General features: G+C 37.3%; 18 protein-coding genes, 2 long non-coding RNA genes and 2 other non-coding genes across 28 annotated transcripts in view; 8 read left to right on the top strand and 14 right to left on the bottom strand.

Annotated features, from left to right (window-relative positions):
* Positions 1–25,806, bottom strand: part of LOC110380188 (eukaryotic translation initiation factor 4E transporter) — a 32,899-nt gene extending 7,093 nt beyond the window's left edge. The window contains exons 1-18 of one of the 5 annotated variants that reach the window (XM_064040638.1): positions 25,343–25,806; positions 12,750–12,927; positions 12,129–12,207; positions 11,523–11,784; positions 10,805–10,964; positions 9,431–9,523; positions 8,850–8,918; positions 8,334–8,442; positions 7,404–7,508; positions 6,843–6,956; positions 6,167–6,278; positions 5,367–5,519; positions 4,545–4,711; positions 3,893–3,982; positions 3,282–3,413; positions 2,463–2,589; positions 1,106–1,227; positions 129–216 (exon numbers count right to left, since the gene is read on the bottom strand). In XM_064040638.1, the coding sequence (XP_063896708.1) occupies positions 129–216; positions 1,106–1,227; positions 2,463–2,589; positions 3,282–3,413; positions 3,893–3,982; positions 4,545–4,711; positions 5,367–5,519; positions 6,167–6,278; positions 6,843–6,956; positions 7,404–7,508; positions 8,334–8,442; positions 8,850–8,918; positions 9,431–9,523; positions 10,805–10,964; positions 11,523–11,784; positions 12,129–12,207; positions 12,750–12,927; positions 25,343–25,421 (2,239 nt within the window). In that variant the 5' untranslated portion in view covers positions 25,422–25,806. Of the gene's footprint in view, positions 1–128; positions 217–1,105; positions 1,228–2,462; positions 2,590–3,281; positions 3,414–3,892; positions 3,983–4,544; positions 4,712–5,366; positions 5,520–6,166; positions 6,279–6,842; positions 6,957–7,403; positions 7,509–8,333; positions 8,443–8,849; positions 8,919–9,430; positions 9,524–10,804; positions 10,965–11,522; positions 11,785–12,128; positions 12,208–12,749; positions 12,928–18,935; positions 19,320–25,342 lie in introns of those variants that run through there. The other 4 variants (XM_064040634.1, XM_064040635.1, XM_064040636.1 and 1 more) reach the window with 4 other exon arrangements.
* A 668-nt stretch (positions 25,807–26,474) lies between these two features.
* Positions 26,475–36,779, top strand: LOC110380195 (protein suppressor of white apricot). The gene is made up of 14 exons (XM_064040512.1): positions 26,475–26,783; positions 27,636–27,805; positions 28,330–28,493; positions 29,168–29,384; positions 29,764–29,825; positions 30,121–30,331; positions 31,640–31,819; positions 32,346–32,609; positions 33,066–34,061; positions 35,166–35,296; positions 35,766–35,856; positions 35,961–36,015; positions 36,186–36,221; positions 36,427–36,779. Exons 1-14 carry the CDS (start codon positions 26,590–26,592, stop codon positions 36,749–36,751), a joined length of 3,096 nt encoding a protein of 1,031 aa, XP_063896582.1. The 5' UTR covers positions 26,475–26,589; the 3' UTR covers positions 36,752–36,779.
* LOC110380198 (inositol oxygenase) lies at positions 33,121–52,228 on the top strand. Of its 2 annotated transcripts, none has more exons than XM_064040509.1 (7): positions 33,121–33,124; positions 48,811–48,988; positions 49,294–49,502; positions 50,001–50,137; positions 50,505–50,639; positions 50,848–50,943; positions 51,388–52,228. In XM_064040509.1, exons 2-7 carry the CDS (start codon positions 48,826–48,828, stop codon positions 51,494–51,496), a joined length of 849 nt encoding a protein of 282 aa, XP_063896579.1. In that variant the 5' UTR covers positions 33,121–33,124; positions 48,811–48,825; the 3' UTR covers positions 51,497–52,228. The 2 variants fall into 2 exon arrangements, with proteins under 2 accessions (XP_063896579.1, XP_021195787.3); XM_021340112.3 differs by lacking the exon at positions 33,121–33,124 and adding an exon at positions 47,717–47,867.
* Positions 37,870–37,988, bottom strand: LOC135118489 (5S ribosomal RNA). Its single transcript, XR_010277608.1, has one exon. It is a non-coding gene; the product is annotated as a 5S ribosomal RNA (ribosomal RNA).
* On the top strand, positions 40,790–45,516 carry LOC110380199 (inositol oxygenase). Its single transcript, XM_064040510.1, has 7 exons — positions 40,790–40,937; positions 41,310–41,487; positions 42,141–42,349; positions 43,256–43,392; positions 43,923–44,057; positions 44,508–44,603; positions 44,948–45,516. Exons 1-7 carry the CDS (start codon positions 40,926–40,928, stop codon positions 45,054–45,056), a joined length of 876 nt encoding a protein of 291 aa, XP_063896580.1. The 5' UTR covers positions 40,790–40,925; the 3' UTR covers positions 45,057–45,516.
* A 308-nt stretch (positions 52,229–52,536) lies between the features above and the next one.
* On the bottom strand, positions 52,537–85,450 carry LOC110380196 (uncharacterized). The gene is made up of 24 exons (XM_064040511.1): positions 85,381–85,450; positions 85,036–85,091; positions 84,523–84,704; positions 84,045–84,444; positions 73,693–74,068; positions 72,806–72,961; positions 72,196–72,378; positions 71,618–71,742; positions 71,042–71,201; positions 70,588–70,683; positions 70,096–70,220; positions 69,189–69,330; positions 68,162–68,344; positions 67,589–67,720; positions 66,507–66,644; positions 65,960–66,122; positions 62,481–65,126; positions 61,619–61,723; positions 61,117–61,235; positions 60,515–60,662; positions 58,230–58,331; positions 57,369–57,492; positions 56,800–56,956; positions 52,537–56,182 (listed from the first exon to the last, which is right to left on the bottom strand). The coding sequence occupies exons 1-24, from the start codon at positions 85,405–85,407 to the stop codon at positions 56,093–56,095; spliced, it is 6,135 nt and encodes a 2,044-aa protein (XP_063896581.1). The 5' UTR covers positions 85,408–85,450; the 3' UTR covers positions 52,537–56,092.
* Positions 84,745–84,816, bottom strand: Trnac-gca (transfer RNA cysteine (anticodon GCA)). The gene has a single exon. It is a non-coding gene; the product is annotated as a tRNA-Cys (tRNA).
* A 26,445-nt stretch (positions 85,451–111,895) lies between the features above and the next one.
* On the bottom strand, positions 111,896–118,777 carry LOC110380191 (nascent polypeptide-associated complex subunit alpha, muscle-specific form). Its single transcript, XM_064040322.1, is given in 8 exon segments — positions 111,896–113,890; positions 113,967–114,084; positions 114,087–114,270; positions 114,272–115,420; positions 115,511–115,684; positions 115,977–116,286; positions 116,972–117,106; positions 118,259–118,777. Coding segments are annotated over 8 exon segments (2,472 nt in total). The 5' UTR covers positions 118,563–118,777; the 3' UTR covers positions 111,896–113,792.
* Positions 118,778–120,478: 1,701 nt separating this feature from the next.
* Positions 120,479–121,397, bottom strand: LOC110380194 (large ribosomal subunit protein uL18m). The gene is made up of 2 exons (XM_021340094.3): positions 121,154–121,397; positions 120,479–120,888 (listed from the first exon to the last, which is right to left on the bottom strand). Exons 1-2 carry the CDS (start codon positions 121,318–121,320, stop codon positions 120,537–120,539), a joined length of 519 nt encoding a protein of 172 aa, XP_021195769.2. The 5' UTR covers positions 121,321–121,397; the 3' UTR covers positions 120,479–120,536.
* A 258-nt stretch (positions 121,398–121,655) lies between these two features.
* Positions 121,656–154,711, top strand: LOC110380192 (TBC1 domain family member whacked). Its single transcript, XM_021340091.3, has 7 exons — positions 121,656–122,148; positions 142,768–142,889; positions 143,919–144,111; positions 146,283–146,466; positions 147,079–147,273; positions 147,596–147,828; positions 148,563–154,711. The coding sequence occupies exons 1-7, from the start codon at positions 122,012–122,014 to the stop codon at positions 148,570–148,572; spliced, it is 1,074 nt and encodes a 357-aa protein (XP_021195766.1). The 5' UTR covers positions 121,656–122,011; the 3' UTR covers positions 148,573–154,711.
* On the bottom strand, positions 128,139–129,696 carry LOC110380193 (ommochrome-binding protein). Its single transcript, XM_021340093.3, has 2 exons — positions 129,566–129,696; positions 128,139–129,057 (listed from the first exon to the last, which is right to left on the bottom strand). Exon 2 carries the CDS (start codon positions 129,048–129,050, stop codon positions 128,214–128,216), a length of 837 nt encoding a protein of 278 aa, XP_021195768.3. The 5' UTR covers positions 129,051–129,057; positions 129,566–129,696; the 3' UTR covers positions 128,139–128,213.
* A 1,750-nt stretch (positions 154,712–156,461) lies between the features above and the next one.
* LOC126055219 (uncharacterized) lies at positions 156,462–162,369 on the top strand. Its single transcript, XM_049843463.2, has 2 exons — positions 156,462–156,604; positions 156,947–162,369. Exon 2 carries the CDS (start codon positions 157,044–157,046, stop codon positions 161,706–161,708), a length of 4,665 nt encoding a protein of 1,554 aa, XP_049699420.2. The 5' UTR covers positions 156,462–156,604; positions 156,947–157,043; the 3' UTR covers positions 161,709–162,369.
* A 2,234-nt stretch (positions 162,370–164,603) lies between these two features.
* Positions 164,604–174,133, bottom strand: LOC126055217 (uncharacterized). The gene is made up of 2 exons (XR_010277569.1): positions 173,946–174,133; positions 164,604–169,377 (listed from the first exon to the last, which is right to left on the bottom strand). It is a non-coding gene; the product is annotated as an uncharacterized LOC126055217 (long non-coding RNA).
* Positions 169,243–171,799, top strand: LOC135118405 (uncharacterized). The gene is made up of 3 exons (XR_010277568.1): positions 169,243–169,379; positions 170,792–171,069; positions 171,404–171,799. It is a non-coding gene; the product is annotated as an uncharacterized LOC135118405 (long non-coding RNA).
* Positions 174,134–177,257: 3,124 nt separating the features above from the next.
* Psidin (phagocyte signaling impaired) lies at positions 177,258–185,027 on the bottom strand. Its single transcript, XM_064040354.1, has 11 exons — positions 184,850–185,027; positions 184,526–184,750; positions 183,574–183,767; positions 182,539–183,231; positions 182,055–182,265; positions 181,363–181,485; positions 180,924–181,093; positions 179,741–179,931; positions 178,784–179,085; positions 177,805–178,028; positions 177,258–177,691 (listed from the first exon to the last, which is right to left on the bottom strand). The coding sequence occupies exons 1-11, from the start codon at positions 184,914–184,916 to the stop codon at positions 177,332–177,334; spliced, it is 2,760 nt and encodes a 919-aa protein (XP_063896424.1). The 5' UTR covers positions 184,917–185,027; the 3' UTR covers positions 177,258–177,331.
* Positions 185,028–185,975: 948 nt separating this feature from the next.
* On the bottom strand, positions 185,976–217,356 carry LOC110380460 (uncharacterized). The gene is made up of 2 exons (XM_021340460.3): positions 217,174–217,356; positions 185,976–187,143 (listed from the first exon to the last, which is right to left on the bottom strand). Exons 1-2 carry the CDS (start codon positions 217,177–217,179, stop codon positions 186,169–186,171), a joined length of 981 nt encoding a protein of 326 aa, XP_021196135.2. The 5' UTR covers positions 217,180–217,356; the 3' UTR covers positions 185,976–186,168.
* Positions 217,357–221,109: 3,753 nt separating this feature from the next.
* On the bottom strand, positions 221,110–243,639 carry LOC110380457 (eukaryotic translation initiation factor 3 subunit A). The gene is made up of 23 exons (XM_064040338.1): positions 243,452–243,639; positions 242,330–242,558; positions 241,746–241,920; positions 241,202–241,390; positions 240,608–240,712; positions 240,012–240,220; positions 239,192–239,358; positions 237,533–237,670; positions 236,570–236,774; positions 232,314–232,413; positions 231,757–231,986; positions 229,577–229,769; positions 228,657–228,761; positions 228,162–228,291; positions 227,482–227,684; positions 226,772–226,923; positions 225,698–225,915; positions 224,918–225,053; positions 223,453–223,587; positions 223,000–223,081; positions 222,388–222,521; positions 221,780–221,952; positions 221,110–221,301 (listed from the first exon to the last, which is right to left on the bottom strand). The coding sequence occupies exons 1-23, from the start codon at positions 243,498–243,500 to the stop codon at positions 221,255–221,257; spliced, it is 3,504 nt and encodes a 1,167-aa protein (XP_063896408.1). The 5' UTR covers positions 243,501–243,639; the 3' UTR covers positions 221,110–221,254.
* Positions 243,640–245,241: 1,602 nt separating this feature from the next.
* LOC110380462 (nose resistant to fluoxetine protein 6) lies at positions 245,242–251,597 on the bottom strand. The gene is made up of 12 exons (XM_021340464.3): positions 251,499–251,597; positions 251,161–251,303; positions 250,622–250,961; positions 250,394–250,505; positions 250,099–250,186; positions 249,861–250,027; positions 249,459–249,644; positions 248,730–248,909; positions 248,285–248,435; positions 247,135–247,309; positions 246,664–246,803; positions 245,242–246,361 (listed from the first exon to the last, which is right to left on the bottom strand). Exons 1-12 carry the CDS (start codon positions 251,557–251,559, stop codon positions 246,254–246,256), a joined length of 1,851 nt encoding a protein of 616 aa, XP_021196139.3. The 5' UTR covers positions 251,560–251,597; the 3' UTR covers positions 245,242–246,253.
* Positions 251,598–253,051: 1,454 nt separating this feature from the next.
* LOC110380455 (uncharacterized) lies at positions 253,052–259,582 on the bottom strand. 2 transcript variants are annotated; one of them, XM_049843401.2, is made up of 10 exons: positions 259,478–259,582; positions 259,053–259,210; positions 258,374–258,451; positions 257,925–258,007; positions 257,427–257,552; positions 256,624–256,795; positions 255,761–255,879; positions 254,865–255,013; positions 253,733–253,811; positions 253,052–253,216 (listed from the first exon to the last, which is right to left on the bottom strand). In XM_049843401.2, exons 3-10 carry the CDS (start codon positions 258,429–258,431, stop codon positions 253,064–253,066), a joined length of 939 nt encoding a protein of 312 aa, XP_049699358.2. In that variant the 5' UTR covers positions 258,432–258,451; positions 259,053–259,210; positions 259,478–259,582; the 3' UTR covers positions 253,052–253,063. The 2 variants fall into 2 exon arrangements, with proteins under 2 accessions (XP_049699358.2, XP_063896569.1); XM_064040499.1 differs by lacking the exon at positions 258,374–258,451.
* Positions 259,583–261,143: 1,561 nt separating this feature from the next.
* Positions 261,144–263,301, top strand: LOC110380465 (uncharacterized). Its single transcript, XM_021340467.3, has 3 exons — positions 261,144–261,689; positions 261,799–261,913; positions 262,139–263,301. The coding sequence occupies exons 1-3, from the start codon at positions 261,340–261,342 to the stop codon at positions 262,451–262,453; spliced, it is 780 nt and encodes a 259-aa protein (XP_021196142.2). The 5' UTR covers positions 261,144–261,339; the 3' UTR covers positions 262,454–263,301.
* A 233-nt stretch (positions 263,302–263,534) lies between these two features.
* Positions 263,535–274,393, bottom strand: LOC110380461 (bleomycin hydrolase). The gene is made up of 12 exons (XM_064040337.1): positions 274,213–274,393; positions 272,821–272,978; positions 272,303–272,433; positions 271,233–271,347; positions 269,399–269,536; positions 268,722–268,842; positions 267,528–267,655; positions 266,937–267,064; positions 266,356–266,454; positions 265,940–266,060; positions 265,383–265,493; positions 263,535–264,960 (listed from the first exon to the last, which is right to left on the bottom strand). The coding sequence occupies exons 1-12, from the start codon at positions 274,295–274,297 to the stop codon at positions 264,838–264,840; spliced, it is 1,458 nt and encodes a 485-aa protein (XP_063896407.1). The 5' UTR covers positions 274,298–274,393; the 3' UTR covers positions 263,535–264,837.
* A 544-nt stretch (positions 274,394–274,937) lies between these two features.
* LOC110380466 (uncharacterized) lies at positions 274,938–277,081 on the top strand. The gene is made up of 3 exons (XM_021340468.3): positions 274,938–275,209; positions 275,697–275,798; positions 276,196–277,081. The coding sequence occupies exons 1-3, from the start codon at positions 275,069–275,071 to the stop codon at positions 276,607–276,609; spliced, it is 657 nt and encodes a 218-aa protein (XP_021196143.1). The 5' UTR covers positions 274,938–275,068; the 3' UTR covers positions 276,610–277,081.
* Positions 277,082–288,358: the final 11,277 nt, after the last annotated feature.

Raw genomic sequence — 288,358 nt, 5'->3', positions numbered from 1 at the left:
TCTGAGTGGGGAGGTTAGACAACTACTAACTTAGTAGTTGTCTTGTTTTATCAATATTTGTTAATTCTTTCTCTCTCAACATATCTTTGTTCAGTAGCTACAAATATTCTAAAGATATAAATGACTACCTTGATGTGGCAGCGGCGACAGACGCAGCGGCTGGTGGTGGCCCGGAACGATCAGGTGCTGCGGCCCCGGTAGCGGTGACTCGCCCATCTGAACACGGGGATTCATATTATTGACAAACCGAGGACAAGTGCCACAGGACACTGTTACATAGTGCATAGTGAAGTGTTACTAACATAGATTAGTTTTTATTTACTAACAGATTCTGTATACAGGAATGAATTTTAAGCAGTGCACAAAATAAACTGGTGGTCCAGAATCATTAAGAGATCATTTGTCTGCATCATCAGTATTTTTTTTTTATTCTTTTGTCCGCCCTAAAATCAGCAAAATATGGATACCAACTATTATTACAGTAAACCCCGTGCCTACTATGACGACTGCGACCGTACAATCAGTGACAAAATAAACATCTTTCGATAACAATAACTTTTATTTTTTATACTAAAACACGACAAAAATAAAAATATACGTATATATAAAACTTACTTAACTATGAGTTTTGACAAAGTTTGCGCACTGGATAAAATTAATTCCTGTATAATATATGTATGCTAGTTTTTAAGGTTTTAGGATTTATCTATGGACCATTGATGCCTGAAAATAAAGATGATTTGATTTTATTGATACTAGCTATTACCCGCGACTTCGTCTGCGTGGCCATTATAGAATCGTCAAAATACCACTTATCCCGTAGGTTTATTCTTCCACGTGACGAATTTTTTTGAGTTTTGGGTTACAAAATTGTTAGTTTCAGGTTCTCTGGTTGGTTTCACTCTCAAATTAAACTCAGAATGAAGCGAGCACCAGTGGTTTTTGTCATTTCGGTGCCTCAACTTTTTGTTAGACTCAGGAGCGAGCGCTTTTTTCTAACTTTAAGGAATTTATGTAAGTAATCAATCAGTCAATTTATTGTGATTTTGTGCGACAAGGACGCGGGTGGGTCAAATACCTTCTAGGTCAAAAGTTCCCACATTACCTGTCTCTGATGCTGGTGCAGCCTGAGTATGGTGAGCAGCACCTCGCGGTGACGACTCTGCAGCCCAGGGTTGCTCAGCTGCTGCATCAGGTGCTGAGCAGTTATCTCACCAGTTTGCAGACCTGTGCATGGTAATCATAAAAAATGTAGTTTAAAAAACTAAACAACACGCTTGGCTAAGCCGCCATATTGGATTTGTAATGAAGTTCTTTAGCTAGTCATGTATAATATTATCATCAGAACTCAGAACGCGTGCAAAATGTCATTCTAATAGAGGACCGGGAAGTGGGTCAAATTAAGTTTCTGAGATTTTCTTACATACATAGTTACAAGTGAAGTTATATAAGCGTGTTAAAATGTCACGAAACAAAATATTGACCTTGATATCCAGATATCCCACCTTTAGATATCACTGTATTAGTTGGAAACACTATTAGGAGGTCTAGTCTTTATTCTAGTCTTATCTTTACAGACGCATACACAAAATCTTTATAATTACGCAGTTACGTCGATATTCTTTTATACCAAAAAACTGCATTTCATTTACAAACTATATCAACAGAAAATCAGTTCAAAAGATCTTATAAATATTACGCCCATGCACACAACATCTATTAAAAGCTAAACTGACAATTTGCTATTTAAATCCTACCCTTTTAAGTATTTGTTTTCAAACAGGTAATTTTACAATCTTCTTTCAGTAGCCCAGGAATGACATCGGTTATATGAAAGAGACATTCGGCTAACTTCGGTAACCTTCGGCATTTACATATCGCCATATTTGTTACGCTTAAAACCTTCGGGAAATTTATGACCGCGCAGGATAGTGCATAAAGGTCATACAGTAAATAATACAGAGTAGTTTGCACCCACGAATGGGATACAAAAAATGTATTCTCAACTCTATAGAGATATCAATCTGAGAGTTCTTTCGTCATTCGATTTTGACAGATAGATGACGTTTGCATTTATAAGTAAAGCAGCTGCAGCATATTTGCGGTTTTGCACTTAATAATCCTATTGCGTTTTTGATTGTAAATTAAAAATAAACGGCAATTAATTGTATTCGTCGTAAAGTAAGCACTAATACCTCACGTAATTATGTACTATTAGTATATCTTGTCACCAAACTGGCTGAGTAAAGGTGAGGGAAAACATATTGACTTTAAAGATTAAAATCGCCAATCCACCTTGAGCTTATTAATGCTCATTCCTTCTCTTCATGACAAGAGGCCTGGGCCCAGTAGTGGGATCATAAAATAGACTGATGATGATAATAAGGTTAAAATGACCTCGCCGCCTGTTGCTTGTTGCTGCCTGATGATGACTACAGTAAGACAAGGTGCAACAAACTGACCTCGCACAATAGCCTGGGCCTCAGGCCGCTGCAGCAGCTCCCTGTCGGCGGCCGCGATGCCTCCCATCTCGCCGCCTGTTGCTTGTTGCTGCTGCTGTTGCTGTTGTTGCTGCTGTTGCTGGTGTTGCTGTGAAAAAAATGTTTAATATAAATATATTGTTTTATTATGAAATTAATAAATCTGCAGGAATGGGATTATAGCATGTTGAAGATGTGTAAATAAGATCTACAGAGCAAGCTATTCATGACAGCTGCTAAGTTAGTCTCACTGAATTGCCATTTAAAGGTATTACACGACAAGGTGTTTTGGATTGTCTGGATAACTGGGTTTAGGTCAGATAGGCAGTCGCTCCTTGTAAAAGACGGTTACTCAGCTGCATCTTGTTAGACTGGAAGTCAATGCCAACACAGTTGGGAAAGGGAACAAAATATATACGAATTTTTCAATGAAAAAAAAAACAGCTCAAAAATGTTTGATAGCCGACATCAATATCGAAATAATATATTTATGTCGGAGACGGTCATTAGTACGGACACCAAACGAAACGCGGCACGAATTCAAATAGATGGCAGCACAATCAAGACTAACTTCATGCTGCGAGATTGGTGACTAACTTCGTGCTATTATTATCGACTTTGTGAAATTAATAAACGTGGTTATTGAGTTGGTCTAAGATCCGACCTTACATCGACCTTCACCGACTTGATAATAGAATAAAATATACTTTATGACAAATTTCATATATTAGAAAATATATTAAAAATAGGTTGTCTAAAAAAATCCTGGACAGACTATTTTTAAATTTCGCTGTCGCTTACCTGCACTTGCAAGAGCTTGTAAAGGAGCTCCTGCGGTATGTGCGGCTGTTGTTGCTGCTGTTGCTGTTGTTGCTGTTGTTGCTGCTGGTGCTGTTGCTGAGCCGTCTGTTGCTCCACGCTCTTCTTTAGCATCTATTTGTGCAAATGTTTATATTTAAAACTGAATATCGAACAACTGGGTTTAGGAGGTCGGATAGTAGCAGTCGCTCCTTGTAAAGCACTGGTACTCAGCTGAATCCGGTTGGACTAGAAGCCGACCCCAACATAGTTGGCAAAAGGCTAGGAGGATGATGATGAGGATGATACTATTACATTTCGTGTTATCACTTCACCGTTCTTAGTTTTACAGGTACACTTTGATAGAATTTACAGTGTTACAAGAATGAATGAAATATGGTAAAACGATGAAAAATGCACGTTTTCTTATAATTTGATATTGGTTTCAAATATTGTAAATACACTTCCCACAGGTAAATGACAAAACCATAAAAATGTTTGCAACATTTTTTATAATGTTTGGAGATTTAAATGCTTGAATACACAAGTATTGTCACCTACGTAAAAGGTGAGGCAACATAAGTATATAAACGACGTAAATATATTATATATACCTGCATCAAGCTCAAGTTCTGTGGCTGCGGCTGCGGCCGCGGCGGGTCTGCCGCCGCCGTCACCGCGTGCCCGCCCGACACCTGCGCCAACTGAGACACCAAACATCTTAGCATTACTACACCATACAAAACTATACATTTAGGATACTACTACAGTTTGATAGATCGGTAATACGTTACAGATAACAATATTGGGTTTGAGTCCAAAAAACTACTATTCTAGAGGTAACGTATGTAACAAACGAACTATTTTGAAAAATGTTTTCATTGTTTTATGATCTAAATAATAAAAATACGCTAGTCGTGTATTGTCATCAGAACTCAGAGCGTGTGCAAAATTTCATCCTAATCGAAGACTGGAAAGTGGGTCAAATTAAGAATACAACATTTTGAAGACAAGTGAAGCTAATATAAGCGTGTTAAAAACACATCGATTTTTAAGTTGATTAAAGCAGCATATATTTACCCACATAAAAGCATAACCCTTCTTAGTAATCGGATAAAAATATACATTTATTTTTTTGTCAATCCAAAAGTCTGTCAAATGTTTTTTAGCTATATACTATTGACAAGATCCTAGCGCTTTGAAGTCGACAGACTGAACGATAAAATGTATTACCAAAAACCACCACTATAAAACAGTTCCACTCACGAGACGTTTAAAAGCAGTGAGATCATGATCAGGTACGTTGTGGTGCTGATGCTGATGCATCGGCTGATGCTGCTGATGTTGCGGCTGATGCTGCGAGTGCTGCGGCCGCAGACGAGCCTCCAGCTCCTCTAAGCTGTGCACTTTGCCGCCATGCACGTGGTTCACCTCTAGAAGATATATAGGAGTGTTAGTTACGGCGGATCCCTATATTCTATCTAGGATGTAAATCACCAGACAGAACAACCTTTAATTAACACACATTTTTAAAGTAAAGTTCTAAAGTGGTTATAATGCAGTTATTGTGAATATGATGTCTCGGCGATGAAGTGGTCAAGATTTTTATTTTTACCACTGCAAAATACACTTGTGTCACTTCCCAACTTTTATTAATCGATTTTCAAATAAGAACGATGCTCTTAATTCAGATGTTTATATTGTTACGGTACATGCTTCAACTGGAGGTAAGAAAAGTAGGCTAAGTAGTGTTGCCCGGGTAACTGGGTTGAAGAGATCAGATAGGCAGTCGCTCTTTGTGGCACACTGGTACTCAGCTGCATCCGGTAAGACTGGAAGCCGACTCCAACATAGTTGGGAAAAGCGCTCGTCAGCCAAATATTTGTTTAAATAAAGGTGTTGCTTTTGCCCCGTTGCTCAAGTAACTGGGTTGTGTAGCTCAGATAGGGCAGTCGCTCCTTACGGGATGCAGCTGAGTATCAGTAAAGCACTGGTACCAGTGCAGCAATGGTTCTCAGCTGCATCCGGTTAGACTGGAAGCCGACCCCAACATAGTTGGTCAGAAGGCTCGGTGACGCTGGTGGTTACCGGGTCTGTTGTCGTGGTGCTGCGCGTTGGCCCGCAGCAGCAGGTCGAACAGCGTGGTGTGCTGCTGCGGCGCCCGCGACGCCGGCGAGATGGGCGCGAACACGTGCGTGTCCGACTCCGTAGTCGGCGCCTCGGGGCGGGTGTTGTCCAGCTCTGTAGAAGAGGAGTGTGGTTAGTATTATACAAAAAAAAATGTTGACCATTATTAGTAATGATAGAAATAAATTCCCATAAATGTTTATGCGACAGAAAGGTATCCTGAAATAATAATAACACCATATAAAACGCAACTTATTAACCGTAGTCACTACCTATTTTCAAATTTTATGTTAATCTTTCCAACTGTTTTACAACGAAATCAAAAAACATACACAAAAAACACTAAAATCTCCAATATGTTTAAACCAAAATATTTTTCTTACATTATCATTATTAGCTCTAGTCTGATATCACTCTCTCTCCAAACTTACAGAACCAATTCGAATAAAATTTAGAAAAGCCAAACAAGAGACGAAGTAATAAGACACAAAGTAACGCCCTCATTTGCTCTAAGACCACACTATACTCTATCCACGGAAGCAAGAGCTAAAAGGTAAACAAAGAATGACACTTTTTCAAGATGACGGTACAACCCGACCGATGACAAAACGTCACATTTTTGTGTAAAATGTTCGCAGTATCTGTGATTTTGTCATCGGTCGGGTTATACCGCCATCTTGAAAAAGTGTCATTCTTTGTTTACCTTTTAGCTCTTGCTTCCGTGGATAGAGTATAGTAACTTTATAGCAAAGCATACTGACCATCGACCATATTATGCAGCAGTCGCTCGTAATGCTTGGCATCGTTGGTGGGACTCTCGCGCCGGAACCAGCGGCTGAAGCGACTGCCGCCTTCAGACTCGCCGCCGCCGTTCTGAAAGATGTGGCATTTCATCACATTTGTATATTTAACTAGTGTTTGGGATCCATCAATATTGGCAACAAGAAAGAAAGAAAGAAAATAATTTTTATTGCGCAACAATAGACGCATACACACACTTAAAATTAGGCACATTATACAGAAATAATGATAGAAGGGGAAAATATGCGTCTTAAAGCGCGCAATACGGCCCTCGCTCAGCATAATGCTGCGACCCGAAACGACATTGTAAGTACAGAATACATTACGATATAAAATGAGATAAAATGTATGTCAATCCGTTTTAGACGAACATGACATGCGATGGAAAAGAACCTAAATTAAAATCACCAATTGGCATAATAGACATTACTGGTAACGTTATAATGACAACATATTGTAGACGTTGAATTTATAGCCCATTTGTTCAATTTTTGAATGTTTTAATCATTCCAGATGTAAGTTTAATTTTATTAATTTTGAAAAGCCATCTTGTAACACCTTTTCTTTATATTGAGGAATACAAATAAATAATATAAATACGGACATGTATAATAATAAGTTTATTAGTTAACTCACGGTCAGCACATCTGGAATGGAGTCGAATTTGAGGAACTCGTCCAGGTTGAACTCGGGCTGCTCGTTGTTCGCAGGAGGCTCCTCGGGCTTCGATTCCACGCCTGAATCCTTTTCCTGAATCAAAATATTTGGTTATTAAATATATTGTGAAATAGACAAAGAGTAATGTGACAATACTAGTTTAAACACAGTTTTTAAACTGACTTTCTGAAAGAGGAGATTCTTTCATCAATACTAGTTTGCTGAACGTTCTAATCTCAAAAACTATTACTCGGACAAAAATATTTCCAGGAAACATACAACAGTACATTTGTGCCGGGTATCGAGAGGAGACTCCTGGGGCCCACCAGGGCCTAAGCCTGCCGGGGCTGCGGGATTGTTCGAAAGAGTTACCGCGGCCCTGGTACATAAAAGGCCTACGATGGAACACGACGGTTTTTAGTCAGTAAGAGTCTGACTCTCCCTCACCGCTGCTAACTCACAGCGGGATCATTTGATGATTTTGCAGTCGTAAAAGAAAATACCAACAGGTCCACAAAATAAAGTCTATATAGTACATACACTGGTGGTGTTAGCGGAGTCGTTGTTGGTCTGCGCGAGCGGCGACGACGTGTCCCGCCAGCGCTCGCCCGCCGGCGACCGCGACCCGCCGTTGTTGTTCCACTTCTGTTGCAAATAAATGTACATGTTATTATTGAGATAGCATAGAAATATAATATAGGTAACCTTGTTAACTATGGTAACAATGTAATATAAACTGCCCTAGTAGTGCCTAAGTTGCAAAGTAATGTGAATATAAAGTATGTCAAACCTACCAGATCAATTAATAGCAAAAAAATATATGGCAAGTCTTGGGCATACAAGTTACCATTTCATATCATACTGGTGGGCCCTGCTGTGCTACATATAAAATCTACTATGATGTTACAAAAAATGTTATAAATGAAGAACCGCTCAACCGATTCTATGCAAACTTCACATAAACTAATACTGAATAGTCAGAACAAAGCCTAAGCATTTGGTTTGGATTGGATAGGTGAGCCCGTTCTTCAGTTATACAATTAACAAACAAAATTACAACGAAAATTGGCATTATCTATACTAATATTATAAAGAGGAAAACTTTGTTTGTTTGTTTGGTTGTAATGGATAAACTCAAAAACTACTGGACCGATTTTAAATATTCTTTTACCATTAGAAAGCTATATTATTTGCGAGTAACATAGGCTATATTTTACCCCGGTGCGGGCAGTAGTTCCCACAGGACGCGGGTGAAACCGCGGGAAAACGGCTAGTTTTTTATATACAGAAAAAAGAGAAGAGTAGAAAAAAGAAGAAAATATATGTTTCATTTTTTTTCTAAATCGATAAGTTTGTAGAGTAATTTAAATTAAGTACCTATAAAATTGTCAATATACTTTTGCATTAGGTGTCCCTGTAATTATAGTTGTATTTTGTGGTAAATAAATAAAAGTAATAAAAAATGTATACCTCAGTCTCCTTGCCGTTAGCATTGCCGTTCTTCTTGGGCGGGTCGCGAGGGTCGTCGAAGCCGCGGAGCTCGATCGTTTCCAGTTGAGATGTGGGCCCTCCACTAAACCTGAGTAGCGGAATATATATTGTGTTAATAATAATCAACAGTTTTATATGTCAAAGATATTTTTAATATGAAATGTGGGCGGTATATCTTAAACTCTATTTCAATTGAATACATTTCATAAAAGTAAGAAACCAATAATGATATCTTTTTGTATAACACTTCAAGCAGTGCTACTTCAAGCGTAGTACAGTGCTTATATGTCTAACCTAGACAAAACTTTTTGCACGAGCATGTATGCCAAACACACACTTTAATTTTATTAATATTATCGAGATTTCTGAAAACTTATTCCTACCTGTAACCTATCTAAATCGCTACTGAAAATTAAGGTGAAAACTGATCAACAATAAAAATATGAAAATGCTGAAAGTATACCTCATGAAATAGAAATTATAAGGGTATCTCACCATTCGGGTTCGTCTTCCTTCTCAAGACGTCGTTGAGAGAAGCGACCACCAGATCTACGGTTGTCCTCTCTGCAAACAAAAACATATTATACAATCACTCATTACTAAAATGCGTATTTTTGCCTATAAACATTAGAGACCACAAGCTCATCACACTAATGAAGCGGAAATCGAACCCAGGACTCTCTGTTCGACAGTCTGGCATAGTGATACACTTGCGTCAACCAGAACAATTATGTCATTTTGAAAAAAAAATACGCTTTGTAGCTTCCTAGAAATTATTAATAACTCAATTTACTTGAACAGAAACAATCAATTGGAATAAATGGCCATGGGCGAAGGGGTAGTTTTTCAAGGCCTTCCTATGCCTTTAAGCCTTAGGGCCTTATCACACCGGTAGAGTGCGAGCGGCTGCGGGGTAGAGCGGGTCAGCAGCGAACATTTTTTTGTTGCGCAAGGAATACCCAACCCCCCTCATGTTATAAGGCCCTTATACTATATTATAGCCATGTGTGTGATGACGTCAGAGTCTAAATTGTGATGTGGGGCGTGATAAATATAATAACCCTGTTTCAACTTACCTATGTTGCATCTTCTCATTGATGAAGCGATCGTCCCGTTCCCTCTTGATGTCAGAGGAGTAGGAGTCTCTTCCGAACGAGCGCCGTTCGAACCTGAACAATACATACAAATTAATTAAAATACTCATTCAACTGTACTTTGCTGAAATCTTACATAATGGGGCATCGTTATTTATAGTAAACGTCGGGCCTAGATCCTGAGAAAGGGCATAGGATACTTTTCCGCGCATTCTTACACAAGATATGTGGGGAAAACCATGAACAACTGGTTTAGTTACAAAATCAAAGGTCTTTTGGCTTCTGTACTTTTCTTAGGGTGCTTACATAAAGAAACAGGTTTCCGGTACAGACAAACCTGCACGGGTAGGCACCGATCAGTGCAGGTATAATATTTAAATACAATCCTATTCACTCACTTATAAAGAAACAGGTTGTTAACCTGTTTCAAATTACCTGTTTCTTTATGAGTGAATACGGTTGTATTGAATTATTATACCTGCACTGATCGGTACCTACCCGTACAGGTTTGTCTGTACCGGAAACCTGTTTCTTTATGTAAGCACCCTTAGTCTCTAAATAAATAATAATTATGTATATATAAAAATGTTGGCAGTAACATACGAAGCACGCAGATTCTTAATACGCGCATCACCTGCAAACTACCATATTGTTTTAGGCCAGGTAAAACGCTTATAATTATTTTTAAAATACTAGCTATTGCATACAATATATGCAATGGCTAATATTTCAGTTTTTCACTACAACAGTTCAACAGCCAAGAATAGAAGTTAGCTGTTGTACTATTGAAGAGAAAATACCTGTATCCAATTAGCTTGATTGAGTAGCAAGATATTGGAACAGAAGTGGCCATCATCCCTACTAATACTATACACATGAAAGAAACCCTGTTTGCCTGCCTGTCTGTCTGTTAGCCCACTAAGGCCAAACCATGTGATAATAGATTGAAACGTAGAAAAATAAAGTTGCTCTTTACGACAACATGCGTCTCCCGGCCATTGCCATGCGGCTGTTTTAACCTTAGCCCTAAAACGTTAAATATTGTTTTTCTTATTGTAAACCCACTTGCTCGGAGCCAGTCAAACCAAGAGGTATTGGGTTGCCCGGGTAACTCGGTTGAGGTCAGACTGGCAGTCGCTCCTTGTAAAACACTGGTACTCAGCTATATCCGGTTAGACTGGAAGCCGACCCCAACATAGTTGGGAATAAGGCTCGGAGGATGATGACTTGCTCGAAGCTCCTCTTGCAACGGCTTCTATGAAATCTCGCTGTCAATAAACCATTCTGTTTGGCTGCCTATCTTTCATATACCTATACCTATCTGTTCTACAGGCTGTGACTTCTTGACATACATACCTGTCGTTGTTAGGGCGAGCATGTTCGCGCTCGCGTTCACGTTCGCGCTCGCGCTCGCGCGGCGGGCGGTAGGGCTCGGCGCCGCGGTACTCGCCCTCCTCCCACGCGCTGTTCGGCACGTCGCGGACCATGATACGACCTGAGCCGATGCGACGACCACCTGCGGATAAAAAGGTTATGTATATCAGAAAGAAAAATTAAGTAGACGGAGGAAAATCTGCATATCATTTTGGAGAAAATAAATTGCAAACTTAGTAGGGAATGTCATGTTTTAATTTTATATATTGCAAGTTTATGAAGTTAGGAACATTGGAGTTTCTGTCTTGAGCAAACGAAGCTTCAGTGTGGTAGTAAGAATAAAGCACGAATGCTAGTTTGACCTCCAGATTTAGATAAGACAGAGTTGCATAGGAACTTCTAATCCACATTAACTGAAACGGACCATGGTTTCCCATCAGAATAATTGGAAAACATAGGTCATATAACTTTCCGATAGGCTTTTAAGTAACCGGTGAAACTGGCCATACTTACTTAACTGTTTCCGTTTTGTACAGTAAACTGCACATTAGTGGTAACTGTCATGCACCTTGCTCAATAGTAATAAGTACGATTTTCCTATAAAACTATTACCACTGACCTGAAGTTGACTGTACATTCACATTTAGTATGTAATTGGCACATGTAGGTAAGATGGGAAGAAACACCTGAAGTAAATTACCTTGCTCATTAGTCTTAGCAGGATGCGCCGGCTGCACGGGAGCCGGTGCCGCGGCCGGCAGCGGCGACTCGGGCCGGGTCCGCGCCAGGTGGGGCGGCGGCGCCACCGGCACCGCGGCGGCCGGAGCCCCGCAGCCCGAGGTGAAGCTGCGCCGTTGCGGGGACAGCACGATGCCGCCGCCGCTCGGTTCGGACTCCTTCCGGACGCGTTCGCGAGGGTCGGCGGACCGACGCTCCCGGTCGCGGTCACGGCCGTACACACCCTATAGATAAAAAAGAGAATAATCATAACAATATAGAAAAGACAGGCCTGTAGAATCATCGGCACGAATCTTGAGCGCTGACCTTCACCTGCGCAAAAGTGTTTTATTAGCAAAGAACCAATCCCAAGTGACGGCTATGACGCGATGCACTGCGGGCCAATCACCGCTTTAACCCGCCCCCGCGCCTCACTTCATACCACAAAAGGGACCCAATAAATTACTTCTGCGCAAGTGAAGGTCAGCGCTCAAGATTCGTGCCGATGATTACCTATACATAAAAATAAAACTTTCTGAACAATGAATTCTTGGTACTATAGTTTTGTTTAGTGTTGAGGGTAGTTTACCTTATGGTTCTCATTGGGTGCATCGCCTCTCGCGCCTCGGTCTTCCTCGTTGGGCGAATCGGAACGTCTCTTCAACACCCTAGACACAAAAATAATAAATTAATTCAAGTTCAAGTACTATATCTTACAAAGTCTTAATATACTACCCACATAGCATAAAAATACAATTCTCTTGGATCTCGCTGAGTTGATATTTCTGCCAATCTAATTGCTATGATTGTGTGTTTCGGCTGACATGAACATCCTTGGCGATCGTTACAAGCAGTCAAGAGCCAGAAAGTCTAACAACTAATCTTAACAAGGTGCATCGCGGTGCCCGGATAACTGTCAGTGGTGACTAGGTCAGATAGGCAGTCGCTCCATGTAAATCTCTCTGAACTTTACTGCATCAGGTAAGTCTGGATGCTGAACCAAACACAGTCAAGAAAAAAAGGCTAAGCCGATGATTTATCTAGGTCAACATATGATCATCTTAAAAGGTCAGACAGGCAGTCGGTACATGTAAAGCACTGGTACGCAGCTCCATCCGATTAGACTAAGGAAAAGATTAGGCTAGATGAATTCTAAAAAAATGTTAGCCTCCATCTTTTTAGGGAAATCTGTTAAAATATAGTTACTCACAGCGCCAGAGCCTCGCAGCCAGCGAACGCGTTCTCCAGGTTGCGTTTGACCAGCGGCGAGTTGCGCAGTCGCATGAGCTGGTCGCGCGAGTACTGGAGCGGCTTGCGGGCCGGCCCGACTGCGAGGACTGCCGGGTCGCCGCCCCCGCCGCCGCCGCCCGACACGCCGTTGTCTTCACCTGAGAAGGAATATCATTAATTTAATAATGTTTTAAAAAAGAAAAATTTGATCGAATCTGGCTTATAAACTCTATTCCTCTTTAAAAGTATCACCAGGACCAGATCATTATGAAAAGATTCATGTCTATGCTCCTAACGGTTCAGGAGTTCCCTCTCAACATAGTTCTTAACGGCAGCATCAGGTTTTTTCTACATAAAGATACTTATCATTCTGAGGCCAAGGACTTTTTAAGGATTAGAGCAATATCAATAAAAAAGCTATTTCGATTTCCTTAGCTATCAAATGTCTCTATAACTCCAAGGTTTACTGTACATGGACTTTCAAAATTTTGTATGATAATATGTATCTAACTGTAATCCTTACTGTACTGTATCGGAAAGTGAGTTTGTTTGTTTGTTTGTTTGTTCCGCTTTCACGCCGTAACTACTGAACCGATTGCTTTGAAATTTTGCAGACGTAAAGTTAGAAGTCCGGATTAAATAATAGGGTACTTTTTATCCCGAAAAAAATAGATATTCCCGAGGGAAAACAAAAATATTGTTTGCTTGATGGATGGATTGTAGATGGCGCTGTGTGTCGTTTAAAATGACAGTAGATGCAGAGGGAATGATAACTTTAACGGAAGAGTTTTGTAATGTTGTGGGCAGCGAATCGGAGTTGGTAGCAAAAGTTTATACTGACTTACACGGTCATATAAATGATGATCAATGGCTCTGCGAACGCACAATATTAGCACCAAAAAATGAAACGGTCACTAAAATAATAAATGAAAATATTTTGAATGAAGTTATGGGAGAAAATACTGAATATTTATTTGTAGACACAGTGATAGAAACAGAACATAGTGCCTCATATCCTGTGGAGTTTTTTAATTCTTTGGAATTATCTGGGGGCCTTCTCATAAATTAAAACTAAAAGTAGGTGTTCCGGTGATGCTCATGCGTAATCTCGCTGCCCCTAGACTGTGTAATGGTACTAGGCTGCGTGTCACTCAGCTTGGGCGGAACATTATTACAGCCACTATTTTAACTGGCGCAGCAAAGGGTGAAAGTGTACTCATTCCTCGGATTCCGATTATTCCAACAGACCTCCCATTTCAATTTAAAAGACTACAATTTCCTATAAGGGTTTCATTTGCAATGACCATTAATAAAGCACAAGGCCAAACTCTAAGGGTTGCTGGAGTACACTTAGAAAAACATTGTTTTTCGCATGGTCAGATCTATGTAGCGTGTTCCCGGGTTTCCAGTGCCCAAAATCTGCATGTTTTTGCTCCACAAGGGAAAACGTATAATATAGTGTACCATTCAGTTTTGGTTGAACAACTAATCGTATCCAGCGTTACATCGCGCTTCTTAGATTTTTCCGTGGGAATGAGAAGTTTTCTTATAGTTGTGATTTATACCGCAATATAACCGAATTCCACGCGGGCGAAGCCGCGGGCGGAAAGCTAGTAAAGTATAAATAAATAAAGCCTGGTTACAACTGCCAATCTTATTCCTACAAAGTGATATATTTCAAAGTAGGAAACTATATCTTCATTGATGAAAACCATAACAACTGTAATGCATTAAAACAAATCTGTTTTAACTAGAGTGTTAGCGTGTTCATGTATACTAGGGTTTATTCACGTCAATGTGTGCGTGCCTTTATGCTGCCCTAATGCCCTTATTATATCCCCCTGTCAAGCTGACCTTGAACGTTCTACGCAACATGCGGAATTACGTTATGCAGTAGGATATTATATTAGTGACGATTTTAACCTTCTTGATTGATTTATGCAAACAAGATATTTATTTCACAATCTGTTATTTTACTATTTTACACTGGTACTCAACTGTATCCGGTTAGACTGGAAGCCGACCCAACATAGTTGGGAAAAGGCTCGGGAGATGATGATGATTATTATTATTATTTTACTATTTTATTGATTTATTACTTTATAATAGGTGTAAAGGAATGTATAATTTTATTGCAGCATGCAGCAGCATAATTATTATCAAACCGCGCGTAAAACAACCCTCGTTTTTATGTCTTTGAGCCGTTTGTCTACTCCAGTTCTACTTATCCACCCTCTGAAGTCAGTAATTTGCACACAAGCTCTGTAGTGAATTGTTCATTCATTTGACTATCATGAAGACACTAGTAGCCAACTTCGGAGCGGCAAATTAATGTGACGAGAAAAACACATGAATGAACGAGACATCCGTTAAGCATGAATCATTCATGACCATGAGAGATCATTGACTGTTAACGTAAGCTTAGATAAATAAATAAACATTTACTAACACGTGCAGAAAAACTACAGCTAAAGTTCAATGACCTGTAGTGAATATATTTTGTTCTAGCATTGAGAAAAAAAAAAACAACAGTTGTATAAATTCTTTGACGTAGATAGATACGTTTTTAAGCAATGTGTGATTTAATAGGCGATATGATGTAAGCATAAAAATCTAAATAGTCTATTATAAATGCAGAGCAACTGTAACTTGAAAAGGTAGGTCATCATTTAAGTTGTAAAATCTAGCCTTAAAAAAATTCATCCTAATCGAAGACCGGCAAGTGGGTCAAATTAAGATTCCAAGATTTTCTTGCATACATAATTAGTTACAATTGAAGCTAATATAAGCGTGTTAAAAACAAACACTCTTATCATCTTTTATCTATTACGATTTGCAGCAGCCGGGTAACACTGCAAGATTGCGCGTTGCACCAGTTTTATAAAACTTACACCTGCCTGCGACTCTCGATGAATATTCTTCCCAAAGTCAACTTTTAATGAAGGCCTATCTATACTCAAGTCTTTACCAGCATTTCATATGTTACATTTTACAGTCTAGAAACATAAGGACCCTTTAAGACACAGCTCAAAGAAGATGGAGAGTTCAACAGTAACTATTTAAGTATTATAAGTTCATGATTGATAAAAAAATATGTTAAGAAATTACTTCAAACATACACAGGTATTCAGTCCAACGCTTTTACGTAGATTACATAGGTAACATACACTAGCAAATACTTTCAATGGCTAATAATGGATTACCGACTACTTTCACGGACCTATTTGCAAAACGGGGGGACGGATAGAAAATGCGCTAGCGAGTGCCGCAACGTCAAAGTTCCGATAGTTGCCAAATGGATACTTGAAATTCTAGGGCTTTTTGGAGGCAAAATTCTACAAGAAGAGTCATTATTTTTACAGATGTTTAAAGTCATGAAAGCGGGTGGGTCATACTTGTGTGTGTAACCGTACACATTGTATACTTACAATGTAATATGTATGTTAGTCTTTAAGGTATATATCTATGGGCCTAAGCAGCCTGATAATAAAGAGATTTGGTTTGATTTGATTTCATTGCGTTTATATGATTCGGCAACTCAGCCCAAGCACTGGTACTCAGCTACATCCGGTAAGACTGGAAGCCGACACCAACATAGTTCGGAAAAAGGCTCGGAGGATGATGATTCGGCAACTCGGCCACTATTGAGAGATTCTGAACTTACGCCTACAAAAGCCAGCATGCATGTACATTTACAGATAACAAGTATAGGTTTTCCCGCTTACCAGGTAAACCCGCTTACCTTTATTAATTACATAATCAGAAACTGACAGATACACTAATTGAAACTTACATTGTAAACCATAATTTCCTTACTCGCTCATTAAAAGTTATAAGGCTCATTAGCATAAGTATACGGAAAAACTTGTAAGTACGAGAGTCAGTTTGTCTGCATAGACTCTGTGACTAACAGCTGTTTCCATATTCAATCTATCTTTTGAAATAATTACTAGGGATAGGAATTAATTCATCATCCTCCGAGCTTTGTTCCCTATGTTGGGGTCGGCTTCCAGTCTAACCAGATGTATGTAGCTGAGTAGGTAGGTGCTTTACAAGGAGCGACTGCCCTATCTGACACCCTCAACCCAGTTACCCGGGCAACCCCTTGGTTAGTCTGGTGTCAGACTTACTGGCTTCTGACTACCCGTAACGACTGCCAAGGATGTTCAATGACAGCCGGGACCTACAGTTTAACGTGCCATCCGAAACACAGTCATTGGGATAGGAATTAATTGAATGGTGCTAATGTCAAATACTTATCTACATACCTCTATATAATAGTCTATAGTTAACTAAAAACCACAGATAGATAGAATATTGAAACGGCCGTAAGTGTAACGTAATCGGGTTACAACGTCTACTAAGAATATATTTAGTGTAAGATGTTTTTGTCGCGTCCTATTTTACACCTGTGACAAAAGAAAATGAAAAACAGGTTTCTTTTTCAGTGCAGTGGTTTCATGTATTCATGCCCAACTGAATAGTATTGGGTTTACATGTACCATATCATTAGAATATGTTATTTTACTATAGAAATGTGGCGGTAAGATAGATACTGAATTTCAGATGTCTCCTGATCATTGTATCGGGTACAATGATGAGGAGACATCTGAAAATCAGGGCTGTAGTTAGCACAGCATATACTGAGATATATAGTGTATCAAGGAGTCCTCCTTGATACACTATTTTTGTCTAAGACTAAATAATAAATGGTTTAAATATGGTGAAATATGCAGGTGAAATCACTACGCAATTTTCGAATGAAGTTTCTTGTCGAACCACCCTCAGTTTGAGACATTACGGTAAACAAAGTCTCCCAAATAGCCCTTACAATATTGACCTTTAATTAAATATGAAAGTAAAACGCTTCAAGCTTGGGTAATCGCCAGTGAGCACCTGATATAACCCTGCGTACTCAAATAGACGACAACAATGCTCTATAATTAACTGTAACGAAAGATCTTTCACATTTCTCTGTACTATATTTGTTGTACGCAAATATATTTTCTTGTGCAATTATTCTGAGTGCAAAGCTTGCGACGGAAATATGAGGATGAGTCAAGGTTATATAATAATCTAGAAGTTTTCAAGCTAATTAAATTTTAATTAGGCAGGACGCTCTCTGAAAACTGCGGTGGTTGTGTGTCGTAAAGAAAGACATTGAGATCTGCGAACTCGAAGAGGAAGATGTCCAGGATAGAGCGAAGTGGAAGAAGAAGATACGGAAAGCGGACCCCGTCACAAGACGGGATAAACGCTAAGAAGAAGAAGAAGCTTTCTGAAAACGTGACATTTCCGATCCTCGCTTTTGGATACTTCATGAAACTGTAATCAAACGTCTCATTTTATAGGTGCATAATGAAAATATACTAAAATACCGGTAAAGTGCCAACAAAAAACGAAAATGTTGGCACCACGTGCTCTCGGCAGTTCCCGAGATAAACCCGAACGTACAACTGACAGACGCGAGAGAGAACTATTTGGTAAACATGTTGACGCGATATTGATTTTTCCAGAATGTACCATTCAACAAACGCGCAAATGTTTTATGGTCAAATTATGCATCGTAATATCAATGCAGGTTTCATGTTAGTCGACTGAAAATATTACGTCTGGAGAACGCAACAGTGGTTATCGCATTTGTTGGGAAAGGTTAAGATAAGAAAACCTTACCCAACAAACACTCTAAAGACATTTAGTGAACACGATTTATAACTAGACTGGAGCTCGGTACATTTTCCAAATCATTCCGCGTGGCAGTTTTAACAAACTTATATTTAATCAAACAGTTATTTCCGAATCATGAAATTTAAACATTCGCAATCAATTTTACCGAGCAAGATAATATGCAAGCAAAACAATGACGAAGTTAGTTTTTAAAAATACGATCATACATAATAAAAAATTTTGAAAAGCCGATAACGTGGTGTAACGTCGATTGAGTGCGTCAAGTCAATATGGCCGCGGTTATCGCATCGGCTAAATGACCGTCACTTTCACACGAGGGCGGGATGCGAGCATCCGACGACGCCACATCGCCATTCTAGATGCGACCAGCTAAATCGTATTACTTTATAGGCTATCGGAAATCTATTTTATCCGTTTCATACTAAAATGGCTACCGACAAACATTTCTCAATCTAGGGCAATTGCATTATAGACTTACACCATGACACGCGCTTCACTCTGTTGCTGGGCGGTCCGGCTCGGACCTTCGGCGGCAGCTGCGCGGGAATCTTCCTCATGGCACTCTGATACTTGAGCAGAAACGCATGGACGGCGCACTGGGGCGGGGTCTTTGGCCTATCTAGCGCGGCAGCTGTAGTCTTTCCAACTTGGGAACCTACAGTCTTCTTCGAACTACGTTTGGCAGCCCGGCTACCAGCCCTACGCCTTCTACGACGGCTCTTCTTCACAACTTCACCAACCGGTGGCAAAATTTCTATCTTCACCATATCAAAATGGTGTCTTAATACAAAATTAACCTAACTTAATTACGCGATATAAATAATTATATTAATTATTTTAAATATAGAATAATTTTAACACACTAAACAAGTATACATATAAATAAGTCTACACTAAACGTTAAAACTAGGTTTGTCAGAGAGACGGTTGCGCGGGACTCGGGGTCATCTACGTAGACCGACGTAATATTTCCTACCGATGTAGAAGGAGAATATAGTCATAAATCGACAGCAGATCAACAGAGAACAGAAAAGCAGAAAATTTTCACCGAACTATCGCGGACAACGCGGAACGCACAAACACGTCTCAAAGACTGAATCGAATTCACGACCGTTGAGCACAAGAAGCATCAATCTACCCTCATATTTTTTTATAATTTTTGAGTGCATATTTCCATTTTTAAACCGCCTACCTTACATTATGTTGATAAAAGGTGTTCTAGAACTTTTATATTTGTTTGAAATAGTGACGTCAAACGAACAAAGACGAGTAGACGCTGTCGTTGCTTGCAAAACAACATTCACAAAGTTGCCGCTTGGAGCGCTTCTACGATCGTCCTATGATGTTTTAACAAAACCTTTGGACCAATTTTCAATTAAAACTTGGTATTTTCGCTTGGGTCAAAATATCCTGCATAGCGACTGCAATGCGGTTTTGCTGATGTATTGTTCGGGAAACAATATGTAGTTCACGTAGGCCGAATTATAGCCGAAAACAAATGGGCTTAACATGCACAGTGATTCTGAGAATAACGAGACGATAATGATATTTCGATATGGCTTTTAAGTGTATAGTTTAGCTTAGGGTGAAAAACTGATCCGAAAATATTTCGTAACAAATTAAGATGTTATTCTTTTTACATTATAATATTACACACACACAGTCACAGCTTGGGGAAACCCTTGCTCACGTTTGTTTGAAGATAAGGTTTTACTCAACGCATATCTTTTGTAATCCTCATCTGTTTTATTTGATAATGCTAACTGTAGAACACATTTCGATACTGGGGAACTTATATTGCTTGTTGGGGGTACGAGTGATTTAGAATTTTAATTCAATAAAAACTATCGTCGTTTGTCTATCAAAATATATAATGAACTTCATACTAAAACCTTAATTTGTCGTCCTATCAAATACTCTCTCAAACTATAAAATAAAGCTGAACAAAGCAATATCAACATACTAGCCTTATTTCCTTGTAATCCTTGTATTTTTTTCAGGCTGAAATGCTTACGTAGAACTTTAGCCCACATTTTCACTTCACTTTTGTTTTTATCACAACTTAATGATTATCAACCCTTTTTTTTATTAATTTCAAAATAAATAAAAAAACTAAATACATCGAAAAACAGTCAGCCATTTGAGTGAAAAATAACTGATCAGACGGCAATTTCACGCGTCTGCCTAAGTTGCAATACACAGTTGCACATATAGGGATTTTGTGCAACGAGGGGCGATGCATGTTGACCTTGATACTCCCTGCTACAATCAACCCCTGCATGCAATAAGGGTTGATCGAGGGCTCACATTACGCAAGTGGATACGGGATTTATTTATTTGTGTTTCAGTCTTTAGGAGAAATTAAAGGTTATTTGTATAAATTGTATAAACAATGCATTGTTTTAATAAATATTTGTTTGAGTCAACTTTTGTACACACCCTTTGAGCATTTCAGCTATGTACGTGCCATATTACGGTCAAAAAGTTAGAGTATAAGGGCTCATACGCACTATGCGGGTAGCCGCATTACGGCTAGCCGGGCGGCTGACCGCAAGCAGAATTATGTACGTAATATTCATTTCTATGCGCACTGCGATGCGGCTACCCGCAGACCGCTCCGGTCGCTCGGAGGGCTGCGGCCCGAGTGACGGCCAGCCGGACGGTTGCTATACACACTGTGCGGTTCAGTCTGCGGCTGCCCGCCATTGAGTGACTGTTTTTTAGTTCTTCGAAAAATTTTGCAAAATGCTTGCTCTCATCTCGTGTTTGCAAATAAGAATGCACCCAGTACTTCTTTCTTTGTTTTTTCTTCTTTACGTAACGTGTGTAAATGTAGTAAATGGCTGCAACTTCTTCCACGTCCATCTTTGACATGACCGCAAATCGCAACGGTTCTTCAACCGCACGTTGCGGTTGCGAATGCGGCTGCCCGCGATCCGGCTGGCCGCATTCGCAACCGCATCCTGCGGTCAGCCGCGCGGCTAGCCGTAATGCGGCTACCCGCATAGTGCGTATGTACCCTAAGACAACCCAGACGGAGATGCAGGATTGTTCGAAAGAACTTCGGCCTTGGTACACAAAGGACATCCAGAAGAAACAAGTGGATTTAAAAGTCAGTAAAATATTTAGCGATGCGCCCACAGCGGCTTGATCTTCCACCTTAAAAAAGAAACTCTGTGACGACCGTCTGTCTGGATTGACATCGACAGGCATCTCATGGCAACAGGTCCTTTTAACACCAAAAATATAGGACCCTTTTTTACAAAAGGGAAAAGAGACAGGTTCATACAAAAACAACAAAGTTGTCCTTAATTAATTAGCATTTTGATTATACTGTCACAAGCCTAATAAAGTTCTGTGACTCGTTTAAACTTTGGCAAACATTGTTCGTGACACGGTAACTTCTGTATCATACGAGCGCTTATTTGCATACTAAATATAATGTACGTAGAAAGATGTTTGTATGTCACTGAAATCGATTAATTTGTAACTTGGTGTAATAAAAGCATTAATTTCCTTTTTGGTCTAGTGCTTGTAATGCGCAACTGCCGACCACGGTGTTCTGGGGTTTGATCCCCGAATCGAAATCGTGTTGTGGATTTTGAAACTTTCAAAAGCAGCCTGGAAGTTGGTGGTGACACACCGCCGTGCATCGGAGAGCATGTTAATGTCGGTCCTACGCCTAATCTCTCTCCAGTCGTATCCGATTGCCGTGCCATCGGGCTATGAGAGTGAAGGAATAGAGAGTGCACCTGTATCTGTGCAATTGGCTGATCTCCTTAGGCTAGCCGCACACGCTCAATAATATTGTCAATAAAGTACGTATTGTCAATAATATTGTGTGTGTGCGGCCTGTAATGCGGTATTGTTCAATAATATTGTAGATTATCCAGAAATTCAGATTTTTCACGTCAATATCGGGGGGAGGCAGGGGTATTGTCAATCATATTGACGTGTGCGGGCGCACGGCAATATTTTAATTTTGAGTGCCTTTTTTTAGTTAATAAATACTCAATGCAACGACCTTTTTCTTTCGTTCCATTATGTTCAACGTGCGTACATGAATCTAGCTGCGGAGTGACTGAGTCAGATTGTACCATGAAAAATTGACAATAATATTGTGTAGTGTGCGGGGATCATTTTATTGATGAAGATTTTGACAATCTTGCATTGACAATATTATTGAGTGTGTGCGGCTAGCCTTAGAAAACAGCTGCCGTATCCAATCGGTTTTGAAGTCATTATTACTGTAGCTGTAGTGTATTGTTTTGAATACATATTTATACGTGGGTAGTATTCCATATAAGCAGATAATTATAACAGTCCGCCTGCATCATTGTTTTGTTAAATAATAACTGGTAGCTACTTAGGTTTATTTATAATATTCCTGCGATAATGCAAGGGAGCTTGTTGCAATATTAGCAAGATAGTATAGTTACAGTTAATGTCAACCAAAAGGAAAGATTTTGCTTTTGATATCGAAGTTTAGATGGCAATAGAAGTGAATAGAATAGAATTTCGGTTAAGCGTAATTGTGTGAAAAAATTTAAAGAATTTATGCCAAAATATGGTCCCGGGAATATTTGAAAGTTTTGCGTTTCAAATGTTATTTCGTTTGTTCAGTCACATTGTGGAAAATTTGAATTTTACTTGCTAGAAATACTTATTTGGGGAATTCGAAATACCGATTTAATTTTTACTTCTAGAAGCAAACATCGTCTAGGTGCAGATTCCCAGAAGGAACTTATTCCCACACAAAGAGAAACTAACTAAAAAAAAGGAATCCCTATTATGTTAAACTAACACAATTTATTTTATGTAATCAAAATAATGCAAACTACTTGCATTATCAAGGCTGTATCAAGGCCAATACACACTTACTAGTTGTAATGAATTAAAAACTATATATTTATACCTAAATGTCTGGATTGATGATCTGACTATCTTACACAATACACATACCTACCTCATCATCATCATCTGCCGAGCCTTTTCCCAACTACTATGTTGGAGTTGGCTTCCAGTCTTACCGGATGCAATTGAGTATCAGTGTTTTACAAGAAGTGACTGCCTACTCAACCAAGTTACCTGGGCAACCCGCGCATTAGTTACACACACCTAATATTCATACATATTTTTGTATATGTACCCAATCCTTTTACAGTAAGCCATTCATAGTAAATACCATTACTCTGAAGATGAATTGATTTTATTAATAACTTTTTAATTCAATTTAATAGCTAAAATAAACTTTTTCTCTAATAGCTTTAAAACAAATCAAAGCTGGATACAGACTGGTACTAAGCTTCGGTTAGACTGGAAGCCGACCCTCATATAAGTTGGAACAGGCAAATCAGATTATGACCAACCCCAGCGACATATTGTGAGCCAAACGCAAGAGTTGTATTTAAGAAATGTGTAATAAACAATAAAGGAGAAAGTCTAGTAAAGCATTAATAAAAAAAACTTTGCTATTTTGTCCGATTATAAAGCGATCATGTCTGTTTTTGACAAAAAAGCTACATAGAGAATACCCACAGTTAAGTTGCCAGCCTATAGAATTAGGCAGACTAATATAATAGCAATATCGCACAAAACAATTCAATTTCAAGTAATACAATACACAATTGGTGACTGGAGACCAGTAAATAACTAGTCTAAGCAACAGCAGTCATTTGTTTTTGTAGGTTCATTCACAAAATTTGCATACAAAAGCCAGGTGCTATACAAAAATGTATGCTATTTTATACATATTTAAGGTTCAATCTATAGTCCTTAGGAATGTACTTAAAACTCTGCCTTTGCTTAGCAGTTGTAACATTTAAGGGAAGTTGAGTGACTTAGTAACGGTTCAGTGGTCAATGTGAATGCAATGTTTTTGTACACATCATGCTTTTATCAGTGTTACCCGCAAATGTATGCTATTTTATACATATTTAAGGTTCAATCTATAGTCCTTAGGAATGTACTTAAAACTCTGCCTTTGCTTAGCAGTTGTAACATTTAAGGGAAGTTGAGTGACTTAGTAACGGTTCAGTGGTCAATGTGAATGCAATGTTTTTGTACACATCATGCTTTTATCAGTGTTACCCGCAAAAAAAAACTTGAAGTGTTGCTTTGTTTATGTTCTTATTGGAGTTGTAGGTGCTGTCGATAGAGGTTGCATACGTTTTGAAAACTAATTTGGTGTGTTACAGATAGATATGATAATACATATTATATTTTTTTACATTAAATTTATTACTAGGCAGGTTAAAAATTATATTAGCCTGATTGCAAGTATTAAGAGAAAAAAAAATTAAAAACAATAACGGATGCAGATTTCCAATCACTTACCATGTAAATAAATTGTTATTTGATAACAAGCTCCCCGCGATTATGATAAGATAATTTAAATTAATTATCATGCTACCTAAGATAAATAAACTACTGAAAGATCAATAACCATAACCATATTTGCAATTTGCAAAACACTGTTGCAAGCACACATTCTAATACAATTAACACAAGCTTTCCAATATAAGTCCAATAGTAAGAAGTTATACCTGTTGTCATAATAAAGATAAGTGCAAAACAGGTGCACTTCTATAAAGACCGAAAAATATAAGGTCCAGTTATAGTGATTTTGCATTTCTAGTGACCTACTTATAAACCAGCTAGATTTGTTTATTATATTCAATGAATACTAAGTGTTGACAACTACATGGAGTTGGAGAACTTCCTATTGATAACTGTACCTGTGAAATATCAACAAATACCCCGACAAAGTAAAGAAATCAGGGTCAATGTTTTGTAAACTGCATCAAGTGATCCCTATTGACGCAAGATACTGCGCCAATCAAGGCAGACATGGAGTGTTGTATAAGGAGTGTGTCAGCAACTTACCTTCGTGGTTCGAGCCATCATCCGGGTTTTCATCGGTCGGTTTCTCCCTCAAAGAAGACAATAGGTTCACAGCTGACATAGCTCGCAAATCCTCCACTCAGTTACTCAGTCTTCTCGCAATATATTATTACTTTCGCTAAAATTCTATAACAACTTTACAATATATACAAAATTGTTCAGGAAATTATTCTATCACCTATGTATTGTTTATATCACAGACTTTTCGTTTTTCAACAATACGGATCAAAACGTCCACGCACGAAAATACTATCAATATTTATAAGACTCTAGATATAATAGACTTATTTACACATTAAAAACTAACGTTTATCATCTAATTTTTAACAAATACGCTCTAGCGGTCACAAGATACTCATAACTAAAGGATTTTATCAGTTTTCGATGCAAAAATATATAAAACGTCCGCCATATGCCTTTTGAAACGTATATAGCGCGACCATGTTCAATTTGTCATATTGCGACGCGTTATCGAATAATTTCTGGTATTCGTAATTCGTCCGGATTATATCCAGTTGCCATTGTTTAGTTTTTTTTAGAAAAACGGCGTTCTTTGTGGTATGAAAACTAATCATGCAGGAGTATTGATATCAAAATGATTTGTGAATTTTATGCCAGGTTTCATTTGAGAACATTATGGATTATTAGTTATTATTAAACTAGTCACACAAATGTGTAATGTAGCACTTTAATTATCTGATCAACTTTTGTAGTGAGGGATATAGTTCTTCTAAATAATTGATATTCTTGGATCTAAGATCTTTTTCTTTGAAATAATTTAACTGGTATTTTTGTGCTCATAAACATAATAGTAAGATGATGATTATCACATGATTGTGATAGTTTTACTTCACCAAATACAAATAAAACCGGATATGAGCTTAAAATAGTATTTGACCAGGATTTTGAACGTAACATTTTGCTTTATCTGTATTCCATCATGCAAAAACGTTCAGAAATGGTATAGTATTGATTAGAAAGAAAACAGCACATAACATGTACAGTTTTCACTTTTAATTTAACTTATAACACAATATTCAAAACTTTATCGACAGGATTGAAAAATCTATAAAAATAACTTATTAGTGCCTTTCCATAAATCATCAAGTATGGCAATGCGTAAAATGTAAAGAAGCTGTCACTTCTTCACTCAATTTATTTCCGAACGTTTCTTATCATGGTGCGACTTCGCTAGTTCTAAGTTTTGATTTCTAATTTTGTGTTTAAAAATGTCTCTAAAATGGACTGGAGGTCAAAGTGAGTCCGGTATTTTAAGAAAGAGTGAATACAAGGAGAAGAAAGAAGACCTATTCGTGTTCGGCTACTCGTGCAAATTGTTCAGGGACGATGATAAAGCCCTTCACATTGACCAAGGCAAACACCTCATTCCGTGGATGGGGGATGAAACGTTGAAAATCGACAGGTTCGACCAGTTTTTTACTATAAGACTGCTAACTGTGGCGCTATAAACCTACAAAAGATAGTTATATGTCAGAAAAAATTAAATTTTCGGAAGATCTTTAAGTATTTCGCAGAGGATGTTGTTACGAAGGCCGGTGTGCGTGAAGACTGAGCATCGGGCGCTTTGGGTGCTCGTGGCGTCGCGTAATGTTATGGTGACACCCGCCGGTGGTATGTATAACCTGCAACGGTTCACTTGAGTATGTATAAATACTATGTTTAAAATCCAGGTGTTCTTAAATAGGATTTTTTCGATTCTGTGCCAAAACAAGCTCCCCAATTTTACTCTTGTATGAATATTAGGCTTATTGATATCTTTGCTAGAACTAGACCTACATTTAAATGCTGGGATAGTTAAGTAGGGCCCCATTTTATCATCATTGTATTATATAAAAAATCATTTGTGTTTTATTTTAGTGTATTTTATTGACGATTGGCTTATTACTAACAAATATATTTCTCAAAATAGTCTTACTTAAACATGCAAACAATATAAATACCGAAACATACAGTGATAAGTAAATAAGGAAAAATCTTTTAAATTAATGTTTTGATATTTCCTCAAACTGCTTAAATATACAATAAAGCCAGTTATATGGTATTTAAAAAGAAAATTACATACATACAAAGTTATTTAGTATTTTCAAAAACTGCTCTTAACATTTTAGATTTTTTTTAGGTAGGCAGGATGCTAGGTAACAATTTATCATGAACTGTAAAAAAAACTGAAAAGGGTCCCTCAGCAAGAATTAGGCAAACTGGCTTGTATTGTACCGTTCTTACAATATATTAAGGCTCGGCCGTATCTGAACAGGTATGATGCACGAGGAGCGCTGCATGACCTGACGAGGCTGGAAGCACCTCCGGGAGGCTACGACTGGCGGGTGGAACTGACCCGGGGGGAGCTGGACGTGGAACAGCTATGCGATGAGGAGAGATACAGAGCGCTGCATACTGATGAGGATGAAGAGGAGATGTATAAAGGTTCGCGTTTATTTTACAGCTTCAGTATAAGTGTATTTTATTTTATGTTTTAAGTGTTCATAATTTTTTTATTTGCCTCTTTTCAGCTACTATTGCAGGTAACAATAATGAATAGTCATTGTTTTTGGAGTGCTATCAATTTTTATATGAATCATAATTTAGTTTCAATTCAAGACCATACTTTCAATCAAATTACCTTTCAATAGAAAAATACTCTTGAAAATATAAAAAAAAACTGTTCTTCATTGTCATTCCAAAATCATAACTTACCCATTTAAACCATATTAACCATAAACCTAAATACTTGATAGTCAGGAAACCAAGGGCACTACATATAATAATATTTATTTACTATGCTCTTTTTACTTCTTTTACACAGTTGTATTCTAACTTTCCTACTGTGGATCTGCTGGAAGAGATTTCATTAGAAATAAGCAGTACTTTGTGCTATTTTATGTCACTTCTGTCATGTGTTTACTGTGTACATAAATGGTTAAATAAATAAATAAACTTCTTCTCCACAGAGGAAGAGCTGAAACGCCTTCACGCGGCAGGGTACGGGCAAGTAGGGTTTAACTACGAGGCGGCCGCTGAGCCGGCGCCGCCGCCGCAGCTGCCCGAAGTGGACGAGGAGCCGTTTGTGCCCACACCGGCGTTCCGCAAGCTGCTGCCCAGCGATACTGTCTTTGTTAGTATTCTTTGGCAATTTGGTGGACAATTACTTTTAGAGATTCTTTTGATATCCACTCAATATTCTACTTGTTTTTATAATATTTAATACTAGCTTCCGCCCGCGGCCTCACCCGCGTAGAGTTCGGTTATATCGCGTTTCCAAGAGAAGTCTTCAAAAGTCCGGGATAAAAACTATGCTATGTTCTTTCTCAAGGTCAATTCTATCTCTGTCTGTACCAAATTTTATTAAAATCAGTTCAGTGATTTAGATTTGAAAGCGTAACAGACAGACAGAGTTACTTTCGCATTTATAATATTAGTAGGGATAAAAATAGTGTCTGCCATAAGAACATAATATTCAAATAATGAATGTTGTTTATTTATATTATGATAAAAGAATAATTATTATCTAAAAGAGGAAAATAACAACAAGGGTATTATTTTAAGCTTAGATACTTTTTATTTGTAAAACTATTTTAGAAAAATCACGCTTATGTTCCCAGTGCATTAGCAATAGGCTTATTGAATATGGGTATAAAAAATGGTCATATTCCTTTCAGATTAAACTTGTTTTAATACTAGCCTTGAAGAAACCCAAAACAAAAAGTATTCAAAAACAGTATATATAGTATGAATAGTTAATTAATTTCGGTAATTGTGTTATTTACATGGAATATTTTCTTCTAACAGCCCGAAACATTGAAACAGAACGCCATAATAGAAAAAACAGCAAAGTTCATAGCGTCTCAAGGTGCTCAAATGGAGATCCTGATCAAAGCCAAGCAGGGAGACAACCCGCAGTTCAAGTTTCTTAATCGGGACTCGACCCTGCACCCGTACTATACCGCACTCATTGCGCTGGTGAAAGCTGAGAAGTGGCCTGAGAAGAAAGTTGAAGTGGTTGAAGGTATGTTTTCCAACTGCAGTTATGACTAGCTAGTTTCTTTCGCGTGTCGGTGCGTAACTAACTTACAACAGTGATTACACCCGTATCCCATGAGAAGTGGTCTGTGCTCCTGGATGAAAAGAAGCCTCTGAATATGGGCGATCTAAAGCTGAAAGGTTTTTTCAAATTGGATCAGTTGTTCCTAAGATTAGGGCGCTCAAATAAAATCAACTTTTTTTTCTTTACAGAGGTCCATTAAACTTATTATAAATTCACAGCTTTATTAGTGGTATTAATTAGTGGTAATGTTGTTAATGGTAATCTATGTTGGCGAAAATCACTTGACTGAGTCTTCCAAAATGACTTTGCATAAAATTAAGTTTCCATGTAATTGTTACAGAAAAACCACCTGAAAATGAAGAATACTTGCATCCAAGTTTAGCATCTACTGTTATTGAGTCTGTAAGTATATTAAAGTTTACATTACCTAAAACTTTGTGATGAATTGTCTCTGCTAAGTTGCCTAACAATGTAATTTAATGAACATTTTAATTTTATCAACAAAAAACCATTTGTAACTAACTTATGCTAACTTATATTACTCTTGCAAGAAATGCATGTGCATTAAGTTTTGAACATATAAACCCAGTAATTTCTGCTGTGCATTTAGTCACACCTAAAACTTAACCCATATAATAAAAATTAGTAAAATTCGTTTTTATCCGGTAAATTATTCACTGGCAATTTTTTTTTCCAGGCCCCAGCAATCCCAAGCATCCACTACAAGCCATCAGCCGACTGCGACTACACCATGCTGATCAGCAAGATGCGGGGCGAGGGTGACGCGGAGGCGGGGGGGAGGGGGGATGTGCCGCCGCCCGGCACCGAGCCCCCGAGGGTGTCGGGGGCCGAGATATATAGAGCTCCCGTCATGTATAGTAAAGGACCTGATGGAAATCATGGTGAGTGTAATATTGACTGCCACTACACCATGCTGATCAGCAAGATGCGGGGCGAGGGTGACACAGAGGCCGGGGAGGGGGACGTGCCGCCGCCCGGCACCGAGCCCCGAGGGTGTCGGGGCCGAGATATAGAGCTCCCGTCATGTATAGTAAAGGACCTGATGGAAATCATGGTGAGTGTAATATTGACTGCCACTACACCATGCTGATCAGCAAGATGCGGGGCGAGGGTGACACAGAGGCCGGGGAGGGGGACGTGCCGCCGCCCGGCACCGAGCCCCGAGGGTGTCGGGGCCGAGATATATAGAGCTCCCGTCATGTATAGTAAAGGACCTGATGGAAATCATGGTGAGTGTAATATTGACTGCCACTACACCATGCTGATCAGCAAGATGCGGGGCGAGGGTGACACAGAGGCCGGGGGGAGGGGGGACGTGCCGCCGCCCGGCACCGAGCCCCCGAGGGTGTCGGGGGCCGAGATATATAGAGCTCCCGTCATGTATAGTAAAGGACCTGATGGAAATCATGGTGAGTGTAATATTGACTGCCACTACACCATGCTGATCAGCAAGATGCGGGGCGAGGGTGACACAGAGGCCGGGGGGAGGGGGGACGTGCCGCCGCCCGGCACCGAGCCCCGAGGGTGTCGGGGCCGAGATATATAGAGCTCCCGTCATGTATAGTAAAGGACCTGATGGAAATCATGGTGAGTGTAATATTGACTGCCACTACACCATGCTGATCAGCAAGATGCGGGGCGAGGGTGACACAGAGGCCGGGGGGAGGGGGGACGTGCCGCCGCCCGGCACCGAGCCCCCGAGGGTGTCGGGGGCCGAGATATATAGAGCTCCTGTTATGTATAGTAGTCTTAATCATCATCTGCCCAGCTTCATCCTATTTTTATTTATTATATTGGAGTCGAAGCAGATGCAGCTGATCACCAATGTTGACATGACACTCTTCAACTTATGTACCTGGGCAACGTTGTAGAGATAGGTTATCAGACTCTTGCAATATTTGTTTTGTATGAATTTCACTCAAACACTGACTTCATCAAAGCAGAGTGGAGAAGTTTTTAAACAACAGTCGAATTTCATTAATTTTCATTCAGGGACATTGGGTCAGGGAGACGAAATGTTTGAATAACAGCAATTTACTGTTCTTTACATACGAAAATATGTGTACATTTCCGAAATCGGAAACTTAACATAAGTACAACGTTATTTAGTTCTAATTGCTTTTGCGTGTATTTCCATCAGTTCATACACACCAACATTGCAATAAAATAAAGATTCCTCATTTCTTCTTCACCAGTGGACCCTACAGCGGCTCCAGCAAACCCGCCCCCCTACCAGCAGTACGCAGCATACTACCACCAGTACCTAGCCCAAGAACACCAGCAGAAACAGCAGCAGAAGCCGCAACCCTCGCTCAAGTCCACCGGCCTCAGTCTCATGAAGAACTATAATAGTGATTCTGATAGTGATGTGTCTGGTGAGTTGTTTAACCAGATGAGAGAGTACTAGTGTTTAATATGGAGTGAACTGCCTTTCCCAAAAAAAGTTTATGTGGTAGGAAATGTCTTGAGGAAACCTGGACTGGAAAACTTGAAAATGCTAATCGCCCTTGATATTATGGCCTTATGTTTGGTTTGAATAAATAAATTCTTCTGCATATAAGCCAGTAACCCTACATTTTGACAATGAGAAGGAGATGACTGCCTATCTGACTAACTCAGTTACCCAGGCACCCGGATACACATTTTTTTAGTCTTTCTGGCTGAAGATGTAACAAAATAAAACAAGAAGGATTCCGTCTAAGCATACTCATGGTTATCCATTCACAAACCGACCACCCTACGTGGCATAGTTTTGGTCACCCATCCACAAACCCGATTACTTAAGGCGTTGCTTAACCCTCTGTTACTCAGCCAAGATCTCTTACAAAAACTTTTGTACATGTTTAGTAAATTAGAAATATTTTCACATAAAAAGTATCCTTTTCTGAATTCCACTCACAGATTTCGACGACAGCTCCTCAACAGACAGCAAAGACAAATCATCCATCATTACTCCCCCAGAGGACGTACAAATCGTCATCGACAAGATGGCGTCATACGTCGCACGAAATGGCGACGAGTTCGCCGACATTGTTCGCGCTAAAAACGACCCGAGATTCACGTTCTTGGACCCTGGGAATGTGTATCATGCGTATTATAAACGGTTGATGCAGCAGAAAAGAGGTGGTGATGTTAATGGGAGGGAGAAGAAAAAGAGGGCTGCGGGTGAGTTTAGAAACTTGTATAGTGGTTGTTTGGGCTTTTGTCTTATATTGAATAGTTCACTTTTTCATGTCTAATTCTATCTTTAATCTATAGGTAACATGTACAATATAATTACACATAAAAGATTAGATATGTATGTAAGATATGTGCCATATTCATATTGAGTCCTGAAAAGCTATATAGAAAACTTGAGCCGAAACTGCTCTTTCGGGATATCAAGTAACAGATCGACATTTAAATAAAGAAGGATTTATTGATCTCGTTATTCTGATTTAAAGCTTTTTGGTCCAATTTACTTCTCCTTAACTTGAACTTATTCTTTGACTGTTTTCTATTGGTTATGTATGAGCCATATTTGATTATCTTAATTACCTTTTTAATTTACATGTAAGAAATCTTAACACCTAAAAATTTTTTTGCTTAAAAACTTAACTTCAACAAAAATCTTTTTCACAGCACCCGTATCATTCTCCATAAAGAAACTCAAAGAACCGGACCCGATACTTCCAAAACCAGCTTTACCCTACGAGTCAAGTTCCGACGAGGATTCAGAGAAACATACAGACAAACAGACGGAAAACGATACCAAGGAACTGCCTAAAACCTTCCCACTTACGATTCCTATGAACAATGTACCACCAGTAGTTATGTACAAGATAGATACAGTAAATGAACCAAGGATTGAAACGGTAAAACCAGTGAAAATAGTGGCTAAACCTGTGATTATACAGGATGTTAAAGATATACCTATATTGGAGGAAAAACCGGAGATTTTGACCCCTGAAGTTCCAATTACACCGGTCCTTGAAGAAGTTAAAGATATACCTTTTAAAGAAGTGCCTACTTACCCCGAAAAGATGGAAATAGTTGAGAAGGAAAGAGAAAAGTCTCAAAATAAAGAGCTCCCGCAGAATAGAGAAAGTCCTGTAAAAGTAGTAAGTCCACACAAGAGAGATAGTTCTCATAGCAGAGATGTTCCCCATAAGAGAGATAGTCCGCACAGAGATCACTCGCACAAGAGAAATAGTCCCCATAGAGCCACTTCCCATAGCAGGGATAGTCCCCAAAAGAGAGATAGTCCTCTAAACAGAGATAGTCCTTACAGGAGGAGCAGTCCCCATAAAAGAGAAAGTCCTTATAAGAGAGAGAATTCCCATAAGAGAGAAAGTCCTTACGTTAGAGAAAGGGATAGTACCCATAAAAGAGATAAAAAGAAACATAGGGATCGTAAAAAGGAACATAGATCCAAGTCAGAGAGTAGGGAATCGAGACGGAATGAAAGACGAAGCGCAGAGAGAGAAAAGAAGAGAGAAAAAGAGAAATTGAAGGAGAGTGAAAAAGATAGCAAGAAGAGTAAAATTAATAAAGAAGAGTTGGAGAATGAAATCATATCTTTGGAAGATAATTCAGATGATTTGATTGATTTGACGGGTGACCAGTCGGATTCCAAAGGTAATCTATTCTTTTCTTTTCTTATATTATAAAGCTAAAGAGTTTGTTATTTTGCTTGCATGTGATGATTACAGTAACTACTATTTAAATGTACTTAAACCTCAAAAACTTATTCTTTTTTGCACACGAATATAAGGGATTGTTCACACCAAACGTATTGTCCGCCGCTGACTGTGAGTATACTCACTGTCTGCCCCAGTGTGAACGTCGACTCAATCTGCAGTACGCGTACTCACCAAGCCGACAATAGGCTATAGCGTAGGATGCGCTACATGTGTGAACAAAAGAATAGGCTCTTGTAGGTTCACACTAGATGCGTACGCTGAGCGGCTGACTATTCTACACATAAAAGGGCTCAGTATTTGAAGTTGCTCGTAGTATTTTATAAACGATAAAACTAGCGTAATTTATTTTTTTCAAATCAGAAGTTTTACTGATATTTCAATTAAATGATGCGCATTCAGATAGTTGCCATTTGCGAAGCTCTAGAGGAAGACGAAATTGTGGGTACATCCCTTAAATTTGAAGAGATGTTTTCTTGGTCAATTTCATACTTTATATTTCGAATATAGACTTTATCCAAATAAGTTCAAGAAATATTTTCGTATGACAGTAAAACGTTCGATTATCTTTAATACGTTTAAGTTTATATAAAAGGGACACTAATTATCGACGTGCTGTACCGAGGCGCGGCGGTGCGTACGCGGCGGAGCGGCGCTATTCGGCAACTGCGTCCGCGTAGCCAATCCGCGTCCGCCGTGCATAGTCGCGTAGTAAAATAATCGGCCACTGAGAGTCAGCTACAACAGACAACGTAACAGCGTATAGTCGGTTCGGTGTGAACGACAATTTCAATATATATGGAAAAGCAATAAACTGCGTAACGCGCGCTCACAGTCAGCGGCCGACAATACGTTTGGTCTGAACGATGCCTAAACCGAAAATAGGCGGCCATCTTATCCTGTCCTTACCATTCCTAGTATTGGGTCCTCTTACAGCCAACCTTAGAGTGATAGAGTGATTCGATGTGTTAAGGGTAAATAAAATGTACTAAATGTGTGTTTCTTGTTTGTTCTTTTCCATAAATAATATACCTCATATCAGGTGAAGGTGAAACGGAGGTGGAGCGAGCGAAGCAACAGGAGCGTCGTCGCCGCGCGGCCGAGTTCCTGAAGAGAGTGGGCGTCGACCCCGCCGCCGCCGCGCTGCCCACCACCTCGCTAGCCAGCGCTATGGTATGTGTTTTGCACCACTGGTTTTTATATTATAATCTTTCAATATGCATAGAATACTCTCTATCACAAGTTAAATCTTAACATGGGTTATTATAAAATATTATAAAAAGACAATCACAAATATAAGCAAATTTATTTATTTATCTATTCCTTCACTTTCACAGCCCGATAAGACGGCAAACCGGACTCTCCGATGCACGGATTTCGGCCTAACCCACGAATCGAACTAGACACAAATAAAATCAAATATCATTATCTGCAGGCTGGCCCATAGATATATACCTTAAGCTAACATACATATTATATAATTCAAAATTGTTATTATGTAAAAAATTTAACAGCAATCAAACTATACATACATGCACATTGTCTTCGTATGCGTAATTTCAAGACCGCTCACTAGTGGCCGAGTCGCCGAGTCATATAAAGACAATACAATAATTATATTTACTAAATTACATTTTTACAGGTGGACACGCTAGAATCTATAAGAAAGAAGAAGGCAGAAGAAGAAGAGAAGAGACGCAGACGCGACAAGAGAAGGCATCGAGACAGAAGAGGTAAGAATACTAATATTATAAAATGTGGCAGTTTGTATGTTTGTTTATCAATCTCATGAAATGAAATGGAAATTGGGATAAACTATATTCATTTATTTTTGCAGATTACGAGGATGAATCAGAAAGAGCACACAGAAAAAGTAAACGCAGAAAGTATAAGTAAGTTTCTTTTTCTTATCTACTTAGCATGAGAATAAATAGAAAAAGTTTATGTATTCTCTTGTCTATTAACTATATTATCTGCTAATCGATTGTTGTATCGTATCTCGTAAACAGCTCGATCGATTTTAATGGTTACAGAAACTAAATGAAAATATTAATATTTACAGGTCATCGGATGAAAACGACGAATCAGATTACGATGGGTATGTATTTGAAATGAAATAATTACTATGGATCACAATTCTAACCTACTTTTTCTAGATTATTTAATTTAACAAATAGATTTTAATGCGCAACGCCTACTTACTAGTCATACAATATGCAATGTGTTATAAAAAATAAAAATAATATCAAAATATTGATAGCATTATCTGTGTTAATATATAACCAATTATTATTTTTTACCAGATCAAAGAAAAAGAAACGCAAGAAAGAAAGAAAGCACAGCTCCAAAAACAAACGCAAACGCCGCCGGGAGACAGAAGTAGACGAGGAACCACCTGCTCCCATCAACATAGACCTTACCAGCACTCTGAAAGAACTTCGAACTTCCTCCCCCACCAAAGAACTGGTACTCCAAGATTTAGACGACACACAGCACAGCTTCCTCAGAGAAGAATCTTCTGAGGAAGAAGAAGGAGATAGGAAGAGAGAAAGGCAGTACAGTGAGGGAGAGTGGTCGAGTGATAGTGAAGGTGATTCAAAATCTTCTGCTAGCAAGAAGGATGAATAAACAGGCTAATTTTGAGTGTTATCACAAAGCAATTAAGTTCATTTTTTTTTTCAAAATTATTTTGGATTTTATGTGCAATTGAAATAAAAATTGTATGGTATGGGATAATGTTTAGGGTTTTGTATAAATTTTTAGTTGATTTTAAGTCTTGATTCTAATAAATAAAAATACATTTTGGGGAGTCTTAAAAACTAGATTTTTTGATATAAAATGTGGTGGTTTTAAATAAGATCGTTAACATTATTTTAAACATAATTCGGGATAATATAGTCTGTCGAAAAATATCATCTAAAAAATAGTAAATTTACAGCACAATCATTCAATTTAGTTCTGTGTAGATAGATTTTTAATAAAATATTAATTGTGTATTGAAATTAAAATACAGTAAAATATCGAAATAAATTAAATAATAGTAACATGATGAGTAAAAAAACTGCCTTGTAATCATGACACCATTAATCATATGACCATAGTGTACCATATACATTGTATGCCTTTTAATTATCTTCTACAAAAATGTACTTAAAACTCGTAGCCGGAATAAGACCATTTCAAACATTTTGATGCAACTACTCATGTAATAAAGTGGGATCATTTTTTTTGTTTGTATCCTAAAGGCTTCGAAACTATTATAATATTTTTTCACTGTTGGGAAGCTACGCCATCGGGTTAGGGGCAGTAGTTCCCACGAGACGCGGGTGAAACCGCGGGTAAACAGCTAGTAATGTATACTTATTCATCAAAATAATCGCCGAAACTTAAAACTCTGTGCAATAAAAGTAAAATTACATATTGTAGCTTATTTTAATAGACTTTAATATTTACAAATCAAGAATATACTGGTAAATATCTACAGAATTGTTATTTGTGTATTGTTCATACTAAAATATTGAATGATCAGTAAAATAACGTAATACAGCATGCTCCAAATACAAGCCTTTTAATAGTTATGTACAATAGAATAAATTAATAAATATAATTGTAGTTTCCTATGAAAACTTGTTTTATTAATATTGAAAACCCTGTTTCCCATACAAAAAAATATATTTTTTACTTAAAAATAATATTCTGAATTCCTAAAAAGTTACAAAATTTCCTTTCTGGTAAAAAAATCAAAAAGCCGACGTCACACGGTGTTCCCAGGCGGTCACCCATCCAAGTACTGACCGCGCCCGATGTTGCTTAACTTCGGTGATCGGACGAGAACCGGTGTATTCAACGTGGTATGGACGTTGGCGATAATGGAGCTGAAATTAACGATATGTTAATAACCATTTTTTTTATGTACCTCTAACAAGTCTAACAAGTATTGTAGCCAATAATGGGCCGCAGTAAGACTTAACTTTACATTTATTTAAATGACGATGCAAGACGAACCGCCACATAAAAATGTGTGTAGTCTTATATGCAGTGGCGGATTTACAAACTTGCCGCTAGTAGGCCATTCAATTTTTGCCGCCTCTAATGATTGTGAACTTAATGATATTTTTGTCAGTTACTAGATTATTTTTGCAAGCCTCTATGTACCGAAGAGTTTAATGTTAACAAGTTTATATGACAGCGACTTTGAAGCGTAAAACCTCTGTAACTTTAAAACGGCTCAATCGATTTTCATCAACACTAAAAAAAAACTAAATTGAAATCGGTTCATTCGTTCGGGTGCTATGACGCAGTGGCGACGTAGCATCGGGTGGCACCCGGGGCGGACTACCTATTGTGCAGCCCCCCCAAAAAAAAACGACAAATGTAAAAAGTTTTCTGTTCCAAAACTCAATAATTTTGTACCAAAACGAGTAAAACAAAACCGCCGTAAAGTGAAAAAGTCGCGAGCGAAGCGAGCGCGAATTTTTTTATAGTTTTGGTACACAAAAATATCTACCCAAACAAGAGTGGAAAAAAGGCACTGCAAAGAGAAGAAGCCGCGAGCGTAGCGAGCGCGAAATTTTTGATGTTTGGGACGCAATAATACCTAAAGAAATCAGAAAACAGCCACTGTCAAGTGAAAGGCGCGAGCGCAGCGAGCGCGAAATTTTTTGAGTCTTGGAACACAAAAATACTCAAACAAGTTTGAAAAAAAACCAGTGTAAAGTGAAAAAGCTGAGAGCGCAGCGAGCGCGAAATTTTTCGAGTTTTGGGACACAAAAGTCCTTCACTCTCATAAACAGCTTAGAAATCGTCAGTTTAGAGCGTCAGTTGTTTTTGCTACTTCGGTGCTTTAACTTTTTGTTAGATTGAGGACTCGAAAGAGCGCAGAACAAACCAGGAATTATGGAAAAAGCCGCGAAACCGATTTTTTATTTTATTTTTATTGAAACGCTATTAGAATATTTTAAAATTCATGATCACGTAAGTAGGTACCTAAGTATATATTACAGTTTATTAATTTTGCGTTTATTAATCGTCTATTTATATATGGATCGTGTACTCATATAGGTACTCAATTATAAAAAAAACCTGTAAAAAAATTGTTAAATTTGCCGCCCCTCTAAATCTGCCGCTCTAGGCACTGGCCTACTTGGCCTATTGGTAAATCCGCCACTGCTTATATGTGCCTTCACCTTTTTTTCTTAGAAACACTGGATACGACGTAGTAGATATTATAGGTACCTACTTCATAATTATTATCACAGATCACCTATGCTTATACTATACTCCATTCAAAATAACATTAGAAATTTAAGTAAACCTTTTTTACTGTTTGTTCAACCGATTTTGACTTCTATTGCGTTAGTAGTATGATAAATGGCGGCTGCAGTAAATACTTGGTATTGTAACCACTATTTTGCTTTCAATTCCGTTCTTTTGTCTACGGAATAGACGTCAAAATCGGTTGAACAAACAGTAAAAAAGGTTTACTTAAATTTCTAATGTTATTTTGAATGGAGTATAGATGGGCGTGAATTCCCCGCGAATTTCCACTCTAGATAAATACCATAGCCTGTCAATCAAACATCACACGAATAGGCCATGGACAAAGAACTTTAAACCTTAACTTTAAAGAAATAATGGCAATTTTGCATCGTCACTTTAGGTATCGGTAAACATAAAACAATTTGATTAGTCTTCCTATTCTAATATGTCAAAAAGTAATCCCTTGGATGGCGCGGAAAATCCATTGAAGATATAATATTTTGATAGACAAAATAAACAAAAGTTTAGGTAGGTAGGTGGTATATAGGTATCTAGCATTATCTAATCTGTGCAGATCTTGCCTTTCTAAATCTACTTTATCTAGGTCTAAAATATTCCCCATGAATTTACAGAAACCGAGGTGATCTCACAGATTAGCCAAATCCAGTTAAATGAAAAAAACACAGGTAGGTATTCAGATTATCTGGTAAGATTAAAACCTAACTTCAATACTTTTAGGTCAATGCAGGCAGCTACCTAGCTGAGAAAAGGGTAGGCAATGTAGAAAAGTATACCTACTTAACCAAAAACAGGAACCTAGACAGGTACTTGAATCAAAAATTGACATAAAATTCTTCACACAAGATATATTCGGTTTCGCTAGATGTAAAGATAAAACAAAACTTGTCATCTACGACCACTAACGCAGTTCAGACCAAAAACAGATGACTTTATAACAATTCATTATCTTGAATCTTATAAATATTATCTGTTTGTTTATATTATTACCCGTAGTTAACTAAGTAATTAAACTGGATGTATAAATAGATAGTAATCGCTCTATAGGTGCGTTAACATTTAAGTATATAAGTTATAAGATACCGCCTACCGCTGCGGACGGGGGTGTCGTTATATTCCATTTCAATCACCAAACAATTTTGCACATCCTACAAACACTATTTTTATATGATGAAAATAAACACCGCTAGACTGCCTGGATATAGCTGCGTAGCCAAGCGGTGTTCCTGCGAAAGGTTTGGCAGGATTCCACAGGATATCACAAGAGAAAGAGCGTGGTGCTTAAATCATCAAAGGAAGATATATAAGAAAAATATAGAAGAAAAACAAGTGAATCCACATGCAGCAAACTTGTAGTCTATTAAAGAATTATTACTATCTCAGAATAGTTAAGCCAATTTATCTGATAGCGCCGACTACTTGAGATGCTCCTAAGCCGCTATAAAATGTCTATGAGATCTAACGCAGCGCCAATCCCTTGAATATCCAGTTACTGTTCAGGTGTCAGGGAGAACACTCAGGAAAAATGGCGAGCCAGGTAACCCCATGTCAATATTTGCTTAAGTGGTTCTGGGCCTATATTTTTGGAATGTCAAAAATAATGGAGGTCTTGCTAAATGCAATTACATAGTACCTACATTATTTTCGAGTTACCTTTAATATTATCTTATTCCTTCTAATGCCTAAGTGTAAGAATAAGAATAATTTATTGTTTAGAAATTACATACAATTGTTTTGATTCCTGAAACTCACTAGGATTTTCTGTGTCGTAAGTTCCAGGCTTATTCGTTGTTGCTTTCCAAAAAGCTCGCAATCCCAGGCGGGCTTAATGCCCTTAGAGCCCCCTCAAATTGCATGGATCCCTCCAAGCTAAACCAACAACAGTTATTTTTCTCTTATTTTGTAACAGAAAGGAGATGTAACCCTGATCGACCCGTCGCAACTGTTACGTCCGGAGCCGGTGTTCAACGACAAGCCTATCGAGGCTTTCCGAGACTACACCGTGGATGACTCGGATCCCATCCGCGAGCGCGTGCGCAAGACCTACTACGATATGCACACTAATGTCACTGTGGATCTCGTTAGGCGTGAGTATGTTGGAGATTATAGTTTGTGTCACGTTTGGAATCAATCTTCTATCTTTGTATGTTTCTTTTACTCAGCCATAACACTAGGAAGCTGTGAAAGGGGGACGTTTTTGAGGGTGCTGTCCAATGTAATTGAGTTGGAAAGTTCTAATTTAATTAGCCGAATTTCAATAAACATATTTCACTTTGACTTTACAATACAAACTTAATTAGTAATTGGGTGCCGAAAACGCCTTCGTAACGTCTGTGGCTAAGATTCAAGCCGTGAGATTTCCGATTCCCCATACATAGTTTTGTAATCATTTATTTAAAAAAAAGCAAAATCCCGAAGGTTCTCATCTTCTCCTTTTTTGGGAAGTCGGTTAAAAATACGTAATGACTGACAGCCAGTTTCTTCATCAAAAGTTAAAGCCAAAGTAAAAGTCAAAGTAATGTCTAAAGTTAAAGTAACGGTCAAATTCAATTTTTCTATTAGTTTTGCTGTCACTTTAGACTTGAAAAAACGAATTTGTCCGTTACTTTAACTTTAGGCATTACTTTAACTTTAACTTTTGATGAAGAAACTGGCCGTTAATTGAGTAAAGTTAGTATAATAGGCTTGAAAAGTTGTAGAGGAACCTTGAGCTACCTAATCTTCGAATATTTTTCAACAGAAAAGAAAGAAAAGTGGCTGAAATTCAACACGTTCAAGAGCACGATCAAGGACGCTCTGATCAAGCTGAATGAGCTGGTGGACGAGTCTGACCCTGACACCGACCTGCCCAACATCGTGCACGCCTTCCAGACTGCCGAGAGGATCCGACAGGACCATCCTGATGATGACTGGTTCCATCTTACGGGACTCGTGCATGATTTGGGCAAGGTATGTAAAGTCATTGAAGTTCTGAGCGAAGTGTGAATATGTACCTACTGACTTTTATCTGCCGTCCGCAGTCTTGCCAGCGTCATCCTTGCTTAGTCCGCGTCCCGAAAGGCTTACTTCCTGCACCAGGATATAAAGTATCCTGAGTCTTAAGTTGGGTCGAAATCTCTATGTACATTTATGTGTGTGTGTGTATATTTGTGCCAAAAAGATCATTACATTCCGCCGTTTAGGCATTATTGAAGAAAACACTTTAAACCCACAAGCTCCTCTAATGTTGGTCTAATAATCACGAAATTAATGACTTCTTTTAATAAAGCCCCGAATTCCATAAAAAAATCACTAAATTAGTTTAGAAAAATGGCAAAACCTAAGGGATTATAAAAATTTTCTTAGAAAAGATAATAATAGACAGATATATTTCTGCAATAATAATGGCACTACTCATTAGCTTATAGGTTAACCTAGGTAGAAATTGATGACCTCTTCAATCGCCAGTGAAATAATATAAACGTGACCATAGATAGCATTAAAGTGAATACATTAGCATAAACAATAAACATTGGCAGTCTACTCGTCATAGATAACCTCGTTTATGACTCTGAACTCTTAATTGCTGGTCCATTGATATTACCACTGCTCAACTGGAATTTTTCGCGACAAATCATGACTAGACTTTTACCTATCTAATTAAATGGTATTGCTCGGGAGACGATGAGTTGGTTTGGGCTCATAAATCAGTATGGAAATTAATGGTAGTACTACACAACTACGTTTAGGTATTTTGCCGGTATCAGATCTGAAACCCTTGGTTGGAATCAAGATTTTCTTCAATATCACCGGGGTATAACTGTATTATCCTTTACAAAACGGCAGTCTATAATTTTTTATGTCTCTGTAACCCAGGTGATGGCATTCTACGGCGAGCCTCAATGGTGCGTGGTGGGCGATACCTTCCCCGTCGGCTGCAAGTGGGCTAAATCCATCGTGTACGGCCCTGAGAGCTTCAAGGACAATCCTGACACTTACAACCCTAAGTATAAGTTAGTATATTCATTAAGGCACAGGTAACTTAATAGACAAAAGGGAAAATATTAAAGCCAAAGGGCTCTGAAACTATTGAACCGTATTGAAATGTTTTTTCACTGTTGGGCTAACTATTCCTGAGTAAAATAGGTTTTATTTTATCTGGCTACTGGCAGTAGTTCCCGTGGGACGCGGGCGGCTCCGCGGGAAAACAACTAAAGTATGTCAGTTTGTTTGTCGCGCTATCCTACCCAAACTGGTTTTGAAGATTGTTTTAGTTATTTTATTTGGCGAGTTCTCTTTCTTATCAAAGTTTTTACGTTTTATTATACCCGCTATTATTTATACCTTTATATCTCTGTTTATAATTTTTGAAGCTGCCCAATTAATCAGTAATAATTTTGAAAACAAATAATTTATAATCATTATCTTAAACTTGCGAAAGGTAGGTAGGTGTATTGTTTACCTTCATTGTTCATTACGTAGGTACCTTTCTTCAAAGACTTTTTGGGTTTCTCAATCTTGCAAATTTTCGTGTTATTCTTAGCACGGAATACGGCATGTATGAGCCTCACTGCGGACTGGACAAGCTGGAGATCTCATGGAGTCACGACGAGTACATGTACCAGTTCCTCAAGCATAACAACAGCAAGATCCCCGAGAAGGGACTGTACATGATCAGGTACTGTTGCAAGTCTTACGATTTTTTACTAAGGTATATGAGGCAAAGTCTGGAAAGGCTACATGCAGAAGTTAGCTAAACAAACTCTTTTGAACAATTTGTTTGAACGAGAGAACAAGAAGTCCAACTAGTAGAGTCGGACTTGGAAAATCCTTTCAGTGCTACAGGCTTTGTATCCAGGTGCGTGAAAGTAGTTCCAAACGGACGCGAAACAGTTGGTGAAAGTTAGTAGGTAGCTAGCATAGTTATTAGCCTGATCGGTTTAATTTGAGTCTCTCAGAAAGTCACAAACTTACCCCCGCACTCAGAGACATTTAATCATTACTTAAGTCACTCCTTAGTGACAGATTCTCAAAGAAATTCTGCACTAAGGAACTGCTTAAGTAACCATTAGATGACTCTGAGTGTGTCCATTAGTTACTTTATTTTTACTATTTATTTACCCCACAGATACCACTCGCTGTACCCGTGGCACGCTGGTGGCGACTACCGCCACCTCACCAACGAGAAGGATGAGCAGATCCTGCAGTGGGTGCTCGAGTTCAAGTGAGTAAATTATCAACTTAATTAAAAAATTAAATTATTAAAGTAAAACACCATGCTGAATTTGGTACGTCTATCTTTTGGGAGAAAATGTGTTCTATAAAAATTCTGTAACCTGGTGCTTCAACGTCTGGGTTAAGATATAAAAATTAAATCTCAAAGGAATCACTCGATTGACCTTAACTACTTTCTTAGTTGTAGGGCCGTTCTAAATTAGAATTTACATCGCAAAAAGCTGACTATTTTACCGACTACCCTCAAAGGAGAAGGTTCTCAATCGACCGCATGTTTTAGTTTTTTTTTGTGGTACCACTTATATTGTTTAAAATAAATCTTTTGTTTCACAGCAAATATGACTTATACACGAAGAGCGAGAAGGTACCCGACATTGAAGCCCTGTGGCCCTACTACGAGAAACTGATTGAGAAATACATCCCCGGCGTCTGCGAGTGGTGATCATCCAACCCTTGGAATTATTATGACATTTGTTCTAGTGTGAAGTTTGTTACTTGAATTCTTCTTCTTATCAACTGAAGAACTGGGTGTTAAAGTTTTCTCAAATCCATCTGATGGACTCTGGTCATTGACGTGGCATTATAATCACTGCTACTGAATACCTACTTGAAATACCTGAAAACAGACAAACTCGTCAGAAAACAACATATTTATTTAGTTGTAAATAAGAGCAGTGAAGAAGTAAAATATATGTATTTATTAAGAATACCATAGGTATTATATAAGTTTCGGAAAATATTATTTAGTAACTGATAATTTTGCCATAATATATTTTGAAATGTATAAACACTGATTAAGATACAACATAAGCATTGGGATGGATGTCATAAAGCTGTAGACATATTATTGATAGAATTGTTTATATTAACTTATTATAATAAATACCATTTACGACGTTGAATTTTTGTTTTTTTTTCCTTATACTCCAATCTTCTCTCTTTTACTGACGGGATCTTAGAAGCACTTATCAGAGAGAAGTGTAGGTAGTCAGAAATAAGGTGCCTTATGAAGTTAGTATAGGCCACCTTCATTATCTGCCAAGCCTTTTCCTTACTAAGTTGGGGTCGGCTTCCATTCTAACCAGATGGAGCTGAGTACCAGTAACTGACCTCCTCAACTAGTAATCTGGGCAACCCAATACCCTTATGAAAGACTGGTTGTCAGACTTACTGGCTTCCGCTTAGCCGTAAGACTGACAAAAATGTTATATTGTATCCACCGACATACTTTAGTGTAAAAGGTTTGTATATAAAAAAGAAAAAAAACTTACCAGGGTGAAGGCCACTTCCATGTGTTTCTAGATAGAAGATTCCATTATTGTCCACATAAAAAACATGACGTAACGAATGTTTATCAATCCCAGTGAGTAGGTACAAATAATTCATTTTTTTGGGTTCCACAAGTATCACAGTAAAATCAATCAACTTTTGAAATGGCTATTCTTAAAAGACAATAGATAACTGCGCAGGACATAAATAACGAATAAGTGTAGGTATAGGAATTTCACTATGCCCCCAATAGTCCTACAGAAAATGTACATTTTAAACATCTGTAGGTTTTTTTTTTTACCTACATTCTATGCAAATAAATAATTAATGTATTCTAGCTATGCGTGTTTACTTGAGCGGATGGGATACATGTCAAACAGACCATATGGTTAAACCCCTCTGCTAGACATCGTAGGCGTTTCAGGTCAGGCTCTGTCAGGTGGAGCTTAGAAATCGCGGGGAACAGCTAGGACATTGCATATGTGCTCGCTAAAAATAGCAAATACAACGCAATATATCTGACTATTGCAATGAATTGACTTCTATTCTTACATTTAATGGAGAACTTCCTTATTCTTCTATATTGAACTCAAGAGGATTGCTATTGCTATTGACCTTCATTCAATTGGAAGTGAGACAAGATTGTTGCAAGAAGAAAAAGGTTGTTCTGTTGAATATATTTTTTTCTTAATACCCTCTGGTTAATAGTTTTGGTGCACCTATTATTCACTACTTCATCGAAGTTCGACTTTTCTGAGACGTCATATCACAAAATTGATATGAAGTTTTTCTGTAGAATTATTTTCTAAAAATAATAGTGATATGGTAGCCTACGGATACTTTTGGTGGAATTTCAATAACCAAAACAAAAATAAGCAAACGAAAAAGACGAAATCAGACAGCCTTTGAATGGACAGTCTACTAGTGTGTCCTATACTAGACATCGGTTGATTGGTTCATAATTACTTGCAAAGAGGGAGGTAGAATTGTGCGCAGACTATACGCAGTAGACACAACCCCATCCAGCATCCTTGACCCAAAAATAAATGCGTTTTAAACTAAAGGCAGACAAAATAGCTCTCTTTCAGCACAATCGACAACTAAACGTTAATAAAACAACAATGCTTGTTTGGTACAACATTCTATCAGCAATATTATACGATGCTTTAAGATCCATTGCGGGCTTTCTTGGCCTGAACGCTAACGATATGTTAAGGTAACAAGCAATGTATGCTGTCTTATGTAAATGTGTCTTATGTTATGGACACGTGTATGACACAATAAAATACAAGAGAAGCTATATCTGAAGTAAGGACTTGTCCTGAACCAACACGGTTTTGCGACTGTCTATTAAAGTAGGAGATCTTTTGGTCCCCTATTTTGGTAAATGTTTAATTTGCAGTTTGGTTAACGAAGAATTGGGGCCGCATTTGCAAATGTTTTTCCGGTTCACTCAAGTCTCGTAATTTCGCAAAAGAAATCTAGGACAGAAAAAACGAAGTAGGTATTTACTTACTTTCAGCGCCGGCAATTTTTAAGAAACTGTTTATATATAGATCTATGTAAGCACAGAGCAAGCAAAAATTATGGATAAAAGCTTAATTTGGGGCAAGGAAAAAAATCGTATTCTTTCTCACCTACCTACATTACATTTTAGAAAAGATAATGTACAAAACCAGCTCAACCTTCAATCAGGTTTTCTTACATCAAACCTTTGTATTTTGGAAATCCAATCAATCAAAAAACTGCGGAACCCAAAAAAGTCCCAAAACAATGTACAAACATTTATATCAATAGCAATTATTTATAACGGCGTGTCATTGCTAAGTATTTTCGCGGTTTTTTATCTCGCTACACTATCGGCCGATAGCCTGACTTAACTTTTGACCTGTGTGCTATCAATTATCATTTAAGTTGTGCACAAACTGTGATGCCAGTAATACTCGGAGGTCCACAGTAACGCCTAGACATGAAGCCGAAACCAGTAAGTTGATTTTATTTATATTTTTACCATAAAATGCAGTTTTAAGAAAAATGTATGTACCCACTTTACGAATACTTTTCGAATCTTCTTTTGTAGATTGTAAATGTATGGTCTCAGTGTCAATTTATGGTAAATGATCATTGCCAATTACTGCGTTGAAAAATCTGTTAATTTTATTTTACAAGACTTGGATTTTTTTCAAAACATGGATTAATTTACCGGTGATAAACTCTTTTTCGTGTATTGTGTGATGCAGTCATCGATTTTCATATGCACTTACTGTAGTGTAGTTAAATAGGTATGACCTCTGACCTCTGGCCGTAGAAGAGGTCTTACTAATGCAATCTTACACACGTAAAAGCGAAAATACCCACCATTCGAATGTTGAGTTTTTTTTACAAAAAAACATCTTTTTAAATTAAAGTTACCTTACTCAAAAATTAAAGAATGTTAAGTAATTTGAAGGAACAAAATTGTCTTTTAGAAGTTGTGGTAATAACATAACTTATAAATAAGTAATGTCCAAAACGATAAAGTTTCTAACATATTTTAAATTTTGCAATTGTAAAAAAATGTTAACAATCGCAAAATTTATTTTTGCGTAAAGACGGTAGTCTTTTACAGTTCAGACTTACGGATCACGCAGAATGAAAACCACTTTGTTCTACCAGTGATAAAAAAAATCTTTAAAATCTTTTGAATAAAAAATACTAAACCACAAAAAATACCACGTAAAAAAAATTTAAGCAGCCCATGTACAAACAGCTTATGTCACCAACACTGAAACGGCAAGGGAAGCAGATCATTACAGAATCGTGGCCGACAACACAACAGCTCTTATAGTTAGTTAACATTGCCATTTCGAAATCACCACGTGCGGTCTTACGGACCATCACCAACTCCCGTTTCACCTCTTCCTACAATGAAGTTTGCACCTTCACAGGATTCCCCGGTCTCTATGATCGACCCTTCACTGCTCCTGAGACCAGAGAAGGTATACGATGGCAAACCAGTGGACGCCTTCCGTAATTATGACATTGATGAAACGGACCCCATCAAAGAACGTGTGCGCAGGACTTACTATGAAATGCATACTAAGATGACCGTGGATTTTGTTAAAGGTAAGCCACTTATTTACTTGTTTAACTTCATTTTTAGTAGTCATGAAAATGTGCTCATTAATTTTACCAATTCAGAAAATACCACATCAATTTTTGATTACTCATCTACTTATCACTTTGAAATGAATCTAGAAAACGGTAGTGGGATCCTAAATCTTTGGAAAAACGTATTTATGCCGTTGAAAATACTATATCTACCTACCTATGTTCCAATTTTTATATACAGGAGGTAGCTTTAATATGTATTTTTAATAGCACCAAAAATACAGCGAAATAATATGATCTTGATCTCCCTACCCTCCCAGGACGCATGGGCAACTGGCTGAAATTCAACCACTTCAAGAGCACGATCAAAGACGCTCTGATCAAGCTGAATGAGCTGGTGGACGAGTCAGACCCGGATACCGACCTGCCCAACATCGTGCACGCCTTCCAGACTGCTGAGAGGATCCGCAAAGACCATCCCGACCAGGACTGGTTCCATCTTATTGGACTCATACATGACCTCGGAAAGGTAAGGGCTTATTTGCAGTACTTCGATTATCAAGCAAAATTAAGCATACACAGGTATAACATATCACGAATTACTTGTCTATAGAAGTCGATGTTTTTATGATCATGAAGAAGGAAGTAGCTCATAGCACTATCTTATTATTTAATCCATCTTTATTTGGAGTCAACACTGAGTTCCATTCGCGTTTTGTTACGACACAACCTATTTATCAACCTTTTGTTTCAATGCATCTAGGATTCCCTGCATCCATTTTTTTTAAATTAGCCTATGCTGTCCCACTGCTGGGCAAAGGCATCCCCCAAAGCCTCCCACTTTTCTCTATCCATCGCTGCTTGAGTCCGAGAGGAAGCTGTCCAAGTCTTCTCTCCAGCGTTTCCTTGGTCTCCCTCTCGGTCGCCTCCCATCCTCAGGGATCCATTTTGTGGTGATGTTGACTATAGATAATAGCAATAGAATAGTATAGAATAGCTTCCATAACACATTATTATCATTGCCCAGGTGATGGCTTTCTACGGCGAGCCTCAGTGGTGCGTGGTGGGTGATACCTTCCCCGTCGGCTGCAAGTGGGGCAAGTCCATCGTGTACGGTGATGACAGCTTCAAGGAAAACCCTGACACTTACAACCCTAAGTACAAGTGAGTTCGAGACTATGTTTACTTACTTCTTAATATTTTAAGCTAAAGGAGTTTGTTTGAAGTCAAGCCTATCTCAGGAGATTAAAAAAAATCATATAAATCCACTTACGAAAGTTTCTTGTTGATTCGCAAAAAAATACTCGGCATCTTGACGATTTCAAACACTTCCATAACATAGCTCCATTGCTAATGTTTGGTTTACTCGAATGAACGATTTATTTATTTATCATAGCCAAACACGTGAAACATTGTTCCTCATCCTCAAAGAAGACTTCTTTTGTTTTTCCTTATCTCTATTACAACACCGACCAAAATACAAACTACCTACTACAAAAATCAGATGTCCATTTGAAAACTTTTTCTCCAGCACGGAATGCGGCATGTACGAGCCCAACTGCGGCTTGGAGAATCTGATGATCTCCTGGGGACACGACGAGTACCTGTACCGGGTGCTCGTACACAACAAGTCCAAATTCCCCAAGGAAGGACTCTTCATGATCAGGTATGTAGACTTCTGTATTATGTGGTAAAATAAGTCGGCATTTGATTGGGCCTTCATTTCGCTTGTGAAGCTCTAGTTTGAGTCAATTTATAGGAGGGATAGTAATGTCTAAGATGCATATATTTCATAACGTGCCTAGTCTCTTTAATACTTTTTTAAAATCCTTTTCACTATCCCTATTAATGGAGATATATTATTTCTTCCATAGATACCACTCCCTGTACCCATGGCACGCAGGTGGTGACTACAAACACCTGATGAAGGAAGGAGACGACGAGATCATGAAACACGTTCTCAACTTCAAGTAAGTTACTCATCATCATTTGCCTAACCTTTTCCTATGTCGGGGTCGGCTTCCTGTTTAACTGGATGCAGCTGAGTACCAGTGTTTTACATGGAGCGACTGCCTATCTGATTTCCTTAAGTCAGTTTTGCGGGCAAACCGATATCCCTTCGCAAAACTGGTTGCCAGACTTTCTGGCTTCTGACTACCCGTATCGACTGATAAAATGTTCAAATGACATCCGAGACCTACAGTTTAACGTGCCATCCGAAACACAGTCATTGGTGTCCAAGATATACGTAGAAAGTACATACAAACTTAGAAAAGTTGCATTGGTACTTGCCTGTCCTGGAATCGAACCCACGCACAATGATATGTGAGGTTGGTTGTTTACCCACTCACCACCACGACTCAACGAGTTGGTGCTTCTATCAGAAACTATATTTTTGTCCTCTTTCCCCACAGCCAATACGACTTATACACGAAGAGCGCTGGTATCCCTGACATTGAAGCTCTATGGCCTTACTACGAGAAGCTGATCGAAAAGTACATCCCAGGAGTTCTGGAGTGGTAGACCAGGACAAGAGCACCCTGCACAGTACAAATGTATTTAATGGAACATCATTATTTTAGTAGGTAATAAACTGTTTCACTATCAAGAGAAATTTTAGAAGTAAGTTTGCTTTCAATGGTCTTGTTTTCGTTGAAACAAGTTGTGGCTAAATGCGGATTTCAATTACGGACCTGCGATTCCAGACTGTATTTTGACGTTAGCTTCATATAAATTGTCAAGTTTCAATCTCTTACCACGAAGAAATGGATGGATCGGTTATTGAAATCCAAGGTAAAAGTTTACAAGCCCTATCTTAGAATATTGTCGAATATATTCTGATGGTTTTTCCAATGATAACTGAAGCAAGCATGAATATATGAATAAGTAACTACTCTTACTAAATATAGATACTATTTTCCCATTTTCACCGAAAACAAACGTCAGTTTTCGTAAAATATCTGTTTACTTTGAAAATTGAACGTGAAAATTCATGGTAAACAGTTTCAGAAAATTTAAATTTACGTTGTCGGTGAACTCGGGTCTATGTTATAGATATAATGTTATTTCTATTTGAGTTTTGATGATGATTGTTAAATAAATACCTAAGTAAAATACCTATTATTTACCAATACTTGGATTTTTGCTAGTGATACCAAAGATATCATTGTATATTGTTTTAACATTCACATAAGTTGGCCAATTTATTTGATAAAGTTTGTATGATATTGTAAATAATAAACGTTATTATTTTAATTACAGTCTTTTTTTATCTTTGTTTGTGTATATTTTTATGGTTTCTTACGGTTATCTTATAAAGGTCACACCATTATTATGATTTAAACAAATTATCTTACCAGTTAATAAAAAAATATGGTACGACTTTTATAAGATAACTCGCCACGGAAAAAATATATTGATAAACTTCAATACCTCCTACAAATATTTGGCTTGGCAATTAATTTGCTCCTGTGCTGACAACAACTGCTCGGAAAACTAAAATTTTTCAGACCTATGTATAGTTAGGGTTCAGAAAAAATTCGTAGACCAAAGAAAACAGCAAATTTATAATAAATCAGGAACTTTATTTAAAAGCTATATTTACAAAAATACAATTATCTCAAAATATGTAATAATTAAACTACTAAGCATCAACAACCAAGTCAGAAGTAACACAACGCATGTTACGTAAATTATATCTAAAGTGCACCCAAATTACTTGACACAAAGTGTAAACCATACACAAAACGATTTTATAGAAAAGTTTTTTTTATCAAACAAAGGAAAAATAATAAAAATCATTTTTCAAAGTTTATTTCAGACCATATTTTTTTCCTAAACATTACACTTTGTGCCACGAAAATTGGGACAGAGTTTACAAAGTACATAGTTTAAATCTAATATCAACCGAAAATGTTCTAGTTACCAAACACACTGTACATAACAGCCTCCAATAAATATTTACCTCAAACAATAATATTAAGTTTCACACAATGCATGTTTGATTCACAATTAATAAGATGTCAATACAAAAATCACATTTTAAAATACCATGGAGAACAGAATGACTAGCGGAGATGTCATAAAGCAAAATGTTCTAAGAAAGTAGCGCGTTACTTGCCTTCTATGAAATCCGCCCATAATTTTCAAAATATCTCACCAATCAATCAAGACCAGTCTTTGACACATTGGTTTTGATTTGACAAGGAACCCGAACGCCACGTTAGTTCTAGTAACTGATCACGCCTACCGTACGTTGCTTGACCTACAAGAAGGCGCCTGATCTACCTTCCTTATGGCATCTCCGCTATCTTTCGTCCTCCGTGCAAAATACGAACACTTGATACACAAAACATTCAGCCAAAGAAACGCTCACAATATCAAAATGCTAAAATAATTTACTAAAAAAAGATCTTGATTTGCTCAAATTAATAAAAATGCTGGATTTTTCCAAAATTCCAATTAAGTAACTTTAAAGAGTATCTTTTACTCAATGTTTCGGACTAGATATGAAAGTAATCCAGATAGTAAAATCAATGTTTATTCAGCCAATAGAAATGCGGGTATTATTAAATCAACCAATAGCAACAAAGTTTGCGTACAACGCTTAAATTCTATTGGTTAAGAATGCTAATAGTTGAAAATTTTCCCGCGCTCACCTATCTTATTCTTTTGGCGATGCGAAATAGGTTACAATTACAAAAGTTGTTCGAGTACGTATTTTGTATAGATAATGTTAACAATATACATTGATATAGCTCCCAAACAGAAAAATTACAAATATATATAAAATGGGACTGTAAAAACGTTTCAAATTAATAAAATTGTATGCAATATGTTAATTTCATATCGTATTGATAATAATTTTGAAGAAATAAATTGCATAACGTTTTCCCCGTTTGGAAACATTATCATAACATAATTAGGCCCAAGTTCATAACACAAACGTCCGTTTTTCTCGGAACAAATGGCCACTTTGAAAATTGAACTCAAAAATTCATAATAAGCCTAAACTTGGGCCTTTGTAATATTTCAATTCCATAAATGAACTTTCGCTCTATATATACGTAAAGCCGAATCTTACTCGTATATCATTCAGAAGCCTAGCGTTCACCTACATATATGTATAAATAGACAATCACGTTTACATTCAAAGGCCATATCATATTATTATGAAGTAATATGTAAACTACGTTAAAGGCAAAAATAGGGAGGGGATTAATTACGGTGGAAATATTTATTAGGTTATATAGGTATGCATATTACGGTGAAAAGGAGCTATGTATTAAGTTATATTTGCACATGTATCAAGAATATTGGTATAAGAATATATTAGGGCGCCAGATGAATAAAAGCGCCAGAATATACTAACTCCGAATATAATGAAAGTTTGGTATGGGCGCTGAATATTGTATTACTTAGGGCGCCAGAATGACCCTGCGGGATTGTTTGAAAGAGTTACCGCGGCTCTGGTACATAAAAGGCCCACGACGGTTTTTAGTCAGTAAGAGTCTGACACTCCCTCACCGCTGCTAACCAAAAGCGGGAGCCGTCATTTGATGATTTTTAACGTCGATAAAAAAAAGGTTCAGACGCTAAGGCTATATAAATATTGAGAGTATATTTACTTTATACACGGCCAAAAATACGTTTTTTCCTACATTTATGGAATAAATTACGTGGTATATTCATAATATCGAAACTGCTTGTGACCTATTGTTATTTTTATTATATCTGAAACATGACTATTGTTTACACATTCATATCAAGTTATTTATTTATTTATCATTACTGACTTTTACATCATTCTTATTCAAGTATTTAGCAGCACATTTAGCTTAGAAAAGACCATACAAGTTTTTTTTAATCACTAGCGAGAAGGCGTATAAAATGTAAGTTATTTAAAATTAAAACTAAATGGTCGTATCCTTTACTAAGATGGTACCCTCCTATCAATCTAATGAATCAGTCTTTATAGTGAAAAGACGGCTCAATACAACCTAAGGCCGAAACAAGGCATTTTATTTTTCTATCACACACTTTTACTTAGCTTGAAATGTATTTACGATTTTGAACCTTATTTTTGATGCCATACGTGTTAAATTTATTGGAATTTAATATTGCGACATCTTCACATATGGTCGGTTAGCCCCATGGTAAGCTATCTGTGGAGATCAAAGGGCGAGGCCTATGTTCAGCAGTGGACGTCCTATGGCTGAGATGATGATGATGATGATGAAGCTATCTAGCTTGTGTTATGGGTGCTTACACAACTGATAAACTACACTTTACATACTTATATAAAACATATAATGACACCCAGACCACACCAAACAAGCATGCTCATCACACAAATGTTGACCGTACCAGGAATCGAACCCGGGACCATCAGTTCGGCAGTCCGGCATGGCGACCATTGCACAAACGTGGTCATCAAGTTGAAAATTTTAAGCTAGCCTTGAAATCTTTCTGGCGCCCATAGTCGCCGAGTTGGACCGAAAGATTACCACGAGGCAACTCTATAGCTATATTATTAAGGTTCAAAATCCTACTTCACTATCACATACACGCTAAATCTCTTCCTTAGTACACATACCTACTTCTTTCATAAGGCCTAAAACGTCTTTTTTCCCAGACAAAAGTTCTCCAGTTCAAAAATATGAGGCAATTTTTTAGGAATGTATTACAACCAAATTTTCGATGGAATAATAATATTAAGCTATATTTACTAGCCTTTATATTTAGCTACATATCTAGCTTTTGAGAAATATTTTTTCATGTTGTTTATTTACTTCTACTTTTTTTCAGTTTGAAATTCTTAGATATTTTTTCCAATAAAGTTCACTATCACATATATTTGATTAATATTGAAAAGGCTACAAAAAGGCTGTTTATTTTTAAAGATATTTTTTTTGCTGAATAGCGATAATATTTTCGACTAAACATTAATGAAAGCTTGAAAATTTTAAGAACTTGTTGTCCAAGGCGTATTTCCTATACCTATGACATTTATTGAGTCTATCAGTAACGCCATCTATGAGCCATCTATCGTATATATCCATATAATTAAGACATAATGTAATTTGTTCTCTATCACCTGGTGTTAAGGTTGGTATTTGTTTACGTTTCGAAGTGCTTGTAAATGCTGGTCACGTACGCCATCACTTGCTGCCAGTCGGGCCGTTCTTGTTGGATCATGTCTTGAATGTTCTGGAATTAAGAAACGACCAAAGTTAAAGTAACTCTACACATAACAAGACCACTAAAGAATAATTCATGAATGAATGAACACCACTCACTAGCTTTGAAATTAAAAAACAAACTGGTATAGAAAAAGAAGAAAGAATGCGGAATGGAGAAGAGTCAAGAATGCGGGTGACATACATGTGTATGTAAATATGTATAATGCACATTGTTGACTACTACCATAGTAGCAGTATCCGAGTTACTAAAACATATTATACAATGAATGTATATTTACATACACAATAAGTTTGGCTCACCCGATCTCGTGATAACATCTACTTATAACACAAAAATGGCAGCCTTCTTTTACAGAGACTTTTCTACAAAGTCCTCCAACATTTTCTTAATTTTAGTATGACATGTTGACAGTATATTTATATACTGTAAAATCCCGTGCATCGGAGAGCATGTTAATGTCGGTCCTCGGCTATGAGAGTGAAGGAATAGGGAGTGCACTTGTGTCCAAGCCAATGCTTGTGCACTATAAGATGTCCTGCGCAGCTAGCTTATCTCCTTACATGAAGAACAGCCTCCATGGTCGAAATTGGCCTTGAACGCCATTATTACTATAAAATACTGACCAGTGTGGTAGGTATGCCAACAGACTCGGCAGCTGCGAAGGCGACGGAGAAGTTGGTCCGCTTGTCGTGCGGCGACAGCGTGGAGTACGCGATGCGACTGTCGCCTAAGTACGAGTGCAGCAGAGCACATATCGCCATGCCATCGTTCCAGGATGAACTGAGGAGATTATAACAAATATTTATCACGTTTCATAGAGAATCAAATGATAAATATTATGTGAGATGCCATAAAAACAAAAAAAAAACCTAAATAGTTTTTTCTATAACTTATATTCTAGCTTCCTAAACAAGTCAAAATATCTTAGCTTGGCGCCGATCTTCAAACACAATCTTGTGTCCTAAGAGAGAAGAATAAATGGCCGAACATTAACAGCCTTGACAGTTGGATGAGCGTAAAGAATTATTGTCTGAGCTAGAAATATGATTAATTGACAGAAAACTTAATGTAAGGAAGGAGGACCACATGTCTATGAAATACGTCTGTACCTACATGTCTAACTCATTAACTAACTCTTGATAAAATTTAAAATTTTCCATAATAAAATTATTATTTAAGAAGTATGGCTTACCTAAAATTAGTAATATCGATGTTATTGTATCCCAGAGTCTTCTGCTGGCACCACTTGAGCAGCGCATTGCGTTTCGACCCACCATTTTTCACTTGTAAGGCGTTCAATGGGTCCTTTCTTTCACCTGTGGATTATTATATCAAAATAAAGATTATTATTACTAGAGTTTTATGTACATAAAGATCTTTGGAATTCTCGCGATTCGTTAAACTCATATTAGTTTATTTTTGGTAATTTTATTTACGTTTTTAATTAATTAGTGAGCGGTTAATGAACATTGTGTTTGATGTTTGTTTTTGTGAACATTTATCATGCACGTACACATAAAAGCTAAGCTTAATACTTACTGTCAACCTGTTAAATGTTTTATATGAAGATAACAAAAATAGTTTGGAATTATACTTTCGAGTAATGAATAAGTACACAACTTCCTCAAGAGAGTACTTAACCCAACTAACCAACTAACTGCAAATTTAACTCTTTACCATTTACACATACTACACTTCAACCGCTAAATTATTATTTATCTACTTTCTCCATTAATACATTAAAACAAAAACACAAAAATATGTGAAATGATTAAAAGTAAAAAAAACTAAATTGGTCTAACAGATTCCACAAAATTAACAAACTACACGATGTCAACATAACATCTCATTACTTTACAAACTCCTGCGCTCAGAGACATTTAATGATTAGGTACTTGCCACTCCTTAGTGAAGGATTTCTTTGAAAATCCGTCACTGAGGAATAGCTTAAGTAATCATTAAATGTCTCTGAGTGTGGGGAAAGACAAATAAGAAATGGCTAAACCCAACACTCAAAAACCCACCCCAAAGGAGCACATAATAAAACACTCACATATATCTCCATAGCTGTTCCGCCTGACGAAGCTCTCGATGGCCTTCTGCTGCAAGCTGTGCAGCGCCCGCTGCTCGTCCGGCATGTTCGCCTGCGCCGCCTCTGACCCCCACGTTAGGCACAACGTCAGCAAGCAACGCGACGGCTTTGTGATACTTTGGGTAACTTATAGGGGGACTAAGTACTAGGGAGTTTTTAGTAAGGGACTATGATCAGGGCCGGTATTTTACAACTACGAAGAATTAAGTAGCTCGGGAATTGTTTTTAGTGACGACTATCAGGGCCGGCCCTAAGGTAGTGTAGATGGTGCGATGCACAAGGGCGCCGCGATGAACCGACTTATAGGGTAATTAAGTAGGTAGAGAGTATTTTCTTTATGAGAACTATCTGGGCCGGTCGTTAGGTAATGTAGGTAGTGTGACGCAGAAGGCGCCATGTTTATAAAGGGGCGCCAAGTTGAACCGATCGGGGCGCCAGAATGGACCGACTGAATATTGGTCGAAAGGTGATTATTACAAAGGAGGTGAGCGGTCTACAGGGTGAAATTTCGGCCATTATTTGCTATATGGCATTTTATAAATATAATGTGTCATTTTTGAACTAACGACTTTTTTTGTGGGCGCCGGAACCGGCTCTGACTATGATTTAAAGTTGCAATACCCTTGTTATCATTGGAAATTAAGCTACTGCATATTTTGTTAGGTGAAGTTTGGGCTTACAGCCTTTGGAAACCTGCTATTAGCATAGCTCAAGCCACTAAAACTGTATTTTAGGGTAATGTCTAGTTAAGGATCAGTGTTATATTTTGGTAGTCCCAACCTTGAGTGAAGCCACTAGGATTATTTCATCTATAAAGACCCGAAGTTTATATCTTTGAATAGTCATAGTCAGAAACACCCCCTTATAAGAAGAATAAAAATGCACTCAATTTTCTTTTAAGTTCAGAAGACTTTTGCTCAAGGACAGAGATAGTTTAAAGTTTCAGAGGTTGCCTTTAATTTAGTTGTACTTAATTTTTAATGGTAACACATTTCAGGTTTTTTTTAGTATCACAAAACCGTCGACGATAGTACATGAGAGAAATATGCACACAGTCAGCAGGTGTATATTCCATAGTAGACACAAAACAATGCAAGAACCGTCCCCAATGAGTGAAGTCCAACAACCAACTCCATTAGAATAGGGGGGAAAAGTAGGGTAACACTCCATTTTTTATTTTGAGGGAATTTTCATTTATTTTTGTCTGAGTAATTGTTTAATTCCTTTGTCTATCACAATAATGATGAAAAGAAGTGAAGAAATAATAAATCCCAGTTGAAATATTTAAGAATAGAAAATACTTGCGAAATAAAAGATTTTTTAGACAATCATCAAGGTAAACAGTTATTGTAATTTTAGACAAAGGAAAAAAATATACCAATAACATATTTTGTAAAAACTGCATTTTGATATGCAGGATACTTAAGACTTTGCAAAAACAAAATTAAATATACAGGATATCAATGATTTTGCAAAAAAACTCATTTGATATCCAGGATACTAATAATTTTACAAAAAAATCTCCTTTTTTATACAGGATGGCAAAATTTTTGCAAAAGAAAAAAAAAATTTTCTAACTTCATATACAGGGTGTTTTAAAATAAAAGTCTAGTAGCATGCATGTACCAGCTAGGAGTTATTTAATAAATAAATTAGTAATTCGCACACAACACAGAACGTTAATAGGCTCGGGGGCTAAGCGCCGCGCTCATGCTGCCATGCTGGAAAAGATAAGCCACGGACATGCGATTATATGTAGCCGGGGACGGGGGTTATTATTTTTATTTTATGGGACTTCTTAAATTAAGTTTTTTTTGGGACATTAAAGTAATACATAATATGATCTAATCATGCTGTTTTCAAACTAAAAATAAATAATTCTGCATTATTCCTTTAATTATGTAATTGTTTTTTTTTATATATAATATTAGGCTTTATCCGTGCAATTATCCCCATTTTCCTAATATTGCGTTAAAATACTTTTTATTAAGATTTTTTTTTAAATATACACATAGCTTTTAATTCCCAATATGAGCCAAAACATGCTTCCATAATTTTCATAACAAAACACATATAATTTTTTTCTGAAATTATTCTAAAAAAATACAAACACCCCAAACTGCGAACCTCTTCCTTTAGGGAAGTCGTTTCAAATTAAAATTTTATTCAGAATTAAAAGCCTCAGTAACCTCTATACACCTAAAAACCCTACTTACTCTAATACTACTACAATTATCTCCGCTTACCATTAGCAATGGGCGAAGGCCTAGCGCCCCTTGCCGCGGGCGGCTTGGACGAGAAGGCGGAGCCGCCCATGCCGTTGGTAGCCGCTGTGGCATCGGCTATACCGTTCTTTATAGACGTCGACGTTGTTGTTACACCTACTGTTGTTTGCTGAAAGAAAATGTAGGTATTCTAGTATTTATTTATTTAATAGTTTATACACACACACATAATAAAGACAAGAAGAAAAAAAATGATACATTATATTTTGGTTGTTTAAAAATTTTTAGTTTGTAATTTGAGTCCTGGCAAAGAATCAGCCTGTATTTAATTTTACTTGTATTAGGGATTTTAAACAAGAACCAAATATCATATTGGAAGAATATTGGAGTAGATTTCAAAAAGAAAGTTCAAGGTTGTCTAGACCAGAATTCATATAGGATTAAGTAGTCACCTTTTTGCCAAACTGACCGTCCACCTTAGATGACAAAAAGCACCTTTTCATAAATTATTTTTTCAATTTATTATTCTTTATTGCATTACTAAATTCGAAATACATCATGTACGTACATCGCATATTATTGTAAATACTTTCATAAAAGTCACGAAATCTTTAATTCCTTACCTGTGGCCATTCTCCCACTGGTGTGGTGGCTGGCGACTGCTGCTTAGCTGCCTTCGCCGCGTTCTCTATACTCTCGATAAGAGACTTCACTGACAGACGCGAGTCTTGTCGGCTTACACCTGGAAAATAATACCGATGTCTGGATGATGGATGACTCAACAACCACAAAACACATAAAAGATGGAGATGACATATTATTTTTGGTCTTTCAGGAGCATTTCTTGGATCATTTAGGAAAAAACAAGCTGCATTATGGAATGGCATGCTATAATATGAGGACGATAACCGTATCTTACGATGACCATATCGTATGCCACCAAAGGACATACAGAGCTTGGCTTAGCAGAAGCCGTCTTTACACTGACAAAGGGAATTTAGAATTTCTTTTAATTTCTAGACATTATACAACTGTTAAGTTTTATTATACTTTCTACAGAATTCGCTCTTTAAAACCTACCTGGACCTGGATACAAGTTCTATGTAATAGAAAAGTGGTTGTTACCTTTCGTCCTCCTATGTGAAGCTGCGGTAGCCATGATGTCCTGTAACGAAGCGCTGGTCAGCAGCGGCGGCGGAGGCGGAGTCTCCTCTGTCCGTGGTGGTATGGCTGGAGATCAGACCATAGTCATCAGCTTAGAGTCACAGGATATCATCATCATATCAGCCAATTTTCGTCCACTGCTGAACGGTAGTGATAATTTCTTCAAATTCAGGGATAGGGAATTCAAATTCAGTTGTAAATATTTAGAGCAAAAACTTAGCTTCAAAAAATTGAATTGCTTTTGGAACTAAAATCTTGAATTCTGTAGATGACATTAAATCCATAGGTCTATTCAAACCCTAAACCAGGTGCATAAAACAAAAAGAAAAACCATGCTTATATTGTGACGTACAAATAAATTCATGCTATAATACACCTTAAACCTTGCCAAAACTCTTCAAGATCGTAACTTGTAATACCAAGCATGACCATGGGCCATAATCATTTTCATGTTTGAAAAAGAACAAAATGACGCTCACAAAAACAAATGAAGCTACTGAACGCATTCTGTCAAATATGGTTCATAGTACAGAACTCAAAAATATAATAAAGGGTGTGTTCGATAGAAGGAAGATATTTCGACCTTACCTAAAGCTGTGTACTAAATACCTTGGCTTTACGACCCAACACCATCTCTCACCTTCTATCTAACACACTTGAAACCCAGCGTTCAGAAGCCTAAAATGGAACACAAAACCTCCACCGTGACCGCCACCGATGAGACAACACACGACACTATCATGTTTCCATACATTGATACAGTTATTTACATAGAATTCACACTCGAACGTTTAGGTTTCCGGTCACAAAAGCTCAGACTTACGTAGCGGTCTTCTCGGAGGAGGGTCTTTGAGCGATCTCAGTGGGTGCGACAACCGTTTGTGTTCTAAAGTCCTCCAATATGGCTTTTCTCTTGGCAAGGAACCTGTATTGGTATCTATACTTGGAGACGTTGGATGTTGCAGCGATAATTTCCTCTGTGCAACTACATCAGTAGGTGCCTTTTCTAAACTTTGCACTATATCTACAACAGCTCCTGTAGGTTTCTTTGGCAAGTCTTTCGCGCTTGGCGCTTTCGATAACGATATTATCGATTTGGTAATGCTGGACATCTCTTTCACTGCCTCTGTGGGTTCAGCAAAATCTAGCGATTTAGATTTCATTAACCGTTCATTTGTTTTTGGTTTCTTTATTCTTCTGGGTACTTTTAACAGCTCTTCTCTAGGAACCGACTCAAAATCCTCGCTTGAAGACTGTCTTTGATTGGAAATCTTTTCATCATCCGCTATGTTTTCGTCTTTGGTTATTTCAGAGATGGCTGGACCTATTTCTTCATAGACATTTTCTTGTGTCTCTGAATATCTTCTTGGAGCAGGTTGTGGTAAATCGCTTGCTACTGTAGTTGCAGGTTCTCTTCTGATTTCCACTGGTTTGGGATTAACTGACTGGGATGTGTTTATAACAAAGGGTACACTTTCCACGGGCTGATAATATTTGTTGTCTTGCAACCATTGAGGGCTCTTAGATAACTTGCCAACTCCTGGGCTAGGGTCTGAAGATTTTGTTGGAACTTTTGGAGCAAGACCTTTTGTTTTTACTGGTTCTAAGGGTGGTATAGGTGATTTTGAAAAAGTGTTTACATTCTTTGATATTTCTATAGGTGAGGGTTTAGGTTTACTCGTTTTAGTAGCAGACTCGTTTTCTGGCAAGTTATCGTTAGACCCAAAGGTTTTCCACGATAGGAAAGGTAATGGTTTCGCTTTAACATTTTTTTGATAAAGAGGTTTCTTTTTGGTATTTTCTTCACTAGTTTTCTCATCTTTAACTTTATCGTCCTTAGTAACAGCAACTTGATCAATATCACTGTAATATACAGTTCCTTTCTTAGCCTCTTGTTTTTGTTCCACCGGAGTCTCTTGAGGTGCAAGAGGTTTAAAAAACACTGGTTGAATTAGTACTGGACTTATTATAATTGGGGAGGTCTGTGAAATATTCCCATTACTTAATTTTATTGGAGCTAAGAAAGTTCTGAAAGTATTGGCAGTCCTTTTAGTATTAAGGCTACTATCACTTGCACTATTTTGCACTGGTACTATCTTTGGTGTATCGTCACCTAAGTCTGTAGTGTTTATCGTTAAACGATAGCTTACATTATCATCTATAGGAAGCTCTGATGTAGGTTCAGGAGGAGGAACGTCTTTTACAGCTTCTGTAAAGGGATTGCTACTTTCCTGTACTGGACTGGGTATATTAACTTGAGAAGTAAGTGCACTATTATCATCTTTGGTATCTACATCTGTTATTTTTATGTCAGGTTGAGCTTTCAGCTCATTTTCTGGTAATTTCGGTAAGCTTGGTGGACTTGTATCTCTGCTGTTATCAATAGTATCCATGTCTTTAGTTTTAGAATCCGGTTCAGATGGGCTCTGATTTTCGGTCAAAACTTTTGTACACATAGATGCTCTTTTCTTGATTCTATTATTACCGATTATTCTACCTATGGCAGCCTTGAACGTGAGTTTAAGTTCTTCATTCACCATCTTTAGTTGTCTTTCAACATTATCATCAATGGGAATATCTCTTAGTAGTTCTTTTTTAGGTTGTATCAAATCAACCACTGGTTCTTTCTTAATGTCATCTGGATATGGGAAGGGGAGTAATTCTTCGGCTTTGACTACAGGCATATCTTTATTTATATCATTATTATTAGTCTCTAATATAGCGGTGACTTTGTTATTATTTTTCTCAAAAGGTGAAAGGAATACACTGTCAGATCCTTCTGTAAATAGAGACGTTTCACTTTGAGTGTTCGCAGTTAGTAAATCTACACTTGTAGCTTCATTTAAAGCCTCTTTATACTCTTCGTTTGTATTAAGATTATCCATACTGTAAGCCTTTGGTTTGCCATTAAACGTTCCTACCAGATTTGTGCTAAAAATTGTGCGTTGCCTCGGTATTGGAGCAAAAGCAGAATCTGACTTCAGGAACTTAAATCTGGGTGGCTTCACTGGCAATTCTGATACAGCAGGCGGACTTTCATTTAAATCTCGACAAAGGTCGATTGCATCTTGTCTTTTCAACTCCTTAGATTTAAAAGGAGGTAAGACAGTTTCAGCCAACACTCTAGTCGGGTACTCATCTGAAGGTGTTTTTGGGCTATCGTCAACATTGGTCTCGTCTGTGGTGACATTTTCGATTGCAATTTTAAATTGGTCTTTTAACAAATCGTTCACTTCTGTTTTGTCTTCTATGGAATTATTAGACCTGAAGAATGCTTGGTCTATCAAACTGACTTCTTTCGTTGGCAGTTCAGAAACACTATGCACTCTAGACAAGTATCTAGTTCTTATACTCTTGAATACTTCTTTAGATGGACTCATATCATCGCTCGTTTGAGAGAGAGATTCCTTGGAGTCTAATATATTTTCATCTGAATAAACGCTATCCATAGATTCGGACCTGTCAACACCTGTGTTGGTACATCAAATTGAGATTAGGACATTGTTTAACATAGATTCGATGGTTGATATCACTGTTAGTTTATGAATGTCTACGTAGTTAAGCATATTACACAGAATTAGCGCATGGTAATGCATGTTAATTCTGCTGAAATTATTAAACAGACTAAACGTTTGTATCGAAGATGTTTCATTTATGTAATTTCATGCAATATGAGAAGTAAGTCTACGCTTATTGTTTCAATTCAACTTAACAACAAACTAAAAGAGTTGAAATTACATTCTGTACAAAGTAAGAGTTGATATCCTGAAAAATAAGTCAGTATTTTTATATATATTTTATCACACTATCATAAAACAACCCACATTTCGTTTCATTTAGAGCATTTGCAAGATACAAAGCGAAATCAAGATATTCATCACAATGTTAAAGTCCAAACTACTTTCAAATCTACCTGTCATACACATGCAAAGCTCTCACTTGCGCGTTTTGTAGCGGACACACGATAATAAACATCTGCCAATCATTGTAATTTCAAACTTGGTGCAATACTTCCAAAATATTAAAAATAATGTGGAGTGCTCTCCCATATCACAAACAATGAAATAATAAATAAAAAAACTGTAACATATAAAGATTAATCACGAAGAGAAAATAGAATAAATTTTTACTGTCTCGACATTAGCTGCAGTTTCAGACAAATCCCAATAGCTTCGTCTATCTACATAGATGACTTTATACTTTTGTAACCACCAAACTGCGTGTATCATACAAGGGCCAATTCATAATTTTGGATAGGCATCCACAAGAAAACCCGCAAGTCTCTGTCTTACTAAGACTTACCTTTGAGGGAGTGCATCTGGTCTTCTAGAAGTCGTATCCTGTCTCTGGCGACTTTGTTCTCGGAGACTAGTCTTTCTAGTTCACGTTGGGCTTCGGTTTTGAAGTCGTTGGCTACACGGACCGTCATGAGAAGATCGCTTTGGAATTGCTTCCATTCGGCTTCCTGATTGGCAAGATTTGTGAGGTTGAATGTTTGTACATACTTTATAACTTTGCGCGTTATGTATGTATTTGTCTACATACATTTACCAAGTCGCATTATTGTCGGTTTGCTATTTATTTGAATTTTTAACTTAACATATGCTACTTTTATGTAAACAAATTCGATAAATAAATTGGGCCAGTAAAACACCCATAACAATAAAAATATTAAGAAGTTTTTTGGAATCTTCTCGATATATTTTACTGGGTATGCTGTTCTTCCTCATAATTTCAGTTTGTTTGGGATCCCTTCTATTTTAAATTTGCCTTATTTTTCGGTATTTTTGAAGCAGATCTTTTTTAAAGAAACCAAAGTAACACATAATCTATGTAAATCAGTACGTACATCTCTCTCCCGATCTCTAGTGAGCTGTGCATGTCGTGCCCGGGCGTCCTGCAGCTGTCGCTCGAGCTCCGCCACCCTCGCTAACGCCTCGCCCGCGCGGGACATCAGCGATAACTTCTCGTCTGATGCCATCTGCACCTGGAAATAAAAAAATATATATATTTACACAAATAGAATCCAAATAAGAAGAAAAATAGAATAACAAAAATTTATATTTTTCATTACAATATGATCCAGAATTGTGCTAAAATAGGATGCAAATTAAATTAATGACAATAAGCGATTTCAATCAAACTTAAAAATTACAAATTCTATTGACTTGTCTTCAAAATAGCATTTTGTCATCAAACTTAAAAATTACAAATTCTATTGACTTGTCTTCAAAATAGCATTTTGTCATCAAACTTAAAAATTACAAATTCTATTGACTTGTCTTCAAAATAGCATTTTGTCATCAAACTTAAAAATTACAAATTCTATTGACTTGTCTTCAAAATAGCATTTTGTCATCAAACTTAAAAATTACAAATTCTATTGACTTGTCTTCAAAATAGCATTTTGTCATCAAACTTAAAAATTACAAATTCTATTGACTTGTCTTCAAAATAGCATTTTGTCATCAAACTTAAAAATTACAAATTCTATTGACTTGTCTTCAAAATAGCATTTTGTCATCAAACTTAAAATTACAAATTCTATTGACTTGTCTTCAAAATAGCATTTTGTCATCAAACTTAAAAATTACAAATTCTATTGACTTGTCTTCAAAATAGCATTTTGTCATCAAACTTAAAAATTACAAATTCTATTGACTTGTCTTCAAATAATACTTTGTAAGTCTCACTATCTAGACAATTATTTGGTAAAATTTAAAATTATAATCAAAAAGAAGTACATAGATTAGTATTTATCACTTTCCAGTCGTACATTTGACGAGAATAAATAGAAAGAGATTGAAATTTGACATAATTGCATGAAGCTTATGTTAAAATCTGCAGAAAGCTGAACTTCTTGGCTTTCGCTTTTAATAGTTTCAAACTCAAAATCATAATTTTCTGGTTGTTTCTTCTTATAAGTAATACCTGTATTTGCATCTCCTCTGCGTTTTCCTGCAATGTCTTCATCTCTCCTTGCATGGCGGTCTTCTCCTGTCGCAGCTGTTCGATCTGGAATTCCAACTCCGATATCGTTGATTTCGCGTTGTTTCGCGACACCTGGAACATTTTGTTGATGGTTGAATTTAATATCGAATATGCTCTACCATTTATCATATATTTTAATGCTTATACGTTTTATATGCGTTCTTTTTTGGTGTACCCATAAATCATGTTTTTTTTTTCAGTTTTTAAATATTTGTATGGCTTGTTTTAGTTATTTTTATTTCTAGCCCACTTAATAGATACCTAACGACCTATTGTTGCATTAATATTTTTTCTTTCTAAATGCTTGTTCCACATTCTCAGTTTTTCATAACTACCAACATCATCTCATCTTTATTTTTCTTCTTCATCATCAACTGCTGATATATTCCATCGTTCATTTCCAAAAGGATCAGTTAGATCTACTGTTATTCTCAGATTTTACAGTCTAAAAAATCAATGGTGTTATTCCAAAAAGCTTAAGAAAATTTTCTTCATCCACCACAAACTACATACCATAGCATCATCATGCATCTTCCTCGCATCGGAATGAGCTCTATCCAACTGTCGCTGCGCATGCGCCAGCCTCTCTGCCAGCGCCAGCGCCCGCGCCGCCGCCGCCTCCGCGTCGCGACGCGCTGCGGCCGCCGCCGCTTCCGCTTCCGCTGCCCCTTCCGCTACACCTGCTCGTTCTTCTAACTGGAAGACCAACATGTCACATGTAAGTTGAAGAATATGTACATGTAGAACATGTAAGTAGTTGACCTTTTCTTAGTGACAGTTTTGCCCAATTTTTTCGCAAAAGCAACTGCTGTGACGGAGCATCAAAAAATTTGGGTGCGAAACGCGAAAAACTGTTTTCGCCTTCCTCATTTCCTTAGTACATAGTGTAGTCTCAATATGACATATCATCGACACGCAAGAAGAAGAAGATTTCCTTCTAAATTACTTTATGGGTTTTACAGAATCTCACAAAGCACCTTAGAGTCAGAAAGTTGCTAATGACGATTTGATGCTGCAGCAAGCTCCTGTGCCGAGTCCGCTTCGTGTTCGCATCGCATTCGCTCAGACTGCTCGCTGTACGCTTGCTGTAACACACTCTCACCTTAGCTTTAGCAGCATCCAGCAGGTCGGTGAGCGTGGCGATCTGATGCTGACGAGTGGCGGCGAGCTCCTGTGCCGAGTCCGCTTCGTGTTCGCATCGCATTCGCTCAGACTGCTCGCTGTACGCTTGCTGTAACACACTCTCACCTTAGCTTTAGCAGCATCCAGCAGGTCGGTGAGCGTGGCGATCTGATGCTGACGAGTGGCGGCGAGCTCCTGTGCCGAGTCCGCTTCGTGTTCGCATCGCATTCGCTCAGACTGCTCGCTGTACGCTTGCTGTAACACACTCTCACCTTAGCTTTAGCAGCATCCAGCAGGTCGGTGAGCGTGGCGATCTGATGCTGACGAGTGGCGGCGAGCTCCTGTGCCGAGTCCGCTTCGTGTTCGCATCGCATTCGCTCAGACTGCTCGCTGTACGCTTGCTGTAACACACTCTCACCTTAGCTTTAGCAGCATCCAGCAGGTCGGTGAGCGTGGCGATCTGATGCTGACGAGTGGCGGCGAGCTCCTGTGCCGAGTCCGCTTCGTGTTCGCATCGCATTCGCTCTGATTCTGCTCGCTCTACGCTCGCTTCTAACACACTGTAGAGATTTCAAACTTCGATTAAGTACACGTAATAAAATAAATAAAAAAATCCCGTTCCCGCCGCCAAACATCACTTATTTCCTGACAAATTAATCCCTTTGCCGTAAGATATAGTTCAGACTTGGATGAGTTGCTTACTCGCGAATTAAGAGTGCTACCACACCAATCGATCGATTGCCGGTCGATGGCATAGGTCGACAATGCCACGATGTGCGGGGCGCGGGGCGCGGGGCGCGTGCCGGCACTGGGCAACATGGGGAGCTCAAGCAGATGGATCAACGTCGACTTATCCATTCTACCATCGATCGATTGGTGTGTTATCAGCTGAATTTATAAAATGAAAAAACAAACATGTCATCAACATATCTCAAGCTCTTTACGAAAAATCTGTTCAATTTACTACCTGAAATTAAGCTATAAATAAAGTTAGTTTATTTTTAGAATTGATCTTATATTCACCATTCCTTTCATCGACATAGTAGTAAAACAAGTGAAGTTAATCTTATTTGTAATTGTTAACTTCGACCTGATGAAAGATATTCGTGATGTCACCAGGCAACTTGGTCTAATACATAACGATTCGATGGGAACAAATATCCTATAGCAGTAAAATTAAAAATACATCGTATAAACTGAAACCAAACACATTATCTAAGACAAGAATCTCATGCTTTTTTTATAGATCAACGTGATAATTCTGTAGTGTAGAAATAAAATATTTCAATAACATTAAAGAAAAACACCAATCAAATACTTCTTACCGTATCCTCTCAGCTAATGTTTCGTTCTCTTTGGTCTTTTCCTCCAACGCAGTCTTCGTTTGGTTGAGCTCAGCTTCCAACTGCTCCTGTTTTGTCAACAGATGTCTGCGCTCTTCTTGAGATAACTGCAATCGATAGATACGGATGACGTTGATTGATTATTTGGAAGATAAGTTTAGTGTGTAGTATTGTTTTTGTTTGAATAATCATGATTTTGATATTTAGATTTGTGCAGTATCTATCTAGATATCAAAGTTATATTGCGCTTTCAAGCCAAAACACGGAACTGATTTAGATTTTTAGAGCCGGAAAATGGATTTAGGCTACTTTTAACCGATTGCGAGAAGGAGTTCCGGGATCCGTTTGACCGCAGGTAGCAGCTAGTTTTAATATACATTTTGATAATGTAGGCAAGGCCCTAAGCTTTATTTACCAGATGTTTTTTTTTTATATAATGTATCATGTATGTGTTTGTATATGTGTCGTACTCACTTTGAGGACAGCAAACAACTGCTGGTCGGCGTCTCCAGATACCAATGTCTCTGGTTCAACACCTTCTCGCAGTAGGAGCTCTTGTAATGTGTCCACCTGAAGTTTTCAAAATGAATAATGTGATAATATGGAAAATATAGACTAATTTAACTTTAAGAAGACTTAAATTAACGATTCAAGAATTTGAAAGGAAGAGCAAAAATTAATGGCGGCAACTTTTGTGTTCCAAAAAGTTACATATTATGCTGCCTGAGAGGCTGTATTTTAATTGGAGTAAATGAAAGATTTATCAGATAACCAAAAGACAACAAAAACAAAATAATCTGAAGACAAGATAGAATCATTCACCAGGGCTTGCAAAAAAACAGTTAAAGATCGAGAAAGAATACATTAAAGCTGACAGCAAGATCTTTATCCACAATAGCTGAAATAGAATAATCAAATCAAACAATACCTTAGTGCGACTATCCTCAAGCTTCTCAGTCTGTCGGCACAGTGACTCGAGCAGAACTTGCTTCTCATCAGCCAGCCTCTCGTTGTCTGCGTGAGCATCAGCCAGCTGTGTCTGAAGATCAGCCAGTTCCGCTAGTGTAGCTTGCAGTTCTTCGCTTGTACTGGAAGAACGTATTTTGTATTGGTGAGAGATTGAATGTAAAATAGGGAGGTAGGCCTTTTCTTAGCATTTTGAATAATATTTTGGGATGGTTATTTTTTCTTAAATTTATTAAAATTAAAATTTTAATCATTACATAGGTGTTCTTAAGTCCAAACTCGCCAAACTTTTACGTTTGATGACGAGTATTCTGATTGCATGTAGCTGATTATAAGGGTTTTATTTGTTTGACGAAAACTGAGTCTTTGGGAGATATCGTGTTTCGGACTAGGTATTGGTAACGAGAAATTGTAGGCATGACTTTGTGTTTTGAGGGTTTATTTTGGTTTCCGTAGTTGCAAAGCTATAAAAGAGGTTCCATATAGAATTGAAATCAAGAATCTGGACTTTCTGACCCTTGACAATTAACTTGTTTACCTATAATGGTGCTCTTCCATCTGCAGGATGCGGTCCTGCAGGCACGCGACCGACACCTCGCTCAGAGACGACGACGAATGCTTGTCCCACTCCGGAGTACTGGCTTCGCCGCTGTCGCCTTCACCCTGTAAAAGGAAGTCGAGAGTTTAGCTAGCTACTGCTTGATCTTTAATTTCTCCCATCTTTGGCGGGGTGTTGTGATATCCCATGTCGGTTCTGGCTCTTTTACTCCCAGTTTTACGATGGCTTTATCTGATGACCTTGTATAACAGCTTACATCTCGTAGTGTGTTCCTGACAGAGAAACTGTATACAATACAATAATCAGATTTTTCAAAGGCTGTCATTTTCTAACGTAAGACTTTTGTGTCACCTACATATAAGTCTTCAGCATGATCTTTTCTGGATACCTTCACAACCAAGTGCTGGAGAAATGAAGTCCAGCTAAGAGACAGATTAACTGGTTGCGGAAATACGATGATTCCTTTGATGAAGTCTTGAGTTATTCATTAGTAGTCTCACAGGCTTTGGAAAGACTGATTCCTTGTGATTGGTGGCTTTTTACATTGGTGGTCTTACATTAGCGAGCGCAATAGAGGCGGGCGCGGAGGAGTGCATGCGGCGCGGCGCGGGCGCGAGCAGCAGCTGCCGCTTCTCGCTGTCGGAGAGCGGCGAGTGCGCGACGCCGCGCAGCCGCGCGCGCAACGCGCCGTTCTCGTCCGCCAGCCGCTCCAGCGCCGCCGACCGCTCCGCTTCCATGCTCTGGAATATGTGAAGCATGCTCTTCAATGTGCTAAGGAAATCCGTGCTAAATTACATTGAGTTTATTTTCACAAATCCCCTTTTTCTACAATGTCCCATTGTGTCCCAAGGAGATTTGTGGGGTCGCGCAAATTGCTGGGGAGACTAAATAGAGCAAGTGAGATAGGCTTTCAGTTACCAGTGTCACCATTTCTATTACTCTTATCTTAATTTTGGTAATTTTCATATGACGTAAACTATTAGATATACTTAACATTGTTTTGGGTGTTGTCACACCTTATTTACCTTGTATTCTATAAAAAGTAAAATAGTGATTAAATATAAAACTGTTATCTGGCAAATAAACCAAAAACTACTCAATACAATGATTGAAATGGTCTACATGTCAAGCGCAATGAATGATACCTCCTCACGAGACTCTACAAACCTTCATCCTCTCCAGTTCCCCTCGAAGCCGGTCGGCTTCTGTCACCTTCTCCAGTAACTCCTCAACCCTGGCCTGCAGCTGTGCTCGTTCCATCACTGTAGCTTCCAGCTCTCTCCTCAGCGATTCTATCTCCCGGACCCCGGATGCCAACGACGCCTAATAAAAATTAAGAAAAATATAAATCCTGAATAAGAGTCAGCGAATTACTGACCGAACCGAGCTTAAGGGAGACAATAAAAGGTATGACTTATAATACGTCTGCTGGTCAGTATTGTGACGTTTTATTTACTTCCCAATTTCCGTCTTTTAGCACGTCATAGTGTAATCCCATAAAATGTAGCAGGTTTAGGTATCTACTTTATGAATGAACCGAAACTACTATATTGAGGAAATAATAAATAGTAATGTGTATTGCTGTATTACTACAAGAGAATGCTGAATAGATAAAAGTAGGTACGTTTTAGCAATTCAACACGACATTCGTGTATGGAATTACAATAATCTAATACGTAACGTTAGACATATCGTTCACAAACTATCATTAAAAACAACAGCTAGTCATCAAATTTCAAGGTTCTAACATTGATTGAAATAAACTAAAACCATGAAAATCCAATCTAAACTATGTGTTGGTGCATGCCTAATTAAATTCTTAGAACCTGATACGATATTATCAATTTCTTCGTCGCTTTTGTTTATTTTTAAAAAAGTGTGTCAAATTACAACGGCTACTTGAGATATTTTTTTAAGAACGTAATCGGAGCGTCATACTGACTTTTGACACGCTTCAATATCAAAACTACCGTTGGGCATACTTCCTCTGTATTAATATTACTGTCTACGAATGTGGGTTCATAAGGCTTGGTTATAAAAGAACAGTTACTGACCTCAGATGGTACTCTAGGCCTGAGCTCCACTTCCTGGAAGCCGGGCATGTGATCGGCATTCAGAGTGACGGGCAGACTGACGCACTCCTGCGAGCCTCGCCCGTCTACCGACCCCAACTCCTCGGCACTGCCGTACGCGTGCACTCCAACCTGTCCATCTTCATACTCCAAACCTTCCCTTAACTCAGGGTCTTCTAAAACTGCATTATTATTCCCCAAGTCCTTCTTCTTATGAGCTTTATGTAACTTCTCCTTCGACCCAAAGATTTTCAATGCTTTGTCGCGTGATGGTGCAACTTTGTGGTGCTTCGAGTCGAGGCTCGAAACTGACGGAGCCCCTTTTAGAGTAGACTCCTGTTTCCCCTGACTTGGCCCTCTACGGAACAATGATTTGAACTTCATCATCTTGAATTATTTATATCATTTTTCGTTTTCGTTTCACTGATCGAATAAGTTCGGTTTCATTTCGTTTGTTTCACTTTGTAATTTGTGCACAGCTGTTGTGATTGGAATTAGATTAGTGCATTGTGTGATACAAAACTTTGACGTCTCGTTGATTCTGTGTAGCGTTCACTATAATACCCAAAACGACAATGTTTGTATAAAAATATACACAAGTTATCACTCCCTAAAGGTTTAACTTTGTAACGGAAATCACTCGACACGTTTTTAGACTACAAGTCGCGAACAAAAAAAATTGGATGCTCCCGCACATCGCTTGAGTCGACAGATGTTCGTATACAGGAAACTATCACTACTCAAACTCTGTAACAAGACTGTGCTTACAACTTACAACAACAATTCTTATCAGATAAATGGGTTAATTAATCAAACGTTATAAAGATAGCCGCGTGTATACAAAGGCAACGTGATCAGTTCACCTCATGGAACACTGACATAATATTCCTATCATTGGCTCGACAGATTTATCAAATCAAAACAATAGATAAAGAGATATTAATGAAACGATATGCAAATTGTCAAGGTATTATGTTTTTTATTGCCATACATATTTGGCAATGGAATTAATACGTGGACCGTATCAGAGACTAATAATCCCACGCCAGTTGTAAATCTCAAGGACGACAGCGTATGGCAGAAAGGCATCATTATTAAGCCATACAAAAACGAAGGTGTTTTGGACACAGAATCTGTTTGCACGTAAATCCAATTAAGTATTTGGAATGTTACTGCGCAAATCCTTAATGCGAACGATTCGAAATGAGATGTAAATGAAGACAATACAACTGTTACGATTAACGCCGATTTAATGGACATAAATAATGTAAAAAATGTAAATAGGGGAGATACAAGAGACATTTGTCCATATTGTTTGAGTGACTCAACTCATCTTAATTGCATGGCACGCACAGAATTAATTAGCAGATAGCTAGCCAATGTATTATACATGATGTGGAGTAAATAACATGGTGTGGCATGCATCAAATGCCGAGTGATATGGAACTCGTTAGCTAGAATTGATTTCTGTGCACCTTTACGTTACGATAAAAAGTAATGCAAAAAGAAGAAGATAAAAACAAGCATATAGACAATAGAACTATGGACCCCTTTTATAAAAAAGTAACTATAGATGTCATCATAAATATCAACAACGATATCACTAGAGATGATTACGGTATAAAAAATGAACTTCCCATTCACCCTTTACACAATAAAAAACATACAACAAGCAAAATAGCAACCCTACATCATACTTCGGATTCAAAGGCTTCCAAGCGAATACCCATCTATCTAAAGAACATAGCAAGCGAACTATGAATCCCCATAAAATTCCCCGACATTTAAAACACAATTACCCTATAGATGGCCGCCGGTTATCCGATAATCCAAGTTATTCGGAGTAGGACATGCACCTCGTCCCCCCTGTATGCAAATAGATAGGGGACGGTGAAGGGCAGTCCTTGTTCCCGTAGCTACTGAGTACGGCATCGGGAACATTCAATTGCTTTTATTTGAAATCGTCACGTTTATTGTGCTTTTGTTATACCTTTGATGGATTACAATGGGATTTTGAATGCGTAGTTTGTCTGTGAATTGTTTGAAGAAAGGTGGGTCTCGTCTTGTTTTCAAATCTTTTAAAGATCTATTTTTATTGTCTTTTGTTTTCTTTCTTCAATTCATATGAATAATTTCATAAGTCATATTTATTTTTATTATTTTTCTATAAACACCTTACACTATCTTTACAGGATCTCTTATCCTAATAAACTAAATTATTTACAATCGGATCCTTATATTTGCGGTAAGCAAAAATATTTCATGATATAATTACAGATATTTTGCAATTTATATCCACAAGACTATAATTCCCCTCAAAAGCCTGTCAGATTAGTCCCTTATAATCAAAATAATTGTTACGGCTAACGCCACACCCTGTTCGTCCAAACTGCGAAGCTATGCCAAGCCCAGTGTCAATTTACTTGAGTAATTCAATTGAACCACGCCATACCGTAGTTGTATGTAAGTATGTATGTAAATGTACGGGTTGATTTGTATGTGGCCAGTGTTCGCTAGCGGACGCCAACTAACCGATTTAGGAATGGTACTGCACTTAAAGTGGGTAATGTTGGCTGCATGTCAGGTAGGTGTGACGATGAAGAATTGTTAGAATCAGATTGACGTTATTAGCCGAATAAAGAAAAATAACCTTTCGTTTTAAATGGATTTGGTAAACAAAGAGACAAAGTAAGATAAAGAACAGTAGCTTTATTATTCAATGAGAATGAACTCATTATGAATGCAAGAGTTCAATCAGAATTGTATTAAGCAACGGTACCTAATCTAACAAGTAAATAAAACACGTCACTTTCTCATACTGATCGAGTTATGTATTACATATAACACATTGCATGTGTAGGTCTCGATTAACTCATTCACACATAACGTTGGAATGAAGTTGAATCAACGTCCTATGCAATAAGAGGTCGATGCTCTGCCGCATCAGATTTCCGAGCTAGATGAGATAAGCTGGTATTTTCTAACGGATAATAAATACTACTAATACATATATTACACAATTATAAATAATAATTAATCATGACTCATATTAGACATAGACACGTACAAATGAAATTGGAGCAACCAATGATGTATGACGCAACAAAAGATCATTGAGGCTTAAAAACAACGCCATACTTATTCAGAGGGTTCTCTCTTGATAAGCTTGGTTAAACCAGCTTTCACTTTTTAAATCATGTGCTCCTCAAAAATGTAAGACATCAATCTATGTAGATATATCTTTATGATGAAATTTACAACTATTTGTAAGATTTCCCCAAGGAATGATTCTAGGCCCAAAACGGTTTCAAAATCAAGTTACATGTAAAAGACTTGTATGTCCCTTCCGATTGGCATTCTTCAAGCAGCAAGGTGTTGAAAAGAATGCGCTTTCTCTACACCTCTAGCGAATATCAAAGTGGCCATAGATCGATCACTTTAACTGCCTTATTAGCCGCGGCTTCGAGGCGTCTGCGCAAGATTTATTGGCATATTGACGGCTTTTTATGAATATAAATTACCTCCTCAATGATATCGTGTTCTGTAGGCGATGCTAGATTTTTTGTAGGTATGTATTATGATACTGCAGTAACTCCATCAAATGATATGAGATCTTAGGACACAACACAATTAGATACTGAAAACAGATCCAAAATTTCTTCTTCAACATTTTGTGTTACAAATTATAAAGTTGCTACAGATGTGTTACTATCTGAACTTTTAAGTACTTGAGTATCTTCCATGCAATTGACTGGTCCAATATGTTAATATTGTGAGTCGAGAAAGTTAAACAAATGTGTTTGGCCATCTGTTTGCATGCTGGTATGGACTATTGACTATGGTCACGTTGTTAGAGCGATAAAGCGTGTAGCCTACGTAACGTATTAGACGTTACGGTCTTTCACCTACTACTCGAAGAAATTCTCGTACGAGTATCTCGAAATGTTTTTACGAGTAAACTTAACGCGAAAGAATTTTCACCAAAACAAAAGAACGTGCAATTTCTGTGCATTAATTCGCATAGTTGAACAGCGAATGAAAAGCGAACAAGTCTGAATAAGGCATTCGTTTTTAATGAGCATAAGCGTAGAACTACTCCTCATATGTAAGAACTCCTTCAATTAAAAAGCTTGCAAGGTTGGGCTAAAAATGGGCTTGGATACGTCTATATCGGGAGACGATTCGCAGAAAGACGAAATTGCAAATAATTGGAATTCCCTCCATTGAGGTTGGATTAACGGGGTGAGTAATATATCAAGATGTTTTCGCAACGGGCAAAGAAAACGAAATAAAATTGAGAGTTTATCGATCTTATATTCAAGCTGAGTGTAATTAAGGTTTTTGTAATTATTCCAATAACTTTAATAATTTTGGTATAGAGGAAGATTTGTAATGTCTGAGAATGCAAGTATGATTGTGGAGTCAACATTGTGATTAGTAAACGGCTATGAGGTTCCAAAGCAGTAATCTAATCTTAGAAAAAAATAATCTATGACATACTAAAAACCCCAAATACTCACCTGTAAACTCCCATACAACAAAACCAAGACCAAACATAAAAAACCAGCTACCAACTTTGAAACCATAACCCAAATACGCCAACAAACAAACACAAAAAAAGAAGCTCATCAAAAAAGGTTCAACTGGTCGTCAAACTTTTTTCGAAAACGCGCTAAAAGGTTGGAGTTTTTTCACAATGTCTATGGAGCAGCATTCCTCGAGCTAGGAGTTGAGGTGAACGACCAGCCATGGCCGCCGCGGCCTAGGGAGGTCGCCACGCCAATATGGAAGCTGCGAATACCAATACAGTAAATTATAATCTTGTTTGGTATAGATTCTCGTGTCATACTTTTAAATCACGACTGGTTTTTTATAGCATGGAGATTAGGACTTTTATGTCAAGCTTACGCCTGGCGGTGAATAAATGGTCGTGTAATTTGAGTGCTAGATACATTTGGGTAATATTCAACATTATTAAGACTTTTTTGGGACCATTCCTTTGTACAAATAAACTAGAAGGCTGCCAATATTTTTTGAATATTTCCATATACCGATATGAGTAAAGTTTGTAATCTTTTACGATTTCATTGAGACGGCAAACAAATATTTCACAAGGAATGACGTAGATAATAAAACACCTATTGTCTTAAGGTTAGGTGCTGTAGGTAAAACCAACTAATTAAACACAAACACTGTATTGAATATAATAGATGATAAAGATAAAGCCACGAGAATAGCTTAACTGAAGGATACAATTGAGAAACATTCGTTATATAAAAACTGTTATAGGCAGAAATATACCAACGTCTCATTGTAATCTAAATAGTAGTCTTGTTAGCAATATTGTATCAACTGAAGCATCCAAAAATAGACAAGATAAAGGAGACAATCTTTTGTTGCTAGGACTAAATTTTAACGTACAAATTACTCCATATAAACCCAAAATTCTCCAAAATACGACAAAGGTTAAACTAACTGAAGACTACGGATACATTTCAAACACAGTACGTGTTAATAACACGGAGAGAGAAATGCAAGTGTACACACGGTGATAGATTGACGGCCGGTATCTAAACCGCGACCCAGAAAGGTCGCTTTCTTGTATACCGTAAAAGCCAGTTCATTTAGAATAGGTACTCATAAATTTTAATGTATTTTGAAACGTGTTTCGAGCTCCTGTGCAGATAGAATCTTAAAATGAACGTTTTATGTAATGCATTTTGAGATGTTCTAGATTGGAGGATGGAACGATGATTGAGTATTGTTTTATCTCAGTTTTTATCAGATTTACAGTCTTTGTTTAGGGAATTTCCATAATTTCCAAAATTGAGAAGAGTCATGACCGTCAAGACAGCGTCCTCTATACTCCTTGTAATTCAATCTCTCCAATAAAATTTACAGTCAAAGTTTCATCAAAGAGATGATAAAATCGTCATCAATAAAGTCTGAATCGTGTGCCATTGAACCGAAGATCACGAATTGCTCATTCGTCCGTGTCCGATCGAAATCGAGGAACGAGACGTACCAGCTAACAACAAAAAATTCGTTCCGGATTTGCCGTACTTATCAGATGTATTTATCTGATCCAGCGAAATGCATTCGGCCATTCCATTCACAAGCATCGTAGTTTTCTGTTCAATTTTTCCATGATAATCTTTAGGGTCGGGAACTTTAAATACAAGGTGAAGGCGTAAGAACAATGGTCAGAATTGCCCAAACCACTATATACACACAATAACACAGCCTCTTCAATCAAATAATAAAGAAATTCTCACGATTGCATCGCGAGATACTTTCTCTTGGTAAGCTCCGAAACCTGTTTGCCAGTAATAACTGCATGGCCATTACAGCCAAGTACTAAGGCCGAGTGTTTCAGAGCAAAGTAGCCAAGTTGAGAATACTTCATGTGAACGTACCGTCTGCTTGTATTAGTAGCTATAGTTGTAGCTTCATTAGTGCAGTGTTTAACTGTTGCAGGCACGGTTTTTCTGTTGCTTTCATTCACGATTCTTTTACAGTTAGTGTTTTTATTACTTCTTCTTAAATAATTCAACTTGATTCAACGTTAACTATACAGACTGTATCTATTTTATGAGCATCAGCAGTAAGTGGAGGATCTATAGAGATGTTTGTAAAGTGAGACGCATTTAACCATTCGTCGGTGCATTCTCAGACGCTAGACGAAGATAATTGCTGATATAATGCAGCAACCGCTGGGAAGGGCACGTCCCTAGGTGCGTCGCTAGCGGCAACGAGGCGCCGACACATTCATTATTTGAATTGTTCAAACGAACAATACGATTCCATAATAAGCGTAGCTAGGTAAATATCGCGATTTAAGAGCAGCGAAAAAAATATCAACTGCAGGGAATGTACTCAAGTCAATTCATCCTCGAGAAGCAGCTGTTGCGTAACACAGCGATTCATAAGAACGCTGATGAGGAAACTTAGGAATTAATTGCTGTTGTAGGATGTCGTAAATGTAAATCTTTACATTTAGTTAAATGCCAATTTAAATTAACCAATTCTAACACTTTAATTATTTGATTGACTTCCGAATAATTAACTCTGACCTCGCTGCTAGGACGCCATCTTGCAGTATTTACTTATGTATGTCGCTAAGACATTGCAAAAATACGGTCATATTGGATTATTAAGCTTCAAAATTCATACATAACATCGAACAAAATTAAAGGAAAAAGTCCTTGAAAACACTTGTGCAAATAGTTATCGGATCCACTACTATATTGGTCACAGTCATAAGTGACGCAGACTTTAGATACCTCATTGTACAAATCAACGCCTTTGATGAGAGTACCATTGTTAACACCGTAGAATGGAGTATGACGTTTATTATTGTAGCCATAAATACACTCAGATTAGGACTTATTTTTCCTGTACGACTTCTTAGTAATCATAAAAATTGCGTTGGTTCTTCAGCTCAGAAAATAAACAATTTACCGCGTTGGAGTAATTGTTTTTTTTTAATGATGGGATGCAGATCTTCGGCGCCTAATTTGGACGTAGGCGCCAGCATTCCTGACCATATGGCACTGAAGTGATTAATGAGTCATTTTAATTCATTGCAACTTGAAGCCAAAACATACGTTGCGACCATGAAAACTACAGGACCAAAAGAAGCAGAAGTGCATTGTAATTATATTTAAGTGACACAAGAATAGCCTGCCATTGGATATTTGTATATACAATTATCATGCTATGAGGCTCTGAGACAAAACGTATTTTCGCTCCGATATTCACAAGGCTCCCTTGCATCAGTTACATAAACAGAGACATTGTGTCGTTAAGTAAATAGTTGGCTCGTGTGAATACCAACGAGTTTCCTTTCGGTTTTGCGAAAGTTTGACTATTATATTTTTGTTCTCACGAACTCCGATGGTTGAAGCCGAACTGTCTTGGATAACAAACATTGCTGGAGTTACAATAGTTGTTCCTGTTTGATAAAACAGCAAACAAATATGTGTGAACGAATACAGATAAACTTCCTTCGTGCTGTATCTTATCGTCACTAATTTGACGGCCTTGCTTGATAAACTTGAAACTCGACAATCGTTCAAAGATTTCGGATTAATGCTTGAATATTTAGATTGAATATCTTAGGCATCAAAATGCCTAAGTTATCTTCTAAAGCATAAATATTTTAAGACGAATGTGAGCAAAGTTTGTTATGTCTAACACCTGTCTAGCTGTCAATCAGGTTCCTGATTTCAATATTAGATTATTTCTAATGCTGTTTGAAATGACGGTCATTTTATTTTAATTCATTTGAAACGCCATTAATGTTAATGTTCTTTGATAACTTCCTCTTGAAGCAGTTTTTTTTTATTTCGTTCCTTTTTCCTTACAATACTTTGTCTTACAATGTCATCCTTGTTTTCGTTCTTTCATAATTTCGCGAAAAGAGACACGTATTTCGTAACTTCTAGTTAGTTCTGTATCGGAAACATACCAAACAGCGATATTGGTGTTCAATTGTTCATCTTTTGTTTGTCTATCTTTTGTGTATCTTCAGCAATGTCTGTGTTGAGCGTAACACCAGTTATTATGAAGCAACTTGTTCAAACATGTGAATGCAACCTTGCGCCTACATCGCACATATTTGTCCCATGTTGAACATAGTTTGTAACTACAGCATCTTTGGTTTCGACATTATTTCTTTTTGATTGGGTGAGTAGGTACATCTGTTTTATATACATATATGATAATTCTTCTATGAATATTATAACTGTCTTGATTAGCTTTTTGATTACAATGAACTTTGGTCTTTGTTCAGAATAGTCCTCACAAAGGCAGGCATTACTGTGATCAAGACTTTCACATATAAGTAAGTTATTGCAATATTAATTCCTGCTGACTCAAAAACCAACAAGGAATGTCGCAAAATCCGCGTTGTAGTCTGACATTTTAAAATGTCGAAGTCATTAACTCTGAGATTGTAATAAAGCGGAAAGTCAAAGAAGATTTAACTTTAGGTACGCATTATATGCAAGGGCAGTTAGGATGGCTTTATTTAATACTAAAGCTTCTAAGTTTAGCAGTCTTTGAATTCCCCGATCAATTTTATAAAGCTCAAGTAGGTACCTACTTAGGGATGTTGATGAATGAAGATGAAAGAATGATGAAGAATGAGCTTTGAATCTTACGTGCAAACAATTTGGTAATATTCCTTAATGTAATAAAGTCCGTAAATAAGATGTAAGTTTATGATAGCGGTTAATTATTCCAGAATCAGGTAGGTACATAAGCAGTCGAACACCATTCCGACAAAATCGTCCTCAGGTAAAAACTGGACACACAGATACCTAGCTAATCTTAATTCTCAGAACTGAAGTTGGAATCCTACCTACATCACTTAACCTTATTCCACTAAGTGCCTCATTAAAATACTAATTACCTACACACCAGCATGGGATGTTTTAGAAGAATTTCAAACCAAAACTTGTTTCAGGTAAAATCTTTGAAACAAAGCAATTTAGGATGTGTATGAAACAGTAAATAAAAAGCAAAAGTTGGATTCGCAGAAGGTACCGCATCTGTCGGTCAAGTCATCACTGCCACAGTGACCGATTGTTCATTACGAGAAAGCGGGAGCAATAAGACACTTGGTTGAATAAGTTCAATTTTTGTTAGCTCTATGCATACAGCCGACGCAGACGATAATTTTGTAAAACACCGCACACAACTAATTCCAATCAACAACTCAACACATCACAGAAGCACAATAATAACCACCATGATCGAACAATTAAAAAGTTCATTTTGTTTGTCACCAACACAAAAAAAAGTTCGAAAAAAAGCACCCGGCCAACGGGACGACATCCGTGGCCCGTCGTACCAAACAAACTTGCCTGTTGAGCTACTTGCCGTGCTCAAACAACCGGCCAACCGTCGGTCTTCCATTTCTTTCTATAATCCCAACAAATTAAAAACTCAAGCCACACTACGAACCTAGCAACATCGAACTATCACCCGAAGTTGATCATGTAATACGTCGAGGACTAAATTCCACACGTGCGAGGAAAACAACTATAATATAGCTTATCCTTTCTCACACTAGCGATACGTGAGAGGAAGGGTTACGCGAAAAAGGGACAGATATAACCACAAAAAAATTACTTCATCACGTGCATGAATCAACTTGAGACGTCAAAGTGTTTTGTAGAAAATGTAACTTTACACCGTTAGCATAAGGACGTTTATCAGTTGTGAGAGTATTCAGGCTGTTTAGTGGCGCGAAAATTGAAAACGAACTTCTTTGATCAGAAACCATAATATAAATAGAATTTTATACAGCGACTGATATACAAACTCACCTTACAGGCACTGATGGCACCTTCCTTTGAGGAGCCTTGATGTCATTAGGATTTGTCCATACATCGTTATTGTTGATATTTTTCGTAAGTTTCAAGTTTTTGTCGGTTTTCGGTCTCAAAGTCGGCGGTAGGATACTGTCAGTTGATGTTACTGGTAGCTTGGGTGCTGATGTTTTGGCAGATTTCTTCACAATTTGCAATATCACATTAGAACTTTTGGACTCGTTCTTTTTCCCAGTTTCTTTGATGGGTTTCGGTCCACCTGGATCAGGTGTCGTGGGTTTGTTCCTGAGGGGTCGTTCAGGTTCGACGGCCAGACTATCAATGTAAGGGCCAGTAGACTTGCTTCGATCTAAAGTCCTTTTGACTTTAGGTTTATTGGTCGTATCGGCCAAAGGCACTAAAAATTAAGATATGTTTTTATTTTCCGAAATTTTGGTAGCCAAATTAATTTAAATGAGATATTTTAGTTATTTACCTGTCCTAGGCCTGTTTCTAGTTACAGGCTTAGTCTCCGCGCTGCCTATTTTGATAGTTTTCTCGACAGTACTGGAAGATGTAGGCGTAACCGCCTTGCTGCGGTAGCTAAATGTTGTTTTGAAGAAATTCGCCGTAAAGTTCTTGCTACGCAAAATTTGCGACGAAGCGGTGTGTGGATGTCTAGAAAAATTAAAAAAGAAGATACAAAAAGGATTTTCTCAGGGGACACCCGGGTTTGAACCGGGGACCTCTCGATCTGCAGTCGAATGCTCTACCACTGAGCTATATCCCCACTGACAAAGCTGACGAAAATAGCGCACAGTATCAGAGTAACAGCGCCCTCTACAAAAGCTGTTGTGTGATTGAACCACTTAGTCAAGCGATTTATCAACAGATGGCGCTACATGTTCAATGTATGAAAAACATTATAAGACAAATATTACTCTACAGTTACTAGCAAGAAAAATATAGCTGCTAGCTTTTATGATATGTTTCTTATGGAATAACTTACTGGAGTTTTAGATTACTAGGCACCCCGGGCGCCTTCTGCTGCATAACCTCCTCGATCTGTAACAACATAATAAATACATTTTAAAGACAAACATTTCGGTAGCACAGCACAGGTAGGCAACATTTTGGCTACATCATCCATGTAGAAGCAGATACAGATCAAATATATGGAACAAAAAATTTCACACATGGCGCAATTTCTTTCACTTTCTAGAAAACTGAAGTACCTATTCACCGCAGAATCAAACTTATGGACGATCCTAACACAGTGGAAAGCACTAGGCTGTCCCTTCAACAATATTAACATGAAATAAATGAATATAAAGAATTTTTAGATGAAACTTACACCACTAACACTTTTAGATTTGAACATGACAAAATAATCTACGTGTAGATCCTTAAAATTCCTTGCAACTACTGCATATATTAATATTCTTATCGCTAAACACTCATTATCTAACAAGATAGTTGATTGATTGGATTACCATTATAAACCTGTATTCTCGCGTCCTATGGACGTCTGAAATCATTCTTCCTTTAATCATTGTTTATTTATTATTCGTGATAATAATTTGCACAGCGTTTCTTATAAGTTTCCCTTTTTTGGAGTCTTTAAAGTTTCTCTTGGAGTTCAAATCACCAAATCACTTTATGATTGCCAGGCAACTGTCAGGATTTGTTGTGTCAAAAAATCGTTATAAAAAAGCCTTTTTGGAGTTTTTAGCTGCCAGTGTTTTTATAAATATCCGTTGAATATGAAGGACAGTAAGCTAAGGCCGAACTCATGAATACTATAGGGTGGTTCGTCGACCCAACAAGATTTATGTGGACCCAACAAGACTTATGTTAGGTCAAATTCAGAAGGATTCTTTAAAACTTGTAACACACCTACGAGTGGTACGCCGTACGATCTTAATTTATATCTGTCCCACCAAAAATATCGTCTCAGTCTGCCTTTAAATGAAATATGAGCACTTGCAAGTAGCTTATTCCCTGGTCGACCATAAAAACGTCGTATCCTACAAGAAACTTCATTACAAAGTCTTAGTGTCGTATCTACATGCAGAATTGCAGAAATAAACTTTTCATCTTGATGTAACTTATTGGGACTAATACTGACAGAAAACCCAGAAAATTTCCCTCAAGAACTAAGGTGGGGAGAAACTACGATGCTCGAAACAGTCCAATGATTGGTCTTCCTCAAAAAACCTAATGAATTCCAAAGAAGCGATAATGCCCTCACTCAATTCAGTGATTGTATACTTATTACTGACATAACCAAATCATACCTTTTTTTAGGAAATCGTCAAATGACCGCCGAGAATGGAGTTAGGTACCTCGAGAGCCGTGGTAACTCTTTCGAAAAATCCTGCAGCCCCAAACAAATTATACCTTGCATTCGATCTACACCTGAACCATAATTCTGTTATTCCCACGGCTGACCTTAGGTTCTGCCAACAGCCATGTTTATTCCACTTCGTATTAACAATTATTAGCCTGTCCACCGTGATCATAAACACCTACTTATTATATGACATTACAATTTGAGGTGTGCGCGAATTCGCAATATCGCGGTTCACGTATAGTGTAATTTTATTATGATCATATGCAAATTGGTTTGCGTTTCTTGTTTTTGGTGGCATTGCTAGTTAGTCCTTTTTGGATATTATGTATGTGATATATAAAGATTATTACGACCTACTTATAGTTTCAAGCTTGTTAATTATTTTAACTACCAACTTTGATGCCTTTGCAGGCTCTTTTATAAAACTTCACACTATAGTTGCACGGTTCCAAAAAGGTGCTTCCATGACTTGTCAAAGAATTCATGTGGTTTCTGATCTTAATCTTATGTCCGTGTAAAAATTATTGTCGTTACTATGTTGGTCAGCTTTCTAGTGGTCTCTTTCTCCATATATCATACAGTTGATACAGTTCCGGCAGTTCCGCACAATTTTCTCTTTATACTCGCAATTGTTATGTACTTATGGCAGGCTATTAGTACGGTATCGTTGTATACTTAGATGCAATCTGGAAATTGTCACATGAAGAAAGGGTGCTTTCTTTTCAGCGGCAGCGGAAAAGTATTCTTTTCCCAATTTATTTATATCATGAGCTAGCAGTAAACGAATTAATTTCCTATTATCCAACTGTGTACATAAAATAAGGCTTCTTTCAGTTTTCAAGCATTAGAACCAGTGGTATTAAATAATTACGTGACCTTCAGATATAGCCAGTACTCGTAATCTTACACTATAAGTGGCTCATTAACAGGTAAAGTCCCCGTAATATTATTGTTCGAAATACCCAGAATTAGGACACAAAAAAGGTTACTATAGCAACAAAAAAAACAATTGAATTGGCTGTTTGAAGTTTAAAAGCTAATGACTTGCACCATACATAGTGCAGCCCACACTACACCCTTCGGTTGGTGCATAAAAACACAGTCGTTGAACCCTTTCACAATGATATCATGTCAAGATCAATTAAAACATTAAACCTGTAGGTATACGTGGGTTTTCTGGTTGATGGACAACTGAAAGGTGATGTGGGCGCCTCGCCAGATGGACTGATGAGGACGATGCGAGATCATCAGATGTATATCCAAAATAACACTAATGATTAGGGATATTGAGTTGAGTAAAAACTGAACTCAAAGTTTTTTTCAGTAGATTGACCTCATCTTTACTCCGTGAGATTGACTCAGTCACAATAGCGATTGGATTGATTTGTTAGAGTCAATTTTCCGACGAAGTTAAAGGAAGGAGGAAGGAAGACTGCTTTTTATTCCGGTGTGCGAAGTGGTCCCCACAGAACACGCAGAGGGTGGCACGGGTATTACGTATGACATATTATGTATTTATATTAATCAGATTAAGGTTAGCTAGATAGTAGACAGCATATAGTAATACATAGTACTAATAATATAAAGATCTCATCTCACTACGAGATGTAGCTAACATTATCAAGGCCTAACCTTGCTCTAAAACTTTATCTTATCTCTCATGAGGTAAATTTACGCACATTTTTTTATTGTACAGAAACATGATATAACACAACTGTTAGAATATGCCTAATTAGCCTTCAGGTAAGTATTACCACAATTACCGTCGCGCCGGGAACTTGTAATTCTGTTCTGGAAGATTAGTTATCTTAACATAGTATGGATCTTCATCCTTGAGCATCTTCAGATGATTTTCAGAGGTTCTATTTACGTAAGTACCTGAATATGTCTGTACCATCTTTTTTTATGGGAAATCATCAAATGAGCGGCCCTGTGTGGGCTAGCAGCGTGAGTGGGCTATCAGACTCTTACTGACTAAAACCCATCATGTTCCTTCTGAAGCCCTTTATGTACCAGGGCCGGTAACTCTTTCGAACAATCCCGCAGCCCGTGTCTGTGCCATCTAAGATTACAAACTGTGAGACATGCCGTCTTGCAAGACGGATTCATAATAGCTCAGACCCCGTTTTCTTATATAAGTAGGTAGGTACTCTATGGCTCAGACGTACACACACATTGTTCAGGAACTTTATCCTTACACTTCAAGTTGGCTGTTTTAGATAAACGTTGTCTGGTACCTACTTCTAGCCTTTCTTCATTGACGTCAGTGCATTTACGTCATGTGGTAGACGCAAACCAGACGATAATAGAGGATTATTCATACATAGCTTATTTATTATATCAACCGTTCTAAGAATTTTGAGGAAAATACGATTGTCTGGTTAACCACTGAGAAGGACAATCAGCAGTTATTATGTAACTAGCGGTTCTCCGCGCCCATGTCCCAAGGGAATTACTCGCGGATAAAAAGGAGCGTAGGTATATCCTTCTTCAGGCTCTAGAAGTCAATCATATCTATGGTAGATCAGTTCAGTACTTTGGGGTGAAAGATCGACGGCTCTACTTTCGCTTTTATAATATTAGTAAGGATTATTTTTTGACTAGTGCAAGAGAAAAGGTTCAATAGGCAAAAACATCCATCCGTGGTTTCATGATAATAAATTACTACGGTAAGTACCTAATAAGAAAACTGTCGTTAAACGGTCACCTATCTTACTATGGGAATATTTTTCGAAAACTTCCGAAAATTTTCAGTACCTGTTACCTCATTCACAATGCTATTTTTAGTTTTAGGTATTGTTTTATGAATTGCAGGGACTAGCTAACGTAAAAGAACATCTAAAAAGAAATAGACTATAGACCATATTATTAACATTGTGGTTTGATTTCATTCAGTAATAAAATCGTTTTGATTGCAACAGGCAAGAGGTTGCTACAAATGATGTAAACATCCGTACATAGATGTATCCTGTTTGTACCTAAGTAATATAAAATTACTTAACCAGTTTATGACTTTTTAATTTAATCCGTGAAGCTTAACACCAAAATCTCAAATGTCTAAATATTTTGCTACAAACGAGACGAAAATTTTCTTATTTGCTACATAACACCAAAAGATTGATATCATTCGTCTTCTACATAAAACTCAACACGATAATGAAGTTGTAAAGAGCAAAAATACCATTAAATTTAAACAAATAGCTCGGTAGTATCTTTACAGCCCGGAAGACTGAGTTTCCGTCAGCACTCAAGGAAACGAGACGTTTTGTCGCAAAAAAACTTCATCAAATAGACTTTATTCTTAATCCGGCGAAACTGTGACCGTCTCATTGGTTTCGTGTGTTCAGTAAACTGCACATTAGTGGTAACTGTCATGCACCTTAAATCAATAAAAATAAGTACGATTTTCCTATAAAACTATTACCACTGACCTGAAGTTGACTGTACAAGCATGCAATGATAATAAGTATAGGTGTATTTGAATTTCGTTTGAAGAATTTCTGAACATCATTTCTTCTGGACTAGCTCATAAGACTTTGACCTGTCAGAATGAGAGACTACCAACCCAACCGCCAATTATACTGTTGTTTGTGTGTTGTAATGTCCTGTGTTGTTAATTTCATTGGTGTACAATAAAGAATAATCTATCTCTATCTAGAATAGCTGCAGAAGGTAGGTACACCTAATATTAGGGAAAGAGAGGAAGCAGTGATGCCGCAAATCTTCGAAAAAACGGTATATATACGGTTAGGTAACTTTAGGACATGAATGAATCAAACTTTTAGGAAGAAGATCGCAGGTTTACATTCATCTAAAAATATGCATCGGTGACAAATATTATTGCAATTATAATAAATGCAAGCATAAATTACCAATTTAGAATATTAATGAAGATTACTTTATTGAAGCTGTAATAGAAGTGAAATTTGAATAAATTTATTAAAATTAGAACATTTGTATAACGTTATTCAGCAGTAACATAGTATTTCGATATCCATCGAATTTGTTATAGCTAAAAAGGTATCTTAAGAGTTTCTGCAACTTTATATCTTAGTTCATCGTTCAGTCGTTCATCTACTTAAAATATATAATTTTCATATATATCAACTATCAAACAATAAACCAAAGCCATATCAAAGAAAATGTTATTCCTCTTCAATATTTAAACCTCTTTTACTCTAAAAATAATCCGCACATATCACCGCGTGACCTAATTTGACAACTGCTACTCGAGTCCCCCAAGCCAACCGGTCAGTTATGAGTGACTTTATGACCCCACGTCACTAACCACCTGAACGGAAGGATATGCCAATCAAATCGATACCTAACTAGGGCTGCCATTCGTCCGGGTTTCCCCAGATTCGTCTTCGTTTGGAGGCCGTCCGGGGACCGTCCGGGCGGGGTTTCAAGAAGTGTCCGGGGAAAACCTGGACATTTTTCATGTAAGGAAGCACCTCATTGAATTTAAATATATATTTATAGTAAATGGATTACAATTAAATTAGGTATTATTTTGTTTACAAAATCGTACTCGTTCGGGGAAAAAATGCCATTTACGCCAAATGTCCGGGATTTTTTTTATGTTTGTCCGGGTTTGGCGAAATTCAAGATGGCAGCCCTATACCTAACCGATGAAGTCATGAAGTCATGAATGTCACAGTGAGATGTCGCGATCAATATCTAGAACAGTGCTGCAATCTGCGCCTACGCAACCATTGCTGCAAGGACTGGTGGAGTTGCATTTTTAAGTTAATTCGTGTATGTGTAAATCGTTTGATGCATTAGTGTACGTTAGTTGTTTTAGTAATCGATAATAATATAAATTCCAGTTACAAAATGATCGATTTCATGAATAATTTTTCAGTTGATTTAGAAAGATATGAGCACTTAAACATATAGGTCCTGCTTTGTGCTTCCACTAAAAAAAATATGACAAGTTGATATTTTTTTAGAGTATGACATAAAAGAAGATTAATCCCAGATAATATAGGATTTAAATGTGCAAACTTACAAAGCTAAATGCCAATGCCACCACCTGGTAAACTTGTCTAATCAAACGAGAGAAGGCGCCCGCGCAGCGATTGACAAACGCTCAATGAAACGATAACGATCCGTTAGATAACTTGTAACTACGGTTAGTGCATGGTGCATTCAGCCTGTTGCGGTTAAACTATCTAAATTATTAAGGACACAATGTCCTTTAGTTGTCAAAATTGTTGTTTAGTGGTTACGATTTGTCATAATATTGCTAGAACTAAGTTCTCGAGTGTTGAAGGTCCGGTTTGATTTTAGACAAATGACGTCAGTTGTGTTAATCAATTAAGAGAAGATAATTTAGGTGTGGGATTTTATAGCCGAGAATAGTTGTGGAGGAAAGTTTTTAATGCTATTGTTTAAAATGTTGAATTTTTCGATGATTGCAGGATTTGCAGGATATAAGTAAAGCTGTTAATGTAGGTATTTTGCCTAGCTTTACTTCCTCAATATCAGTTGCATGATCGCATGGAAAGGATAGAGAATCGCTTACTTTGTTGTTGACTTTGTTAATATACAAAAACAAAAATATTACACATTTGGAATAACTTGATGTATTAGTCAATTTGATAACTGCATCACTCATAAAATGGCAAATGATGATTCATTTGATGAGCCTTTGATAGGGACAGAAAACGATTGACTAGTTAAACCAATAAACGATACTAACTCAAGAGGCAGGGACAATGCAGTCGAACTAATATTCCATGATGAACTGAGGATGAATCAAGACAGACATCAATTAGAATCTTTGGCATAAGTAGTATCTAAGGAATGCTGCAGTTGGAAATGGTAACAATTCGCAATGGAATAAAGAATATTAAGACATGGTTATAAAGAAAACATTTACACGTGACACAGAAAATATAATTCAGCGCAACGTTTAGATGAAAAAGATATTACGACAGACCTCATTTAGGAAAACTTTTCTGATTACAAGGAAGATCTCATTTGTAATGCAAAGCTATAAACCAGATAATAGAGCGGAATCCGGTAGCCATATTGACTGATTTGGATATAATGCACTATTCATATGATGTTGCCAATAATGCCGAAGTTACGCTTGAATGTAATTCGCTACCCAATGACGAGACGCCGGCTGAATATGTGGACGTAAATTCGGTTTAAAATTACAATTGAACGTTCCTCTTTGTGTGTGGCCATTTGTGGGCAGTATTTTGACCATTATTAAGTACAAAAGGGACTAAGGACACGATGATACTTGGGCACGTTAAATTGGCAATTCCGGCTGTGATTTAAACATTTTTGCAGTAGCTCCATGTATAACATTGGTACGCCGTGAGACTGGGAGGCAACACCAAACCTAGTTAGGAAAAAAGCTGGACAGATGGAAATTATTATAGGTATTAAATGAAGGGAAGAACAAATAACAAAAATTCCACTTTCAGTGTGAATGTTGCCGTTATCAATCGTTATCTACACCTGATTGTAAACTTGTGAGACGCACGTACCACTCATCATGTTTACCCAAGCACTCGGCGAGTCAGTAAACTTTATACAGGCTAGAATTAGATCTACACATAAATCTATGTTTATCCTCGGTGCACCGACTAGACCAGTCAATGACATCTGCTGTGGGACAGGATAAAGACATGTTTTAGCATAAATCCATATGTATGAAGTCTATGTACACTTTGACTCCAATTATCGGATTTGTTGGGTCTATTTTGGTGAGACTGCTCGTTATGGCTACAAAATTATTATACTATAGTCATGCTTACATAATCATCATCCTCCGAGACTTTTCCCCAACTATGTTGGGATCGGCTTTCAGTCTAAACGGATGTAACTGAATATTAACAAACGCTGAAGACGCAACAGACGCTAACTTCAGCTTAGAACGATCCAATATATCCGAATATTTGACAAAAGCCCAAATGATGCTAAAGTTGACCACAAGAGATGTCCAGGGTATATTATGATGATACCCATTCGAATGCTCGTAAGTTAGTTACATAGTCGATGCAACATACATAACCCAATACAAAGTTATATCGAAAGGAAGCCAAAGAGTTAACAACACTAATTGAGTTGTCACCGCGTTAACCACGTTTAGCGTTAACTGTAGACTTAAAGGTGATATCAATATTTATGTTAAAACAGCTTAACTTTATGAGAAGTCACGTACGGAAAGCATTAAAGAGATTAGCCGCTAGTCAAGTTATATGAGAATTAATGATAACTATGTAGGAATTGGAAATCGAGAATAAGAAAATTGGCAAATAAGGAAGTATGAAGGCTGAAATCGTACCTATGAGGTTGTAAGTTGACCCCAAATAATTTGGGAACAGAGCGAAAAAAAGATGAGAGAAAAATATCCCTGTCATCAAGGTCTTATGAATCTCCTAGTAGGTCTTAAAACCTAGTACATTGGTTAGCTACTGAATTTCCTAGTTTGCGTGGAAGTGTCTATCTTTGCTTTTTATATAAAAACTATTGGGACTAAATGATATTTCGACAGTGCTTTTTTCTGGGATCCATGTCCTGAGGTGGTGTTTCAGCCCATAGTTTTACTACCTACATCTTCTTTAGGGTAACAAAAAAATATTCCTCTAATGCGGCCTCTTGTCCAATTATATTAACACAATTAGCTAATTAGGCACACTTGCCATTACTTGACCTTTGCTTACCTACATTACAACGTTAAAGATTATACTTTAAAAATGTTAAACAATTTCGATCTCACATCTCATAAATAAATATGTCTCACGTTCTTAATTATACCGCTTTTAAAATATTTTAATGACTTTATAATAACGTTTATGGAACCGGATCGCGTGTATTTATTAAATCGTGACTTTTGATTAATTTCAACGCCGATTTACACGTTTTCAACTAATCTATCACTGCCTTATAAGTATGTGTTAAGTTATTAACGCTTCCAAAAATATTTTTGCGAAAAATTGCAAAATTGTGATAATTAATTGGTATCCCAAATTCGTGGGATATTTCATCACATCGTTCTCCTAATTTTTGGGTGTCAGTCGGTATGTCGTTTTCAGAAATGATTTTTACTTTCGATTTTCTTGTAATTATTCCTCTCTCTATCCATATCTTCAAGAATCACAGATAAAAACATTATTTCCCTTAAGATAAAATCAAGTGCTACACTCGATACGAAGGTGTAAGATACACCTACAAATATGTACCAACAAAATTATTTAGCTACCAACCTTTAAGTGCCGTTGCAGGCACTTTATCCAAAACAACACAAATCACAACACAAACGATTTTACAGGCTTTTAAATTAATTAAATGTAACTGAAAAACGTTATCGAAATTCACAACACTGTTACGGCTCAATATAAAACACGTGCGTCTATTATCGCAGTTGCACACTGACTAAAAATTAAAGTTAGTGATAAGGCGCGGGATTCGTTTTTTTTTTAGAGTAAACAAAATAGTTGTCACATGTTTTTTTTTATTCGGCTATGATTGGCGCGTTCGTTATAGTGTTGAGTTGCTCACTAAATGCGTTCGTGAATGGCTTGAAGGCAGTGGGTGTCTTGATAACACCGAATTCGCGGTAATTTGCATTGTATTTGTTTTTGTTGTTTTACCGATTTGTGTGTTTTTGACCGCCATGCCGTGTGACATTTATTATGTTAATTTTGTGACTAATGTGTGGCTAAAAATAATTATGTACTTGTCCTAAGGTCTCTAAAGTAGCCATGATAATAAAACTATTTATTAAGAGGTTTTCTAACCGATTTCCCAAAATGGAGGAGATACTCAAATGTTTTTTTTACATTTATTCGCGCATATGTAATAACGAGTATACTAACACAAATTAGCCTTGTAAAGAATGAATTGTCAGTAATTTAGCTAGTCTACCATTGAAATGCAACCCAAATGTCTACATCAAGGAAAATATTCAAGCGATAAAATTCTCGCACAAACGTAGGAAGGCATAATGTTTTCTACATACAAACATTTTTTAATTTACCACCATACATTGTAAGGTGAATGCGTAAAGCTCATTTCACACCTGCGAGAAATTTCACGAATTTCAATTTCAATTTAGTATAATCTTTTAATGAAGGGAATAATCTTTTAACATTGGTGGTATGCCTTTTCTCAATAAGGCTGTGGTCTGGACAGCAGTAAATTATGGATAAGGTACCTACTTTGAATATTATACCTAATTAAAAGAGAGGTAGGTTGTGTAGTAATTTACCATAGATCACCAAGGTAATAACTACAATGTTAGTTTCCTGAAAATTAACAAAATTTGTGTGATTTAGTTTTTTTTTTTCACGATTTTTGAATCAGATGACCGGTATTTCCATGAGATCACATGTGTGTAAATTGCACTCAGATTTTTATTTACGAATACCAAATCCTATTTTCACAAACCAAGATGCGATTGACCTAGCCACCACGCTAATTAATGGCACCAAAACTCATTGTAACCGATACCTAAGAAAAGCCCACATGTATTCATCAATACTGCGTTTGCGCAATGCTACAGTATCAGCCATCAGGATAACAATGTGTGTGTTGTAATTCGCCCACTAACACACCTCAGCATTGTCAGATGTGGCCATCAGCCTGAATCGGTTTCGGAAACCAGGTGAATGAATGGCCCTTTCACCTTAGGCCTGTATGTATACTTAGGTAAATTGATGTAGTTTCCGTCTTGATTGCTTTAGGACTTTTTTAGAAGATTAATCGGGGCAATTGAAAATGTTGAGGAAATGAAACGGGCGTGTCTGGTAGAAGATTTGATTACTGCAGACTGCTGCTACCAGGCCCGCCGCTAGCTGTTTGTTCGCCCGCGTGCAAAACCGATTATGCCGCCCTACGACTACATATTATTGTCAAAAAATATATAAGGGGTGGGGGGGGGCGGTCCAGACCCACCCGCCCATTCATATCCATTTTACTTGTCCAACAGAAAAAAATATGTACATGCACCGCTCTGATTGCAGAAAACGCACTTCCTTTTGGATACATAAATATTGCAATAGGTACATAACATATATTACACATAACTTTTTATTTACTTGAAATGCTCAAGTCTTAGAGTAACCTAAGAAGTCCTGGGTTAGCCCATAAGCAGACTAAGCAATTGCTTAGGGCATGAATGCAGTGCAATCATTACCCAAGTGGCCCCTATGTATTGAAAGATTGTGATTAATGGGTAGGTACCAACAAAATGTATATCAAAGTGCTTAGAACAGATTATGGGTAACTTAAACTAACGAACTTAAATATCTATAGCAATGTTTAATTTCAGTAAAATATGTTATTAATGGTTTTTGGTGGGCTTCCCGTTGAAAAAGTCAACGCATGAGACATAATTTATGTGTAAGGAAGCGCGAGCGAAGCGAGCGCGAAATTTATTTGGTCATAGGACACAAAACAAATAAAAACCACTGTAAATTAACAAAGCAAAGTCAGAAAGTAAGATATACACAGAAACGAAGTGCAAATGTACATGAAGCCGCGAGCGAAGCGAGCGCGATTTTTTCCTTAGAGTTTTCATGAAGTAAACATACCACAAAAAGCGAAAGTAAACAAAAAGCTATAAGGGACGTGCGCAAAAAATGATTTTTCGGAATTGAATGCCAACAACAATTAAACAAAGATAAATTGCGATGAGTGCCGGTTTTAATTCAACCAGCTCCCTGGGCGAGATTTCTACGGCGCCCTCCAACTGCAATTCAAACCCATACGAAAAATAGAGACGTATGTAGATACCGATTGCGCGAGCGAAGCGAGCGCGAATATTTTTTTTATAGTACACAAGTCGGAGCAAAAATTACGTAAAATGTAGCCCAATCGTACATAAGTTATTGCTGGTTGGTGAATGCAAAAAAACTAGAATATGTCTTCTGATTGCGCGAGCGGAGCGAGCGCGAAATTTTTTGTAATATTTTATAACTCAAAACAAAAATTACTTAAAATTTTGCCCGTACATAACTCTTTGTTGATGATGGTGCCTATGTATTAAAATTTTGGGACTTAAAGTAGTACCGTAAATAAGAAAGTTCATATGGAAACTAGAAGTTACTTTCTTATTAATTTAAGAACTTAAAAACGACGCTCCCTTTTTGCTAAGGTAGACTAAAAAAATCTTGAAAAATAAAAACAACTGTAAAGTGAAGCAAGCCCGAAAATTTTTGAGTTTTGGATCACTAAAAGTCCTAAACATATATAATAAAAAGCGACTGTGAAGTGAAGAAGCCGCGAGCGAAGGGAGCGCGATTTTTTTTGAGTATTGGGACATTAAAAGTAGCTATATGTGATAAAAAACCAAAGCGTAAAGCAAGGAAACCGCGAGCGAAGCGAGCGCGAAAATTTTTGAGTTTTGGGACATAAAAATAGTGTTTCTTCGAGAATTTCTCAAATTTAACGCGGAATTAAACACAAATTCGCCTTGGGCGCCCCTGAGCCCGCGGCGCCCGGGTTATTCACACACGCTGCACCATAGGTTAAGATGGCCCTGATGCTATCCATTCATTTGGATACAGTTCTTGTAAGTTGCAATCTTCGATGAAATTTAAAACCAAAAATAGGAGTAACATTCTGATCAAGGATTGGTTGGGGGCGCCTGCGGCGCCCCTTATATCCGGCGCCCTGGGCCGTCGCCCAACCGCGCCCTACCCTAAAACCGCTACTGACTGCGATATCTGACATGGAGGCGCGAGCGCAGCTAGCGCGAATTTTTTTGGGGATGCAAAGGATGAACCCGTCAAAATTGATAGGGGACGACCAAAGCGAGGGCGGTTTTTCTGAAATTTTATTGCTAATCTACTCATCTATTTTTAGTAAAAATATTTTTATTACGTAATTATGGTTTAATTTTGCCGTATGGGTTAATTTTGCCGCCCCCTAAATAGTGCCGCCCAGGGCATTTGCCCCAATGCTCTCTCCCCCCCACGCTACGCCAATTGCTGATCTTAAATCGTTTTTAATAATTTTTAATTTTGAAAATGATCAACAAATGTAACTGAAACCGGCAGTGTAAGTAATATTCTTAGCGCTATTGCTGTGTTCGGAAATATTGAAATCAAATAATTGGTAAAAAGATATTGTATTTTTTAATATTACGTGATAGGTCGCTCGATTTGCCGCCCCCTAGGACGTGCCGCCCGCGTGCGGTGCACGCGCTGCACGCCCGCTTACGGCGGGCCTGGCTGCTACCATTATCACCTGCCTTTTTATTGTCGCACTAGGTATAGGGCCCTGTTGTCATACACATAAGTTAAAGCTGTACAATGAGTAAACCTTAACTTTCCACTGTAGATACTAGACACGATACTATTTCATAAAGGTCTATTATTAGGGGGCAATGAAACTGCAGACTATTTCAGAGATGGCAAACATGCGGAACATTTATTTACTTCTGATATTTTTCCTAAATAACTGTAGCACAGAAAAGAAGATATGCCTAAGTACTTATTATAAGGAACTTGTTTTTTAAGACCTATGTTATACATAAGGTTATTTAGAACCATGATAGTGAAGAAAAGAACCAGTGATGAGAGCCATCATCCTTTAATATCGTAATACGTGCTAAAAGATGTGAAGTTTTAATACTTACATAGAACACCAATCATTTAGCTGAGCTTTTATTCTTAGTTAAAGGCTTAGTAGTTTCTAAGGTGGAAAATATCAATTTATTTATATACCACGACAAATCAAAAGGTTCACGATCCCTGCCCTATATCAACACAGGATATTATAATGTGTTGGTGATACTTGCCTATCGTAAATTGACTGATTTACAACTGTCAAGCATCGCTGTTACTTTCAATTATACTTACATACCTACATTACGTTATTGTTCTAATCAATAAGTTTTGGGCTTGTGTTTAAACACTACCCAAAAAAGTACCTATTTTACTACCAAAAAAATTCTAAACGGTTACCAAAATGGATAAATGGTCACCAAATAACGTTTCCAAAAATATTATTAAATAAAACCATTTTTTCGTATTATTGACTACTAAAAAAATATATGGACGCCTTTAAAATACACTTTAGACCAAATATTATATATTGTCACTACTTAGATGTTACCAATTATGTAATACCATGACTCCTAATTTGGTCATTTTTGTTAGACTAAAAAAGCTAACGATCGCTAGAATATTTCCCAAATACCAATTAATATACTGGGGTTCCCAAACGTACGTCGCTTATTTATTGTTATATGAATTTGTGTGTAACTCAGTACGTTTAAAATGTAAGCACGCAACATGCAGCAAGCATGGCTTCTGTCACGGCTCCGGCGCTGCGGGGCTCCGGCGGTCCCATGCGAGCTTGCGAGCAGGCCGCCTCGCCCCTCCGCGCCTACGCGGTTTTGAATTGCACTCTAGGGGCAGGGCAGACAAGACTACGTGGAGTCGGTTTTGCAGCGATTCGTTTTCGTCACTAACTTTGATTTTTGGTAGTAATATTAATCTTTTAGTTGGATAGAATTTGGTGACCATTAATCCATTTTGGGAACCAAAGATAATATTTGTGCGAGATTTGCGATTTTTTTGATGTTATTTTATTTTTTAAACGGTTTTATTTAGCTTACCCTGTTTGTTTTATTATTTATTCTTGGGTCAAATTTAGTAATTCAAATTTAAGTACCTTGCTGTTGTCAGATTGATCTGAAATTTGGTACACACCTTTAAATCCGATGACAATACAATATACTAATATCAATAACATTGTAAATCCAAGATGGCCGCCGGTACAAAATGGCGGATTACATATTTTTTCCATAACCCCCTCAATATGGGTATCAAATGAAAGGGCTACTCAAGTAGAATACTGTCAGCAACCCCAGCGGGGCCCAACAGGGCCAAGGCCTGCCTGGGCTGCGGGATTGTCCTGGTACATAAAAGGCCTACGACGAAACACAACGGTTTTTAGTCAGTAAGAGTCTGGCACTCCCTCACCGCTGCTGACCCATATATAGAATGAGGAATATTCGGTAGGCATTTTCATTAAATACTAAAAACTAGAAAATAAAAAATCGGTAAAAAAAACTTTTAAGTTAAACGGTTTTATCTTATGTGCACTGAAAACTAGAAAATAAAAAAAACTGTTACTTACCTATAAACCTACGTAGGTGGTCCCGGTCATATTAGACTAAAATAAAAACGTGGGGCCCTCTGAAATCCTACCTATGGCAAAGCATATCTTTATACTTTGGTAGATCGTGAGCTCGGCGTTCGCTGGTGAAGCCGCTACGGCTGATTATTGATTGTCAAAATCTCCAGTTACGATTATAGTAAGTAGAAATCCACACCTATTACACCTCTAGAAGAAAGCATTACAGCAATAGTTAGGTAATGGGCCCCACGTTTTTATTTTAGTCTAATATGACCGGGACCACCTACGTAGGTTTATAGGTAAGTAACAGTTTTTTTTATTTTCTAGTTTTCAGTGCACATAAGATAAAACCGTTTAACTTAAAAGTTTTTTTTACCGATTTTTTATTTTGGATCATAATATTATATACTTTAGTGCCCTTTTAATAAAGTCAATTTATTTTTTTTGGAGTTGTTTATTTTATTTGGTGCCTCAGCTTAGATTCTTAAAAATATTTTTGGTGACCGTCTAAATTATACCCTAAGTGTTGTAACACTTATGAATTCTTGGTTCAACTTCTTCATCCCTACTAATATTATTCCTCTAAATACGCTACGCGCTTTCACACCAAAACTGCAGATAGGTATTCTAGACCCTGGATAGGAACATAGGCTACTTTTATTCGGTTACGGTAAATAGCTACCTCGGGATTTAGAACAAACCTTGCCTTTATTTTTGTTTGCTAGTATATTAATTTCCTTTTCAAAAAGATGTCAGTACAAAGATTAAGAAAAGGACACTAAACTAACACGAACCTTAAATTCGAGAAGTCGGTCAATGTCGTTGATAAACTCACTTCACCGATCTAAGCAACATAAGGCCCTCCATAGACGAACAACAGTCACGCTCAACGACTGCGACTTTGTTTTCCATTACACTTTAATTAAAACAAACACGAAGCAGTTTATGGACGTTCCGCAGGAATCCTGTCTTTTAATTTGAACTTTCTTCACAATAATTGTAGAGTGAACAGCTGTAAGTAATTGCCGCTTCATAACCAGTACCGTATAGACACTAGATTTTACCATTCACTGGAGCAAAACTAAGTGAAATAACCAGTGTTTTCTCGTGCCAACAACAGTAAATACCCGCTATATAAACCTAAATGGCTTTGCAGACGGACTGTCGTGCAAACGCACAGTTAGTTCAGAACATAGCAGAAAATACAAGCGGATTACATACACGCCACTAATAGTTGGAACAGTTAAATCGCTGAAATTAAAGCGTGCGTCAAATCGGCTCGTGTATGAAGGCTCTTACAAACACCTGATGCGCTCGCGTTTGTTGTAATTTGCACCTTACTGTGAACTACTTAGAGTATAGGTTTTAATTTCAAGTGTTACTTGAACAAACATCGGTATGATGGAGCGAATCAATTAATCATAATATTAGCGGAATAATAATGACGTGCTGTGTAATCTAAACCGCGTGGGAAGATTTACGCGATGTTCGCCACGCGTTCTGTAAGTCATTAAGAAATTAATATTTCTTATTTTATTATTTCAATAGAAAGTATCTAAACAAAATCATCTCATCCGAATACGAAAAATTACAATATTGCATTAATTACCTAAGTCTGTCAACCAGTCCTACCAAAATTGCCTTGAGGGTTGAGGAGATCAAACAGATACTCGCTCCGAGTAAATGCAATAAGTAGTTTGCTTGCTGCATCTATTTGGACTGGTAGCCGATCCCAAAAAAGCTGGAAAAGCAGGCAGACACATACAATTGATTTAATTGCATCACCATCATATTACTCGATCTCTAGTCTCAAAATTCATGGTGACCCTACTGTCCAGTGACAGCTAAATAACACTATCGTTATAAAACAAGTTCAAGGGTAACCAGCTGTTAATAAGACATTACTGAAGGAATAATTAGTAAGCAAAAAGTTGACAAATGAACCAGTGGTATAAAGCATAAAATGATGGATTGGGTAGACAGACATTAGCAATTTTTGCTGTTTTCTATGTACGTCAAGAGTGCTAAATCAAGGAAAAGATTTGAGGGAAAACCCAGTATTCTAAGAAAGAAGCATTTACCTACATGAACCACAAAACTGAGATCTTATACATTGAAGATTGAAACGTATGTTTTGGATGTCAACGGTTTCAAACCCTTACGAACAGAGCAAGAGATAGAGGTATCTTTAAGTCACGAAAGATGCGATAACAAATTACATACAGGCATTTAGTATGCTTCAGGAAACTCGGGATTTGATTCATCTAAGAGATGACCCAAATAGAAAAGCTTATCTTTACTGCAGTCAAGATTTGTAGAATCTTCCGCCCATAACCGTAACAGTTTCAGGAAGTTCTCAAAGACACAAAATGGATATTATACAAAAAGACAAAATTATATGCCTATAACTATTATAATTTCCTTATTCGATGTCGGCATCTTCTAAGTATAGCAAAAAGCTATTAATACGTTTAGTATAAATAGACATACAAGACAATTCATTCATAGATCCGCGGAATATAAAAAAGTTCAACCCACAAGGTTACCATATATTTGTGCAAATACGTGGGACCAGACACACCTTTATTTAATTGTCATCATTCATAGAATACATTTTTATAACGATAATAACAAAATCTAAGTATGAATGTGGAAGGAGGGAAAGGCAGTTGTACCAAGGAAAAGATGAATTGACTGCCTGGAAGATGACATGAATAAGAAGGGAGTGGATGTTAGTATGACACCTGACAAAGAGAAGTGAAAGCTGAGCTCAAATAACTTGAGAAGAAGAAGAGGTTTACATCACTTTAAAATGACTCAATTATTGAATTCAGTCAGATTGTAACTAAACACTACAGGACTCATAGGACAACAGGACCCTGACGCAGTTTTTGTTTTGTTAAACAGTGTGGGTGTGTGAAAAAATGCATACTGTGACATATTAAGAGGATGGTGACATAATACTCATGTATTAATAATCAGATATGAAGTAATGTATCAATTTGAATGTCAGAAAAACAATAATTTATAGATCTCAGTAACACTTGTGACATAGATTTATGTGTGCTAGCTAGTTAATTAAATATAATAACTTTATTATCTGCGGAATACAATTAGTTATAAAAACTTTTATTTATATTTTATCTTAACACAATGCACAGTTTTCTTTAGAGTAAGAAATTTCAATTTATGGAACAGGGTATACCGTAAGGAGCAATTCTCGGTGAACTCCTTATTTCATAACACATAGCTTTAGAAAAACTAGTAAAAACTTATCTAAGCTATCTAGCTTTTGTATCTTTTTAAGTTAATAAATAAAATAATTAGTAAATTAAATGTAAGTATCCAAGTTTGCAACATACTTTTGGGTTACAAAAATGACGGCATACCTGGCAAGGCGGAACAGATGTCCCTACTAAAAATGGACTTAATTAACTTCTCCTATTACTCCGATATTATCTAGATCTACACAGTAGCAGTAAACAAATACTAAAGCCAGCTTCGGTAGAATGTCGGAAAGGTGTGAGGCAGTGCGTCGGCGTAACATTCGGGTCAACTGAGCACGTGGGCTCGGTACCAGTCAGCTGGTGTATTCTGATCGCGGTGATTTGATTTATTGTGGTTTATTTGGGTTATGTATTAAAACGGTATAATGATAGAACCTGTGACTTGGTATGGGAGTGTTAGCTTTGTGTTTCAACAGTTTTGCAATATACGAGTGGTGAGCCTTACTATACCTACCTATTAGTTATTTCATATAGGTAACTAATGTGTGCAATGGTACCTAGTTCCGATCAATATCAAAGCCTATTCAACAAGGAGTAGTATAGTGATGGTCATAGGGTTTTCCCCTAAAGTGTGCCGAATCACCAGGATTTTCCTTTTCACAGGCTAGCGCCCCTCCTTATAATATTTCTTATTGTTTTGGATTCTAGATTTATTAGAGATTGAATTTTATCATAAGCTTCCACAAAAGCTTACTGACAAATTCCTGTAGGTTATTAAAATTCGCTGTTAAAGGAGATATCACTTCTCATATGTTTATCAAAATCAAACTCCGATGCTGCTCATCAGAATACCGCGCCTACTTTAGCATACGGCACAACTGTGAATTGTGATTGCAGACAATCCACATGAGTCAACTGAACGTCCTTGGGCTGCGGAGTTATTATGCCACCAATTCTTGCTTTATTTACCAACTAGCTGTTCCACGCGGTTTTACCCGCATCCTGGGGGTACTACTGCCCATGCTGGGTTAGAAGAATACAGCTTATGTATTCTCAGAAGGAATGTAGTTTAACAGCAGTGAAAGACTTTCTCACATCGGATTAGAAGTTTCGGAGCTTTTAGGGCAAACAAACAAAACTGTTTTGTCTTTATAATATTAGTAAAGACTAGACTAGCTATTTCTGGAAGTTTCATATGCACGCGTTAGTGTATCATTTATTTTCGAAATCAATTCTGCACCTTAAACTTTTATACATACCTACAGTTACCTACATATTTTTGCCTAGAAGTATTCGTGGATTCGTTAATGGTTCGCTAAGTGCGATATTAGGACGCATCTATTTCGCATTTGTCTTGATTCATAGTCGATGTTTCATAGAATGAATATGAATGAATGAACTTATATACGTGGGATGATATCAATCATCAATCGATCGATTACATTTAGCAAACTACTTAAGGCCCATTTTCACCCACAACATAAATATCCGTTTTTAGTAAAGCATGATCGTCTAATCTCTCTGTGAGAGGGAAGGAATAGTGAGTGCACCTGTGTCTGCGCAAATGCTTGTGCACTATATATAATATGTCCTGCGGAGTTGGCTGATCTCCATATTTGGTAAAAGCCGCTGTAGCCGATAATCGGCTAGAGAAGCTTTTAATAAAGCAACTGTTTTCTTTGAAAATTGAATTTTAGTTGTTTTAAGAAAAAACAGACGTTTATGTTGTCGGTGAAAATGGGCCTTTACTTCGTCCCGTTAATTTTCTCCGATCGTTTCTTTGTTTTTGTTTATTTTGTTTTATTTTGTTTACGCTTGAGTGGACTTTGCTGTGACAATTAAAAAATCTTGCCATTTACAATCAAGTGATTACAGAATGAAAGTTTAACCTGAAGACAATAAATATACAACTTTATAGTGCTTATGCATTACTTACTTTTACACTCTTGCGCATGTTTTTCTATGTATTTTTTACTACAACCACCTTCGGACAAACAAGCTTTTTCAGAAGATCTGTACGAACTAATGCATAAAGCCGCTGGATGCAGGTCGCCTCCAACAGGTATCTGTGGAGATCTAAGGGGGAGGCCTATGTTCAGCAGTGGACGTCCTGTGGCTGAGATGATGATGATGATGAATGCGTAAGAGTCAAATGGTTAACTTCCGTAATGCTTTACGCGCACTGAAATGGACGAGGACTGTAACCGAGACCATAAAAAAATGTGTCTCTGAAAAAAATATGTAGATATGCCTACTAACTTTTCTGTCCAATGATTTAATTTAGTTTGTTCCGAAAACTACTCTCCTACAATTTAACAGTATAGATTTATGTAAACAAAGCATACAAATAATTACAAGGAATCTTAGGAACATTGAAAACCAACTTACCCATTGTTAAAAAAAATCCTTTGGCTCCAACTACAAAATCACGAACGTTCACAGTCAAATATCACTTTATATCACAGAGAAATCTTTGGAAAACTTTACACTCAAGTTCAGTTCACACTGTTTACTTTATAACTATAGTTTTTTGCACTTAAATTCCTGTAAAAAACGATAATCAAGTATTTTAGTACAAAACTTATCCAAGGCAGCCTTGGTTTTCAGTCTATGCTCAATACAAAAACGGAGTTCGAAAATCAACATTTGAAATACTTATTGCCGCGCTTTTTGCTTTTTTTTTTAAGTCACAGGGACCGTTTGTACGAAGTAAACCCAGACAGCCTACTACATAAAAAGTTACAATTAACATGAATACACTTTCATTTAATTGCGTATAATTAAAACTATATGCACGTGTACATAGAAAATAGAAGTTGTGTTCACTATGGTGTATCTATCTTGAATCGCTGCCTGCACTAAACACCGTGGCGGGTAAACTGCCATGTTTTCTATTTATAGTGTGCCCACACTATATGGTAAATAGAGGAAAGATCTTCATAAATACCTGCCTGTATTAGGGAAATTATTCAGAGTTATTTATAGTGGGAATAAATATTGAACTGTTATTATTATAATAGAGGTCCTACCTCGGTAACATGCGTTTGTTTTTGTGATTAATATTTTACGCTTTTCGAATATTCTCCCGAATGGTTGAAAACTAAACGGATGCATCTGAGTACCAGTGTTTTTACAAGAAGCAACTACCTATCTGACCTCCTCAACTCAGTAACCCGGGCAATCCAATACCTCTAGGTCAGAATAGTTAAGACTTACAAGCTTCTGACTACCTGTAACGACTGCCGAAGATGTTCAAACGACAGCAGGTATTACAGTTTAGTAAGTTGAACCCTGTACTGTTACAGCCTTTTTATCGTCCCACTGCTGGGCACAGGCCTCCTCTCACATGGAGAACCCTATCCTGAATAATAATATATAAATTACTGTTGAAATAAGTATATTCAGAAAATGGCGAATATACCCCGTTACTACAAACATAGTCACCCCACGCTCCCCGACCATACATCTAGCACTCGTAAGCTTTCCCCGCAACATCTAAAAGTCCGCTTTCCAGTAAAATGATGGTCGCACTACTGTAATGAGCGACACCGAACGAAATAAAATCAAGTCGCAAAATAAAAAAAAACTATTGTAACTTGTAACTTTCACGATGATTTTCGCAGTTATTTTGTTAGATCGGTTAATTCGCCATTTCGTCTTAAATTTTCGACGTTCTTTACCTCTGGAACCACGTTTAGGACCCCCTGAAATATTTATTTAAGGTCAAGTTTTTAGTACATAATTACAAAAATAGGTACATCATCTGTGAAAACTCTACTATTCGTGAGATAGACAGCCTGGTTGGGTTTACCCTTTGGGTATATAGGTGCTGTTTTACCCTTTGGGTTCCAGAACCCGTAGGTAGAGGATTAGAAAGTCAAAAAAATATGAATAGTGTAAGTGGATGGCTTTAACTATCATCAAAACTAGCAATGAAGCATTTATTGCTAACCATGGTCAACGGCGCGGGGCGTATCGCTTGCAATCCTCAAGCATTTAAAATTGGCAGTTGATAGGAAAAGCTATTGTAATCATTGTAACTCCAATACCCATTATGCAAACACTGTTTGTCTTACATAAAAAATCGATTAATCAGTAAGCTAAGCAAATAGCGACGCAATACTGGCAGAAATTCAAATGATTCTTACTTAACAATCGATTGCGATTCAATGGCGGTCCCAATATTTGTCAATGACGTTCTGTTCCGATCCATTGGACTGTAAAACCGGAAACTTGGTACTAAGTTACACATTGTAGATCTAGCTGCGTAGGTAGACTACTAGTAGGTAGATTCACTGAATTCAGAAACAAACCGGCCATTATTTATAAAACGGACAAAAAAATCATGTTTGTTGTATGGAAGCCCCCAAATTATTTATTTAATTCTAGTTTTCAGTATTGGTTGTTACAGCTGCAACTGAAATACATCATCTGTGAAAATTTCAGCTCTCTAACTAACACAGTTCATGAGATACAGCCTGGTGACAGACGCATGGACGGACGGTCGGACGGACAGAGGAGCGAAAACAATAGGGTCAAGTTTTACCCTTTGGGTACGGAACCCTAAAAATAGAACCCTTCATGTCAGTCGGGTAAAAAGTAGTAACGACAGCGACATTTATTATATTAGGATTTCGAGATTTGTAAATTATAATATAATCTTTCTCATTAGCGACTTCTCAGATCAAGAAAAGCTACTTTAATTAGGTACTCTTTTTTAGTATCAATCTTCCGTGTTTCGGAAGGCACGAAAAATTGGTGAGCCCCGTTATCATTTGAAAATCTTTGACAGTCGTTATGGGTGCTGAGAAGCCAGTAAGTCTGATAACCAGTCTTACTAAAGGGTTAAAGGGATCCCCGGGTTACTAGGTTGTGGACGTCGGACAGGCAGTCTCGTCGCTCCATGTAAAACTCTGCATCCATTTTGACTGCAAGCCGATCCCAACATAGTTGGGAAAGGGATTGGCAGATGATGATTAAGAGACGTATCTAATTCCACAATTTCAGGACATTTACTTTATACCACTTTTAAATAAGATGCAAATGAACAAAGACTATGTAATTAGCCCAAGGTCTTACGACTAAATAACAAAGGAGATTAATTATTACTATTTAGAACGGATAGATAGGTAATTAATAGACTACTAAAACTGGTTCGCTACACTTGTCGTCTTATTGTATTGTTTTCGTAATGCGGTAGATGATTTATATTTATGTCATTTAAAATGCTTCCCCAGAAACCAAATAGGTAAGTAACCAGCTGTTTTCCCGCGATTTTACGCGCATCCAGAGAGAATTACTTCCCATACCTGCATAAAATATAGTCTATGCTACTTGGGAACGTGTAGCTTTCCAACAGTTTTTTTTTAATATCGTTTCAGTAGTTTCGGAGCCTTTAGAAAATGGTTCCTCAAATAAAGAGGTCAGGTAATAAGCATTTGATTGGGATTTTTAATTTATTTCGTAGGTCTGAGTACAAAACGGAATTAAATCTATTAAATATCTATTTCTAACTACCTAGAACCCACGTAATGTACCGATTACCATTTAACTGTATTTAACTATTGATTACCTCAGCCATTAGATTAATGGCTAGTCAGATAAATATTCATTTAATAGCAGATTTAGCAGTAGCAAATACTCAATACTGTGCCTATTACAATTATCAATCTTTTATGAAAATAATTGATCGAACAGTACATCATCGGGCCAGCTGGAAGAGATTTCTAATGAAATAAGCTGTGCCTTTGTACTATCTGTTCTATCTTTTCTTCTTCTCTGTATTCTGTGTGTGATGTGTACATAAACTGTTAAATAAAATAAATAAATCATCAAAATTCGTTACAAGTTAGCCTCATTGGACACACGCACGCACTAATTAAATTTAAACTTATCAATGGAGAACTATTTACAAAACATATCGATTAATTAACATGACCTAATTATTCGTAATCAAACTTATTATATACGGACTATATACAGGCAGTTGGTAATGTCAGTTTTTTTGGTTCCGTACGTACCCCAAGGAGGAGGGGTCATGTGATGATTTTCCATAAAAAACCGGCCAAGTGCGAGTTGGACTCGCACATGAAGGGTTCCGTACCATTTATTTATAAAATTACGTTTGTTGTATGGGACCCCCAAAAATATTTATTTTATTCTAGTTTTCATTATTTGTTGTTAAAGCAGCAACAGAAAAACATCATTTGTGAATTTCAGCTCTCTAACTATCACGGTTCATGAGATACAACCGATGATGAGATGGTGACAGACGGACGGCGGCGGAGGACAGAGGAGCGAAAACGATAGGGTCTCGTTTTACCCTTTGGGTACGAAACACAAAAAAGGGGCAAAACAGAACCCTATTACTAAGACTTCACTATTCGTTTGTCTGTCTGCGATTCTAACTTGCACTTAGCCGGTTTTTTCTAAAGTTAGTGGTTTCTGCGTCTTTTGTGGACAGCATTTAGCTCGTATAAGGTTTCATTTGCGTCATATAATTTATCTGGACCGTGACATAACACGATGCATGCATTGTCTGATGTCTAGTCTGTAAGTAGTTGGGTCTCTAACTAGTTCCTCTAAGTTCGCTTGTTATATTTATAACTCAAGAAGACAGGTACTGTGACTATAGTTTAAAATCTGATAATTTCTTGAAAACCTCATTCTTTGCTAGAGAAAATTCAGGAATAAAACAACAGATTGTCGGGTTTCTGTGAAGCCTTTTGTTGCCTGACTTCATAGAGTTCGTCTACATTTTTAATAATAACTAATAAGCCACAGAACTAATTTATATGGACCCCTTCAATATCAAACTACATAGTTATGAGTTAATTTATTCAAGAGATCATTATCACATAACGAACAAGTGGTGCCCTAACAACTGAGTATGGCAAAAACCATTCGATAACTGCCATAAACAGCAAATAATAAACCTATTGCCAAAATATCCTCCGTAGGTACGCGTAAAAAACTAGTTGAGCTTGTTAGGTAACATAAGGAATGCGAGTTCGCTATTTTTTATACTATTAACAATGTTTATTTATTCAGATCCGGTTGTGAACGTGATCAAAATTTCGAAAACCGGCGACATGTGTATCGTCAAACCCCAAGTCCCTGAATGACACTGAATCCGCACAGTTGTTTATAATGTCATCTGCGATCGATAACTATTAACCCTAGTGCTAATAATAGCGCCGATTCTCCGTATTTACACAGTAAACATGAGAAAGCCGAAGAGAGGGAGGTAAACAACTACATTTAAGTTTATTCCGAATGCACCAATGCAGTAGCAAACACAACAACACGATCGATAAACTAAACGCATTGCACTGTCGATAAGCTAAATTCCCGCGTTTTTTCACGTCAATACTGCGTTTTTACACGCCGGAAACGCACTTACAAAATTGATAATGTCAACGGCACTTTCAAATAATATACAGCAATCTTATTTCCACAAATTATCACATAAAGTCACATTTTAACCGGATTGCGGTAAATAAACAGATGCGACACTTATTACGTTCGTCGCGTAACTGACGGCGACCGGAGAGTAGGGAGCACGGCAGGACGCTAGAGCGCGCGCCCAAACTATAACCTAGCCGAGTTGAAATAGTAGGGTGAGCGGGCCCGCGCCGCTTGTCGGTGGTGTGAATAAAAATAGGGCGGGTTGCTGGCCATTCATGTTAGGGGAAGATGCATCTGGGCCGATAGCTTCCGCATTCACCGGGCGCCCGAGTAAAAACTACCTGGGGTATGAAACAGTTATTTTGAACGGCTATGAATGAGTACTTATCATTTTTGTAGAATATACATTTTATGATTTATGTTTTCTGCTGCAGATATTATTGTATGCTTTTATTCTTAGAATATTTAAGTGTTATGTACTTAATGTTTATTATTAAGTCTTTTCCCATTCCTAATTATTATTTTTTATATGATCAGACAATTAATGAGCAGTTTTTTTTACTCTGACGTTACTTTTTCGTTTCCCGTGGCGATGTTTTATTCTAAAAATATTTTCTGTCTTCTGTCAAGAAAGTTCATGTTTTCGAGTTGTAACTAAAAACGAGTAAGCACGCGCTTGTGTCTCATGGATACAGCAAGTGGCCTAAGGAACTGCCCAAGCCCCAGGGGATAGCGTAAAAATATTAGGTGATGGAATAAAATGCTATAAATATTTCATACAAACTTTATTTAAATCAAAAAATAAAATCTACAATAATCCTTTTACTTTCAATGTATAGTAATAAAATTTGTTTTAGCATCTCAATCTATATCGTAAGCGATTTATTTGCCATAATCCCAGTGGTCAGATTACGGCCTTCTTTCACAAGGCAGCAATACCCTCCAAGTTACAAAATTGTTACCAATTTCAATTTATTTCTCAACTTGACATTCTGTCCCTTACAAGTCACAAAACAAAACTCAATAACTAAACTATACATTTTCTTGATTTCACGATATAAGTGACAGACTGCCAATATTTAAAATCTTTACACAATTAGCTTAACAAATTATATTAAACCTCTTTTACAGCTAAATTACAATGCATAAATTTTATTTTCAATAAAAATACATATCTCAATATATGAAAGAACACTTTTACCTATGTATTTGTTAAGTCGGTAACAAATGAGGCACTATTACTTTTTCATTATTTATATTAATATGTAACATACATAACTTGGACTCTTTTAACTTAACATTACATCTTCAGTCCATTCTTAGGTACATCTATTCAAATCAATGTTGCTGTAAGAGAAAATATTTTCATAATATTTTACAGTTTCAACAATGTTGCATTCACGCAAAACCTTTTTTGGTTTTTAAATAAATCAATGGTCTCATAATCACATTATTTCGATAGTTAAATTTAAAGTGGAGGTGGATAGTGTAAGGCATTATTTAACAAATGGATAACTACGAGGAGATCGATCAAGATATTAACTAACAATGGTTCATGCACCAACAACTTATCCTTAACCGAAAATATGTTGAGTTTCCACTTTTGTGTGTTTGTACAACTATTTTATGCTAATAGATATGTTCATAGTAAACAAAGTTACCGTCGCTCCCGCGAGCTCGTCCCAGTCAACTATTTCGGCACAAGTAACAACATTCAGTTTGACGTCCTAAAATCAATAAAGCTTAATTAGGAAGTACATAAAACAATTCTTTTCCCAAAAGAATAACTTCTCCAATATCTAGCTAATTTTATATAAAATACATATTAGCACAATCTAAACAAATAATTTTGGTGTTACCTGTACAAAATTTGTCTGTACATTATCCATAATAATTAGATATAGCACTCTTAACTAACGTTATTTCGAGAAAGCACTCTTGGTATAGTTCCAATTAGGTAATATAATAAAGAATTTATATGTAATAAATATGTGTATACTATCAGTATATTAACAAGTTGTCAAAATTTTTATGTGTCTAATATCTTGTGAATAATAAACGGATATCACCACATTATAACAAATACTGCAGTGTAAAGCTAAAGTGCCACATGCTCAGTTATGTCGTAAAACTATCGATTTATCATATCATGAGTCTAATTAACATCAACCTAGCCCGCGATCAGGAAGAAGGCTTTATTGCTTATAAACTTGAATTTCAAAAAATGTCATCTTATTGTAAAATATTTATAAAAATGTTAACATGTTGTACTCTCGCTTTATAAGGCAGTTTATCTATCTGAAGTTACTACGTAGCCTCTGACTCAACGTCACAACAATTAAAATCAGATTCACATTTCGCCTACGGTTAAATGCATTACGATAGAAGCTATAAATATAGAGAAAATAAATATCTACTAGGGCTAATAAATCCTCCTGGTCCACGCGGTAAACTTACACGTTAAATATAGAATATACCTTTGTACTATTGTTTAACGTCGACGGCGGCCGCGCGTCTGCGGCCGCGGACTGAGTCACCAACTCTACGGAACTACCTACGACGCCCGAGACGCCGATAAAAATAAAAAAACAACAACAGAAAATCAACCGTATACGACACAGTCATCTTTGGATCCGACCCCGGCGCCGGACCGCGGGCGGCTCCGCGCTACTTGGCGAGGCGCCGGCGCAGGCGGTTGCGCAGCGCCAGCGCCGGCGCCCACGGACCCGTCGCGCGCCGCCCCAGCGCCCGCGCGCAGCGCTCCGGCGCCAGCCGCGCCACCTTGCCGGCGCCGCCGCCCTCACCAGCCGCGCCGCCTTGCTGGCGCCGCCGCCCTCGTCCCCGCAGCGCGCGCGCTGCACGCCGCGTCGCGAGCGCGCAACACGGGCGACGCCGCGTCATTGCGCGAGCGCAGCGCGGCCGCATGGGGCGGGCGGGGCCGACACACGCGGAGGGCGGCGGCGGCTCCTGCGTGGTGGAGTGCACCTCGGCGTCGTGCGCGCTATCGGCGCGGCGCGTGCGGGCGGGCGGGGCGAGGCGGCGGGCGCGGCGCGGGCGCGGGCGCGTCCTCGCGGCGCCGAGGTTCTCCTTCGAGCGGTCGGGGGCGGCGCGCCGCCGGGTCCGCCGCGCCGGCCCGGGCGCGCGCCGAGTTTCCCGCCCGCGCGCCTGCCGCCGCCGCCGCCGCAGCCGCCGCGCCGCGCAGTTCGCGGGCGTACAGCCCGATACTGCGGGTTATCTTCTGCGCCAGCGGCGTCACCCCCGGTGTGCCCTGCGAGCGTGTGGCGCGCGGGACACTGCGCTTGGTGTCGTCGTCTGCGGGTGCGGGCTCGGCGGGCGCGGGAGTGACGCGGCGTCCTGCGGGCTTGGCGTCGCCGGCCGCCAGTCGGTCGGTGCGCGGCGGAGGAGGCGGCACCGGTGCTGGCGGGGCGCGGCGCGTGAGGATGACGACGCGGTCGAGGGGAGGCGCAGGACAGGGCGGCGCGGCGGGCGCGGGGCTGGGCTTGGCGCGGGTGTGCTGGCGCGTGTGCGGGCGCTGCGGCGGCTCGGCCTCCTGGTGCGAGCGCAGTACGCGGTCGGGCGCGGCGGCTGTCGTGTCGCGTCGTGCGTCGCCGCGCGGACGACGCCCGCGAGGTTTCAAGGGACCTTCTGTTGGTGAACTCGATGAAACTTCATTTATTTGGATACCACCGTCATCGTCGGTCGTGTTCGTATGTTCTACAGTAGACGCGGTAGGCTCGGCTGCCGCCGCTCGTGGTGGTAGAGGAGGCCGGTCAGCAGTGGACGCGTCGGACTCGGCATCGACGTCCGGCACGACGGTGGCGGGCCCGGGCGGCAGGTCGCGCGGCTCGGACGGCTCGCGCGGCGCGGGGTGGCCGGAGATCTCGTCGTGCACGGCGGACAGCGTGTTGACGACGCGCGTGCGGTTGAGCAGACGCGCCATGAAGTAGGACTCGGCGGGGTTGCCGTAGTTGAGCATGGCGTCGTCGTCGGGGTCGGGCGCGGCGGGCGCGGGCAGGCGCGCGTCCAGCGTGGCGCAGGGCGGCAGCGGCGGCGCGGCGGCGGCGTCGGAGTAGCGCGTCATGATGGTGAGCCCGTTCTGCGGCACGGCGCGCGGCTCGGGCGACGCGCGGGGCGAGGCGCGGGGCGAGGGCGGCGCGGGCGCGGCGGCCGCGGCCGTGGGGGCTCGCTGCCCGCTACTGCGTGATCGCAGCACGGTGGCACGTGGCGGGCCCGGCGGGTCCAGCATTAGCGTCACCACGGACGTGTTGTCAGCTCGCATTCTAGTGTTAGACCATCTGGAAAACAACAAAAAAATGTAATCACATTACCACATTTAACTTATTTTTTCCAAAAAAATCTGGTCAGTTTCAGCAGCTCTATTATACCTTTCCAAAGCATGATCCACTAGACTTTTGGAAGGGTTCAACCAGTCCCTTGGTTGGTTCCCATTCCCGCCGACGAGAGCGGCTTCGTTATGCCGCTCGGTTGCTTGAACTAGACTGACGGCGCCCTCTGGTGAAATCATGTTCCACAGGCCATCGGTGCCGAAAATCAGACATCTGAAATGTATGAATTAAAAAATGAGTTAATAGACTAGTAGAAAACTCGGTTACAACTTTTTTATGAAATACTATTTATAGAACTTCAATGCATAGTATAAAACAAAGTCGCTTTCTCTGTCCCTATATACCTAGGCATCTATAAAACGACGCAACGGATTTTGATGCGGTTTTTTTTTATAGATAGTGATTAAATAGGAAGATTAAATAGTAGAAAGACTTATTTTTTTCGGGGCGCTAGTATTAATTAAGAAAAATATAACAGATTTAACAATTGAATGGAAAAACTCACCGGAATTTGGACGGGTCTATAGTCAACACACCAACATCAGGGTCAGGACTGACTATAAATTCATCATTCTGTGGATTATAACTCCACAGATCCCCTAGTGATCTTGCTACTGCTAGAAAAGGTATCTCATCCATGAGCGTGTTCTTTTTGATGGGTCCCTTGTGTCCGAGACGAGGTCTGTTCCACACGACTCGAGGTACTCCAGCTTTGGAGACCACCTTACCACCACATCTTTGGATTCTTTCTATTTCTGTCGTGGATTCAGGTTTGTGGTCGGAAGTCAATGGTTTTGCTGCCCACTCCTCACAACCTGTAAGTATATTAAAAATATTCTGTAAAACTGACTATTGAAGTCACTAATACAGTTTTCGCCAATGTATTTAACGTCATGAGGTTTGCGAAAACTGTGTTACTTGTACCAAACCAAAAGGCACAATGCGCAGGTCTGTGCAAAAACCATTTTTATGTATCAGTGGACGACGAAGGTGCGTGTGTTATGGTAATATGCAAGTGCCTGTGCTCGGAACATATTTGCGAGCTGCCATTAAGTTTGGCGAGAACTATGTATACCCATTTTGCTTAAGGACTCCTAGACATGACATTTACCTCATGATTATTACTCATTTCAATTCATTGCCCTAAGTCCTAAGTGAATGGGATTTAAGTTCATTATTGGGTAAATGGTAACTGTGTAAATATTCGAAAGTTTTGGATTGGCGTCTCCTAACAAATGTGTTTAAATAAATATTTAAATTAAAATGACTTCACATTGAAAAGCACAACTTTTTGTCTCTGCTAAGAAAAGTTGTTTTTTTTTTTCTTTTTCATTTGCTACCTATTGTTATACTTATTTTGACCTCATTGCCAATGAATTTTGAATTGAAACCCAGTCTAACTTCAATACCCAATCAGACTACAATTGGCAACTATCTTACATTAACTATACTCAGGTAGACAACTTTCTAAAAAGTAACACAAAATTCAATTTTTCTTACCATCTTTTTGGTAACCAAGTACGATAGCAGAATCTCCGACATGTCCAATATATATTTTACCACGGCGTATAAAAGCTATGCTTGCGGTTGTACCCGCCGTGCTTGGTAACCCTGTTACTGTTTTTGGCCATTTTTCTGAAAAAAAAACAAAGTTCATCAATTCGTTAACATTTTGTGCTCGGTTGAAACAAGTTTGAGAAACAATAGAATGCCATTTTCAAACAATAGACATTCAGCGAGTCTATTGAAATGTCAATTCTGTTTAGGTTAATATAGTAAGTAGGTACATATACTGTCTAAGACAGGGGTTTCACATATTTTCAGACTTCTGACACACTTTCAGCATTTTTTTATACATAGGTAATAGATACTCCTTACATTTAGATACATATAGCTTTAAAAAACAGGTTCAAACCTGTGGAAAATGATGTTTTTGTAGGTACAAATTATATCAGATTAATTACATGATTAACCCGATTAGAGTTCTATTTTAAAGTGAATGAAAAAATCTTACAATAATTCTTACAATATTTTTTTGTAAAGAAAATTGTTCTGTTATGAGTTATAATTAGATAGTCATTTATGTATTTAAGCTTTGCACTGCTGAAGCAGAGGCAACACTACTACAATGTTTTTGTTTGCAGAGTGAGAAAAAATTCTAAAGTTTTATCTCTGCATGACTAGATACTATAATCTTCATTTGTGAGCCTTTTTCTAGCAGTTTCCACTGTTAAAACTATCATGGCCATACATTTTCATAACATAGACATCTATTCATAATAGTGCTGTTTAAAACTTCAGGATTACAGCCATAACATTCTAGAAACCTATAAATTAGACATGCAAAAGTATTTTGTTGATACAGCCAGCTAAGGTTTTCAAGTTAACCAACTTGAGCTGTTATAGGTGCAATAATGACCTTATACATAACATTATTTTCGTAAGAGGAAACTCGAGCCAATATAAAAACTCAAACTGGTAAAACTGCTTTCACTTGGCAAAGTGAGTGGGATTCCCTAAAAACTTTGCAGAACCAATTTGTTTTACTTGCTATTATCTAACAAAGCAATCACACAGACAATAACGACAATGACCATTCGAAAAACTTCTGTAAACTCAATGTCAAACCACTAGAGAAAAAATTATGAACAACTTCAACAAGGTCAAGCTAAACATTTGGGCAGGCAGTCACTTAAAACTCTCCTTGGACCTAGACAAAGCCCAGTTAGAGCACGATACATCGTAATTAAGTTAGTTAACTGTCGTAACGTAAAATTCGGTGTTTACCTAACTCTTTCCACATGTTCAAGTGGGTCAACATGTAACCATTTCTGATTGCTTTGAGTACATCCTCATCGTTGTCGGACCAGAACTGCCGCTGCTTCACAATAGAGTCCATCAAATGCTCCTTTGCAAAAGCTGCAGCCTCGCTCCCGCCGTGTCCATCGTATATTCCGAAGAATGCATACTCCAAGTCCCTCTCATCTTCAGTTTGTTGATAAGCAACGGAAAACAAGTCTTCCATGTACTTTCTCCCGCCTTGGCTACAGTGGCCAGTTACACGTAAATTGACACCAATAGACGCAGGCATTTTAAAACTACAACACTACAACTTATAATAACAAAATATTTACGATTTCATTGTAACACAAACGTTTCTTTCCTGTACATTTTGCATTTGCAATTACGCGAGTCGCGACTGACGACAGATCACGTGGACATATTGATCACTACGCGTGCCCAGTGCTTTACGAGAAATACAATGAGTCAGAAAGAGATAACTATAGAATTATCGATGCGTCGTTGAAAGAAATAGACGCCATCATTCTTTCCGCCATTTTCGTACAAGCTTACGTTGACCTTCTTTTAATATTTTTTTATGTTATGAAAGGAAAACTTAGAAAATAAAATTCCAACAAAGACAAATTAAAGATTTTTTTAAGTTTATATTAAGTAAAATGTGTCAAATTATTATTTTGTATGCGAAATCATTTAAATAGTATTTGAAAGATTTTCGTGTTTTGATGGAAACCTTTACGTTCAGAAATTGAGAAATCGCACGATCTAAAATTATTTTCAACATGTTGCAGCCAAATGGTTAAAAAAGCCATTCAACACAAATGTGCATTTATTCAAAATGCTGATTACCTCAACGTAGGCAACTGGATGGCCTCGAGCTTAGGACATTTATTATCACTATTCCGAAAAAGAAAAACGATGATCAACTATCTAACAAACTTTATTTTTTACATCACACAAATAAATCACAAAGAGCTTTTCAAATCGAACAAGCTATCCATAGTTTCTCAAATTACATTGATCCTTTACTTTCATGATCTAAAATTGTGGTTAATATTGAGATGAGCGTTTCAGTAGTTGTAGGGGCTAGATTAAAACTGTTGTAATGGCCGAGAATCTGCTATAGGTATCTTTTCAGACATTCTGTGGTATAACAATCCACAGCTTGCTTCTTTTGGCGTCAAATTTCAATCTAACTGAATATTTATAATGGCATACTTGCTTATATCCAGACTCCTGAAAAAGGAAAAGTGGTATCACGAATAGGAGGGATTTTTTGTTGTTATGGTAACCTTCGTAATATAAGTTTTTGTTCGGTCTAAAATTTTATTATTTCGATATTTGTTATATTTTTAAACTAACTTATAGGGAAAGTAAACTTGACGAGAAGACTGAGTATTTCTAATGAGAAAATAGGTGGATTTGTTGAACAAAATAAACGTATTAAAAATTATGTTGATTTTAACAGTCAGAACATAAAATGAATTTAAACTTAGTTTTTACAAATATTTTTTAGGGAATGCGAAGGCAGTATTAAAAACATTACCTACCTAAAATAATATTATTTACCATTAATCATACAACACAAGATTTTGGCAATGCTGATTCCTTTCTTTTTTGCTTGCACTGGCCATGTTTTTATTATTGCAACACATTCCAATGCATTTGGGAAACTCATTAATAAATATACTTAAGAATTACAATAAAAAATATTCCAATAAATGCAAGTACGATAATAGCAGTTTGTTTGACTTTAGGTGACACTAAACCTGACATCCTGTAATAAAATCATTTTTGTGTTGCCAACGTTAAGTTTTTCATGAGGAGGTCAGCAGCAAAAACATTCTTTCAAAAGCATTCTTTTTCTAAATAAATGTTTATGAATCAAAACCCAAATACTTAAGGAAGCATTAAGTTATCCTACTTATATTATAAATGTGAAAGTTTGTGAGAATGTATGGATGTATGTTTGTTATTCAATCCTACTTATATTATAAATGTGAAAGTTTGTGAGAATGTATGGATGTATGTTTGTTATTCAATCACCCAAAAACGGCTGGACCGATTTGATTGAAATTTAGTATGTAGATAGGTGAGACCCTGGATTAACACATAGGCTACTTTTTATCAACACATCACGCAGGCGAAGCTGCTGGCAGAAGCTAGTAATGAATAAAATAAATCATCAAATAAATAATAAAATGCCAATTAAAAATTATTTCTTTTATTATCACCTATTTACCTACTAATAAATTAACTCTAAAATCTATTGTTCTGCAACTTCCCATGGTTTTTCTGGCCTTTCTCTATCCCAAGGGTAGGGTTTCTTATACACTTCTGGTTCTTCCAATTTGACACCTCCATTGACAACCTCTTTTAAGAATCTGTCAACTTTCCCGCCTTCAGTAGGCTGTATATCACAGTACATTTCTGTGATGCCGCTTTCTATACATCTTTGTGCAAAGACTTTGCCCAAGTTGATGTAAGCAGAAGTGTCCTTGATACTGTAGAGCTGTTTCCGTAAAGCCCACTCTGATGTCTTTGCCTCAATGACTGGGCCATTCACGTAATGCAGTACTCGGACAGTTACAGTGCGGTTGCTCGCTACTAATTCTAATCTGTAAGAAAATTTGTTATCAACTGCTTGTTTCTTATTCAAATGAATGAAAATGTGCTGTGTTGAATAAGACTACGCTCTATGATAAGTCAGTGTATACTCGTTAGCCATATATTGATAGCCTTTCATAATGCAAACCTAGGGATACCCACATTACCCACTGATGAAAAATCATGAAGATCTCAAGGTAAAACTATCATAGGAATATGTCTATTCACCCTAAGACGACCCACTGACCTAATTCTAAGTTACTGAGTAATACAAACTTGTGCCAGAACTTCCTGCCCGGTGCATCCAAGTGATAACCATCAGGTTTCCGAGCGATCCTTATTTTTTCCAAGTTCCGAGGGTTTCTGTTAACAAATTCAGCTGGAGCTGTTGAGTTCAGTCTGGTGAGACTCGGAGCTACCAACAATCTCTTGAGGTTATTCATTTTTACTATTTTCTGGATCTTTTTTGATTATTTATTTTTTATAACCTCACCACAATAGATTTTTGACAAGTTCGCCTGTTTGTCACTGCCATTTTTGACATTTGACACAAAATAGTCCTGAACCGTTTCCGGTTCATATGTTAGAAACTAAAATAAAAAAATATTTTTTATCGTACTCAGAAATTAACTTTTTCTTTGTGACGGCAATTAAAATGGATCGTTTGATATAATTTTATCTCGTACTTTATTTAATACCACAAAAAATTATTCTAATTATTTACCGTATTTTACCGCAATCTCTCTAATGTCAATGTTTTGTTGATGCAAAAGCGCATCACTAAAAATGACGTACATTTCTTGTATTCACTTCTTGATATTCGCCCACCCACACGTCGAGATTTGATAAGAAAAACTATAAGTCTAGAGTTTGTGTTTATTCTAAGCACGTTTTGTTACCATATCCACCGAGTTCGGCTATGTAGCGGTCGCCGGAGTATGTGCGTAAACGCCGTTTCTCTGTGCCAATTGTTTAGTGAAGTTGTGTGATTGTGGACGGGCGTGAGCGTGCAGGACAGTTGCATACATGTTTTGTAATTAAACTGTACGCCCACTCCGTAGTCGGCTGTGGTGGTTGCTCAGTGAAGGTGATGGTAGTGAGCAGAAGTTAGAATAAGTGTGGATTGTTGTTAAAATGTCGCTTCAGAAGAGTGTGAAAAGTGCGGGAGGAGACAGGAGCGAGCAGGGTGATACGACGTCTATATGTTCTTCGGTGACGACGCAGCCGGACAGGCACGGCTTCTTCGGAGGTGCTCAGTACAGTCCAGAACCGTAAGTACATGATATAAACATCCCACCTAATATACAACGACTGTTGTGTTGTATTGACTTGTTTATCCTAAACGCCGTTCAAATAATTAGGTCATGATCATTGTTTACTATGTTTTAGAGCATAAACAAAGTTACTGTGCCAAACATAGTGCATCAAATGTATGTACTAATACAGACCTCTCTTTAAAGCAGTGGTTCTTAACCTTTTTGACATGAGGGACCACTTTAGTTAAAGTTTGTCGTGCCGGGGACCACCTCATCGGTTTACCTAAATTAGCACTCATTTCTTTATTATTTATAAAAAAAAAATGGGAATTTTTGGGTCACTTCTAGTCAAAGCTAAACGCATGTCGGCAGTTGTGTAGGTAAGTAAATGTAAATAAAGAAAAACTTGCCTATGTAGTTTTCAAATGCGCGAGCGTAGCGAGCGCGAAATTTTTATCGTACTTAAACCAAATATTACGTAAAATTTTGCCGAAACATACTTAACGTTTTGTTTGTTGACAAATGCAAAAATAAGGGCCATAATATACATAGTTTCTGAATACGCGAGCGAAGCGAAATTTTATCGGACTTAAACCAAATATTACGTAAAATTTAGCCCAAACGTACTTAACTTTTATTTGTTGACAAATGCCAAAATAAGGGCATACCGTTTCTGAATACGCGAGCGAAGCGAGCGCGAAATTTTAATTATTTTTTAAGACTCAAAACGAAAATTACGTAAAAAGTAGCCCAAACATACATTTTCATGAATGGGGGGACTAAGTACGACACACCCGATATACGTCCATGAAAACCCCCGCTCGCAAATATATAAGTCGATAAAAATTAAGTTAGATATCGTATAGTAACGTCGCGAAGCTAAGCTTCGCGGACCACTTGGAATGCCTCCAGGGACCACCAGTGGTCCGCGGACCACCGGTTAAGAACCACTGCTTTAAAGCATAATAATGAAGCTCTATTTTCTATCTGAGACTATAGATATTGATCTATAAATTCAATAACCATAGAGATGAATTAATTTGGTATGCAGACTTTAATAACAACCTTTTATGTTTGTATTACTTATTCAAAATGCTAAATTGCTAAGCATAGAGATAGAATAGAATATTTATAAAATGCTATGCCTATTTAGAAGAATGTATTAAGGCTAAGCTATTCAATTAATAGGTAAACACCAATACTCACTGCATCTTGTTAAGACTATAACCAACAAAAATTTGGGTAAGGGCTAAGCTGAGACTGACTTCTTCTTGATTCAAAGCCAAAGTAATTTTTTTTTACTAGAAATGGGCCTATATAAGCTCTTTTGAAACATCAAACTAGTTGCACGGTTCCAAAGAGTTGGTCTCATGGAGAACAACCGGCAAGATACTCCATGGAATTATTTAAAAGGAAATCATATTATTGTCAATAGTTTTCTTTTGTAGATAGATATCTACATATAAGATAGAATACCTTATTGCAAAATCAATGTTTTAAAATGTGACTACAATAATGTACAGCTACATGTCTAGATCATTGTTGTGATTAGAAAAGGTATTGTGTTTCAGCTAAGTGTTACAAATAGCAACGCCTCCCTATCAGGTTACTATGACAGGCTCACTGATTCATAAAGGATGTTAAATCATCATATAAAACTAATCTGGTACTCATGTAATTCATACAAAACAAAGATTATTGAATATTGATTTATTTTTGTGCAGAATTGAAATGATATGAATTTTGGAAATGCAATTATGTAAAAAGCTGTTTTCCCGCAGTTGCACCTGTGTTCCATGGGAATTATTTCCTGTACCAGGATAAAATATATCCCATGTTACTCGGGAAGTGCATATCTATCCATCTGTGAAAGAATTTTTCAAATCGGTTCAGTAGTTTCGGAGCCTTTAGAAACAAAAAAATGTTTACTCTTTAATATACTGTATTAGTATAGTTAAGGGCTACGTTCTGATGAAAATTTTTCTTGCACCTATATAAAAAGTAGCTATATTATTAAGAAATTTGATTCGTTCGTTTTAGCATGAACGTAAAAAGACATTTACATATAATAAATTTAAGTTTGCATGTTTGTTAGTAAAATCTTTAAAGGGTAAAATAGGTGAAAAACAATAATAAAACTTATTTACTCACAAAAAAGTTAATTACTTGATTCTATTTGAGTTGGTACTATGTTTTTTATTGTTTCAATGTCAATGTTTTGCAATTTAATGGCTATTTGTTAGCTGTCTCTTGGAATATTACAGTTTTTTAAATACCTAATTAAGTAAAAGTTGAACGAGACCAGTGTTGATGCAAGATTATCAGACTGAAAAAGAAAATGTAATTAATTTAGTTCAAAAATGAAATTAAATTGAGGTAACAACAAAATATTTGTATGTACTATCTAAGGATATCTTAGACACCAATAGCTGAAAAAAAAGGTGAAGGAAAACATCTTGTTCCTCAAGACGTTTGGCCTGGACTATTAAGTCTGAAATCACCAACCCGCATTGAGCAAGCGCGGTGATTAATGCTCAATCCTTCTCCATGTGACAGGAGGCCTGTGCCCAGCAGTAGGACGATAAAAAGGCTGTAACAGTAAGAGAAAGGATTAAGAATATTTGCATTTTATACCTGAGCTAGCTACACAAAAAGAAGATTTACCTAACACAAGCATAAGTGAAAATAATATCAATTAATTAATGTGTTTACTACTTAATTAGTGGGCATCTAGAAAAAGTTAAAACGCTCACATGAACCATTTTAATTAGTATGAATGTGTGCTAGAATACAATTAGGTACTTAACATTAAATTAATTAACATTTTGTTTTTAGTGCTTAACCGTTTTAATGGAGCATAATAAGAGCTTTTGTTACTAAATGTAGCTTACAGACAACGGTAAGACTCGCTAATATATGAGTCTGAAATTAATTGTTTTGTGAAAAAATGGTCTTTTGAAGACTTAACTGGTAAACTGGAAATTTGAGAAAATACAGTGTGAGAGATAGATACTTAGGCTTGGTTGCTATTTCAAGAAATGATTTTGGATGCAAGCCGAAAGAATTGTTTATAGGAGGTTTATTATAGTATTTTTTTAATTTATGTCAAAACAACATGAAAATTCATTTATGTCAGTTACTTTTGTGTTGTTTGTGTTTGATATAGTAAAATATTATGTTTAGTGATAGTAAACAGGAAATTATAGTATATTAAATGTTTTGAAATCAATAGTATGATGTCAAAACCTAACAGGAATTTAATTGATGAAAAAATACAAACAGCCGAATTTAGAATGTAGAAGTTAGGAGGTTTAGATATTTTTGAGTACTTTTGACCCTCCGAGGAGGGCAGTGATGCACATCAATCGCCACATTTGTTAATGACCCCTACCTTCTTAAAATGGTAAATCTGTAGGATATTGTTTTCGTAGGAGTTACAACAAAAGACCTAAAAATAAACACTTTACATACATATATTCTATGACCTTATTACTATTTACCGATTACATCTGCACTCGCGTGTACCAGCAAAAGCAATACATTGTAAAAAACGGAAGTTTTCATTTCCCAACTTCCCAGATATTGTGTCGGCTGTCGTAACCACTTGTAGCCTGTCTAGTGTGTAGTTTTTCTTACATTTATGAAACAATAAATTAAATTAGCAAAAAATTATAATGTTCTGTCTGTAATGTAGGTATTGTTCCGCGATTCCAATCTCACGTAATATTCGAAGGTGGTTAACGCAGTAAAATTGTTATCATGCATATTATGACGTGGTCATGAAGCGCAGTTGAAATATTAACTTGTATTTATAAACTACGATGTTTTTGAAGGTGACACAATGATTTTAAGAACTTCAAAATAAGATTCTTCTCTTAAGACTTTTTTAGGCACTATTATAACATCATCATCTGCCTAGCTTTTTCCCAAGCAGGTTGGGATCGGCTTCCAGTCTTACCGGATGCAGCTGAGTGCCAGTATTCACAAGGAGCGACTGCCTATCTGACCTCCTCAAAACAATAAACCTTGTTAAGACTGGTTGTCGGACTTACTGGCTTCTGACTACCCGTAACATACTGTAAAAATTACCGACATGCATGAGGGATCCAATGTGAGTGACTAATGGCCTGCCAAGTCGACCTTCAATTGTTTGCTTGCACTCGTCACCCCACTTTCTTTCACTGTCTGTTGCCATAGCTATCGTGATAAATACAGTGGTAGCTTTACCGCTGTCCCCATACTCTATCTATATCTGTTGATTTGCTTACTAAGGATAGAGTTTTAACATTAGCCCTGTACGAGTAATGTGAAATTGTTATTAACTTTATTAAGCAAAATAGCATATTGGGAACGGCCGGTAAAGGAAAAATTACTGCCTTCTCTTTGGGTCTAAAAACGTATACATATACATACATATGTATAGACGGCAAGAAGTAAATGTAGTTTTCGGAAGATTAATACAAAATGATAAGATAACATCAGGTTCCACAATATTTGAATAACAATAGCTGAGACCATTAGCTCTGTGACTCGCAAAAACAGAACCTCGTGGAGGAAAACGATCTCATTCACTTTCCCTGTTACTTAAAGATTTAGCGACCCATAGATCCCGGTGATTCAATCAAAATCAAGACTGGCATGTACCTAAAAAATATTTTACGACAAGATCTTAGCTTGAATATAGTGCTAGAACTGATCATACAAAAGAAAGCAGATCGAAGGGTGTAAACCTTAAATCTACATTAACATGACATAGCTTTGGATGATCAACTTCCAAATTGGTCGTCCAAACGATTTCAGTAACTGAAATGTCCCCGATTAAAAATTGCAATCAAAGAAAGCAGAGAAACTGCAGTGGTTCATTTGAAAGTGTGGTGGTATAATGGTAGACTATGTCAGACCAAGCCATTAAGGCCATACTGCACGTACCAATCGCCATTGTTGCAACCTAGAGTCGTAGAAACCACTCTGTTATGAATGTCTGTGGGCGGTGTGTGGATGCCTTTACCATAAATAAAGACCGTAATGAACCTTCAGTATTAATTAAAATCAAAACATTCGTTTTGATGGATCGAGTTTATGCGTGTTTACAACCTATCATTTTAGACCCGGTTATGGATACGCAATCGAAAGAAATTACAGCAATATACCAAGATATTACCAGGCCTCTGTCACTCGACGTACTTGCGAGCGATAAATGCCTACCGCTCGCTGGGTTACCGGTAGCCCCACGCGGCACAGGGCTTTCGACAGCCGCTCGCGACGCGCGCGTTTTAAAATTTTTATTAGTGGAGATATATACTCTGGCCAGTTATGTACTGTGCTTGGTTGCATGCAGATCTAGTAAAAGAAAAAATATAAAGCTTTCGTTTTTCCGTTTACCTAGAGGTGTAGACAGGTCAGTCATTGTTTATTTTTTATTAGGTTTTTAAAATTATTTAATAAACTGAAGAACTATTTTGATTTGTGTAGGTAGGAACTATTTAGAAATATTTTATACCTATGTATGAATATATATAGGTTTCTATATTTTTAAAGTAAAAATACAAATCTTCTTTGTCATTTTAAAAATAAGCGACTTTAGATACTTATACCTTATACTTAGTTATACATGCAATGATTACCGAGTTCTGGATAAAATTGGCAGTTACAAATAAGCATAACTTTGTTTCCCTATTTAATTGTAAGCGGCAACCCTACGCTCGCTGTCGGCACGGTCGCGGTCACTGAACTGTGCGCTATCGCATTGAAATAACAATCGAGCGCTGGAGCTTTTAAGGTTCATTTTCTAACGCAGCTATGAGTTTGTAGGTAGTTTGGGAACTTGTAGGTGCTTATAATAGTAGGTATGGACTTTTTTGTATGGAGTGATTTATCTGTTACGTAGTAACTATTATATAATCTGTGATATTACTTAGTTAAAAACTTAGTGTATATTTCGGTCTTCGCCTAAAAACTTTAAGACCTTCAAAAGTATATGATTCTAAAGCAAATAACACGTCAAGCAATGTAAATAAAGTTCATTTATTTTAGTAGGTGGTATTATGTACAATTGTATGTAGTGCAAAGACACCTTGAAATTAACATTTTTTATGTTTGTTAACTTTTAGTCTTACCAGTCTAGTAGCATCGGAATACACAATGTTGTTATCGACATCAAATGCTAATCCGAATGCGTCGTCCACTTCAAGAACTTTTTCTAAAGAAGTACTAGATTTCTTAATAGCGTAAATACCATCCTGAAGACATGCGTAAGCATTACCATTCTTATCAGTTGTTAAACTCCTCAACACTGGTGATTCTAGGTATAACACTGCGTCTTTAGTTCCTTTCTTTTGTGAGTACAGTCCGGTAGCATTAGAAAAGAAAATGTCGTCTTGATTATCGATAACGAACTGGTCCACTTTAGTGTCTTCCAAATCAACGAATCTTCTACCCTGTCCGTCTTCTAGAATGTACAAGAACTGTGCCGGAAACACAGAATAGTACAAAACATCTTTGAAGTATAGTGACCAAATGTTTGAGCCTTTCTCTCCAATAAGTTCAGCTTTGTTTTCGCCAAAATTGTATTTGTATATGCCGTCACTGCCACCTATGTAAACATCGTGTGTTACTTGGTCGACGGTTTGGGCGAAACCATTGCTAATATCCTCGATATTATGGAAATCCTTAGTGTTAAGGTTCAATCTTGCAGACTTGAAGAAGTCTTCATTTTCTTTGACATTGTAGCTGAAGTACAGATTGTTAGTGCTGTAGTCGACTGCCAAAAGATAAGGTCTGTCTAAACCTTCTCGAAGTGTCTCAGCATCGTAGTAAACACCATTTATCGTCACCCCAGTACATTCATTTTCTTCTTTAACAACTCCAGCTTGGGTTGAGATGAGGCCGCACAAACACAGCAGGATTACGAGTTTCATTTCCGTTCTGAAATACAATTTAAGGTTTCATCATTCGATTTTCCAATTACATAATAAACATTGAGTCATACAATCGAAAGCCGAATTGCAATGAGTAATTAGTTTTATATTTTCCGTTTAATTATAGTTCTGACCTTGGTTGTATAGTTAACACTGCAAATTGAGTTGGATCATTGGAATTAAGAGCGGGTACAATGTCATGCTAAATTGCTTTATTGGATCATTCGTTGACGTGTTCAACTCCAGATTCATTTCTCGTAATTATCCTTACTTTAGGATTATGATCTCAAACTTGTTATAGCCGATATTTCTCAGGAGTCGATTGCTATCGAACCTTTATTAACCGCTACTGCAATTGGATAACACCAGCTGCATATTCATATTATTTCACAATAAAAGCAATCGTACTGCAGTTAAGACCTATATCTGTTTATTCTAAGGTCTATAAATAGTTATTCACGGTCAAAACTATAATCATATTTATTTATTTAATTGTAGTTATTGTTAGCACTTACCGCTTCTGACTGTGGCCAAATGATAAATGAATTGATAAATAACATTGACTGGATTATCATCTCGCGTTATTATGAGATTTTTTACATCTATAGAGTTGTCAGATTTACTTTTTTTTTGCGTCATCATCATTAGCCTTTTTATCGTCCCACTTCTGGGCACTGGCCTCCTCTCACACAGAGAAGTATTGAGCGTTAATCACCACGCTTGCTTAGCACGGTTCTTTTCTATAACTAGAAATAAGCATCCTAAAGTATTCTTCTTTATAAACAAAAATACTAGAAGCTACTGATTATAGTACTATGCATATTGCTTGCTTATCTGGTTCATGCATCGGCTTCGGAAGTGGGTTACCAGTGGAAGTTATGTGGAGGTCAGAAAACTAGACACAGTGTTATCAATGAATAGGTTGAAAGGTAATATAGACCTGATTGCGGTAATAACGTTTATTGTATGAAAAATGGATCATCAATCGATGCGAAAGCAAGATTGAAGTAAGTAGTTATAAACGAAACATATATAAAGAAATACACGCTCGTTGTCATATTCGAAAATACTGTTGATGGTGCTGATAAAATGCTGTAGGTAGATGGGTTTTGAAAAGAACAATAGAATCCACCTAAACCTTTTTCAAGCTTTATTGCTTGCAACAAAAAACAAAATATTTTAAACGTCTCCACAGATTCCCTGTTCTGTTATTGTTACTATCTTCATGGCTGAGATGGCAGATCAGAGGTTATCGGAATTTTATTGAAACAAAATTTATTATTTGCCATTGAATTACCTAGACTTACAAGGATAATTTGCTGGAAATTGTTTGGACCCACAATTTGGACTTTGTATCCCGGATATGGTCTGTTAAGGGTTATTGCTATGACTTGGTTCCAATAAGGTTTAGAATGAAGTATGAATCATAGCACTAACTATTCGAGACGGTTTTAGATTGGCCACAGTTGCCTGGATTAAGATCTAAAGCGTTTCGGAATAAACTGCCAAGTTGGTCTATGGTTGAAACGGTACTGCTGAACTTGGGGTCATAGCTTTGATTTCCGTAAAGAGCAATATTATCGGGGTTTCATCAAGTTTTTTGAGCCTGGATTTCCTATTCAGCCATTTTATTTTTGTTTCGTACGCCAATGAGTTATAAAGGGTGTTGCTTTAACAGTGCTGATATTATTCCATACACATGATGATGCAGTTATTTAAAAATCATGTCCTTGGTGATGTACTGCTATTCCTCAACCCTTAGACAAACTGCCTCACTACCAGCTGGCTTATATTTATCTATCCATAACTCTAAGGGCAATCACATAAAATGTCTTTGCATCAAACACATAGACACTACTAAAAATACACGAGTCTAAAAGTGGCCGCATAGTCCATCCAGGAACTGTTTATTTTGGTGACATTACTCTTCTCCTTCCTCGTTAAAACATAGTACGTTGCTAAGTTGTTATTAATGTTACCAGAATTTTAGAATTTTATAATATTTGAGAATTTTCTTAGGCCCTCATCATCATCGAACTATTTCTTCTCCAAGAGCCTGTTCTCGTGTACAATGCATGGATATTGATGACGTTGTTCAAGATAAATTGGCTTTTACAACCCTGTATTGATTTTTGTTTTGTGGTCACATTTCCCTCTTTTATATTAATGCTAGGTAAACTAGCTTCACTTTCTTCTAATTTAGAAAGTTAAATTCAAAAGAAACTGTCTAGTTTCCTCAGCATAAGTTTCTTGTCGCTTTTTTGTTTTGTTTTGGCTGTTTATTTATTCGGTTAGAAACTGTGATCATTCTTAGAAACAAAAAATGCATGGCAAAAATAGACTCATAGTTTTCAGTAAAGTTGTGAAAAATGAGTTACCGACATTCAACTTGGAATAATGTAGGCACCTGAGTAAATATGGCTACGAGGCATCAAACGAAAGACTATGAAATTCCAGACTTTGCATAATTACGCAAAAAATATTTCTAGAAACGAAGTAATATAGTAAGTTTTTATTACAAAATGGTCATCGATTTAATCGCATGGAATGTCGTGAGAACTTCAAATTGTGAAATTAAACAATTCCCATATCGAATTGCGTTGATATTTATTTGGCTCATTTGTCTAATTACTTATTTGGTTATAATTATGCTAATACAAGGGAGTTTAAGTTTGATCAAGCGTCCAAAAGTGCTATATTTCACAATATCCGTAGTTTACATAGACGATCTGTACTCATACGATTGGAATGTGCAATCTTTATTCATGGAGATGCTTCCACTTCAAAAATCTGTTTCCAAATTAGCATGTTATAGTCATAAGCTATTTCAATAACTAGACTAGATGTTACAAGGCAAAATATAGGAGTGTCCGAAACTACTGAATCAATATTAAGAGTTCTTTCACTGTTGGTAAGCTACACTATCCTCGGGTGACATCTATCATTGGGCTTTATTTAATCCGGGATAGGGCAGAAGGTATTTTGGGATGCGGGTAAAACTGCGAGTAAAATCTATTATCATGTAAAAATGGCCATGTGTTTTGAATTTGACTAAATACTTGATTCTGGACCATTGTGATGCTTCATAGAAGGGCCTTTTTTTTGGGAAATCATCAAATGACCCCTCCCGGCGCTGTGGGTTAGCAGCGTGCGGGAGTCACACTCTTATTGACTAAAACCCATCATGTTCCTTCGTAAGCCCTTTATGTACCAGGACCGCGGTAACTCTTTCGAACAATACCGCAGCCCTTTATAAAAAGCCCTTTTATTGCATATTTGCTCATTATGTAATCTTCAAATGTAGTCCCTTGTTACCGTAATCTTAATGACGTAATGAAGTCTGCAATATCACTATCAATTTATCTCCGCCTTGGCTCTTCCTTGACAACACTTATTTTTAATGAACTTGGTTTTAATTAAACTTTAATGTCTCATTGCGATGCTATCTCTTAAATTATTCATGTTCATTTATGTATGTGTACGGTTTTAATCGGGCCTGTGGTCAAGACGTACAGAATATGATGACGTATCTCTTTACGGAGAACTAGGTGTTCCCCGCCGATTCAACCGCATTCTATTCAAACTACTTCCTATATTAGGATAAAATGTAGCCTTTGATACTCATGATGACGTGACTTCCTTTGGTATAAAAATTTTCAGTCACTTCATTACTTGCAAAGATTACCCCCTACGACATCAGAACCTTAATCCTCCTTTTACCTGGCTGCAAAGAAGGTAACCCAAAGGTTTTGATATTAAAATCTAAGAAGACTTATGGACTTACAATTTTGTAGACTTATGAACCCTTCCCATCAGTCAGTAAACGTAGCTTGTACAATGTGTCTTCCTACATCTATCTCTCTTCAATTTATCGTACTGGTATGAGGACACATGCGTTGGAATTTGTCATTAACGTAAGCATTTCCTCACGACCAGACAGCTTCGGCCCACATTTTATTGCATTACTAACTTATGCCGGCAGTTTTACCCGCGTCCCATTGGAAGCACTCCGCTCAACTAGATAAAAAGTATTCTATAGCCTTCCTCGATAAATGGGCTACCTAACTCTGAAAGATTTTTCGAATCGGTCCAGTAGTACCTGCAAAAAAACAATCCGAATTATAATGCAATGGAGTTCTACGGAGAAAAGGCGTTACATGATTTAACACAGTTACTTAACCAGGTACAACTTTTTGTAGTTAAAAGTACTTAGTGTTGGAACAAAATGGAAAGTGTGTTCGCAACAGGTGCACTTAAGTTTCGGATGGATGGGAACTTATTTCTTTGTTGTTAAGCGCATCCTGTCTATGTGTTTGTATTTGCATAAATGCGTGAGATTCTATTAGGGCTGCTTTTAAATACAGCAAAAGTCATATCTGTCAATCTGTCACTTGTCAGTTACATAAGATCAGTTTAAAAGAATAGTTCCAAATGGTACATTTCAAAACACGTTTAAAAGTTCACTCCACAAATAGTCATATCTTTTTACAATATACGGAATCCATTCAAATTCTTTTAATACCATGTCTGGTCATATGACGTATTTAACCAGTAGCCACAAATATTTGTCACGATTTATGCAATAACATCATCATTACCTCATATTCCGGTTTTGGCACCAATCAACAATGCCGTTGGACCTTGACGGTTGAGCCAAATTGGAAAAAAAGTAACTTATGTAAGTATGCTAAATGACTAATATAAAATCAGGTATTTGATGACTATTTTAGTTCAGTCACCTTTTTTATGGAAGCAAGAATGTGGTATAGAATGTAAGACCCAAGATTGACTTGGAGCAGATGATACACTTATTCGTAATCTGCGACTGATGATGGAATAGAAAAATAATGTTTGTAACAGCTCTATTAAATCAACGGGCACTGAACCGGGTTTCAAGCAATTTGTGACGAGGGTTTACAGTTGCATTGCAGTTACAGTTCCCGCAAAACTCGGTAGCAGTCTGCAACTAAATTCCGACCAGTAATTACGTGGATGTCGCTGTACCCCTTGAGATCGGTAAAGATATTTGACAAGAATGTATTATTATCTTTGTATACTTCGGCGATTATATTGTCAGGCCGGCACTATAGTTATTTGATAATAGGTGGGGAAAACTAGCTTCCCTCGTCCCGTCATAACAGCTTCGCACCCCTGGATAATGGTCACCTGTAGTCATCCTCGATATTGTGGCTAACACACAGAAAATTTTCAAATCGAATCAGTACTTCATGAAATTAGCGCGATCAATTAAACAAACCAACAAACTCTTTAGATTTATAATATCAATATAGATTAGTAAAGCATTTCGGAAGTCACGATGCACTTATACCCACATAAATCATGTTTACCGTTCTTATTTACACGAATCATGTTCTCAGGCATTGTTAATTTTGACCCTGAGAGAATTTTGACGATAACATGTGAACTGACAATGGGCGCTCGTTTGTTTTGATTGGCGGCATTATTATAATAGGTATTTAATATTTAATAATCAGTAGGCATTATGGTAATCATCCTTTTTCAATTCGATCAAGAATAAAAATTGATCGCATATTCACGCATCTCTACTTTATTCCTTAAAATGGTTTCTGCGCAGGGACCGCAAGGTACTGTGATGACAAAAAGTTTGGCGAGATCTATAGAAGGGTTATATGAATTGTAATCTGCTAGGTTGCAATTCAAAGTAGTTCGATCGATATTCAATCCGTACGTGCCTAACGGAAGTTTAAAATCTTTCATTTGAATAGTTGATTAGAATAGTTAGCACGTATTGTAATGCTACAAATATGCAATAGTTTGACTGTACGTTCTAGGGTAGATTTATTCCTTTGTAAAAGATAAGATAACCTTTCTTCTCATTTCTATGATCTTAATTTTTAAGATTATTTTTATAGCCCTACTAACTGTTTCTAGCGGTTTCACTCACACACATCCCTGTAGAACTACTTTCCTGGGTAAAAACCTGTGTCCTTTCTGAGGTTGTGTAGGTTATCTGTGAATCTTTTATTTAAATCGGTTCAGTAGCTTTGTCTTGAAAACGCATCAGACAGACTTTCTCATGTATGATACTTAAAGATTTAAGATTATCTTGACCAATCAGAAATGTAGATAGCAGTTGCTAATTTGCTAGTCCTTAAATCCAAAAACAGTATTCCATTTTTGGTGTTGTGTTTATTCTCAATACTCGTGAAGTATAATGCTCTGAAAGCAATCGTATCGAAAACCAGACGTATATAAATAACATTGAAGACTGCAACGGATGTATACAATCAGATCATTAGCTGTGAACGGGGAACTAAATAGCAGGTGTTATTGTAAGGCAGGCCGTGACAATCATGTTCCAAAATCTCCAGGCTTCTCCAGGTTGAATATTTTAATGCTATTGTGAATGGGATATTTTAAATGTTGAGAAGGAGTTGTACTACGAAGGGTGAAACATATTGCGTTAAAACTAAATGATTTGGGAACAGGGGAGGAAGAAGAAGTTTGAAGAAGTCTGAAGAATTCCTTTGTTTGGTAGGGATTACTGTTAAGATAAGTACCATCAACAGCTTTCAACACATTACTATTAAAGTAAGCGTGGAGTGGCTGGTGGCGTTAATTGAGAAATGATTTTGTAAAAATGCTGCGCAGCAGAAACCTTGTTGAGCACCCAAAAACTTGCCGAAATAAAATTAATCCGGATAAGTCCATCATTACAAAATCATATAAGTATGAAGGATGTATACAATCAGATTTCAACGTGCGTGGTCGGGCACCGTAACTGCCCAATAAAAGTAATGATCCTAATTATGCCGATTACGCCACAGCTGAATAACTGTGTTGCCTCGTATGTAAGGCATGCATATATTACGTTACACCAGATTTGGACATATCTTTCATGCATTTAGGTTCAATCGCGCGAAAAACTGCGGTATGTTGCGGTTCAGTTGATAAGATAATTACGTGTAGACCGTTCGATCAGAATAATATTGAGCGAGCATAGTTTATGGACCATAGGCGTGGATTTGTGCTCTGAATTTAGTTGTCGTTTTTCGAGAACTGTCTGTAGAAGAATTTGTCACATGGGAAATAATTCTTAGTACCTATATTCTGGAGCAAAAACTCTGTCAAATGGAATTGAAATGCGTTGCGAATGTCATTTGAATTGCGCGTGGCTTGGGCCCCATTACACAATTACTCGCTTGAGTCGTATGAGACGCGAGAGCTATGTTTTGTTACACATATCTGTCTATTATTTACAGGTAGCATTGCCAAATTGTATTGCGTACGTTCATATCTTGAAATTTTTATTAAAGGTACACGTTGATCTACTTGATACCTGTCCTCTTCAAGCTGATTTTCAAAGTTGGCTCTTCTTTTTTCTTTAAAAGACTCAATGGTCGGTTCAAAGTTAGTAAAGCGACAACCTGGAGCCTTTTAACGTCAGATTTTGTACCTGTGCTGTACCCTGTACCTGTGTCGCGACAAGCAAAATGTTTGCATAATGTCAACAGCAAAATGAAATGGAATGCGCACAAAGGTTCCGCCTGGAAGTGGTTCAGTCCTCATAAAACAATGGGAGTCGGTGTAATGAACCCCATTACACTGATTACGTGCCTTACGAGAATAATGGTTATGTTACAATAACACATACATTTGCTTCCTCATATTTCGTAATATGTGGTTCGGATTCTATGGGACATTCTATGTTATTGCGATTGGATGATGAATCATTTGCGTGTTTGTCAACTGACAGATTTGTCATATTGTTTCTGTTATTGAGTTTCTATTCGAAATCCGTTTTAATACCATTTTCATGTTTGGTTTTCTAATTTTAGTTTATCTTTCGATGTTTACTTGTCTAGGTATGATATACTTAAACTTTAATCGACTCACAGTGGTAACCTCTTCACTATCTATTTAATCAAAATCAAATTGTTTTTATTTCAAATAGGCCTTTGCAGACTCTTATGAAACGTCAAATTAATTAATTGCACGGTTCCAAAAAGTTGGTCTCATGGAGAAGAGCCGGCAAGAAACTCCATATTGACTCCATACTGAATCCTCATTGATAGCAGTACTATATACACTATATAAATCATATGTTTTCTCTATTATAACAATAACATTGGCTACGGCATACCAGATACACAGAGTTTATTGAGCTTGAAACTCAGGCTGACAGACTGGCGTGTTGTAACTACGGCCTTCGATTACTTTGCACAACTGAATCATACTGCTGTTAATTTTGTACCATTATTGTTTCCGACGCCATTTTCGTCGATGTTTTGCTCTAGTTTTGGATTTTTATGAGCTATTTTGAAATTGATTGGTTTGAAGTTGCTATGTGGAATTTTAGTTTGAGTAATGGTTTGTTTGTCATCGTAGGATGCTTATACCTAGTGCTGTTGTTTTTGCAGATTTTTTTAGATTTATAATACTAATGCGAAAGTAATTATATCTGTTGAACTTCTTGAATATATGTGAACCAAAATACATTCAACCCATTTAAATGATTTTTTACAAGAGCCTGAGTCTATAGTCCTTACTATAGACTACTTTTAACCCGGTTGCAAAAATAAGATCTCCCGTAACGTGGGTTTTCTGGCGGGTTTTAAGTCTCTAGCTTCAATCATGTCTTTACAGTCTTCCAAACTATCCTCCCATCAGAATGTTCCTCTATCAAATGTTTTGTTATTAGTTAGTCATCATTTAGCAATCCCGGGCAGCACAGGCGATGTATCGCGTAATACTATGACATCATCCGAGAGTGATAAACCTATTGAAACATTGACGCGGCTATCAGCAAATACATAGGGGAAGTGGCTTGTGGATTATCGTATCATTTATTATAAAAAAATTTGTAAAAAATACTGCTATGTGTAGTTCCCTTTTTGTTGTTGGTAGATGGAGTATCTATCTACTATCTCTACCAATTACAGCTTTTAAGAATTCAAGGGATATAGAAGTAGTCTGAAAACAGTAACCAAATCTAAACTGATAAAATTCATAACTTTTTTGTTGTATATTGTTAACGTTACTGTACATTATTACCGAGTAATTACACTGCTAAAACAATTTAAAATCAGTCTAGACATAACTACATACATTGTGAAGGTATTTCATAACCCCTCTTTGCTCCGCTCCGCTGACTGCGGACGTGAAAAAATTATATTATCACGATACCCATCTTCCGACTTATGCAAAACGAATGCAATTTCACAACTAATTGTGAGGTCAAATACCAGTGGTTTAGTGACCTCAGCCCAAGGATTCTGACGTTTAATTAGACCTACATTGAGGCAGGCACGTGGCACTGACATGGAGAATTGAGAATCTCAAGAATTTTATGATTTGAAGAGTTTCAATCCTGGAGAGTAACTTTCTTGAGTGTAAATAATATTGATTCTGAATAAGTAAAAATGTTGAAGTTTTGGCTTCATATTGGTAATTATATTACCTTTTTCATGTTTTCCTCTGCGAAATCCAAAAAAGTCATAAGGGGAAAAGGTCATAAGCGCAAATGCACGATGACGTAAAACAATTGCTGTATTGTTCAGTAATTTTTCATGTTCACGTCAGTTTCAGTCTGGGTTACTTGAGGTCGAATGCGAAAAGGATCGAAATACTAAATAAAGATTCATGAAGGAATGTCTCTGATTTACTAAAGTAGGAACAGTTAATGAAGGTAGGTACTAGGATTTAGGCTCTCTGTCAAAAGCAATGCATCTGTGAGGCTTCTTTGGTATTTTCTGATCTTCTTATCGAGCGAGTTGCAGGTTTAATCACCTAACAAGTCCTAGTGTCAGAGAGAGTGCGGCCCTGGTACATAAAAGGCCTATGACGGAACACGACGATTTTAGTCAGTAAGAGTCTGACACTCCCTCACCGCTGCTAACCCACAGCGGGAGGGGTCATTTGATGATTTTACGTCGCTAAAAAAAAAAAAAGGATCTCTGACATGGATTGTAACCGGGCTTGATAGTTTCTTAACCCCACCAAGCTGTTTTGGCCCGACCCGGGAATCGAACCTCGTGCATGGTCTATTGTTTGTTGAAGTATTGTTGATTGAAGGACTTCCTATGAATCATAAGAGTCAAAGAACGCAGAATAAAATCTCTTTCAAAATAACAATAATAAAAGACCCAGTTCTGTTATCAGTTATCACGCATTTTGATACAAAGATAAAGTTTTTATCACCACAAGCGTAGCGTGGTTAGACACTATAAATACAGAGTAGGAACTGCTATAGTTATTTAGTAATGAAAAATATGGATTTGCTATTTTTGCTGGATATAAATCGCACGAAAAGTTCGCGTTTGCAACATCAATCACTCTGACGGATGGGATCCTAATTTTATAGTTATAGTTGCGATGCCTTTTTCATTGCTCGTGACGTCATACATTTGGGATATTATTCCTTCATGTTTTCATGCTGTATTTCTTCTTATATCTTATTGGGTAGTATTTAAACGCAAATCAAAAAATATCAATTTTCCATGCAATAAGATTCCGAATTCCCATCAAAATTACTGATTGCACAGCAAAATATTCAACTCAAAATATCACTAAACACACTACAATTTATTTTCGCAGCGTACAGCGATTTTTCCTAAAGCAAAAGCTTTTTCATCAATGCATAGCTAACAATCTTAATGCACATTATACATGTTAACTCTTTTTCTTTTAAATATAGCTTCTATTTTTATATTACTTACAGCAGTTTTTCTGAATAAAACAGCATTTTATTAGTCACAGTCATCTTATTATTTATTAATTACCACATAATGAGATCAGCAAAAAAATATAAAATTAAAGAGAGAGCGAAAAAGAGCTCGTGGCTAAGTCAAAGCCGCGCGGATCGATCGATCATAAGGTTAAGCAACGCTTGGCGCGGTCGGTCCGTGGATGGGTGACCATCTTGTCATAATGAGTTCTTCCGTGTTTCGGATGGCACGATAAACTGTAGGTCCCGGCTGCCATTTAAACATCTTTGGTAGTCGTTACGGGTAGTCAGAAGCCAGAAAGTCTGACAACCAGTCTTACCAAGGGGTTCGGGTTGCCCAGGTAACTGGGTTGAGGAGGTCAGATAGGCAGTCGCTCCTTGTAAAACCCTGGTACTCAGCTGCATCCGGTTAGACTGGAAGCCGACCCCAACATAGTTGGGAAAAGGCTAGGCAGATGATAAATACAAAATTGTCATTTATTGAATTATTAATAAGCGTCCACGCTTCCTTGTTTGCTAATAGGCACTTTTTAGTCATTGTCAGTATTTCCCTTTGGCATACATTTCATATAAGTAGTCATTAAAAGGCAGAACTATCATATTTCGGAATGTTTATACTCAGAATCATCCTTTGGCATAGTTTTGAAATTTTTATTTTCCTGTAAGAAGCATGCAAACAAGCCTGAAGCATGCAAGCAGGCATGCAGCATGTAAGCAGGCATGCAACATGGAAGTAAGCATGCAACATGCAGCAAGCATGGCTTCTGTCACGGCTCCGGGGCGCTTCGTGGCTCCGGCGGTCCCATGCGAGCTTATCGTCGCAGATGGTTTTCACGCTCACCACCGCAGCTCGCAGGCCGCCTCGCCCCTCCGCGCCTACGCGGTTTTGAATTGCACTCTAGGGGTAGGGCAAACAAGACTACGTGGAGTCGGTTTTGCAGCGATTCGTTTTCGTTACTAGCTTAAATTTTTCAGTTAATTTGTTCTGCTTTTAGAAATAATGCAATGTGACAGGATTTTTTTGTTATAATAATCATAAAATTTGCCGAGCATGGCTTCTTGAAAATTAAGACAAATATGATGAACAGGTTTTGTTGTACTTACTGGTTAATAGGTATGGGACTGGGATAGTTATTTTGCTATGAAATATGGAAAGTTTGCTGTTCAGATGAAGAAATTATAGGACATGATCTTACTCTCATTAAATCTAATCCAAGTTTCTTCTAGATAGTTACGGATTCAATGATAACCAAGAATTTTATTACAAATCTATCGGTTTGATCTTTCAAGAATTATAGTTTTAAGTCAGTATCAAAAAACAACATGCAGTTAACTTAATGTTGATGTTTCAAAATGACCCAGTTGATAATATGAAACTTTACCACCTCGGCGTGCTATTTTGATAAACGCCACTGTAAAGATACGGCGTTTATTTAAAATTCAGTGTCAAATTGATAAAATGCTGCATCATTGTTATTTTTGCTGCCAGTTACAAAAAATACTTGTGAACGCTTATTTTTTATTTCTCCTATATCCTCATCTGTGGCTAGGTATGCAAACTTTTTAGTTTTACCTTTTTTGGTTGGACTTTATTGTTGTAAAGATCTTTCGAGCTTTGCTTCCCTGGTACTTTAACCAAAACTAACGTCTACCAGCTTCTATATGGCTATATGGCAATCAAAACAGAATCCTGTAGGATTTTATGCACTTTTGGAATTTTGGTAGGGTTTCTTAAAAAGCGTTAAATTAGTTTTGAAAGGGTAGTGAATACTCTTCTCATACAAATGCAATTTCCCTCAGTCATGAAACATTTATCATTATATCCAAAATATCTTACTCTTGATACTGACACCTTACATTAAACAAAATAGAAATTAATAGAATATTCGACACCTCGACTGGAAACACCTAATTAGTTGTTGTAATCATGTAGACAACCTAATTGGATTGCATGGCTAATGCGCAGTCGAGTAGGTATCATAACTTGTGACGACTGGTTAACGACTGTCTAGCTATTATTTTAACAGCTGGTTAAAGTTTAACATGTTAATTTGTGAAGAATGTTGAGACCCCTAATGTACGCTGCTATTTATACGATATTATAAAAGACAAATTTTTTTTGTGTTGAATTCAGACGAAACTAACTAAGCTATGAATGCACCTTGAAAATAATTCGGTGGAAAACTAGCAGTGTTGTAACAAAAAAGGTTTTACAGACGTTTGATACGTGCTTACAACATTTTCATAAACGTCTGTAGCAGCAAAACCAGCCTACTTCGAACAAAATTAGACTAGAAACTTTTTGCCTCCCAATCATTCTTGAAAAGTTATCTAAAGGATTCCAGTCATAGCTGCGGAGATTGAACGTCGAAGTAAAAAACGCACGTCCGTCAGTTCAAGCCGCGACTAATTCTAACGCCCGGCGACTGAGCGTGTTTTTTTTATTTCCTTTATGGTTCTGAATTCCTGTTGGCAGGCATGCGGATGACTGGCATGTCGGAAAATTGATTGAAAACTATTTTAATTTGAGTGGCGATCGGATAAAGCACGTTTGGTTTGATCATTATTGGATTTTAGTAAAGCAAAGAATTGCTTTGGCTTGGTAGCCTGAAAACATTTCCTGTCGATGTTTAATAACTAATATTACTTTAACCTTATTATACTAATATCTTTTGTGAATGTTAGGCCTGGATTCCACCACTTTAAATCCTGATATGGTTTATTACAATTTGAGCAGCCTTATTATATAATTTGGATCGAAAAAGTCATTCGTTTTGCTTTTAATCTTTATTGATACATCCGTAAAAATTTTACTACCTATGTTTTATTGGAAGAGTAACTGTTTTATCTGTATTAAGTACCTAAACATTGTGATTGCAACAATAATACTCTTGTCTCAAAACCCTCTCGTAAATAGTCTCAAATATTAATCAGCATACAGTCATTGAAAGAACAATTGATAAAGGGCCTTAAAGCCGTATACTAAAGGTGTATATTTCGTTGTTGCAGCAAAAGGACTGTATCGCCGAGCACGATACTAAAGCGGGAACAGAAATGGCTGCGAATGCTCAACAATTGGGAGGCCTTCATGAGCAAGAACTACAAGAAAGTTAGGGAGAGGTGTCGAAAAGGTACGTACGAGAAATATTTATTTTCCATAGTGCTGAAATTTTGAGGAGAGAAAGACCTAAGAAAACACAGATGGATTGCCTGAAAGACGACATGAATAAGAAGGGAGTTAGTGTCAGTATGACCGGTGATAGGGAAAAAATGGAAGAGGATGACATATTGCGCCGACCCCAAATAAAATTGGGAACGGGGCAGGAAGAAGAAGTGCCGAAATTTTTGATGCCTAAACCAGCCTTTCATGTATACAGAGAGATCCTAGTGCCTACTTGGCCCTTCTGGGTATTTCCATTTCACGCCTCACTCGTGGTTCGTTAATTTTGTCTATCCTTGCTAACTTGGGGCAAAGTTATTTAGCGAGAACTGTGTTTCGTATTTTTCTGATCTCTGACATCTGTCAATCATCATAAATCTTTGTCATATTATGTTATCTATTCATGTTATCTATTCATTTATCCTTCTTCCCCTATTCCAATTTTACTTAGGACCAACGCAGCATGTCTTTCTTCTTCCATACGATACTTGTGTTGGTACTAGATCTCATCTCACAATTTTATGAACAATCTTAAGAAGGTGCACATGTAATGCGAAACTCTTGTCTTCGCAAGATGTCACAATACTCGTAAATGCGTGTGCGTCGACTGTGACTCCTGACATAGATTTGGTAAACGTCCGCGGTGCTGATGAAAACAGGATCCAAGTAAAGATAGTCTTTAAAATGTTTTACTTTTAAAGACACTGCCCCTCAAACTGTTACTCAAATCAATTCGTAAATACGAATACGCAGCAAAATTACTCTTTATATCGAACATTTTTTTGTGTTGAGTAAGGGCAATCCATTTCTATTATAAAGTTTGTGAGGTTGTTGGTTCAAACCAGGATTTCTTAAGCTAGATACTAGGTTCATAGAGAGATTGCATAGGCTATATTCGGGTACTGAAAATTCCGTCAGTGTAGAAGTCCATGGAAGTCGTTTTTACCATTCTAGAAAGTAATTCCCATGCACCCCTAAACAGCAAACTATCTCATTCCAGGCATACCAGCGTCAGTTCGTCCTAAAGCCTGGCTATACCTGTGCGGAGGTCAGCTGCTTCTGGAGAAGCATCCGAACGAATACGAGGAGCTGCTACAGGCACCAGGCGACCCCAAGTGCATGGAGGATATCAGGAAAGACCTCCACAGACAGTTCCCTTACCACGAGATGTTTATACGAGAAGAGGGGCTGGGGTGAGTAATGTTGTTACTGTATTAACGACCTTGTTGGCGCAATGGTCACCATGCCGGACTGCCGAACTGAAGGACCTGGGTTCAATTCCCGGTGAGGTCAACATTTGTGTGATGAGCGTGTTTGTTGGCTGTGGTTTGGATGTTGAAAATTTATTTATAAGCACCCATGTATATAAAGTATATGTAGTTTATCACCCATAACAGAAGCTGATAAATAGCTAACCATGGGGCTAACCGACCGTGTGAGAAGGTGACGCAATATTTATTTATTTCGAGCTGTCATAAATATACCTACTGCTGAATTTAGGTCTAGAAAGGATCTCTTATATAAAGTACTGATGGCTTGGCGAGGAAACTTAGGTCGTCCGTTTTCCAGAATAAGTTAAGTAAGGTATGTCTCATAAGATTAGTTCAAGCTATCTATATTAGTTAAGTATGCGGGCGAGAATAAGGATTCCTAATCGTATGTGGTATATATGTATAACCCATAGTTTTTCTTGATATGGGCCCTATTGTCGCAGTTGATTCAGTAAAGGCAGGGAGGTTACGTTTTCGAATAATTAATAACACTTTATAACATACTTAATAGTTGTATACGTAGCCATTCGCCAATATATTTTGGGCTCACTGCCACAAGATTATCCAAAATTACACATTGGTTTGTTTTTGAAAAAATTGACACTATACTACTCTAGAAAGTCACATTTTCAATAAAAAATCGTATAGAAATATTGCCAATTAAGTAAAAATTTCAACACTTGGCAAAATTCCAGCAAAAAGCAATCTATAACATATTAAATTAGCCGCAAGATCAAAACAAAACAACACATGTTCAAGACAGCTTAGAAACAATATTAATTCTGTCTATATTGTTTGTTTACTTTCGTTTTGTTGCCAACTGCATCTTCACGGGAAACTTGGAAGATTGCCATTTGGAGTGACACAACTACATAATATTATTGTTGTTATCGAATAACTGTAATAGATTTTAAATGTATTCCTTTTCCCTATGTGTTAAATTAGCTAGTTGTATCTATGACTGATCCATAATATTACTCTTACTATATACGTGCTGTTTTGAATGTTTTCCAGTACCTTTTAGGTAGATCTTATTTAAAACATTGCTCGTGTATATCAAGGTTTCTTTTCTCAATTTGCAAACACATACCACCTTATTATAAAACGTGGTTTTTAGAAGAACCCGCTTTAGCTTTAGTCCACTGATTTTGTTCGGGACGGTGGTTTAAAGGTGGTACAAAAGCTGGTACTTTATTTAAACCACGGTTGATAATAAGGTGGTTTTCCACACCAACAGAGATAAATATTATACTTGCAAGTTGGTAGTATTAGTAAGTATTACCAGTATACAAAAAACTATCTAAAGAGAATCTTCTATTTACTGAGTAGGTATAAAAAAATCGCCACGACCGATTCTCTCCTCTTTTGCAGTCAAGTTGTCACTTCAAATGGCTTTTGTATTTACAACTTTAGTATTAGTAATAAAATAAAATTGCAAGCTAAATTGTTAACACTTTTATCATTCGATGGGCGTGCAGGCCCCGTCTTTGTGGTTAGGTTAGGGACAGTCCGTAGTATGACTAACCGCATGTTATCATATTTATAACGTCATACGTATGACGTATTTGTGAACTGTTTTATATTGATGTTTTTGTTATTTTGTTAATGACTGTTTGTGGTTCGAGCTTTAGATATAGGGTATTATTTGTTATGACCTGTTACACTAAATAAATTATTCACAAACAAACAAGATTTTACACTGGGTTGCAAAAAAAAACTTTTTACTAAATCGATAAATTCGATTTCAATTACACTTACCTAAAACCTTCTGCTAAGTCTAGAAATACCATGCTTAAATTGCATCAAAATCGTATCAGCCAAACATGAGATAAATATACATCCATGCAGGTCAAACTTAGGACCTTCCTTTTTATTGTTAATTAATAACTTACCATGGGGCTAACTAACCGTGTGTGAAAAGTTGTCCCGACATTGTTTGTCACTGGCTTTCTATTAAAGTAGGTTACTAAAACATTGGATAAAGACACTGCATACATATACATAGTTACCTATTTATCAAATGCATAAGCAGTTTATTTGGAAAATTGGAATGCAAGAACTTACCTTAGCCATAAATCCTATGTTCTTTTCAGGCAACAGGAGCTGTTCTCAGTGCTCAAAGCGTACTCGGTGCTGAACCCGAAAGTGGGGTACTTCCAGGCGCAGGCGCCGGTGGCCGCCTTCCTTCTCATGCACATGCCGGCCGTGCAAGCCTTCTGGTGCCTCGTCAGCATCAGCGATAAGTACCTCAGCGGCTACTATAATCCGGGACTTGAGGTAAGGAATCATCATCATCCTCCGAGCCTTTTTCCCAACTGTGTTGGGGTCGGCTTCCAGTCTAACTGGATGTAGCCGAGTACCAGTGCTTTACAAGGAGCGACTGCCCTTTCTGACCTCCTCAACCCAGTTACCCGGGCAACCCAATACCCCTTGGTTAGACTGGTGTCAGACTTACTGGCTTCTGACTACCCGTAACGACTGCAAAGGATGTAAGGTAAGGAATAGTTCCCGAAGTAGGGTATGATTATGGAATACAAAATGTTGTATGCTTATTCAAGGATCCCAACATATGTGATGATGTTGTCCTCCTAGCCGGCCACGGCGGTTGTTCTCGTATAAGGAGATTAGCCAACTGCGCGGGACATATTATAATGCACAAGCATTTGCGCAGACACAAGTGTACTCACTATTCCTTCACTCTCTGCATCCGATGGGACGGTAATCCGACACGACCGGAAAGAGGTCAGGCGCAGGACCGACATTTACGTGCTCTCCGATACACAGGTGTATCAATTACAAATTTCCAGGCTTCGGGCTGCTTTGTGCAAGTTTCGACGTAAGTAGTAAAGGCTGAAGATGATGATACTATAACTGCATTTTTGGTTCCAGGTGCTACAACGCGACGGCGACATCCTCCACGCGCTGCTCCGTCGCACGGCCCCAGCAGTGCACCGGCACCTCGTGAAGCACAAGGTGGAGCCGGTGCTGTACGCCACCGAGTGGTTCCTGTGCGCGCTCACCCGCACGCTGCCCTGGGACAGCCTGCTGCGGGTGTGGGACTGCTTCCTCTGCGAGGGAGTCAAGGTACCTACACTAACGCACCTGACACAGAAGGACCCTACGTGTCACAAGGCGCAGGCTTCTTTAAGACAGGAAACATCATCACTCATATTCGAAATGGATTGTCGATTTTAGGGTTCAGACTTCAGACCAGATTGTCAGCTTCCATTAGTGCTAAAGACATACAGCCTTACAAAAAACGTTGTCTAAAAAAAGGGTGGCTGCAAAATGGACCTTATTTCAACGTCAGATTATGACGTCATTTTTTAAGACAAGTGTCCGCTTAAAAGTTTTTGTGGTACGACTAATATTGTTTATTCACATAGATCTATCTATCTTCCCGCAGGTGCTATTCAAAGCGGCGCTCGTAATCCTGGCCGGAGCCCTAGGGCCGGCGAAGGTGCGCAAGCGGGCCTGCGGGCTGTGCGAGACGCTAGAGGTGCTCCGCCACCCGCCCGAGCCGGTGCTGGGGGAGGACTACCTGATGTACCACATGCAGCGTCTCAACTTGACTGAGGAAGACTTCGAGTTTGAGCACCAGCGTCAGACCGCTAGGCGACGGGCCATGCCTAATAGAAGGTACGTTTTATAATGGTCATGTCATCATCCTACGAGCCTTTTCCCAACTATGTTGGGATCAGATTCAGCTGAGTACCAGTGTTTTACAAGGAGCGACTGCTTATGTGAAACCTTCTCAACCCAGTTACCTGGGCAATCCAATACCCCTTGGTTAGACCGGTGACAGATTTACCGGCTTCTGACTACCAGTAATGACTGTCAAGGATGTTCAATAACAGTGACAATTATTAGTGTCCAAGAGATATACTTAGAAAGTACATACAAACTTAGAAAAAGTTGTATTGGTACTTGCCTGACCTTGAATCGAATCTTTACCCACTAGGGCACCAGGACTTTAATAATGATCATTTGAACTTTCATTCAATGAAGACATTTTGAACATTTTTAGCAGTCGTTACATGTACTCAGAAGCCATAAAGTCTGACAGTTTTACCAAGGGGTATTGCGTTGTCCGAGTAACAGGACAACCAGTCTTTCCAAGAGGTTTGCCTGGGTAACTAGGTTGAGGTGGTCAAGTAGGACTGGAAGCCGACCCTAACATAGTTGGGAAAAAGGCTAGGCAGATGGTGGAGACAAGAGCAAACGTTCTCAAAAATATCTATAAGATATATAAATATTAAAAATGTCATATAAGTATTAAAATTGAAAAGTTTTTGGCTCGAACTTCAAGTTTCAACTTCAACAACTTTGAAACAAAAGCATGGTATTAATTAGATCTTATTTCTTTATTCCAGTGGCAGCTGATTCAGCGACTGTTCCTACAAGCGCTATTCGAAGAATAACGCCAGGGATCTATTCAATACATTGTAAGTGAGACATATAGACTCGAGACAGTAGGTACGCCAGTACCAGTGTTTGTGATAGTGAGCGTTAACCACGCACGACCAATGACGACTGAGTGGACTAGCGTACGATAGGATAAGCTTACCATCGTAATAACCGTTCCCGATATAACATCTATCTTTTCCTAACCAGAGAGGGGACTCTTCACTTGTAAAGGTCTAATGTCAAAATTCTATCTCTAGTTAGAAAAAACAACAGATTCAATATTGGGAGGGGCCGTAAGTCGAGTTTTCAAATGTACAGGCCTCGTTGACCGGTGTGAGTCTTGTTTTCCGTTTGAATTAGGAACGCCTTTTTTGAAGACGTCAATTTGACAGATCGATGTCAACGTCATTATATGGCGCGAAAGTTTTTTTTTTTGTTAAATTATTGTGACCGTAAATAATTCAATGCTTGGTGAATGATAGTTTCGTCAATTTAGAGTAGACTAAAAAAACATTTTTTCAAAAGCAAAGCTCATATCTTTCAGCGATTATTAAAGGTATTAATGAAAATAAGTTTCATCCATAATATAAAGAGAGTCCCATATTGTATCATAATGATACTTCTAAAATAGTAGATTTTCTGTTAGATTTGAGGTAGTGACATTATGAATATAGGGTTTTTGTAAAGAGAAAAATAAATAATGTGCTAGTTAATTAGTCATTAACGAGGTTGCATGTAAATTATAATAATATGTGAATACTTATAAGTACTGAATTTTGATTTTCAATGTAGACACTTTTCTAAGTTGTATCTACTTTCTAAGTATATCTTGAACACTGTGTTTCGGAAGGCATTTTAAACTGGTCTCCCCAAGGTATTGGGTTTCCCGGGTAACCGGGTTGAGAAGGTCAGATAGGCAGTCGCCCCTTGTAAATCACTGGTACTCAGCTGCATCAGGTTAGACTGGAAGCCGACACCAATATAGTTGGGAAAAGGCTAGGCCGATGATGAATGTGGACTCTGTGATTTTTTCAACTTTTTTCTGTACTCTACAATTTCGGAAGAATCATTTTATTCTACTTACACATTTTTTTAAACGTTTTATATTTGAATGTAGAAAATTCAGTACTAATGTTCTATATTGTTCATTTTACTATATTAAATTAATTGTCAAATTGTACATAAACAATCATTTGTGAAATGTTTACGTAAATTCTTTTAAAATTGAGTTTTTTTTTAAATGTTTTTGATTCTGCATTCTTTTCTACTATCAGAGCTACAAAACTGTTGCGATCTTATTTTTTTTTATATGTGTGAAAGAGACGAACAGCATCTCCGCTATCTTTCCTTCCTCCTTGGATGGGACTTAAAGAAAAGCTAATCTTTCCTATGTTAAAATGTTCAACAAATAACCAAAAAATTAAAATATATATCGTGCATATCTAGTACTTTTTTATTATAAGTACATATTATTTATGTATATGAATGAATATAGTCGTTCTTTTCTCGAATCTATATTACACCAGACTTTTGAGTGTCTATTTTTTCACTTATGTAAGAATGGAATGTGTGTATACTTTTTGTATACCTTCTATTGCTTAGTTGGGGTTACACTTAGGCAAAAATATTTATACCAAAAAGTATTGAAATTCAAATTTCGGTCTTACGAAGTTATAACACACATTGTATTAAGCCTGCTTGCTCTATACTTTTCAACTCTCGGAGATCCAGATTCCATCATGGCGGAGCGAGTTTTAAAACAACCAATAGTGTTTCGCTATTCAAACGTCTCGACTCTGCCCACTCGAAAGAACCAATGAGCGGAGAAATTCTATTGGTTGATTTAAAAATGTTCTTTGCTCCACTTTGAAAGTCTAACGCCCAAAATTCCATCTATGTGTGCTAACTCAAGATAAAATTGGACATGATGTACAGTAAACTGCACATTAGTGGTAACTGTCATGCACCTTAACTCAATAGTAATAAGTACGATTTTCCTATAAAACTATTACCACTTACCCGAAGTTGACTGTACCTGTATCGGGTTAATGCCAAATTTTATCTCCAGTTAACAAATCAACTTGTAGATAGGATATGGGGATCGGCCGTAAGTCACACATGTGAGACTTTTGACCTTTTGTTTTTATCCTACTTGCGATAAATGTGAAAGGTTTGTTCCTCAATCAAGCTTATAACGATTTTGATGAAACTTTTCAGTAATATAAATTACAAAACTTTTTTTCTGATATGAAATGGAGATGGAACCGTTCGTTCTCCGCTGTCTACTAGTAAGGATATAATAATGATAAACTAGTAATACCCATAAATACAGTATTTGAAATCTGCCTCATTTTATACCGGAGGAATGGTTTCTTTCCCTATAGAGTTTTCGTGAGTTGCTTAGCTGTAAATATCATTTAAACTTATTTATTTTTTATCATAAAAAAAATAATTTTAAAGTGTGATGGCAGCTACTGTGCTCATTCATGTAACTGGGGCTTGCTTTTTCAAAATAAAGAAGCAGAAGAAATTATTTTGTTCAGTTTGACAATTTGAATATGAAATGTCAAAAGATAAGATGACTATCTGTCAAAAATAAGTCAGAAACGTCAGTAGTATGAGATCGAATAAAATAATAAAAAATAGAAATATACGATTTGGGAACTGCCCCAGTTACAAATGTAATAATTAATTAATTATTATAATATTAGTAGACTATAACTAGAATAAAATTGGACTGTATAATATAAAAATTGTAAAAATAATTCATAATACATTGTGATAAGATTCGTAATGATTTAAATTACATATCTAATAATAAAAATGTGTAAAAAGTACTTTAAAATATTGTTCAATACATTGTCATTGGCATTATATTAAAATTTAAAAATTCAGTAGATATTTCCGAAATGCATTTCTCAAGTGTATAGTTTTTGTAATAGAAGTGGATTGAATATTTCTTCTCGAGTTTTTGTAGTAAGGAATCCTTATAAATCATCAGTCGAAATAAAATATCTATAAAAAAAAAGCTAATATCGATGTCATATATCTGACAGCGACTGCAAATGTTGCTGTCGCTTCGATCCAAAACGGTTTCATGTATAATCATCGGCACGAATCTTGAGCGCTGACATGCGCAGAAGTGATTTATTGGGTCCCTTTTGTGCTATGAAGTGAGGTGCGGGGGCGTCGGTAAAGCGATGATTGGCCCGCAGCGCATCGCGTCATAGCCGTCACTCGGGATGGGTTCTTTGCTAATAAATCACTTCTGCGCAGGTGAAGGTCAGCGCTCAAGATTCGTGCCGATGGTTATAAATACATACAAACCAGTAGTGCAGCTGCGGCCGACTTCATGCAGTCGCGGCATTTGTGGTCGGCAGTTGCAGTCGGCAGCTGGCATTCAAAACGTACCTACCATTAGAAATTTTGATGAGCCGGCAATTTGATTCTATACATAAAAATAAAAATAAATGAATGTGGACTAAGTTAGCAAACTTCAAATAACAATAAGCTCTTTGATTTATCTTTCCTTGGTATTTTACTCTCTCAATAATGTACATACACCCAAATTCCCAGTAGTCTTCCTATTGCATGTACAAGAAAGTATATAGCCAGAGATACATAATTATGTATTTTTTAAACTTTTCAACAATATTTAATAGAACTCATATTTTACTACTCCATTACGTTTCAGTCTCAGAGCTATTGTTTATTCTTAAAAAAAAAAACATTTTGAAAAAGAATCTATAAAATATTTAATTTATGTACAGTCGGTGACAGTAATTTCACTTTTGAAAAAGAATATGGAACTATAAATAAAAACCAACATTAAAATTAAACGCATTCATATAATTTTTCTGTTTAAAAATTAACAACTACTTTGATGACGATTTTTGCAGATATATAAATATTCAAGGCAACTTGATTTCAATTCTTTGATCAATACTGGCCATCATTGTTAAAAACTTTTGTCTCATTGAAATAAAATATAAACAAATCTACAACGGTCACTCGTTAATTCTAATAAGCAAGGCTATATTTTGTTTTTGATAATTTAATATGGAACTTCATACCTGTTCTATCTTATGAAACGAAAATCTATTATGAAATAATTATTATAAAATTGCACACCTAGATCGAAATGGGCTTAACCCAAAAATCAAGTTCTTTCAGTTATGCGTTCTAGCTGCGTAAAAAAGCAATTTTCTAGGGTCGAAGGAATCAGTTCTTTCGTCTTCTCTAAAAAAAAAACAAATGTTTTTACAAGCTTTTATTTAACTTGCAATGTATGTGTGTTCGGGTGGAATTTTACAACTCAATGTTAAGGCATTTGGCCTCAACCGATTGAGCTGTGCATACATGTTTAGTTGGGATGACAATGCATGTTAAGCTATGTGACGTCATCCTGAATCCAACATGGCTGAATATACAAGATGGCGGACTAGTTATTTTTAAGGTACCTATACAATATGGGTATCAAATAAAAGGGATTGACCAGTAGAACACAGTGCACTTTATTTTAAGTTAACCCTCTTTAGATCTAGGTGTGCAATACGATAAATTCTTTGTGTTATAAGCAACTCGACTGCCTGTTACCAATGTAATGTATTGTTAGAGAAAATATCGAATGTAGGCTATGATTTAGTTAATAAGTCCGCGCAAATGCGTCCCACGGTGCATAATGATTAATTTTATTTATTTGTTACTCGGTGACTGTAATCTGATATGTGTATCCAATGGTGTAGTGAATAACGAACTTTTAGTTTGCAAATATTACGCATTCCCATCTGATTTGAAAAATATTTCTGCAATTAAAAAAAATATTGTCACTTTCTATTGGGCATGTGAAAGGTGCATGGGCACTTTTGTATGAAATGTACACCCGCTTTTCAAAATTCCTCAATTTTGATGATACCTATGTTGTATGAAAGCTCTTGGCGAGCAATATACTTCATTTCATTGCAGCCAGCGCTAACATGGTGTATAAAATCCTGCTACGGAATGAAATAAAGTGCTCGCCAAGACACGACAGAATTCATCTCTGTTGGGTAATGTTAAAAAAAATGGGTACAAATTGACGCATGGTCCTTTATTTATAATTACTATTATTTATAATAATGTCGGATACTAAGTCGAGTTCATTTCAAGTATTGCATAGTATTAATGTCGCGAGCTTGAATTATCCGAGTTTGTTTGATGTAATGTGTTCTTAGATGAAAGTAAGTTCTGCGTTTTGTGCAATAATTTGCTAAATAAAGACCAAGAGGTGCGTTTATCGAGCGAACCGAGTACTTTCTGGAAAGTACAAAAAGTTGCACTGAATTCCATTAGAGCCTCGCACTGCAAACTTTTTGTCGGCCGATAGTTTGTTCGGGCTCATAAATCCGAGATGAATGGTAGTGTGCAACAGGTACTCAGCCGGTACCGACGGACTAAAAAGTTTGAATGTATACACGAGTAGGTACATACTTTTAAAATAAATTGTATGCCGACCGTCGGCCGACAGTTTAGTCACCGGTGTGCGGGGTCTCTTAATCTGATTGAAGTATACCTTCGGTGTCGTGTGTGTGATTTCCTTTTGTTTATTATTTTTCAATGAAAATTTTTATTCAACGTTATCTACTTAGATCGTAATAATTATTATTTTATTTGTTGTTATTGCTAGTTTCTATATTATTTAGGATTAGATTGTATAGTCATCGGTGAAATGTCTGCTTATAGGATAAGTGCGAGAATACATTTTTATGCCTTCAGATCTTAAACATACCATAGTGATGGTGAATGTTTGAAATTCCATTCAATTGTTAATATTAATAGATAATTTTCAATTATTTTCATTAATATTGAAACGTTTTATAATTATTTCGAATTACATTATAACCTATTATGTTTGATGTGTCAAATGGTCTCGCAAACTCCGCACAGCACAAATGTATATTTTCCTCATACGGTCGTAATATTGTGTTCGTCTACTACACGACGTATGTTCGTACTCCAACATTCCGATTACAGACTGCTAACGTATATTCTCCGAGTATTTTTGTACAGCGGCTGGAGGTTTCATATCGCTGAAATATTCAAGTTGTAAATAAATATTTAATATAAAATATATCTATTTTTGTGTTTAATTCCTTCATTACATCTTCCCATAGCTTAGTTTCTCTTATATACAGAAGCAGCACAAACTCGTTTCTTAAGAGTCATTTTCCTTTCTGACTTATCAAACTAAACGTGACTTATTTTTAACGGAGCTAATTGTAAGCTAATCGCCGGAAGACGCTGGATGCAGGTCGCTTCCAACAGGTGTCTGTGGAGATCAAAGCGGGAGGCCTATGTTCAGCAGTGGACGTCCTATGGCTGAGATGATGATGATGATGATGATGATGATAATTGTAAGTACATGAAGGCCCAAATGCCTAGTAAGTATGGTAAGAAAGAATGTTACTTTTGAGATGACGGCAGATAGAAGAGTATGGAAGAAGAAAACATGCTGCGCCGATCACAAATAAAATTGGGATAAGCAGGAGGATGATGAGGAAAGGCCCAAACTTTGTTAACTTTGAAATTTTACTACCGTTACTGTTACAGCCTTTTTATCATCCCACTGCTGGGCACGGGCCTCCTCTCACACGGAGAAGGATTGAGCATTAATCACCACGCTTGCTCAATGCGTGCAATAATAGTCCAGGTTTCCTCAAGATGTTTTCCCTCACCTTTTTATCAGCCATTGGTGTCTAAGATATACTTAGAAAGTACGTACAAACTTAGAAAAGTTGCATTGGTACTTGCCTGACCTGGAATCGAACCCACACCCTCATACTCGAGAGGTTGGTTCTTTACCCACTAGGCCACCACGAAATTTTACTTCAAAAATAGTGAATACACTCCCGAGCAAAAAAAATGGAATCGCCTCCTTGCGCTATACAATTACAACGATTGCCAATGATACAATATTTACAGTTAAATGTTTAGGGTCAATTCCCACTGAAAGAGCAGCGGCCGGCAGCGGCCGCAAGAGCACGGAAAATGTAAGAGCGCGGCGCGGTGCGGCGCCGCGCGGCCCGATTTTGGTTGCTGTCTTAAATAAAGGTGATTAGCTCCTGAAATACGGAAATGATGTTTTTACCCTTTAGGTATTTAAAGCAAAAAGTATAGGCTTTCAAACGAGACCATAATAAACATTGAACAGTAAATATTGTATCATTGGCAATCGTTTTATTTGTATAGCGCACGGGGGTGATTCAATTTTTTTGCTCGCGGGTGTACTTGTACGAGTAAGTTAAATAGTTTTATAAAAACACACGTTTATCTTGTCGGTGACCTTAGACTCGTAAGCAAATTTGAGGAGTAGCTCAAAGCTACTCCTCAAATTTGTTGTCGACTAGTCGGCGGCGACTCAGTCCCTCGACAACCGAAACATAGGCAACAACTGGCGACCACGTGCGTAACACTTTATTTAAACTAATGAAAGTCACAGTCACACCAGCGACTAGTCCACAGTGCGTACAGGCCCTGAAGGCTCCGAAAGTCCGAAACTACTAAACCGATTTGAACATACCTATTCATTCGCTGTTAGGAAGCTACACTATTCCCGCGTTGCGTTGGCTATGTTTTATCTCAGCACGGGAATCCCCCGTGACGCGAGTGAAACAGCTATAGGTACTCTATCCACGGAAGCAAGAGCTAAAAGGTAAACAAAGTATGACACTTTTTCAAGATGGCGGTACAAAACGTCACATTTTTGTGTAAAATGTTCGCAGTATCTGTGATTTTGTCATCGGTCGGGTTATACCGCCATCTTGAAAAAGTGTCATTCTTTGTTTAGGTACCTTTTAGCTCTTGCTTCCGTGGATAGAGTATAGTCATTCGTAACGATGTAAGTAATAATTTTTACCTTTATTAAACTTATGATTCAGACGCGATATTCATGTTATCAATAATTTGCAACAAGATAATACAGCGGCAGATAAGCTTATAATACTGCTGAGCTGTGTCTAACAAGGTGTTGGTAAGTGTTATTATTTTATATAAAACTATAAAAAAACTATCAGAATACTCTTCTAAATATGCAAATTAGTTTTAAGGATAATAAACATTCTATGAATAACGTTGTTGGATATACAATTGTACAACTTTGTTATCAATGCTTCATATAATTCTGTTTGTATGTGTTTACTTTAAATTTTTTGTTACTCCACACATAAAACACATTGAGGTATATCTGTTTGTTGTTCTTAAGAAAATAAATAAGTTATTTCTCAATTATACATAGTTCCGCATTGTAATTATAGGCTTGAAGTGAAAACTTGATGTATATTCTATTATTTTTAAAGTCATCATTATTTTACAGGTTGAATTTCTATTGTTAGTCGATGGAACAAACCCACATACGAGAAAGTCTGCACCAAAATCCAGTCTAAACGGATTTATTAAAAACCAGTACCGCAATGCAGGAGGAATCAGCAAATATTCAAAAGCAAATTCTGAATAATGGACGCCTTTTTAACGTAATAAGGAAATTTAAGACATCGAAGGAAAAATGTAAGAACATCACAAAATATTTAGAGGCGGGAGCTAACATAAACGCTGCAGATGCAAATGACAAATGTAATACGCCATTACACATTGCAGTCATTAATGCAGATTGGAAAGTAGTAAATTTCCTCTTAGATAGAGGAGCTAATATTTCATTAAAAAATAGCGACAATCATACAGCTTTAGACGTTGCTCTGCTTTTAAAAAGCAGTCAGGGTAAAAAAAACGTAAACCATTTAACAAATATCGCTAAAGACAAAGAAAGTGACCTACGAAAACACAGCAGCGTTGTTGATTCGAAACCATCTGAAGAAGTAACTGCAATACAGGAGCCGGAGCAATTGGTTAAAGATACAGAACATAACAAGATCAATAAACGTTATCAATATCGAAAAAGAAAAGGCACTTCTGGACTAGGAGGCCATTTATATGAAAGTAAACTATTGTGTCTCATTCTGCTTAGAGCTTTGAACGATGATTATATTACCGAGTTTTATCTAGCAACTAATGTTTCGGGCCTGGGAGCCTTTGACGACATTGTTTTTAAATACAAAACGAAATATGTTGAAAGACCAAGAATAATATTTCTGCAAGCCAAACATAGAGACGATCCCAAAAAAGACCAAGTTTCAATTAACGATATCTTAAAGGATAATGGAGATTTTAGTTTACATAAATATCTAGAAAGTTACATAGAGGTCGTACAGAAATTCCAGTCAGACAGCGAAAATGAAATATTTGGAAGCTCCTTTGTGGATACAGACTGTGAATTCATAATATTCACATCTGCGATGGAAAATCTTTGTGATAGAGGAACAGTGCTCATCACTGATAAAGAGAGTTACGTGACAACAAGTGACAGTGGGAAAATACTTCAGTTTCATGCCAAGGAAGCAGAAGTTAAATGTTTGATTCAAATAGTGGTTAAGTTGCGGGCAGTACAGCTAGCTAAACGACTGGCAGCATTTATTTTAAAAAAATCTTGCCAAAATATGATGACAGATGAAATAATCAAAGTGTATCATGTATTCCTGGCACAAAATGTCATATCGGTAACGAAAGACAATAAACCGAACAGTTCTTATAATATCGGAATGTTTAAGGACTCGTTCCTACAAGCGAACGACAATGTATTGCTCCTTATGAAACATACTATTTGTAAGGAATTAGGGATTTTTAGAGACACAACACTGACTGACGAAACTGCTGCATTAAAATCAATTAACTTCGAATTACCGAAGAATTTTGGTAACGTTACATTTCAAATTAATGGAAACGAAAATAAAAAGCTAAAAAGACTGAATTACTTGTCTGGAAAAATTCGAGAAATATTGCAAAATGCTTCCAAGAGAGATTCATATTTTGTCTTTGAGATTACTGAAAATGACATCGGTGCAGGTAAAATTTTACAAACCACAGATTTGGAGTCATACAGGCTTGGTGGTCTGGTAGGCAACCTACTTTTATATGATCAAGAAACCAAAATGCTAAAGTTTAATGACGACGAACATCAGCTGACTGATGACAGTTTAAAATTATTACAAGAATTAAACACAAACTACAGCCTTAGCCAGTACAGATTACACGTAAAGATCAAAAGCTTTCCTAAACTATCACTGATAGAAGAGGAAGACGACAGAAAGCTGGTGAAAGATTTTTTAGACAAACTTAAATTTTATACCAATCAACCCAAAGAGGATGAAGTTGAAAACATAATAAAGGACGAAATTTATGATACTCTTAAGTTGAACAGGGATGATTCGTTCAGTCGAGTTAAGTGTGATGCAATTTTGTTGAAAATCCACGATAAAGTTCAGAAGTGGTGGAAACAATCCAACTGGACTCCATATTTGACGAAAACATGTAAATTTTACATTGAAGCCAAGTGTGATGCCTTGTATAAACCATTGCTGGCTATCCTCAATTATACTTGCTGTAGAACAGTACAAAGTCTTGGAGCTACATTTAAACCCTATGCCATCAAGGCACTAAATGTTACAGATTTTATAAAAAATGATTCAAAATTAATGATTATTGTTTCACCCGAAATTAACTTGACTAGCATTAAAATGATACAATATTTTCAAGAAAATGATTTCAGCTTTAACTTTCTAAAATTGGAATCGACCATGAATAAAAGCTACATAGAAACAATAGAAAGGGAGTTAAAAGATGCCTATTTTTCTGTATTGGTGTTAATTGATGCTATTGGCAAGAATCTATTTGATGTTACATTTGATGTAGTGAGAAGGGCATTTCAAGGTAAAATTATAGTCATTACTGATGCCGATTATGCCATAGAAAACTTGGAAACCGGAACTAACGATATTATTCGAATATTAGACAATAATAACAACTTTGGAGATCTCGAAGATGATGTGCAAAGAATGATTACTGAGGAACGGGAACTAATATTTCAAGGAGAAAGAGTATCCGTAGGTAGTATATTGACCTACGATTTTTTACAGACTATTAAACCAAAAACTGTCTATCAGTTAATTAAGGGTAAAACAATTTCGATGGGCAAATCGCCGAAAGACGCTGTTTACGATAAAAGCGTTGACTTCTATGTGCATCAAGAGGTAAGCCGCAATATTACTCTAGATTTACGTGATATACAAAACTACTGTGACCTAGTTTTTATAATTGATGGCGTTCCTGAAGATTTAAGCCCACAAGCAAGCTACGATATTGTATTAATAACAGATCGAATTGAAATATTTGAACACATTTGTAACAAATACGAACATTCTAATGTCCATATGTTTAGTCGCGATAGTACTGATGACAATTATATAGTTTGGGCTAAATCAAAGGGCAGCTTGAATGCTCTGTTACAGTATTATAATATTCGCAGACCAAACTTCGATTTCGATGCTAGTAACTGCCCTAATCCCAATATACTGCCCAAAACATTAACAGATATACCCGAAAATATTGTTATTATTAGTGGTGAGCCTGGTTTAGGTAAATCTACCTTACTCTCACATTTAGCAGTGCATACAAAAGAACAATATACAAAGCTTTGGGTCTCAAAAATAAACTTCCATGATCATATTGAGTGGTTTAGCACATGGAAAAGAGACAAAACGAATGTTAACTTAGAAGAAGCTCTCGTCTTTGTATACGGTGCAATTGGTTTACAAGCATTGGAAGAAAATGAACAACCAACGAGCAATGTGTTAGATACCAGTGGAAAACGAGTGAGCATTAACAGTGTCAACGAAATAACTATGCGTGATGTTAACAAAACAGATGACGCCATAGAAGTTGCTTTATTTAACTATTGTTACAACAATAACCAGGTTGCATTACTTTTTGATGGTTTTGATGAAATATGTCCAGATTACGCAAACGAGGCGCTTCAATTATTGAGTGTTTTAAAGTCTTCTCGAGTTGCGTACTTGTGGGTGACTACGAGACCGTATGTTCTTGATCAGTTACAGTGCACCTTGAGTACGTTTGCACATATATTGCTCGTATTATCTGAAAAAGGGCGAGTGACATGCCTAGAGAAAATATGGTCTAAGCAATTGGATTTTGACCCTACGACTTTAACAGAACATGTCAGCACTTTTAATCGTCTAGTATGTGAAGTACTCGGTCCTAGGGTTGCATTTACATTTACTGGTGTACCACTACATATTTTTATGATTGCCGAAAGTTTACTGCAACTTTTTATAAATTATGTCGAACTTGAATGGTCGAATGTACTCCCAATTTCTTACGATGATTATAAACGTGATTACATAGTTATGAATTTAAGCACATTATACGAAACTATTGTTAACGTAAAGTTTTATAAAGTTCGTTTCGGATCAAAGAAGGCCTTCGTTAGCTTTAAAGATCCTGATTTGCGGAGGATGTTAGACCAGGAACACAAAGCCTTCTTAGATCATCATAAGCAACTCAGTGCTTACACACTTCTTAAAGGAAGTACTATTAAGTTTTCCGACGGAGAAATGCAAAACATATACAATTTAGTGGAGGCCGTTAGATCCGGCGAAGAAAAATCAGGTATAATAGATATGATTGTTGGCGACAAGCCCAAGTTCGTACATCGTACGTTTATGGAATATTTTGCGGCGCTGTTTTTTATTGACAGATTGAAATCTAGTCTTTGCTCTAGGGATCTGTTGAAATACTTAATATATAATATTTTTGGACGTGAACACGGTGTCAGTAGGTTTCTAGATTCTATGCTAAGTGAAAAAGATCTGTTTGACGCAGCATTTTATCAAAATAACAGTGAGACTGTAGTCCGTATACTTCTATCTCAATTTGGTCGGCTATTCACTACATTCAATTTTGTATGTAAACGGGAATTTAACAACATTTTATTATTTTTACTGAAATGTTCTAGACCAGCACTGAATAAACACAATTTAAGAAACTTTATAGATCTTTTTCATCATAAGTTTAAACGCAATGACGAGAAAATCAGATGTGAATTTTGCATAATGGAAACAAGAAAAACAGAAGCTTGTTTATATTTCAATTGTATTGTATCAGAAATAGACAATTCTATACTTCCGAAGCTATGTAAACTATATAACTGTACGAATAAAAATAAGTAAAAATAACTACATAAAGTGTATAATTGTACCCAGAAAACCCACAAATTATAATAATATAGCAGGTCTGCTCGGATGGTAGGTGCCTCGTGGTAAGTGGCGAGTGGGCCGGTGATGCTGGACCCACAGGGAGCGCGTGATCTGCATACTGAAAGTCAAATATTTTGTATCACTATTCATTGTGAGTAGATTATTATGTAGCCACTTCTTCACTACATCCAGTCCACGTTGGGCATAGTTCAATACCTCATCCCAATTATTGGCGTTGAATATAAGAGCAGTATCGTCTGCGTAAGAGATTATTTTGCCTTGGGGTATAGAAAGGTTAGTGAGGTCGTTTATATAAACGAGAAAGAGGGTAGGTCCCAGGATGCTGCCTTGCGGAACTCCGTATGTTATAGGAAGATAAGAGCTAGTACAATTACCCATTCTCACACACTGAGATCTTTCTGATAGATAGCTCTCAAAAAGTTTAAGTTAAGAGCCTCTTATACCGAATCACTCAAGTTTTTCTAAAAGGATGGGGTGGGGACCGAGATCGTGTCAAATGCTTTGGCCAGATCTAGGAAGATGGCAAGACATTTCTTACCAGAATCCAAGTTGGAAGCTATACAATTTGTTAGTGTATGGATGGCATCATCTGTACCTCTATGCCTCCGAAATCCAAGCTGGGCACCAGAAAGAAGCCCCTCACCCTCCAAGTAGTTGACAAGTCTCTTGTTTAATAGTCGTTCAAAAACCTTTGACAAGGAGGGTAGGATGGATATCGGTCTGTAGTTAATGATGATGATGATGATGTCCTCCTAGCCGATTAGTGCACAAGCATTTGCGCAGACACAGGTGCACTCCCTATTCCTTCACTCTCATAGCCCGATGGGACGGCAATCCGACACGACCGGAGAAGAGATCAGGCGCAGGACCGACATTTACGTGCTCTCCGATGCACGGGTGTATCAATCACCAACTTCCAGGCTCCGGGCTGCTTTGTGAAAGTCGTCTAAAACCCACAAAGCGATTTCGGCCCGACTCAGGAATCGAACCCGAGACATCGTGCTCAGTAGCCACATATGCGACAACTAGACCAACGAGGCAGTTAACCTCCCTTGTAAATAGGGCGAACTTCAGACAGTTTGAGATTACTCGGGAATATACCATATTCCAAGCACTTGTTGAAAATATGTGTGAGAGGGGGGACCACCAACTTAACGTATCTTTTTAGTAGATCCGATGATGTTTTCACAGCCTGTAGTACTATTTGATTTTAATGATAAGATGGTATGGGTCATTTCTTCTTCGGTAGTTTCTTCGTATACAAAAGATCGCGAATGGGTGTAGCATGAGAACATTGATGACTGGGTGTTATGAGATATGAGTGGGCCAGGATTGAGGGTGTGTTTTTCTGCCAATGATTGACCAACATTCACAAAGTACTCATTAATAATATTAAGTGCAGCTTTATTGGAGTCACTCAGTTTTAACAACTCCTCTGGATAACTATTGCATTTATTGGCACAATTTATAATTGATTTTATAGTTTTCCAGAGTTCTTTGGATCTGTACCTAACCGATTCTAGTAGTATTTTCTCATATGCTCTTTTTTCTTTCTTTAATATTTTGGTACAGAAATTACGGTATCTAATATATGTCGTTCTAGGAACATCATTCTCTGGAGAGTCTCTATATATTGTGAAGAATGTCCCTGTTTCTCATACATCTAAGAAGGCCAGGCGTTATTTGCCCTTCGACACAGTGAGAGTTTTTGTGTTATTGTGTATAGCTGATTGAAAACTAGTAACTAGGTAGTTTAAAGAGAAGTTAGGGTCGCAAGATTCATACATGGGGGCCATGTCTATATTGTTAATTTCTCTATTTAAGTTGTCAGTATCTACTCTATTTATAGTTGATTTAGTAGTCACTGATCTGTCAAGGTCGATTGTGGTACCAGGTAGGGTTGCCACCTTTTTTTTTGGCAGATAAAGTGCATTGGTAATATCCACATCCTCCGAGCCTTTTTCCCAATTATGTTGGGGTCGGCTTCCAGTCTAACCGGATTCAGCTGAGTATCAGTTAACCAGTGCTTTACAAGAAGCGACTGTCATTGGTAATAATAGGTAAGAAAAAAAAGTAGGTACACAGTATAAAAATAAAGTACAATTTATTTTTATTTATTATTTTCTTTAAAACATATTTTTTATTGCTTTTTGCGGTTTTTATCAAATTAGTATCTCTACTGAACAATTGTGACAATGACAAAAACACTGACATTGTAGACATTATGACATTTGAGATTAGGTTGCGTTCAGAAATTATTTAAAAAGAGTATTTACGTGTACCTACCTACTTTATTGTTTTCATAAAGTGTAAAGTACAATTACTTGAAATAAAGTACAATACTTTATAATAAAGTACGGGTGGCAACCCTAGTACCAGGGTCATTGCAGGAAGATGGGTCCTAAGGAACACATGGTCCAGGCACGAGTAGCTGACTGCTCGGGTTACTTCGGTGTGTGCAGGTAAGAGACCGTGAGAAGCGGCGATGGTTAAGTATCTTTCACCTGACAGATCCAGCTTGGAGGAGTTAATGGGTATATTCATATCTCCAATTAACACTACATTTTTGAAAGTATTAAGTCTAGATAATATATTATCTAAAGCAGTGGTTCTTAACCGGTGGTCCGCGGACCACTGGTGGTCCCTGGAGGCATTCCAAGTGGTCCGCGTAGCTTTGCTTCGCGACGTTGCTATATGTTACCTAACTCTATCTCTAATCATTTTACGTAATTTTTATAGGTAGTATGTAAAGAAGCTTATAAGTAATTGGAAGCTCTCTGGAATCCGTTGGGCTGAAGTTCCGTTGAATAATTTGTGAGTTTTCTGGGTACAATTATACACTCTATGTAGTTGTTTTTACTTAATTTTATTCGTACAGTTATATAGTTTACATAGCTTTGGAAGTAAAGAATTGTCTATGTCTGATACAATACAATTGAAATATAAACAAGCTTCTGTTTTTCTTGTTTCCATTATGCAAAATTCACATCTGATTTTCTTGCTACTACTAAACTTATGATGAAAAAGATCTATAAAGTTTCTTAAATTGTGTTTATTCAGTGCTGGTCTAGAACATTTCAGTAAAAATAATAAAATGTTGTTAAATTCCCGTCTACATACAAAATTGAATGTAGTGAATAGCCCATCGAATTGAGATAGAAGTATATCGACTACAGTCTCACTGTTATTTTGATAAAATGCTGCGTCAAACAGATCTTTTTCACTTAGCATAGAATCTAGAAACCTACTGACACCGCCGTCCCGTCCAAAAATATAATATATTAAGTGTTTCAACAGGTCCTTAGAGCAAAGACTCGATTTCAATCTATCAATAAAAAACAGCGCCGCAAAATATTCCATAAACGTACGATGTACGAACTTAGGCTCGTCGCCAACAATCATATCTATTATACCTGATTTTTCTTCGCCGGATCTAACGGCCTCTACTAAATTGTATATGTTTTGCATTTCTCCGTCGGAAAACTTAATAGTACTTCCTTTAAGAAGTGTGTAAGCACTGAGTTGCTTATGATGATCTAAGAAGGCTTTGTGTTCCTGGTCTAACATCCTCCGCAAATCAGGATCTTTAAAGCTAACGAAGGCCTTCTTTGATCCGAAACGAACTTTATAAAACTTTATGTTAATAAAAGTTTCGTATAAAGTGCTTAAATTCATAACTATGTTATCACGTTTAGAATCATCGCTAGAAATTGGGAGTACATTCGACCTTTTAGGATCAAGTCCGGCATAATTTATAAAACGGTGCAGTAAACTTTCGGCAATCATAAAAATATGTAGTGGTACACCAGTAAATGTAAATGCAACCCAATCATCGAGTACTTCACATACTAGAGAATAAAAATTGCTGACATGTTCTGTTAAAGTCGTAGGATCAAGATCCAATTGCTTAGACCATATTTTCGCGAGGCATGACACTCGCCCATTTTCAGATAATACGAGCAATATATGTGCAAACGTACTCAAGGTGCACTGTAACTGATCAAGAACATACGGTCGCGTAGTCACCCATAAGTACGCAACTCGAGAAGACTTTAAAACACTCAATAACTGAAGCGCCTCGCTTGCGTAATCTGGACATATTTCATCAAAACCATCAAAAAGTAATGCAACCTGGTTATTGTTGTAACAATAGTTAAATAAAGCAACTTCCATGACGTCATCTGTTTTGTTAACATCACGCATAGTTATTTCGTTGACACTGTTAATGCTCACTCGTTTTCCACTGGTATCTAACACATTGCTCGTTGGTTGTTCATTTTCTTCCAATGCTTGTAAACCAATTGCACCGTATACAAAGACGAGAGCTTCTTCTAAGTTAACATTCGTTTTGTCTCTTTTCCACGTGCTAAACCACTCAATATGATCATGGAAGTTTATTTTTGAGACCCAAAGCTTTGTATATTGTTCTTTTGTGTGCACTGCTAAATGTGAGAGTAAGGTAGATTTACCTAAACCAGGCTCACCACTAATAATAACAATATTTTCGGGTATATCTGTTAATGTTTTGGGTAATATATTGGGATTAGGGCAGTTACTAGCATCGAAATCGAAGTTTGGTCTGCGAATATTATAATACTGTAACAGAGCATTCAAGCTGCCCTTTGATTTAACCCAAACTATATAATTGTCATCAGTACTATCGCGACTAAACATATGGACATTAGAATGTTCGTATTTGTTACAAATGTGTTCAAATATTTCAATTCGATCTGTTATTAATACAATATCGTAGCTTTCTTGTGGGCTTAAATCTTCAGGAACGCCATCAATTATAAAAACTAGGTCACAGTAGTTTTGTATATTACGTAAATCTAGAGTTATATTGCGGCTTACCTCTTGAGGCACATAGAAGTCAACGCTTTTATCGTAAACAGCGTCTTTCGGCGATTTGCCCATCGAAATTGTTTTACCCTTAATTAACTGATAGACAGTTTTTGGTTTAATAGTCTGTAAAAAATCGTAGGTCAATATACTACCTACGGATACTCTTTCTCCTTGAAATATTAGTTCCCGTTCCTCAGTAATCATTCTTTGCACATCATCTTCAAGATCTCCAAAGTTGTTATTATTGTCTAATATTCGAATAATATCGTTACTTCCGGTTTCCAAGTTTTCTATGGCATAATCGGCATCTGTAATGACTATAATTTTACCTTGAAATGCCCTTCTCACTACATCAAATGAAACATCAAATAGATTCTTGCCAATAGCATCAATTAACACCAATACAGAAAAATAGGCATCTTTTAACTCCCTTTCTATTGTTTCTATGTAGCTTTTATTCATGGTCGATTCCAATTTTAGAAAGTTAAAGCTGAAATCATTTTCTTGAAAATATTGTTTCATTTTAATGCTAGTCAAGTTAATTTCGGGTGAAACAATAATCATTAATTTTGAATCATTTTTTATAAAATCTGTAACATTTAGTGCCTTGATGGCATAGGGTTTAAATGTAGCTCCAAGGCTTTGTATTGTTCTACAACAAGTATAATTGAGGATAGCCAGCAATGGTTTATACAAGGCATCACACTTGGCTTCAATGTAAAATTTACATGTTTTCGTCAAATATGGAGTCCAGTTGGATTGTTTCCACCACTTCTGAACTTTATCGTGGATTTTCAACAAAATTGCATCACACTTAACTCGACTGAACGAATCATCCCTGTTCAACTTAAGAGTATCATAAATTTCGTCCTTTATTATGTTTTCAACTTCATCCTCTTTGGGTTGATTGGTATAAAATTTAAGTTTGTCTAAAAAATCTTTCACCAGCTTTCTGTCGTCTTCCTCTTCTATCAGTGACAGTTTAGGAAAGCTTTTGATCTTTACAAGTAATCTGTACTGGTTAAGGCTGTAGTTTGTGTTTAATTCTTGTAATAATTTTAAACTGTCATCAGTCAGCTGATGTTCGTCGTCATTAAATTTTAGCATTTTGGTTTCTTGATCATATAAAAGTAGGTTGCCTACCAGGCCACCAAGCCTGTATGACTCCAAATCTGTGGTTTGTAAAATTTTACCTGCACCGATGTCATTTTCAGTAATCTCAAAGACAAAATATGAATCTCTCTTGGAAGCATTTTGCAATATTTCTCGAATTTTTCCAGACAAGTAATTCAGTCTTTTTAGCTTTTTATTTTCGTTTCCATTAATTTGAAATGTAACGTTACCAAAATTCTTCGGTAATTCGAAGTTAATTGATTTTAATGCAGCAGTTTCGTCAGTCAGTGTTGTGTCTCTAAAAATCCCTAATTCCTTACAAATAGTATGTTTCATAAGGAGCAATACATTGTCGTTCGCTTGTAGGAATGAGTCCTTAAATATTCCGATATTATAAGAACTGTTCGGTTCATTGTCTTTCGTTACCAATATGACATTTTGTGCCAGGAATACATGATACACTTTGATTATCTCATCTGTCATCATATTTTGGCAAGATTTTTTAAAAATAAATGCTGCCAGTCGTTTAGCTAACTGTACTGCCCGCAACTTAACCACTGTTTGAATCAAACATTTAACTTCTGCTTCCTTGGCATGAAACTGAAGTATTTTCCCACTGTCACTTGTTGTCACGTAACTCTCTTTATCAGTGATGAGCGCTGTTCCTCTATCACAAAGATTTTCCATCGCAGATGTGAATATTATGAATTCACAGTCTGTATCCACAAAGGAGCTTCCAAATATTTCATTTTCGCTGTCTGACTGGAATTTCTGTACGACCTCTATGTAACTTTCTAGATATTTATGTAAACTAAAATCTCCATTATCCTTTAAGATATCGTTAATTGAAACTTGGTCTTTTTTGGGATCGTCTCTATGTTTGGCTTGCAGAAATATTATTCTTGGTCTTTCAACATATTTCGTTTTGTATTTAAAAACAATGTCGTCAAAGGCTCCCAGGCCCGAAACATTAGTTGCTAGATAAAACTCGGTAATATAATCATCGTTCAAAGCTCTAAGCAGAATAAGACACAATAGTTTACTTTCATATAAATGGCCTCCTAGTCCAGATGTGCCTTTTCTTTTTCGATATTGATAACGTTTATTGATCTTGTTATGTTCTGTATCTTTAACCAATTGCTCCGGCTCCTGTATTGCAGTTACTTCTTCAGATGGTTTCGAATCAACAACGCTGCTGCGTTTTCGTAGGTCACTTTCTTTGTCTTTAGCGATATTCGTTAAATGGTATACAATTTTTCCACCCTGACTGCTTTTTAAAAGCAGAGCAACGTCTAAAGCTGTATGATTGTCGCTATTTTTTAATGAAATATTAGCTCCTCTATCTAAGAGGAAATTGACTACTTTCCAATCTGCATTAATTACTGCAATGTGTAATGGCGTATTACATTTGTCATTTGCATCTGCAGCGTTTATGTTAGCTCCCGCCTCTAAATATTCTGTGATTTTCTTAATTTTTTTCTCCAATGTCTTATTTTTTCTTATAACGTTAAAAAGAAGTCCATTATACAGCATCTGCTTTTGAATATTTGCTGATTCCTCCTGCATTGCGGTACTGGTTTTTAATAAATCCGTTTGGGCTGGATTTTGGTGCAGACTTCCTCGTATGTGGGTTTGTTCCATCGACTAACAATAGAAATTCAATCTGTAAAATAATGATACATTTAAAAATAATAGAATATGTTATGAAATGAGAAGGACGCGAGCAGCGCCATCTATTGGTTGGATTATGTAAACACTCTGTGAGGTTATCTAGCATTGTAGACGTTTGAAATTGTGTTTTTACTCAGTGCTGTAACTAGCCTTTTATGCGCCCGGTGCGAGCTTTCAAAACTGCGCCCTTGAAAAATGCTCTAACCAGGCTCTGGCAATAAAGTGGACAAATGTGCATAAAAATAAATCTATCTATTTTTTGTTTACGAAGGTATAGGTACTTAGTTGATTTCTTTAAGGTAAAAATTGTTTATTCAAAAATATTTGCTCAAATACAGAAATGACACAAAGTACTCGATAGTAAAGACCCAAGGCTAAGGCAAACCGTAATCACAAGAAAAGGAGAGCTACCTACTCAAAGATTTACTTTCCGCGCTTTTCTCATTGCGAAGTCCTTGATTACATTTTCATACGACAGGAGCCGTGCTATGTCGCGTTCAATTGACAAAATCGCTAGGCCAGACAATCTTTCTTGGCCAATCGTCGAGCGCAGGTACGTCTTTATTAATTTGAGCTTACTGAATGATGTCTCGCAGGAAGCTACAGTCACTGGCATCGTTAAAAATATCTTTATAGCTACTACTACATTGGGAAACATTTCCTTTAAATCCAGTTCCACTATAGCTTTGAGAAGACCCATACTCAAGTATATCAGAGTATTAAATGTCCTACTGCTGGGCACAGGCCGCTCCTACTTACTCTCCCCGACCCTAAAATATTTTCAGTTAATTTCACTATTAACGTCATTTCTAGGCAAAGGTTAGCAAAGGCAAAGTTGACGTACCCGACACTGAGTCTACAGACTTTGCGGTTCTCCGCTTCTGGGCCCCGATTCTCCTAAGTTAATATTGTCAAAATCTAATAGAAATCGAATCGCAATATGATCGTAATAGCAGTTTTTACCATATCGGGCACTCTGCTACTAATAAAAGACCAATCGTATTCGATTGATATTTGATTGGTGTGCGATTGGTCTGCTATTTTGATGATTTTGGTCTATACGGTAGTTTGCTGTACAATCATTTTGCAATCGTAAATCATTTGCAGACAAAATGATTCATTATTGAATGACAGAAAAGGATAAAAACGTTTATTTCAAAGAAAAAATAGCGGAATGCCACATACGCTTCAATCGTAATCGAGTCGGGATTGGATCTCAGTCGAATCGAGTCGAACGTCAATCGAATGGCGCTTAAGTAAAATTAGGAGAATCGGGCCCCTGATCTCTCGCCGCGGGTAACGTACCGATCACCCAGAAGTAAAAAATAATTAACCGAAAAAATATACCTACTTATATACAACTTTTTTTGTAAAACTTTTAAATACAATTTTCTAACTTACCCAAGAAACGAGTTTATCAACGAACAACAAATCAACAATAAACTTATTCACTCTCATACACAATTTTACTTTAACCCTTAAATTGGCAGTGTACTCCACAAAAGACATTAACTTCTTTTAAATCGAATGTAGTACCAATCTTTAAAAAAATACATTTTTTTGTTCTTTTTGGCTTGTCATTATTGTATATTTTGGTAGAAAAAATATTTGAATGTGGTTCCATTGAAAAATAGCTGTCAAATTCAAAATGTCTTCGAAGCGGTCTGGTGTATCCGGGTCACGGGTAAGTTTTTTGTGTTTTTCTACATTTTTTTGGATGGGACTTGTGGTTATTTGGGTTTAAATTGCATAGGAACATTATAAATAATATCAATCATTCGTAATTTTGTGTGTAAATAATGTAATCGCAATTTTATAAGTTCATAACTGTGTATGTACTCCCTGAATACCGTTGCCAAGTACGTAGTGAAGTCCACAACATAAACTTTGGTATACACGGAGTACATTGCCTATTATTTAGAAATGCAAACTAGCCTTTGTTTGTTGGTTTTTATGTAAAATGACTTCAGTTGTGTTGTGAATTGTATGTCATACAGCATGTTCTTTTTCTTTTTCAGCAGTGCTTGAACCTGAAACAACCTGATTTAGCAGATATGCTTATATCTTTGCACCCGACCCCTTTCAAGACGTCGGCTCTTGAAAGGGGTCCGGTACATGGTGGAATTTGGGTAGGTGAAGGAGAAAATAATTCAGAAACCTACAGCTGAACGGCCGGTGGACAGTGTCAGAAAATGCTGTCGGACATTTTCCAGAAATAGCAGATAAGCAATCACGCTGTAGGTTTTGCAAAGATAGAAGAACTAAAGTTTTTTGCGTGAAATGCAATGTGCTCTTGTGTTTTATGGTAGGAGAAAGTAACAAAAGAAATTGCTTCCGCTAATCTCACACGCAATAAATGCATATTATGTAGTTTGATAAGAATTATGATTAATAAAGTGAAGATTTTACTAAAATGTGTTTTATTCATATTTTGGCAACGTACTCCACGTAGTACGAACAGAAGAACCACTATAGTTGGCAACGTACTCCCCGGAGTACATAGATTTTCGCGAAAACTGTAATAGGTAGATTTTTTTTTTGATTTTTTTCAGTCATCTGTCATCGTAATAAACCAGGAAATAACAAAAAATAATTAAATTTTTGTAATAAATTGATTTGCCAATTTAAGGGTTAAACTAATGTTTTATTTAAATAATGACCATGGTTGAGAAGCAAGACAATCATTCCGAGTGCCCCCGGCCGGCTATCTGAATGCGTGATTCTCGATGTACCGGGGAATCCCCGAACATTGGGTGGGACGGCGCGGCAGAATGGAACGTTTGTGAATCGTTTAGTTTTGTAAGTCATCCTTTTCACTCTTATCGAACGATGAATTTTCTATCTATCTCTCGCACGCTAGTGCGTCAGTAACGCCGCACGTAGTCAAAGATAAAGGGAGGACCAATGAATGTGGCTGACAGCAATGACAGCATAAAGTGAACTATATGTACCTACATCTCCTCAGCTAGATTGACAGATTTGCTTAGACCTTCTAAGTTAGAAGTGGCGCCCTCCAAATGAATATAGACAGAAATTGTCTCATAGTTACGGTATAGGTACTTTTGTTTTTGTATGTAATATTGCGAGCAAGACAAGGTGGATTTATATTTGTCTGATGTGTAGCGACGTGACGCGTCAGAACGGTATCGGTTTCATACATTTAGTACTAGCTGGTGCCCGCGACTTCCGACTTGTTGTTTCAAGATCGCTTGAAAAATGCCATATAGATATAGAAAGTACCTACGGAGGGCGCGTCTACACCATATTCGCAATAAAACAAAATGTACCTACTAACTACCATGCATGAAACAAAACTAGATACTGGTCTGGTCATTTCTGCGCCCTTCCAGGGTCTGCGCCCTGTGCCTGGGCACCGCTGGAACCGCCCTAGTTACGGCACTGTTTTTACTCTCACAAGAATAAAATAAAATAATCCCAATAGCTGTTTCTTTGGCCATACCCTTCAGAATATACAGCAAGTTTTCACTTCAGACCTATAATTACAATGTGAAACTAGGTATAATTGAGAAATCATTTAAGAACAACAAACAGATATACAATAAATAAATAATACCGGGACACCTTTTCACACACGGTCGGTTAGCCCCATGGTAAGTTATTAATTAACTTGTGTTATGGGTGCTAACACAACTGGGGCTCGATTCTCCTAATTTTACTTAAGCAACATACGATTCATGTTCGACTCGATTCGACTGAGATCCATTCCCGACTCGATTACTATTGAAGCGTATGTGGCATTCCGCTATTTTTTCTTTGAAATAAACGTTTTTATCCTTTTCTGTCATTCAATAATGAATCATTTTGTCTGCAAATGATTTACCATTGCAAAATGATTGTACAGCAAACTACCGTATAGACCAAAATCACCAAAATAGCAGACCAATCCGCACACCAATCAAATGTCAATCGAATACGATTGGTCTTTTATTAGTAGCAGAATGCCCGATATGGTTAAAACTGCTATTGCGATTCGATTTCTATTAGATTTTGACATTATTAACTTAGGAGAATCGGGCCCCTGATAAACTACATACATACATATTTATAAATACATATTGTAACACCCAGACCACGGCCAACAAGCATGCTCATCACACAATAGTCGACCAAACCGGGAATCGAACCCGGGACCTCAGGTTCGGCTGTCCGGCATGGTGACCATTGCGCCATCGAGGTCGTCAATATGTTTTATATGTGGAGTAGGTAACCATAGAGTAAATAATTCTTGTCTTTGGGAGTAACAACATGAAGAATCATTAAAAGTGAACACATAAAAACAGAATTATATGAAGCATTGATAACAAAGTTTTACGATTGTCCAACTACGTTATTCATAGAGTGTGTTTATTGTAATCCTTAAAACTACGTCATGCTACTAATGCGATACGAAACAAATCAGTAAGAAAATACAAAAAATAAATAAAAGAAATGGGGACTTTTCGGTTCTTCTAATGAGCACCATCAATTAGTTGCATATTCAGAAGAGTATTTTGACTAATTTCATATTTTTAGAGTTTTAAATAAAATAATGACACTTACCAACACCTTTTCAGACACAACTCAGCAGTATTATAAGCTTATCTGCCGCTGTATTATCTTGTTGCAAATTATTGATAACATGAATAACGTCGCGTAAGTATCTGCTCTGAATCATAAGTTTAATAAAGGTACAAATAATTATGGCTTATTATTTTCCGGGTGACTAATAGCCTAAAAGTCGACAAATGTTGGCAACAAATAAAATAACTTGCCAGCGATTAAATATTTTCGCGACTATTATAATATGTAAGATTCAAAATTAAGGGTGTTATAAAAACTAAAAACTAGCAGGCAAATAATTATTAAGGGCACGCCACCATTATAGTGGCGCTTGGTAAAATATAGCCGATGTTACACGGGGATAGTGTAGCTTCCGAATTCCGAACAGTGAGAAATCTTTCCAAATCGGTTCGGTAGTCCTAGGCTGTGCACATCGTGCGCGCAGTACTCGATCATTATTTTGCTGTTATTATTTTAAAATAGCTTTATCTCCTAATCGAACGATGTAAAAGACAATTTTGTTGTAAATTAAATACTTGTGACGTAAGTATTTATTTGGATAATGATTAGTATATGTTTATAAAAAACACTTCGGAAATAATCCATTTTTTGAGAACAAAGATAGGTACCTAAGCATAAAAAAGGTTATTGTGAGCTAACCCTAAGAAATAGACGTAGTTATGCTGTCACGGACATTTTTTTAGAACTTTTGGAGGGAAAAAATTCTATCATATTAACATATTTTTTGCGAAACTTTAACCGTTTACGCAGCACACGCAGCAGAAGCTTTCAATAGAACAAAAACACCGTGTTTCGTGTTAAGCTCAAGTGGCTTCCAATAAGACTTCGCCGGAACGCTCACAATACTCCTTGCTAAATAGTTTTCTTTTTCACCCTACGTCCCCTTCGTATCTCAAGAGTCGTTTTGAGTTAGTTTGTGATACGCATTCAAGATCACTCAGGTCGTCAGCAATTCATGCATTCCACGTCATTTTATGACAAATCATTTGTTGTACAAGCCACTCGTCTGTGGAATGCACTGCCAGTGGCAAATAAGGCGAGCGCAGTCGATTGCAGTTTTTTAAAAAATGGTCATGGATCTCTCCGACTACAATCGCTGTATTGTTATTCTTTTACCTTTATTTTCCGTTTATTGATTTACATTTCTTTGGTATCTATCACTTATATAATATAATCTAAATGTATGTACACCCTAAACTGCCCGTTTTTCATTGTGTTCTACAGATAAACTCCATCCAAAGGTTGTCTCGAAGAAATCGCTATTTAGCGATAAGACCAAGATGTCCTGTATTGTTAATTTTCTTGGTGTACAATAAAGAATAATCTATCTATCTGAAAAAATACCCGATTTTGCAACATTATTCATTACTGCTCTGCTACCATTAGTCTTAGCGTGATGATATATAGCCTATAGCCTTCCTCGATAAATGGGCTATCTAACACTGAAATAATTTTTCAAATCGGACCAGTAGTTCCTAGCGTTCAAACAAACTCTTCAGCTTTATAACATTAGTATAGATGTAGTTGAAGTTGAACAGTAATTAGTTGTGTTTCTATTGGTTTAATTAAGGTGTTTTATTAATCGTTTTAGAATAAATGTATTGTAATGATTTTTAGTTTTATAATTTCTAGCCTATTCTTAGAGCTAGCAACGTACAACGTTATACGCTTTTTCTGTTTCCCTTTGTACGCTTAGATTTTCATAACTACACAACTGAATTTCATGCGGTTTTTTTAATAGATTTAAAAGGAAGGTTTATATGTATAATCCTTCAAATTATGGGAAAATACTGATATCCCGTGCGGAGTCGGGGCGGGTCGCTAGTATTACTATAAAAATGAAACTTACAGATAGTGACTTTATACATTTTTATTTTATCAGCATTTTGATGACAGGAAGACTAGTAGTGAATACATACTCAACGAAATGGTGCACACTGTGTTAAGGCTCGTTTACACTGTCGCAAAACCTAAGTAGGATTAAAATCGCTCTTCTCGAGTCCAAAGTCAGTGTGTTAAAAGCCTTACCCCGACTTTACACTGGTAAGCTTATGTAAATATACGATAAAGGACAATGAGCGTTTTGGTCTACCTCTCCTCTATACTCCATTTAAAATAACATTAGAAATTTAAGTAAACCTTTTTACTGTTTGTCCAACCAATTTTGACTTCTATTCCGAAGACAAAAGAACGGAATTGAAAGCAAAATAGTGGTTACAATACCAAGTATTTACTGTAGCTGCCATTAATCATACTACTAACGCAATAGAAGTCAAATCGGTTGAACAAACAGTAAAAAAGGTTTACTTAAATTTCTAATGTTATTTTTAATGGAGTATAGCATTAGGTGATATATAAATAGAAAGCTTGTGTTACGAAGAGTATTTTCTTGTATGGCGGCGATTGTCATTTGTTAGTATTTAGGGAGTTAGAACGTGTTTAGTGAAATAATAACTATGTCTAAAATCTGCTGTAGCTTCTAAAGTACTGACAATTTGTTAGAGGTATTTCAGTAAGAAATGTTCTGTTTAAAAAGGCCTTTCCAGTGAATTATAATTTATTAGTAGAGAATGAATTAAAAACTGAAAACACCTATCGATAATATAATCTAAAATAAGCTCTAACTTCTAAAGTACTAAGAATTGGTAAGTAGTATGTTAGTACAAAATGTAACGCTTGAAAAGACCTTTCAAATGATGTATGACTCATTACTAGAGGGGAGTAGACCAACATCCAAACATTTCGCCCATTGTCCTTTTGCAAATGCAATTTCGTACGTAATTTTCACGGAATCAGCTTACGAGTATAAAGTCGGGGTTACGTGATTGTAAAGCTTGAAAGCTGGATGTAATGTTGATCTTTCTTACATTTCTATTTCGTGTCTTAACATTCGTAATAAGGCAAAATTCTGTATACCTATTTATTTAACATTTTCAAACCAGCTTTTACTGATTGTAAAATTATTGACATCCAGTCCTGAACTAATCTGATGAAATAAGATTTATATTATTATATGATTATATTATAGTTATCGGCACGGATCTTGAGCTCTGACCTTCACCTGCGCAGAAGTAATTCATTGGGTCCCTTTTGTGGTATGAAGTGAGGCGCGGGGGTGGGCTAAAGCGGTGATTGGCCCGCAGTGCATCGCGTCATAGCCGTCACTTGGGATCGGTTCTTTGCAAATAAATCACTTCTGCGCAGATGTAGGTCAAAGCTCAAGATTCGTGCCGATAACTATACAGTTGTTTTTAAAACGTTCAAATCACCGACGAACAGCAAAGACAGAAGTATTTACAAGATATGTATATTTATTATAAAAAAACAATACTTAATTATTTCGTACAAGCACTAAGCTCAAGGCATCATTGTAGCAGACTCTTAAGGTACTTAGATTTTCTTTTGAGAATATTTCTAACATCGTTGAGCATGTCGTCGCGTCCGTTTTTGAGTTTATTTTCTACAGGGCTTTGGTATTTTTCGTCTAGGATTAATTTGCTGAAAGTTTCGTGCAGTTCGTTAGGGAAATTGTACTTAGGCCATTCGTCTAGTATGTTTTCTATGAACGTGATGGAGTTCTGTACAGCTGCGTTGAGTTTGTTCAGCAGCTCTGAAGTTTTGAGTTCATCGGGGGACTGGCTCGTTTTCTTCTTCGATTTCTTGGTGTTGGCGGGTGAGAACAGCTCGTTGCAGACGCCCAGCAAGAACGTTATTATACCTACGAACTGGAATGTAAAGAAAAATAAATAAGTCAGTTAATGTAAGATCTGATGCTAAGATGTTGTTATTTTTATTAACCCTCGACGCATTTATAATATTAGTTTGGATTATAACGTACCTCTAGATAATTAGACAGGCTCTCAAGTCGTTCCCGCATGTTCCACACCGCGTCGCCGACGAGTTGCAGCTCCGCGCGTAGCTGGTCGTCCGCGCGGGGCAGCAGTCGCGCGGCCGCGTCGCTGGCGGCGTGCGCGTCGTCCGCGCGGCACAGCGCCAGCGAGCCCACCAGGCGGAGCACCGTGCTGTATAGTTCCCGATATGGTACCGGCGAGTTTACGAATGCTGGGAATAATAATAATTATTCAAAATCATTATTTATATCACATTATTTTAAATGTTATTTATTTTTATATTTAATATTTAAAAATGTAATTTATATTTGTATTCATAAATAAAAATCGTTTATTCAAATTTGGCTGCAAAATAGCGCCAGAAATTTACAAAAGGCAGCCCCCAAAACGCCCACCATTCACCACTTCTTATGTATTTTTGCTGGGAAGAAGTGGCGCAATAAATTCCGCAGCAAATTCTCTTACTCATCATCCTCCTGCCCTTATCCCAATTTATTTGGGGTCAGCGGAACAAATTTTATTACTCTCTCTCTCTCTTTCCAGCTATTTATCCCACATGGTGGTGGGGTCAGCTTTCCTAATTTTTCTTCTCCACTTCGCTCTATCTACGACATCGTTCTCGGACAAATTTAGTAATAAAACAAATTTTATTACTAAATATTATAATTAAACTTGATATATAATAAGATCTTCATTAATATCAGAAGTTAGCTGCAGAAGCTTTAACCTTGTTCCGTGGGAACTAGTTCGCGCATTTGGATAAAAAGTAGCCTATAGTCTCTTCTGTAATCGGATTAGCCTGATTTCATGATTTCATTCTAAAACTGCTGAACTAATTGGGATAGCATGTGGCAAAGAAAAAAATAGTAAAAGGAGACTTTCTATCCAGCTGCGCGTATAGAGTCTCACACGAAACGAGTGAAACTGCATGAAAAATATTCCTATTATAATATAAAAAAAACTCACCAATAATCCTAGAAGGGAACGGCGCCGATATACTAATTCTTTCCTTCTCACAATACACCTGCCGGCACTTATCCATGGCCGCACTAAAGTTGTCTATGCACGTATTCAACAGTGCATAGTGGGCCTTCTTCTCTTCCGTCGGCCGACTGTCGGCCAACTCTATGCATAGAGCTATGGCCGACACCAAGCCGTCTTTGAGACGTAGGTAGGACACTTCTTGGTCGAAAGTGCGGGCTTTTAAGTTCTCGTCCTGAAGTTGGGGAGGCTCGAAGTTCACGATCGCGTTTAAGTCGCGGTTGTCACTGTGAGGGACAAAAAAAGAGAAAAAATAATTTCATTTTTGAGACAGGTTTTTACTACCGACTTTAAAAAATAAACAACACGCTCGCACACAAACAAAGATTACATAAACGAATCGTGGAGTGTGCATGTAATCTTTACTTTTTTTTTGTTTTTTAAACTATCATTTTTGTTTTATACTCAATCTAAGCTAGTCATGTCTTGTGGCTTGTAGCTTTTTTATCAGTGAAACAATTTTGGAAATCCGACTAGGGGTTCCAAAGATTACCCCTTACACTGTTGTTACAGTTACAGCCTTTTTATCGTCCCACTGCTGGGCTGCGGCCTCCTCTCACACGGAGAAGGATTGAGCATTAATCACCACGCTTGCTCAATGCGGGTTGGTGATATCAGACTTTATATTCCAGGTTTCCTACATACAAACTTAAAAAAAATCCATTTAATAATATTAGTACAGTTACCGGCACGGATATTGAGCTCTCGGCGGAAGAGTGGGGATCGCTTTGCGCACCCGTACGTATAAGGCAATAAGGCAGTAAATCGCTTCTGCGCAGGTGAAGGTCAGGGCTCAATATCCGTGCCGATAACTGTATAGATAACAAAACCCCTCCAAATGTTGGTTATTAAAAATACTTTGAACATCAACTAGGTACATACGTAGGCACGGCGGGCAGCCGGGCGGGCTGATGCAGCAACGTGGGCGGGCCAGCGAGCTGCGCCAGCAGAGCCTGCTCCCGCGCCGCCGCGCCCCCCCACGCGCAGGCCTGCAGCCGCCCCCCCCACAGACCTAGCTCCACCAGCTTCTCGAATGTGCCATACTTGTAAGCGTAGGTAAGGTGTTCCACGCTCTAAAGACAAAGATGAATTTATTAGTCAGAATACAGTACATTAAGGTGTTACATAGTATTAGCTTTATTGGTTTAAGTTTACATAAACTAACAAAATTAATATCATCGTCCTCCGAGCCTTTTTCCCAACTATGTTGGGGTTGGCTTCCAGTCTAACCGGATGTAGCTGAGTACTAGTGCTTTACAAGGAGCGACTGCCCTATCTGACCTCCTCAACCCAGTTATCCGGGCAACACAATACCCCTTGGTTACACTGGTGTGAGATTTACTGGCTTCTGACTACCCGTAACAACTGCCAAGAATCTTAAATGACAGCTGAGACCTACAGTTTAATGTGCCAAACACAGTCATTGGTGCCCAAGATATACTTAGAAAGTATGTACATATAATCTTAGAGAAGTTGCATTGGTACTTGCCTGATCTGGTATCGAACCCACACACTCATACTCGAGAGGTTGGTTCGTTACCCGTTAAACCACAACAATTTACTTGTATGTTGTATTACCCCTATATACCCCCTATATTGTTTCCCTAATATGATCGCTTATGTACTACCCCCTCTATATCATCCCTTGTGAACTGCCCTACTCACATCCTTGCCGTGGTGTTTGAGGAAGGTGCGGGTGTCTGCCAGCAGCTGCAGGGCCCGGCTAGCCACGCAGGCGGGGGCTAAGCGGGCACAGTGTAGCCCCCCTAGTGACTCCAGTCCACTCACGTGATACTCACATCCTTGCCGTGGTGTTTGAGGAAGGTGCGGGTGTCTGCCAGCAGCTGCAGGGCCCGGCTAGCCACGCAGGCGGGGGCTAAGCGGGCACAGTGTAGCCACCCTAGTGACTCCAGTCCACTCACGTGATACTCACATCCTTGCCGTGGTGTTTGAGGAAGGTGCGGGTGTCTGCCAGCAGCTGCAGGGCCCGGCTAGCCACGCAGGCGGGGCTAAGCGGGCACAGTGTAGCCCCCTAGTGACTCCAGTCCACTCACGTGATACTCACATCCTTGCCGTGGTGTTTGAGGAAGGTGCGGGTGTCTGCCAGCAGCTGCAGGGCCCGGCTAGCCACGCAGGCGGGGGCTAAGCGGGCACAGTGTAGCCACCCTAATGACACCAGTTGTATGTGTTTCACTTCTAAACGCTGGTATATGCTGTCGGCTGCTAGGGCGTTACCTGAAAAAATAATCGTTTTGTTATTCCATTATCTGTGTGTTATAATATTGTTAAGATGAAGTTTGTTTGAACTCGCTGATGTCACAAGCTACTGATGGTTTGACAACATAATTGAACCCGGTAGGTGGCGCTGTCGATGTCATCATCATAGTTAGCTACAATGTTCCTGAGTGCCGTAGGCTATCTTATATCCCCCTTACGGGCAGTAGTTCGGATGGGACGCGGGTGAAACGGGTGGAAAACGGCTAGTAGATGTTATGTGAACTTACCTAACAGATGGTATAGTTTGACTAGAAGCAGCTTGGCATGGAAGTTAGCTGGCGAGTGGTGCAACACCAGCTCCAGTAGGCATAGTGCCTCTACGACAGGAGCTGAACTCTGCTGCTGTACTCCTGGGGAGAAATCACATACAAATAACATTAATACTATCACTACATAGTATAAAACAGTCGCTTTTTCTGTCCCTATATCCCTATGTAAGCTTAAACTACGCAATGGACTATGATACGGTCTTTTTAATGGATAGAATTTTGTATTAGCATTGCACTCGTGCGAAGCTGGGGCAGGTCGCTAATAATGTGCTTCATGTTTATCTCACTAAGGTATTCTCACAACGATAATGTTTGATCGTGCGGAATATTGAAGTTGCTTTCAATAAAGGGAAGAATGTCATCAGTATTTATTGCATTGTATTTTCCCACTGGTAGGGAAAGTCTGTTCTCATACAGAGACATAACCCCTGCGCTTCCTAAGCGGATTGGCGATTTCATTTTCGGCGGATTTCATAGGTGTCCAAGATACACTTAAAAAGTACATGTTATTCCGATACATAAGTTATACATACATGTCGCAGCCAGCTGGTTGAAATAACTATTCAATCAAACAGCTAGCACTTTGACTTAACAAAGCCATTTATAATACCAATCAGTATTATTCAAAAAATATCCTGAAATAATCTTACCAGCATAATAATAATGATGAGCAGCGAGTATGCCATAAGAGTCTGTAGCACAGAACTCGGTGACGGTTGAAGTGACAAGCCCCTTGTTGAGACAGCGCACGTAGTGGCTGCGGAGCGTGGTCGCCAGCGCTAGGGCTTCGCCCGCCGGCAGGGGCGCCGCCACCAGCCGCCATGCGGATAGACAGGAGACGTGGCGTTGGATGTCATCCGGCTGTGGGTGAATTAGGAAGAATTTATTTAAAAAATTTGTACACAATGTTGTTTTTTTTCTCTAAGTAAGATACTATTAAGAGGATGAATAATAATTAACTGTCACAATACTGGGAACTGCTGTCTATCGATTTGGTTTTCAAAAGAAAATAATACAAATTTTCGACTATTTACTTAGAAAATTTTATAACTGAGGTTGACTCATTGGCATGGGATCTTGGATCTTTCGATACCATTTCACAAATCGTAAAAAAAAATCGTGTGTAAAACTTACCGATTCAGGTTCACTGTTCTCATCAAAACCGAGACACGTCAAAAACTCTCTACAATTCTCCTCTCTCTCCTTCTGAGGTATCATCCCAAGGTAAGGCCTCAAATCTGGTACTGCACAAGGTTTGTTCGCGAACACCCTCAGATATTGCACACACAACGCCAACCCACTGCCAATGAGGGTAGTAGGGTCACCGTCAACAGCCAACCTTTTCCACAACTCCAATCTAGCTAAATAAGGACCTCTCAATGTCCGCCCCGATGTCATACTCTCAACCAATTGACAGATGAATTCATGGCACTTTTCCGCAGTATTGTCAATCGAGTTCTCTGAGTCTTCTTCATTCTCCTTCATTAACTGAAAGACGGAGTCAAAGTATGGGACGTAGTAGTCCCATCGGTCTTGGTTGTCCCATAGTAACTCTTTGCACACCATGTTAAGACGTTTCCATTGGCCGAGTTTCTTTAAGTATGGTATGCAGGCCTGGGCGGTAGATCCTGGGACTAGCTGAGAGTATAGAGGGCTCTCAATGAACTTTAAGATGTCCTCCCATTTTTCTTGGAGTTCTAGAATCATGATGTAGAGGCGAGCTTCTTGTTCAGCCTCCATTTTGTTCTCACTTATGAAGTTGTCAACCATTCTTTGGGCGAGGGCGAGTAGTATGCCTTTTTTCGTGTTATCTTCTGATGTTTTGGCCTGTTGGCATAAAATTCAACACATATAGAAGATTTTAATTAATCTTGTTGGTTAGCAACCTTTTATAGGTGTAGTAAATTTGAAAATTCTAATTGTTTCCTGTACTAGCTAGAATAGCAGTGACATTATAGGTAGTTTCTCAAAAAAACAGTTGTTAAGAAATCAATTGTTTGAAATTGCCAAGTCATTACAAAATTAATTAATACTCTGACACTACCAGATCCGTTAAAAAAGAGCATGTTACATCCTTTTTATCATACCATTGCTGGGCACAGGCCTCGTCTCACATGGAGAAGGATTGAGTGTTAAAAAAGAGCATTTACATAACAAAATGGAACAAACCTGCAAAACAATACTCATAACGGCCCAGAAATAGTAAGGGTTCTTAGGAGCAAACTTGTAGAGGGCCATCGCAGCCCGCTGCTGAGACCGATAGTCTCCGACCCGGACGTAAGACATGAATAGATGTGAATGCAACTCTTCGCTCGTTGGTTCCGCCCTCACCGCATTCTCGTATAGCATGCATACTTTGTGCACTGAGGAATAAAAATAAAGACACTGTTATTGATGTTTTTTGGGTTGCCCGGGTAACTGGTTTGAGGAGGTCTGGTAGGTAGTCGCTCCTTGTAATACACTGGCACTCAGCTGCATCTGCTTAGACTGGAAGCTGAACCCAACATAGTTGGGACAAGGTTTGGGAGGTAACTGTTAAAAAAGATAATTTGCTGCCAAATATCTAAAAGTAGAACAAACAATTTTTTTTGTGTTTGCGTGTGAAACTTACTCAATTCTTTGTTATCACTTTATATGTTATCTGGTAGAAATATATAATATGGAACATATAGAGCACGGATTATAAGATGGAAAATTATGCAACATATTATTACAAAATTACACATAGCAAAAAAATTCAAATTAGATTATGTATCTGGTTAATACAAAAATAAACATATTTATATTAATACAAAAATAGGTTGAGTTTTCAATTAGGTCACTGCACAGTTTAAATATATTCCAAAAATAGTATATTTTGGTGACATATAAAAAGTAAAATTGAATGTAACTGGATATTGTAGAACAGTAGCAATGTACACAAATAGAACTGTTGTTAGTTAGTAGGTAGATTTTATGTCAGGCTTCAGGATTATACAGGTGCCATGACTGGATTGTATTATGTTTACATATCAAAGAGACTGGGGTGACAGTAAACAATGATTTAACAATATTCTTATTAGTATATTTAGGCATATAGTTAGAGGTTTATGTTCATAATAATTTTGATTATAGAACTTACATTGCTGAGATTCTCTATAGGATATCGTCATCGCCTGCAGCGTGGTGTCGTCACTTGGCTTCTCATCAGCCAGGGCGTCAAGAACTACGTGCGCCTCTGGACCCTTTCCTAACCTAAAAAGTGCTAGGGCTTTCAGAGCTCGGGCCGCTTGCAGAGAAGGACTCTTTTTAAGCACTTTCTCCGCTTCCTGAAGCGCCTTCTTATTATTCCCATTGTCCAACCAGTCTGAAAAATCCATAAATCAACATATTTTCATCGGAAAACAACCCCTTTTCATAAGAGGTTGGCCGAATTATTCAACTCTTGGTCAAGCTAACTGGTTACCGTAAATTGGTCGCAACCGACGCTCTACAATACCACCGTCGTGCATGTGCTGTGGCCGCACCGCCATTTTTCATTTATAAAGTTTTTTTTCGCAAAATAAATTGCCTTTCGGTGCTTTTTAGGCTTTTTCACAGCACGTTTGTTTTGCGATTTTTGTCTGTGGTAATGTCACTTGACATTGACAGTTCAGCAAAATGTTGCCACTTTAGAAAACCATAGAGAACAATTAGTTTTTCATTGCAAAGCAAAACTAAAAAATCTCAAGAATTTTGGATGCGGAAAGAAAATTGCGTTCTACTGGTTAAATAAAAATAATTATTATTTTCATTGATTTGATTGAAAATCTTCGAGACCATAGGTCATCATCAGTAGTATGAAAATGAGGTACTTACCTACACTGGATTCAGGGTCGGATCCACTCCATTTACAAATACCTACTACCTTATGTAATTTAGAAGAGTACATATAGGTGTTGTACGTCAGAAATCAACATTGTTAAGTAGGTATAATCTTGTAAAATAGGGAACTGTATAAGGTTAGTAGATATAAAAGGGAAAACATATAAATGGACATAGAACTTACATTAGGGCTACATAGGGGGTACACAAATCACCCATAAGGAAGTACCTACATAGGGAATTTATAAAAGTATACATAAGGGTCGTACATATGTTGCATTGGCAGTTATTATTGGTGACCAATAACAAACAATGTACGTCTATTTCTATGTTTTCCCTAGTGTCTATTTTCTCCCTAGATATGATTTACATGTTATGCAGCATTTTACCTGAAATTAGGTACCTACTTTATGTAGACAGCTACTGCCGTTTTCATCGATGAATAACTTCACACCTTTTTATTTGTATTTTTGTATAGAAAGCTAGGCTAGCTAGCTTAGATAATGTCTCTTTTCATTTCATTTCAGATTTCAAGTTTCTTTTTCAACATGTTTTCCTTCACATTTACACGGTCCTTGGTATCAATACAGAGATACATTATATTTACATTAGAAAGCAAACATATAACCTGTGATATAACTTGCCGGACTTGGAACGGTACCGTGCAAGGCGGGTGTCTTCACTTTATCAGGAATAGGACGAGCAAAAGTGAAATAAAAATGCGGACCTTCAATCATAACATTTAATTTAACATAAATAACTATAATTTACAAAAGTAAAATTAGCCTAAATTAAAATTAATTTAATGACCTAACAACTGACTTACAGTTGAATCTCTACGCAATTCAGTCACACGACTTAATATCACTAGGTAAAGGCAGCTTAGGTAGTTCAGCTTAATCTATAGCCTCTGATCTTCTATCACTTAGCTCTTAAGTCCACAGTTTCAAATCCTGACTCAGGGAACATCCCTACTTTCTGTGGTGTTAATTCTGGTGGTTGTTCTCTCGATAGAGATGCCCTCTTATGTCTTGGAGGAGGAACGGGTGCAGGCGGCGGCACTTTTGACTTCAGAAGGTTCTTAATCCTCATGCCACCTCTGTAGTAGTACAGGTAAATGCCTGCTAGAACGCCGATAGCAACGAGCAACGTGACGATAGCGACCACGAAGCCGTACCATGAGCTTCCAGATGATTCCTCTGGAGTCGGCACAGTTGGTCTCCTGCCTGGAGGCACGTATGTAGGTCTGGGACGTCTGGTTGTAGTAGCAAAGCGTTCTCCTATAGCTATGTCTGCACACGCTCTAAATTCCTCTTGTGGCCCACATCCGACTGCCTCGGTCCCGTTCCCACAGGAACCCCAATTGTTGCCAGCGATATATCTCCATTGCATCACGCAATGGGAACATTCTAGTCCTTCGGGCAGTTTATATTTCATCTCGTACACTTTATTTCCATCTTTAGGATAGAATTTGGTTCCATCTTTCCCGTCGAGTTTTAGTACGTATTTGTCTAAGCAGTCTTGGGTTGTTGCCTTTGGTTCTTCGCAGACTCTGAACTCGAAGAAGCCGTTGTGGTTGGCGGTTAGTTCAACCTTGATGACTATGGAGTCTTGTGGGGCGTATTTGCGGACGATGACACCTTTGCCGAAACGGCCTCCGAGTTCGTGTGCCCTGGGGACTGGGGCGTCCCAGGCGTCGCCGCAGACGCCACACTTGCCGTCGTTCTTGTTCCACTGCCTGGAGAAGCCGCCGCAGTACAGCTCGTGGTCGTTGTAGTTGTGAGGGGTGTCGAAGCCGAAGCGCCAGGCGGAGGCGCGGGATGGAGGCTCGATGAGTCTGCCGTGACCGCTGGCAGTCCGCCATGCCACGGCCATTACCGCGAAACACCAGATAATCTGGAACAGGTTAAAGAATTTATGAGTAACTAATTGTATTATGCAATATTCAATCTGGAAGGACGCAAGACATTTCTGAAAAAAACTTCTGTTTGTATTTTCCAAAACAAATTGTGCCAATAAGGCGACGAAATCGATTGCAAATAAATATTGCACGTGCTAATATGTTTGTTAACGAGCGAATAGTATAGTAATTGCACTTCCAATTTAATATCTGGTCTTAGTCTTATTAATAATCGAATGTTGTGCTCATTGCCCGTTTGAGTCCCGAGGTCTAATTGCTTAACACGTTCTCTTAAGTTTTACAGACAGCCTTTAATCTTACTTAATTAAGTCACCTTTATTTATTAGTTCAATTACTATCTACTCTACATACATATTTCAAACCAGTTTGCCCCCAAACTTGATCAATTAGAAACGTTCCTACACAAAATCTAGCTAATAAACCTTGATTTATCTTAACACTCATTAGTTTGTGAAGGCAATGGCTTATTAGCACGCGAACATCGATAAACAGCTGTTATATAGATCAATATAAGCATTAATTTCACTATCAGGGCGTTTGAAACTAACGCCACAGATTACTATAATAGTTCTAACGCTGCATGGTTGGCGTGAGTAAGATTTGATTATAGTGACGAAGGTAAAACAACACAGATGACTAGAGATTACATAAGTACTCTTACTTAGAAAAGTGGCTATTTTGTAGAGTACTCAAAAGTCAAATATAATTTATTTAGGCTTTTTTACTTGTTTATTCATAAGTTTTCTCAAAATCTTTTAAAGTAAGTTATGACTGGGATCGAACTAACGTTCCATCCAAGGGGCGGACAACACACATCGGCGTAGGATCACGGTACGTTAAGAGAAAGATTCCTTCAAAATAAATCACCTAAAAAACCGTAAAAGAATTTGGAAATTTAAGCAACCGCACTAATTTAATGGTGCCAAAATAAACGCTAATCCGCCACACTTGATGTAAGCCATCGTCTCGGTCAACAAACGTAATGTTATTTATTTATTACATAAAGTTACGTCATGTAACAGATCGTTTATTTAGATAATGGGTCACTATCGCCCTCCATTATAAATTGTAATTGAAAAAAATTGTTTTGTTAAGGTCTGGTTACGGCTCATCAAACTCTGTTTTTGTTTGTGGTCAAACGTCATGTGCGTACCGAATTCGAATTTTAAAGATCCCGTGATCTTTGTTTGGATATGGGATATGGATAGTTTTTTTTTTAATTTCTAACGTATTCGTGTTTTTGGGTAGGATGCAAAGATTTTAAAAGCCCCACTCTTCCCGAGTAACAGAGGCAAAATTTTATCCCGGTACGGGCAGCAATTCCCACGGAACGCGGTTGAAACCGCGGGCAAAAGGCAAGTAACATAAGAACCACTATTATTACTGTTATGATGCAGTGGTGTCGTATTGACTAATTCCAAATAAAAATAAAACAACGTTAGCACCACAGTTCTCCCATTGCTGCTAATTTGCTGTTACATAGCATGATGTCATTTTCACGTGGTACCATCAATCAGACATTCTAAAATAAATTGCCATTGTAAAACACGAATAGCAATTAGTTTGTGAGAAATTGCCGACTTTAAAAGCCATTTGGGTCCACTTTCCCTTAAATCTGGGCATCTAATGTACAACTGGCAACGGATTGCCAAGTTACTCATGTAACTAAGCAATTAAAGTCATCTTAGTTAGACTTTTTTTTGGTGCGAAATCATCACATCTGATTTACTGACTAAAAGCCACCAAGCTCCTTATTAATCTATGCTAATATTATAAAGCTGAAAAGTTTGTTTGTTTGAACACGCTAATCTCAGGAAAATTTCTTTCAGTGTTAGATAGCCCATTTATCGAGGAAGGCTGTAGGCTACTTTTTATCCCGGTACGGGAAGTAGTTCCCACGGGATGCGGGTGAAACCGCTGGCAGAAGCTAATCCCTTTTTAAATACTAGCTATGGGACTACCTACGCTAATTTATGTTTGACTAGTTTTACGGTCCCTCTTCTACCTGACCTAGGTATGTAATTTTTTTTGGACTGTTTCTGCCCTGTTGTCAAAATTATATATACCCACCCTAATTAAAATAATCACCAAAGAAAACAAAAGACAAAAATAATAAAGGCGAAAATGCAATAAATATTTATATAAATAAAATGCATAGTTGAATAACTAGGTATGTAAATAAGTATGCACAAACGGCCTTCATAAAATGATGGTCAATGCTTTTAAAAAGAAATCGCTTACAGTGCATCGCGGGTTGATGACTTTATAATGGCTTTATGACATAATCATTGCATACTTTGTAAAGTGATGTGAATCATTCTGTAGCTTGGAGAACAAAATTACGAGCAGAGATGTCATAACGAATTTCTTCTAAGAAAGTAGCGCTCTAAAACACGGGTGTTCGGGGGACGAGCAACGTAACTGGCTAAGTACGCCCTTTTTAATCATCGGCAAGGATATTGAGCCCTGACCTTCACCTGCGCAGAAGCGATTTATTGCCATAAGAGTACAGTGCGCAAAGCGATCCCCACTCTTCCGCCGAGAGCTCATTATCCGTGCCGATAACTATAACATCTTCATAACCAGCCTATGTTTTGTAAAACGAAAAACCATCAACAGATGTGTCAATGAACCCTAACGCGTCGTTATTTGCTGATCGGTTTTTGGTCACGCTGACCGTACGTATTTGACCTAGAACAGTGGTTCTTAACCTTTTTGACATGAGGGACCACTTTACCAAAAGTTGTCTTGCCGGGGACCACCACATTGGTTTACCTAAATTGAGGGTTCTTTGATAAAGAATACAAGCACACTCATTTCTGTATTATTTAGCTAAAAACAAAAATTTCCCGTTTTTCCTGTAATAATATTTTTGTGATAAACAATTGTCTATCTATATGTAGTTTGTTTCCAAAAGCGCGAGCGAAGCGAGCGCGAAATTTTTTTCGGACACAAGCCAAAAATTACGTAAAATGTGGCCCAAACGTTGTTGACTTTTTGTTTGTTGACAAATGCAAATTTAAGGGCACATAGCTTCTGAATACGCGAGCGAAGCGAGCGCGAAATTTTTTATTATTTTTTAAGACTCAAAGCCAAAATTACTTAAAATGTAGCCCAAACATATTTTTTTTCTGTTAGACAAGTAAGATGAATATCTTATATACCTACGTCCATTCGAAAACCCTGTTCGCATAGATAAGTCGTTAAAAATAAAGTTTGACAACGTTCAGCAACGTCGCGAACCAATGCTTCGCGGACCACTTGAAATGCCTCCAGGGACCACCAGTGGTCCGCGGACCACCGGTTAAGAACCACTGACCTAGAAGGAGGCGCCTGACCTGCCTTATGGCATCTCTGCTCATTTTTCCTTACTCCGTGTTTTGTCTCGGTATCCGTAACTAGACTATTATTGCATAATCGAGAATCGAGAGATGATCTGAAGTGAATCGAGTCCATTGAAATCGATATTGTAAGTATCGAATTGTCGGTTCTTTTTCTATTATTATTTTTATTGCTGTGTGATGCTGACTTGGGATAAATTGTATTCATTTGTTGCTTGTCATCTTTGCTTTGGTAAATATTTGATGACTTTGGAGCCAAGTGCATTACCTCGATAAACTATGCCAGCGTGAGTTCAATTATTGGTACATAAAAGGCCTACGACGGAACACGAAGGTTTTTGGTCAGTAAGAGTCTGAACACTCCCTCACCGCTGCTAACCCACAGCGGGACGGGTCATTTGATGATTTTGACGTCGTCAGACAAAAAAAACCCTCCCGCTGTGGGTGCAGAGAGAAGAGTGTCAGACACTTACTGACTAAAACCCACCATGTTCCTTCTTAAGCCCTTTATGTACCAGAGCCGCGGTAACTCTTTCGAACAATCCCGCAGCCCAAGTCTCACCTCAGTTACTATTTATGCAAACATAAAGCACATGACTAAACGACTCGGCACATAATTATACCGTTCTAAGTAAATGTATGCGGTCGTGACATTGGCTCCTAGTGAAGTTGTTAACAGCCTGATCAACACACTAATCGTGCGAATACCGGATTCGAAATTAGCAATTTTAAACCATTGTAATAGGAGAAATGTGTTCTTATTTACATTTCTTTTTTTTTGGAAATGAGGCGTCTTTTGAGCTTTTTTGCAACCATTAAGGTGCTTAGTGCGTGATTGATGCCCGGTTGCTGAGGTCCACTTAACGAGAGTTTATCTATCCGTCAGCGCTATTGGTTCGATAACGCCTTCGAATGCGTTTCCGAGCTACGTGTCTTAAGTTATACTCAGTTTAAACGGCGTTTAACTTAACTGCCCATATTTGGCCGTTTATCTGTCCCATAACTTTGTTTGACGTTTAAATGTCACAAAAAATACCACGTTTTAGGTTACTTCCGTCGCGTCGAGTCAGTTTAAGAAGCCAGTGAACAAAATTAATATTAAAATGCCTACTTATAAAAATACAAACAATGAAATAAGATAATATGAATGCAAGAAGCTCGTCAGAATCGGATTTCGAAGTGCTTAAAATAATTTCTAATATATCATATTAGTGTCACGGAATAGAAGGGACAGGAGAAATCCTATCGAAATGTTTAACTACATAAAATTTGAAAAAGATATCGTTTTACATGTTGATTTCTGACACTTACGCGATTATTAGACATCACTTGTACGGATTTTATCGCAAAAGTACGTAACATACGTGAAACTCGTTTTATTTAAGAGATATCGGTTTGAAAAAAACACCGTAATACATCTGGATGATATTCATCACCCTTACTCTACCTCCTGTTGCGCTCCTTCAATGCACATGGTCTGAGTTGGAACAACTTTTTATTGCGTTTTTTATATAATTTTAACGTACATTTGTAAAAGAGCCATCTATCGACAAATTAAGAAGTACGTATCGGTTCCTTAACTATTTATCTGGCAGTTTGGTGCTCGGAAACGCAGCAAAAGTTAAACGGCGTTTATCAATTCAATAACTTTGTCGAATCGATAACTAACCAAGAGATATCCAGAGACTTCAGAAACCGGGCATGAGTAAAACTTCTCCGGTCATATCGGATTGCTGTCCCAACGGGCTAAAAGAGTAAAAAAACGAGTGCATCTGTGTATGTGCAAATGCTTGAGCACTTTACCTAACACGCCCTGCGCAGCTGATCTCCTTAAATGAGAACAACCACCGAAATCGGACTTTTACGATATTATATTACCTATTAGCCGTTTTCCCGCAGTTTCACCCACGCCCCGTGGTAACTTCTGCCCGTACCGGGACGAAATAAAGCCTATATTCCTTGGGAAGAGCGTAGCTTTCCAACAGTTAATGAATTTGGGTACCTACAAGCAAAAAAACCCTCGTACTAGAAGTACCTATAGATATCAAAAAACCATTGTATTGTCCTTCAGTTTTAAAACAAACTACTTGAACCTGAGTACGTATAGTTACAGATCATTGGCCTGCAATCCGCTATGAAGAACGGCGGTAATACCGAAATAATGGCGGCTATGACATTACGGGTACCGCTACATTATGTCCCCCGGCGCCAACCGGGTGAAACGACTGCTTAATTACAAACCAGTACAAAATCATGATAAACTTGCACTAAGCATACTGAGGCATTTGAATGAAGTTTCAATAATAATTTATAGAGATTTCCAAATTCTTATTCGTTATATATCGTCGATATTCATGCCAAATTAAAAGCTCTTAAGTAAATAATTAGATGATGTCTATCTGTGCGAGTTGCAAGAAAAAAATACTGAACCGATTTAATGAGGTTTTTGATAGACTGACAAAGAAGGCTAGGCTGCTTTTATTCGGGTGCGGAAAAAAGTTTTCTCGGAAAGCGGATAGGGCCGTTATACAAAATGTATGCCATATTCTAATTACCAGAGAAATTTTCAAGGACCACCAACCGTCCATTCTAACCATTTTATCGAAAATCTCAACACACACTGTCGCTATTGTTTCTAAATCTATTACAGCTATTTATATGCAGATAGTACAAGTTTTTACAGTCCTTTGTTAGAATCTTCCCATACCACAGAATCCGAGCCGTGACCTAAAAACTGCGTGATTTACCAGAGCAAATGTTTTACTCGTGTAATCATTGAATGGTGATGCAACGTCTGTTCACTTGAGAAAGCTGAAGCTTCTTATGTTTCTGCTGCCCTGGTACCTACTTGAGATGGGAATTAGTGGCGCTAGTTTCGGATTTCGTACTTCATACCTGCATTAGAGAATTTTATTTTATAATCTAGACACACGGCAGTGTGTCCGCCAAGTTCGAGCAAAAAAGCGACACACCGGCCGTGGGTTATATTACACGAACCATTTCGGGCCAAATTCGACCCCCCTATAACTCAAAATCTATTTCATTTACGCATATCAAATTTCTGGTATCTGTTGAGACCCCCTCACTTATCTAAAATACAAAATTTCATTAATATACCTATTATAGGTCTTGAGATATTGACGTCAGAAAATCGCTATTTTTACTATACACTCACTGACTGACTCACTCATCAAAAACCTAGACCACTTCCAATGGTCGTATTGACTTGAAATTTGGCATGGAGGTAGGTCTTTATGTCAAGGTAAAGGAAAAAATCTGAAAATGGCCAAGTGTGAGTCGGTTTCAAAATAATGAAGGTGATACCCGTTTTAAATTTATACCCCTAAGGAACTAAAACGAACTAAATTTATCTATATTTATGTAATATATCTTCGAATGGTCGTACCGATCTGAAATTTGTTACAAAGGTCTGTATTTAGTCAAAGTAAAGTAAAAATCTGAAAACGGCCAAGTGTGAGTCACTTTCGAAAATAACGAATGTGTAACTTTGATCCACGAACATAATATATGATAACATGTCATGTCAGTCAGTTGGTAAATCTAGTCCATTTAGTTAATCTAGTTCATTTCTTTGTAAGAAGCATAGTGCATATTCAAAAATCTGAAAGATAGTATAAATGAGACATTTCCTTAACTAACTTAATCATAAGAAAAAAATAAAATAAACAACCTTACAAAAATAATCCAAAACAAAATGTGAAAGGTTGCCAAGTTCGATAATATGGGAATGCTTCGCCTATAAAAGAAGTGAGATCTGAATAAGTACCAAGTTCCATATACATACCTCAGTTAAAAATAGTTACTTTTTAATGATGATTACTTGGCAAGTTTTAATAGAAAATTAAATACTTGATTCATTGCGTTTAGTAGGTTTATAACAAGGTGTGTGAAAACTTGCCGAGTAACATCATTAAAAATTAACTATTTTTAACTGAGGTATGTATATGGAACTTGGTACTTATTCAGATCTCACTTCTTTTATAGGCGAAGCATTCCCATATTATCGAACTTGGCAACCTTTCACATTTTTGTTTTGGTTGGGATTAATTTTTCTTCGATAGCTATAGAAATATATAAATACTTTATTTTTTTGGATAAAATGACTATTCAATTGAGAAAGCGTAAGCTTCTTACGTTTCTGCTGCCCTAGTACCCAAGATGTTAGTGACATAATAATTTCGGAGTTCTTATTTTACTTTTTTTGTCAATTCTAGGCTGATGATGTTATTTGTTCCTTGAATTTTAATCAGGTGGTTCAATCTGGTGGCGGTAAGGGTGGTGGTGGTGGATCAATTAAAGTGCTTCATATTCATACCCACTAAAATTTAATAAGGGTTGGCAAAGGGGCAACTTGGAATAAAACCCTTCTCTGACTTTTGAATGCGTAGTTTTCGCGAACTTGCATATTATTTTCTTGCAGAAAAAAAAGTTGTTAGAGGCACACCAAGAGTCCTTTAAAAATTTTATAATGTTTTCTAATTTTAACAATCGCTGATCTCCTGTACTTTAAAACAAGGCATTATGTTGATATCTTCGTGTGAATTCATTGAGATCCAGCATTGTCTTAATGATTGATGTTTTATACTCAAAGTTTCTACCAAGCATAAGCAGGTAGGTGGTTACCTAGATTATTATATGAATAGTACTTTTATGAGAAGATATTTTTCCTACCTAAGTGAATTTAGTGAGAATTCTGAAATTTGGCAAAGCAATGAGAGACAAATGAATCAAATGTAGAAAAGAAAAATAGCTTAGCCTTTTCCCAATTATGTATGTTATGTTATATGTATAATGTATGTGTAGGTATATGTCGGCTACCAGTCTAACCGGATGCAACTGAGTACCAATGTCTTACACTTAGCGACTGCATATCTGACCTCCTCAACCCAGCTTGATCTTACCTATACCACATTATCGCAAAATCGTCTGAACCTAATAAAAGTGGTTGTTATCCACAATAGTTTTCACCACATTTAAAACGTACTGGCCGTATCAAACGTAATATAAATTCATATTGATCCTTTATTATTTTCTATAGAAGTGACAAAGGTATTGCCTAACTGGTCACAAAGCGTTACATAAACCTACTTTATGAAACTGGATGCGCTCCTGAATACAATTCATTTTGTCATTTATATGCATATCGCATACATAAGCTTTTGTTTATAGAATAGCGGAGCGGGGAGCGGAACGTACATTTTTTTGTTGCTAAAATAATATTAAGAAATAAGTAGGGATTTTAGGGGTGCCTGTACGTATAAAGTGACTTCAAGCAGTTATATAACACAGATTGACTTGTGGTGTCTTGAAAATCCTAGTCCTGTAATGTAAGTAGGTACGCCACTTTAAAATTCTATGACCTCAAATAAGAATGTATAGGGACAGGCTGCTCAAGAACGCAATAGTTGACGCTCATGGGGGATAGCAATAAGTACGTTTATTTGATAAATAATCTAAGGGCAATTGAATATAATTTCCTTCTGCCTTAATCTATCTACATTCATGCTCAAGACCTCACAACATGACCCTTATTCCTCAGTCAGCCATTTAATAGAAGAGCCTTAAAACCTAAATCATAGTGTTAGGTCTTACGAACTCTTTCAAATCGATTATCGCTCCGCTTATGACCATAAACAAAACCTTACTGCAAAGAGGCAGGTTAGTACTTATTGAATATATTTTAAGCATGTTTTGTATTTATGTTCAACAGCAAACGAAGCTTCAATAGCAACTGAACCGGGAACAATCGATCATTGAATCGATTCTGAATACTGAAATGTTTGTATGAGAATCGATTTACAATCACAACATCGTGATAAAAAATTTTCAGAACGATTTGCCTCGATGGTTTTGTCAATTTTGTGGTATTATGGCTTATACCACAATTGTGTGCAAGGTAACCAGATAAAGTTACAGTTTGCGTACGTCATTTTAAATTGGCTACGTTCAATGTAATCTATGGATTATTCCATCCAATATGGATCAAGTCAATTATGTAGGACTATTAGGTAAGTATAACTACTAAATAATGAACGGATTTGAAAAACTGTTGAGACGCTACACTAATCCTGCCTGAGTGACAAGGCTTTATTTTATCCGCCCACGGGAAGTATTTTAGACGAAACGCGGGTGAAACAGCTATAAATGTGGAAACCAGGTGTCCAAGCAAGACTGCTTATATATTTTCAAAGAACATAATAATTAAATTCTGTAATTGTTTTAAACAATTACTCAACATATCTAGTGCGAACATGTGCCGAATATTGCCCAAATATTTATCCTAAGGCCATTTGCACAAGTGTTGCCACATTAAATAAAACAATTGTTTGTTTAGCAACCTCGGCCGATGCAGACGTGAGGTGCATGCAACACTGACTGGGGTGGCCATAAATTAATTTTAATTTGGGAATCGGTTAACCACACAATAGAGTATTACCAAACCTATTATTCTTTCTAATAAAGTGATTCATTGGATTTTAAATAATAAATTCCATGAGTAATAGTCGTTGTTGATTTAGTTTTAATAAATCAGTATGCAAGACACATTGATTTGCCGGAAAACTTGAACAATATTCGGAAGAGACTCATACAATTTTCGGCAAGGCTAAAGGGAAGTGATTACAGCTTTTGTTTCGAGTATTTAATACATGGCAACCGCATAATTAAAATACTACAGAATATTCTTATACGAATTAGTTAGGTACTTAGGTAGATACCTAAGCGAACATTGGCAGTCATAACATTATTCAGGAGAACTGTTTTCCCGCGGTGACTCACGTCCCGTGGGAACTACTGTCCCCGCCCGGATAAAATATAAGTAGGTAGCCTATGGCACTCAGGGGGAGGTAAAAGCTAGCTAAGGGTAGCTTACCAACAGTGAAATAATTTTTCAAATCGGTTCAGTAGTTTCGTTTCGGACTCAATAAAATGTTTACAAACAATAAAATGTTTCCTATTTACTGTACCTACTAATAAACGGCAAGTAATGATACCTATATTAAATTCGCTAATTTATTTTCATAATAAGTTTGCATTAGTAATTCAAAATCAGAAACCAACATGCCAGTAACTTAACAATTCCTTTCTTTTTTCAAACAAGGAACTCCAAGGCCGCAGGGAAATAGGGCTGCGACACTCGAGTGGTCAGCGTTCTTAGTCGATTAGTATGCACGCGAGTTAGTCGATGTCGTGAAATGAATCGCAGATGAAAGTGAAAACTCCTTGGGATGTGCTGTTAAACTTTCGGACCATTGTATAGCAATATTCGCCATTAAACAAAGCCGTGTAATGGGGAAGCACTTACTCTGAGCGTTAGAACTGACAATAGCTATGAATATCATTGTAGCCCGTAAAAAATGTAAATATGTACTTTCCATTGATGGTCTGTTGGCGGTTAGAGTGTGAAGTGTTGAAAGCACTATGATAGCCGTGAAATGGAATGACATTATGCGGTAGTCAGTAGTAAGTTTGTTTATAAATATAGCGTAAAAAGAACCCCAGTGTTTCTTTGTTTGTTTACTTGAAAGCGATTCACAGAAACTAATGGACCAACTTGAAAAATGTCTGTAAGTGTTAGGCAGCGTCGGACTGGCCATACAGTCGAGGTGGCATTTGCCAGCCGGGCCCCAGCCTGCACGGGCCCCCCCACAGGCCTGGGTTGAGAGGCATGCGGCAACCTCAGCACAGGGGGGGGGGCGCAGCGTGCCCCCTGTGCTACGGTTGCCCGCGTGCATGTCTCGTAAACTATGCGTCTTACAAAAAATTTGAAAGACAAAACAATTTGCTACAAATTATGACTTGACGAATTTTTTGTAAGATGCATAGTTTACGAGATATCGCGAAAAAAGAGTTTTCACCCCTTTTTTCAAGATGACGGCCGGGGGACCTGGGTGGCGCCCCACAAACTTGAGAATAAGCTTCTATTGACCCTCCACACATGTCCCAACAATAAAATTGCATCCTGTAATAAATGCAATACTGAATACTCTGTCCTTAAATTGTAGGTAACATTTCAATGGGTTAAAATTGCCGGAAAATTATGGGAGTTTTATTTCGCTTTAGTAGTGTTTATTTACGAAGACATTTAGATACTTTTGATGATGTTTTCAAAGCTGCAAGTTTATTTGCATCCGATGTTCAAGACTTGATGCACGCTGTAAACATTGATCTCGACGTACAAACCACGTTACCGTTACGAAGAATTTCTAAAAAACCGAAGAAACATGAGCAGTTATGTAAACATGAAGTAGCATTATTGGCTACAGACCCAAAGAGATTTTATTCTATTTCTGTCTACAAAGTCATTATTAATACAGCTTTAGTTAAAATAAACGAAAAATTCATGTGCAACGAAGATTTAATGAAAGATGTCGCTTGTTTGGACCCGAAAAACTTCAATAAAATCAAAGAAAATGGAATTCCTAATGACGCGCTAAAGTCTGTCGCATCAATTGCAAATGTCGATCGAGAGTTGCTGTCAAAAGAACTGGAATCTTTTGCAAATAAGTTTAGTGAACTGTCTAAAACTCTTTGGGATGAGCACGTTTCTCCTAGGCAGCATAAAAATGTATATTTGGCCCACTTCATGAAAATGTATATTTGGGCGACATTTTACATAGTTTTTGGGTTTTGAGTCTTAAAAAATAATTAAAATTTCGCGCTCGCTTCGCTCGCGTATTCAGAAGCTATATTAAGTAAACATATTGTTCGAAATACTAAACCTGCGCAGACGAAGTCGCGGGCACCAGCTAGTATAGTAATAAATTTTTTATAGTTTGTTTATCTCAATTTGTGTATCTCAGTATTTTTCGATAGTATCCCATCACCATGGTCTAGTCTCGGGCCCCGGGATTGTGATCAGCCACCCGGGCCCTTCCGGCCCAGTCCGACCCTGGTGTTAGGTAGTGCTTTTATCGAGGAAGGTAATTTTATCCATTAGCGTGGAGCCTTTCCCACTGAAATAGATGATATTGATGATTAAAAATTGTACGTTGTTTGTTCTGTCATCAACGTGACTCCCCAAATACGAAATCAGGATATATAATCTGAAAAAATCTATTACAATGTATACTACTGTAATAGCTCTGTCACCTCACATGAGGTTATTTCCAGTTAAATATTGTTTATTCAACAGTCTACCTAGATTAGAAATTAACGACCAAGTCAGGCTGGGTAATAGCAATGTTCTTATAGCTAAAGGTAAATGATATTGCGCAAATGACTCTAAAGCAAATTCACCTCACAGCATCTTCAGGACATTAGCTGTCAGAAAAAACATGACATCAAAAAGTAAAGATGTCGTAATAGGAACGAAAGATAATAAAAATGCTAAGCTTAACCTCAATTAGACGCCCATTAAGAAGGTACTTTAAATTACTTAAGCAGTTCACGATGAGGTACACAAATTGATGGATCAGACACGCCAACTTGCGTCACCCATTCTTTCTAATCAAGTCGGATTGATTACTCAAATGATTGTCGTTTGAGTCAGACAAGGAGTGAAGCTTTCTTAAGATTTTGCAATGGAGATTTAGGTAGATTAGTTCCTTGTGTTAATTAAAAGAAAGGCAATAAAAATCGCCTGGAACTTTTTTAAGGGCTCCGAACCTGTCTCATGTAAGCAAATTACTTAGCTGGGCATTTAGCAGTCACGTTTTTGGCCCAAACAAAAAAGTCGACGCCTTTCCCAGTTTATAAACTAAATATTTTTATAGGCATATTAGCACAGATTACTGAATAGTTACTATACTAGTCAGGACAAGACTGTTTTTCTATTTAGCCAGGTTTTATATTATATGAATAGGTTTCACAGTATATGAACCAAAGAGGAGAAACAAAAGTGTTTCACAAAAACCTTTTCTACTCTTCTATTATTAGCCGTGTATACAGAATATCGAATAGGTGAACTATTAACCCAAATTGAATGGAACATTATGCTTTCGTTCTAACTAGTTATAACGAAACAGGAAGCTAGTACGACTTAATAGAACTCAAAGAGCTTTCGTCAGAAAAGAATGATTGATTGGCATAAAAAGTGGTATTTTTATTACATATTTTAGCAGCTGCTGAAAGGGATGAAGTGTGAAAGTGAAGATTATTTTTCGGGTTAAACCACAGTAACTATTAATAAAGAATGGAGTGCCTCTCCATGCAAGCAATGAATTAATAAATTAAAAAAATCCTATACCAAAACTTAGAACACATCTTATTATCTACAAGACTTTAGGAGATTAGATATTTATGCTGTTTTTAAATATTATTTAAACCAAGAGAACAGTGAAATTACAGCTCTGAAAGTATTATCACAGATTAAATAATAGTTACTACGTAACAGATAAATCACTCCATACAAAAAAGTCCATACCTACTGTTATAAGCACCTACAAGTTCCCCAACTACCTACAAATTCCTAGCTGCGTTATAAAATGAACCTTAAAAGCTCGAGCGCTTGATGGTTATTCCAATGCGATAGCGCACAGTTCAGTGACCGCAACCGTGCCGTGGTCGTGCTTAGGGTTGCTTCTTACAATTTATTAATATTTAAGTAGGAAAAGAAAGTTACTCTTATTTTAAGATAGCCTTTTTTTAAACTGAGTTTTTAAATAAAAAGTAATATCAAGAATATTTTTCTTTAGTTAACTATTGTATTGCCTACTAAAATGGACTATGGGTACATGTTACTAAATATTACCTAATACGTAAGAATAGGTAGTACTTAAGTAAAGCTTTCGTCAAAATCAAAGGCGGTTTCCAACTATTTTTCGAGCACAAGTGCCATACCCCATATGGTACAACTCAAAATAATCCATCAGTTTGTTAGGTAGCTTAAAAAACCTAATAAAAACCAACAGCATAACATGCCACGAAATAAAAATAATAATATTGGAACGCGCGCGGCGCGTGTGACTGTTGAAAGCCCTGAGCCGCGTGGGGCTACCGGTAACCCAGCAAGCGGTAGGCATTTATTGCGCGTAAGTACGTCGAGTGACAGAGGCCTGGTATTATGATGAAATAACCATGACAATAAAACAACTATCATATAATATTTAAATTATATAAATTAAACTATAATAGTATTGAAAGTATGACAGTACCTGTAAAACTGGTCCTACGAGAAATATCTGGTGTTGTGAATGTCAGGAGGCAGGTGAAAGTTAAAACGGCTATAGATAGAATAGAATAAATACTATTTTGTTTATTCCGATGAGGCTATAAATAAACTATAGAAACTTACGACAACTACAATATCGGAAATGTTGGATAACAGATCATCATCATCATCATCAGTCTATCGCAGTCCACTGCTGGACATAGGCCTCTCCAAGTGCATGCACGCCACTGAGATCTATTTTCGGATAACAGATACTTAATGCTAATTTAAGACTCACTGTGTGAAATTGAAACGGTCACCTAAAGTTAAGCCAAACTGTTCTCTATTTATTATTATTTATTATGAGACTTTCAAGATTTTCTTCCTGTAACCACTTAATCTGAAATTTAGGACCAAATAATTCATATTACTATAATTAACTGAAATATAACTGTTTATCAGCATTATTAAACAATTTAGGCGATTAATCGATTAAAATTTGGATAATCGAATTATTTTGGCCATATTTATTGAATAATCTCAGCTGTGCAATTCAAAACTCTCTTAGTACGTAAGTACATAATATCATACAATATTAAATAATCGAATGTTAATTTGTAGTTTCCAGCCAGTATAAAACTATAAATACTGACTAATACGGCCGACACGCACTCGTACAGTCAATTTCCGTTCAGCGTTATAAATATGAGCTAAGCTATTCGTTGTTTTAATTATGTAATTACTACCTGTAGTACTATTTTTCTTCCTACATTTTCGTTTGGCAAAATAACAGCTTCAATTTATAATTTTCTATTCTGAAGTCCATCAATCAAACGTCAATGGCGTTCCTAAGAAACAAACTTCCGGCTGATCTCTGAAATGGATGGTCTGATTTTGACGGGACTTTCACTGGCAGATAGCAAATGTAACAAGGAAAAACTTAGAGTACTTTTTATCCATGTGCAGGAAGTAGGTCCCTTTTGACGCATGGAGAAGCTATGTTATAATTTAATAGTAAGTTATTCTGCTACGTTGTGAATGTAGAAACCTAAGGAAATGCTACTTGTATGGAATGTTGCACTTAGGTCGAGATATCTAACGTAATAAGCCGGGTCGGTATTGCTACACTTCATACTTACACCATTCACTGACAGACTCCATTCATAGTTTGATCTCAAATAAAAAAGAAATTCATTTTAACTTCAACGTAAACAAGAAACGTTGAAATAATGTGTTTTGCAGATGTTATTAGTTAAAATGATGTCTCGGTCAAAATAATATTGTGTACAGATCAGAAGCACTAGATATAGTTTTATGATTAATACAAAATCGACTAAAGTGTTCAGCTCTACCCACTAAATATGAACATTCTTATGATTGCAATGCGCGACATTTTGCCAAACTGTAGCTTCAATTAAGTAAGTAGGTAAAGTAACTATCAACTTACTACTTAGGTAGCTATTCAAAAGAATTATACAATTTGAAAGGCCTATGGTGTTAACTTTCTTTAATATTCCTCTTATTTTACAAAGTGATCGAAACAATGGAACTTATTTTTTTACAATGACAACACCTCAAATCCGACATTTTGAAATGAAATCGAAATCTATGGTTGAATGATCGATGATCGTGACCGTCGGTTGTTTTTTTAAATCTAACGAATCGGATAACTTTTTTAATTTCTGACAACGGTAACAAATCGAAAGTAACGTTCGGGAGAAAGTAAAATACTTTTTGGGTACCTATCTCTTTTGTTTTAGGAACTTTGACGCACAATAAACAAATTGAGAAGGGCGCCTACTTTTCATCTGTCTAGCTTTTTCCCAACTATGTTGTAGTCGGCTGCCAGTCTAACTGAATGCAGCTGAGTACCAGTGTTTTACAAGGAGTGGCTGCCTATCTGATCTCCTCAACCCAGTTAGAAGGGCATCATAATATCCCTAGGTAAGACTGGTTGTCAGACTTACTGGCTTTATTCTGCTTAAAAATCATGAGGATATTCTATCAATGAAGTTTGATAAATTATGAAAAAGGTTCGGTCCACTTAAATTGTTTGCTAAGCGACGAAGTTTCAACGAGAAACCTAGTTCTAGGTATGTATTTAGAATTTCTCTCAGTAAAACCGTTGCTTAACGACTTGAAATGCAGTTGACAGCAAATAATCTGTGGTTTCCATGGAAACAACTACTATTAAATGTGTATAGAAAACTGTTAATCATGCTTGTTAAGATTGGTTGACTTTTAAAGCAATCCAAATAGGATGCGCGAAGTGATTTTTTAAGTGCGTTTCGTTTAAAGTTGAACCAGTAAAGATGAGATTTTAAGACGTCAAGACCATTATTTTGATGCACTTTCTAAGTACCTATCTTGGACCCCAATGACCTGGTTTCGTAGTTCACGATAAACTGTAGATCTCGGCTGTCATTTAAACATCTTTGGCAGTCGTTACGGGTAGATAGATGCCAGTAAGTCTGACATCCAGACTTACGAAAGGGTATTGGATGGCTCGGGTAACTGGGTTGAGGAGGTCAGATAACCAGACGCTCCTTGTAAAAAAGCTGGTAGTCCGCTGCATCTGGTTAGTCTGGAAACGAACCTAAACATAGTTGGGAAAAGGCTAGGCAGATTATGAAAAGGCTTATTTTTATGAAATAGCACGAGGTGCTGCTAAAACCGACTTAAACTTAAGTAGGTAAGTGGTTAATATTTTTTCTTCGTGAATTGTAGAATAGAAAGTATCGCAAAAGATATTAATTAAATTGACTTTAATGCATTTGACCTTAGATAAAGAGTGACCCAAAGCTAATGGGAAAAAACTAGTTGGTCTGAGAATTTAATTTCTCTAGCCATTAGAAACGATAAGAATATTTCTGCATAAATATTATCTGAGTATCTATTTATAGAAACAACAGACTCTGTACCTACTGCCTCGTTGGTCTAGCTAGTTGTCGCATAGTGCGGGTCCCGGGTCGGGCTTAAATCACTTTGTGGGTTTTAGAAACATTCGTAAGGAGACCGGAGCCTGTAAGTTGGTGATTGATACACCCATCAATCGGAGAGCAAGTAAATGTCGTTAAGAAGGAGAATGAGAGTGAAGGAATAGTGAGTGCACCTGTGTCTGAGCAAATGCTTGTGCGTTATAATATGTCCTGCGCAGCTGGCTTATCTCCTTATATCAGACCAGCCACCGTGGCCGTTGACCGGTCTTCTATCTATCATGATTTCTATGATTATGATTCATTCGCAATTAATTAGTTATTTATCTTTACAATCAAAGTCAGTGTAAATTAGTTCATTAACATTGGTTAGAAATACTTAGTTATTAGTTTATCAATTAGTGGTTATGCGGCAGTTCAACAGTTGTCGATAATAAACGTCGATAAGGTGATATGAGTCACGGTTATTGCCATTATTGTAAATGCATTATTTATGATACATACAGTATGCAGTGTTATGTTTAGATTTTTTGAATAGATCTAGTTTTGGTACAGATTTTTTTTTTACTTTTAATATTGTTAAATGACGTCAGCGTTGATTTTGGCGCCACAAATGTATCATAGACAATTTCAAGTACATGCTTGAGCACTATGCACAACCACTTTACAGGTACCATACTTACTTATTATGTTCCATTTGCTTTCCACGTGTCCTGATTTTTCTATTTCCTGATATAAGCGCATCCAAATAAATAAAATCTTCGGCTTAATAATATTAGTACCTATAGTACGAGTTACGAGTACATTTTACTATTGTGTAATCCAGTAGGAAATCCTAGCAAGCTACCAGTTATAGAAAGCCACGCAATTGTCTTAAATTCTTACGTATTATGGGAAAAAAGCCAAGTAAACATTCACAGATATAATATAAAGATTATTATTTTATTGTTGGAGAAGACCACTTCCGAGGCTGTTGACAATAATCATTTTAATCATGAGAACTACGCTCAGGTTTGAAAAAGCGAGTCATCTAAAGCAAGGTTCCATACTTACATTATAAAGAATGAATGAAATATCAAAGCGCTCTTCCCGGTCTTTGACTTTTATTTATGACAACCAGTCGTACCTAGGGGTATTGGGTTGAACGGGTAACTGGGTTGAGGAGGTCAGATATTCAGTCGCTTCTTGTAAAACACTGGTACTCAGCTGCATGCGGTTAGACTGGAAGCCGACCCCAACATAGTTGGGAAAAGGCTCGGAAGATGATTACAAAGAATAAAGATATTAAAGCAGTCTTCCTGGCATTAAACTTTTTCGTTAACTCGTTTTTTTAAACCTAAAACATCATTATCAGCCTTGTCATCGTCCCACGGCTAGGCACAGGTCTCCTCTCACACTGAGAAGGATTGAGCGTTAATCACCACGCTTGCTCAATGTGGATTTGTGATTTCAGACGATGTTTTGTACGATAGGTACCAACTTAGAAAAGTTAAATTGGTAGCTTGACCTGGAATCGACCCCATACTCATACGTGAGAGTTTGGTTCTTTACTTACTAGGCCCCTTTTCACAATTTCTGCCAGTAACAATAGATAGACTATAAAGATCCAATCATCTATTTATGTCTAACAACTTAATGCGAATGTATCGCAATGTTGCTTAAGAACTAGGAAGGTAGCATTAGGCCCTTCACCGGTTTGCCTTCATAGAATCTGGTTGGGTTCAATCATAAATGTTCAGAGTAAAACAATCAAGAAGTTAGATTATATTGATCAAGCTTTTAGTCGGCCGATAGTTTGTTTGGGCTCATAAATCAGTATGAAGATGAACGGTAGTACGCACATTAGAAATATCAGGAATTTAGCTGGTCTCGGACCGAAGACTTTCTTTCAAAAAAATTGCCAAGCATTGGGTCAACTGTCGGCCGACTTTTTAGTTTGAAGACGCTAAGACAACTGATCTTCTTAAAAACGGCAGTGTTCTCACAAAAAAAGAAACATTTCTAGACTTGTGAAATGTTAACATTTGAATGAAAGTGTGTATTTGTGTAACAAGAAAGTTTTGCATAAATTATTAAACACATAACAGAGGCTGTGTGTATATATATAATAACATAACAAACTGGGTTTGTCTGACCTTATGCAAATGTTTAACCGTCGCAGTCCGACGGGCGCTGCTTGTTTACACTGTTCCGGGTCAGTGTTTTGTGTTTAAAATAGACTTCAAATTAATAATACAAACACATACTTACTGTAGGTAAATTATAACAACCTGCATGAAGGTTCTATTTCCATAGCTTTTATATCAAGCAAATCGACCCATAGACAATGTCAGAACAACCAAAAAGTTCTTTATGTGTTCATTTGAAAAGAGAAACGATCAACTGTCGACTCCACGGTTGAAAGGCTTGACAACATTGCGTATGCGCTTTTGCAATCTATTATAGGTCCTATACTTGTTATTATTAGACTCACATTGGTTGCACAATTAATCGGTGACGGTCGGTCACGGCATTGCAGGCTAATACGATATTTGCGATTTCCTTGTGGCACTCTCACTGCATGTGGAAACAAGGAAAGGAAGAATGTCGTCACATAATAACAAACAAACTTATCGTTTAGTGGGAAAAGGAAACATTTATACATACATACTTATTGCTCATTGATTAACTGGCAGCATAGTCTATGACTGACACATTGTTATCAATCCTCTTTGGAACTAATCATCATTTAAAAGGTCACAGGAAAATGATCAAAGACAAATCAGTCTCTGCTATTTGTGTTCAACTCTTTATCGAAGTGGTTATTAGGGCGAAACAATGTATGTGAACAATTTGAACAATTACGTAATTTAATGTGTAAATTTCACACTAGTTTTTAGACCAGAAAGATTGAAATCTAGACGCATTCATTCATTCATGATGATTTTTCCCACGAGGTTATTTCGGTGATAATGTAATGGCAACACTGTTGAATTACGCAACAGATTTTCAAATATTCGTATTTGGAACTCTTTTTTTTTTCTTTTTTAAACAATGAACTTTTGACAACGACCTCAAAATTCCTAAACAAATTGAAATTAAAGAATTTTATTACTTGTCTAATTAATTGAAAGTTATTTAAAGTATGTACTTTATACAATTACAGCCTTCTTTTAATCACAGTTTAAAATAAAACAATGGTTAATTCGAGGTACAATAGAAATCGGATATAGGATGCGAGTCACGTTCGAGTTCGGAAGTGATCAAGGAGTGAGCGACCTTAGGGCTGCGTTCATTGTGCGTCTGTTTCCTTCCAAACGAGTGAATGATGATCTCTTTGGTGTTTATGCTGCCCTGGTACTTTCACTTGATCAGTGCAATAAGATTCAGTCTTTGAATAGACGTAAGTAAATTAATTTTATTCTAGTTTTCAGTAGTTTTTGTTATAGCAGCAACAGTATTTACTGTAAACAATAATATGGCGGCATCTGTGATTTAAACCATCTAGCTATCTCGTTACTTGAGACATTTCCTGGTTACAGACGTAACGTTTATTTAATAACTCTTTGGCTACGTACGAAACCCATACTTCTTTCTCCTGCCCTGTTCCCAAATATTACTTGGGGTCGGCGCAATATGTCATTTTCTTCCATTTTCCCCTGTCACTCGTCATACTGACACTCACTCCCTTCCTATTCATATCATCTTTCAGGCAATCCATCCATCTTTTCTTAGGTCTTCCTCTTCCTCTCCATCCATCTACATTCATACTTAGCACACACTTTGTTGCATGCGTATCATCCCTCCTCATTACATGTCCATACCACGACAATCTTCTACTTCTCATCTTTTCTGTAACTGGCGCTACTTTCAGACTTCCTCTAATGTAATCATTCCTCACTTTATCCATTCTTGTAACACCACACATCCATCTCAGCATTCTCATTTCTGTTACATGCACTCTCTTACGTACGAAACCCATACGAAACCCTAAAAATTCAAACTCAAATCAAATTCAATTGATGAGATAAAAGTTTTATGTTTTTAGGCTCTAGGACCAGAATTTGGTTTTGATATTATTTTAGAGCAAGTAATAGGCAAGACACAACGTAGACTGCATTTAAAACCAGACATAGTCTGCAGATATGATGGTGTCCAAGTAAAGTTTTTTCTTAGAATCAAATATGTAAACTGGAGGGACCGGAGTTACAGAGATACCGCGATAACACAACGGTGAGACGGTGACATTTATAAGTTTCCGTAGATATGTACAATATCTTTGTATAGAAATGTCAACGAAATGTTCATAAGAAAAAAAAAACAAAAGCATTACGACTGTCACGCGATCTATAATGTCTTTCCCATAGTTTTCATGGTATTTATTCTGAGGCAATTTTAACGTGGTGTAATTGCTTTCAACTGGTTTTTAAGCTTCACAATTGCTACGCATGACATTAAGTATTAAATTGGTAGGTACAGTACATTACCTAGATTTGTGGTCGGCATAACATTTGTTTTTGAATCCGATCTGGCTTACATTGCCATCCCATCTGTTAATCTGTGTATACTTCTATACTAATATAATAAAAGAGAAACATTTCTTGTTTGTACCCTAAACGCTCTAATACTACTGCACCGATTTGAAAAATTCTTCCACTCTTTTAAAGCTACACTCTTCCCGAGTAACATAGGCTATATTTTATCCCGGTACGGTCGAGAATGAAACGCAGGAAAATAGCTAGTCTTACTATCTGCGGGATTATTTGAAAGAGTGACTTGAAACAGCCTATGTAGGTCTGAGTCAAATAACAAAAGACAACGTGCTCTAAACGATTCATATTTTTCACTAAACTGTGTGTAAGTAGGTTGCAACAATTTCAAGGTATCTTCAACCTTTAAACTTTTCCATTTTTATTTATGGTTCCATTTATCAGAGAAAGTTAATCTTTATGAACCAAATATAGGCTTTTGATGTTTGTAGCTTAGAGTAAAATGTTCTTTGGACGAATATTTTTGGGATGAAACAAATGGTTTTGTTATCTTTATGGATCATTAAACTAAATACGGTAATGTCCTAGTGGCCAGCTTTCGCTAGAATTAGACGAAATACTTAGGTAACCTTAAAGAGACAAAAACAATCTTTCTAATAAGGGCTTTGATATAACTACTGTGCATTGCTTTATTTGATGTATCTTTCTGTTTAAAATTTCTAAGGAGTTTTGCTGGTTCTTCTCCATAAGGCCGACTCCTTGGTTCCGTACAATAAGCTTCACATTTCGGGGGAACCTGTGAACCTTACTTAAGTCTATTTACGCTTATAAAAGAGGAAACATTTTATTGTTTGCTTGTAAGTACCCTGAAGGGCAATAGTTCTCCCGTGTCGACGGCGCGCGTTGTTCCACGCGCTCCTCAAAGAGATGTCAGCAACCCCAGCGGGGCCCAGCAGGGCCAAGGCCTGCCGGGGCTGCGGGTTGTTCGAAAGAGATACCGCGGCTCTGGTACATAAAAGGCCTATGACGGAACACGACGATTTTTAGTCAGTAAGAGTCTGACACTCCCTCACCGCAGCTAACCCACAGCGGGAGGGGTCATATGATGATTGTTGACGTTGTTAAAAAAAAAAAGGGCAGTAGTTCCTACGGGAACCTACGTGGTTGAAATTGACTTTAATCTTCAGCATTTATTCTGAAGTAGCTTGTATAGTTGGTACCTACTACAGCTTCATATCTCTCTCTCTCTTTCCTGCTATGTATCCCACATGGTGGTGGGGTCAGCTTTCCTTATTTTTCTTTTCCACTTCGCTCTATCCATGACGTCGCTCTCGGACACCTGGCACTCTTTCATGTCTTTTGACACTACGTCCCGCCATCTGGTCTTGGGGCGCCCTCTCGATCTTCGACCGGGGATGGAAAGTTGCAGAGCCAAATTTCCCACGTAATCAGGTGGTCTTCTCTTTACGTGGCCATACCACCGTAGCCGATTCTCCTGCAACTTATCTGCGACATCACGCACCCCTAAACTTCCTCGCACGTATTCATTACGAATACGATCGAGCCTAGTGACGCCGCACATCCACCTCAGCATCTTCATTTCGGCAACTTGGATGGTATGTATGTGCCTTTTGGTTGCAGCCCATGTTTCGCTGCCATACGTAAGGACTGGACGTATGATGGTTTTGTAGATTAAACCCTTGAGCTTGACCGGCATTCTTCTGTCACATATCACACCAGTTACTTCTCGCCATTTCAGCCATGCAGCCGCTATTCGGTGTTGAACGTTGCATTCCAGGTTTCCCGAACTGTGCATCATACTACCCAGATATTTATATTGATCGCACATGGTGACCAACTGCCCATCGATGGAAATTGGGTTATTGTCGCGAGGATCTGGTTCATTTAGGGACATGAATTGGGTCTTTGCAACGCTCAGCACAAGGCCACCTGCCTGCAACTGATGCTTCCATGACAGAAGCGCTTCCTCTAACTCAACACGGCTCTCAGTACAGATGGCCACATCGTCAGCGTATATAAATGTCCAGGCTGCTGATATATGGTTTAATACTACAGCTTCATATCATTGTCGTGATATTTTTAGTGTAATATGACGTCATGCCTAAATAAAATCTGCAACTAAGTCGGTCACGACTTGGTTAGCCTTGTGGAACATTATCAAGTTAGAAGTTACGACAAGTGCTAAAATTGTTATATTTTATTGTGTTTTGTACGGACGGAGAATAGCTAGGACGTGATTATTGAAATATGTAAAATACATACCTATGTACTTATATGCAAATGTTTGAAACATGCACTTTAAGGAAAATTAATCGGGAACCATGGCCAACCAATTGTCAAATACTTGTCCTAAAAAAAAAGTAGGTTTGAACATTGTTCATTTTCTGCCTACCCTTTGTAGGTAGGTACCTAACCTACCTAACTATGTTGGGGTCGGCTTCCAGTCTAACCGAATGCAGCTGAGCACCAGTGTTTTACAAGGAGCTACTGCCTATCTGATCTCCCCAACCCAGTTACGTACGACTGATTGTCAGACTGGCTTCTGACTAACCGTAACAACTGCCAAAGATGTTCGAATGAACATTGTTGAAGGAAAAATAAATGGTTTGATGGATCGAAGAAAATGATACACAGAGATTGTTTGTTCCTTTAGAATCTAGCGGATAAGCGGATGTACAATATCGGATGTTTTAGGTATGCTTACAAATAACATAACATGGAAATTCGTCAGATCACTAATCTGAAACATCCCGCTTAGAGACAGCAACATTCGTTACAGAGGCCGAAATTCTTGTCAATTCTGAAAGAAAATTCTCAGAAACTATTTTTATTTCTGAGAAAAGACGAGGCAGCATGTTTGATAGACTTTAGCCTACCCAATGGCCACGGGTATAGAAGTATTCTTTTGACAGATGATTGCGCGGGAAATTATGCCCATCTTTCTTTTTTCACAGATGAAAAAATGTGACAGATAGAAAAAGATGACTACATTATATAAAACGCATTTTAATTGAATCAGTAAAACAATTGTTAGATATCTCTTTCTATCGGTTGAGTAACTTAATGCCAAGGTTATGTCAAACAACACAATTTAGGCTGTACCAAACTGTTCTTGAGAATCAGAAAAAATAATATAAAACTTAAACATTTAACACGTTCGCGTAAGCAACGTCTTACAACGTCGTATTGATATAAGTATGAAAAGGCCCAACGTCGTACGACGGCCTCTAGATTGTCATATTTATTTTGACGGACCATGTCAGACCTATGTGGTGGCGACAACGTTTATAGACGTCGGACGTGAAATAACGTTGCGCCACATAACACAGATTATAAGACTACGTATAACGGCGGGACGTCTTAAGACTTGGTTTAATTTTGTGTGCGAAAAAGGTGCGCCACAGTACCAACATTTAAAAATGAGATTGCTCACGCGAACGTGTTAATATAGAACTTTTTTGTAAAACTTGAAACTGTTTCGCTTCAGTAGTTTAAAGCATACTGGTATGCAGAGGCAAGTAACTTTATAATAGTTACGTTTAATATTCTAGTTAGTTTAGAGTCTAACCGAATGCAGCACCAGTCTTTTACATGGAGCGACTTACTATCTGATCTCCTTAACCCAGTTACCCGGGCAACTCGATACCCCTTGGTAAGACTGGTTCTCAGATTTTCTACCTTATGACTACCGGGAAGGGGACTGCCCACAATTTGACGTGCCTTCCCTTTCACTATAATACAATCAAGTAAAGTATTATTTTAACTTCTAAATACAATCTAGCAATATTCTAAAGTAACGATTACTTAAAACCGAGTGGTATTTAAGTATTCAAGCGCTAAAGTTACGACCTAGGTACTAGATCTCAAGTTTACACTTGACTGCGTTTGAAACATTCACTTCCCAAAGTGTAGTTAAGCTGTTTTTATTGAATTGCATACTTCTACTTATTACCTACGCATAATTGTGATTGATTCCAGTACCTCTTCAGGAAGCAGTCTATGAGCTAATCTTCACTTTTTGCCGTTTTTCTGCACTTTAGCGCACATAAGTCGGTTATCAAAGTCTTACATAGTTTCGAAGTAATTGCGTTTTTGTATGGCTTAGCAAGTACTAAAGTCATTTACCTTGTTGATGTTATGAGCTGTTAGAAAATTGTTTTGTAGTATTATGTATTGTGTTTGCATGATCAGTGCGTTTGCGTCAGTTTAAGTATCTAATAAAATAATAAGCGCTGTGAAACTTAAGCATGATATTGAATGATTCATTTATTGGCATGGCATGGCGGATCGTACGTTTACGAACGAAAATCGAACTAAATTCTGGAACTCGTTTTAAAACCAGCTTTTTGCTTTTAACATTTTATGGTGTTTGCCTCGTTATTTCGTACCAGTTATTAGATTGATCGATTTCTATGTTCTATTAAAAAATATATACATACATACTTCCTTTAATTAACTTTAATATTGGACTGGTCTAAGTAAATGTAGTTCTATCGCAAATGTTCGTACGTGTCACAATGTACCAACGACAGCTCTGACATTTTATCTTTTCATCTCAATATCAATAAAAAAACAATAAGAATTCGATTAGACACGTATTCCGGTGCACAGACAGACAAACACATACTTAGATATATCATGACACAGCCAATGAGTCATTGCGGTCTGAGTGAACCGACTTCGCAGGAATTTCGGATAGGTCACGTTAGTTCACTTAAATATAACTCAGGTTATTCTAATATTATTGAGGCAAGTTTATTACGAAGCCTATGTAATGTTATTAAGGAAAAGTATATTACGATCCCTTGGAAACTTCAGAGAGTAGGAAATTTTGGTTTTGGAATTAATTAGACAATCTATTAGGTAAGTTCAATTCGAAACTTTGAGAAAATAAAAAGCCTTTATGTATATACTTTATACCTTTAAATGCAGTATCATGTTTTATCCGATCATTTATAAATATGTGTACAAAATCGAGAAAGTTTAAAAACTTAGACAGCTACATTGTCACATTTTTATGTTATAATAAACACTATATTTGGAAATGAAAGAAAACAAAAGTGAGATCGTGGAAATAGACAGAAAATGGAAGTAGCTTTCGAAATGAAAATGTTAAAAGAAAATAGAAAAGCTTAATTGTTCTCATAAACATTTCTTATCATTTGTATTATTATTTTTAAGTAGATACCTAAGAGATATTTTACGTCATTACGTATTTTTATTAAAAATGTATTTGGTAATATATTAATATTGTACGTTGTATTTCAAGATGTGCCTGGCAAAGTGTAGTTTCACTACAAGACATGTCATGGACACGAAAGAAGAAGAATTTCAATATCCTCTAATATCTCCAGTGAAACGATTGAGTTATGGCAGTAAGTAAGAGTAGATGTAGAGGGTGTTTTGTGCAGTTGACAATTGTCAGTTTTTAACTTGTAACAGTTTTGTACTGACTGGCAGGAACAGTTAACTGCGCCAAAAAATTGTCAGACCCGTGGGTCAGACTGTTCTCTGTGTCCTGTGTGTACCTGCTTTACTCATATTTAATTTAAAGAAGTAAATTATCGGTCATTATTATTGACTTTCAAGACGTCGACTCCAGTCTTGTCACATTGACCTCCTTTCAGAGAACTAGTTCACATATGACAAAATTCTCACCATGGCGACTGCCTCAACTATGCCCGACTCGACAGAAAATAAAAGAAAGTTAGTTAAGTATGTACATTATATCGTTTTCATTGCACTTTAACAACGATTTATTGATATATTATTGCCATAAAATTGGCGTAATGGAAACAAAATATTTCGTGTACCCCGTAATAGTCGAAATAAAATGATGAATGATAGATTTGCGTCGGAAAAATGGCCACAGCGAGGTCGAATTGGAAAATTGGAGGTTAATGATTTATGAGAAAGTTTTAAATCTAGTGATCTGACTTTATCAAAATATCATGCATTGTTAGGTTAATCATACCTTGAGAACGGGAAAGATGGTAATTCAGAAATCAATTCGTTACGTATTCAATAATTGATAAAGCTGACACATAAATAAGTATAGAGACAACACTGCGATTTAAATTAATAATCGGATTTAAACCACAAATATTAAATTACTTATACTTTAATCAATTTGTTTGCTTAATTTGAACATTAATAACTATGCAGATATACAAAATCGTATTAAGAAGTAAACATCCTTATAGAAAGTGTTAAATCAAAGGAGAGAAAGCTAAAGTCTATTCAGTCTAATTGATTCCAGTTAAATGCCACAGATAACACAAATCAACTGAGATAAATAGTTAGTTAGTTAGTTACAGCCTATTTATCGTCCCACTGCTGGGCACAGGCCTCCTCTCACACGGAGAAGGATTGAGCATTAATCACCACGCTTGCTCAATGCGGGATACATACTTACCTAAAATTTAGGTTTTTATCTCAGTTATCATTTAGGTCCTAAATTATCAAAATAATATATTATTATGATAAGAAAACGCTTTGGAAGAGAAAATTATCAAAACCCACTAGATGGAGGGGTGTCAACTCACTCGGCCTTATTGTGGCTCTATCTAATCTTAACATTCGTTGCCTAGAGAAAAATATGAATTTTCCATAATTATAAAAAGGGTTTTCCCGGTTTCCCATTTCTCGAAGAAAGGTGGAATTTAGCTGGAGTCTGGTCCATTACCTATTGTTAAAATTTCATCCGTTTCTCATTTTTAGGGTACCGACAGTAAAGCGACTCTACATATTATAACAAATCGTTTTCTCGAAAATATTTTGTGCCAATATTCTCCTTTTTATAACTTCGCCAACATTTTTCTATAAACGGTATCAGTCCACGTCCTGGCAGGTAACATAAATAGCTCAAAACTAGTTCGACAGCCGACATCTTGCTGTAGATGAGTTTTTTTGAACTTGGCTACTTATAAGGTCCGTTTTATTATAAGTTAGGTACCAACTTTTGTTTTATTTAGAAAATAATAATACAATTCTGCAGCATTTAGTACCTGGGACGTACATAGTGGACTTGCATGGGTAGGATGTGGAAAAAAATACATACCTATATATACCTATGTAACTTATTTTGATGCAATAAAAAAGCAACTCAATTTTTATCTGATATCACAATTTTTTTTTCTTTTGGGTACAATTTTTTTTTAATATTACTGAAATTTAATACAGTACGTATTTTATTATTAAAATGTAGCAATAATGTGTAGGCTAGTATAGTGGTATTTATTTCGTAAAAGTAAGTTAACAACATGTTATATCGTTTTCTAACAAGCACTTTCACTGGCTTTTGACAAAAAAAAAACGAAGTTAAATGCTATTCGAAACATGGCTTCGCTTCGGTGGAAAGTTGTAGGTATTTTATGTGCAAATTATTTGACACATAGCCGGGTTTCACCCGCGTCCCGTGGGAACTTCTGCCCGTACCGGGGTAAAATATAGCCTATGTTACTCGGGAAGAGTGTAGCTTTCCAACAGTGACTTGGAGTCTTTATGGTACAAACAAACAAACCATGATAAATATGGAAAAATAATCGGAATTTTGTACATCTCTCTTTTACGTTGTCAAATTAACTTTTAGTTATGTCTGACCCAAGATTTAGGAAAGTATTTTGCATACAACACTGACCTAGAAATGGCCAGTTATTTTTAACTTCAAGGTAAATTGAATAAAGTTGGTCATATTTTGAGTAGAAACGAGTTTCTGGGAAATAAGTGCTGCTGTTATTGATATTATGAGAACAGTTGTTTCTGACCAAGGAATCAAGTGCAACGGCCTCTGTGCAGCGATCATTTTCTTTTATTGATTTTATACCTGAAGAAACTAGGCTTCTTATTACTAGGCTGAATACTTAATGTTAATATTCTAATTTATCTTTAATTTTTTATTGAAGACTATTTTCAAATACATTGTCGTAAACATAGATATACCTATTAGGTATTTTATTTATGCGACAATGTATCCGAATTTTAACTGAAATTCTGTTTGAATCTAGACAAAACTGATTTTGTTTGTTTGGGTCGAGGCAAAGGCACAACAATCACAGCCAAGTGCAAGAAAATCTTACTGCCTAACTAAACAATAGTGAAAATAAGAAAGTAAGCAAAAAATACTCACATTCATTTTGAAAAACTCCAATATTCCTCAAATAAACATCAAAAATGAATCACTAAACACAGACTTTCTTCAAAAGAATTTTACTCTATGTTGTTAATAATACGGAACCGGTTTTGTTTTTGACAGGGGACGCGCATGCGCGCGGCGTGATGGCGGGTCGGCGACTGGCGCGCGTCGTTGTAAAAAAAATAAACTTTCTCAAGCGACCGCGATTTTAGACTGCCTATTGGTTGCTAGGTATTAAGTACAGTTTGTTGACTACTTACATAATTGCTGGCAGTTAAATTCATATTAATTTGTTGTGATAAGATGCATAACTGCGATATGGGCGATATTGAACCTGTGTGCATTCGCTAAACACAGTGGTAGAGTTGATCGATTTTGCTGCCGTTAAGTATTTATTAGTAGTAGTCAGAAGCCAGTAAGTCTGACAACTAGCTTTACCAAAGGGTGGGTTGCCCGGGTAACTGGGTTGAGGAGGTCGGATAGACAATTGCTCCATATAAAACATTGGTGAGACTGGAAGCCGATCCCAACATAGTTGAGAAAAGGCTAGGCTGATGATGAAGTATTTAGGCAATAGAATTAAAAGTTTCTTAATAAAATAAAGAAGAACCCATACCTATTAGGTACCTATCATATTTTGTGTTTAGTATCTAATAAAGTTAATTGAATATCCGCCAGTTAATGGTAGGTTTCGTACTTAACGTTCTAGGTTCAAAGTCGGTCAGAGCAATCTCGCAAAAAGTGCTAATCCCTGGAAAATTGGCCTGCTAGCAAGATTCCTAAGATGACTTAGGCAATTATTGGCACTTAGGTACCTATTATTCACATTAAAAACATTAAGTATTTAAGCACCTGCCCTAGTTTTTGTAACCGAATTAGTGCCTTTTACCAACGTGACAGTTACTTATTTTTAAACTGGTTTATTATTTAAAAGTGTACCTACAGAAAATGATCAATTTTATTACGAAAAAAGTGCTTTACCTGCTATGGTTCCCCAAATTCGGTATTCTATTCCTCATTATACTGCTTTCAATTAGCAAAATGTTCTGCGTATTTCATTCCAGAATTACCAAACAAGCCGCTTACAGGAAATCATAAATATGGAAGTAAATCCAACAGTTATGGGAAACCGATTAATTAGGCCAGTATACTTCATAACCGTATGCGTCAATACTAGGAATTTGCACTGAAAACCAAAACATTAACTACCTATACATCGAAGTGAACAAAGTTTCAGTTTCATTCACATGTAAGGTGTTCTGCCAGTCCTTTTTATATTCAATCAAATGGCCAGGTGTTCGATTAAATGGTCTAATCTATATGTGGTCGAATTAAGAATCCTCTTCCCCTATTGGAGATTGCGAATCAGAAAGAGGCAAGTCAATCCAAAAAATCGATATCTGATGCGGTCATTGCGATATTGGCACAAATATTTTTGTCATTAAAAATAACCAACCAACACAATGGTGTCACCTGAGTTCATCTTAAATTAGAATAGTTTGGGAAAGTCTCCAAAGTAAAACAAATGGTTTAATGTTGAGGACAGATTCCTAGATAGATAGATTCCTCCTGTCCTGTGTTTTCAGTCTAATTATCTGCCTAGCCTTTCCCCAACTACCCAGACTCCCAGTCTTACCGAATGCATCTGAGTACGTGTTCTAAATGGAGCGCCTACAATACGATACCTTTTGGTAATACTGGTTATCAGACTTTCTGGCTTCTCCCGTAACGACCGCCAAACATGTATGTAGGTACAGATGACAGCAGGTGGAATAAAGTGAGCTGAGGGAATGTTCGAAAGTTACCGCGGTAAACACAAGGGGCTCCAGAAGGAACATGGTGGGTTTAGTCGGTAAGTCTGGCACTCCCTCACACTGCACCCACAGCAAGAGGGGTCATATTTTGATGATATGCCACCAAGTAAACGGTGCAATGAAATGACAATATTCTCAATCATTGCTAAATATAGCTTTCGATAACCCAAACAAAGTCTTTCAAACTAGTCTACCTTAAATGGAGCGCAACTAGGTATTTAAATATCTTATCGGTCGTTCTGTTGCAATATCAAAGTAAATGCGTTTGGGCAACAAAGGCTAGGTTACGTGCCTGGATTTAGAACTGCTGTATTTGGATTATCACTTTGTTATATGCCAACATTAAGTTATTGCTAACTTCTGTATGCAGCGTTATTGTAATTTGCGATTAGTTGAATAAGGCGTTGGATAAATAAAATAATAATTAATTCTTATTTTAGGTATCTATTTAGGTATACTAGCAGTTTTCCCGCGGTTTCAACCGCATCCCGTGGGATCTACTGCCGTACCGGGATGAAATAGCCTATGTTACTCTGGAAGAGTGTACCTTAGGCTTTCCAGTAGCGAAAGTTTTTTTTTTTTAAATCGGTCTAGTAGTTTTTCAGTTTCTCTATTACAAACAATTTTTGATAATTATCAATATAGTGAAGGAGTTTTAATAAAATAAAACTCACAAACCGATTCAATGATTTATTGACTATAAGCATAGACAAAGCACTAACTATATCATTTTCTATGGCATAGAGGCACCGGTTATTGTTCCAATAAGTACAACTTACTGTAAGACACTTGGATTTTGTTAATACAATTTAAAACTGTTTTTGAGCCAGGTTAGTATAGTTTGGACTACTACACATTTAAGTCACTTCAAAAAAAATCCTGGAACTATAATCATCAACTTTTTTTTACCGACTTTTCAAACTGCTTTTGCTTATTTTATTTAATAAGACCTAAAAGCCTGTATTTTTACCCAATATCATGAGCCAAGATTGAACAATTATACAAGGGTTAGGTTACCCGGCTCTGGTACATAAAGGGCTCCAGAAGGAACATGGTGGGTTTAGTCAGTAAGAGTCTGACATTTCCTCACACTGCACCCACAGCGGGAGGGGTCATTTGATATAAAAAGGCACTATTTTGAATGTCAATAAAATAAAAACTAGTATGTAACTAATGTTGTGTTGTAGTCCAAACGGAGCATAGCAGTTATTTATCTCGTTATGTTACGATACTTGCAAATGAATAAGCATTTTATCTAGCTAGTTTTCTTTTATTTAGCTAGTAACGACGAGAGAATTCCAACCGCGTCCGAAACACGAGTTTTAGGAAATCGAGTAATTTTCTAACCTTATTAAGACCTGAGGGAAAAGACGTGGAAAAATCTTCTTCGAGCCCTATGTCCCTGATGGAAAAATATACGAAAATTACATATTAATTTCAAGTCTTATAAGTAGGTGCTATGAAGATATGAGCACATAATATGTTCAAATATTTTTTAATCTGCTAATTTACAAGTTTTCGTAAAACTCGTGCTAGGTTCTAAACGATAAAGAAAAATCGAAAACAATAAAAAATCAAGTACATAATGCAGAAATAATATATTTTGGACAAAAACAGAATTAATGGTTATCATATACTCAAAACATGGTACTGAAGTGTTTAACATAACAAAATATATGAAATTAAAGGGCGCGGCCTCGCATCCTCTCGTGTATTGTAAAACGTCCCTTATCCCGTACAATATAAGGATTATATTAGCGCGATACACTTGCGCTTTTAAAATAACATGTCATAGAACTTATATAAATGACAGAAAGATCAGCAGGGTTAATTGACACAAGGATAGAATGAACCAGCATTGTTTATCAAAAATTAATAATTTAAGCAGTAATTAGCTATTAATATCTCATTTTACAAGTTATTAAAAACATGTATATTACTTTAGAAAGTATCAATTATCAAAACTTTGTAGTAAGCTAATTATCTGCCAGAACTATGCAAATATAAATTTTTGAAACATCTTTACTAATTTCTTTGTGAAAGAGTTTGTTACTCTCAGCGTCTTATACAGTCGTGTAATTTGACGCTTTTTTGTATATGGCAACATTTATCATGACATGTCAAAATGACAGTTCTCAACTCTACAGATTAAAAATATGCCGTTAGATGTAAAGATGTTTTGTTTGTTGGTAACCCTACTGAACTCGAGACAAAGTAATACATAATTACAAATGAATAAAATGTGGGTAACTGTGGAGCGTTTAGCGTCTGGTGACGGGCTGCCAGTCGTCACCGTCCGGGTCGCGGGCTAGAACAAGAGGTTTTTATAAATATTTTTGTATTTTCTCATATTTTGATAAGGAGGTCGCTTTTCGAAGTGTTTATGCTGGTCATACAAACAGTGCAACTGATTTATTACATGTTTTCAGATAGAGATTTAAGACGAACGATGATAAACTACGATGTATAATTAAATACAGAAGATAAAAGATATGGAAAATGGAAGGATTGTTTTAAAAGCTTCAATGAAAGTTGAAGAAAATTGAAGGAAATCTACGTTTTTATATTATTTTCAAGGCCAATGAAAACCATTATTGATTGTACCAGCTGCATTCTTCACTGAATATGTATAACGAAGCATGGTGTGATTAAGAATGATGATTGAAATTAATATTTAGTAAAATGAGAGATTTCGAAGAAATCAGAATCTCCTCCTCTTTATGCATTGGGTTAAAGAGAGTTATATCCACTATCAAATCAGTAAAAACATTTTAAATTCTACTTACGTTTCTCCTCACGGCGTGGCGGTGCGCGTCTCGGTCCGTCACGGTCGCGATCGTCGCGTCTGGGTCCGTCACGATCACGGTCGTCACGTCTCGGACCGTCGCGGTCGTCGCGGCGTGGTCCGTCGCGGTCATCGCGGCGTGGACCGTCACGATCGTCGCGGCGGGGACCGTCACTGTTAGGAAAGAAAAAATCTCTAATGACATGGGGACTGGGGATAAGGTTCAATTTAAAAGTCTCTTTCAAACTGTATTGAATTTAAGCCTACATAGCTACTATCACAGATATGATTCACCCTTGCTTCAAAAAACAATGCAACGAAATCACACATATTGATGGGCATAACACACCAGCTTATGTTTTATTCGCAGTGTACTTTGTAAAAATCTTATAAATAGCAATAATGACTGATAAATCTTTATACACTAACGGCAATTATAGCAGATTCTTCACAAAACAAAAGTTTTAATTTTAAACGAATAAATGGTTCTCATTTATGAATATCGATCTTTAAAGCCAAAATTTCAGTGGCTTTTTAGCCAAAGTATACTCTTAGGAACACCTGAATCATTTATATCGGATCTTTAAGCCAAAATAAGTGGTCACTTACCGGTCATCCCTCCTAGGCGGGTATCGGTCGCGGTCTCGGAAGCTGGCGTCACGCTCGCGGTCGCCGCGCGGGGCGTCGCGGAACCTGTCCTCGCGAGGCGGACCGTCCTTGGACCGCCAGGTGGATGAACGTTCCTGTTGATGGTGAAGTTATGGTGTCAAAATCAATATTAATAATTACAAGTAATTAGTGAAACCTGTAGTCTGCTCAGGCCCACCAAAAACAAAAATGTTCCGAGTAAGAAAAACAGCTGTTGAACATAAAATCAAAACTCCAATATTGGAAGTTAAACATTCAATTTGAGATTTATGTACCCAAAAACGGTCGAATCCAGCAAGGTTGTATTGGTACAGGGTTATTGTAAAATAATGTTTTCGTTTAACCAACCCATTACTTAAAGGACTGTCGCTAAAATTGTACTTGTCTTTAGGAGTTTCTGATTTACGGCCAGAACGCCGATAAGAGAGAACATTGTGTTAAAGTTATAAACTCATATAATCAAGCGAATCAGCAAACCATCAAGACTGCCTAGCAATAATCTTCTTAGGCATACATATATTTGTTTACACTAAATAATTTATAATCTACTCTATATTACGTAGTTATACTTACGGTAGGCGCAGGCGGCGGGTCTGCGGGGCCGCGACGCCAGCTGCCGCTCTCCGGCCCGCTCGATCGACCGCCGTAACGAGGCCTGAGGAAATTCATCATATCATTACCTATATCCACGTTCTTTTAGCAATGTAAAAATGAGACAATGTAATGTGTTACTCAAGCTTATTAACTTAAAAGGTCGTCTTTGTGAATTAGCGAATTAGCCAAGATGCTTTCTACAACTTCGCTAACGCTAGCCATACACTATTTATTATAAGTTTTTAAAATTCTTTGGCATAAATTATCTTAACTTTTTGTTTCCAAATTCATTTATACAGTACTGAATAGTTAGAACATTATGATGATAATTACTTTTTTTATAGATCAGATTTCTTATATACTAATTTATTCATACATCATTTCATGAGGTATTGTTTGTCTACCCAAATAAATAATTATAATATGACTGACCTGTCTCTCTCGGGCTCCCTGTTGGCGGACCGCCACGCGCCCTCGTCGCGCGGCCTGTCGTCGCGCGGCCGCTCGTCGCGCGGGGGTCCGCGCTCGTCGCGTATGGGGCGGTCTTCACGAGGCCTCTCGTCGCGTCTGTTACCAGTACAAGATTAGTTATATTTTTCGTCGAGTGTGCAAGTGCAAACTACTACTATAATCAGCATTTGAAATCGCTGCATATAATAAAACTGAAACACTTCATTAGACCATACATATTTTCTGAATTGGCTTTAAATTGGTAAACTGTCTAAAAAATAGTTCAGTTTAAGACAACAGAGTGCTTAGTGCGAGTTTTCGTGAATTTTTTTACGGACTCACATGAGAGCGCGTATACTAAGATTTGTATGGAACAAAAACAGCTCCACCTAGTGTCAAAAATTGGAACCTGTTTTTGTTCCATACAAACAGTGTTGCCAACAGTTGTAGAAGCTTACCACCAGAGTCAACTTTTAAAACCACCAGAAAACCACTAACAAAAATTTATCCCACACTTAAAATCACCAAATTCACCACTAAAAAAATATTGTTTATATTTTATTGTAACCTAAAACAATTTAATCATCCAAAGATGTAACTCGGCAACGATAGAAAATTAAAACAGACAAAGCATTACATCTGTTTAGCAATTCATCCGACCCGATCCGAATCCTTCACAAATTATAATCGGCGTAGTAGTTTCACAAATTGTTTAGTTACGCATTTGACCAATGAATGAGTACTTAATATAATTATATAGTAGTCGTTCACCTTTTTGTTTTGTAGATGCTTTTTTGACATTCCGTGAGACTTCAAATCTCCATAGTAACTCCTTAAAGTTGTACCACAAAACTTACATTTCGCTACTTGACCCGCAGTACTTTCAACATTTCGCCACTAAATAGGGGACTTAAACCACCAGTATTAGTGGAAAATCCACTAAGTTGGCAACACTGCATACAAATCTTAGTATACGCGCTCTCATGTGAGTCCGTAAAAAAATTCACGAAAACTCGCACTAAGCACTCAGGTTGTTGAGTTATAAGTTATTTATTGTTGTTGTTAATTAACGTTGTTATTTATTTGTTCTTTTTTAAGGCAACTGGGGTCCACAGAATAATGCTGCGACTAGGGTTGCCAATTTTTTTTACAAGAAATAAATTCAGGTCTATGAAGATTATTAAACAGTATTTTAGCAAAACAAACAGTATTTATTTATTATTTTTAAAAACATATTTTTTGGAGCTTTTCGCACAACTTACTAATTTAATGTCTGAAAACCGTATTTTGTATACTTTTTTTTTGTTAAACAGTAAAAAGTATAATTTAGTGAAAAACAGTAAAATACTGTTTAAAACAGTTTAGTTGGCAGCCCTAGCTGCGACCCTACCGTTGGTGGTAATGTGTATGAGTAAGACAATTAGCTGCATAACACAGTATATCATACCTGTCATCCCTGGCAGGTGGTCGTTCATCCCTGGGCGGTGGTCGCTCGTCCCTGGCGGGCGGCCTCTCGTCGCGTACGGGCCGACGTTCCGGAGTACGGGCGCGTTCGTCACGAGGTGGCTCGCGAGCTGCACGGGCTGGGAGATAAACATTATTATTTATAAATTGATATAAATACAAAATAGTTTATTGTGTCAATAAGGAAGTACATTACATGTTAATGTGTTTGGAGCCCCCATTTAAGCAAACAATGCCTGTATTAGGAGGCTCCAAACACGTTAACAGCTCAGCTGTATCTATTTTTTTATTTTTTATTTTTTGTGTATCTAGTCCGACTGAAAGGCAGGCTGACTAGGCAGATGATAATGATATCATAAAGATTCTTTGTACATATTGTTATATAAGCTATCGTCATTTTATTTCTTGCTCGTTCATAAAATAGAAGCACTTGAGATAAAATGGAATTTTCAAATTGATAGGATCTGCAGATTTTATAGCTTTCCCGCGATATGATGATTACTTTTTTACATGGAGCGACTATAGTTCAATAAATGAAGTAAATAAAGTATCTATTATTAACTAGCGTTCGCCCGCGGTCTCACCCGCGTCCCGTAGCCGGATGGTGACGAAAACTATATATACTAATCCTAAAACCTTCTCCCGGGTCTAAGTTACCTCCCCTCTAATTTTCAGCCAAATCGGTCAAGCTGTTTTCATGTTATGTCGTGACAACGGAAAGCGGGTTTCATTTTTATAGATATATAGATATCCCCCTCCTCACCAGATCTCCAAGTATCTCCGGGCGAGGGTTTCTTCTCATCCTTAGCATCCTTGCCGGCTCGCCAGGCATCATCCCTGGCAGGCGGTGGCCTTGCTCCGGCACCACCGTCACGCCAACTAGAAGACGTTTGTGACTTCTGCTCTTCGAGTTTACGCTGAATCTCTGCTTCTTTAGCGCGAATCTTCGCTTCAGTACGGGCCAACATCTCTTGGTGTTCCCTGTTGGAGAAATGTTATTGGTTTGTTTAATTTATTAACTTCTTAAAATAGTTTGTATAATAATCTTCTCTTATAACTTCCTAGTTCAACTTGCATTGTATAACTTTCTCAGAGTCAACCCAAAAAATATTGTAAGCATTTCTTTTTCACATTATTATCGTATGTATCAATACATACAAATTGTAACTTATGTTTTAAAAAGAGTAACCATGGAGTTTCTTGCCCGTTCTTCTCCATAGGAAGCTACTTTTGGAATGGGCAACTAGAATCAAACTTATTTATAATTTTGACGTTCATAAGTGCTTGTTAAGGCCTAAATGAAATAAATGATTTGATTTGTGAACATAAATGACTACTATTCTGTGAGATTTAAGTGTTTTACAAACATTAGATTAAGTTATATGTAAGAGCAAAGTAGCTTTGTGATGTGATAAATAAATCTATACTTATAATAAATCTGTAGAGAGGTAAATTCTGTACATTAAATATATTTCCAAAATAACTATAAGGGGTTGATTAGTGATCGATGTTGATGCCAAAAATGCAATCAGTAATTTTTTTGTCTGTCTGTCTGTCTGTTAAAATCATTCTATATACTGCATATAATGTATTTGAAACGTATAATATATGTCAAATGAACAAAAACTTAAAATTATTGAACCGATTGAAATTTTGTTCACATAGTCTGTAGCCTGAGAAAAAACAGTCTACTCAAACACATAGTTTACTTCCATCTACTTCATCATATCAATCATACCACCCTTATATTATTTACATTCCTATCTCAATACTTTTCTTTTTCTTAATTCATCTCTTTAACACAAGTAACAGAGCAGAAAACATCCTCTCTACTGACCTGTCCTCTCTCTCCTTCCTCTCCCTCGCGGCGGCCATCTCCTCGGCATGTTTCTTCTCTCGCTCCTCTCTCTCCTTGCGCTCCTCTTCCTCCTTGATGCGTTTAGCTTCCTCGGCCGCGCGTTCCTCTGCGCGACGCTTTTCGGCTAGCCACTGCAAGTTAGAGTTTGGTTAGTTATTATTTTATTTCTAGTCAGCAAATTGAAATTTTCTGTAAGACTGTTACTACACTGCGACTGCTATGATTGAGGTCTCGGGTTCGATGCCCAGGGCGGGCCGAAATCGCAAGTCTGTGAGTCGCGAATCGTAAGTTTTAGAAACTTTCATAAAGCACCCGTCTGGAAGTTGGCGGTGTTACACCCGCTTGGCCTGGGAGGACACGTAAAGCGGGCGTCCCCTAATGCTACCTAGTTGCAATCGTTCTTACGATTCCATGTCAAAGGCTGTCAGGATTTGAGAAAACTCTGATATAATCATCGGCAAGGATGATATTGAGCTCTGACCTTCACCTGCAGAAGTGATTTATTGGTTTATTGCCATAAGTGTACAGTGCGCAAAGCGATCCCCACTCTTCCGCCGAGAGCTCGATATCCGTGCCGATAACTATACCAGGGTTTCCTAGGTGATTAAAATCTGAAGCTTACAAGATAAGAAGAAGAAGACTCCCACTACATTTCTAGCAATAAATAGCAGCTTGATGGTAATGCTTACCTCCTGGCGTCGCTTCTCGACCCTCTGCTGCCTGCGTTCAGCGAGGCGCTTGTCCCGCTCGGCGTTGAGCTTCTCCTTGAAGGCGGCGAGGCGCTGCGTGTGGGCGGCGCCGCGCTCGCTGCGCAGCTTGACGGTGAACTGCTCGCGGTGGACCGCCATGCGGGACAGGCGGGCCGCTGTGTTCACGTCGCGGGTACGTGCCTCTGTAGGGTTAGACAGTGGGTGAATATTTGTTTTTCAATTTACGTACAGAGTCATTCTAATAGGATGTGCCAAGCTTTACCAATCGAACGTTAACCTTCCACTATTATGGTAAAGTTGAAAATGTATTGAAGAAAGGACAACGGGCTAAAATAACGAACGTATAACGACAATACGATATGCCATTGGAAAGGATTTTTGACCTAGTGTAACTTTTATTAAGGCGAGAAGTCCCAAGTTGTTGTGTGAAATAAGATATAGGGCGACAAAGTCGGACTTAACGTACATTAATAATAATATGAGCATTGTACATTCGCTAGCTGTAATTGTTTTTTTTTTTATATAAATTTTTTATTTTAATCAATCTTGGCGCCAAAAAAAGTAATAGGGACAGGAAGCACATTCTTCTCCATACAACCTTGCGTACGAGTATATTGAAAAACACTGGTTTACAAACATACTAACTAAATAGTACTGACCAATAAGTTGCTGAATGCGTTCCTTCTCCTGTGTCTCCCAGAAGGCCTTGTCCTGCACTTGCTTCTCTTCCAAGCTCTTTTGCAGTAACGGAATCTCTTCCAAACGTTTGGCGCGCTCGAAGTAATCCACCTAACAATTGAAAATGTTTTTTTTTAGTATCGGCTTGAATATATGTGCTGCAATTCTACTATTTGGTAGATTTACTGCAGATAACAATTACCAATACATTTCTTTTTCGCTTAGAGATTGAAATTTTAACATTATTTATATTGAGCTTGTGTCAAAATTTATGGTTAGTTTTTTTTATAGGCTTGCTGTAACTAAACGGAAATATTATCTACTACTTTTAATGAACATGTTAATTTTACATGGATAAACTATGGGCAACAAAATTACAATTTAAATGAAATCTCCATCAATCTTCTAAGTACCAAACCAAAACCAAAATTTTACTAAAACCCTATAAACCTAGACTTCTTTCTAATACAACATACCTTCTTCTCCTGGGACTTGAGTCTGGCCTGCAGTTCACGACGTTCCTTCATCAACTCTTCAGCTTCACGCTGGGCAATCGCTTCGGCGTCCATTTTCTTGAGCTCCTGTTATACCAAATACAAGGGGTTAGAAATTGACACAAAAGTAATACTTTTATAATGCTACTCATATTGCGACAAGTGTGTTGTAAGGATGTATGTTGAGTGTCTTTCAGCTAATGTTATAAATGCTAAAGATTGTAGATATGTTGGGTAAGTTTGTTACTCTTTCACGCTTAAACTAATGGGTAGATTTTGATAAAACTTGCCAGTAATATAACTTATATTTTTTAAGTCTAAAAACAATAAGATTCAGGCGTACATATTAATTGATATCCTACTTATATTTTTGTTTGTATCGGCATAAATTAACACAGGCTGCGCAACAGTCGCATTCTGTCGCGTCTAGCCGAACTTGATGTACCTCCGAGGCCTACCGACCCTGTCCAAGTGTAGACAGACACGGGATTTATTTCGGAGGAAATAAGATGCCTTGAGCTTGGGCTACTTTTGATCCAGATTGATATAGACTCAAGACTATATATCATAGTTAATAAAAAAATGAATTAACATTAAGTTGCCTGTCTATTTATTTTTGGGTAAAACAGTATGCGTGGCAGATAGAATGACCACTGTCTAGCTAGGATATCATGGTAACGCGAAAAAGTATGGTTCTATCGCGACATGGTTGAAACCGCTGGGAACAGCCAGCTAAACAATGAAAGCCTACCTCTTCGTACATCGCCCGTTCAATACGTGTTTAATGAAAATTCTCCATACAATTTTTTCTTCAACACGTGACGTTCGAACTTTTTTGTAGTAAAACCATTTCTCTTTAGTAGTCCCTACCCACGAAAGGTTATACATATAATGAAGCCTACCTCCTCATTGATGTTGGAGAGCATCTTCTGTCCGTGCGCAGTCTGGCTGATGTGCGCCACCCTCTCGCGTAGATGCCGCTCGCGCATGGCGGCCAGCTCCGACTCGTGGCGGCGACGCTCGCGTTCCTCGCGCTCAGCTTCGAGACGACGGGCTTCGGCCGCTGCTGCTGCGCGGGATACTTCTTCTTGGCGTCTGGGATATAAATTAATATTGTAAAAATTATAATATAACAAGAATTAAAATTTTGTGGGGGAAAGGGGGAATTTAAAAACATTCGGTGAAAACATCTGGCCGCCGATACTAAACTCGACCCGAAAAAATCTCGTTCTTGGTGACGGTGCCGGTGGACAAACGGCCTTATGATCATAAGGAGATGGCCAAATTTTCATAGAAAAAAAACCCAGAATCGACAGCAACGAAATGGGTACCAATGGGTTCATTATTATTGACCTTTGATGGTGCCAAAAAATCCAGCCTGAAATCCATGGGGTATAGGAGCTATATCATATTTTCTCAAAAATAAGTTATGTTGAATTTATGTTGATTTATAAGATTACTTACATCAAGGCATATAAAAAACAAGGTACACTAACATTATACAAGCCAATGGTAATATCCCCATAGTTACAGAGTTTGCCTGGAGATTAAAAGGTCTTGTATTTAACCACTCCAGATACGATTAAGCACCGACCTTACCTACTTGGAGAGGTTTCGCAGTTACATGCAACCTTCACAACTGGCTATGAAATGTTTTTGGAGAAATTGTCTTTGAAAATCGCGCCATGTGACATTGTCAAATATAACAATGACTTAGCAATGCAAAACGGTCCAATCACGAGTCTGCATTCAACTTCTAACGAACATCAAATAGTAAAAGTAAACTTTTTTGTGAACTAAAATCTTGATCGAAAAAACGTTATAAAAAGAGAACCCCATGGTTTTTAGATGATTTGAAATACTTTTTAAAATCCACAAATTATACTGAATCCAATCATACATATGAAGTTCCTGTCGATTCTGGGTGTTTTTTTGGCCATCTCCTTTATGGTAATAAACTAAAAACTTTTAGTAACAGCATTTTTAGATTAATGATTGTATCGGCATAAATTAACACAGCATGCGCAAGCGCCGCAGTCTGTCGCGTCTAGCCGAGCTTGATGTACCTCCGAGGCCTACCGACACTGTCCAAGTGCAGACAGTCACGGGATTTATTTCGGAGGAAAAAACTACCAGTACCCATACAACCCAATACACCTAGGTAAGACTGGTTGTCAAAGTTCGGCTTCGTAACGTCTGCCAAAGATGATTAAATGACAGCCGGGAACCACCAATTTATGGTACCTTCAGAAACACAGAAGAACTCGTCATGACAAGATGATTACCTATCCTCGGACCGACTGCGCTCTTCTTGACAGGGTGATTCGCGACTTAACCAGTTAAATATCTACATACATAAATGTATACCTATTTATTTATACTGTTTGCACACGTTGTAACGGCGGACTTAAAGACTTAGGTGTTCTCTACCAGTCAACCTTAGGGTGATGGTGAAATAGAAGTGATATGTTGCAACATTGCTCAAATTTTGTTATTTAATAAGCAATATCTCCTGACCTGAGCTCCTCCTCCTCTCTCACAGTGTTGAGCCTCTCGATGTACTCCTTCCTCTCCTCGATGATCTTGTGTCGCTGCAGTACTCAATGTTGTCAGCATGTATGTGTAATATATTATGTGTTATAAGCTATATCTCCTCACCTGAGCTCCTCCTCCTCTCTCACAGTGTTGAGCCTCTCGATGTACTCCTTCCTCTCCTCGATGATCTTGTGTCGCTGCAGTACTCGGTGGTGCTCAGCATGCTTCTGTAGTATATTATGTATTATAGGCAGTATCTCCTCACCTGAACTCCTCCTCCTCTCTCACAGTGTTGAGCCTCTCGATGTACTCCTTCCTCTCCTCAATGATCTTGTGTCGCTGCAGTACTCAATGTTGTCAGCATGTATGTGTAATATATTATGTGTTATAAGCAATATCTCCTCACCTGAGCTCCTCCTCCTCTCTCACAGTGTTGAGCCTCTCGATGTACTCCTTCCTCTCCTCGATGATCTTGTGTCGCTGCAGTACTCGATGTTGTCAGCATGTATGTGTAATATATTATGTATTATGAGCAATATCTCCTCACCTGAGCTCCTCCTCCTCTCTCACAGTGTTGAGCCTCTCGATGTACTCCTTCCTCTCCTCGATGATCTTGTGTCGCTGCAGTACGCGGTGGTGTTCAGCATGCTTGTGCTCGTGGTAGTGCTGCACCATGTGGGCTCGTGCTCGTTCCCGCTCCTGCTTGCGACGCTGCGGGAACAGGGTGGCGGCGGCGCGGGATAGCACTTCGGCGGCGCGGACTAGTTGTTCGCGGACCTGGGGAGAGGGTATTTGAGTTATTTAACTGTAAATCATCAATTGTAGAATAAAACAAACTAAAAATTAACTAGAGATGGTAATTATCTGGTTACAGAAAGTGCTCGTTTATCTGGTTTCAAGAAGTTATCTAATGACCATATACTGAAACGCCACTCAATTTTAAAAATAGGTCAAACATCATATCATATGTCACACCTTTGCGAAATACTATAAGTTACGTTTGAGTATTTCGATGTATGTAATAATAATGAAATGTACTTTTCAGCAGCACCTGTAGTGCATCCTTAAAAAACCCATTTAAATAATAAAGGCATATAATATTACCTGTTCAGCAGGCGTAGCTTGCAGTATAGCGCCACCGCAAGCTTCATCAGCAGTGGAACACCATTCGCCACCGCCTGCCTCAACTCCGAAGTGTACACACCTAGGACAAGATATCAATGGTTAATTTACGGCAATCCCAATATTCTATCTATCTGTTGATTAGCCCCATACACGTTATGTCAAATTCCTATCTCTGGCATGAAAAACTACAGATATTATATAGAATTATTCTAGCCAATTGCCAGCTACGGCAGCTGTTCTCATATAAGGAGATCAGCTAGTTGCGCAGGACATCTTCTAGTGCACAAGCATTTGCGCAGACACAGGTGCACACACTATTCCTTCACTCTGATACCGCGATGAGACGGTAATCCGAAACCACCGGATAGATATCAGGCGCAGGCCCGACAATTAGTGCTCTTATATTTAAGACTAGCTGTTGCCCGCAACTTCGTCTGCGTGGGCAATATAGAATAGTCAAAATACTACTTATCCCGTAGGTGCATTCTTTCACGTGACAGTATAATTAGGATTAGCACTTAGCAGTAGCATAGATGTCATAGGTGTCATTGAACATCATTGGCAGTCGTTACGGGTAGTCAGAAGCCAGTAAGTCTGACACCAGTCTAACCAAGGGGTATCGGGTTGCCCGGGTTACTGGGTTGAGGAGGTCAGATAGGCAGTCGCTTCTTGTAAAGCACTGGTACTCAGCTGAATCCGGTTAGACTGGAAGCCGACCCCAACATGATTGGGAAAAAGGCTCGGAGGATGATGACTTGGCAGTAGCATAGATTCATTGATCAAGGTTGTGTTGTGGATGTGACCATTTATCTAAACGAAAGAAGTAAATTTTGTGACGTTGTGAATATCTCTGGATCTAGTCAGCCAATTTGGAAAATTATTACGTATGGTGCGTAAGTAATTTTCACAGGAAACAGCTATAATCTATGTCTATATGCTTTGAGTCTGACAAAGCTGTCATTTGTAAATTTTCTGCAGCTGCTGCGACTAATCAGAAGCCAGAAAGTCTGTCAGTCTTACCATGGATATCGTCTTGTGTAGTTGACTGGATTGAAGATAGGTAGATAGGTAGTCGCTCCAAGCAAAATATTGGTACTCAAACAGATTCGGTGACTGGAAGCCAACACCAACATAGTTGGGGAATAGCTGGATGGATGATAAAATGAGTCATCATCATCAGCAGGCGCATAGGGTAGGATAGTTTCACTTACTCACTATGGTAAGGCTGACCCCACATTAGGCGTGCGCGATCCTCGGGCGTGTGAGTAGCGCGGGCGCCGCGCGTGCGTCGCGAGCGCGTTGCATGAGCGTCGCGTTTTGCTGCCCTGCGGCATGTGTGAAGAGTGCAAGCGACGCGCTCGCGGCGAGCACGCGGCGCTCAAGTTGCGTATTTACCCCTTCGCCCGCTATCCCCGCCGCTCGCTAAACGCCTTAGCAGTTAAACGTCAAGGAGAGCGGCGCGTGCGCGCCGCGAGCGCCCTGAAAACGCCGCAGGGCAGCAAAACGCGACGCTCATGCAACGCGCTCGCGACGCACGCGCGGCGCCCGCGCTACTCACACGCCCGAGGATCGCGCACGCCTAATGTGGTGGCCTAAGCCGGGACTCCACCGAAATGTTTGCATTAGTTCACGAATAGGCAAAATGTACGTATCTGTGAGAGTCCACTTCATGTGTTCGTACTTGAAACCTGCAGTTTTGCCAAGATTTTAAAAATGTGCGCTCGCAATTTGTCATTTCTTGGTGGAGCCAGCAAATCAAAAGAAACATAAGTGTTGTATACTGTGCGTCACTACCTCACACCGGGAAAATTTCGCTCTTGCGGAGGACGTATATTTTGTGTCACACGTAAACAGGACGACAGTAAGTATTCACCGAAACACTTTCAAAGATCTGATGAACGAACAAATCAGACCTGACTTGGTCACCTGGGGCCAATCAGAGCTCTATGAAGCGATAATACGCTTTGGCTCCTACTGTTATTGTGGTTTCTGAAAATTTATTCACCTCATTCAACGATGAATGTAATAGGCTAGTTTCCTAAAAAATAATAATTAGTCCGTCTTGTAGATTGTCCAAAATTAAGCGATACGTATTTTTTCTTTTTTAAATTGGATCAGAACTTGTTAAGATATAGCGTGTTAAAGTTGAGTGTGACGTCACAAGTTGCTACAATTTTCAGGACACTGTGTGTGACGTAAAAGGCCCCCACTCCTAATTTTTGAAGTGTATTATCTTTGTCATTTTATGTTTAATTAAAAAAAGAAAAAATACTTATCCAATATTTTTTGATTATCTAAAAAGCGGACTAAATATTATTTCATTATTTCGACCCTGGAAACTACCCTATTCTGATGGCGACGTTGGCAGATCAACTCTTTTGACTTCTCGAATAGGATACCATTGGTTTTTATGCTATGCACATCTGCAATGCATTCTGGATTAGGATAGGATATAGGTGGATAGGATTTGCAACAGAGAACAATTCTGTCTTTAGATTTGTGATTAAATGACATCAAACGTAGTTTTATATAAAAGGTATTTTTTTAGACTTGGCTCGGGTCGTACTGAGACTGTTCGTAATCGTGAACAGTGTACTTGCGATCAGAAGTTGAAAGTAAGCATGTCTCTGGTATGCGGCGCGTAATTTGCACGTTTTCAGACGCATAAAGCATTTTACGTGTGTATGGTATTAAATAGAGAAAGCTCCCATTTCTTATCTGCACTTTGTATCTGGGCTTGTTTTTAAAGCTACAGAATCCTACATTACCTACCTAACGCTTAGCAGCGCTTGCGAGAGATAGATCCTCATTTCTTCTAGGATTAAGTTTACATATTTTGCATCAGAAAAAATAATTAAGGTCTACTTAATACTACTCACTCAAAGTAATTTGTTTTAAGGCCAGCACATTAGTGGAAGATAAGCTAAACTATGTTTATGAAAAAATCCTGATATGAACTCCATCTGTAACTTTAAACGATAATTAATTGTTCCACTAAAGTCATCATTTTTGACATAATGTTCAAAAAATAATTTAGATGGCACCGTTTTAAATTTGGCTGAGAACTATTAATTTTCTTTTCATCAAGGTAATAATTATAGTTGGATTTTGATGTGACACGGCAAACTGACAAACTCTATTGAAATGTCTATCGAAAAATTACACTACGTGTTAAAATATGGTGAATTACGGAAAATACACAACTCCATCTGTTGAAATAATAATCCTCTATAAAGAATGTATGGTAATATTGTCATTTACCATCTCGCTCCTTTGACTAATTTGATGTATTTTATTTACCACAGATTTAGCACAGATGGAGCTACTTTAACCTTGGCTAAACAAAATATTCATATTTTTTTTTCTTCCCAAGTTACTTATAAAGGTGTGATTTTCTGTGTAAAGATGAATAATAGGCCGATCAACTAATATAAGTACAACATTCAAATGTACAGTTTTGACAAATAGATTGCGTGTCGTAATATTTTACATCTTGAATTCACAAAATTTATCATATCTTTTGATAAAGTGAATCGATTTCGATGAAACAAAAACTAAGTAATACCCCAAGTTACGTAGAATTTTTGTATATAAGCATTGTCTGCATTTAATTCGTAGATTTTACGTGAATCCCGAACGAACAAACAGACAAACAGACAAAAATTACAAAAATGATGGAAATGGGTTCTGTTAGTTATTCTTTAACATGCTGGCTATTTTTTTTGTCAATTTCTTCAATGTACAAAAATTACTTTTCTACAGATTTATTATATGTATAGATAAGAAGGATTCGACATTAGAAGTTTGTCTCGGCATAAATTAACACAGCATGCGCAGGAGTCGCATTCTGTCGCGTCTAGCCGAACAATAATGTACCTCCGAGGCCTACCGCCACTGAATATGAAGTATACAGAAACGGGATATTTTTCGGAGGTAAAATTCTTAATATCAATTTATGGAAACTGAAACGTTAAATACATATTCTTTGATACACACTTTTAAAAAGAATCGTGGTAGAGTATACTTATTTACTTAAATTCTTACTAATATTATGATTGCTAAAGATTCTAAACAACTTTATCCGAACGGCTTTCACACCAAACTTCTGATCTGATTTAAATTGAAATTGGCACACAGATAGAGTAAATTCGGTTACGGAAAGAACCCGGACCATAAAAACTATAGTTTTTCAGTTCAACACAACAAAAATAATTTAACAAAGTCTTAATACTCACTTATTAGCATGATCAACTCTAATCTGCATATCATTATGCCTCACACAGTCGACCAGCAGACGTTCAAGATGGAACAGGTCATCAGTGTTGGCTAGCTCCAGCAGTCGGGAGAACTGGATGCAGGCGTAACACTGGCCCACTTGACGGATGAGCCGAACTAGGGCTACGTCGCTTAGGGCTACGGTGTATTGGGCGAGTGGGGAGTCTGAAAGAGAGTAAATTGTTTAGGTTGGTGTTGTGCAATAAAATAAAGTAACTTGCTTGATTTCTATTAGTAGAGATGCAACATTTCTGAGGGCCTTCTTACTGTCAAGCAAGTAAGATAAGATAGGTTGCGAACGGCAAACGTGCGTATCTGGCATGTATTACAATAAAAAAAGTCCTAATTTTTCATTCAAAGACACACTAAATGTAACGTGATCAAAGTTCACATATTTTTTTGGAACATAAAGCCATTATGGTCAGTTTATTCTGTCCTATAAAGTTTGAAAAGGTTTGTATCAGCATAAATTAACACAGCATGCGCAGGAGTCGCATTCTGTCGCGTCTAGCCGAGCTATAGTGTACCTCCGAGGCCTACCGTGACCGTCTATGTGTAGACAGACACGGGATTTATTTCGGAGGACAAAACTCCGCTAGAGCGAAGACAAGAAGAACAGAGCGGAAAACACAGATGTTCACTGCGCAATGGATACCATTGAGTGAGCGAAGACGATATGTTTGAATTACGAGAATCTATTCGTTGTTTCAAAACATCTCCACCCCGCTTATCGAGAACCTTCTGAGTCCACAAAAAAATAGATGTACATAATATTTTTCCCAATCAAAGTATACGAAATACTACATAAACGAACTACCACAACTGGCATACTTCTGAAGTAGTACTAGTTTTAAAAGTTCAGATTAACAACACGTAACACCTTTTTTCGCCGAATTACAATTACTATGACGTAGTATACTCACTAGGCTCTTCCTCCAGCGACTTGACGACGCTCTTGACATTGTTGCAGAGAGTGAGAGGATCAAACTCCACCTCCAGCCACGCGTACAGCTGCTGCAGTTGAGGAGTAGCTAAGGCTACCACGTTCAGACGCACCACATCTGTGTAAAACAAATAATTACATTTTTAAATGTTTTTGTATCATATTTCTTAACTGACTTCCCAAAAAGCAGGTTCTCAGTTGGGATATTTGTATTTTTTTAGTAATAATACTGAAAAAGTGATGTATATGTAGTTAGATTAATAAATCAAATAACAATCCTACCAATATAATAAATACGAAAGTTTGTAAGGTGTATATGTGGGTATGTTTGTTACATACCCAATATAATACTTTGATTCTAAAACTACTGGATAGATTTTGATGAAACTTTTTATCCATGTGCGGGAAGTAGTTACTTCGGGAAGAGGGTGCAACTGCGCGTGAAAGCTTCATTTAATTGTCCCAGCACCAATATTTTAAGTTTCAAAAGGAAATCTCTGGATTTGTTTGTATCGGCATAAATTAACACAGGCTGCACGTGAGTCGCATTCTGTCGCGTCTAGCCGAGCTTGATGTACCTCCGAGGCCTACCGTGACTATCTATGTGCAGACAGACACGGGATTTATTTCGGAGGAAAGTTGCTAATTACTGCAACCAATTCAAATAAACTTGTTAGAGAACCATTGTTACATAAAAACTATCAGTGTTATTAAGTTATACACCTTAAATAATGAGCTAGTCTTTCATACATATAACACATATAACACAGACATTGAATAACAAATTCCTACTAAAATAAACTGAGAAACCAAACTGGCGAATCTAAAGTTACATTTATTTTGCCCATCACATCGTTTACCCAGCAAATAAGACATCTTCAGACTTGTCTAGGGGTGTACTACGCCGAATCGAATAACAAATAATCGAATATCAATTGATCGACCACTATAAATCGAAATTCTAAATACTCGAACATTCATAATATCGAATGGTTATTAAATCGAGCATTCAATACATCGCGCAGTCAATACATCGAGTGTTCAAAATATCGAATGTTTTTTTGATCGAGCGTTAAATGCATTGCATACTCATCCTATCGAAAAATCTGTATTTTTTATGAATACAAGAAAAACTCAAAATTTTATAATAAAACACATTTTAATATAGTTTTTATTATTATTTAATATTTTTTCAATCGCATTATCATCCCTTTTGCCTCTTCTTTGTAAAGTAGGTCTTCCCAATCCCGCGTTTGCCTTTTCAATTCATACAAAAATTTAAAATGTACCTTTAAAAGATAAGAATTAAAGATTAAAATGTGATTTATTATAAAATTTTGAGTTTTTCTTGTATTCATAAAAAATACAGATTTTTCGATAGGATGAGTATGCAATGCATTTAACGCTCGATCAAACAAACATTCGATATTTTGAACACTCGATGTATTGACTGCGCGATGTATTGAATGCTCGATTTCATAACCATTCGATATTATGAATGTTCGAGTATTTAGAATTTCGATTTATAGTGGTCGATCAATTGATATTCGATTATTTGTTATTCGATTCGGCGTAGTACACCCCTTGTCTAGATATGTCGACATTATAAAGTACCTATTATTATTGTAAGTAAACTTACCTTTCAACAAGCTAGCCCTAGTAGGTGGTTGAGCCAGACCAAGCAGGACGGCTAATCTCTGGGCCTTCTCAACGGGACTCTTGTCGGTCTCCACGAAGCGATCAAACTCAGGATGCAGAGAGGGAAGTGGCACCGAGAGTACTGCTACTAGTACGCGGCATGCCATCCTGAACAAAACATAACATAAAAGTTAGATATTTTTTATTATTTGTCAGTGAAACTGAAGTTTAAAAATGTGTAAATAACAGGCTATTTACATCCAATCTATCCGCTATCTTGTGTGAAATTTAAATCAGTGAGAAATAATTCTACAGGTTTTCTGATACTTATTTACCAATCAACACCATGGTAATGCTATGTCACCCTGACAGTTAAAGAGATGGACATATCTTTTGGATGAATATGGGGCTTAATTTGTTTGTATCGGCATAAATTAACACAGACTGCGCGTGAGTCGCATTCTGTCGCGTCTAGCCGAGCTATAGTGTACCTCCGAGGCCTACCGACCCTGTCCAAGTGCAGACAGACACGGGATTTATTTCGGAGAAAATTTTAACCCAACTTAAATCTTAGAGATTTGATGAATACAAAAAATATCAAGAATCATTACATACATATTCCCCACCTCATATAAAATATTTGAAATATATATTTGAAAGTTTGACAAAACAGTGTTAAAAGAAAAGCCAACTGCTACAAAGAAGATAACAGAGACAAACTATGTTCAATTTTTTTTTTTTTTTTTTGAATTTTCACTTCACCTTCCAAGGCCACAACCTTTTCAAATACCAATCACCCAGTACATAAACAATTGACTTACTTCTGCAACTCCTCCTGAGTAATATTCTTCTTCATCTCCCTGGATAGCTGGAACAGCTTCAACAAGGCCGCAGCATGGAAGAGGCAGTGACCAGCCTTCCAGAAGACCAGGGCCAGTTTCCCGTAGTAATTGGCCATGGTCTTGGCAACGGGAGTCTTCTTAGACATGTTCATCAGGTTGTGGATGTCTTCTATTGCTTTGTAAGCTTCCTGTGAGTAATAAAACTTGTATTTGAGTTGTGTCCTTTGAGTTGCTTGATATTGCCCAAGGTTTTACATGGGTATCGCGTAAACTATTTCGCGCACAGGGCTAAAAAGTAGCCTATAGCATTCTTCGATAAATAGCTTACATAACATTGAAATATTTTTTTAAAATCTGACCAGCGGTTCTGGCGATTAGAGCATTCAAAGAAATAATATAGGGGTAGTTTGATAAAGCACGAAATAATTTGATTTGTTTATGTGTCTCAATTGACATAGGCAACTTAAATTGTATAAATAAACCCAGCATACATATGAGATTCTTGCTATCCTAGAATGGTATTTATTGGCTCGGAATCTATTTGTCTACAATGTTTATAAAACAATAGTACAAACCTGCCACAGCTCCATCTGGATAGCGCTGTCCAGTTGGAACAACCTGGTCTCCAGGTTGAGTTGCTGTGTCTCTGGCTTGCTGATGCTCACATTACCAGTTTGCACCTGAAGCAATAATACATGTGATTAGGAAGACATGTCTACATAGTTGGATGGGTTATATGCAGACTCTTGAGGATCTCTCAAAGGCATGTGAAGCATAGTATTTATCTATTCACTAAACCTGAATGAAGTACTGAAAAACAGTTATGCAAATGGCTGTAACAGAAAGACTTAAGTGTTATTTAAGTTTAATTCTCACTTAAGTCCTTCTAGAAAAACATTGAATGAGGTTTGAACAGGCACTTAAAATTTAGTGATGTTACATTATTTGGTCGCTAAACTTAATCAATAAAAGAAATCAATTGTAAGTGTGCATTAAAATACAACAACAGCTTACAGCAACAGCAATATAAAACAACCCAAGAAAAAATAAATTTTCTTGAAGTTACAAATTATTTCCTGAGCTTTTTTCCAACTATGTTGGGTTTGGCTTCCAGTCTAACTGGTTTCAGCCGTAAATTGAAGTTACAAATATAAATTGTAATAACTTACAGTAGGCTTGCAAATATCCTCAAGATGCTTCCTCAGCTTATCACAGAGCTTCCTGAACTCAGTTTTGCGTGAGTACTTGAGACAGAACTGGAACGCCATGCGAGCGATGTCATGGTACAGGGTTTCCACGTGAGCGTTTGTACGTAACAGCTCCAAGCACTGGCAGTAGGATTCCCAGAGGAATTTCACCTGGAATTGATTGTTGGTTTAGAAATTGTTACAAGTGAAAAAAAAAAAATTTGGGTTGGCAAGTGATTGCTTTGACTGTTGACTCAAATAAGGTTCTTTGAGAATAAATCTTTTATACTTAAGCATATAAATAAATTACACTAGGGATTTGTTTCTATCTAGCATGTATATTATGTAGATTTTTACACAAATTATCATTAGGAAAAAATTTTGCAAACAATTTATATTGTAAGTTGTTATTGTTATAATGTTCTTCAATAAATCAAGTGAGCAAAAAAACATGATCATAATTTTTCAACAAAGTGATTTACTACATATGCTAGTAACTATAATTTCTAGTGCAAAATGATCTTACCCATGGTGTCAATATAGTCCTATCAGACCGATCCTGTGCATCTTCTCCCGACACAGCACTAAGCAGGATGCTCTCTGGTGTAGCGAGGTTGTCCAAATCATCAGTTTCAATGACCGCCTGCGTGGATTGTTCACGAGCTGCTTCTGTGCGTTCTTCTGCCATGCGTAAGTAACCCCTGAGAAAAAAGTAGGTTAAGTATGTATTTCGATATTGTAGGGTTTTAAGTTAACTAGAAGAAGCATGACAAAATCTTTGTTCAATATAATGCCTGCATCTGCATTACAGATTGCGGTTGGTTGTTTACATTTTAAACGGTAATGATTAATATTTTTCTGTTTAAATTACCTATTCAGGAGTTCATTTACATAAGTACTATGCACAGGTAATGTGCATAGGTAATATAATTTGAACTTTTAAGTGATAGTAAAATATGAGAATAATTGTTATGAAGTGTCAACAAACCATTTTTTTTTTTTTTAATACAGACATAACATTGAAATATTATAATTAAGAAAATAGTCCAAGATTATTTGCATTAACCTAATACACCTCACTATCAATGGCCAAATCAAACAAATATACACCTTATAACCTGCTCCAAAGATCCCACATTGACCGATTGAAACATATTTCGGTACTGAAACAAGCCTTCTTTGGCAATGTGTGACTTCCTCAAGTCCACACAAAGCTCCAAGTACTTGAACATGATCGGTTCCAGCACCGACTCGGACCAGTTGTACGCCCATTTCTTGTTGCGGAACACCTCTTGAAGAGTGTCTAAAGCTCTCGCTGGCTTGTCCAAGTCCATAAACTCTGTGGGAATGGAGTTCATGAGTTAATTTTAAGTGTATCATGTTACTGCCTACTAATATTGTAATTGTTGGTAATGATTTAACAGTATATGATTGTTATGCTTTCACTCTTTGTCTTCAACTATGAGATGGATTTTGTTGAAACTTTGTAATACAGTAATACAACTTTTACATTTAATGTTATAGCATATAAGATACTCTTTATGTATATTTCAAATATATATGAAGGATTTTATGTTTTTACAACAAACTTTATTGTTTTTATTATATAAAATTTCACAATTCAGGTAATACATGTGATTTAAATGTTTATGTCCTTTACCCATAATTTATTTTGGGACCAACAGTACCATTCCAACTAAGATGCAGTAAGTCCTTTTCATATAATCCTGTTTACAACTTGTCCTTTAAAAGTATTAATTAACCTGGATATTAATGTAGATTCTCCTCCAATATTCATTGCTTTTGAATAAGAAAAATATAGCAGCATTAAATAGTATTTCTAAGGATCCAAGAGTGCTATGTGTCGTGGGCTGTCGTAGCGACTTAGAAAACATTAATTTAAATATTATTGTTATTTTTCAGTATTATTTTCAGAGAACGATGTTTTTATAATATGAGGCCGCCATATGCTACACCTTCATTTGCTCTTGATCAGGTTAACAAGCGTATGTTACGCAAAACGACTGCATGAAATATGCAAGCCAAGCCTTTTGGTTATGTTTCAGAAATATTTTGAACAGCCCAACTAAGATTTTTATTAGCATCTAGCGTCATTCTAAAGCTAAAATAAGGGTTATTTTTAGCCCCGTGTATGTATAAATTGGTGATGGAATGAATAAAGATAAGGTCGTCCAACATGCAACGTGGTATCTCAAGGAATTTTGTACCAACCATTGGCCCGTTTGAGGGCATTCTCCGGTCTCTGACCATATCGCGCCATGGTGTACACTACACTTTTCACTTCATGAACACAAATTAGGCCTCAAAAACGTGGTGTAGAATAATAAAATCGAAATTTTCTTTCTACACCGGCCTGTCAAGAGACAGGAGAAATCAAAATGGCTGCTTATACTTTTTTAATTCGGCTTCCAACATATTCAGCGTTACGTCATGTTTGGAACCTAGGCTTTATGCTTGGAGGTTATTTTCTTGAATCTTAACCATTGTTTATTTCTTCTTAGTTCTACTTGACTAGTAATATTTTTTGGAGGAGACCTTTTTCAATTATTGGTTTCTACTTTTCAATGAAATGTCTATGTTTTGAGTTGGCGAATCAGACTAGAATACCTACCTACCTTGTTATTATAGAAGGTTAAGTACCTATCCACCATGTTCGTTCGTAGGCCTTTTATGTATTTTTACAGGGCAGCGGTAACTCTTTCGAACAATCTCGCAGCCCCGGCAGGCCAGCAAATGGAGCCTTGAGCGAAGCCAATACATCAGTAGGTTCTGAATTATCCATATCTTCTAGGTACATTACACATTAGGGGATATTTGAAGAAATACTTACAGGTTAGCTCTATTTATAAGTAGTTTGGCACACCACAGGACTCGAAATAAAGAGATTTTTAGACTTTATTATTTACTAGCTTCTGCCCGCGACTTCGTACGCGGATAAAGTCCCTTATGCCAGCGACTACGGGGTCAGCAAAATCAAAGATCTGAACCGTCTGATATTGAATTTTGAGGGCCCGTTGACTTGAAAACAACGGAATACGCATAGCCATTAGAAACGTTCCATAAATTTAATTTTTGTACTTCAACGGCAAAAGCACAGCAGACTAAACAAAACGCTGAGAACTGAACCGCAAAAGACGTGACCATAGGGATAAAAGTAGTGATTCTAATTAGTCCGCATTTAAGTTGTGTGTGGCAAAAATATTACACGTATTAATACGTTAAAAAACATTAAATGTTACTGAGATAACAAAGTCGTGATGACTTAGTGGAAGTCGTGGTGGTTTAGTGGGTAGAGAACCAATCTCTCAAGTATGAGCGTACATCTTTGATTCCAGGTCTGGCAAGTACCTGCCAATGCAACTTTTCTAAGTTCGTATGTACTTTCTACGTATATTTTGGATACCAATGACCGTTATTTGGAGGGGATGCCTCCAAATAACGGTCATTGGTATCCTTGAACTGTAGGTTCCGGCTGTCATTGAACATTCTTGGCAGTCGTTATGGGTAGTCAGATGCCAGTAAGTCTGACCAGTTTTACCAAGGGGTATTGGGTTGAGCGGGTAACAGGGTTGTGGAGCTCAGATAGGCAGTCGCTCCTTGTAAAACACTGGTACTCAGTTGCATCGTGACTGGAAGTCGACTCTAACATAATTGGGACAAAGGCTCTTAAGATAATAACGACAATAGTAATGAGATATAAGCACCGCAGGATATCTGAGGCTGATGACGGGGAGTAGCGACCCCGGTGGGCTATATATACTGAGTTCTCCAGGGAGAGTATACTGTCCCCCATCTCCGGCCGGTCGGAGTGAACCATGACGGGGGTAGGTCTCACGCCTCTGTGTCGGCCGTCCAGAGTGGAGTCGCTAGAGCAGGGTTAGTAGCCCTGCTCGGAGGATAGGTGCCTCGTGGTAAGTGACCCAGAGGGAGCGCGTAATCTGCGTTTAAAATCCGCCGAGGTATCCTCACACTTCACACGTTTGCCTCCCAACAATTCGGAACTCTGTAGTCCCGAGGTCTGGAAGAGACATACAAAATAATAATGAGATATAACGCAACAAATTCGGAGAGTGGGGGCTCGTGACGCCACGTCTAGGTATGTAAAATTTGTACTAAGCAGTGACTTAACACAAAATTCAAGTTATATCTTCGTTATTATTTGTTTGTGAGAAGGAGAAAAGAAAAAATACGTGTCCATTATTTTAGGATTATCTAAAAGACGGACTAATTACTTTTTTTGATTCACCATACCACCTATTTCATAACATTCATTTCTATACATTTCAAGTGTAGTATTGCTCTTGAAGTTCCACATCAGGTGTTCCAGATCTTCGATGTATATACGTCAATAGAGAGTGCTTATCAGGTTGAACCACTTTTGCTAAAACGTCATATCTTTATATGCTATTGTCTAGCTGGGCTCCAGGAGTTCCACATCAGGTGTTTTAGATCTTCAATTTGTATAAGTCAATAGAAAGTGCTTATCAAATTGAACAACTTTTGCTAAAACGTCATACCTGTATATGGTACAGAGAAGCTGGGCTCTTGGGGTTCCACATCAGGTGTTCCAGATCTTAAAATTTATTATCTCAGCTGAAAATGCTCATCATACAAAACAATTTTTGCCATGGCACCATTTTTGTATCTCTTATAGTTTTGTTGGTCTGTTGGTGTTCTGCATCAGGTCTTCAAGTTTCGAAGATAAATTATAGCCTATATGTTGACCAGGCTTAATACTGATACAACACAGAAAAAATCATTGAAATCCGTTCAGTAGTTCCGAAGATTAGCGTGTACAAACAAACAGACATACAGACATACAGACATACAGACAGATTTTTTTTTTTGGATTTGTGCTCCATTACTGTTTCTAAACCCCACCCAATTATTATTTTTTAAATATATTCAATGTACAGACACAGTTTTTTTACAGATTTATTATATGTATATAGATATAGATTTACATGGCACACATATTTTAATAACAAAATAAAACTTAGTAACTAATTTATTTTAAAATAACAACTTTTCTAGAAATCTCTGCATCGGATATTCCACCATTATCGTGATAGGAACAGCAGCAGCGTATGTGAATATATTGGTTGCACTCCAGTCCACAAGCTGAAACAATGAGGAATTACAGGATATCATCATCATCATGTGTTTATTCTAAGAGAATGTTGGATTCCATTGACTTTTGGTGGAGGAAAACATCGCTAAGGAAACCAAAATTGAATTCTGAAATCACTGGTCCACCTTGGCCAAGCTTGGTGATTAAGACCTCTCATTCCTTCTCTGCATGGATAGAGACCTGTGTCCTGCAGTGAGCCATTAAAAATTATATTTAAGTAGATATACCTTCTTCAATAATAAATGTCTACCAACTAGAAATAAATAGGTATTTACTACAAGCAGAAACTAACAGTATCCAGTACAGAAGTGCCGAACGCTGAGGGTCTCGTTCCGATGCTCATGTTGATGCACCAGTGCAGCATCATCACGGTCAAGGACATTCGCGCCATGCTGCGCCAGCCACTCCAACTGTAGAACCTTCGTATTGGACCTGCAGAGTTCATAGGCATTAGAAAGAAAAAATAAAACTGTAGATTTGAAATATGAAGGGAAAATATATGGCAAAACATGCATGCAGGCCCTCCCTGATTTTCCAGCCGTGATAAGGGTTTCGAGTTGTCCGGTAACTGTGTTGAGGAGGTCAGATAGGTAGACAGCCGCTCCATGTAAAACACTGGTGTTCAACTGCATGCAATTGGGAGCCGACGCCAAGATATTTGAAGAAAGGCATCGTATTATCATTATCCATCTTAATTTGATAATTCAGTATCTACCTATTTTGAGTTGACTGTACCTACTTATTTCGTGTGTAGTTTTCTTACCATCGATATGAATAATCCCCAGTATTCCAATAGCCATGAGAATGCAGTAGAATGGCCTATCAAAAGCTACATAAACTGCATTGAACACGGGCGAGTAGTTTCCTTGCATGAAGAACCCCGTTGTAGCCCAAGTGAAGAGCAAGGGGAAAGATCCGTAATGGAGGTAGACGAACCACTGTAACATAAAATAACTGAAGCTTAATGCATGACAGTCCCCATTGATGCCTTTATGTTATATGCTTTTCGCCCCAAGAGCTGGCAATCATTGGCAGTTATTTTGAAAGTTTAAGTGAGATTACCGCATTGAGTGATTAATGCTCAATCATTCTCTATGTAAGAGGAGGCCTGTGCTCGGCAGTGGGACGATAAAAAAGGCTGTAACTGTAAGACGTAGTAACTATTATAGTAATCTGTGCTGTAAGTGAGATTAGGAGAGACATGAACCTACAAAACCCCATTAGCGCCAAATCTCATCAAATACAGTTTCAATTGTTTGTGCGGGACAAAGAAAGAAAAATACACATACACTCCTAAACGTTCGCTTATATAATAGTACTACTTGTACCTAGTATCGATATCGGCCATCAAAGATTAGTGAACCCTCATATGATAATTGTTGAAATACCTACATACCTAATTAATTACACAGTTACAAAGTCAATAATATTATTGTTTTAAAATAGCGTACTCGTCGTGCTTCACAGAACATAATGGAAGTGACCTGACCGCCCCTTATTATACAATTAATTACATATTTCGGTTTAATTAAAGCGATTCATTAAAATATATTGTAAGCAATAACAGTTCCGCCGTATTTCGAAGGCAGGTTAAATTGGTGAACCTGGCAGTCATTTGAACATCTTTCTTTGGCAGTCTTTACGGTAGTCGGAAGCCAAAAAGTCTGACAACCAGTCTTATGAACAGCTATCGGCTTGCCCAGGTAATTGGGTTGAGGAGACCAGATAGGCGGTTGTGCCATCCATGATCATTGGGAAAAGCCTATAGGCATCTCTTGAGGCAGATGACGACAAATCGAAAATTGCCTCTCTTGGGATTCATTTTGTACTAAAACTTATTTGTATATAATCCCTTCCCTTGTGAATGAACACCAAGTCTTCTATTTCTTCAATTCTTTTTTGAATGAACTCACTTTATATTCAGATAACTTGACATTCTTCAAGTCGATTTCATGTTGTATGTGAGCAAGTATCAGGCCTACGAAGCACGATGGAATGGCACCCCACGAAGACAGATAGAAGTCAGTGAAGGATGGAGTGTCTCGGAATATCCTGCGTATTTGTCTGAAAGATTGAAAGAAATGCAAAAGAATTAACATGCACATATAAACTATAGTACAAATTACAAAGAAAATAAAAATTATATAAAATTATTAATTTAAATATAGTAAAAACTATTACTAATAGGCTGAATGGCCAGTCTTTCCGCATCTGAAAAAGTCGCTTCCTAGTTAATATGCCTTTACGGGAAACATCTACCTCATACATAGAGTAGGTAGACCGCTCTTTTAGCTTTCGAAAACATTTATAAGACCCTTACAAGCTAGGACAAGTTTAAAGATATCAAATGTTACTTACTCAGGCAATGAAAGGTATATCATAGCCTTGTACTCCTGCATGTAAGCCACAACAGCAGTCAGCAGGCAGGAGGTGATGAGAAGGATTGTATAGAGCCTGACTGCGAAGCAGCGACGCCGCCAAAACAGGAGAACCATGGTACAAGCTAATATGTACATGTGCATGTTCACTGGCAGAAACCTGGGGGATTAAAGATGGAGTCTATTTTAAAAGCACCTTTTCATCCCACCAACTCGGAAAGAATAGTTTTACCCTTTGATATCTGAACGCAAAAGCCGTTTTATCCTCTAGAGCGGCATTTGAATTTAGAACATCGAGTGCAATACTCCATTTGTGACAATCTTGATCAGACTTTTCAAACAAATACTCGCTACGCTCGTGTTTCAATTTTAGAATCCTTGGCTCGCTCGGTCATTAAAATTGAGCCCGTGGTTAAAAAGCAAATTTGCACTCTTGTATAACAAATAACTATAAATGCATTCGCGTCATTTGATTTACAAACTATATCTAGGAGAGGACTCTTCTTGTTTTATATTTAGTAATCCAGGAGTTCATCACTATCTGCGAGATTCCACAAAAAATTGGTGTTGGTGAGTAGCATAGACCAGTAGAAACAGTCAAGTTTACCACTCTTCGTTTATGGGAAATGAGTACTACTTATATCACAAAAAACCTCATATTAGGTAGGTACATTGAGGTATTCTAGCTCTCAACCAACTCAGAACTCACCATGTGGGCACCACGCAGTAATTATTGGAATCCACGACGTTGTTCAGCAAGAACACATGGTACCAAAACTTGGCTTTACAAGCCTCGCTCTCTAGGCCTATGGTGGTGGGAACCAGTGGACCGTCTCTGGTGTACAACCACCAGGTTGCTCCGTAGCCAACTATCAGGAGATGGACGGGGGTTATTCTGAGGAGAAATCATTTGTTAAAGTCCTCCGGATTGAAGAAACCCTGCCATGTTTTACAGTTTTGCATCAATTTATGAATTGGGCACATGTGGAGATTTAATTGCGGCTCATATAGGTATGGCGGTTCTTGAAATTAAAATTGGGGACATTCGATTGTACGTTTATCTACGTAAAACTAATCAAAGAAATATCAAACTACATATTATGAGGCTCACCTTATATATCTCTTGATGATACACAAAGGTAACAAGTGGATGCCAAGCTCATGTTTCTGCGAGAACATCAGCAGGTTATAACCAGTCAGAAAGCAGGACATCATGACAAACCCTTGTATCAGCGAAGTGCCATCCGTCAGGATTATACCGTCCCATCTTTGAGTCAACTGTAAAAAGGTATTAAGTGATCCTTCTATAGCTTAAAGCAATCCTATAGATGAAGCAATTTGAAAATCACCTGTTCTAAATATTCTGGATTTATTGTGTGGAACATGTAGTGGAAAACGCTGGCGTGAGCGTATGTGGTGAAACCCAGAGCCATGACCCTGAAAAGTTCATAAACATCAGCCACTTATTATTCCTCATCATCATCATCTCCTGAACCTTTTCCCAAGTATGTTGGGCTCGGCTTCCCGTCTAACCGGATTCAGCTGAGAAGCAGTGCTTTACAAGAAGCGATTTAAGAAGCTTATCCTTTTTGACATATAACAAGTTATGCGTGATGTCATTGCCTTATGGAAATATGATCCTACCTTACTCCATCCAGGGCTACCAAAGCTGTCTGCCGAGGGTCACCGCCATCAGGCAGGTATGTTAACCTTCGCCAATTCGCTGGTATTGAGAAGGCAGATAGCAATTTGTTTTCTGAAAATTCAAAGGACGAAAAATTCTTCACTTTTGTAGAAATGACTCACAAATCGGTATCAGCAGATATTGTAGGTAATGAATAATATTTATTTAGGTAAAGAAGAAATACTTACTGTTAGGCCCATCTTCCACGAAGACATCATAAATGGTCCCAATAACATTTGCTAAGACCAAAGCATAAATGACTTGTTTGAATATCTGTTCCGCTGCAGTTGGTGGTTTATCAGTCTTTGTATCAACGTGAGTGTGGCAGTAATGTAGAGTCTGGAGGGAGGCTCGAAGATCATGCCTTTGCGCATAGAAGTCAGCACAACGCTCGAAGCGGATCGAATCAGTGACTTCGAAGTCGACAGTAGCGTTATGATGAGTAGAAGTCGGACAACGCAAGCTTAGGCAGTATCCTCGGTGGATGCGCGTGCGATTGAAGTGACGATAAGATTCGTCTGAGTATTTCTGGAAAAATTGCCATTGATTCTTTTAATTAAGGTTTATGTTCTGAAAAGGACAGGGCAGGGCTTTTCTCGATCTTCATTCAAATAGGTAATGTCCGATAGGTCGTTAATGTTGGTTAATGTTATGGTATATTATGTGGTCTGTGGTATTGCATGTTTTGTTGATTTAAATTTTAAGACAGCCTGGACAATGTACCTACCTTCATCAGCTCGTAAGTAGGATGCGGTAGTTTCGCTGGAGTGAGCTCGAAGGTCCCGAGACAGTAGAAGCCATCGGTCTTCGCGAGGCAACGATCATATTCGTCGAGGTGGAATAACCTCGGAAAATGGGCCCTGTCTTCATCTGTAACAAAACACTGAGAATAGACGTACCTTCTTATTATCTAGGGGAAACAAACTGGGATATGTAAGTAGAAACAAAACGATGGCCACGAGAGGAACTGGTTTAAAAACTTAGCTTAGCTTCACAGGAGCTCGAGGCTCAATCTAATGGTTCAACCTATCTGTTTTCGGAATATATAGTAAAAAATCTAAATACTTGTGTAATCTTGACCAGCCACAACAGACGCGAACAAAACCACCAATGTTAAGAGCACCATTGTTCCCGCGATACTGAACTAATAGACCTCATAAACAGCCCTGCTCAGAAATGTGCATAATTAACAATGATACATCATTGTTTCAATGTTTGTTTACCGAATTTAATTTTATATTGCTGAATGCATGATTAATTGTGCCGTGTCAATCAAAATACTTAATTCAAACCGGTACCTATTTCCGATTTTAGCCAGATAACGGCAGTTTGGGAATAAATTGTTGAGTTAATAGTTTACACTTACTACACCACTAATACTTACGCTAAACGAGGACTTTTTCCCTTGAATGCACCAGAAGCTTACTTATCCCCCACACTCAGAGACATTTTAATGATTACTTAAGTCACTCCTTAGTGAGTTACTTAAACCATTCCTTAGTGAAGGATTTCTTTGACAATCCCTCACTAAGGAATGGTTTAAGTAACCATTGTATGTACCTGAGTGATTCCATATGTCTTCTAATGTTACACACTCAGTATTTTCTATTTACTCACTCATCCAGGGCCGCGGGTGGTAAAGTAAAGACAATCCTGATTACATGCTCTGTATCTTGGGTGAGAACAGGGGCCCGATTGTCCTAAGTTAATAATGTCAAAATCGAATCGCACTATGATCGCAATAGCAGTTTTAACCAAATCGGGCATTCTACTACTAATATAAAGACCAATCGTATTCCAACGACATTCGATTGGTTTGCGATTGGTCTGCTATTTTGGTGATTTAGGTCTATAGGTAGGTACGGTAGTTTGCTCTACAATCATATTGCAATAGCTAATCATTTGCAGACAAAATGATTCATTATTGAATGACAAGAAAGGATAAAAACGTTTATTTCAAAGAAAAAATAGCGGAATGCCACATACGTTTCAATCGTAATCGAGTCGGGATTGGATCGCAGTCGAACGTGAATCGTATGTTGCTTAAGTAAAATTAGGAGAATAGGGCCCCTGCAGTAAACTTCACGACTTATAATATAACATAGGTAAGGAAGTTTTGGTTTCGATTTGGCCTAATTTGCCTCAACATTTTTATTATTGACACTGTGAGGTTATTGGTGTCTGCCCTTTGTGTCCAAATCATTTGACTTTCAAATTGTTTAAGTAGGTTCTTAAAATAATACGTATGTACATATTTATATGTTAATTGATTGTTGTTAAGTTTAGGGGTATAATTTCATTGGGAATAGAGATTTTTCAAGTAGGCAACACAAATCATCAAGTGCATCGCAATGGATTCGCTGTCTTATTTAATATCAAAAAGGACATTTTAAAAGTAACCTTCTCAAATTGGGTAGGTAAATCAATCTTAAGTAAAAGCGCAGTCTTCAAGAATATAATATATCGTTAGCAGGTATCAATGTTAATATAACCGTTATATTAATATTATTAAATCCCGACGTTTCGGATCCTTTACAGCATCCATGGTCACGTGCAGACTAAGGTGTAAGAAATCAAAGGGTTGGAATGAAACAGTCAATAATATTAATATTGCAAAATTTATTAGTGTTTCACAAGTTGTACCACCAAAGGTTGTTAGGAGCCCAATAATTAAACTTGAGGCCGTCAGGAGTAGGCCACCACGGTGTAGTATGTTGAGAAGACTTGAAGGGGTTCGGTTTCAGCCGCATGATGGCCGTGTTCTCTCTGCCAAATAAAGCCACCTAAAGAAACACAATTAAATGTTAGAGAAACTTCAGATACAAAGTTATTCTTATTTAACATATATACACATATTTACATAAATAAACACCTAAAAATTATCTTGTATATATATAGATAGCTTAAAACTAATAAACAGCATCAAAAAATTTGTCCTCATCGCTGTCACTCGGTAATGTACCCAAGAGACTCAATGGCTGTGCGAAATAAAAGCTAGCCTTCGGGTCCCGAGTTGATAAAAAGACATTATTCAAGTTAAAAATAGTAGAGCAGCATTCGGGCTTTACTTGCCCTCCCAGGCACGGGGTTGTAACACCCCTACAGATTCCGAACAGATTTTACAAAGTTTTCAAAAACCGACGAAACCCGTTATTTACCAAGCGCACTGCTCATTTGCGACCACTGCGGCACTGCGAGGCAATTGCTAGTAGAAACAGTGAAAAGGTTTTAAGTAAGGTAAAAACTGGGTATTGGCCACTTAAGCATTTTATTTCTAGAACATCCTGAATAGATCTTACCTCTATAACGGCCTTGAAGGAGAAATAGAAGCGAAACTCAATGTACGCCGATGTCTTGTAGTATAAGAAGCATGTCATTCTGTGAGTAACCAAAAACAAGTAATAATCACTAATTTATATACCTATGTAGGTATTAGCTCAGGATTTGTTACCGAATTAGAAGTTAGAGATTTTACCACAATGTGTTTAATTGCTTTGGATAACGAACCAAACAGCGATGTAAATATGGAAAAGCTCCCGCAATTTCACTTGCGTCTCATGGAAACTATTTCTCGTACCCGGATAAAATATAGCCTAGCTAGATACAAAGGTGGGCATTAACTCGGTAATTAAATAGCAGTTAATTTTATTTTCATCCCACCATCTCGGAAAGAGTAGTTTTACCCTTTGATATCTGAGCGCAAAAGCCGTTTTTATCCTCTAGAGCGGCAAAGTGATTTGAATTTAGAATATCGTGTGCAATACTCCATTTGTGACAATCTTGATAAGACTTTTCAAACAAATACATATTAAACAAATAAAATACAGCTTAAAATAATTATTCAATTAATTAAGTAATTTTTATTATTGTTTTTACGTATATTATTAACCTCGTTTCATTTTTAAACTGAGTTTGAACTTTAATAGGTACTACTTTTTAATTTGATACTCATATGTGCGCGCCATTTTGTTTTTTTGCATTTAGTAATTTCCTCGATGAGGTGGGATGAAAAGTTACGTGTTGCACTCGAGTGCAAAGATTTTTCACCTTGTGCTCTTTTGATTCCCTCGCTATCGCTCAGGATTCTAATTATTGAAACACTCGCTACGCTCGTGTTTCAATTTTAGAATCCTTCGCTTGCTCGGTCATCAAAATTGAGCCCGCGGTTAAAAAGCAACTTTGCACTCTTGCATAACAAATAACTATAGTAGACTAGCGAACCGCCCCGGCTTTGCCCGGAATAACAGTATTTCCCCTTTATTTATAAATGTTATTACACATATAAACCTTCCTCTTGAAACACTCTATGTATCTGATAAAAGAAACCGCTTCAAAATCCGTTGCGTAGTTTTGAAGATTTAAACTTGCAAAGGGTCATAGGGACAGAAAAAGCGACTTTGTTTTATACTATGTAGTGATTATAAGACTCACTTTTCCCTCATAGGTCTATATTCGCCTAATGACAAGCCCATGGCATCGTGGTGACAGTTGTGTTCCACCCAGATCGCGGCGTTAGTCCGTGAGCGGACGTCAAGATTGATCTCTGCGCACGTGAAGTCGGCTAAGTGTGTCACCACCAGCTAGGGAATACATTTTAACGTAGCATATTAAACAGTCGTGGTGGCGTAGTGGGTAAAAGTCGTGGTGGCCTAGTGGGTAAAGAATCAACCTCTCGAGTGGGGTGTGACTTCGATTCCAGGTCAGGCAAGTACCAATGCAACTTTTCTAATTTTGTATGTACTTTCTAAGTATATCTTGGACACCAATGGCTGATAAAAAGGTGAAGGAAAACATCTTGAGAAAACCTGGACTATAGTCTGATATGAGCGAATTAGGTTATTTTTTTACAATTCGCCATAGAATATCATGAAGTATGTATGTGATAGGATTTAATGTACTCCCCTTATGTACTCCCCTTAAGTACTCTCTTATGTACTCCATGTGCTCTCTTATGTACTCCCCTTATGTGCTCTCTTATGTACTCCCCTTATCTACTGTCTTATTTACTCTCTTATGTAGGTACTCTCTTATTTACTCTCTTATGTACTCCCCTTATGTACTCTCTTATGTACTCCTCTTATGTACAGCTGTAACTAGAAGATAGTCATGTATTCTTTAAGAGTTCGTTCCATAAGTTCAAAGCAGATCAATGGCAAACCATTGAAATGCCATTGGAATACTATTGGTATTAATAGCAGAATGGCCTTTACGGACAACCTTTACAGGTTAAACCTGCTATTGAGATTCAATTGTTATATAATTGACATATTATTATACTATATTGCCCCTGGTGTTGTGAAGAGGTATTTGGTCTCTAAAAGACTTACAAAAAAGAATCCTTGCACGAAGTTCGTATTGGTTAGGAACTCTGAGCTATCCTTGTAGATCACCCCTCCTCTTTGCTTCCTCACGCAGTTACCAGTCCCTTTGGGCATCGGCACGGACGCTGGAAATATTAAACATGAACTAGAACTTAGAGGATAAAAATAAAACTGTTTGTAGGTAATGTAGCTTCCACCAGCGATTCCACCCGCATCCCGTGGGAATTATGCCCGTTTTCTCAAACAATCTCTTAACATTTCCCTACCTAAGTGTGACTTAGAATTAGGGCTCCCCGAATAATAAAGGTTATAAGGGACACTTAAACTTTGGTGAAAACGAAATTCGTATGAAGTGATCCCTAAGTGCTCTTAGGGGATCCCTAAATTTTGGTATTCGTTGGCGAAAATGGGCAATCTTCGGGTCTTAATAAAAGGTAGCACACGTCCTCATCATTAATTGAATGGCCTTTTACGAACACTGAAAGGATTTTTTCCATCAGTCCTTCAGTGAAAGGCGTTTAAGCAAACAAAGTCTTCAGCTTAAGTTCATTTAAAACATAACAGACAGGTTTTCGTCTTTACCAAATCTGCTTAGAATCATCGGCACGAATCTTTAGCGCTGACCTTCACCTGCGCAGAAGTGATTTATTATTATTATTTAAATTATATATTTATTTAAATTATTCTATTCTATTCTATTCTATTAGCAAAGAACCAATCCCGAGTGACGGCTATAACGCGATGCGCTGCGGGCCAATCACCGCTTTAGCCCGCCCCCGCGCCTCACTTCATACCACCAAAGGGACCCAATAAATTACTTCTGCGCAGATGAAGGTCAGCGCTCAAGATTCGTGATTCGTCGATTATACCTTTATACATGATCAACTTGATGGGAGAAATTCTTCGCAACCCAAATGCGTATGTTTCTTCATCTTCCCTTGGAGTGCGGGTAATGACGTCATTGATCCATGGAAGGAAGTCATGTATGTTGAGGAACCTTGTTGGAGCCCCGCACCCGGGGCCTCGGACTGCGAAACCAATCTGCGAGAGTGTCAATTAATATAACTTTTTAGCTTCTTCTTCTTTCTACACGTTGTTAGCCCAATATGCCGCCACAGCGAGGGCACGGCCGAATGCGCTCATTAAGTCCTCCCGCGAGCAAGCTTTAGGGCACAGTGGACATGTGAAACCCCCAATTTTTAGCTCAACGTTACGTTGTATTTTCTCGGAGTTAATTAAGTAAGATATAGGTAACTTTAGGAGATGCCTACGTTCAGCAGTGATGATGTTGATGATAATAAGTTATTCTATACGCTTCTACTCCTAATTTAAAAAGAGTGTCTATGAAGTTTCTCATGGCATTATACATACGCAATATCATCAAGAGTGTCTAGGGAGGGATCCAGATTAAGTGCGTGTTTTTGCAATAAAAATTACATAAGCAATATTTGCTTTACACTAGGGCAGGAGTGGCCAACCGGCCCATAGCGATTATTAATCCAGTCGATCGTGGCAGGCGCTATACAAGAATTATAAGTAATTAGTAGATCTTGGGTCTTACTAAGTTGGCCACCCCTTCTATACATGTTATTTCATTTTTATTATCTACTTACGTACTTATCATTAATTTTGATTTGGTCTTATATTAATTTCTATTTATTGACAGACCTACCAGCTTCCAAAACCCCCAAGTTTGTCTGGTGATGAGCGCGGTACCGCCATCCCAAACGCACGGCTTCGTGGCGAATTCTGATACAGCACACAGCGGATTCACCGGGTTCATTTTGGTATACGATAACTGCGAGAAATGTTGATTAGATTCTTAATTATTTTCAGTATTTTATTATTCAATCTAATTGCATCATAAATTACATCATTAATCAGCATAAACAAGCGCGAATAGTTATCGGCACGGATAATGAGCTCTCGGCGAAAAAGTGGGGATCGCTTTGCGCACTGTAGGTACACTTATGGCAATAAACCAATAAATCAGTTTTGCGCTGGTGAAGGTCAGGGCTCAATATCCTTGCCGATGATTATACAAAGATACATTATAAGCTTAAATGTAGTAGGTACTGCCAGGCCTTATCGTGCCTTCGAAATAAAGTTATGTCATACTCTTAGCTGTACATAGTATGTAGGTACGTAAAGTAATTTACGGGAAAGTCACCTGAGCTTTATAATAGAACTCTTCACAATCTTGATTTCCTACGAATTTCATTTTTATTATCTCTTTTTCCATTTCTCCGGATGCTACAACAGAAGAGAAGACAAACTGAGTGTAGGTAAGCCACGTTTAGGTGATTACAGAATTACGTTGTTATAACCTGCGGGCCCGATTTTAATGCAATTTATTACCCACATTGATAGTCGAGGACTTGAGATAGTAATAGCCTTAGCCGCTTTTTACCAGGCTGGCTGCTGGTAGTATTTCCTTGGGACGTGGACCCGATTTTAATGCAATTTGGTACCCTCATTGATAGTCGAGAACTTGAGATAGTACTTAGCTTTAGCAGCTTTTTACCTGGCTGGCTGCTGGTAGTACTTCCTTCGAGACGTGCATAAAACCGCTTGTTTCAATATAAGTTTCGCAAATTGTATAGTTTTATTACAACTTACCATCATTCAATTTGACTGCGTACATGTCTTCGAACACTCCTCCACCCTTGATTGGCATGCAAATTGGAAGAACAGGGGCTGTGTAAGTAAAATCATTTTAGAGTCTGTGGTCCCTCCTGGCTGTGGTTTAATCACCTAACAAGCCTAGTGACGCAAGCTGTGGAATTGTAATAACGACTGCTATTGAGTAGCATTCGGGTAGGTGGCTTTACATGCCCTCAGATTTCGGATTGCTTAGTGAAACTGAAAGTGTCTAAAACCACAAGTAACGATTTTGGCCCGATCCAAGAATCATACCCGGGAAACGTTGCAGTTAGTCGCAATTATTGGATAATGCACGTTATTCGTGATACACATATACTCAGGTACATTAATGCAGTTTTAAGAACTGTAAAATGGGATATAATAAAGTGTACTGACGTCAAAAAAGGATTATTCGTGCAAGTGCTTCGCCGAGTGTTTGTCGGCGCTATGGGTGCTGTCAGTACTGAGTGTCGTACATCGAGCACATGCGTGTGTGACTGACATTGTTACGAAAGTTAGGTTGACTGGAAGAAATCGCTATTTAGCCGCCAATTGTAGGTACTGTTCTTTGTGTGTTGTGATGTCCTGAGTTGTAAATTTTCTTGGTGTACAATAAAGCATAATCTATCTATCTATCATACTAAAAACTCCTTACCTTTCCATTCACTAGTCTCACCCCAACTGATAAGGTCTAACAATGCAATGGTAGCAAAAGTCACCTTTTCTTGAAATTGTGGGTGCAGTATATAATCCTTTATATCTAGAGCATACTTCTTTTCCCTGCCACCCCAAAGAATTAGCTTCGTGTTGTTCCTTGAATAAAAAACAATGATTTTAGCGCCAATTTTTTCTTTAACGATTCGCAGATGTAGTAACTACATCGTTTAAAATTACAACAAAACGACCTATCCAATTTTTACTCATTTCTTCCAAAGGACAGATGCCACGAACATCACTACAATAGATTTTCAACTTTACATATAAACTATAAGGTTCAATGTCGATTGGGAAAATCAGATTGGAGTAGCTTGATGATCTAGCATTTGTAAAACATACTTGATGAACAGGATATTGACTTACACGAGTTGAGCAGGATTAATCTTGGAGATATCTTCAGCCGCAGCGATTGCGAACACAGGATGGATCAGCACAGCACCCGTCACCGCAAAATGTGTCTTACCGGCTATGTCTATACACATACGTAAATAACGTTATTTAGGGTGCACCTAAACGGTGCAAGTAGGTTGCGCATGTTGAGGCACATGTATTTAAAGAACGTGCGGGTCCAGCGACTCGCGCATATACTAAAGCAAACCGCGTGCTCTTGTCACTTGCACATGTTAACTTCCTCCAGCTATATGCGCCGTGTAGACGCACCCTTAGGCTGCCTGCCCACGTTATACTTGTTGTGGGACAGATAATTCGGGCCGATTTTTTGTAGGACTATTCGATTAGGACTGACAGACTTTTTGTAGGGCGTAGTTTGTTTTGCAAATAGAGAATTTCAAGTTCAGCATTTGGTAATAGGTAGGTATTCCACTATAGAGGCAAATTTTTTGACTGTGAAACAATGTAGGAACTGTTAATTGCTGTGCTGACGATGAAATAGATAAAAGACATTTTTTTCTAAGATCAAATATAGCTATTCAGTAGTTACAGTTAACTGGTATATGTAGGTACTAACAGAAGCTATGCTGCACGACGCCCAGCCATGGAAACCGTCCTATGTCCGCCACTTTTCCTTCTGGCATCTTCTGTGTGGCGTCAGAGGAGCAACGCAGACGGTCCCAGTAGATAGAGGACCCTGGATGAACTGCAAACATAGTTTATACGAGTCAAAGTTAGAGATTTTTACTTTATTTGCTGTACACACGCATAAAGATTTGGTTAAGTAGTAACATCTGGACGGGAACAAAATCTTAATTAAAAAAAAAATGGTTAGTTTGCCGTTTTGGTGTTGACTTGCACAAGGCATTTTGCATTGCACTGATTTTTAAGAAAAATAATCACAAACTTACGCTGAACTGCTAGCCATAACAGAAAAACGTTACTCCAAAATCCCACCATAATTAAATCTAGTTTTATCACAAAAAGTAATCTTAGTTAGCTCATCTTCACAGAATAGTAGCAAAACGATAAAATTACAACTGAAACCGTTTAAAGACCACGCCGACTCTATATTGAGTAGAAAAGTGTACGAATGTCCATGTTTACGGTAATGTGAATCATTTTCCCACCGATTTGTTTGTTGTTTTATCTTTCAAGACTACCTATGTGTCTATCTACTTAGGCTACTATGAGTTTGTTAGTTTGTTATGAGTTAAGTTAGACACTCACACCCATTGTATAGAACGGAATAAGCCTTGTGTGAGTGTAGTGGGAACTAATCTGAAGTTGCTAAGTTGTGGACGTGATTTGGGCTAGGATAAGATACAGATCCATATTTTACGTTAGGTACGTTACAAACACCACCCAAATAATTCATTGCTTCACCAACAACATTCTTAAATAAATGGTAATGGTAAAATTTTCTGTTAATTCATAAGATAGCATTTCGGTGTAGCTGAATTGAGTTTGACCTCGTCCCATAGCCATAATTGATTGTGTTAGATATCTTATGAACTTATAATCCATGTCTACAACTCTGCCTACCTCAAAATCTTAACCTTCATAGTATTGTGGTGTCAAAATGTTAAATTGCCATCATAAAAAATGCTGTTATCAAATAAATTGACAATGTCATTGTCATCAAATGAAATAAGCAATGACATGACATTTGTATTTTCTATCCTTGATGATGGACCGCAAAATTTTGTGAATATTTACAAAAATAACACGTGATTTACTATTAAATTACCAAGGACCTGTTAATTTGTAGTTGATTACGCCATAGTCGTAGTCAAGATTGTTTATTAGTCAAATATAACCTAGCAAATGCCGATATGCAGGTGGTAACTAAAGTTCGTCTGTTTAGAAGTCCATATACCATCTTCTTTATTACTGAGGATCTGAGCGTGTTGCCTGATGAACAACATTACAAGTCCATTGGTGTGAAGACTGGAGACTGCTGTGAACTAGAGTTAGACGGCGAGGACGAGGTCAAAAAGAAGCTCAAGTTCAGAACAAATGCACTATTCCTACAGCCGTTTGTAAAGGAGTGTGTGAATTCTGATGTCTACAGATCGAAAGTAGTGTCACATTTGAATCGTCTGGGCGGATATCCGGAGTGTGGGACTGTATTTTTGAAATTGATTCTAGAACCTCCAGATACAGAAATTATTGACTATGCTTGGTAAATATATGACTTATTCATTAAGATGTAAACTCATCTTCCTATAAGAAATTGTCCAGTATCAATTTGCTTTATACCTAGTAACTGAAGTGTCCTTTACAAATTTCAGGAATGATAGAATTCTACGACTGATTTGGACAAGAGTTGAAATAGAGAATGCATTTTCATGGTTATCGACACTTGGTGGGGCTTATTCTGCTCTGGGAGACTACTTTGATCACTGTGTAAGTTAGCAAGACACATTTAAAAACTTCAAAATCTATGATTGCATAATTATGCTTGTCCTTGTAAACACGTATCATAACAATGTATATTAGTGATAAGATCTTATTTCTACAACAATAAATAATGACCCTGTGCCCCATGTCAGTGGCTACCAATTTTTTTTGTAATAAATGTTAACTATTTATGTTGTTAAATAGATCATAATTGGAATATTTTTTTTTCAGGCAGAGGAAGCAGGAAGGATATCATTGAGGCAGTATAGACTATCTTTAATGCTTGGCGATGAAGGTTTAGCTGCTCGAAGCCGGCTCTACTCTGCTCTTTCCCAAGCTCAGAAGGGGAATCTGCACATATCTAGGAATATCGTCAGGAACGTAGCAGCGTTCGCCAGAGAAACTCATGATAAGCGCTTGATGCGAATGTGCCAAGGTGTTTGGGCCAAACTTAAGTACTTGAGGTCTCTGAAACACGAGGCAATTGACCTGCAAAAAGACTGTGATATAAGTAACGGAAAAGTATCAAATGCTATAACAAATTGAGTCAAATACTCTTTGCATAGTTGTCGGAAATTCCTCTTGTCTATGCACCACCCATTTCATGTGATCAAAAAAGGTTGTTTAAACTTCAACCAGCAATATTGTATGTGCATTATTTTGTAGGTATTCCAGTACTGAATTGGAATTTATTGTATGTATTGTTATATACTGCCATAATTAATGAAACTGAACAAGGGTATTTAAAATATGGTTTTAATGAGAATAAGATAACTTTGTTGGTGTATTATGATGTTCTTGTTGAATGTATTTGTGGCTACAATCTTCAATAGTTTCGTTTTTTTCTAATCATAGTACGAGTAGTTAAAAAATTTGCAAATCAACATTCCCATGTTGCACGATATTACTAAAAAGCACAGTCAAAATTATTGTTATTACAAGTTTGTACAACAGTGAAATCATCTTCAATGATAAGTAGGTATGTCTCAATTTCCATAGAATTATCTCACCTTGTCTACATGAAAGTGGAGTTTTAATACCATTGCAATAATCATAATCTCATAATTCTTTGCAATACAGTTCAAGTTATTGTAAGTCCTAACAAACTTGACATTAATTGGCATATGCGGTTTTTTAAACAATTGATACAGGGATTAGCAAACTATCCTTGATAGAAGGAAATATTTGAGGAGCCACAAAGCCTTTGGAACTCCTCATATAAATGCCTCTTTGCTAAGAGTACAATCAAAAACTATTGAACAAAATTTTCATCAAACTACTGTAATGATTTGTTAATTAATGTGTATTATCACGCACTGTCTAGTGAAATCGTAATTGTTATTTTCTTCGTTAATTTGTTGGTGCTGTAAATAAATTTAATTTATGCCAAAAAACTGATTTTTCCATTGAAAGTTACATACCTCATGTCTTCAGTTAGGTAACCATAAGATTTAGTAAGGCTTTTTGAATAAATTTAAAAATATCTGAACAATGCTGACTAAATGCTTATTTCGATTGACCTGCTAATTTCGGAATAACGAGAAGCGATGATGGAGTTATAAAAAGAGCTTAAGGAAGACTTGCGAGAATTGACACACCAATAGGATAATAAAATAATAACAACATAACATTTTACAAACATTTATTTATCAAATATGAATACGATGATATGATTCGCGATCCTAACGACGATTTTGTCATAAATTGACATCAAAAAGTAAGGAACACGAATATGGCAATACAAAAATAAAGAAATTAATAATAATTTTCTACATATTATAACAGCAACATGGTTTTGGTAACATACTGAACACAATTGTGATAAAAAATGGTAAAAATATACATTATTTGTTTTCATCTCCACGCATTTTTTTTACATTTTAGAATGTTACCCGTTCAATATGATTTTGGTAGATACATCTTCAGTGTTGCCAGATGTTAGATAGTCAAGGAAATGGCAAAGGAAAAACAAAGGGATAATAACCTTTTTCGTTCAACGTTCGAAGTTTAAATTGATAATTAATATATCAGATCAGTCAGCCATTTAAGTACCTCATTTTAACTGCAAATATTTGGCTGCCATGATTATAATCTCAATTTACAGAAACTGGCAATACAAGACAATTGGTGTTTTTGCATCTGCTAAAAACTATGGAGATGAATTTTCTTTATTTAATTTCAGCTAGTAAAATTATTGAGCCAAATATGTATAAACTACAGTTTGCTTACGATATACAAAGATACAGGCATGCTTATACATAATACTTTTGCTTTAAATATATCAAAATAAAATATTTTATTGCTTCAGTAGAAAATGCCTATACAGTCGATAATTTTGAAAAATCACATATCTGTCATATTTTTATTTAAAATGCGCGATTATGTTATAAATTACGAATATTAATTATCTTTTGCAAAAGTTGCCATGGTTTCAATATAATACTACTTAATTATTTTCTGTAGAAAATAACCTCCTATTTTAAAACAGCCCCCTTAGAGTATCCGCATACTGCAGATTAAACAGTCGACTGACAGATTTTTTTTAAACAAAAATTTTGGTTCCAATGAAAGTTTTCAGTCGGTCTGATACCGGCTAAATACCTGATCTTTGTAATGTGCGTACTACAAATTCATCTTCATACTGATTTATGAGCCCAAACGAACTCGGCCGACTTAAAGTTTGCAGTTTGTGGATACTCTTAATCTACGTTTAACTAAGGGGACAAACAAGTATACAGTAATTACCTATTTAAATATGTCTGTCTTATTTTTTATATAAAAAAAAAATAAGGACAAGACATGTTATAAAATGCTAGTATTCAATTTTTATGTTCAAGGGGTAATTTCCTACAGTGAGCGCAAATGTTGACCATAGATAATATCACAGATATGTCACCTCTCTGGTTGGTAGTGTTGCCAGCATCGGTGGGCTATTCTTTGGCGCAGACGGGACAGGCGAGGGTGCCCATAGGATCCCAGGCTGGCAACACTTTGGGCTCCTGTGAGAATACTTGTAACACATCTTCTGGGACGTATTTTTTGTCGACTACCACCTGTGGGAAGGAGGAAAAAATATATTATACCCTATGGTTGAAGGGACTGGAAAAGCGGGGCAGGCTTAGAAACTAACATGTTTGTTAATATTTTCGAAGCACTCCAAATTAACAGACAAAACTGGAAGTTTCGGAGTGAATATATGTTATGTGTGTTATATTGTCTATGTATGTGATTATATTGAAACTTGACGGTAACATACTACGGTACATAAAACGGTAGCAAATATTTTCATCAGAATAACATGCAGGTTATTTTGTTACAGCGGGAATTGGCTCTATTAGCCAGCGGGTGAAAGCCCTGGCAATAAGCTAATTTATTTATTTACGAATTTTTGTACACACACATAATTTAAAAAAAAAACTTGAAAAAAGACTGCTTATTTCTAAAGAAATCTTATATGTACAAAACAGGTACGTACCTCAAAGACGAACTCCCTGAACCAAGGCTCAGTGAGCAGCAAGTATCCCTTGTCATACTCTTTGTCGCTGTACGAGTTCTCCACGCGGAACTTCAACGGGTTGCCCTTGTCCTGTAGAAATGACAAGAATGTAGATAGGTATAGTATGTTATTTTGGAAGAGAGACGTATCAAAGCTAGAATATGCCATGATTAGATGATGGGAATAAAAATATGAACCGTAAAAATATCGAAAAAAGGTAGGTATTAGGTTACCTAGCCCAGGTAACTTATATTTCGGTGTTAAGGTGAACTTGAACGGCAGGGCATGGCGCAGCTCTAACCTAACGATTGATTCGTTATTTGAATTTGACCCTTAAATCTTATCTCGTATAAAACTTTTAATAACGTCAATATAAAAAGCCAACGACGGGGTGACAGCGAGCTTGCAGCTACCTAACGACGGCTGTGCCGTGCCATTCATGTATGTCATACCTTTGAACTGGTACTCGGGTGCATCAGGGTAGGAAGCCGATCCCAACATATTTAGGAGATGGCTAGGCAGATGATATAACTCACATCAGTGCCGACGGCAGTGAAGACCATGGCGTGAGTCATCCAGGAGTCGCCGTACATCAGCCGGTCGGCCTTGCTCAGACCGATCTGTACCTCCGTGTTGAATACTAGGCGGTAATCTTGACTGAAATTGAAAAAATAATATTCTTATTATAGGAAAACTGAATTGAACTTTATGCTGTAACTAATAAAGGAGGTTATTTATATCACAATTGACCCATTTTACTGCCATCTGATGATACCCTAGCCTTTGAGCTGTCTCCATATGAATTTGCATTCACATTGGTTCCAATTCCAAATCCCGTCAAAGCAACCACTCGCTCAGACTTACTCCTATGTATAATTTAATTTTTAATAAATATGTTTAAACTATTTACAACCTTAACCCCTAAACAATAAGGTGCATATTATATACTCACGCATCCAAATCCTCGAAGCCGTTCTTGCGCTCGAATCTCTTGGAGACTTCACAGCCGAACCACACGGCTTCTCCACCAGCGATGCTGTCTTTTACTGCCCTGTTATACAATGTTATAGTTTAGTTATAATATTTCTTCTCCATCATCATCTCCAGAGCCTTTTCCCAACTATGTTGGGGTCGGCTTCCAGTCTAACCCGATGCAGCTGAGTACCAGTGCTTTAGTTTTTGTATTTTTTCCCCATCTTTGGATTATAAACCGGTATATAGGGTAACTGGTATTAAGTGACCGATACATGAATACTCTTATCATGATTAGTAACCATAGAGTTTCTTGCTTGTTCTTCTCAAAAAGAAGCTACTTATGAAATGGGATCAAAATTATGTATATTTTTGAGGATCTTATTCATTTTTTAAAGTCTTTTTTTATTTATCACACATAGGAATTGAGCGTCCAGGACCTGGACTCCAGTTTTCCTCGAGATGTTTTCCTTCAGCCTTTACAAGAATATTTTACAAAATAAAATATATATAAAATACTAAATTAATTAAACACATAAACTTCTAAATAACACAACTAACTTCATAAGCGTCTCAATGGGCTGGTTGTTGTAGGCAGTCTGGCGGCCTCCGACCACGTTGCCCAAACACTGTAGCGTGTACAGCTGACCGAACGGGTTCGATTCCCGCGGGTCCGATACTAGGCACACCTGGAATTTGAACATTTATTTTAGGAAGTATATTAATAAGGTGGTGAGAAGAGGAAAAAAATAATATAAAGGGAATTAAAATATATCACAATAGAGAAATGTATAGCAAATGTGCGCCACACCGCTTTCCGGCAAAAGTGTATTTGGTCTTATGGATTTCAAATTTTTTTAAGGTAATTGAGAATTAAAAAAAAAATCTAGTGTCAACTTTTACTGTAATTTCATGCATTCAGAAATGTGAAATAAAGATGGTAGGCAGTCCTGTTACTTTGAAATTCTTCAGTACTTACTCACCAACAATTGCTACAGTTGTGAATAATCTACCGTCCGCCAGCATTCCGGCGGACCGATTTCGGATAAAAAGCAAGTAATTTAACACTGTAATAATTCTTCAATCATTTGACCAGTAATTCCCACGAAACTCTACAGCTTTAAAATATTAGTATAGATAATTAATTCTCACCTTATGATTAACATCGAAGAGCGGACGGACATGTTTCTCGTAGAACTCCTGAGGAGTGAGCAGCCCGAAGCTGTTGTAAGCCTTCTCCTTGTTGTAGTACTCAAACGTGAACTTTTCTGGAGGGGTACCTGTAAGCAAGGGGTAATTAAGTACTTCCTGCACGTGGATAAACAGTAACCTATATTCGTATGATATTCTGATGTTAAGCTTTATTACCGAGGGTTTCTAAAACTCCATGTAGTAGTTTTAGCGTTAAAGTGTAACACACATACACGTATATCGAGCGCACGGATATCGAGCCCTGACCTTCACCTGCGCAGAAGCGATTTACTGCCTTATTGCCTTATGCGTAAGGGTGCGCAAAGCGATCCCGAAGAAGAAGAAGCGCTTTGCGGAAGAGCTCGTGGCTAAGTCAAAGCCGCGCGGATCGATCGATCATAAGGTTAAGCAACGCTTGGCGCGGTCGGTCCGTGGATGGGTGACCATCTTGTCATAATGAGTTCTTCCGTGTTTCGGATGGCACGATAAACTGTAGGTCCCGGCTGCCATTTAAACATCTTTGGTAGTCGTTACGGGTAGTCAGAAGCCAGAAAGTCTGACAACCAGTCTTACCAAGGGGTATCGCGTTGCCCAGGTAACTGGGTTGAGGAGGTCAGATAGGCAGTCGCTCCTTGTAAAACCCTGGTACTCAGCTGCATCCGGTTAGACTGGAAGCCGACCCCAACATAGTTGGGAAAAGGCTAGGCAGATGATATGCGCAAAGCGATCCCCACTCTTCCGCCGAGAGCCCAATATCCGTGCCGGTATCTGTACCTACAGCCATACATATTAACTTTTTACATTTATAATAGTAGTAGTAGGATGTAGCTCCTATGTTTTTTAAAACAAAGTAATACATCATCTAATCCAACATTCATCGTAAGGTGCTACAATATAATACATTATAATATACCAAAATCAAACAGAAACACACATGAAAAGGTATGATTTCATAGCAATTCTCAGAGCCGACAAATTGCTGTCTGTGTTGCTGAAGATATTCTCGGACCTGGCTTCCAAAGGGTATGTTAATATGTTTTATATGTCATTCATGAAATTGATCAATTTAAACTAAAAAATAAGTTCCACTGTATCAACTGAATGCAATACAGTTGGTTGATGTAGGCATATCACCAGGTATAATAAATATCTTACCCAGGCAGGTAGCAACGATGTTGTAAATGACACCCATCTGCACTTTGATGGCGCTCTGTATCTCTGAGTCTGAAGCGTTACACTCCACCTTGTCACGCAACTCCTTGGCATATTCACGGAGCTGCAATAAAGATTATTATAATGTGTAAGTGTGAAAATATATGGTCTGTAAGTCCTAAGCCGAGGTCAGGCTTTTGTTGTACACCTGGTAAATAACATCTACTTTATATAAAGACATATTATAACTCCCAGATCACAGCCAACAGATATGCCCAATACGCATCTCACAAATTTTGACCGTCCCGACTGTTCTTCAGACAGGTAAATTACAAAATAGACATTCTGTTCATTTTGTACTATGTAAAAAGAGAACTGTTAGGGACATCATCTTATCGTGAAAGAAGATTAGCTGTTGTTGGGGTTACGCCACTTCTTCCTAGCAAAATACATAGGTAGGCAAGAGGGAAGTGGTGATCGGGCGTTTTGGGGGCTATTTTGTTTTGACAATCAAAAATTGCTGCATTATTAGCCTAGGGGCCGATTTAACGACTAAATATGACGATTTGAGATGCATATTTTCTATACAAGAGCTGTCAAATAGTCAAACATATTCCTCAGATAAAAGTTATCCGGTGATTGATAAATGTGAATAATTTGAGGTCTAAATTAGGTCTTACCTTAGTCTTAATAAGCGCGTTCATGTGCAAACTGCGTCGAGAGCTGAACGACTCCGGGAAACACTTCTTAGGCATCACGCCGTACTTGTTCACCAAGTTCACTATCATGTCCCATTGACCACCGTCGTTGATCGGATCCTGACATGAGATAGAAAATAAATATTATAGTTGGGAAAAAAATTAAAGGGCCTAATTCCAATTTGAATTCTTAATTTTTTAATAATATTAATTGAATATTATAAATGCGAAACTAAGTCTGTCTGTATTTATACCCGGCTTTCAGGCCAAATCTATAGATTTAAATCTACCAAACCGATTTAAATAAAATTGAGGCCTTGAGTTAATCCGATGGGAGAAGAAGTTTTCTCGAGACTGGGGCGGAACCCCGAGAACATCGAGTAAAATTCATATAAATATTATATATAATTACACAAGCTGTTTCTCTCAGGTTTATACCCCACGGGACATCCAAATAAAAAGTAAGTATTCTAATTATAAATTCTTAATCAAGGTTATAAATATCAATGCACCTCTTTACAAAATGTTCTGATTCCAGTTGTTCTATCTTTTGAAAATAGTGTTCACAAACAAGATGACGTTATTCAAAAAGGCTAGGTATATTTATCAGCCTCATTGCCTATGTAACCTATGTTGCATAACAGTGCAGTTCATTAAACGCGATAATGCATACAACAATGCAACATGCAGTTTGCCTAACATGCAATGTGTGTAACCTATATTTGCAGTGACTTTATCAGAGCAAATAAATGCACTCAGATATCTAATATTAAATTATTTGCAATTATAAAGTACTAGGTCTTTCTAACGATTTCATGTACCTATATTTTATTGAGGTAACTGCACAAAGCAGTGTCATGTAGTGTTAAAAATCCGGCCAAGTGCGAATTGGACTCAAATACCATTTATCAACTAAACGACAAAAAAAAAATCACGTTTGTCGCATGACCCTACAAAGTTTTGCAAGGCAACAATACATACGTGAGATTTTTAAATGTCTTACTATCAGTACTATCACGTATTACTAGATAAAGCCTGGGGACGTATTACTAGATAAAGACGGAAAGCAAAGTCTTAGTAACAGGGATCCATTTTCCTCCTTGGGTACGGTACCCTGATTATTTTGTATCAAATATCGCAAAATTGCAACTTGCATGACTTCAATATTGTATAATATACATAAATATCATTGCATTCAGTGCAGTTAAAACCACATCCTTTATTAGGTCAATGGTTCCTGATAAGTTATCGTTGAACTGGGATGGGAAAATAGAAACCGCAATGAGGTAACTGTGCGTACGGTCAATCACTTATGCGCAGATGTAGGTCAGAGCTCAAGATTCGTGCCGATAACTATACTGTGAAAGCGCTGTTACCCTTATGTTGCAGGATTCTCTTTCAAAGACTTTGTACTGCAGTCCCGTCAAAACCACCTATCTTATCCCGTCATAACCATATATCTTGTTATGTTGATATATTTTTAAGTACATATATAGCAGATAGGGCAGTCGCTCCTTGTAAAGCACTGGTACTCAGATGCATCTAGTTACACTGGTAGCCGACCCCAGCATAGTTCGGAAAAGGCTCGGAAGAAGAAGTGATAAAGATCACATCAACTTGTCTAATAACACATACCTTTTTTTTTAACGACGTCAAAAATCATCAAATGACCCCTCCCGCTGTCGGTTAGCAGCGGTGAGGGAGTGTCAGACTCTTACTGACTAAAAACCGTCGTGTTCCGTCGTAGGCCTTTTATGTACCAGGGCCGTGGTATCTCTTTCGAACAACCCGCAGCCCCGGTAGGTATGACACATACCTTGAGCAAGAAGTTGACGAGTCTCCCTTCAAGGTGTTCCCCTTGCTTGGCGGTGGCCACGATGTTGTTCAGCCAGTAGTGAGCGCGCTCGATCTTATCCCAGAAGAATAGGTAGCTGAGGAGAGAAAAGAAAAATCAAACTGTACTATATTATACTATTTCGAGAGAATATTCAGTATGGATTAAGATGGTGGACATTGAAACAAAAGTACTAAATATCTAATTATATAGGTAATTATCGCTCTTAAAGTTGTAAGCAAAATAAACATGAAATTAGGTTTGTATAAACCACGAGGCACCTATTTCTACTCATCATTATTTTATGTTTATGTATTTTCAAGTAGTCTTTTTTATCACGAAGATAGTCTGTAGGTTAGTAACCATTAACCATTCTATCCTCCATATATCTCATAAAATACAATAGACACTTATCATCTTAACAAAAATAAATCATCATACTTTATTACATGGTTTGAGTCACAACTACTTCAGTATAAATATGAATAAACAAAAGTATAGCATTTTGCACCCACTGTTTATACACAGGTAGACATAACATGTTAACGGCTACAATCTGATTCCAAGTATTTACATTTTCTGGTGGGAAATCATCAAGACCTAATGAATGAATATAGATCAAGCAAAACTGCTGGAGGAAGCTATATTCCATTTTGGTAGGCACTTTTCAGATAATCAATTATCTGAAAATCAATTATCTTAATATGATTTTTTATTTAAAAGCTCAGTTTAAACATAAATAATGCCGGGACAGTTGAAGCAGTAGTTCATATGTATGTTTAAAATGTATTTGTGTTAAGTAATGTGTACATTGTTTACATTTAGATAAATCATTAGCCAAAATGGAGTAGGTAGTCATATTATAAAATAAGAATGCGATGTCCCCAATTGGAGGGAAAGTATGACAGACAGCCCCCAGGTGACTAATATTGGGAATATTTTCTCGATATTTTCACAGAATCATAGGACTGCTTCTTCACATCATTGCTGTGTTTTCGAAGACATAAAATACCTGTTTTTTCTTTATACTAAACAGTCATGAAAATGCATACCTCTGCGAGAACTCAAACTCCTCGATGTTATACTTCTCCATGAAGGGTAGTCGCATCACATTGAGCGCAGCAAACAGCCAGCAACGGCCAGAGTTCTCTTGGTGCGTCACCGGCTTGGCTTCAGACTTGATCTGTTAATTTATAAATGACTTTATTCGTAAGATAATAAGGTGTACTTTCATTTTAATGCATTGAGGTAGGTACTAGAAAAGATGTTTGGCTAGGTACTAATAATCAAAGATTTTTTTAAAATAATTTTTCCTGCAGTCAAAACTTCAAAGTCAATGTTTCTCTGCATCATAAATAAATCTATTCAGTAAGAACTGTTTGATCATGGAGCGCATTATAGCAAGTAGAGGTTGCAAAGTTATTAACAATAGCAGTAACAATTTAGCCTATCAATTATAACTGTACGCACAGTATAAAACTTGAGATTCTACTTATGAAGTTCCTCTACATTAAGATTAACAGGAAAATACCAATTTATGCATAGAAAAACAGGTTTTTAAATATCTTACTTTGATATTGTAGACATGTAGCGTGGTGTCAGTCTTCCTTCTACTGATAGCAACTTCGAAGGGGTCAAATCTTGTGCAAGCATTTTGAGCGAGTTCATTCTTTGGATTTGCATAGAAGTCACTCCGGAATTTGGATAAAGTGTCCAAGCTCAAGGGAACTGAAATATAAAAAAAAAATGTTAATACATGATTAATTAATTTGGATTTAATTATAGTTCTTGTGCAATTCTGTCATTTAAATAGGTTGTGTAGTTTTCTTCTCAAATAGTGGTCCGATGCAAGATAATTTATTTTCTTTGCTGTCTACTAATTTACCTATGTTTTTGCTATATGAATATACAATTAAATGTTTATCATAATTTGCTCAAGTTTCCATACTTTGTTGCGGTACACCTCAATTTGAAAAAAAATACAATTTTGATGGGTAATTCTTGAAGGGTTAAACAAAATGATAAATGTTGAGAAAATAACTGAGACCTTGAAGTTGCATGTGTGCTAGCGATAGCAACACTCTCAGTCTGTTTCTCTTGGACCACTTTAGTATCTTCTTAACAAGAACATTTTTTGCACTCATGTTTAACTTGTTTGTGGGGACACAGACTACGGCCAGCCAGTTATCAGACCTTTTTCCAAATCTACTAGGATATGTTCTCATCTTTGGCCCCGTAGATCCAATGGTATTCCATTTTTAAACCGACCCACCATTAAAGTACTCCCCTTCATTTTAAAACGTCCAGTGCAGACTTTTAAATACAAAATACATTTTTAAATTTTGTCATAGAAATCAAACTCACTTTTGTGCTCTAGTTGTGTGCTATATCTTAGAAATTTTACGATTACACCATTGTTTACCGGTAACTTGATTATATTATTCATTTCATGGTGAGGGGATTATTGAAAAAAATTACATAATTTAGATTTTTCAATAAATATTGAGTTTAAACGCTAAAAATACATACAAGAATTTGGCAAATGAGATGACATATTATTTTTTATTTGTATTCTTGAGTCCTGTGGGTATTTCCAAAAAAAGGTTTTATTTCTCTTATCTTTTTAGTAGCATGTGCAAAAAGAGGTTTTATACCATAAGTTTGCTACAAACCATCGAACGAATCCTCACTGGATAAAATAAAGAACACTCATACTGTTATTTTTATGTGGTCAGCGAAAATGACACAGCAGTATTCAATTTACTCATCTCACATAATGGATTCCAAGCTTTAATTATGGTATAAAAACACAACAAGGAAAATAAATATAGGTAACAAAAAAACAAGTTTAGAAACAAAAAAAAATTGAGTCCCGATTTATTGAAACAATTTGACTACAGCAAGAAGGTTATGTTTGAAATTCTAAATTTAAAAAATACAATGTATTTATAGTGATGCGTACCTGAGGACATGGCTGCAGAAGTATTTCGTAACAAACTAAACGTCCGACACTTAAATATCACTGAAGTAAGTGATTTTACCAGCATTTATTATTGAAATGAAATAAAAGATGACAAGGGATTTCCCGATGCCGGGTGGCAATAGAAACATAAACAAAATAATCTTTATGCTAACACAGATAAGGGTCAAGAGCGATGCTACAATCCTATTGGCTGCGACTAGGAGTGGGAAAATGTTGCTATCCCTTACGAACTCATTCATTAACCTGTTCTAAGTGGTTCAAAAGTTCATTCTTTCGGTCATTGACCCTGGAAGCAGCTGATCTGCAGATGTCCGCAGCCTTTTATTTAATAATGAAATATACATTTAAAAAACTGGTTAAATCTAAGACTTTATTTAAATTAAACGTTATTTATCATAGAACTGTTTTCTAAAACTATATGAACCTTTTTATTTCATTTCTCGGAAAATAAAACGTGTTCTAATACTTTCGCTATACTGGCAACATTGTAATTTAAGCGGGAAATTCGAAATGTTAAACGTTTGCAAGGTCACAAAAAATATGAATAAATATTGGGAATCTACGTAGATCTCACTATTATCGATGGTTAAATTTTATAAATGCATCTTTAATTGAATATAATGACATTATTATGCCTAGAAAATGACAAAATTAAACATAATAAAGCAGCAAGTCGAAAAATCAATAACTGCGCCAAAGATCTAATTTTACGTCTACACTTGCGCGAAAGCAAGACTTGCTGTCATAGAGGTTTTCTTCCTCAAATTATTTTATTCATTTAAAAAGAGGTTCTTCTCATAAAAAGTGCCTATTTTTATTCGTTAGTGATTGTAAAATGTCGTTAAAAGCTTACGAGGATGCCTGTACTAGGGCTGAATTGTTCGGCCAGCCTTTGCCTGACAGAGAAGATTTTTTATCAAAACATAAACATTTGGATGTCGTCGAATTTGAGGAAGTTGAAATTAGAACGGCAGAGGTAATCATTTAATTTTTTTTTTCGAGCTTTTTTCAATTATGGGATAAGGACAGGAGTATGATGATGTTTATACTTAATAGAGCTACATAACATAATTCGTTCATTGCAGTATATAGTTTTACATACCTGTAATAATTTTAGAACTGCTTTGTAATAAAAAGAAAATGTATAAGTATACTAATTGAGTTCATTTATTTTTAATATAAATTTTATGTCATAGATTAAAAGAAACGATACTGGGAAAATTGGAGATTAATTCAGTCAGAATTTAAAGTGTAATTTTTTATAATGTCAGTTTGATCTCGAGCCAAAAGGGCTAAAAGTTACCATTTTTTCTAAAATGCTTTTCCTCTAAATTAGAGAAAGAGTTTGCTGCGTAGAATTTTATTAAGACCTTGACCTTATGATAATGTATTTTTGGTAGGTCTTCATAACTGTATAAACGGCGGGACAGGTTTAAAAGTAGGTTGCTACTTCTGATTTGCAGAATACTGCTATGCTGGATGACCAGATAAAGGAAGGCAGTGGAGGTCTCACAGAGTTGAATACAATTCTGGATTCTACGCAGACCAAAATCAATAAATTGAAGGTAAGTAATAATAATCCCAACAATTTCAGGTTCGGCTGGGTCTTTTGTTCCACGCGCTCCTGCAAGAGCATTCAGCAAATTCTAAAGGGCCTTACCTAACCCTTAGGTCCGAAACCCTGGCAGGTTGCGGGATGGTTCGAGGGAATTACCGCGGCCCTAGTATCAAATTGGATCAGAAGAAAAATAGGTTTTAGTTAAGCCGTAAACGTTCGGCAGTCCCTCTCGTTGTACACAGCTGGAGGAGTAATCTGATGATATCTTTAGTCAACTTTGCTTTTTTTCTTGCATCCTAACTCAGATCTACTTAATTATTGAAAAGTTTTTAATCTCCTGACCTACTAACTTTACGACCCATTCTAGATTCTTTTCAAAAACAAAATCTTTGTATATTTTCCAGGGCGTCTGCGGCACCATAACAAACTTCTTCCGCGTAAAAATGTCAGCCAAAGACAACTTATCATACTCCAGCGAGCCCAGCTACGTCGGCCAGACAAATTACGACAAAGACTACATCCCACCAAGTTCTGACATAGGCTCCATCAACCAGGGCCTTGGTCCCGGTGACAACGAAATGACACCACGCGCGGGAAAATCAAAACAAAATGGCGGAGACATCAACACGGCTTTGGATGATTTAAAAAAGATGGAAGATCAAGAAAATTCAGCGTTGTTAGGTAAGGCAGCGGTTAAAGATATTGGAAAACAAGTAAATTCGCAAATTAGTAAGTTGGATCAGTTAATTAATCAGGCGGATAGGGCTCAGGCATCGTTGAATAGCCAAAACAAGCAAATGAGAACTTTCTTACGATAATTTGTGCCAGAGACAAATGTTAAATTTTTCGTCTCGAGCTTTGACTTGCTTGTGGTATGAAAGGAGTCTGTATTTAATCAAGTAAGTTTGGTTTTAGTAGCTAATTGCATCATTGCCACAGTATATTTTATTTAAGGTGAACGTAGATTTAACTTGACACGCAAAAAGGGGTGTTATTTTTCATCTCAAACAAAAAATCGTGCATTATCACTCTAATTTCGAGCATCAACAAAAAATCGTGCTAACAATAGTGCGTGTTTGAGAACTTTTTTGATCCGATATAAAATCGTGGGAAGATTTAAATTCAGATAGTTTTCGGTGAATAAATACTAATCTTGTGATCAGCGACGGTGTTTTTAGGGTTATCATAAAATTACGCAGTATATCTGGAAGTGACCATCTTGAAGATAAAAGGCTGTTTTGTATCTGATGGGAACGACGAAAAGCATTAGGAAGGTACCTATGGCAAAAAGATCTTCGAGCCTGTGGTTAGATTGTGACTACGACTTGTATGATTTTCAGTATAACGTAGGTACCTACTTAGGTATAACAATGGTAAATCCAGATCTTCCTTTTTTTATTTGGCAATAAACCAACATTTTACGTGACACGATTCGTGTCCAAATTAAAAGAGTTCTATGCACTCAAAGAGGAAATTAGATATTTGCTGTATTTTTTGCAAAGATTGATCAGAACAATCTGATTGTTGCTTTCTGCACTGTTAAGCTTAAGTATAAGTACTATTTAGTAAGCGCAATGATGAGTGACAGAACGGAAAATAATGTCTACATCCTAGAAATGACGGTAGACTTCCTTTAGGGCTTGTACACAGAACTGCGAATTAGTGCGGTGTGATTTTGTGCGACACAGGCCTTATTTCCACAATTCGGATGACCATTTCTTCGAATGACCGTCAATTGGGCAGATCATTTATTTATTTTATATAAGTTTTGACTACTGTCACTAGCATTGATTAGAATATATGGAGGTAATAGGACTTAAGTCTCCTCCAATTTGGCTGTCATCTCTAGGTTTTATGCAAGGAGGTTTGAAGAAAGTGGACAGTCATATAAAAACTGCAGCTTCGTTCAAAATTATTTAAGGTTTGATTCCGTCTAATGTTCACGAGGTTTGGTAGCAAGATCTCTTATGAATATGCTCAAGAAATGATATTATTGTTAAAAATAAAAATGTTTTGCTTGTTCTGGTTATATCACGTGCGAGTATAGTAATTTGTAATGTATCACTCTTATGATCAAGTTGAAAATCGTGTGTCTTCTTATGTGTAGACAGTAAGTTCTTAAATCTTAATTACTCTACCAAATGTGTCCGTTTATCTTCTATAGCTTGGTGTGAAGCACTTGCAATTATAGGTATTATAGGTAAGAAATGACATTTGTGTCTCCTCAAAAAAGTTTGCAGTTTTAGTTTGCAGTAAAAATTACCCCATTGATTTACAAGCCCGCAAGTTTGTTCGTATAATTTGATGTGGTTCCAAAATTATTGTGGTTTATTTTGTGTGATTTTGAGTCATTTTTACTTAGGAATATTTTTGCTGTTCAATGCCTTTTAAGTATGATAGATAAGTGATGCATGGCTATTGTTTTAAAAGTCAGTGAGAAATTTGCTTTGAAGAGCTTTGCTGCCTTTCAGTTAAAACTACAGTCTATGAAGTTTTAAAATATATTTTGACTTTTTATCTTTTTATCGATTATCTTCCATATACCTATTAATAAAATAATAGAGTATTCACCTATGTAATTTCCATAATGTTACAGACCTGTAAATTATCCATTTTAGGACCTCATTATGTTCCGTGATGCCAAATTAAACTCCGTTATTTATAAGACCTCATTTATTTATTAAAAATAATACAGATTTATCATCTTCAAATGTTAAACTTAAATAATATATCCTCGAGTAGTGTGCTGTATTTTTTTCGTTAGACTAGAAAAATGTATGAGAAAGAAAACATGATTTAAAAATTTAAACAAAAAATAATATTAAGAAATTGGTGCTTTCAATGCGAGTGTGATCGAAAAAAAAATCATGAATTTGCATTAGGTGACAATATTATTATGTATGTAAATGTAATCCTTTTTAAGATAACTATATGTTATAAATAACTGTATAACCAATAACTTAACTAATCCTTGTTAATGTAACTGTACTTGTAATGTCAAAATCGTGGGCTAATGTGGAGCAATTATTTCTATTTCTATAGGTCGTAACGTGCTCGTCATATGAATGGCTACATTGACATTTTCTGTGCTGATTTAATTGTTTATTGTCGTTTTAATCTAGATTTAAATTATTGTCTGACCTGGGGATATTTTCGAATATTTGTGTAACAGTGCTTTTAGTAATTTTTAGTAACTAATTTTTATTCTATGTAGGTATGTAGAATCAATTAGTTTACAAACATATCGCAAACCTGATACCTTATAACACTTTCGCAATTAAACCTCATTGGGCTGAACCTATTTCAAAGAATTTATTTTTGTCAATTAATAATAATTTGATTGTTAACGAGCTTTAGAGTACCTTATTTACAGCATTAGTCGTAAAAAAATATTTGGTAAAAATCTCTATGAGTGTTTTCTGTGATTTCCTTTCGATTTACTTATCGAAATTAAAGTAACCTAATTATTTATGTATTATATTAGAATTTTAAATTCCCTATGTCGATTTTTTAAAGATTTTATTTATAGAGCTGATATTATGTCTGGATTTATTAAAATACTTCATTTGCCCACGATTTTGATAATACATACTTTAATAAGAACTTCTCCATGTCTCTATTTAAGCTTGATCTTCAAAATTATTAGCATTGTGATAAATTATTATTAGTGTCAGACACGAAAGATGTTATATTTTTATGATTTATAGCATTATTGAAAGAAACCAAAGCTGTGATTAATCTGTGTTTTATTTCTGTCCATTTATTTTTAAAATACGCTATAGTTCACACAAGTGGGCATTTAGAGGACGTTGTGATTTGCGCCACGTTCATCTTTTGTTTTCGTCTGGTTCCTGACCTGCGCAAAAAAATAACAGTTTAGCTTCCTGTAAGCAATCTTTAAAAACCTCGCAAATCTTCCATGAATACTATTGCCCCCAGTTTCTAGCAAAATGATAGTATTTTCTTTAAAAAAGTAAACAAACATAAGTCGACAGAGGTGAGCTATAGATGGTTTTTAGCTGTGGGCTACTGTTATCAATAGAATTTTCATAAAGTAAAAATAATTTACCAGGTGCACAAAATTTAAAGCTGGGTTCAATGTAACTTTCGTAGAATTTCGTTTTTTTACTTTCATGTTCTGTGCATGATCAGAATATAAGAATAAGCGAATTAGCAACTAATTCAACTTCTAAACAAAATATGCAAATGTAAAAAGCATCCGATAATTAGATTAACTTTTTCCTGATTCCAATTGAAGATACATTTGACATTGGAGTCGTCACGCTTGACGCAGGGCCACACAAAAACCAGGCTGTATCAACCGTGAAACTTCTGTTATATAAGAATCTGATTATTGTACCATGACCCAACATTACAGCCTAAACAGTCGAGATGCTACTAGCATTTTTAATTTTTCACCTGCTAACACTCGCAGTCGCAAATCCGTTCCACAAGTACCCGTCTGTCTTCCTACTCGATGTCGGCAATGAAGAACTTGAGAAAACCAACACCGAACAGATCAGGCTATCTCTTCCCGGAGGCTCTCTAGCTATAAGATACCCCGCAATCGGCAATGGTAACACCATAGGACATATTCGAGTAAGTAGCATTGACTTCGGAACGGCACTAAAAGCAAACATAGTTGACGGTGGGCCTGGTTACAAATACGTAGTTATAGTATTAGTGGGTAATCAAGGCGTGCCGTATGACGCCGTCGTGACAGTGCAAACAGTGAATGACGAAACGTTCAATATAGAGAATATTGGATACGCTCCAAGTGGCGGTGGTGATGTACAAGTTGAAGAAGATGCCAATAATAGCGCAGAAGATATGAGTGATGGTTCACAAGAAAACGTTTCTAACGTTAATGATGTACAAAGCACCAATGCTGAAGTGATGCAGTCTTCACATAACGTTTACAATTACGTTGAAAGTGATGTGACAAACCAAGAGAGTCAGATCGATGACGACGGTAATTATGATGATGACAATGACGGGCCAAGTGATGAACTAGATGCCGTAGACGATGATGAAACAGAAAATGATCAGCAAGCTGCACAGAACGAGTATGCTGAAGACTTAGACCAAATTGATGATCCAAATGTTCAAGTCAAAGGTATAGATACTGAGGACGAAGATGATGATGAAGAAATCAGCCCAGAACTAGCGCAGTCTATACCTAATGATTTTGCAGAAGACAATGAAGGATCAAGGGATGGTGAAAGTAGAATTTTGTCGAACAATGATGAATCTAGACCTTACCTAAGCGGTGGTCAAGTTTATTATCAAGAAACTGATCAAAATGAGGATAGGTCAGGGTATCAGCAACTGCCATTAGATTATGAGAGTCCAGATGAAATAAATCAAATATTTAATGATGGGGAAATACACCATAAGTATAAAGACTCGAACAATAATATAGATAGTGACGATAGTTATGCAGTTGCGTACTAAATAAATACTACTTATTATTTGTAATATAGTTTTATGTAAGAAAGTCAAATAAATTATACTGTATGTAAGGTATTTTTAATGATGTAAGATACAATATTCGTAGATTATATTGTTTAAAATTGAGTAAATGTTTGGAATAAAGTGTTTTTACTTATTTTTGGCCTATTTCCAACTATCAAGACGATGGTAGTGTGTGTTCTATTTGCAAAATCATTTTAAGCTCCATATGTCCTAAAATAGCCTTGTTGGCAGGATTTTCGCTAAGACTAAAATAAATCTTTCAGTCCTTTATTTTGATTGAGGAACTTCAGTTAGTCTGCCATATAACCACGCCCTAAGAAAACAAATGAAGACGGCTTATTTTAGGTAAATAATTAATTATTGTCTTGTAATGGCAAAATGAAAAATGACGACTACAAAATTTTGTCAGTGACAAAGATTTTAATGTGACATACTAAAAATATTTATCAATCTCCTGTAAGTAAATTCTTTTGATCTGATTAGTGAGACGTATGAGAATAATTATTGAAAGGCTAACGTGTAGTTTTTAAAAAACTATTACTATTAAGACTAGGTACCATTTTCCAGGACCCATCAAATTCTTTTCCTAAGAACTTCAAAACTCTATTTTGCAAATTCAGAACCTTTAACAAGTCAATTCTATAACATAGGTTAACTCATCGACAGGTAACAAAATCGTCACAATCATAACTCATTTAAAAAACAACCAACAAACAAATTAAGTAAACCTACTCAATAAAAGTTACACGAGCTAATCAAAGATGAGGTGATCTTTTCAAAATAATTTAATAGCTCTCACGAGCATCGATACTCCTGTTCTCCACGTGGATCTCTCAAGGTTCAGAGCAATCATCACAGCTGGTGACCGATTGATATATAAAAATAAGTTTTATTCACCAAATAGGTCCGTCCTCAATTTTTACACGTGGTTTAGCTATTATAATTTTTGCTTCTTTCATGTTTGAGCGTGGTTGGATTTGTTGATAACTGTTGTAAGTATTAGAAAATTGAAAATGTTTTTCTTTACTAAAGAGGATTATTTTACAATTTTATAGACTGCGTCAGACTTTTTGTAGGACGGATATAATTGTGCCGTTTTTTTACAAGACTTGTGCACATAATTTTTCTATTTATCTCCTAAAAAAAATCGAACTTAGGCGGGCTGCGTCAGCGGTAGTCTGTTAGTTTTAATTATTTGTTATCCGTGTTGATGGTTATTAAATAATTATGTACTTTCAGAAAGCAGCCGCAGTAAAAATATTGTTATTATTTTCTTTGTTACGGTACGAAAAGCGTTAATTTCTAAGAATTTACGTGAATTGAAGGAAAAAAATATCGCATTCCTTATGTTCCTGTTGTTTTCATCTTTAAAACCATAGATAAATAAAAGGCAAATAAACAAAGGAGTTTCTTATCCTTAATACTGTTTAAACTGATTGATCTCCAAGCTTTATGGTTCACAGCGCGGCAGCGATTCTCAAAAATATGCGTTTGTAAATATTTTTCATTAACTGACGAAGATGCATTGGCCATTGTCCATACTAATATAATAAAGAATAAACATTTTTCTCATTGTTTGTTTGTGTGGCTCCGAAACTAAAGATCTGATTTAAAAAGTTCTTTCATTATTGTAAAGCTACACTCTTCCCGCGTAATATAGGCTATATTTTATCTCGGTACGGGCAGTAATTCCCACGGGACATAGGTGAAACCGCGGGAGAACGGCTGGTTGTTTATAAAAAGCACACACAAAGAAGTATTATTAATGGAATCAATATATTTAATTGAAAAACTATGATTCATCCAACTTTGAGAAGTAGGTTTTGAGAGTAAATAAATAGGTTAATGTGTTAAGGAATTTATAATTGCTTTGGCATCAATCGACGGATGGAATGTCTAGAAATTTCTTGCAATGCAAATAGTATGGATTTAGTTTGATTTATATTTTATGCTTGATCATGTTATTTATTTATGGCATTCCTATGTTCTTTGTCTTGTCTGTAATGTTTGGTATCTTCTGTAGCGTTCTTTGCGTTAGGTTTATTTTCTTCAAAGACTTTGGACGTATAAAAATATCATCTGTCTAGAATTTTCTTAACTATGTTTAGGTCGGCTTCCTGTCCAAAAGTTCACTCAAACTCAGTATTCAGTAACAGAGTAAAAGCATACTTGGAAAGTATATTAATCTATGCTAAATACTTTTTTCAAAGTAAAATCCAAATTATTAAAACAAGACACTGCCTACTCTCACGTCTGTACCCAATATTCTATCTAGGTATCTCGTCATCATCATATTCCAAGCCTTTTTCCCAACTATGTTGGGGTCAACTTTCAGTTTAACCGGATGTAGCTCAGTACCAGTGCTTTACAAAGAGCGACTGCCCTATCTGACCTCCTCAACCTAGTTACCCGGGCAACTCGATACCCCTTGGTTGGACTGGTATCTGTTGTTTTGAATACTAGAAATAGAATTTTGACAGACGCCCCATACATGATGTCAGATTCCTATCTCCAGTAAGCAAAAACAACAGATAGATAAAATATTGGAACAGCCGTAAAGAGTTCCAATTATAATGACATATTTACTACGACGGTTGAACCATTGATTATGGTAATGGTTATAGAATAAAAATTGCGATTGAAAGAGTTCATAATATAGGAGTTTGTGTGGGAAGCTGTAATGGGGATGTATTTTTTTCCATGGGGTTGTTTTTTAACCTTTGGGCACGTGTAAAGCATGTCACCACGAACTAGAGGCATGGGTTTTTTTGCAAAGAGTCGGAATGGCAGATTATTGAATATTCGTTTATTCTTTGATTTAGTTTGTCATCTCATCTCTTTGCTTAAGTATAAATTATATCTACCTAGATACAAAATTATAATTTTTGTTTATTGCGGATTTCCGACCGCCTATAATTTGGCGGAATCCGATTAGTCAAGCAAGCTATATCTATGCACCGGCAGAAGATAAACAAAAAATTAGAGGAAATAATCATTGTGGCATCGTTCTTTATAGTTTCAGAGATCAAACGGTATTCGCGTCTACTAATGTAGTCCAACAGTGCCTATGTTTAATTTCAATTTCATAGATCTTTTCAGAAATTACGTCAATGCTAACTAATGATCGCATAAATAGTTTTAAACAGATACTGCATAAAATAACAGTAAACATAATTGACTTTAAAAAGGGCTGCTATTTGCAAAATTATTGTAATATAGTCTCCAAATCAGATACCTAATACTGTTCTTGAAGGTTTCAAAGAAAATACTGGAACATTTTATGTAACGCGACCAAAAATTGCATCTGAGCACGGTTAACGGTTCATATAAATTCAAATATGGAATTTACAAGCAAACATGGCGCCGTTCTACAATTCTAAATTCGAAAAGTCCGTGAAACTGATTCGAGCGCGTTCATGTGTTGGTCCAAATGCATTAATACTGTTATAAAGGATGCGTTCGTGATTTGACAATATAAGTAACGTAACAGTAACGTGTTTGGTCACAGATTACTAAATAGTTACTACGGTTTGGTTCTTTTTCTTTTAGCTCTTAATTTCTAAAGGTAAGTGATAATTTAGGGACACCAATTACGAATATAAGTTATTCCTACACCAAGTGCTATGTAATGATGACATATTAATAAGTTTACGAAGGATAAGAATGAACTTAGGTTCAAAATTATTTTGAAATTGTACTCGTCTTGTAAATAATACAGAATACTATCTATTCCATAACGTAACACAAATGAACCGTTAACTTTGTTCAGTTTTTCTATGATATCATATTATCATGAGTGAATCACCTTTATTTAAATTATGATTCAACAAATCGTTTATTTTGACGAAAAATACAACCTCATTACTCATGGGTCAATGTTTCCTAGAATGGCAAACTGGGTTCATAGATGTGACTGAAATACGGTTATTGTCCGGTCGTATTTAATGAGGGTTTTCTAAAATGGCGTCCACGAGGTGGCAGCACCGAGTCGTCAGGTCCAGGTAACTGTCAAAGTGCTTATCTTTACTATGAATAGTGAACGATTTTAGTGTTTTTTTTTTTATTTTATAATTAAAGCACTGCATTATTGTTTTACTATTGCGGTTGAGTAAATAAAAAAAACTAAATCATATTTTGTTAACAAATTTTTCAACAAGCTTTTCCTTAGTACCAGTGACTTTTGCACCCTCTCTCTTAGCTCAATTTTTAGTTCGGAAACCTTATTCTGACCGTAGTCCATAATAAAATCAATAACACTGGAAGTGTTATATATATAACAGAATTTCAATAAACAATAAGTTCGGACCCTACAATTCCATACTATTTGACAGCTGTTTGGACCAGACGCATACGTGGCGCCACCCGGTGGCAGAAAAAATTGAGAAGACCCTCATTCCTTTTATAAAAAGGGTATTTATTATAGGGTCAGATAACAGAGTATATTATTAATGTTTAAATGAGGACCTACATTGAACTTTTTGAACTGAAAAATATGAAAAAGATTTTTAAACCAGAGACAGCTAGTCCAAATAAACTGCCTATGGGTATTTAGGGCTCAAACAAAAACGGGGACCTGTCAGTATTATGAAACATATCCTCCAGTAGAAGCTCTGAGCGCCTACGGAACTAAATAATCTTATGGTATTCGAGCAGTTCGTCTCGAAATCTGTAAGGCGCTTCTCTCAATGTCATAATTGACAGTCACGTGGATATTTATCCACTTATAACTTATTTACCACAGAATCTTCCTGTTTGTGATAGAAGACGCCATTAAAATCTGAACACGCGTATCGCAAGTTCTATGGGTAGCTAGGAGGTACATAATAATGAGGTTTTGATACTCCATTGGATAACATCCTGCTGTACATCAAAATAACTGAACAAACACCTACTTAGCATCTGCTAAATAAAACAAAAGAAAACTTTTTGGATTCATTTATACTGGCCACTGCATATTATTTAGCACAAAAACGGTAGCCGTGTCCATTCGAAATTCAAATTCAAAATTTCAAAAATAGAACGTCGCTGTGGAACCGATCTTTGGGGGACCGCTAACTGAATAAGTGGACCTATTTTGTGATACCGTTATGTTTTGGGTTACCTCTTTTTGAGGGTCGGGTAAACGCATTTTTTGTACCTAGTTATGCATAAATGTGGCTTGGAAACAGGGAGTGAGAATCAATTTGAAAGTCGAATTAGTAAGTGCTGCAGTGCTTTTTGCCTTTTAAATAAGATTGCCCCTTTGTGGACTTTTGAAAATCATAATGCGCTTATTGATAAGACCAAAATGTTATGGTATCAATTTGGTTAAAAAAAGGTTAGGGTGAGTTGCAGTATATACCTAATAGTAACGATAACCAAATCAAAAACCAGCTCACTTGCCGCCCATTTTGGTCGAATCGGGATCTGACAACCAAAAATGATGATTCGGTTAATAGACACTGAAATAGTGCAACAGTCAGTTGATCAAATTCTATTCCTGTTCCCGATTTCAAAAGTCGACCAATTAAAATTCAATGCACAAAAGAAATTGTATATTTGTTTGTAAATCAGGTCAAACTATCCATGGTTTCCTGTTTTATGCTGAAATTGCTTGATTGAGGTTAAAAGCGTCTCTTAGCCAGGTCATCTAGTATTTACTAAACAATCAGTATGGTGGCATGGTCGTTAGTGCTGTGACTAAGATTGTATGTACTGGCGGAGAAAAAAGGCAGAATTTTTTCGATAAAAAATATTTTTTATGAGGTAATACATTAAAATTGTTGATTCGTGGATGGATGACAATCTTGTCATGGTGTTACTAAAGACGTTGCTTGGAGGGGCCCCAGGCTGTCATTTTACAGGTTGTTAGAAGTCAGAAATTCCGACCACCAGTGTTACCAAGGGGTCGTATTGCGTAGATAGGAGGCCAGATTACTGGCGGTCGCTCCATGTATGACACAGGTACCTACTCAGTTGCAATAGGTTAGACTGGAAGAATGTTCTACTAGTACCCCATTATTGTTTAGCGTATTTAATAATTAACAGTGTATACTCTATAAATTGGCTGATATAACGATGATGAAAACTATATAAATACTCGTTTTATTTAACAGTTTTTTTCTAATCTAAATAAAATCTAAGTTATAACATCAAATACCTATATTATATTAAACTGCATTCATCTCTCATTCGAACCATACTCCAGTCCAATACTCCATTGCCCTTGACATTTGAGGGATCATTAATATGAGTTCAGTCTGGAGTTACGACGTCCCGTGCGCAAGAGCACAAACAAAACGCTTAAACGAGGGTTATTAAGCCGCTCTTATTAGCTACGCACGGTTACCGACTGAAAGCTGGACTTCGAATTAAACGGAGATTTTTAGTTTTTGAAACTGTAAGTAAACATTCTTTGTAAACTGTACTTATTTCTAAACATGTAGCCATAATTACCTTCTTAATAACGTCAACTGCTTCGTTGGTCTAGCTGCCCCGGGTCGAGCCGAAATCGCTTTGAGTTTTCAAAACTTTTACAAAGCCTCATGGAGCCCGGCAGGTGGCGATTGATATACTCATTTATGTCGGTCCTGCGCCTGATCCCTCTTCGGTAATGTCAAATTGCCATCCCATGGGACCATAAGAGTGAGGGAATAGTGAGTGCACCTGTGTCTGACAAATCCTTGTGCACTATTATATGGCCTGCGCTTATTTCATTATAAGAGATCAGCCGCCGTAGCCGATAATCGGCTAGCAGGAAATCATCATCTGTCATCATCGTGTCCCTTTGTGCGCTTAACGCTTTTTCCTTCAAAAATGTGTAATAATAAAAATGTTCATAATACAAATAATAATTCGTTGTTCGTAATGAGTTCGTAACTAAGACTTCGCAAAAAAGTTATCAATCATTATTCCAGCAATATAATACCCACAAAATGTAACATTTACAGTTTATTGACCCGTGATATTAATATATTAGACTACACGAGCACCTGAACGACCCATTTATCTTTATTCGAGTCATCTAACCCAGTTTTGTAAAAAGGTATGATGGGATAAAAAAATCTTAATGGTATTTTGCTACAAGTTTGATTGTGACGATTTTTTGTATCC

The sequence above is a fragment of the Helicoverpa armigera genome, chromosome 22, assembly GCF_030705265.1.
Source record: "Helicoverpa armigera isolate CAAS_96S chromosome 22, ASM3070526v1, whole genome shotgun sequence".
Classification (NCBI taxonomy): Eukaryota; Metazoa; Arthropoda; class Insecta; order Lepidoptera; family Noctuidae; genus Helicoverpa; species Helicoverpa armigera.
Note: the sequence above shows the minus strand (reverse complement) of the source record. Positions and strands in the feature narration are given on the sequence as shown.

Excerpts from the sequence above, each read along its gene's own strand:
- LOC110380194 (XM_021340094.3), bottom strand. The coding sequence starts at position 121,320 with ATGAATAACCTCAAGAGATTGTTGGTAGCTCCGAGTCTCACCAGACTG. Across the intron at positions 120,889-121,153 it reads GGCAGGAAGTTCTGGCACAA|ATTAGAATTAGTAGCGAGCA; the intron begins GTTTGTATTACT and ends ATTTTCTTACAG.
- LOC110380465 (XM_021340467.3), top strand. The coding sequence starts at position 261,340 with ATGCAGGTGGTAACTAAAGTTCGTCTGTTTAGAAGTCCATATACCATC. Across the intron at positions 261,690-261,798 it reads GAAATTATTGACTATGCTTG|GAATGATAGAATTCTACGAC; the intron begins GTAAATATATGA and ends TACAAATTTCAG. Across the intron at positions 261,914-262,138 it reads GAGACTACTTTGATCACTGT|GCAGAGGAAGCAGGAAGGAT; the intron begins GTAAGTTAGCAA and ends TTTTTTTTTCAG.
- LOC110380192 (XM_021340091.3), top strand. The coding sequence starts at position 122,012 with ATGTCGCTTCAGAAGAGTGTGAAAAGTGCGGGAGGAGACAGGAGCGAG. Across the intron at positions 144,112-146,282 it reads ATACGAGAAGAGGGGCTGGG|GCAACAGGAGCTGTTCTCAG; the intron begins GTGAGTAATGTT and ends TGTTCTTTTCAG. Across the intron at positions 146,467-147,078 it reads ACTATAATCCGGGACTTGAG|GTGCTACAACGCGACGGCGA; the intron begins GTAAGGAATCAT and ends TTTTGGTTCCAG.
- LOC110380457 (XM_064040338.1), bottom strand. The coding sequence starts at position 243,500 with ATGGCGCGATATGGTCAGAGACCGGAGAATGCCCTCAAACGGGCCAAT. Across the intron at positions 228,762-229,576 it reads TCTCCAACATCAATGAGGAG|GAGCTCAAGAAAATGGACGC; the intron begins GTAGGCTTCATT and ends TTGGTATAACAG. Across the intron at positions 225,054-225,697 it reads CGGAGATACTTGGAGATCTG|CCCGTGCAGCTCGCGAGCCA; the intron begins GTGAGGAGGGGG and ends TTTATCTCCCAG.
- LOC110380461 (XM_064040337.1), bottom strand. The coding sequence starts at position 274,297 with ATGCTGGTAAAATCACTTACTTCAGTGATATTTAAGTGTCGGACGTTT. Across the intron at positions 267,065-267,527 it reads TCTTCGATGTTAATCATAAG|GTGTGCCTAGTATCGGACCC; the intron begins GTGAGAATTAAT and ends TTCAAATTCCAG. Across the intron at positions 265,494-265,939 it reads TCACTGCCGTCGGCACTGAT|GACAAGGGCAACCCGTTGAA; the intron begins GTGAGTTATATC and ends TCATTTCTACAG.
- LOC126055219 (XM_049843463.2), top strand. The coding sequence starts at position 157,044 with ATGCAGGAGGAATCAGCAAATATTCAAAAGCAAATTCTGAATAATGGA.
- LOC110380193 (XM_021340093.3), bottom strand. The coding sequence starts at position 129,050 with ATGAAACTCGTAATCCTGCTGTGTTTGTGCGGCCTCATCTCAACCCAA.
- LOC110380455 (XM_049843401.2), bottom strand. The coding sequence starts at position 258,431 with ATGCCAATCAAGGGTGGAGGAGTGTTCGAAGACATGTACGCAGTCAAA. Across the intron at positions 255,014-255,760 it reads TCGTGCAAGGATTCTTTTTT|CTGGTGGTGACACACTTAGC; the intron begins GTAAGTCTTTTA and ends TGTATTCCCTAG. Across the intron at positions 253,217-253,732 it reads CCTTCAAGGCCGTTATAGAG|GTGGCTTTATTTGGCAGAGA; the intron begins GTAAGATCTATT and ends GTGTTTCTTTAG.
- LOC110380466 (XM_021340468.3), top strand. The coding sequence starts at position 275,069 with ATGTCGTTAAAAGCTTACGAGGATGCCTGTACTAGGGCTGAATTGTTC. Across the intron at positions 275,210-275,696 it reads TTGAAATTAGAACGGCAGAG|AATACTGCTATGCTGGATGA; the intron begins GTAATCATTTAA and ends TCTGATTTGCAG. Across the intron at positions 275,799-276,195 it reads CCAAAATCAATAAATTGAAG|GGCGTCTGCGGCACCATAAC; the intron begins GTAAGTAATAAT and ends TATATTTTCCAG.
- LOC110380198 (XM_021340112.3), top strand. Across the intron at positions 48,989-49,293 it reads GACCGTGGATTTTGTTAAAG|GACGCATGGGCAACTGGCTG; the intron begins GTAAGCCACTTA and ends CTACCCTCCCAG. Across the intron at positions 49,503-50,000 it reads TCATACATGACCTCGGAAAG|GTGATGGCTTTCTACGGCGA; the intron begins GTAAGGGCTTAT and ends ATCATTGCCCAG.
- LOC110380462 (XM_021340464.3), bottom strand. The coding sequence starts at position 251,559 with ATGGTGCTCTTAACATTGGTGGTTTTGTTCGCGTCTGTTGTGGCTGGT. Across the intron at positions 251,304-251,498 it reads GGCTGGTCAAGATTACACAA|ATGAAGACAGGGCCCATTTT; the intron begins GTATTTAGATTT and ends GTTTTGTTACAG. Across the intron at positions 249,645-249,860 it reads ATCATCAAGAGATATATAAG|AATAACCCCCGTCCATCTCC; the intron begins GTGAGCCTCATA and ends ATTTCTCCTCAG.
- LOC110380196 (XM_064040511.1), bottom strand. The coding sequence starts at position 85,407 with ATGTTCAAATCTAAAAGTGTTAGTGGT. Across the intron at positions 69,331-70,095 it reads ACATTAGCTGAGAGGATACG|TGTGTTAGAAGCGAGCGTAG; the intron begins GTAAGAAGTATT and ends AAATCTCTACAG. Across the intron at positions 66,123-66,506 it reads CTAGAGATCGGGAGAGAGAT|GAAGCCGAATGGAAGCAATT; the intron begins GTACGTACTGAT and ends CTTGCCAATCAG.
- LOC110380195 (XM_064040512.1), top strand. The coding sequence starts at position 26,590 with ATGTCTCTAAAATGGACTGGAGGTCAAAGTGAGTCCGGTATTTTAAGA. Across the intron at positions 34,062-35,165 it reads TGACCAGTCGGATTCCAAAG|GTGAAGGTGAAACGGAGGTG; the intron begins GTAATCTATTCT and ends ACCTCATATCAG. Across the intron at positions 35,857-35,960 it reads AAGGCATCGAGACAGAAGAG|ATTACGAGGATGAATCAGAA; the intron begins GTAAGAATACTA and ends TTATTTTTGCAG.
- LOC110380199 (XM_064040510.1), top strand. Across the intron at positions 41,488-42,140 it reads CACTGTGGATCTCGTTAGGC|AAAAGAAAGAAAAGTGGCTG; the intron begins GTGAGTATGTTG and ends ATTTTTCAACAG. Across the intron at positions 44,058-44,507 it reads AAGGGACTGTACATGATCAG|ATACCACTCGCTGTACCCGT; the intron begins GTACTGTTGCAA and ends TTTACCCCACAG.
- Psidin (XM_064040354.1), bottom strand. The coding sequence starts at position 184,916 with ATGGCGGTGCGGCCACAGCACATGCACGACGGTGGTATTGTAGAGCGT. Across the intron at positions 182,266-182,538 it reads AGAACAGTGAACCTGAATCG|CCGGATGACATCCAACGCCA; the intron begins GTAAGTTTTACA and ends ATTCACCCACAG. Across the intron at positions 177,692-177,804 it reads GCCTGTCTAATTATCTAGAG|TTCGTAGGTATAATAACGTT; the intron begins GTACGTTATAAT and ends TTTACATTCCAG.